The sequence below is a fragment of the Tauraco erythrolophus genome, chromosome 7 (genome assembly GCF_009769465.1).
Source record: "Tauraco erythrolophus isolate bTauEry1 chromosome 7, bTauEry1.pri, whole genome shotgun sequence".
Lineage (NCBI taxonomy): Eukaryota > Metazoa > Chordata > Aves > Musophagiformes > Musophagidae > Tauraco > Tauraco erythrolophus.
Window position 1 is genome coordinate 53,262,329 of NC_141471.1, and position 288,358 is coordinate 53,550,686.

General features: G+C 39.9%; 3 protein-coding genes across 3 annotated transcripts; all 3 read right to left on the minus strand.

The window, feature by feature from the left end:
- Window positions 1-9,062: 9,062 nt before the first annotated feature.
- On the minus strand, window positions 9,063-14,404 carry IGFBP1 (insulin like growth factor binding protein 1). The gene is made up of 4 exons (XM_086614960.1): window positions 14,026-14,404; window positions 12,147-12,325; window positions 10,369-10,497; window positions 9,063-9,194 (listed from the first exon to the last, which is right to left on the minus strand). Exons 1-4 carry the CDS (start codon window positions 14,402-14,404, stop codon window positions 9,063-9,065), a joined length of 819 nt encoding a protein of 272 aa, XP_086471086.1.
- Window positions 14,405-27,346: 12,942 nt separating this feature from the next.
- On the minus strand, window positions 27,347-28,824 carry CCDC201 (coiled-coil domain containing 201). Its single transcript, XM_086614317.1, has 2 exons — window positions 28,276-28,824; window positions 27,347-27,433 (listed from the first exon to the last, which is right to left on the minus strand). The coding sequence occupies exons 1-2, from the start codon at window positions 28,822-28,824 to the stop codon at window positions 27,347-27,349; spliced, it is 636 nt and encodes a 211-aa protein (XP_086470443.1).
- A 20,369-nt stretch (window positions 28,825-49,193) lies between these two features.
- ADCY1 (adenylate cyclase 1) lies at window positions 49,194-202,394 on the minus strand. The gene is made up of 20 exons (XM_086614699.1): window positions 201,726-202,394; window positions 156,657-156,806; window positions 138,681-138,799; window positions 123,724-123,835; window positions 107,001-107,128; window positions 96,504-96,662; window positions 94,929-95,070; window positions 81,948-82,103; window positions 78,010-78,204; window positions 76,486-76,583; window positions 73,643-73,727; window positions 69,678-69,767; window positions 66,460-66,716; window positions 65,697-65,823; window positions 58,040-58,156; window positions 56,757-56,903; window positions 56,286-56,384; window positions 52,125-52,239; window positions 50,403-50,527; window positions 49,194-49,532 (listed from the first exon to the last, which is right to left on the minus strand). The coding sequence occupies exons 1-20, from the start codon at window positions 202,392-202,394 to the stop codon at window positions 49,194-49,196; spliced, it is 3,429 nt and encodes a 1,142-aa protein (XP_086470825.1).
- Window positions 202,395-288,358: the final 85,964 nt, after the last annotated feature.

Genomic DNA, 288,358 nt, shown 5'->3' on the forward strand with positions numbered 1-288,358 from the left:
CCTGTGTGCATTCTGCACACCTTCCTAATTTTTGTCTAATGAAATGAGTTCGCATTGTTGATAAAACTGAAATTTGTGAACCTTAGAGTAAGGAAAAAAAGTACATGCGAAGTGATGCTAACTTCAGGCTAATACAGATTTCCTGACAGATGGTTACAGAAAGCTTTGTGATGTGAAGATTTATTGCAATATTTTACTGCTAATGCAAATGTAATGCCTGCAAAGATTCATTGGCAAAAAAATAAATGCTGGACCTTTTTTTTTTTTTAAGTTATAAACCAGTTCCTGTCAAATAATTTCACAGAGAGAAGGAGGTTATATATACACCAATATTTGGGCATGTAACCATAGATATGAAAATAAGGGTTGGATTCATGAAAGTGAGTATTTCATCTGTTTTTTTCAATTGCTATCTCATGAGCCTTCTGAAAAAGAAAATCAGCTTCTCCCAAAAAAAGGTGGATAGCTGCCTCACAAGCCACATTTTGCCAGTAGGCAAGAAATGTTTTAACAGCCTGTGGCAGTATTTCTGATTGATGGGTGTATTTTGTCAAGTTTTTAAACTTTTTATGTTTTGCCCTACCATTAAAAACAAATAAATATAGAAGGAGCTGGCTAGTGAAGGTCCTTAAGAGAGAGTAAATTCTCTAATCTGTGCAGCACATCAACTTTATTTTTTAAAAAAATACATCTCGAGGAACTCAAACTGATTCAAGCAAGCAAACTGTCACATGAATTATTTAAGAAATTACATTCAGCTCCTTTAGTGGTACTAATGGTCTTTGGTACATAACAGAGAAAACATGCAGCCATAAGGGGAAAAAAAACCCAAACCTGTGAGGTTGTGCAAGTCAGTTTGGTTATTTTGCTTCCAAGAGATGTCTTTACAACAAAAACTCTATCTAAAAATAGCAAAAAAAAAAAAAATCTCACCTGCAATTAAAGCTTTCGCTTTTTCAGAAGTTGCCTTTTAGAGAATTTTTTATGAGCACAGTTGCTTGCACTACTATTGGATGCTTCCTGTTGTCTGATGTTCCTAGCAGCTGGCATTCTTGATATGAAGTGCAAAATAACATTATTTACCCTCCCCCTCCCCCCCAAAAAAAAAAAAAAATCACTCTCTAAAATGGAAAGAATCAGTGTGGCTTTTTCCTTTTTGGTTAGTTGGTTGGTTGGTTTTTTTTAACATTCCTATTTCTATGAAGACAAGGGTTCAATTCAATAGGCAAGTTACTTGTCATTCAAAGATTTTTCTCATGGCTCTGGGAGTCAGGCTGCAATTCAAACAAAAATATTTGTGACTACAACCAAGCAGCAGAATGTGGGCAGCATGAAGCAAACGAACACGTTAGTTCAGGGGAAGGTCTCCCTCCACGCACTGGAGCTGCAATTAGTGTAGGACTTTTGGTTTGGTGGCAGAAATGGAACCAATGCATTGGAAAAATCCCTCCTGTTTTGCTGCCTTCACTGCCTGCAGCTCAGGTGGTTTATTTTTTTTAAGTGAACACTTAGCTTTTTTCTTATTTTTAATGAGCTGTTTCAGGAATCTCAGATGATTTGGGTGGGCATTATGAAGTCTCAGAAAAAAAATCCTCGTGACTGCTAACATTGTTTGCACGTCAAATATTTGCATGGGCAGGCACTACAAAAGCCTAATGCGTGTACCGCAAAAGTTGCTGATTTCTGTTTTGAGCATATTTCATCTCTAGATGCTACATGGGTACCATATGGAGCCCAGATTGATGTGGTAAGTATTTATTTTAACCAGTGTAATAAATAGTTGCATAAATCCCTATAATTGACCAGAATGCAAGTTAAAGCTCCCTGCAGGCAGCTCTATTATCTTTTAAACTATTTGAGAAAGTTCCTTTTTTTAATAGACCTACTGTGCTATAGTCTTCTGAGCTCAGAATATCCTTTTCCACCTTTCTGGCATGCACGCCCTTCGGGGCATAATGTCAGCTATTTGTGCACAGGGGAAAGAGGCTTCAATGAATACCAAAACCACAGAATTAATTAGTTTTTAGTACAGTCTGAACTTCTTATGACTAAATTCCATAGAAACCTTAACACAGCATAATTCTTTATTGAACTGAGCCCTACATTTAAGTAATGCTTTTACAAACCTTTGGGAAATCTCTAAAACTGTGTAAGCAAGGACGGCTCCACAGAGATTTTATGTATTAGCAATAGGAATTATATTTAAAGTACGAAAAGTGCTGAGCAATTTTCCTGGATGCCAAAGCATTCGTATTAAAAATGAAATATTTCTATGGGTAGCTGTTTTGTACGTTGTCCTTCTGTGCCTTTAGGAACTCTTCATATCAATTAATTTCTATCAGAAGAATATGCTTGCTTCCTACATTAGAAAGGACCTCTTTTTCTTTCCCCACTTCGTCTTTTTTTTCTGAGAGATCCAAAAAGGGTATCAGAGTATTCCGAGGGCAGGTTTTTTGTGGTCAGTCAGTAATGCCTTCATCTGCAAGTGTGCAAAACTCACTTTGTTTAAGACCATTAGAAGATGGGTGTTTTGTATGTCCAGTGGACCTGAGTATCTTCTTCCAAATGGAAAGTATTTAACCTTCATTTGATTTTGGAGTCTCCATCCTTGGAGATACTCAAAAGCCCTTTGGACACAGTCCTGGGCAACTGGCTCTAGAGCAATGGGGTTGGACCAGGTGACCTCCAGAGGTCTCTTCCAACCTCAACTATCCTGTGATTCTATGAACCTGTCAGGATGTGGTAGCTTGGTGTCTGGAGTTTCAGCGCATGAGATTGTCTACATTATACAATGCGTTGATTGAGAAGATCTTACATCTTTTTCTGCTAAAAAGGATATTTCTTGGTAAAATGACAAGTAGCGCAAATTTGTTGTTCACCAGAAGTTTTGGGTTTAAAACTCTGCATTTTATGTATTATTTCTTCCAGTTCAGGCTTTGCAGCTGTAGAAGCACATGCACCAGCCATAGAGAATATCCTCGTGTAAAAACCTTTGCTTTTGCTTTTGCCCTGTACATGTATTAAAAAATGCAAATGACTTCAAGGCTGAAAGTTTCAGCTGAAAAAAACTGGAGACCAGGTATTAGCAGAAGCAAATGGTAGTGCTGCAAATCTCAGTTTATCCTTGCAGAATGCGTGTCCTGCTGCAGTATGTACCCTGGCTTTCCACTTCTGCTGACCTATCCAAATTCCTTAAGAGCCTTTCTGTCGTGGCTAATTTCGCCCCACGGCTTCTCCATGAGTGGGGAATGGAAAGAAAGGCAGCAAAGTTATTGCTGCAGAGAGCAGCTGAGGTTTCCTCCAGAAAAATCTCTGAAGCTGAAGAAAACGCCATTGACAAGGTCTGCTTCCCACAGCCACATGTGGTAACACCTTCCAAATGTGGGGTGGTGAAGGGACTTGCTTATGAGAGCCAGGCTGAGCATGCATTTCCCTCGCTCCCTGAACTGGGAAGGAAATAGAGTAGAGGCTATTTTGCCTGCTTATACCCCATGGAGAATATTCAAGGTGAAGACTTGTCTCCTACATCTGCTACGTTATCATGTAACTTGCACCCAGTAAAAAAGACCTAACCAACTGAGCTTGGAAAGTTGATTATTGCTTTGTCACAGGGGTGCCACATGCAACCTTCAGCCCCCAGATCCTGCCATCCATTTCCGCAGCGGCTATTACCTTGCTACCAGCGTCACGTTGCTGCTCATCTTTTTGTTTTTCCTTGCTGGGGCTAAATGGTGAGGGCTCAGCTGCCGAAGCAGCCATAAACAGAAGCCACAGGCAAAGAGAAAATGTGAAAGATTATGATATAGCCAGCATTTTCTCAAGGTCTCCAGAGAGAACCCTCACTATGACGTTTTTCCAAGGAATCTCAGCATCTACACATCAGCCCATTGAACCATCCGAGAGAGATTGAAAAATCACACGTCACTGCTGGCATAGTCATGCAACTGAAAGACCTCAGTGTAGGCACAGAAGGGCTGTTCTTTGTTATCTTAACATGAGTCGGAGGAGACAGGAAGACGGCTGCCCATGCCACGTTCTGTACAGCAGACCTGCGGCAGGGAGGCTCTGCTGGCATAGCCTTGCCCATTGGCCAGGCACAGTCCCCGGTCGGAAATGTGGTCTGTGAGGAAGCAGCAAGGAGCCAAGCAGGGGTGCAGCCCTGCCTTCCCTGGCGTGCCCTGGTCACTACTGGGCTGCCCGTGCTGCCGCTCAGAGGTGACAATCCGAGACGGAGTCCGAAAAGGCGAGCGGAAACTTTTGCGAAATGAAAACAGCCACAATCTGGAACGGGCTGAGTTTGGATTTGTTCGTTTGACCTTACTTTAACATCCACGAGCACCCTTGCTCCCACATATCTCCCACGGGAGGTTGCCCCCCTGCCTCGGCAGTAGCTTACTGGCAGATGAACTTTGCACCCTGGGAGAGGAGGTAGGTCAAGGGAGGAGGAAAGGAGGGAAAATAAAATAAAACCCATGTTTGTTGACAGAGCTATCGTCAGACTTGTTTTCATTACTGGTGTGTCTGGGCTCCTGCTCCACTGCTGTTGGTTTTGGTGCTCTCTGGTCCTACAGAACTAACCGGCCGTGCTCCCCGCAGATCCTCTCCTTTGTTCCCTCCCACCTCTACCTAAATGTGACTATGTAGTATAGGTGACACGTGAGTAAGAGAAGCTCTCCACTTGCCCCAGATCTGCTGCTATTATTCGTTATGTACCATCTACCTGAGCCTTAGTGAAGGCATATGTTGTAAACACAGTTAGGCATTTGTCAAGATGCTCATATCCTGCTTTCCTGTGTGGTCTGAGTCCCCTGATTGATCCTCAATGCAATGTGCAACAAAGGAGTAAAATAATTGGTCCATAAATACGAAACGTGTTTGGAAACAGAAAGCCTGGGACCTGTTGTCAGCACAGGCTGGGGAGGCTGTTTAGGCTGGTGGTTTATCAGTGAAGTGATAGCTGAGGAAAAGTAGACCCGCTTCAAAGGTGGTGTCTAAAGACAGAGACAGGACTTGTCCATTTGACGTGCAGCGTGGGCTGAGAGTCTAGCTTGGAATGAGTCACTTGGATTTATTTTTTTTTACAGATAATTTTTATTTTTATTATTATTATTATCATGGGTTAGGCAGGGATTAGACATTGGTGGTGTTCTGCAATAACAAGGCAGTGATGAGAGTAGAAAAATAACGTTTCTACTTCTGCAAAGGCAGTGCCGCTAGACTGCTGGTAAAGCACAAACACCTTTGGTTCTGACTTTGCAGAAATAACCTGCTCTGTTTCAGTATTTTGTTGGGGCTCCCACGTAGCGTCTGATGCTGTGGGAGCTGAGGGCTTTCCAGGAGCGCAGTAAATCCTGGGACAAGCCTCTGCCATGTGCCATTCTTTTCCATTCCTCTTTTCTTCCCCTAGAGGAAAGCAAGCTATATGTGACGCATTTTCTATTTGCTTTTTTATTTTGTGATGTGTTTAGGACTTTCATTCGCAAGTCCAAGGTCAAAGGAATATATTGTTTTTGGAAAGGAAAAGGCTAAATCTTGACGTGCTTACTATCCGGTCATGTTTTGGGCTGGGTCTGTAGAACGCTGTTCCCTGCCTAAGTTTGGCCTTTGCAGAGTGTGTGTTCTTACGGTAGAGAAGTGCCAGAGATGCCGATGAGCTTTCAGTATTAGTGTTGGCTGCCCTCCACCCCCCTTTTCTTTCTCTCCTCCTTTCTCTCCCCTCACCTCCGGATGGGTCTCTGCTGTACCCCAAAGTGATGAGCAGAACTGACTCAGTACGAGCAGAGTCCAATACCAGGTCACTGTAGGTGGTCTCGGACAGCTTCAGGGGAAAAGGAAGGTAGAAAATAAAGTGCAGAGGGCAGCAACCTCATTCCTGTGCCATGAGCATTTCACAGCTGGCAGCAGGCCAGGGGCAGGAGGAGGCATGGCTGGAGCCAACCCTGCTGCAGCAAACCTGGCAGGGCTTTGGCAGGAAGAAGCACAAACTGGGTTGGGAGGGTTCTCAGGTAACGTGAACAAAACGTTACAGATGCTCACCTAAGACATTCCCACCAATTAATATTTTTTTAGTTGAGGTAGGAGGAGTGGAAGAGGATGTGAAGGGAGGGAGTTGAAATAATGAGGAACCATACATCCCCCTTTCACATCCAGCTGCATGCCAGGTGACCTGAGCTGCTAAGAGCATCCCACGGCACCTTCCCTGTTTCCCCACTCATTCCCACCAGTCTTCGCTTGCTGGTGCAGGTGGGACCACTGCAGGCACACGCTGAAGCCAGGATTGCCAGCTGACACATGCCAAAGAAAAAAAAAAAACCCACCCACAAACAGAAAAAAAAAAAAAACCAACCAAAAATACAAACCTTTGATGTTTTGCCTTATTACTGAGGCTGATCATAAAAATCAGGACAAATGACAACGTGTGGCGTCTGCAGCCTAAATGTAGTCTGAGCTTCTGGCAGCACTGTGATAGGGGAGATAAAATTTGCCTCCTTTGCCTGCTTGCATTAGTCCTAATCCCAGTATACGGAAGAGTCTGGGCCAAGGCAGACAGCCCATCCCAGAGTAGCTCAGCAGAAGTATGTCCTGGTGAGTCCTGGCAAGATGTCACACAAGGCCAGATTGCAGATAAGGCGGCACCCATCCCCTGTTGCTTTCAGTGGGAGGCAAGGAGCTAAACCTCTCTCAGAAATTGGCCTGTCATGCCTGAATGCTGTATGAAGCAACTTCTGCTCCTGGTACTTAACATTTAAAGGAAAGGCTTTCCCTACAGTCCTGTCTCTGTTAAAAACTCTAATAATTTCTTGCAGCTAGAATAGGAACGGGCCACCCTGCAAAGCGTTGGAAGTAACTGTCCACTGGATTGCTATACTGCAAATAGACCGTGCTATTAATAATTATTAACCTGATGAATATTTCCTCTATATATGTAATGATCCCAACAAAAAGAACCAATTTCTGCTCCTTAGAAATTAAACTTTACATGAGGTCAATGGAGTCAGAGCAGTCAGAGTGGTCTTAAGTGTGTGTTGTAGCTGCGAATATATGATTTCCCCTCCTTTCTTTGCTGCTTTCCCTTGGCAATGCCTCGTGACAGCTGTTTAGTGCTGGGGAGACTCCATGAAAGGACTCTAAGGTTCTGCCCAAATTTGCTGCTTCTTCATTATTTTGATAGTGATCGTCCAGTATTTCGACACAGTGAATACGGTGTTGTAGGTTTTAGCCAAGTCTCACTGTAGCTCATTACAGGGAGGTTCGACGTCGATTATTTATAATACCAATGCCATAAGCTGCTTTGGAGTGCTTTCCTTGGGAAGATCTCAAAACACTTTACAAAGAAGCTCAGTAGTATATCCATACTTTTAAATATGGAGAAGTTTATTAGACCCCAATCGGATCAGCTGATGCTGACACGCACCTACAGCCGATGCATTCGGCACGCACGACGCCACGGAACCACGCTGTGGGGAGCAGAGATCTCCCTGCTTTGGCTTTGCCGTTTCCACTAACTGCTTCCAGCTCCCATTTTAAAACCCAAAGCTTGTGCCAACAAACGGCAGGAGGATTTTATGCCACGTTTCCCTCCTGCCAGGCTCTTAGAAAATGTTATTGCTCTCCTCTTGGTCTGTTTTCTCAGGCAGGGTTGGCGCAGCCTCTTTCCACCTCTGGGACTTGCTGGCTCCCGCACCGGTTTCTCCACGGACAAAACCAGCTTGAAGGCGGCAGGACCGGCACTTGTTTTCTCTCTTTTTCTCTGCAGCTACTGAGTCGAAGGAATCCTTAGGGGAGGGAGCGGGGGTGGGGGAGGAGGGGGGCGCATCCCAAGCCAAGGGGACCCTCTTCTCTGTTTTTGGGAAAAAAACATAAGGTTGGGCTTTTTGTCAGCCTCCCTTTTATAACTTCTGACTTTCTGCGCAGGAGAATGGCTCTTCCAGCCTCGACGTTATCTTTTAAACACACTAATACTGCTGCTTTGGGCTTTTGAGTGGAGAAAGGCATCCAGCTTTCCTACCCAGAAAACCTTTTAATAACTTCCCTTGGATGCCGATGCTTTGCCCAAGGCAAAGGCTGGCAGAGCACAGCTGGGATTGGGGAGGATGGGAGAAGGGGAAGGGGGCAAGGAGAGCAAAAGAAGAAAACTCATTGCGGGAAAATGGAGTGAGGAGTTCGGGAGACAGATTTGCAAGAGGCGACTTCTTCTCTACGCTCCCATCCAGTGCGGTGCTCTCCTGCCGAGCAGGAACGGGCAGAAGGCAAGAGGCTGGGACAGTGCAGAAGACCTCGTTTAATAACTCATCTTAAATAACATGACAATGTCAACATGCGAACAACTTACACCTGTCAAAGACGGCACAGAAGATCCCGCTGTCTTTTGCCACTTATCCGGTGGATACTTTTGGAAAATAGAAACAAATACTGTCCCATCAGGAGCTTCAGTATATAATCAAGGTTTAGACTTTCTTTTTTAAGAAACAGCTTGACATTGAAACAGAGGTGCAAAAGCAACATGATACATAAACAAAACAGGTTTTAAATAAGTTTCTAAGCGTGTTCTCTACTGAAAGCTATTTTTTAAATTCACTTTTACGTCTATAAATACATAGTATAAAAATGCAAGTTTACAAGCCTTTTTCCCAACAGAATTATGCCATTTGAAGTTTTAAGTAGCAACATTCCTCCAATGTAAGATGCATACATTTAAGAGCAATAATATTAAGTATTTACATATAAAGTTATGAAGTGTTTGAGGTTATAAATTAGTAACAACACACACAGATAAAAATACACATACTGTGAAATAAATAATTCAACAGCTTTACATATGAGGGTATCTATAATATTATACAAAATATACAAGATTGTAGGACTTGATCTTGCAGTTGCTCATATCTATCACTCCAGCATCTGAGTGATCCCAGTGCAATAAAAAAAGCTACTTCATGGGATTACTCATACGCTGAAAATTGGGTGCACAAAACTACCTTATTGAAACAGCTCCTGACTGAAATGTCTCCTGACTAGACCAGGCCCCACAGAAAACTTGTCATGAATGAATGTGTTCAGTTTTATTCTTGTGAGTTGAGATACTGTTGGCACTCGAAGTCTCCCTTCGTTTCTGGAGACCCAGGAATTCTTCTTCCATTTTTTGGATAGACACACCAGCATTCAGCAGACTCTCCATCCAGTGAAGTTTCACACTGGAATATTATTAGCAAAGCAAAACCCACAGTAAGTAACTGTAAGTGGAAGATTACCTGTGAGATACTGCAAGTAGAGTGTTGGACAGAACTAGGATGGGAAGGTGGGGACCTGCCTGCACAAGCTTGTTTTGAAGGCAGTGGTCCCTGCTCTGGCAGAGCTGCTGACCAACGCACTGGGTCCGGGAGCCATGACCCACGCTCAGGTGCCGCAACAGCAACTCCAGATTTAAAACAGTTTATCCACTCCTTGGTAAACAGCAGCGAAAACCAGCAGTATCTTAAAGTGTGAGAAACCAAAAGCAGGCTGAATATACAAGCTGGGAGGGCGAGGGCAAGGACTGGATGGTCTGGCTCCTCACGCAAGGAGGCAAATAAGGTGTTTTTTTTTCTTGGGAAGGGAGTTAAACTGATTTCTGTTTGCACCTGAGTAGATCCCAGGTCACAATGTTTGTGAGTCACACGGCGGTGCCGTGCCCAAAAACAAGGAGTCTCGGTGACACAGATTTATGCAGACCTACTAAATTTGTGTGCATGACCTGTGGTTACAAGGGTGTGGCTCGAGGTTTGGAGCCTTAGTTAGGTTTGCAGATTACTCTCAGTGTAACTTGCAATGGCTTTTTTTGAGGCTATAATGGAAATGAGCATATAACATAATCCATAGGCAGCACAGATCAATATTTTTGTTCTACTTTCAGAAGGATAATTTTGCTCCAGAAAGTTTTTTGACTGCTTGCGCAAGCTATTCACTGCCTGGGAGCTGAGAGCCTCCTATTTCCATGGTGATTATTATACATTCAATGGGCTTTGCAGGTAGTATAGTGGATATTATGAATTAATGTCAACTGGGAATATGCTAACAAATCAGATCCATGGAGCTTGATTTGGCCTGGGAGCAGACAGGGTTAAAAGATTTTCGAGAAGGCCTTGCATGCACCTGTTCTGTGAATGGAAAAGACTTCTGCCTCCGTTGCTGTCAGCCCACTGCATGCGGCTCACTTCTAAGAGAAGAAGGACAAACCATCTGCTCCCACTACTAAGTATCCCTGTTTTCACAACCTGCTTTTCCAGCAGCTGCAACCTCATGAGTTTGGGAGCAGAGGGCTGTGAAAGGGTTGGCTGTGTCGGGCTGGTGGCAGCGCGGCTGCGAGCGGACAAGGGAAAAGGCATGTACCTGTTTGCTGTGGTAAAATCCATTCTTGTTGCAGTTGGGCAAGTAGAATTTGTAAATCTCCCCTCCGCTTCTCTGCTGCGCCTTCGCTAATTTATACAGGGCTCTGTAGAGCTCCTTCTGACAAGGTCCCTGCAGGAATACCAGGCAAAGGTTGTCGAGACCAAAATCACACAGAAACCAGCTAAACAACAAGTGATCAGAAGAAAGCCAGCAAAAAGCTGAAAATGCTTATGAGTTGTGAAATCTGCACCAGGCTGCTTTGCATGTAGTTTTTATTTGTTTCAGTAGGAGCACAGCCAGAAAACTCTCGTGTTGCATTTAGGCCTTTGTTTTTATTCTTTGAGGTATTTTCTGTCCTCAGAAACAGGAGGATTTAAGTCCTTAAATTGCCACACAAGGAAATTTAACCTGTACTAAGTAAACACATTACTGCTCAGAGGATACAATCTCTCCTATTATGGGGAGGTGCACGTTAGGAGGCTGGTGTACGTGAGACTAGCCACGTTTTCTGGGTTGCCATGGCCCTGTGCTCTGTTGATGTATGGAGAATAGGTGCAAGACATATATAGACGGTGCAAGAGCAAACATCTGAATGTTATCTTTTGTACAGGACAGAGCTGTCGCCAAAGTAGAATAGAGAGCACCCCTGTGGCTCTGAGACCCAAAGTGTCTGGAAGTGGGGATGAAGAACTGTTTGCAATATTCACTATTTTCACAATTTGCTGGCTCCCTTTTTCAAAGTCACAATTGCTGCGTATTAATAGTACCTAACGTTTAAATGAGTGAAAGGGGAGAAGTGACTGAACAAATATTTTTACTTTAAAGTGAAAATAATCATACCCGCTGCTTTAGCAAGACCACCCCATGTCAGCCCCTCACATAAGCAGTCTTATTCAAGTCAACAGGCTTATCTGTGGCTCTGGGTGAGAAAAGCAGAAGCCTAAAAATCAGAGCTGGAGCTAACAGCATTTCTGTCTAATGGTTCAAACTAAATCAGTGATTAAATCCTGTTCTGGATGCAGAATGAGGATTCCTAGGGTGGGATGGTAGTTAGTAGGTTTTCGCTCTTTTTTTTTTTTTTTTTTCCCATTTTGTCTATGACAAAAAAGACAAAACTGGGCTTCTGTGGTGCCCAATTTCAAGCCAGCGGGGTGCGCTGGCTGCCCAGGATCGGCCTGACTGTGGTTCTCTGGTGCCCTCAAGTGGAACACGGAGCTGCTTGCAAAGGCCCCACACCTCCATCACCCACTGCGATTTTGCAGTGTCGAAGGGCAAAGCTTACTTCAGTTGCTGAGCTTTCCTTCTTTTTACATGCATCTACTTAATAGCGTTTCCTGGTGCTCAGAAACGTGTTTTGGTTTGCATTGGTGCTTCATCAATAACTCTATGTAAGGACTCCCTTTTATTTCACTGAGCATCAGACCAGTGACGAATGCCTTTTGTTTTTTAACTAAAACACAAAAGGAGTCCAAGATTTTAATATGAGCTCCTGGAAATTAAGGGCCCATGTCATAATCTGATAGTAAACGCAGAGAAAGATTCAGCCTCTGCATGGAGTCTGCATAGGACATACCTGATGCGCACCTGTTTTTATCACTTCTGCCATTTGCCTGTTCCTCAAGTATCTGAAGAAGGCATTCCAAAAGCCTGTTTGCTAGGTACCCAAAATGCTGACAGCCCAGGGTTGCTGCTAGAATTTCACGCACGTTTTCATTCTGCATTCTGAATCAATAGCATCTACTGAAATGGTCCCCGAAAGGTTTGCAAAGAAAACTCACCTGCTCTTTCCATTTCTTGAGTTCAGATATTCTCTTTGCTTTCATGTTTTCGTATGCGGTGATGGCATTCCAGGGGATAGATTTGTCCTGGCCTATGGGAAACATCAACTGATAGTTCAGCAGCTGATCCTGTGTCATTTCAGTGCTTTCCAAAGGCATATCCTCAGGTTCGAAAGAGTCTGGAAAGGGATGATATCAAGGTGAACATCTTCAGTGAACTTTTGCATTTATTTCTCCAAGTTACAAAGGTAAAGAAAAAGAAGAAGAATCACCAACAACAAAAAGCAGTATCTAAGACAGATCCATTACAGTAGCTCTTGCAGGAGTAATAAATTATATGTGCAGCAAATTAATCTTTTGTCATAAATTCATATGAGGACACATAAGCTATTCTCTAACAAGCTGGTTATTTTACGATCCTTCGAAATCTCTCTAAACTCAAAGATGAAGTTGCAGCCAGTCTATTAGAAATTAAGTACCTTTCTTTACCACAGTGGGTTGTAGAGAATTTGCTAAATGAGGAAAGACAGGAGCCAAATGAATTTAGATTTTTGTCAGCATGATGTGTTTCAGTTTTCATTCAGGAAAGGAACTGGTCCAGACCTGATGCCATGGCATCCTGTACTTGGTTCCACTTGCCTCAAGTATAAGAAGGAATAGCAATTCACAGGAGCCAGCAGTAGCTCATGCTGGCCTGCAGTGGATCAAATAGCCAGGGAATGGCAGAAACTGTTTGGATCTGTTCGATCATGGCCTGCATGCCAGTGCCTAACTCGGCGTGTGTGAACCCTGTCACTGGAAGCAACAGAAGCTCTTTGCAATAGCAGGGACTCATCATGGCATAAAAGTTTGATGTGTCTAAGCAACATGTTGGATCAGGGCTGCAAACAATAATCCAATGGATTAAAAACCACCTGTTTTTCCCTTCGACAATGTTTAAGAAAAAATAGAGGTGGAAAATCAAAGAGGGAAAGAAAGAATGAAAGAACAAAACCAAGGAAAGAATACAATCAAATAAATTCTAGATCTTTTCAACTGCAGGAGGCTTAAACATTCAGTTTAGTCACTGTTCTCTCCCCTCCCTGCCCCCTGAAGCACAAGAGAAGCTCCACTTACTGCCACCAATGTCCATTGCTATTTTGGATCAACAACAATTATTTTTGTAGTGCTACTGAGTTACCTTAATCATCACTGCATGAACGTAGCAATAATGATGGTGGAAATAAGACTACTAGTAATAAACTGTAAAATAATCAAATAACACTGAAGAAGTTCCTGATTGTCATACAGCATAAGATGCTCGATGCGTTGTCTTGCTCAAAGCCAGTTTGGCCAGCACTGCGCTGCTTCGGATACATTGTGCTCCTGCCATGAAGCCAGGCACAAAGCCTGTTTAGGTCTTTTCATTCTCTGCCACATCTTTTGGAGATGGACACGAACAAAGTCTAGAAAACATATGTCCTACTCTAGTCGCAGTTTACCACTAAAGAAAAACTGCCTATAGCTTCCCAGAAACCTTCTTCCGATTAGCCTGCATCGTCCCATCATTAATGCCTCGGGGTTTCCCCCCTGGCGTCGCAGCCCGCTGCGGCCGTCTCGGGGCTCCGCACCGGGACGCGTCCCCTCGCGCGGCTCAGAGCGCGTTTTCCAGGAAAACGCCGCCCGCCTTCCCCGCTTTCCAAACGCCCGCCTAACTTTCCGCTCCTTTGCCCGACCTCCTGACGCCCAGCGCCCGCCGCGCCTCCGCCGGCCCCCGGCGCGTCCCGCCCGCCGAGCCCGCACCCCCTCGGCGCCGGGGGGGCTCAGCCGCGGCGCCCCGGCTCGCAGCTCCGCAGCCCGGCGGGGCGGAGCGGGGCCGCGCTGCCGCCTGGCCGCGTACCTGCCGGCTCCGCCGTCAGCATCCCTCCGGCCTCGCTGGCGGGCAGGCACGTCCCGTGGCCGCGGATGAGCGCGGAGAGGGGCCGGGGCTCGCCGGCGGGGACGTGGCAGCGGAGCCCCTGCCGGCAGCGGGCCGTGTAGACGCCGCAGGGCTGCCCCGGCCCGAGGGCGCAGGTCTGGCAGCAGCCGCAGCCGGGCTGCCGCGCCGTCTCCGGGCAGCCGGGCGCGACGGGCGGGCAGAGGGCGAGCTTCTCCGGGGTGCACGGCGCGCAGTGCACGGGCTGCAGGGCCAGGGCGGCGGCGAGGCGGGGTCCCAGGAGCGCCGGCAGCAGCAGGGAGGGCAGCCAGCAGCGGCGCAGCAGAGGCCGCGGGCCGCTCATGTCGCGGATGAGGAGGGACCGGAGGGAGGGTGGCTCGGCAGGCTGAGGAGCGGCGGGCGGTTTACATACATTCAGCTCGCCCGGGCCATTTATACAGTGCTTTGCCTCGGCTATTAATCTTTAACCCCGAGTTAACTATTATCTGAACAGGAGGGCTGGAGAAGCATCATTTCACTGGCGGTTCAAGTCCCTGACCGCTCTTCCCCTCCCCTTTCACTTTCCCCCTTTATCTTTTTTCTTTCCTCCAGACATGCAGGAATGCTTTTATTCCCTCGCCCCCACCTCTCTGCCCTAGCGCGGTTAACGAGGAAAAATGTGGCGGGCGTGGAGGCGAAAGGGGCAGAGGGGAATGGATGAGTGGGGGGTATCCCCTCCCCTTTCGCCCGTCACAAATGTCAACTGTCTCCTGTTCTTGACGTTTGATAAAAATGTAAATGCTTAAAAAAAAAAAAAGAAGGGGAGGGAAGGGGTGGAGGGAAATCCCGTTGAAACTGAAGCAACTGACTTTGTATTTCCACAGCAACAAATGCAACAAACCCTTGTTTAATTTTCGTCATGTGGCTGCAGGTTAGGAGGACACTGACATACCAAAGAGGAGGCCCCGAGGGTAATAAAGCCATCAGGATCCTGTAAGCACCGCACACATGCACGTAGGAGTCTTTGCATTAACCTCCGGGAGGGGCTGCGCAGCCGGAGCTGGAGCCACCTCCTGCCTCTGGGCTCAGTTTTGCTGCTGCTGTTGGGATGAGAAGAGGATCAGTCCTCAAAACGTGCACTTGCGGGAAACCAGTGTTTGTCAAACAGTCCAGAAATAAATGAGATATCTGCTTTTCTGTCTGTCCTGCTGCCCTCTCCATCTCCTGATGTATCACCTGAGGGGGAAAAAAATAATAAATCTTTCTTTTTCTCCTTTGCATGCAGCAGTTGTCACTACAATAAGAACAAAAGTATTCTAACTTCACTGTGCTGAACAGATTATTTTATCCTGGTATTTGCAGTATGCACTGGGCCTGAAATAGCGAATTCCAGTGTCAAGTCATCTAATGTAGCATGATTTTTGTTTGTTTGTAGTTCTCTTTTGTAAATACATCATTTGTGTGAAAGAAAGGGAAGCAGAACTGCAGAGTATTGTTTAACGTTATATTATTCACTTGTCTTTTTTCTGGTGTTGATGCCAAATGTTTTATTTATAACGTAGTGCATTTTTAACCCCCTTTATTCATAACTCGGTTCATAAAAGTATTCTTATTGGTTACAGACTTTTACAATTTCAGACATTTTCACTCAACTACTTCATCTTTTTTTTAAAAAAAAATTCAGGTTGGTTTAGGGATCTCTATCTGGATACACAAAAAATGGCAGCCCTTAAAACTCATTTGCATTTTTAAACATTTTATACAAAACTAAGTTTACAGATTTTAAAAGAATTCTACGGGCTTCATGTCTGAATAGGAGCAAAAAGCAAAATTTGGCTGAAAACCTAGGGCATGACAATTTTTACATCGCAATTAGACTTTTCAAGCTCTAATGCTCTTTTCCCCCCTCACGTTTCTAATTTTGTCTTGTGAATCTGTCTTAGAAAATCACAATTCTTTTACCATTCGATGTGAAGTGAAACATACACAGAAATATGTCTTCTTTCCTCCCTCAAAGAGAAAAAGAAAACAATGTGAAACAAAGTCCCTTTCCTGAAGAAACATGGAAAAAAAATTACAAATGAAAAGTGGACCTAGTTGTAAAATGACAAAGACTCGAAGAGCTCATATGCATTTGTATATGTGTATGCATGTATTCATTCACTTATCTATGTATGTCTGTCTGCTGCGTTAGATAGCTTTGTATGAACAGAATTGAGGATCACTCTACTACTGACTGCTTAGCATAAGCTACTTGCCCCTGAAATGACTGTACTCCACAGTGACGGCCACCCTCCTACCTGCCGTTTTTCTGCCTTTAAAAAAACAAGGAACGTGAACTGGGAGGAAACAGCTTTTAATGACAGACGCAAAATGTTTTTAAAAAGGAGTTTTTAACTCATCACTGTCATTTTAAAATAACTAGATCAAGACAGGCACTTGATGCAAGAACAGGTTCCTTGCCTGACGTACAGGCCTATGTCACAAAACTTCTATTAGTTTCAGAAGAATCTCATTCTTTCAAAGCACCATCATGTTGTCAGGTCTCCAGTGTGTTTTCCCTTGCTGTGGGGCAGCTGGCAGTATCTGAACTGCCCAGGCAGTTTCTAACAACTGGCAGCCAGTTGAGAAGCCAGATTTTTTCAGTTTACCCAGTAAGATAAACAAAAGATGAACAAAAACCCACCATAGATTATAAAACATTCTGAAGGTGTTTTTGTTTTGTTTCCTTTATGATTGCAGCTCAGCTCTAAAGGAGCTTTCCCTTGCTGTCATTTGTGCAATCAAACTGAGGAAACCTAAAACTCTACTTAAGCAGACTTTGTGAGCAGAGGTACTTCTGCACGAAAGGTAGACCCATAAAAATCAGTCCCTTTGTATTTAATTTATATAAATGCAATGAGCATACATTAAAGCAGGTTTTGATAACTTTGGGCAGTTATCAGTCAACACGGCAATGCTTTTGCATAGGCCATGGGACGTCAATGAAGTGAAAGTAGTCTATATGTTTTAGGTAGGCTCTGTTTGATGTAATACTACAACTCATCTACCAATCTCCATCTGTGACCCTGACATTGCTTTAAAGAACACAAACAGATAAAAGTCAGGAGGTGAAAAACATCCATGATGTAAAGTTGTGTTTACTGAAGACCTTTGACGGTAATTTTTAGGTGTTCCAACAGTTGTCTCCTAATTTGAACCACTTGTCAAAAGACACGACATGAATCCTAGGCAAGGGTTACTTTTCCCATTGGTTTCTCAATAATTCTTAGCCAATGACCTCATTTTGCATGTTAAATAAAGTTTGGAGTTTTTTATTGTTTTCTTTGAAGCCACATGGAGTGACTCATAGAACATAAAGTTTTATATAAGTTTGGGTACAAGTGATCTTTATCCCCTAATCACCAAAAATTCAAGTGGCTTGCCAAGTAATTTCCTACTGGGACTGCTTCTCTGGATATGCTTAAAAAACCCCAAAACAACCAGTGGAATATCCTCATTATTTTTCTTTAGGTAAGAAACTAAGCCTGAACTGTAAGCTTAATATCCAAAACTACTATGTGATACACACATGCACACATATATATATATGGCATCAAGCATATGAAGAGAAACTTAGGATAGAAATACAAAAAACCTAATCCCTTTTCTGTCATTTATCTCCTATAAAAATGCTTTATTTCAGCCCTATGGATTATTAGGAATTTTTTATCCAAGTGATTAACAGTGCTTAAGCTATTGGTGAATAATTCGATTCAAGCATTTATTGATTGTTTGTTGTCACTTTGTGGCAATGACATATATCCCTTTTGGTATTATTTTTCAATTCTGTTTGGATAAGTGTGACTTTTCAAATTAATTTCTGGATGCAGATAATGAGGTGGTCTGAGTTTGTGTTGCACTAATATTCTCCAACTTTTGCAGACTGACTTTTGCTATTCTTTTCCCCCAGCAATTAATTTTACTGGAATGTGGAAAACATTTCAGAAATGCCTAAAACTAAAACTGCAGAAACTCTAGTAAGAGAAGAAAAGTGAGAGGTTGTCCCATGGCAAGTCAAGCTGGGGAAGCCTACGGACTATCTGCATCAAAACATGGGTCATCAGGTTCAAAAAAAGAGAGGAAAAAGTAATTTTTTTTTCATTGATGGCACCCCAAGTATTTGGGCATTGAGTAAATCACCTTGTTCAAAATGTTGTGCATGCATAGATCAGCCAGGTAATTATTTTCTAAGAACTATTGAGCTCTTCTGGCAAGACAGGTTAAAGTCCTGCTTTAGTCATCCTACCATAGGCCAGCTGCTTCATGCAGTGATGGCACAAGTTTTCCTAGCTGGAGAAATAATCCAGAGACACTTTGACAAGAGGTAAAGCTGAAAACACGCTGCAGAGCATGAGTTCCTGTGTGGAGAGTTAATATAAAAAAGCTTCTGCTTCATCCAATTTGCTCTAGTCAGCATTATGAGCCCCAGGTAAGGGTATTCCCTGAGACCAGTCATGGAAATGATGGCTTTTCAGTGCCTACCAGAGTGAGCTATAGCTTAGCAGTGACTTTGAAGAGTGTAAATGAACCCTTTAGCACTGGCTCCAGGCACCTGAACTAGCATGAGCTGTTTAAATCTCTTTGTATTCTTCAGCCACTGTGTCTCTCCTGGCCCAGTAACAAAAAAAAAGAGCACCACCAACCAACTAAGTGCCCTTTACTGCAGTCCCTGAGGGCTGTAGACACTGCTGACAGGAGTCTCCAGCCTTCATCACCATTAGGTTTACTTTCTTAGGTGGTTGCTCTCTTATGCTGATAAAGGAAAAGGTAAATTTCCCAGAGATTTACTCTAAAAGTAGTTTAAATCTAATAGAGCTTTCAAATACATGTGAAGGGATCTCATGTGAAGGACAGTTTGAGACGGTAGCAGTAGTCTACTGCTTACTTTAATGTCTAGGTCTGTTACATGAGTTAAATGAAATTCCCCTTTCCTCCCCAAACTAATACATGACTTTCCAGGAACAAGCCTCTCCACGTGCAATAAGGAGAAAAGGAGACAGTACTGGTGGAGAAAAAGTGAGATCCAGCCACAGAATAGGGGCATCATAGTCACAGCCAGTTACACAACCTAAGGGAAAAGTATCTGTGGGACAGCAACCAACAATAATTCATTTACATTGGTTTAGACCTCATCAAATGCAACAATAGATATTCTCTTTCGCAGTGGAGAGGCTGGAATTTTAAAGGCCTTACTGCTAACCCCAAAATGGAGGAGCCCCTTATGTTTCAAATTCCTGCTCTTTTCTTCTGAGGCTTCATGGATCTTTTCTTCTCCATGAGTATCCTTGGCTGTTAGCACTAAAGTCTAACACGCCATTCTTTCGTCCTTTTATCCTTTTAAAAATGCTAATGAAAATAGCAATGAGTCATAGGACCCAGACCACTGTAAATCAAGAGATCCGTTTTCTCTGGTTATCATCCTGTGAAGTGGGAAGCCAAAACCGGGGGACAAACATGCCTGAACTGTGCCCACTCCAGGAACAGGGCTGGGCTGCAGGCAGAGCAGAAAACAGCAGCCTGAAATTCTCACAGAGAGAGCAAGAGGGCTGTTACTGACAGCCAAATGGTATGCTCTTAAAACAGGAGGGCACATTTCTCTGAATCATTTACAATTGTTTCCCACATTTGAGTTATTCACGTCTGCTCTGGTTCTTACAAAAATAAAACAGTTTGCCCAGCTGCTTTTGACAAAAAACCTGTCCCTGACTTTTGTACTGGGGCTTTTCTGATTTCAGCAATATCATTGCTATTAATTCTTATAATATTGTTGCTAGTAATACCAAGAGTACTTTTTTTCAGGTTTCAGACCTTCTACTGTTTCCCCAGAGGATGAGACACAGGATTCTGGGACTTCAGCCAGTTCCAGAGAGCATGAGGCTTGCGTAGAGAACTGAAACCAGGTAAGCTGCTGCTGGGATTCAGGGTTGTCTGAGCTATTCAAACATCACCACCGTGGAATTAGTGTCTGATAGCGATCAAGTGTGAAAGCTTTTGATGCTCACTGCAGCCTTAATCTATATGTACTTACTGTTTCAAACTCTTTGTGAGGGATCCACGGTGAGGTATTGGCAAGTTCATCACTGTCCAGAGGAACAAAGATGCTCAGAGGTGCTGGCCTCTGCTTGGTGCCCCTGGACATTTTGGTGCGAGAGGGGCAGGGCTCACTTTCTGGGGGAAGAAGTAGGAGAACAGCGTGAAGACAAAGTAACTGAGACACAACACCCTCATTCAGGCCGGTCACCCTGTGTGGCACCTACTCTTGGGCAGATACACCTCAGCAAGCATTTTAGAGAAAGCTGAAGCTGCTAACTGCTTGTCAGCACTTTTAAGACTCCTCGAAAGAGAGCGCATTTTGCAAACAGAGACATGAAGGGGTTAATCCAACCTGTTATTATACCAAAATCACACTGGAGATAAGATTGAATGTCACACGAATATTTGCCTGACCTACTGTATAAATAATGTCTGCCATCAAACACAGAGATCACACAGGGTTACTGGATTAAAAAAAAAATCAATATAATTAATGTATAATGAAACAAAGCAAAAAGCCAAGATTAGATTGTCAAGGCACTTCGTTACAGATGAAAGCAGAGTGCCTCTCTTTACAAATAGGAATCTGACTGCATTCAATAAATCACCAGGTTTTGCCTTCTGTAGCAAAGCCACATGGAAAAGAATAAAACTCTGAGTGACCCACAGTTTGGTGATGATGGGTCAGTTGTGAAAACTAAGATAGACACAGAGAAGAATTATCGGATATCTCAAAAGCTTTTCTCTCTTGAAATCTGATTAATAGAGCTGTTGTATGTGTAACTATAAGAGTAAGCCTTTAATTTTATTTTTGTTGTTGCTCTTGTTATTATGATCAGTGACTGGTTGACCATGACATGGTCAACATGACAAAAATAAACAACCTCCCGCAACACCACTTTCTTTTAATGTGATTTTCTACATTTTCATATATAGTGCTTTTTTCCCCCCTCTGATTTGATAATTTTATTAGTCTCAAAGATATCTACCCAGTGAAAACATGTTCAGTAGACTTATTAAGTATATGCAAAAAAAAATACACCTTTTAAAACAATCGGTTCAAGTCTTATTTTCCTTTAACTCCACTGATACTGCATTCTGAGAAACTGGAATGGCCAATTGACCTGTCAAGTGTCATGAATCTGCTACTGTGTCTTTACTTGCCTTAGTAATATCTGCTCTAAATGTAGTCATCACAGTCTTTTCATTTTGCTGGTCTCATGTAAGGGCTTTGCTCTGTGTTTTGTTTTCTTTAATCAATTTTTATCATCACCCAGTCGTGGCCAAAAAACCCCACCTGCTACTGACCATACTAGTCAAGGTCAGGATACACTATTGATCTGTATGCTTGCATCATAACCTTTGTAGTATAATTTCCAATCCTACTGTCTCAGTGGACTTACTGTCTCAGCTAGTCAGGGGCATTCAGGATGCCAAACAGCACTTCTTTCTCCAACATCCCAGTTCCACCTCTTCTTTCTTCCCTCTAGCACAGTTACAGCTATAACACGGGTCCTCATTAGCATACGTGTTGTAATTAAAATTTTCAGTTGCAATTGTAAGCCTTCAGTCTAGTTGTAATGGCTTCCTTCCCTGGTGGCAAAGCTTTTGCTGTTGCTGAGCTATGGTTTGCGCAGGTTTTTTTGTGTGTGTGTATTGTTTTGTTTTGTTTTGTTTTTCTTAAAGACGAGCAAGAAGTGCTAAAGCACTCATCTCCTTTTTATGAATACTCTCATGCAGCACCGATTTAATTTAATTGCGTGCTATATGATGCAACAAATTGCTTGGTGCTCTCTTGGATGGGAAGTATCCTTTGAAATCCATTTTACCTAGTGCTTTTTTTGCATCCAGTTCCCCTCCTAGTACATTTGTCAGCAATGCTGCCCATACTTTCATTCTTATATCTGAATTCTCATCACGTTTCCATACTAGAAAGTTGGATTATTCCATTTCTAGGAAGAGAACTTTTGCTTTCCTATCCTACAGGTATGAGATATTTATTTTCCACTTCAATGCTGGTGTCTTGTCTTTAGGAGATGATGTAAGATGTAAGCTTTAGGAAACTTACAGCATCTGCCAGTAGAAGAGAATCACTACAGCAGACAAACCTGCAATGACATGAAAAGCTGAAAGCAGAAGCCAGTTAGAAGAGGACATGTAGAGCCAGGAAAGGCCAAAAGGGTGAAATGGAGGACAACAAAAGGGACCAAAATGGCAGCAACAGTAAGAAGCAGAAATTATAAGGTTTCTTTCTTTCTTTTTTCACTCCCTAGGAGTAATGAAGGATGTTTTTCCCCCTTTTTTCTCATTTTTTTCAACACAAATGTATTAAACCAGAAAAAAAACACAACCCCCCAAAGAAATAAGATACCACAGATGCTAAACAGTGAGTCACTGACCTATGATGCCTGTTCAATCTTCTTTTTTAATGCAAACTTAGGCAAAGTAGAAAAACTTTGACAGGTAACACTTAAAAGCCCTAACTCCACAGTAAGTCTAGAGATGATAATTACTGCCTTGTGACCTAGGACACTTGGTTTCAAGGTTCTGTCTCAGATGAGAAGAGGATTTGAGATGCAGTCTCTCGCTCCCTGGAGTTTTATCCTCTGGCCTCCTGAAACTAAAGGCAGATGGATATGCCTCCTGCCTGACTGGTGTCTGCTACACGTCTCCTGCCCACACCTCCCGTTTCTGGGTGGAGGGGTGGCTCTGATGTAAAGTACCATGAGATCATGTGCATGGACAGACCCAGGAGGCTGGCAGCCAGGAGCTGCTGTCAGGCTCTACTGGGTTTTCATGCCCACCGGGACCAACTGCACTAGCAAACAAAATTTCATTGTATAGAGGTGTTAGGTAGCTAGAAAGCAGTACAAGGACTGAGCAGCAGAGCTGAAGTTTTCGGGGTGAGAGGGGGCCCTACATCCTAGGTGGGGTCCCAGGATCCGTGCCTAGGTCTAGTTTTTAGTAACACTTGAAAACATTACCCAATAACTTCAACTGGTCCAACTTTTCTAGGTGCTGCCAGGCTTAGTCAAAACTTCAGTATGTTTGTTCGTTTTTTTCTAACAAGTGAGAAATGTTGAGGAGTGAGCTGTTTTAATAGGCATTGTGGACTGCAACGACAGATGGAGCTAAGGGACACTTCTGTACTTGTATGTCTTGTAGAACAAAACACACCGGAGTACAGGTCAGTGACACTGTTGTGCAGTTTATTACTCAGGGTTTTGTCCGTAGCAGGAATGTAACTATGCTGTGATTTAGAGGGGAAAAAAAAAAATAAAATCTGGTTTTATGTAAGAGTTTTCCACTTTTCCTTGTCATCCTAAAATTGTTAAGCTATGATTGGAGAAGTAACTTAGTTACCGGTTCACTGTTATTTAAATCTGAAATATGTTAAATATGTGTGCTAAACATTTTTCTCTTCAATCTGGCCTCCTGCAGAAGCACTGCAGCTGGGCACAGCACTCCCAGCTCTGTCAACAGCAGCATTACCATTGCTTCAGTGGGAACAAGGCTGAGCTCATAAATCCAGGGTGAGGACATTTCTGTCTCTTCCCTCTGTTCTTGGTAGTGTTTTTGTTCTTCTCCATCCAACATCATGCTTAGTCACCATCAGCAGGTAGATTGTGTAATATCCGTTGGGAGACAAGTGTACTGAAAACAGTTCCCCGGGTCAAGGTCATAGTTTAGCTCCTAAAGAAAAAATACTGCCCTAAAAGAGCACCCTCAGGGGGAAGGCTGTTCTGAACTTGCAAACATGTCCAGTGTTACGTTTGAAAGCCAGGACAGGAGCAAGGCTTAAGAACCTGTTGCAACTCTGATTCACATTCATCCATGCGGAAAAAGGGCTTTTTGTTTTACAAAACGTGATGCCCTGGGGGTTATCTTCTCATAAGAACCTGGTGCCTGTAATCCCTAATCTTTTCCAGCCGCAGCGCCTGCAATCCATACTTAAAGTCACTAACAATTAGAGAGGCCATTTTTTTTGAGGTATTGGGTTCTATGGCTTCCTTTAAGGGTTTTATTTTTTTAGCACTGTGGTGTTAAATAAATATAAACGTGCACAAAAGATCTTTGCACATGAAGAGAGTTGCCAATCAAACAATAATTTGACATTGTTGCCACTAGAGGATGAACATTAAACAGCATTGAAATGCCATAGGATTAGTGCCTCTCTCAAAGCCTATTCTTTTCAAAGTATTAACTTAAACATTAAACTCAAACATTAAACTCCAGTAGACCCAGGAGTCTGCTGGAGAAGCAAATGAAAGTGCAAACCCTCTAAACAAAAGAAACACTAGTTTTTTTTTCATTTTGCCTCAATGGATATACTTTTATGTGAAGAGCAATAATAGCAGTGTAGTTTTTTATGTGTAGCTTCGTATTCCCTAACATCCTGCCTTTTGAAAATTAGAGACAAGCCTTTCTTTAGGAACATCATTTACTAGGGAATAACGTGTAGTTTAGTACTATATAGGTCTCATTGAAGTCCCTTGGTGTTCTAACCTATAATTAAAACTGTTGATGTAGAGTATCAGACACATTTCAGAAAGCCCATGAAGCACCAATTAATTCTACCAATATTTTCTCATGAAAGGCTGTCAGAGTAATATTGTGACTTTTACAAATTCACAAGGATCTAAATTACTGTGAGGTAAATGCTATACAGTCTTTTGTATTTCTTTTTAAACATGCCAAAAAGAAAATAGAAGCAGTTTTCAAAATCCTGAAAGCCCTTAGTTTTGTGCGTCTGTCTGCCTGGTACAGTTTCAGGACTTGCAACGACCCAGTAGAAGTCTGGGCTCTGGGCAATTTGTTTCCCTCCACTGAGGAAAGTCTCTGGGATTTTGTTGGCACCAACTAGTTGCACAAATTTGGCAGGGCGGCATCCTTGTTTTCTGGAAAACTTTCCCAGCATTTACTGTTCTAAATCTTAGAAAGTTTTGTGTTGCAGTTGGCACAAACCCAAAGACTTCTTAGATGTTAAGCAGCCATATTCCCTGGATTCCTCTCACATTTGATGTAGCCCGAAGCAGGGACTGAGAAGGACTTTCCCAGCAACTACACCTCTGGCCTGCTGAGGGCTGGAACTTGGTCCAATTGGCCTTTAACAACCTTTCCACTCAGCCTAGCATCATGGAGGGGGTCAACCTAAGTAGACAAAGGCACTCAGGGGTATGACAGCTGAGTCTGAATTTTGGCAGAAGACTGACATCATGCATCAGAGGGAATCGGATCATGTCTCAGGCGGGCCAGGAATCCAGCAGTGAAGGGCAGACATGGAAGACAGAAGTCTTACAAGGAAGGAAGCCACTAGAGGCCAGATTGGTGAGACATTGAATGGAGACTTTTGAAGATCAAGGAACTGGATGGGTTCAGGCAGAGGCCAAAAGTGACTTTGCAAGGTCATTGGGAGAGAGAAAAGCAGAAGCAGTATCAAGACTTTCTGACCAGGATGAGAAGCCTGAAGAAGGAACAAGTGGAACTGGCTGTCTGGGAAGGTACATGTAAACAAGAGACAGAACTGGGTCATTTGGATTAAGCATTGGGTCATGCGGCCAGATTAATCCGTGCTTGTCCCAGGGGTAGAGGAGGGTTTTACACTAACTTTGCACTTGCCTGATCTTAGTTCAGCCCTGGCCCAATCATAGATGCTGATGAAATGCCTGCAAGCTCAAGGGGAATAGCAGCACATCTGCAACCATGCCTATTTTATCTCAAAAGTAGCTTGGGATCTACATCAGCCAGGAGCTCCCTGGTTGCCAGAGGAACTTGTGGAGGCCAGACAAGCAGCCTGGGTAACACACACAAACAAATACCAGAACATAAACTAAATATCAAGCCAACTGAGCGTGTCTTGGCTCGTGACCTGGGGGGCAACATTGCCCCACTGCCTGGCTATCGCAGAAAGCTAGGTCTGAGGACAAGACTGTTCTCTTGAGAAACTCTGAAGAGTTTCATCTCAGGAATCATTAGCAAAAACATCCCAAATCCTTTTAAATCCTGAGAAAGGTTGTAAAACCACAACTCCACTCTTTCATTTTTGAGCATAACACAGCTGCTATTGGTTAGCCTGTCTCATAATGTTGGCTCAGGCCACACTTTTGCTTCTCTGCCATCTTGGACATGAGATATTATCAGTTTCAGTGTGTGAGAAGGAAATACAAAAGCTTCTCTTGCCTCCATCCTTAATTTACAGCTTCTTTTGAAGAGGATCTCTCCCCTTTGGGGTAATTAAGTAGTGCCTGGAACAGGCTGCAGAACCATTATAGCCAAAAAAGTGCATGTGCTGGAGCCACACAAGTGCAGGGATACATGCGGTAAATCTGTTCTGGGTCCCTGCTGCTGACACCCCATAGTTTAACACTTAAAAGTGTTAAACTCTGCCTAAAGATCAAGTAACAGGCAGCACTATGAACTAACATGACCATTATGCTTTTTGCATCACTTCTTGACCGGTGCTTCAGAAAGAGCTGCTGAGCTAAACTGCCATTGTGCCAATACAGCTGTCAGGGAGACATCCTTCTTCCCCTCCCCTGCAGCAGCTCCAGAGAAAAAACAGAAAACCCATATCCCCTCAAAGCACAGACCTGAGCATTAAGGACCTCCAACGTGAAAGTGAGGTGCCTTTACAATCTGGGGCTGAGGCAAACTCATTTTGAACCAAAACTTCAAAACAAACCGTCATTAATTAGTAATCCCTAGAGGCTGGCCTCCCTCCTTGGTGCCTCTCACTATTTCCTCATCTCCCCAGCTAGCAGCAAAAACATTCCCGATTGCATCAGTTTTGATTACTCTTTAGATGAGGAGATTCTCCTTTGGCTAACCAGGGTTGCACTCTATGTGGCCAGCAGGACTTTGTCACTTAAGGAACATCAGCAACCCTAGAAGATTTGAACACTACACAAGACAGCATGGTCAGAAAGAGCAGTGGCAGGAAAAGGAATGAAGAGTAAGAACTTTCTTACGCAAAGTTCTCCCTGCCTTCTTTGTTCCAGACCTTCACCCATTATAAATTAACATTGGCTCTCACGTAGAGGCACTTCTTAATTTGTACCTGACTCCTCCTAGATTTAAGAGGCAAAAAGAATCACAAGATAAACAATGAAGAAAGAACATTTTGGAAGGAAAGAGGAAGTCTAACAAAGCACTATAGTCAGGTGTGTGATTTATTGCAACCAGCTGTTCCCACAAGAAGGATATGACAGCACAAATTCCATAGGTAGTTCAATCAAGCTTCTTCAATTGTCAGTTCGTGTTCAGTTGCTTCTTCAATGTTTTTCAGTTGACGAAGCAACCATTCTCTTTGTCTCTTTCTCTGTTATAGAAAAGAAAATATTATTCAGTCAACCTAATCCATTCAGATGTTTGGTTTGTTTTTTTAAAGCAGGTGACAACAACAAACAAATGACATACACAAAGTCATCTTGAACCCAACGCAATTTTGGCTGAAGATTTCTTTGTTTTAAGCTAAGAAGCCTTTATTCTCAGAGTGGGCAAGTTTTCCTGAGTTTCCAACACAGTCATGAACAACATGGTACAGATGGAAAAAATACCCAAAACAGAACAGAATTTGATGGCTTCACACTGACATGATAGCCATCAGAGTCTAACTCTGCTGCCTCCCTATTGGCAAGGGTCCTGTGGAAAGCCCATAATCGAAGTTCTAATAAATCAAGTTCTCAGGCTCCACAGAACAGGAAAATAAAGACCTGCACTTTATTTAAACTTTCCCCAAGAAACCCTGCACTAATTGAATGGCTGCACACAAGATCCCATTTACAATGGCCAACATTCTTTTTATAAATCACTATGATTTGGTTTTGGTTAACTTGACAACATTAAGAAAGTCGAAAATTTAAATCAATGATTAAGTTTTTCCTAAAGAAAGATATATTTAAAAAGCATACTTTTGCACTAGCATATACAACTAGTCATGCAAGATCATAAGCTGAAGTAAGTACTGGTTTGGAAGACTGCATCTCATCCAGTCTGTGAGTCTAGCAGGTTATGACCCAATTGCTAAATATATGTCCTCACTGGTAAAGTTGTGGGATGTTCCATAACTAAAGCATTGCCACATTATTAGAAAATAGTATTCAACAGATTGGTAAGAATTTGTACAGCTTAGCTATTTCATAACTAATGGAAAACAATTACCACAAGAGCTTTATCAATTTTTTTCTTTCTGTTTTTTACTATTGGGACATCTTTTATCCCTGGTATTCCAGTAACAAGCCATGAAGTTTGACTCTTGGGAGTTACTGCAGCCTCCTCAGATGCTTCAGTAGGAGCTTGAGTTTCCACATTTGGGACAACCTTGTCAATTGGCTCTTCATTTGATTCTTCAGAAGCCAGCACTGTGGAAAGCCTCCGTCTAGAAAGTACAACATGAGAGCCTTGGCTTGTCTCTTTGTTTAATTCTTGCAAGTCAAACACTCTTGAAAGCCTTTTCGGGGACATATGAGGGAAGTATGCTTCAACACGTACTGATGACACTTGAGCTAATGATCTACTTAGATTTGATTTTGGCACTGGTGATCCATAAACTCTCTTACTGGCATCTTGGTCCTTGATGGACTGATTTGTCAGATCCATAGGAGATGGCATTGTTCTTGAAAGCATCGAGTCCACTGGAGTGCTGTGTTTCACCATTCTCTTATTCAGAGATCTTTTAACATTCAGAAAAGATTCTTCTTCCTCTGACATCTTGAAGTCAGGTTTATTACCTCAAGAAAATAAGAAGGGAAAATTGTGTCATTGCTCACATAGCCAGAGATGCCGTGTAAGGTGTTCAGCTGCTGCAAAAACAAATCCAGGATGTTTTCTTTTCATGTCTGCATTCTACCTTTACATGAAATTTATCCTTTGTATAGATCAGTGTTCTTCAATGGTTTGGGAGAGCCATATTGAAAACAGAAAATTAGAAGACAGCTTGTCACACACAAGATTTACTTCTGTCCCAGCCCTCTGCATGTAGAGCTCCACATGCGTTAGAATTTTTTTAAGATATCTCATTAACTGCAACATCATTAAGACAGTGTTTTCTCCTTCAGAATATACAAATAACATACTTTTGAGATTACAGCTGCTAACACTGGGTAGGTAGATGAAAATTGTTACATGCCAGAGAGATTACCATAGGGTAGCAAAAATTCAAGTGCTCTGGAGAGATGTGCAGAGAAGTTCCAGATTCAAGCAAGCAGCTCTTACCCTCCGCCAATTGCCATTTTGTTTCTCTTATTTTCTTAACATGGGGCTCACAAATGTCTCATTCCCTCCTACTTGACATTTGGCTTACTACTTCTGCTGATTCTAAACTTTCATCCTAAAACAACTATGTTCTGCACAAATCTGTTTTCAACTGAATTCACAGCAATGGCAAAGTTGTTTTCATTAGTAGAGTTTCCTCCACCCGTTTGCAAACCACCAAAAAGAGGAAATTACCTTCTTACACTTGTAGAAGCCCAAGATAAATATATCCAGTTTAAGATATATTTAAAATAAATATCTTAATTACATGAGCAGTTAGTATTTCTAGGAACTGGTGAACTCTTTAGTTTCACAAGGCAGTTCAAATATTTCACACAGGTTGATTGCATGAATCTCATCAAGGGGGTAATATGTTCTAAGTGCTCATATTCTAAGCCCTATAGATCAAAGGCCTTGGCAAGGAAGGGACAGGGCAGACATGATGATGAAGTGGGACACAGAAGGACAGGGAGATATGTTTACTGAAGTAAGAAGCATCGGTTCCCTATTCCTCATCAATGTTTTGCACCTGAATGGAGTCTGAGTTTAGCAGAGTTTCACATCCACTTTGTGTTTCAAAAGAATAGGAGGCAAGAAGAAGAGCACTGACTCTTCAATACAGCAAGTCAGGTGTTTTGTGCTTTTTTTTTTGTTCTTAGAAAGGGGAGATAGGGCGATAAAACCCCATTACGACTTTTATTTTGATACCCATTTCTCCTCACTCTTTAGCAGTGCTAGCTTGTGTAACACATTATAAACAGCACTCAGCCCCTACAGAAACTATCTTTTTCCTTTCCTATTCAACCAGATTGACTTCCCTTAGTCTTTATTATAGAAGCTTACCAGCAGTAAGCTTGCATGATTAAACTCAGAGAGGGAATAAGGAGTCTGCAACTACCCCTCTCCCTCAAGCCCATCCTCAGATGTACATTTTGATCCTTCCCCTTACTCATTAAAGTTTAGATGGTCAATTAAAAGATATTTTTATTTAAAATTAGCTTGTAAATAATGTTTTCAACCAAATCCTCTGAGAAAAACAGCAAGATATTTTTTTCTTTTACACTTTTCTGTGTTTTAGAGATAAATATATACAAGCAACAAGCTTTTTCTATTCAGTTATTTTGACACTACCATTATAAATAAAGGAGGGCAGCAATCTAAAAACAACAGAGAAAGAGAAACCATTTGAGAACTTCAGAGTCTACCATGGAGAACATACCTTGGAACAACTTTGACAAAAGAAAACAGCCTTACCAGACCTATCAGGCTCCCTCTGGTATTTCCCTCTGCAACTCAGGTGATCTGGCTTCAGTTATTACTTCACTTTTTATAGCCCTTCTAGCCTCCCAACATCCTTTGCTGCAGAGACTCCCTAAATCACACATGTGGAAGGTTTTAGGATTTTCAGCAATGCTGCTAACCGAATAAACTACTAAACAGAAATCTAGGATGAATTAATCATAGGAAAATGGGCTAGCCAACTTATCTATGTGCAACGTTTATTGCTATTTAATCTCTGCTGCTTGCTGCCTCCTTCAATCACAAAAATACACCTAGTGCTTAATTGACTTCACATGACTGCTTAAGGCACATTGAGAGTCTGTCACAAGATGGATGTATGTCGATGGACAGATGTATGTTGATGGAATATATCTGTTCCCATACTCGTTTTGTCACTGCTTCTCTTGCCCAAAATATAAATGAGAAAACACATGTTAAATCTGCTATGAAAAAGCTCTTCTTTTAGGAAAACAGGTAGTGAGCATCAACTGAAGATTATTTTACTGCAGTCTGAATTTCACAGTATTTGCAGCTAATGACTGTGGAAATGGTAGTGTTTTATCCTGAAGCAAGTGGTTTCAAAATATCAGCTCCTGGATGAGAATTGCATTGGTCTGAAATGGCGTGGTTCAGGTGGAGGACTGTATTTTTTGTCAAAAGAGAAAAGCAGTTGGCCTGCACCAGCTCCGCTCAACCGCAAGCCGGCTCTGCGGTTGGTGGCGGTAAATGGCTGCTATTGCAATGCTGTAGAGCATACACAGGCATGAGGGAGCATGTGCACAAATGTTGGGGTGGTCCCTTTGGACAGAGCATGACCCATGGGCCTTTAAAATCTGAACTGATCAGTCAGACCTAATTTCAGGGCTTCAAGTGGGTGACCTGAGGTTGCAGAGTGCATCCAGCGCAGACAGAGGGACGAATCTCGCCGGGGTTTGAACTTGCGGTTCCAGGGAGTCTGGGTGTTTCAAACCTAATCATAAACCACCCTCTCTCACTGCATTAATAATTGCACTATGAATAGAGAATTGGAGCTACCAATTCAGTATTTAGGAATAACAGTCTGTCAGTATATGGGGAAAGTTGCTAGGTTTAAATTATGTGCCCCTCAGGAACTGAAATAGAGCTTGAGAAATGGAGGCACTTTACAATCACATGGATTGCACGAGTAAACATCCTGGAAATAAATAGTCTGTCCAGGATAAGCTATTTATTTCCTAAACTCCCAAGGGAGGTTCCTACAGGAATATTTTGAGAACTAAACAAAAATTATTTTGAGATATTTGTGGCTAGGCAAAAAAAAATATAAAATAATAAAAAAATAATCTCAGTCCTTTATAAACATAGAAGAGGCTAGACCAACCTTTACCTCATTTTGAATATTAGTAGTTAGTTTTCAAACCAGTGGCCTTGTGGCTTGGTGAGCAAACCCACCAGGTCAGCCATTCCGTACCTCGCAGAGCTCGGCGAGCCAGATCCTTATATAGCACAGAGCGAAGAGTGATGTCTTGACATAGCGTCACAATGTTTGTGCTGTCCCGCTGTGTCAGTGGGACATGATGTCGCCTCTCCTAGTGAGGCAGTGATGTAAACAACGCTGCGCAGCATGAACCTGTACGAGAAGCTTTTCGGTGAGTCTGAGCAACATTGACATCTTTTCACTGGACCCCCTCAAAAACTCCTGAAGTTGGCTTCCAACTTGAAGTTGCCCTCGTTTCCTACTGTATCCTTTTCATGGCATCTCATAGTCCACCAGTGCTGTCTGTAGCTGCATCATCTTTATGCCTACCTTCCATGGCCTGTTCCTACAAACCTCTTAAAAAATAAAAAACCTCTTTCCTGCAAAGCCGTTACTTGCTGTTTCCACTAGTTCCTTGCCAAATGTTCCCAAGATATAAATTAGGAGATGTGCAAATTGTTCTCACTGTTAGCCACGTCCTACAGGTTCAGTTTTTTATGAAGTGGTGGCAGGATGTTACAGAGAACAGGAAAGACACAACTATGTGGAGATCAAACAGAAAAGAGTCCAAAATTAATGTAAGCATGCAGAGCTCAGGCCAACTGCAGTGATGATATTAACTTGGCCTTGGTGTATCTGTAGCCTGGACATGAAACACCCAAGCTCTGGCATGAGTGACACCTTGAAGGCTTCTTGCATCTTTCAAAGAATGACACATACTGTGTCCTGCACTCACACCTACTCATTATGAACCATTCCTTCACTGAAATTACATTCCTTGGTATGACCTTCTTCCTCCTCAGCATTGTCTACCTGATATTTTGGAGCAATAACTCCAGAGGTCTGGATCCAGCTGTTTGGTCTATGTTTGCACACCTTCCTCTCTTATGCTGTGTAATACAAGATGGCACACAATTCTAGCAATATTATTATGCATATCCATATATATTGTATCAAACCTTCCACTGCTTTATGACTTGAAAGATTATTTTGTTGATCTCATTTTAGAAGGTAACCTCATCTCTCTTTCTAAATTTGTTCAAAAAATACAAAACCCACATAGGAAATTATTTACATGTTTTCACTGCATTCCCTTGTTGGAGACTTTAATCCTTAATATTTTTATTTCCCAAATCAACAAAAGTGGGGAAAACAAAAACAGCACAATGTTTTATTCAAATTTCGACCCTTTCAGCCTTCTCCCTGCTCTTGCAACTAGTCTGATGGTTTTTGGTGCAGAGGCTGATTCCATGAAACAGTACGTAATAGGCAGAAGGAGCTGGTAAGTGAAGCTCAGCACTCTGATGACCTATGGTGGGATGATCCTTGTTTGGAGAATTGGAAGGAAGAAAGAAGAGCCAGAAGAACACAAATGGTGGTTGGGAGTAAAAGGAGGGTAAAAAGAAGAAGAAATAGAGAGGGACACAAAGATGAAAATGCTTTCCTAAATTTAGAGCCATGTGGAAAGAATAAATCAGAAGAAAGATTAAAAGAATAGGCAAGACAAAGGAAAAAATACAGAAGAAAATAAATTAAACTGTATTTCCTAAATGATTTAGAAGACTTAAACCCAGATTATGAGTTGCTTATGGATGAAACCCCGTTAACATGTAAATCTGACTCAAATTCCCATAATCTTACCCTATCTGAGCTTTGCTTATATGTCAAATGGGAGTGCTCTAAGACTGCTGATCAGGCTCCTCAACTCCTCAGTGAAAATAGGAGTGGAACATCTCATTTGTTGACAAGAAGGCTGAAACCAGTAGGGAGCTTTATCATGAACTAACCTCTGCAGGTGTAGTGGCTTCCTTGGTCTTTCCAGCATTATGGTACAGTGGGGTGTGCAAAGGGACCAGAACCTCTGTCCCAGTGAATTGTAAGCTCCTTGGACAGTCACACACATCAAAATGGAAACAGTCTAACACTCACCGTGGACTTAGCCTCTATAAGTACATAAAGCTGCACAGAGGAACCCAGTGGGACCTATCAAAAGCATCTTAGCACTTTTTTTCCACTTATTTTGATAGGAATTACGTGCCTGGGTATTACTTAAAATACTGAGATTCGTGATGGGGTGGACTGTAATTTTATATATGTATTTTGAAGACATTTTAGAACAGAACAGAACAGAACAGAACAGTTTTTTCAGTTGGAAGGGACCTACAATGATCATTGAATCCAACTGCCTAACCATTTCAGGGCTGATCAAAAGTTAAAACATGGCATTAAGGGCATTGTCCAAATGCCTCTTAAATACCGACAGGCATGGGACATCAATTACCTCTCCAGGAAACCTGTTCCAGGGTTGACCACCCTCTTCATAAAGGAACTTCTTCTCATGCCAAGTCCAAACCTCTCCTGATGGACTCAGCTTTGAACTATTCTCATGTGTCATGGCACTGGATCCCAGGGAAAAGAGATCAGCACTTCCCTCTTCACGTCCCCTCCTCTGGAAGCTGGAGAGAGCAGCGAGGTCACCCATCAAGCCTCCTTTTCTCCAAACTAGGCAAACCCAAAGTCATTAGCTGCTCCTCAAAGGACATGCCTTCCAGCTTTTTTACTAGCAAAATCTTTGCTGAAACCTTCGCTGAAACCTTCAGAAACCAACGACTATATGAATCCTTTGAAGTCTGTTAAACAAATTTTTCAGTGCCTGAAAAGAGCTTATGTACATTTATGAACGTGCTCTTCAGCAACTTTAAAGTTTTCACCTTTTGGAAGACTTTCCTCATAATTGACAGAATTCTGCTGAATTATGATGTTATGATCACTGGAGAAAAATACAGCATTATTTATGGCGGCAGTGTGGAAGTGGTACTTTTGCAACTGTTGGAATGCCCCATTTTTCATTGTGGCAAAGACATTTTTTCTGGCCAGAGGCAAGGTCAATGTCTTTGGCTTCAGTGTCCAGGAGCAGATCCAAGTGTGATATAATTCCTACTCCAACTGCTGTCATAGGAACATCTTATAAGGAGCCTGAGAGGAAGGCTTTAGAGAACGCTGGACAGACAGTTTGGAGGTTTCATAAGCTATCAGGGAAAAATGACTCTGTGTTAGCAATATACTGAGTCATGACCTGTGCTTCAGGTTATACATTTTTAAAAATTTTGCATGGTGTACCTCTGCTATGACTGGATCTGTCCAGCTGGACAATAAATCTGATTTTGTGCACTCAAAACCACAGGTCTGATATACTAACTAGGTTTCACAGCTGCTCAGAAAGTCAAACCCTAATTTAAAATTCTAAATTGCCTTCCATATGATTTATTTCAGTGAGATTGAGACTTGGCTCTTTGCCTCTGAACCATTGCAAATATTCTTAAATGCTTTTAATTTAGATGTTGATGTAAAATTTTCACCTAGATCCGTCAATTGCAGGGAATTGAAAGTAGTATTCTAACAGCCAAATTTTTTTCTGCTTGAATGTAACATTAGGACTGAGTAAACAAAAGCCTTAAGCAACACACCTTTATCCCTTACAGACAAGTTCAAAGCCACATCCTCCCTCAGCACGGATCTGTTCCACCATCAAATGCTGTGCTAGGTGTCTATGTGAGAGGAGGATTAGGTTGTACATATTTAAAGATACTCCTATTTTAAGATCAATTATAAAATCTTAAGGTGTTAAAAATTGTTGCCTCTCTCGGTTAAACAAGGTTGTAATATCCAAGTAGCCACTCTAAAACCATTGTGGGGAATGCCAAATTGAGAAAAGTATCTTTTTTATCTAAAGGTCTGGCGGATTAATATTTGACTTCAAAAAGTCTCATTACCTCGGTAGTAAGAAACTAGGTACACTTTAATAGCAGTAGAGGTCATTGACCTTGATAAAATCAATGTGTCACCGCCTGCCTTTGTAGTTACGTCAATGACTCCTCTTCATTATATGCTTATCCACTTCAGTCTTACCAGAGTGCCACAATGTGTTCTACCTGCATGTTGTTTATTCACTAGACAGTGTCCTATACACTTTCTACGTGTTTCTACACCCCAGAAGTCAATCTGAGTTAATATTCAACTGGGACCTTTCCTCAGTAACTTGCTGTGTGTTTTCTGATGTGACTGCTCCTTTCTAATTATGTTGGCAGTGCTGCTGAGGAGCACATAATATCATTGCCAAAGTTCAATAAACATACAGAGTAACTATAGAGTTTTGGGGAAAACAGTCGGTGGTGCTTTCATGACCTTTGGCAACAGTATGAGCACAGTTTGGCCAATGCCAAACAAATGTCTAACTTCAAATCTCTCAGCAACCAGAAAATGATGGATTTGCTTTACTTTATTACATCTAATAATAAACAAAAAATGCTATGTTTGTGCAGTGCAGTAGCATGGCCAGACTGAGTGTAGTCCTGTGAAGGAGGTCAGGCCAGATGAACATCAATGGCTCTTTTTTGTCGTATTAGAATTGCGCAGACAAATCCCCAGGTGGTCTGAGATGAGGGAATGCTAATGAAGTCATCAGATTCCCACTGACTTAGTGAAGCAGAGCATTTGTGATATGGAAGCTCATCTGCTTCGTCTGTGGTGTTGTAGTAATTGATATGTTACACTGTCTCTATGAAAGCCCTCACTGGCGTCTTCAGACTATGCCTAGCAAATGGAAAGGTAAACGTTCACGATAATCATCACTACTTCATCACTAGCTCCTTCTACTTCATTGCTAGCTTGTTATGGCTAAATCTAATAACAGTGGACCAATGTCTGGTTGTAAGTATAGAAACAGCGTTAAGTCTGGGAGGCTCATATTAACTAATATTAAAAGCCAATTTCTATTCTCTGAGCCTTGAGCCTGAAAACCTACACAAACTACTGCTGCAATTGATAGCAGAAATAATCTGCACAGGACTGTATGTTTAGGATCAGATCAGGACTCCTTAAGTGGCCTGGTTACACCTGAAGATCCCTGTCCTCAAATGCTCTTTCCACAGTTTAGTGGGTTTGATGAGAGCCAGAACTGTCACAGACAATTCCCACTGCATGGCTCACTTTTCAGCTATTGGTTTTGTTTGTTTTGTTTTGTTTTTTTTTTTTCCATCAGAACAGCCCAAACGAGAATATGGTCCACGACTGGTACTTGTATAATTGTTTCCTTCCATTGAACGTCGTGTTCCGCCAGCATGAACAGTGCATTAGGTGACCCACTGCCCTTGGGAATGGCTGCAGAACTGGAAGGCTTTGACACAGATACAATGCCAATGCACCATGTACACAATGTGATGTACACAATGTTCTTGTTTTCCGTTCTCCCCTTCCCCCTATTTCAAATTGTCAATATCCTCTGGTAATGTTTTTTGACAAGACCAGTTCCAGTCCTGGGTGGTTTATGCTACAGAAATAGAGCCTCTCTCGAATTTCTCATTCAGAGACTGCATTTCTATAGCATATACTGCCAGCAACTGGAACTGGTGTTCTTCTCCAGAAATGTTGCCAGAGGATATAAGCAACCCACCACTGATACTACCTTATTCTTTAAGCAAAACGAATTCTCACACTGTGTGGTTGTGCCTCTGAAGCGATTCAGCTGTGTAATGGGGCATGGCAGAAAAACGTTTCTATGTACCTGACTTGGGTCATTAATCCAGAATGTACACTATCTCATTAACATACGTGTGTGTATGTACATATTTTATGTACAAGTATATGTAGCTCTATATATATACATAAAATTCCACGAAACAACACAGGGAGGGTTGCAAATTTTAATATTAAGAGAAAGATTTAACATACCAGTGTGGCAGAATAGGTCCAATGAAAGATGAAGGCCAGATTTTCAGTCTATTTATGTCCATTTGACTTTAGTGGAGCTATTCTGATTGACAGGAAGATCTGGCATGCTGTCTTTCAGAGGGAAATGAGAAAACAAAAAAATGGCTACATAAGGTTTCAAACACTTCTCACTGGTGTAAACCAAGAACAGTTCCATCGCATTCACTGTCCTCACAATGATTCTGTACAGTTCACACTGTGCTCTCTAACCCAGAGGAGAAACAGCTGGGGAGCCTTAGTCTAGTGTTTGGAATAAAACCCCTTGCATCTGAGCCCAGGCTGTTTTCCATCACGAGGGACTCTGCATTTCGAAGTTATCTCAGGGCATATCTGCATGGACAGGCGTGACGGACCTGAGCGCCTCTGCTTTTGCTCTGAGCTGGCCAGATGGGAGTCTGCTGTGATTTGGAAACGGTACAATCCAATTACTTTGCTACTGCGCCCAAACTTACAGAGTCTCTTGAGAGACCTGATACAACTTTATCAGTTTTCAAATCAGTTTTAATAAGTAACCTATGCAATTATGCACTAAGGTTGGTTCTGTGTCTTGCACGATATAAACTGCCTACACGATCTACACTTGGCTCAAGTTGGCCAATTATTTCTGGCTTGTGGAAAGCGAGAGATGAGTTTCCCCTCGCCGTCTTCTGGTCTATGTGGCCAGTATTTTGCCAGTATTTGCACATTTTCTCTCCTTTGCTTGCGCAATGGATGGAGCACTTGGCCCAAGCTGGCTTCCACTGTGGTCAATGCAGAAAGTCAACAAGACTCACAAGGGAGCTGAATTGTTCCCATAAGGTTCTTTACTTCAAAGGAACTGTGAAAGTAAAATTGCAGGATTTCTAGATGCATGTTCATTGCCTGAAAACTGAGAAGCTGTTGTTGGACTCTCTGAAAGGCAGCTTGTTACAGAATAATGAATGCAATTTGATTTTAAAAGAAAACAAAAACAAAACAACAATTTCAAACAGCTGTTTATTCAAGCAAATTTTTTTCCTTTATTTTTAATTAGATTCCAGAAATTATAATAGTGCAAACACTCAGTATAAAAGTTGCAATAAGAAATTTACATTCACATTTAACATTTCAATTCATTCACTTTTTAACATAAAAATAGGACAAATATTCAATTGCTCTTCTCAATTTAACAATCCTGAAAAAGACTGGAAGATACTCTACAATATTCTATTTACATAAAAATAGACCCGTATTATTAATGCAAATCTATCATTTGAAGTTACCCAGTGTTAAGTTATTGTATTGTACTATGTATATACATACATATATATATAGTGTATAGCTATATAGATATAAAAATTATTTATAGGTTCAGTGGGCTATAATAGTTGGAAAAATGACATCTTGACTTACTAGTTCCTTTCTTAGAGTTAGGACTATTCCTTTTATTTAATTATGTAAATGTTTCTATTTTGATACAGTAGATATCCTCCTGGTCCCTTTGAAGTCATTGGCAACACCCCATTTGACATCAGTGGGAGAGGAACAGACCTTAGAATAAGGCCTGATCTAAAAAGTCAACAATCATTAAAGTTAATATTTCCATTAACTTTACTGGGCTGTAAATCAGACTAAAACATCTTCTGAAAACTCACATGCCAATTAAATAAAGATGAATAAATTTGGTTTTCCCTTTGAGGAATGGAATATCTCTACCTGATGCAAATATATTTTTTTTTCCCTAACTCTAAGCAGAATATTCAAGTTAGTTTGGATGCAATGCAAAATTTGCTGCAAACATCTGCAGGTTAAGTAGCTGATAAGATTCCTCTTGCACGGTTTTCTTACTGAATACTCCAATTCAACCAGTCTTATAAAAACCCAAGACTGTATCTTTCCTTACTCTTATTTTTCAATAGGGAGTGGCATCCAGACACAGAAGACATGACTGCCCTTGAAATGGGTTTGCACATGCTTAGTAAACTGCTAGGGAACATGAATTAGGCTACCCCACTCTCGCTTATCTGTGTCTCTTCTTTGGGGACACGAGCAGAGACGCTGCTCTGCCTGCAGCTGGCAGAGCCAAGCCTCCCTGTCCAGCTTGCTGCCAGGTCCTGGTGCCTGCACTCCCACCACAGGGCATGTTTATTCACCCTTTCAGGTTTGCTGTCACGTCTACTGCTTCCTAACCAGATTATGTAAAAGCTATTTCTTTTCCCCTAAACATCTGTTATATAAAAAAATCTGCTTTTTGGAAACACATTTTCTTTTTGAAAAAGAATTTTGACAACCATGTGATGGAGGACCTACAGGGGGAGATGGTAAGCAGGCCTAAGCAGATAGTAACCACCTGCAACAAAAATGTGATGGCACTGGACTACTGAAGGTGAGCTAAGGACAGCACGGGCACCAGTTCCTTAAGAAGTAGTGTTTTAAGGAGCTGCAGTTCACATTTTTACGTCTAAAGAAGAACTATGTGGTGTTAAGAGGCAGACAGGCATGCCTAGCTCCTTTTCCTCTTAATACTGTGGCGTTTATTACATGTAAACACTTCTAGGATGCTTAAAATTATATTTAAGTCTACAATAGACACTGTGCCATCAGGTAGAGGGAGACCAATTTTGATTGTAGAACACAGGCTGCATGTGGTTTTTTGGTTCCTACTTTAGGTTGCTGAACATTTCATTATAAAAAGAAGGAATCATACACACTTTTAAATCTTTTCAATTAACAGGTCAGAAAAATCCTTAACATCTAATTTCCAAGCAAAACCTATAGACATATACCAGAAGGGCAAAAGTTAACCTTCTGACAGCAGAATGTACAAGGACTAATCAGCAGGATAAAATCCAGACAGATGTGAGTTTTAGCACAAGTTTTAGTGGCAGAGATTTTAAGATATGGGTCAAATTTGGCTGAATCTGCTTGAAACTGTGAAATGTGTGTGTATTACTACTGTTTTGCACCTTTATCCACATTCTGTGTACAAACCAATGATTTACACGCAGCCCAATCTATGCACAAGTATATTATGGAAAAAGAACCTCCAAGAAGAGGTTTTTAACCTCTGTCAGAATTTTACTAAAAGAAATATCACTCCTCTAGAATTCTCTGTACTAGGTTAAATTATGTTAGAAATGGTAATTGTTCTTGGGCTCTGGTTTTTAGACCAGTAACTCTGAAAGCATTACTTTCATTCTTACTGTATTCCGTAACATTTTCCGAAGCTACTTCTATGTAATAGCCAGCTGCTTGAATGCAGAAAAGAAAGTCATCATTCTCTTTGTCCAAGTCCAAATTTGTGCAGACAATTACACTTGTAAACGGGAGAAAGTTGCACAATCACTTAACTTCTTTTTTCTTAATTGAACCCTAGTAATGCTACTGTAAAAAAAAGGAGGAATCCTAAGTGAAGAAGGATTTCTACTGTAACAAATTAAAAATGTAATTATCATGAAGCAATTTTGTGATGGCACAGGTAACTAATTTTCATGTACATTTCACTGTAAATTCTTGATATATCGCTTGAGTGGCATTTGAAATGTAAGAACAGCCAACCCTTGCACCCGTGCGCACTAAGGAGTGAGAGACACGAGAAATCACCTAAATAAATTCAATGTGCCAGCTCAATCTTCTGATAACTGATGCCACTATTGACAGGTCTGGGATCAAATCAGTAGGTGAGGCACTTGAAAGTAAGACACGATAGTGTGCACAACTGCAGTAATTAAAGCACACCTTAGCTTGCCCACAACAATAACTGTTAGCTGTTTTACCTCTAGCAGTCTAACCTACGTGTAGCAAACAGGGCAGTGCAGTTACAAGCTGTAGGTAAGCCATCTGGATGTTTTTAATCAATGTGTTGTGTAAATCTGTTCTTGAAGAGGTGAGCAGCCAGCTTTTTCAAAGGAGCTCCAAACTATCTGGACAGATTTTCTGCAGAACTCAGCTCACTAGTGTGTGCTGAGCTCTCTAGGAAATCTCTTCTTATTTAGCTTGGACCCACATATAACCTCCCTCCATAAACACTTGGAGCACTCCTTGCACTCACATAGCGGTGCTGGTAGTAAACCGAAGTAGGAAAGGAAGTAGTAAAAAAGCTTCACAGTGATGCAGCACTGTTTGTTCCTTCAGTTTTATGCAGGTGTGACACGTCTGATGCCACAGAAGGCATAAAACAGGGATCTTAATATAAAGAAGCAGATCCTCCGGCATGCAGTAAGGCACAAGCCAAATGAAGTCCGTTCAGCACGTAGGCTGTGTACATTAACCAATACTAACTCAAATTTCAAGGTGCTTCCTCATGGTCGGAAAACAGGTGTTAAAAGTGACAAACCCCAACCTTTTCTCATAACTCCATCTGAAATTCTGAAAGCAGTTCACCAAGAGATCTTGAACACTCTTGCCAATGAACAGACAGGAAAACTCAGAAATGGATTTGGCCACGCAGTTAAATGCAAGTCCTGTTTTTGTTGCATTGGGAATCTGGTTGAGTACTCTGCCAGTTCAGATACTCAAGACCTGTCCCATGTCACTGAGAGCTTTACCACTGGCTTCAGAAGGAGCACTGGCTTTTCACCTTTTCCTTTCAGCAATTGTTATCTCACAGGCTTCTTTCCTTTTTGTTGTTTTGTACTCCTGCTAACTTTGTGCTTTTTTTTTCTTCTCTCACCAGGCCACCCAAGCAGTGTGACATTTTGAAAAGTAAAGTGCAATGGGCAGACCCCGCTTAAGTGTACATTCTTCCATTTATTTACGTTTACATATTTATTAACGATTTAGATTTGGCCTTAAAACTCAGTGAGAGATGTGACTAAAAGGAATGAAAAGCTAAAAGAAATCCTGTACAGAGTTCTGGAAAAAGCCAGTCATAAACGAGGGTAGATAAGTAGAGTCCAGATTGTCATTAGTCACAACAATTATGCCACACTGAGATGTAAAACCCACTGAATTTGAGATGAGCTAATTTATGACTGTTAGAAACCCTTAACTGCTGTACAAAGCAAATCATCAGTACAAGGTAGTGGTTCTTGTATGCAGGCAACTGGGATATGTTGTATGAACCGACATCTTACGATGACAGAAGTACTTGCAGAAGCTGTACTGCTTAGTCAACCCCACAGTCAACTGATTAAGCAAACAAATTAACAGATTTCCAAGTCCTATTATAAAACTAGCTCAAATTTGTAAAATACAAGAAGTCCTTATTAATCCATAGCAGAGAGTATTCACAGTCTAGACCCTTTTTCCTCTGCCACCAACCTCAGTGTTACGCTCCTACAATACTCCTCATTTATCATACAGCAATTATGTAAGTAGTTTGAGAAGTAGTCCCCAGCTGTAGTGACACAGATATGACAACTTTAAAAATGATGCATGCAAAATACCTCCAGAATTTAAAGTTTTTTTTCAGCAGAATAGCGATTTCTTATTCCTACATCACTAACTGACATTGGCCTCAAGCTGTGGGTTAGGCTGTGATGCCTAAGGGAGGCATCCCTGTAAGCATGGCTTTAGTGGGAGGAGGACAAACATCAGCACAGAACCCAGATGACTCAAAGCCAGAGAACCCAGTGAACCTTCTCCTAATAGTTCTGTTAAATACTTTCTGCTTAGCAATAGAAAATTTGGAAAATGAGTTAAAAAAAGGTAACAAAAATAAGGCAACAAAATTAATTTTTATATATATATATACACACATACATATATATACATATGTATGTATCTAGGAAAACAATCTATTTGCATTATGTACTTTTCACATACAATAACTTATTACCATAATAGAAATATACTCTGGGTAACATCAATGGGCCAAATTTAACTCCTTTACCTTCCATAGTGTTGCACCTGCATACAGCAATGATGGATTTGACACTTGGTCCTTCTTGATGACAATACTACATCAAATGCAGTATCAGAGAATACCTATTGAATGTCAGATATTACACCATTATGAACTAGAATATCTGCTTGCTTTTTGTATTACAGTAAGTAGAGTTTATTGCTTCTAATGACCAGAAGGTACTTTATGAAGACAGCATAGATGTTGATAACACTTTTCATATACTGCATTACGGATCTTGGAACACTGAGGTTGGCAGATCACGATCATTAAATTATTTTTCTTATTTGCTGTTTGTATTTTGATTTTGCTTTGCTGAACGCACATGCAACTAGTGGATTTAACTCTGTGCCAGAAGTGATATGTCAAAAACATTTAGGAAAACTTACTGTTTTGTTTTGTTTTACTGAAGTCAGGCATGAGTGGCATGCAATAGATTGCAAGGAAAAGCAAAAGGACATCCATTTCCAAAGGATTTATAATCTCCATGCACATGTAAAATGTCTCTTACAAAAATCGTTAACATTTGTTAAAAGTGTGCCTTTTTGCCTCTTTTTATACAAGTGTACATGCAATTACCTGTTCGAGCTAAAACTATTTACAAAATTTCATAATACAATACATCTTTTAAAGTGAATAATACATGAAAGGCCAATGTTTTCTGTTGTTTTGTAACACTGTACAAGATTAAAAATAAATAAGGCATTATAATACAGGTTTATCACAAATTAAAAAATGTTGGTTTTCACTGTAATACAAAACTCTAACTTGAAAGAACATTATGGCTAAATAGTCTTCCTGCCTGGGCAGAACACACATAGAATCTGGACTTGCTGATGTAAAGAAAATGCTGTTTCTGCTACAAGCAGGGATTCAACACATGAAAATGATTCACGCTACACTAATGTGTTCAGACTCCTCAAAGCACTGAAATGGCACAGGTCATATACTGTTTCCCTTCAAACAGTGACTCCCAAGTGCTTTCTTTTGCCTTACGGATAAATTACAGGCAAAAGTGTGAAAGAGATTTAGGCGCACAACCTACTCTTGGTTACAGCGTTTTAAAATACTCAGTTCAGTACTGATGCGAGACATGGCTATCACCCAAAGCAGAACTTGGCCTGCAGAAGCACAACTCATGACCTTCATGAGCATGCTAAACTCCTGGTGATTTCTGCAGGCCTTGTGGGTACATAGGGGATGCAGATTCAGCCCTAATGAGCCAAAGCTTTTGGCTCTCAGTCTCACCTACAGAAAGCAAGGGAGAATTTGTGTGTGTTTTAGTGAGGACAAGGGAGCGTGACTTGCCACAGTGGGAAGCAGCTACAAAAACCAACGTGTTTTACAGGCTGGATAAAACAGCTTTCTAGTCAATGCAAATGGAAAATGTTTGGAAATACCTAGCCAGTAATTCAACTGAATGCCAGTTTGTAATCTCAGCAGAGAATAATAATTAAAAAACCACTTGAAGTTAGTATAGGAACACTTTGAAATTAGCTCCCAAGACAGCGAAGTCTGAAAATCTCTGATACTTATCTCCTTATATAAAGAACAAAAGACTTCGATTATTACTATTATCTGAAAGAGAAAACGTGCAAACTGATGTGAAATATTGTGCTTGCTATTGACAGACATCGACATGCCAAAATGGCATCACTTTGTTGTAGGGCTCGTATCTGTTAATTGCTTCGAGCGAACAGCTGCACAAAACAGCCAACAGAAGTGCAGGAGGCTGTTCTGCCCACAGTGCAACAAGTTACTATCCTCGTTAAACGTGAGGGACTTTTGGGTACTGTGGGGAGGAGCTGACTCCTTGTTGGGGCTACAGCAAGGTCACCCAGCCAAAAGTTACAGAGCTTGACCAGAAAATTAATAAATGCAAGACAGGAAATACAATTGCATGCATTAAGGTGGACGCAACCCAAATCCCCGAGAAATCCAAGGAAATCCTCCTGATGTTTTTCAGGGATATTGAAGTGGGCCACATATTAGCTTCAGCCAATTGCCAACAAAAATTTGATGACAAGCTTCTCTAATTTGGCAGAAAATGTGCATTTCTGGGGTTATCGGAAACATTGCTACTAACTCTTTCCATGTATAAAACATACCGAACATATCAAAGAACACAGAAGAGCAGAGAGATTAAATCTGTCATTTAAAGCTATCACACGAGAGCTGAAATAAAACAAATGTACACAGAAAAGGAAAATGGGGAAAAATTATATGAATAGGGAGGGAAAACAGAAAGACAAGCGCACGGCTTCATTATATCACGATTTCAATGAGCGTTTAGTTTTCCCTGTTGGAATGGTTGCCAAACACCGTCTATAATTTTCACATAGCTTTTTACTAATTTGTGTCTTGGCTGAACTTTCTTCACGATTCTGTACTACTCAGTCCAGACTACACAGGAAAATATAGTTCTCCCTGTAGTAAAACCAGCGAAAACCACCACAACAAAAATACGAAAAATGTTAACAGCAGGACCCAAACAAAGTCTGAGAAGTGACTCCAAATACACCATTCATTGATGCTGTAAGCTGGCATACGCACACTGGACTGGCTGCAGCTCCAAGAAGCCGTCCTGATCCACTCAACCTGATCCGGAGGCAAAGACCTCCTGCAAAAGGGCCGAATGAGAAGCTGATGATGGACTATGCCTGTCTGGTCTTTTCCATTCAACATGGAAAATATTCTTACAAAAGTCACATGCCTCATTTGACTGTTGGAGAGGAGGATCAGGCTTAGAAAAACTTTGGAGTAATTCTACTAGCACTTGCTAATATTTTAAAAAATTAAAATGAATAATGCAAATTTACCTTGCTACGTGATCTTTCACTGACATTACTCCAGGACTTGGCTGGGAATGAGTCTGGGAATGAGGACAGTCCCGAAAATATTGGCACAGGGGACAATTCATTTCTGCTCACTGTCCATTTAGTGATAACAGAAACAATGCCATTATGCCTATATCTTGGACCTATTAAAAAAGTAACAAAGAAATGATTTAATTGTAAGCTTCTGGGGTGGGTCAATATATTCTCATACTATCTGATCTACTGCTAGGATCTGAAGGTGCTTTTAATAACAGTACATGTAAAAATAATGCTTTATTGTTATAGATAAAATTATACCAAATTCACTGATTCAAAAATTTTATAACTAGGGTTCTTTGTGAGTGAAACTGAGTGATTAATGCTATTGCACGTAATGCCTTCCATTTTGGTTAAATATTTAACTTATCTATGTGATGATTTAGTTCTTACAAACCTATTAAATAAATAGGTTGTATGCACACACATCCATGTGTGCTTTACATGGATACCACTTGCTCAGTTTAATTATGTAAATATTTGTTCTTTTAAATTTGTATTCTCTGTATGTATTTATTTAAATGGCTTTGAATGCATCAAAACTGGAGATAAATTATTCTAGAAAAACACCTGTGAACTGGTTGGCTGTTAGGGAGATCAGCCAGGGTGCATACACCTAGTACAGTTAGAAAGCAATTCTTAGTTTTTTATAGTCACTTTAACCACAACACTGATTTTGTTAGCTTTGTAATGAAGCACCCAGCTGACAGGGTACATAAAAATTAATTAAAAACCCTGCTGAAAACTACTGGAGTCTCACAGAAGCCTGATATGGCTAAATGAAGAATGGAAGCTCCTAAAGTATTTCTTTAACCATTTGCATCTGTTGGCACAGTATTTGTCCATATACTTTTAACATAAACAATGATGGCTCCAAAGCAAATGCTGATTGCAGAATTGCTCAGAATCTTCTTTCCACTGAAAACAGTAACAAAATAGGCCCACCAAAGGGAAATGTGACATCTAGTACATGAAAGTTTTCTATCTGGACAACTTCTGCAGTCTTGGGTGGGTTTTTGAGTTTGTTTTTTTTTGTGTATGTGTGTTTTTTGTTGTGGGTTTGTTTTGGTTTTTTTTTTAGTTAAAAGGAAGTTTTGCATGTTTTTAACCAACGTAAAGTTTTGCTTCTCTTTTAGAAAGCAGTGAGGCTGGTTAGCTTGTGCATACTCATCAGGACAGTATGGCACCTGTCCATGCAGCACGTGCCACTCAGCAGGATGAGCTCCAACTACCCTCACCTCGAGTAGGGAGCTGCGCTCCACATTTCACAGCCAGATCAGCATTTCAAGATGAAACCATGAACAATAGGATGTGGGCTGCATTAAATGAAAAAGCAGTCAAAATACGTTCCCTTTTAAGCAGATTAAGAGCAGGCCTCACTCTCCTGGCACGTTTACCAGTGTGCTCCTCATTTGGGCAAAGTTTGACTGTGCTTGTTTCTCAGAATTATAGCTTTCTATAATTGTACAGCTTTGAAGAGTGAGCCTGGGTAAAATCAAGATCTAATAAAACCGTGGCATAAATTTAAAAATCAATTAAGACATAAGACTACGTTGGCAAGTGTACAAATGTCACAAAGCTAGCAACAGCATGCTTGTCACCAGAAGAGGACTATTCTGTGAGCTGTTTAGAAAGGTAAAACTAAATCCTGGAACTGAGCCACAAGACCTGTGCTGTTTGTAAAAGCCTCAAATACCATCCTTCTGCTCTTCCACAAAAACAACACTGTACATAAAGGAATGTTTCTATATTGCATAAGCATATTGCTGTGCTTGCAGGGTGCTCCTCTGTCTTGCAGAGTCAAACGACCTGTGAAGATGCAGCAGTTTCTAAACTCTACCACCTTTTTTTTTTTTTTTTAATGGAAAGAATATATATTGTTCTTTTCTGCCAAACCTTTAAGCTCTGTGGTTTATCTATTTCATATCCTAGTGTTATGGTTTGAATGGAATTTTTTTAAAGTTTTTGGAGCATGCAAGGAGAATTTTTGAAAATATAGAAGGTGTAGCAATTAGCTGAATCCAGCCTTCATTAATCTGCCATTGACAGCACAATGAACACTGTTCTCATTGCTTTAACTCATGCCCTGGGAGCACAGTTTCTATAACTCTTGCTGTAGCCCTGGAGAGTCTCCAGCTGCCCCACGCTCCACGGTTAAACGCAACTTTGCTAATCCCGGACCCAACAATGCTGACTATAACAGAAAGAGAAATCTCTTTGCTACGTCATTGCAGGTGGATGTGTAAATAAATACATATTTTTATCTTTACCTCTATAAATCTCTACTAAGTCTACGCAGGACTGTTTGTATATGTGCATATATAGATTAAAACATATATATACACACACACACATAAATAATTGCTTGCACGTTTATCTCATTTTTTTTCATTTACCCTTTAAAAACGCCAAGAAAATATTCCTCATTTCCAGAAAATCAGGTTTTGACTTTTTCTAACAGAATTGCTAGCCCTTATATGTTCCATCCCAAGAGTTCATGACACGGTCCCCAAGTTCTCTTTGGTTGGGTTGTAGTGGTCCTTGGTTAATGCCATGGCCTATAACCTCTGATCTCTCGGTAAAAATTCAGGCAACCATTGCTCTCCAGGTTCACTGCAAATGGCACAACCAAATCTCCTTTGCTCTACGCCTCCTTCACAGCTGGCACAGAAGGAAGATAATGCAGTGTTTGATTTGTGTGAGTGGCAGACGCTTGACCTGCTCCAAGCCCAGCTTTTACAGTAAAGCTAGCAACTGAGGACACTGATGGACAGCTGGTGCCCAGTTTTGTTTGAATGTTTGCTCTCCCGTAAGGGTACATTTTCCGCTCTAAGTTTAAAGACCGTGTTTGTGAATTATTTCCATCGGCCTTTCCTTCCAGGAAATAGGTCAACATTTCACCTTTTCCCTTTACACTCACTTTACCCCTGCATACGAATTCATAACTGCACCTTTTTAATATCCGCTGAACTTCTTCTGTCACCTGGAGATAGGAAAAAAAGAACTATCAGTTTTTCCTGTTCATATAAGGTTAATCCTAGAGCTGCCCACCCCTCCCCATTTTACTTCTCTGTCATGAAATATGCATAAGCAGAATGAATTAGCACCTACTAGTGCTCTTGGGCTCACTTAGAATTTTCTGAAGTAATTAAAAATCACTGACCAAACTGGAATCTGAGAAGCAGAACTTCTGGTCTTGAGCTGAATAATTACACAGCCAGATTAAGCTCTGTCCAACAGCAATGTGTAACCAAATTGTCCACTGTTGTAGACTGGATTGGTTCCAGTGACGTTAATTTACTTCAGAAGAACTTTTGATCCCTGGAGACTAGACAGGTATTTTGGATAAAGAACTGCAAGAGTTCATTGATATTTTAGGAGGTTCAGCACAGCTTCTAGTCACGCTCTAGTAGAACAACAACGTTCTCTATGTAGCCTCTCCAATCCAAAGTATCTGAGGAATTGTTAAAGTTACATAAAATGCAGCAGGACGCAGATGGACATAGATCCTTTCCTTGTAGTCCTTATTCAGGCAAAATTCCTACAGCACAAGGGCTGGCCCATGCAGTGTTGGCATTCCCAGGCTTGCCTCCAACTGTGTGCAATGCAGCAGAGAGCTCTTTTCTTCTGATGGAAAATGATTTATTTGAGGATTTCGTTGCCTCTAAGAAGTGAAGTGTATATAATGGAAAACAACTGTACCTCTGATGCTGAATCATCTGAAGAATGTTGCCCTTTTCATAAGAACCGCTGGATCAAGTGAGGCTGCATTTTCTAAGTGGTCTTGAAAACGTAACCACATATAAAACAAGAGGCACGTAAAATTTACAAAATTGTCTCAGAATGCACTCACCTGGATCTTCCCCTGCACTCCAGTACTATCCATCCGGCTGGCAACATTTACAGTGTTTCCCCAGATATCATACTGTGGTCTTCTGGCTCCAATGACTCCAGCCACTACCGGCCCAACATTAATACCTAAAATCGAAACAATGACTTTAGTTTCAAACACCACAGCATATTATCTAAGGGAAACATGAATCCGGTAATACAGATTTAACACGGGTGCCTTAGAATTTTTCTAATCATAGGATGTAACATGTTAAATGAATGCCAATTAGACTTCTGTATTTGTCAAAAGTTTAGAAACAAAATAAAGACATACACAGAGATATCTTACTGGAAATGTAGTATGATAGACAACATAATAGTTTGGCTTATCTGTGAATTTTCTTTTTTTGTTTGTTTTAAGAAAAGAAGAAAAGCAGTGGTGGTGCAGAGTTTAGCTGTAGAACAATTCAGAACAAATTGTTAAAGATCTTTAATTATTTGTTATGACTTCCACTGTGGTTGCTTGCATAAAGCCTTTTAATGAAGCTTTTCCAAGTGGAACAGAAATAGTGGCCTGGAAGACACAAGGAATGGGGTAAGGGTAGTGTGTCACATTGGTTGTCAGTACTAGACAGCTCAGATCAGGGAGACACTGGAAGAAGACAAAAGTGTGTGAAAATGGCTCAAGCATCTCTTTTGGGAAACTACAGGGCTCGATTCTACATTTCTGTTTGATTTTGACACTTTGAACGATAAAAGAGTATATTCCTTCTTCCGAGCACCCTGAAGAGCTGCAGATGCTAAACCCTGGATGAGGTTCTGTGCAAAGGCTTTCCCAGGCAAATTATGCAGAAGAATCAGGGTTAGATATTTGTTTTCCGCACTTTTGGAAATCTGGAAAGACCAGTTACAACAGAGTTCAAAGAGAATTTGGGGTTTATAATTATTGGGATGTACAGGAGGGCAAGGATATGTAACTCCTACTGTTACCCTTGATGTCTTGGTCTTTCTCAATCTTCCACTGCTAGAAACCTCACTTTTTGCCTTGTCCAGCTCATTCTCACAATTTGGTCATGAAAATATATAGAGAAAGAAACTGGAGAAAACTATCCATATTGGAATACACAATGAAATGAGAACCGCAGTGGAAGTACCATTGGAGAAGAGCAGCATGCAGGGAAGGAAGGGAAGAGGGGAGAAGAAGGTTAGGAGAAAGAACTCGGAGAGGTAAGACATACAATAACATGTGAAGGATTGCATGGGAAGGTTTGTGTTGTGAAGACCAGAGGATTTGATTTGTTGGAGAAAACAGGCCTGGTTGAGGTGATTTGGCGTCTGTGGACAAAAAGGTCCCATCACACTTTTAATGACAACAAAGCTTTTGTAGATGCAACTTAACGGTTAAGTACAGTCAGACCCAGATTTCAGCAGTTTAGCAATGAAAAGCAATACAAGCCACGAGACTGGATATACTAACAATATTGCATAAAATTATCGGTGCAGTTTAGTTTTAGTGGTGCGTAGATTAAGTAAACACACTGGAATTGAACACAACTATAATTGCTTAATACTGATGCTCATCATCCAGCCTGCTGACCTTTTACATGGACGTGACTCTTCTGCTAAAGGCGGCTTTTCAGTTTTCATCATGAACACAGGACAGGTAATCCTGTGCAGACAGCACAGGGAAAGCCAATAAACAACAATGTTCTGCTTGTGTGATAACTGTAGAAACGTGACTTACCAACTCGTAGGACAAAGTCGTTGTAAGACTGATAGTTGATTTCATCAAGAACGTCAAACATCTCTATTGCAAAATCTGCCAGGGTACTAAGATGGGAATAAATTGATTTTTTAGCCTAGAAACAAAATAGTATTGCACATTAGATTTGTATGATACTGAGAGGCAGGTGAAACACCAAAGTAAAAACAATGAAAAGCTCAGGCTGGATGGCGTAGGAAAAGAACCTAATCCATTTTGCTGTTTGTGGAAAGAAATTTTTGATGGTGGCTACAGCACATGCCATCTTTTCTCAAGTACTGAATTATTTATTTTTTTCCTCCTTCTCTCTCTCTTTTTGATTTCTGGGAAGAATGGAAAGCAAAGTTCCCGTGGTAAAGTGGTTCTGTTGCTAGAGAGCTGCAGATGTTTGTTGTGAGCATGGCAGGGAATCTAACCTGCTTTCTTACAAAACTGTTTTGCCTGATGATTATTAATAACTATAGTTTCTGCCCTCTTCTCCCTTTGGGGTTTTTGCTAGCTCCCAGCTCCATGGGGTGCATGCTGTTCCCATTGACAAAATTCCTGTTAGGTTTAATCCTGTGAGATGCAGAACACCCCTATTTTCTTTCCTTTCCAGGCAAGCTGAAGTGAGTGGTTATAAAACATATCTAAATGAACCAAAGCAAAAGAACCAGAAGGGATCAAATGAAATGCTCATAAAAAAACCTTAAAACATAAGAAAATATTTTCACAACTTCGGTCTAATTAAACTGTGGAACTAATTTTCAGAGGATTCCAAAAGTTAGCTAGATTCAAACATAATTACTCAAACTTATGGAAGAAATATTTGCTACACAGTAGTAAAAAGATATTATCGGTAGCTCTATAATTTCTTAAGCAGCATATCATTAGAAAGTGGAAAAGAGAGGTTTGCATGTTTGTCCTGTAACTCAGGCCCCTCCCCTAGGATCTACCGCTGGCTGGTTAAAGATAGGTTACTAGAATAGAGCTTTCACCTGACTTGGTGTGGTTGCTCTTATGTTGTGCTTTTATTTGAAGAATATATGTGAATTCTTGAACAGATTTTCAAAATGAAAGTGGGCTAAAGGTAGGATATGGTAAAAGAAATGCAGGGTCAGTGGCAGTCTAGCTTCAGTCAGGTGTTGCACAACAGAACTGTGGCAGCTGGCATGAGATGAGGGTTCGCTGGGTTTTTGTCACGACAGTGAGATTGTATAAATGGAGTACTTGACAGTGGCTGAGAAACCTGAGAAACAGGCTGCTATTTGCTTTATTTGGCTCAGTTTGAAAGGATTCCTTCATGTGGCTGGGAAATTTACAAAAATTAGAGCCAAATGCTAACAAAAAATTATGAAAGTCATCCTTGGGGAAGTCCCAGTTTTTAGGAAAGATATTTTTATTTACCTGCCTGGGTCTCTGGCATTCTGCTTCTTGCAATGTCAACTAGCTCTACTCTTTTCCAGCCTCACCAAGACAAAGGAAGAACAAGAATTAAGTTTAAAGAGCTGATGGCTACATTTCTAACAGAGAAGAAGAAGAATATTGAATGCCTGGAGGAGGGAGGGAGGAGAGTATAGTTTTATTCAAAACTCTAATCTTCTTTACATTCCTTATCCTTCCATTTCTTTGCTGCCCGATGAATGCTTTGATTTCCTGTAATGCCCCTCAGGGTTGTGGGAGAGAGGACTAGTGACAAATACTGAATGTGCTGCAGGTGACAGATGCCTCTCAAAAGGATTAGTGCAAGCTCTTTTGAACCTGCCCTGAAAAACACCACAAAGTTAGGGCCCTGGTGGAGTCAGTACTCTGGTGAAATCACAGACGTAATTTCAAAGGACTCCACACACACAATGAACTTACATTGTGCAAAAGATCTACAAAGAGCTCGGTTTGTGTGCTGCTCTGATGGTGTAACTGGCAAGTAATTATTTATTTAAACATCAGAGGAATAGTTACTGGAAAGACTGCCCAGAGCATCACAGCAAAACCACTCTGACAGAGGCTATGTACATTTACTATAGTCACCTGCTGAAGTCAAGCTGCAGAAACAACAGTCCTGCAAAATATGAGAGTTAAATATTGGACTTCATCAGGGTACTGGGTTCTTATGTGTGTAAATATCATCAGTTAAGAGCACAGTTAACCCTGGCCACTGCTTTCTGCTCATGTCCAAATCCTAGTAAGAAATTGGTGGCTCACAATCAGAGGTTGTGCCAGATTTTCTGTTTAAGCTGGGACACCCCTGGCAGAGGGGAGACCAGAAGCACTTGAGTCTCTTACGGCTCTGCATGGACACATATGACTCCATAGGGCAGCCCAGGGACTGTATGATGGCTGGCAGTGACCATCTGTGCATGATGGGCTACCCAGGATCATCAGACCTCCGATGCATAGCTGCATGCTGAAGACCTAGTGGGAAATTGCCAAGAGGATGTGAATGATTTCTACTTGTTTGCATCACACGAGCAGTGGGAATACATCACAGAAGAGCTGAAACCCCAAGTTAAAGTAAAAAATATTGGCTGTTTCACACAAGATCTTTAGGTTTTCTGGAATGCAGAATGTTAAATAAATTCTACCTGTACAGAAAAGATCAAAATTTGCCCCAAGATTTCAGAGAGAGGCAGAGTCCTGTACAAGACCTTCTGCAATGATTTAAAATGCATTACTAACACAAGCTCAGAGAGGTATCTTCAGTACTGGGCTAACTCAGCTGACCCTTCAGTTAGTAACTATAAAATACAAGAGACAAACATGTTTAGGTTTTGGAACATATGCTGCCAAAGTTACCCAATAACACACTTGTTTTCAGGATTATAGTTCAAAGAGCATTTATAGCAGGCACACAAGTATGCCGTTGCCTGTTTGCCTGGGATCACACTGAACAAAATTCAAAAGATCAATTTTTTGCCCGTCTCGGGACCCAGGAGTCAAATATTTCAGCGTAAACAGAGTTTTTAAAATACCTTTTTGTAATCTGTAGATTTCTAGGAATGATACAAAGGAAAGCATCAGTTGCAAATACCCTGCAGACCAGAAAATTAGTTGCATGTGATATATCCAACACAATTCTAACAGTTGATTTCAGTGTGGTCTTGTTTTTTATTTACTTAAGAAGGATAATTTTTGCTAGAAAGTTCACAGGCCATCTTCTGGTCCTTTTTGCTTTTGCCCTTTAATTTGACGTTATTTTGCAATGCTAAATCATATGCATAGGTGTCAGTGTACCTCTACAGCATACGTATACGTGTATCAGAACAGGAGAGGAGTGTCTGGAAATTCTGAGCAGACAAGCTGTATGGATTGCTTTAATTTTCATTATATTCTTCATGCTAATAATTTTATTATTTTTCATAAATTATTCCCCCATAAATTAGTTTTATTAATATAATTATTAATGTGTATAGTACTCTGCATACAGTATACGCAGTATACTGTCCACAGGGTTCTCTGCTTTTCCAGGTGCTGCATGCAAATCTAGAAAATCTCTGTCCCTAGACACAAACTTAAGGTGAGAAACACACTCAGGAGGAGTAATGAGCATATAAAAGAACTGTGCCCCAGAACCAGACAGTCTAACATGAATTTGACTTTTTTTTGTTGAGTAATTAAAAGGGTAAAAAGAATGTTAGCAGTAGAGACAAAGAAGAGCTGATTTGGAGGGACCAGGGTAAAGTGCAGCAATGTAGCTAGCACTAAGTTCCTGTCCACGACGGGGGTTGGGAGAGGGCATTTGTTTTGATTGTCGGTTGCACCCAGATTTCAATATAAAGAAGAAAAAAATATCACCTTTTAATTTTCTTGTGTTAGTTTTGCAGCAATTCATTATACCTAGAGGCCTCCCTTCCCTGGACCTTACAAGATCATCTTAAGATACCACGTTTAAAACACTACCACTCTCACTTAGGAGCTTTATATGCCAATTTGCAGAGAATCCAGAGTTGCAGAAGATGAAATCCCAAATGAAGCCACATGAGCAACTGCTAGGACAGCAATTTTTCTTTTCAGACTACAGTTGTTTGAATTTCAGATTTAAATTGTTGCAAAGAAGTAATACAAGTTATCTGTAATCACATAGAGTTAGTTGTGTTTCTGATGTTCGTCTGGAAATTAATGGAGAATGGTTCCTTCACAAATGACCATGACGTAAAATCTTCTTACCTTTGTTCCTGAAGTAGGTACGAGTCCCACAGCTGCCATATATGTACTTCCAATTGTCTTGATCTTTTCTATGTCCTTATAACATTCTTTGTCCATAAGCTTTGTTTAAAACATAAAACTGTTAAATATTACATAATATTTTAGACAAGCAACCACAGTTATCAGATAATATGAGCAAATTGATTAAATCATATTATTTTTGGTAAGTTGAGGCTTACCCTCTTTAGGGTCACTGAAAAAACTACTGTTAACTCACTCTTCCTATATTAGAGGAATTTGAGGTCAGACTCATGTACCTAAAAGTACAACCTAGGCACTCTGGAGAAGCCCAGTCGACACCAACTACAATTGAATAGGAAATTTACAGTACTGTTTTATTAGGCAGTTTAAGATACTGTGAGTTGCTACAGATAATCTCTGTTGATTGTTTGGTGGAACTGATACTCAAAAGACAAAACGTTTAGACCTTACCTCATCAAAATCAGCAATAATTTCGTTTAACAGGCGTAAACATTCCACTCCCATATTATTGCCGTCCAATTCGATGTAGAAATCATTGAAATTGGGGATGGAAGCAAACATCACTCCCACTTGCGAATACGACTGGTAATAAAGGTCCTGCAGTTCATGAGCAGATATAATTTTATTTAAAAAGATCAATCTAAACCAGACATCATTATTATGATATCTATTCTACCGCTAAGCAATAGCTAGGACAAAAGCCATGATTTTTGGTACAGAGAAAGCCAGCCTAAATAAAAAGAAGTTGAAAGATCTCTCCACTCAAAAACACAAAAGAAAATTAACATCTGAGCTATTAAACCCGTTTAAAACAACTCAGTCTTTTTCTCTGTTGAGACATGGAAGCAGTGAGTAAAAACTTTGTAGAAAGTCTTAACGCTTGTAGAACATTTATTGTATGAGAAATACAATTGCATTTCCTCATTTTTGTTTTGTAACTAAAATAGGAGTCGGAACAATTTTACCCTGCAGCACAAAACCAGCCTTGCTCCTTCATGTCTTTCTCTGAGTTAGAGAGTCCTATATTCAACATTAACAATACAATGCTGTTCTGTACAGTAAGGTTTCTGCTTAAGAATTCAGAGGGCTCACGGAAAGTAACACCACTCTTCTGTGGTTCAAATACATTGATCCAAACTCTCAGGAGCAGTATCATGGCCATCATGGCTACTCCAGTGCTACAGGTGTTGCAGCTGCACAGGAAGGACTCTGGTAAGGGCTTCCTGAACCACTTTATTTAATCACTGCAGCTTTTGATGTTAAAAGTTACTGTGTCTTCCTTGGGTGTGTACAATTCCCTGTTTTTAACTTTAAATGAATGGGTTTGGTAATGGCAGCGTATTTCTAGAACTAGAGTGGTTCCTATGGAAGTGTCTGGCTCTTCATAAACTTCACCATTCAGCACTAAACTGAGTTCATGAACTAAAATCTCAACATTCTAAATTGATTGAAAAAAAAATAATAGTGATTTGCATGCATTGAAGTTGAATGATACAACATTCCTTTATCCTGCTTTTTATTAAAATTCTTCAGAGAAGGAGGACACTACCACGAAAGAAATAATCCCAATCTAATTCTTGAACACAAGTTTTTACAAAACTATTCCTTTTAACATGAATGAAATTTTATAACTCCAAGCTTTTCTCAAAAACATACAGTGGAAAAGTGACCCAAGCTACACAGAGTCACACCCATACAATGTCACCATTTATTTAAATTTTATCTTGTTTTACCATATTTCTTGGGTTAGACATAAGAAAGTGCTGTGCAACATGTGCTGGCAACAGGTTGAAGAGAATTCTTTTATTATCCAGCTTGACTCTTTCCATATCATCTCTCTCTTCTTCTGCCTGTGGGGATAGAACAAAAGAAAAGCCTTTCCAATACGCAAAAAATTAGCTGAAGCCATCAAGTAGCTTCCATTAATTCATCCTTTGAAATTAAACCAAGCAGAATAATGCCTGCAAAGCAGAATGGGCATAGTTCTCCTATACTGTGCTTTTACACTGGGGGCAAAATCCCTTTAAGTCCTCAGTAATTCAAGCTAAAGTCTCTAGGACGATGACTACTTTCAGGGCTTGATCAGCTATGTGTATTGGTGCCTTCTGTAGTTCTTTCTTCTTTTAAATTTTACAGAGTAAAAAGCTAGAATAATCCCACTCAAATCACATTGGCCTTGGATACTAGTTACTTCCCAGGTAGATGGAGACAGTGACAGCAGTATTTGATCCATCTTTCAAAAAAGACAAGTCTGGAGAATCACCAGTGTTTAAAGTAAATCTGGTAAGACAATAACTTCAGCTGAGAAAAAGGTTTTAAAATTGAACATCTGTAAGAATGATATGCAATTAAAATAAAATATTTTCATATAAAAATAGTTAGCATTTCTAGAGTTGGTTTTAATTACTCTGGTATTTGTCGTGAAAACATATACAGTTCCTGCAAACAGAAATTTCTGTGCACAACAGCAACAGAAATTCTATCATTCATGTGACAGCATCCAGAAAGAGTGCCTAGGAGTTCACATGGCTGAGGTCCTTCACCCATGATACTGGCATCCTATCACAGGGGTCTTGTCTCACAGGAGTTAGTGAGAGTCACGCATTAGGAAACAATTCTAAAAACCAGGCCTCTTATTGGAAAAATACTGAATGTCTAGGGATCTCATTTGGGACTCTTAGGTTTACAAATTCCAGCCTCGTCCTTAGTAGACTCCTCTGAAAAATTACTTCTCTAGAATTTGCTTCTTGTTGTTAGAGTGACTTTTGGCCCCAAATTCTGATTTCAATTAGAAAACATTTGATCAGTATCATACAACTCATGTCAGAAATCACAGCTTATTCTTCGCTGTTCAGCACACTCACAGAACTGTAACACAAATCTTCTGCCGTGATCCAAATATGATTTTGTTTATCTAGTTAGAGTCAGCAGAAGACTAGAAGGCCAAATTCTCAGGCATTGTTGAGAAACTGCAATCACGTAAACCACTGAAGAATCTGCTCTCATCTGTGTTGGTGTCCTTTTTCTATCTAGAATTTGCTATCCTGATCTGTTACAAAGTCTACATGCTTTTCTCACTATTCATTCCCGTCTAAGTTGGAGAAAACCAGTCACCTCTTGCCTTTGTATAGTATTACAATATTCTTTTCCTGTGATTTTTTTTTTTTTCAGGAAGCAAATTTTTGCTTTCCATGACAAAACTTAGGTATTCAAATCAGTCTGCTTTTCTGTGCAGTTTACTTCTGTATTCTTAAATTTCTTCACAAGTAGAAAGAATGCTGAAAGAGAACTGGTTTTATAAATATAACTTCTTCAGGAATCATTCCCTTTTGAAATAGACATTCTGAGTTCCTCCTCTAATTTGTGTAATAAGAATCAGAATTTATTCCAGAGGTGAAATATCAGTAAGCACTAAATAGCAGTTATGTCCTGCAGGAAATACACCTGAAATTTTTATTCCAAACAAGTATCTATTTCCTGTTTGTGAGCTGTTTTCCTGACACATTTTGTTTTGCTGTTTAAATTTCATATGCTGTTTTCTTAAAAGATCTTTCCCCTATTTTGGTGGTATAACTCTGTCTCTGACTTATTGTTGTCTATAAATGTGTGTAATGGCCTCTTGTGTTTAGTCTGATTGTTGGAATTTAAATGTTCTAATAGTAAAACTAAAAAGCTTTTTTCCAGCTGAAAATCCAAACTAAGCTTACAAATTAATTTTTTACATCATACTGAAATATGGGAAATTTTACTCTGATGACAGCAAAGAGATTTGCAAACTGAATTCATATTCTGAATAAAAAATCCATTTTGGGTGTGCTTATCCATTCCTCTACTTTTTGAATAAGAACTTTTTTGTTATTTTCCTCCTAGAAATGTTTAAGCTTCCAGAGTAAGCTCCCAATACAATATGGGGCAGAATAGCAGCCTAAAGAACAATACACATTTGGGCCAGGGTATAGAGATTCCTGGACAAGTCAAAGTAATCAAGCAAGGGCAGGTAAGTGGAGCAATCAGTTGGACACATTGCATAGATAGTGACGTTGCTCAATCACTGGCAGCTGCTGGTTTTGATCTGCTTTTCTGATCTGGAAATGTGTGATCAGATTCCTCTGCCTTGCTCAGTCATGGACCAACGCATTCATTTTGGAAGACATGATTGAAAAGGTTCTTCAGCAATAAGAAGTGTTTCCTACCATTGTGTATGATCCACAACAAAGGTTTCAGAGCAAGCCACAGCACAAGGACAAAGCTGCCAGGACTGAAGGAGACCCTTGTGACTCTGGTCATATACCTGGACTTCTGTCCAGCCTTTGACACACAGAAATAAAAGACAATTCTTATATACCAACATAAAATAAATGAGAAAGGACTCTCTATCCTGTTGGTATTTTGGTTGTTTCCTTCTGATAGAACTTTAAAACATGTGATGGCCCTTCCCTTCCTTTCTGTCTCACTTCAATACAATCATGAAACTACTGGGAGAGAAATGCCAGTGGCACTACTGTGTGTGTGCAGGTACGGGTGTGACAATGTTCACAACGATGGGACTACAGCCATGACTAAGAGGCTGAGAACTGAGCTCTTGAGTGAAGAACTAGTGGCTCAAACCAAACCACCAAAGTCATGACTGAAGGGGTGGCAAAATCCTTAAGAGCAGGGAAAGGTATCAAGCATGTCACCATTGCTAAGAAACACAATAGAATGCTACGTTTCCAACACACATAGCAAGTGTGTCTTCCCCTCTTTGGATACAAAACTGTTAACAACAATTTTGACTCTGAGACGTTTCAGTTGCCAGAAATGAGATGAAAGCCACTAAGGTCATGAAAGGCCCTTGAGTAATACCATGGTGGGTAATGGTAGCAAATCCTAAATAGAGACAAATTATGTAAAGAGCAGAACGAGGGGAATGTAGGCCAAGTGCTTTTAGCTTTTTGTGCCCTGTTTCAGGCCAGGCAGTTCCTAGCCAACTCTCTCCCTGTATGTAGTTCAGGGATACATTTGCACTGGCAATGGCGATATGGGGCAATGCAGTGTCATGACGAATAAGCTGTGTTATCTCTGTCTGACCTAGCTCCAGACCTAGAAGCAGAACATTCATGGAATTAGCATAGTACTCCTTCTGAGCTACTTAGTAGTGTTGAAAAGCAAGGTATATTATTAGCTTAGGCCACACACTGGGTTAATACTGCTATATTGTTGCTGTTACCCTATCTGGAGTCTTGGCGTGGACTGCACTTACACCATCCAGACATACCAAATGTCTAACATCCTGCTTTTATTAAAGTGATCTGCTAGGAATATGAACTGAAGTGTACCTTCTCTGCTAGTACTGCATAGAGTTTGAGTGTCCATCTTCTCACCCTGCACTGCCTCAGGCAGCTCTAATACATGCAACTCCTCAGGAGCTAGCTGGGGAAAAAGGAAAGTTCTCCTTGTGTCTCTTGCAAGGGAAGATAAGGAGTGAAGACGAGTTAAAAAAAGACTTAGTCACATTCAGCAGTGAGGACTCTAAAACTATCCCATCACATGGCTCTATGGGGAGTGAAGTTAAACGATTACTGATATATTCTGGACCTTTTTCCAGCTTCCTGCTTTCTGCCCTTCAGGGGAATGTAATTAAAACTGTCTTTCCTTCTAGTGGCTCGTGAACTCCTAGTGCCTACTCTCTGAGCAGCTGAGATATAAGGATGTGTAGGCATCACCCTTTCCCAGGCAAAACAGAACCTGAGAAGGGAGAAGGAGTACTTGGGGCCAGAGAAAGAAGATTAAAATAGCACAGATTGCAGGTATTTACATTCCTGCTGGAAATATTATCCAGACAGCTAAATAACATCCAAAGCTTCATCTATTTTCCCTTATTCCTATTGGTTAATTAAGGAAAGCTGCCAGCATGATATTTATGCAATAGCTGCTGGCTCAAAAAACAAGGCAGATTATTGTGAAAATAAACAAGAAAGAAAATACGCAGGCATGAGCAACATGATTTTAAAAAATTCTCCTTTTTGCATATACCTGTTCAGTATTCGTGGCAGCTAGGTCATTTTGCAGAACTTAACTGTATTTGCAGAGCTGCAGTATTTAAAAGCAGGCTTTGGTTTTGCTTCGGACCCCGTGACAAAATATAAAACGTTCTTCGGTACTATGGCTTTCAACATCAATGTAATTAAGAGCTATTGCATTTTACAAAATCAGACAGCATCCCACAGTTTTTGCAATGCTGGCAACTGGTTACGCATCCCCCGTTCAGGAAGCGATCTGAGCTGTTGCATCACTCGAGCTATCAGATGGCTCTTTAATAAGCATAAAAATGCTGTAGCGTGTCACCGACTGAAGAGTTACGATATGAAAACCCACTGTTTCAAGATACAGCTAAAAAGAAGCAGAAACATCATCTTTGTACCTGAAGGCGGCACTAAAACCACAGGGAAGGGACCCATCACGCTGCTTCTGCAGGGCCAGATTTTTAAGAGAAAGTGCAAGCCGCCTGACAAACCTTGCCTGCTGACTGTAAAATACATACTTCTTCCAAGAGTCACGGATTAGAAAAGACAGCTGAACGATATTCTAGTATTCCCTAAAGAATGCAGCCGTCAGTCATATTATTGTACTATTCTTATTTTCCTCCCCTGACAAACAGCGGGTGACTGAGTAACTCCATTTTTTTGAGCAGTTTTAGCTTCTTCATAAATTTATTGCTTGTATTTATTTGCCCTTTTTTATTACCCTCCAGTTTTGTTGAATAATTTGCATAAGCAAAAGTGATTATCGGTCACAAATAAGTAAAATGCTCCTATATTTGTGATTCAGTTATTGTCGTATGAGGCACACAGAGTTACTCAACAATATTATGTAGGAAATTAAATTCTCCTCCCACTGCCTGTTAGAAAAAAACACAACACAAAAAGATATTTTCTGGAAATACTGTGATATTCAGAAAGGTTAAATTTGGCACAGAAAAAAACCTAGCAAAATCAACAAGAACTTACAACACTGCTGATGTGTGAACAGTATGTACAAATATAAATCTCTTAACGACTTATCATCAACCAGAAAAAAATATTTTTTCCACATGATGTAGTGGAAACAAGGACAACATTCCTTATAACACATTAGCCATTATTATTTATTGGAGAGAAAACAGATCTTCCATGTGGAATCGAGAAGAACAATAGTATATGCCCAGATATATCATAGAATCATAGAATGGTTAGGGTTGGAAGGGACCTTAAAGATCACCTAGTTCCAACCCCCCTGCCATGGGCAGAGAAATGCTCCACTACACCAGGTTGCCCAAAGCCTCATGTAACCTGGCCTTCATCAAATAGGTACCATCAGATATATCAGCATCAAAGAGGCCAAGCATCAACCCAGCATACTGATTTCAAAGAATGGTAGTGAAATTGATCCCTAATTTCTGGATTTTCTACCTACACTGATTTTTTTTCCTTTCTGATTATTATCATGCAAATCTCACAGACAAGATGGTACCACATAAGTACTTGATTTGCAATTGAAAAGATCTGAAAATGGCATTTGATCTTCTCAGATGAAAAGCACTTTTTGAAATGGTACCTGAAGATGTCACTGGACATTACTGAAATTTGATAGGCATCCCTATGTCTTAACTCCCCTAATCTCCTTTGGAGTAAGGGAACAATGGTTTTAACAACACTGGCAGAAGACTAGGTATTTCTGTGAAACCGGGCGCCAAGAAAAGAGAAAAAGCTTCTTCCTTTACTATTGTCTGGTTCTGTTCTTTCAGCAGGCAAGCATCCCATTAATTTCCTGTACTTGAATTTTTGAAACTAATTGATAGCTAATTAAAAGCCAACTTGAAACTAAGAATCTTTAACAAGTACATTCCTTAGGCATACACAATTCATCATGCAAGTCATAGTAGCTGGAATGATGAAAAGCATTTCAGATGCTGGAACTCACTCTTGACCTGTTGAAAGGCCACAGGATAGCAAAACATTCTCTTCCTGCTTGCTATTTCATGGCTAGGAATAACATACAGAAGGTCTCGTATTCATGGATCATATGGCACACACATACCTCCACAATGTGCCAGTCTATAACAGATAGCTGCTATACAGCCAGTCATGTGCTGCTCTGAGTTTCAAAGTCAGGGGATTTTCTTCCACCTGAAAACTATATTTGGCACTACTGCAAGCAGAAACTGTTATCAGTTTGTCCAAAACAAACTTCTGAGGCTGACAGGCACAGCACCTATCAATACTGCAGGTCATAGGACAAAAATTAAATGAAGTAATCACGTGTTATTGATTATTGACCCAGTTAAACAACACAGAGTCCACAGAAATTATAGAATAAGATAAATTTAAATCATAAAAGAGGTGGACAGGGTCTTGGACATCAAGACAAAGAAAAAATCCCAATAGATCTTAACTGTTAGATTGAAAAAGTTTAAGAGTAGAAGATAAGAGCTAAGTCATTCCCGATTTCTCCATTCTAGGTAACACAGTAGAGTCAGGGATGTGTTTAATCCATGTGTTCATCTTGATCCTAAATGTAAAAGCAAGCACTGTGACGATTTATAGAGTCCTTTTAACAACAGAGTTAATAGGGTGTAGGTGAGAACAGGATGTGACCCCTGTGAACTACAGGAGTGTAAGAGTGTAAGATTTATCATAAAGGCAACTTCCAAATTCCATCAAAACAAAGTCATCTTCCTCAACTTTCTCCTTCCCTCAGGGGCCAGTGTGAAACACTTTGGAGGTGGGAATAGGACTGCTGAGAGGTGTGACAGGAGGCTGACGTTTCCTGATGCCCCTGCTTCTGGCTAATATAATTTCTCTAGGTTTTGCTGTGATTATGATAGTTAGGAAATACATTTTCAAAACAAAAAGTCCATGTATTTGGTATCTAAAAAAACTTTTGATCTTCCTTTGGAAAAGAGTCCCATAGTTTGATTGCATGATATAAGTATTGCCTTTATTAGTTTTATTTGCTTCTTTTCAGTTTACCTGAACATCAACTTATTTTCACTCTTTTTTGTATTATAAGATGAAAAAAACCCCTGGATTTAATTTCTCTATCTCAAGTTTATATTGCTAACAGTCAATTTCCCATGTTTGAAATTCTCCCTATTCATAAGGCACCTTAGATATAAATATATTACTTTATTAATGATGTACTGTTATGGAACAACTACAAACAAAAAAAATCACTTCTCCAGACCAAATGAATTTTATAGGTCTGTGGAAAGAATGCTCTAATAATTGCCCTCTGTAAACCCCAACAGACATGGAAAATTTTGAAAGTGTCTTAGTCCAACTAATTTGTTCTGAAAGTATTTGCAAGTCAATTCAAAAAGTAAATCATTTTGTGTGCATGGATACTAGAAAGAAAAGTCCTGTGACTTACCTGCACAGCCCAGAGGTAGTCCAGACGCAGCTTCAAGTCCACCTGTCTGGAATGCAGTGCCAAAGCACAAGAAAATAGCAAAATGGCTAATATTGGTTCATAGCCACGCATATAAAAGGAGCCACCCCTTAAAAATAAAAAGAAAGTAAATGAGATTTTATTCCAAGTTTTCTAATACCTAACACTGCATGTTTTTAATATCAGATCTTTAGTTTAGAACATGTGGGTATGCCCTAATCACTAGCCTTTTCTGAAGAGGCTCCAGAGGAGATGGGTGACAGTAAATCTGATCACTGCATCAGATCAACATTCAACTTCTTCAGGATTTTATAATGCTATATATTATTGTAATGTGTGTGCATGTTTTTAATTAGGAAATCTAAAAACATGTAAAAGCTCAAAAGCTTAAATGAAACTGGAGTTGGTTGGTTAAGGGCTGCTGAAATATGGAAGTGAAGTTTTTTACAGTATTTTTCTATTTCGTATTATAATTAGACTGTAGTGTGTTCAGCTGAGGCATGTTAGCATAAAACTACGAAATAATGGGGCAATAGTTGCTAGTTCTCAAAGATGATCTCCTGTTGATGTATTTTACTAGATCCTACAATTTCTGGGGAGAGGATGGCTTAAGTATTTCTTTTGCTCTGCTGAGTATATAGCCCCAAGCAGCACTGAATACTAGAGGACAATTCATAGATGAGTAGTCAATGTCGTGAGTATCTATACAGAAATACCCGTTGCTTTCACTTTGCGAGATACTTACCCCACTGCTTTTCTGTAACCACTGAGTTCCAGAATAACTATGTACAAAATCGTAACAAAAAGCAGGAGTATCATTTTTGGCAAGGAAGATACACGTAGAAATATTGCCAAGGTGAGAGTCCCCACTACACAGGAAAGGAAAGCATAGTGGGCTGTGTCACATGGAAGTTCATTCATTGTTTTGTTTGTTCCACCAGGAGAAATGATAACTATTGAACTGCTGGAATTGGTATTCCAAACCCAAGGCATACAGCCAACCTAGAAAAGACAGGAGATGTGAGAAGAGGAGAAGGTTAAATATGAAATAAACAGAAATGCAGCTGCTATGGGGGCTGACTGTAGTTTGTTTATAATTGGGAATATATGGCTCTGAAGTTCCCATCCAGCTCACTGCTCTAATAAAACCTCTCTCCTTTTCCTGTAACACTTTACTCAGATTTAGGTGGGAGACACTCTTTTTGTTCATTAGATGCCAATAAGGTCAACCAAATGAAGTCTGGGCTTAGTTGAATAGTTTCTCTCTCAGTGCTCAAAAGCAAGAGATTCTCAAGCCAACATATTCCTGCAAAATTAAGGAACTTCAGTAAATATCTTATGTGGCCATGCAGGTGAGAAAGGTTCTTGCACAGAGCACAAAAAGAAATGTGTTTGCTTTATTGACTATGTAAATTCTATCAATTTCAATTAATCAAGTATAAAACAAAACATATTTTAGTATGTGATTAAAAAGCTAAACATGAATAATATCCTTTCTCCATTTCAGAGCTACTTCTGCTATCACGTATGATTCAAGTACAAGGTCTCAACTTTAACTACCCCTGTCATTTCAGTTATCCAAGGAGATCCATTTTCTCCCTAGACTGGGAAATAAAAAAATGTTTTAATGCATTTCCTACGGGAAATTTGAGGAAATTTAGCCTGTTTCTTCTAAAGGCTAAATGTACTCAACTCAGAGCTGTTACCCAAGGAAGGGAGGAATTTTCTGGCCAGTTGTGCAAGTCCCTAGAGCTCTAGTTTTAGTTGCACTCCAACCTTCACCACTTAAAAAGGGAGACGATAAGAGCATAAATGGGGAGAGTGGGTTGGTAGTGTGAAATTGATTTTAACAGGCACTGTCACATAAGCCCTGCCCTGTACTTAAGCTTCTCTTTTAAAGTGTGTTATTAGAGCTTTTTATTTCATCCTAACCACTGATAATGAAGTTTTATAGCATGTTGTAAAATAACTGACAGCCTGAATGGTGATTAAGCAATATATTTTACAGGGGCTTGTAGTCATTTAAAAAGATGAGACATAACAGATAGAATGTGAGTTAAACTCATAATGGCTAACATTATGAAATGAGATGAGAAAGAGTGAAGTGAAAAATCCGTTAAACGTGATTTTGTTCCACATCTTTAAAAATGCTATTTATACTAAACTTATCCAAAAACATAGACATGCATGAGGGCTTCTTCAATGGTGTGCAACCCATCCAGGAAAACACCATCTGCTCTACAACTGAGAGTGAAACCTCAACACCTAACTCCTCTGCTAGCTGAGAATTCTAGAGGCATTACTTTGCAGGAACTAATAATTCCTACTGATTAAACGTTTCTCCTAAGCATTTCAATGGTTACAGGCTATTTTTGCTTCAATAAAGGATAAAGTCATATTTATGACTTATTCTAAGTTGTAACTGAATGATCACCAGCTTGTTGGAGGCCAGAACTTCTAAACTCTAATCTACCTTCTTCCACCGATGTTCAACGTTGCCTTAGGCCTTAGGGTGTCCGTTTCTCATTTTCACCATCTTTAAGTGACAGCAATGGTGCTTGTTTTGTTTGGTCAGAGTGTCAGATCTATGGGGAGTGATCCAAAAGGATTCCAGCTGTCGCAATATTCATCTCAATCCCAAAGTCAGATACACAGAAGTTGCTGAGATGCTAGCTAGCCTGGAGGCACTGCACATCTCTATGCATTTTGGGCTTATATGCACATTAAGAATCACATATATGTCTGTGTGCTATTAGGGCTGTGTGTTACTCACACAGCTGATGTTCAGGAATTCCCAGAAATGTCTGAACATCAGTAATTCTTGATACCTCTCAGGACATTGGAATTCACAGACAAGGGATACTTTAGCCATTCAGTTCATGGGGATCAGCATGGTAGATGTTCTCAGGGCAGGTCCAGGGACAAGTGAATAAACAAAATACAAAGTAAAGGGCTTGGCATCTCAGTTAGCACTGTGAATTGCTCATGGAATCACTGTCTTCCTATTGGTCAGAACACATTGCCTAAATCCCACAGAGAGGCATGATTTGAGACATCTGCCTTCTCAGCATTTCCAATTGTGTTTAGCATGCTATTTTTGTGCGGATTCTTTCCTTTGGGTACCCTAACATGTTTAATTCATTAGCATTAGCAGCCAAAATGCTGGAATTGAGTGCTAGGAATCTGACAAGGCAACTAAATGTCAAATACTTAGGTGGAAGTTTAAATCCCATTTGACATTCAAGTTCACCGTGTAGAACTAGCTACTAATCTACAGTAAAAGAAGCTCAATTTTCAGAAATATTGAGCAAGCTCACTTCATACAGGAGAAGCTTTCTAGACGTTAGATATGAATGGATCATGTAAGTAGCACAGTGAAAGTACCTCTTCTCGTTACGGAATACTGTCCATATTTTAAGATCTCGTTATCTTTTCTGATCTGCCTGGAGTAAAAACATCTCCCTGTTATTACACAGAAATATTTCTGTAAGTTGTCACATAGAAATAAGTAATGTTGTTTGATGCCATGCCTTGTCTGTTACAAATATATCAGCCATTGAACTAGTAAGCAAGTTTGATGTTTACAAATAGTTTTCCCATAAAGTACTTGATATCAGCAGACTATGTGATACTGAAGTTGGTGTTCAATAGGGATTATCTGTGTAATTTGCTAATAGCTTTGCTGCCCATAGCAGGGGGGTTGGAACTAGATCATCCTTATGTCCCTTCCAACACAAACCATTCTATGATTCTATGATTCCTAATCCAACACCCTGACTCAGGGCAGTGAAAGTTCAAATTATAGCAAAAGACTTTAATTTTGAAAAACATGCTCTGCAAGTATGAATAATAAAAAGAGTAGGAATTCACCAGATGAGAATATGGTATGTGTTTAACGGATCTGTACCAGGTTGTTCTTTTAATGGAATGCTAAATTAAGCCATACTTGGTTTAAATACTCACCACACATCCTTGAGCCACGGAGTATATTAAGATCACAATAAAAATACACAAAATGGTACGAATTTGTATTGTCAGGCACCCTGGAAAACACTAAGGAAGAAAAAAAAAGATCTACAGGTAAAGATTTAGAAGTATTTTTTAAAGTGCGGTTGTTATTTTTTAGTAGTCTGTAAAAAGAAGTGAATAAGGAATACGGAAATTTTGCCTGCACTGCAAATTATGAAACATGCATGCAGTTATTATTGTGTACATGTGTTTTAACGGTAATCACATTTTGGGGGGTAATAAATGTGGAATTATTATTACTATGCATTATTTCTCACTACAATTACAACTCTTTAAAAGGTTAGTAGGATGTCTGCTTATAATGTTAATAATAAATTAGGATGGCATTTGATTTTGTTCCCATGGGGAAAATACCCAAAGCATCTTTTGCCTTGCGAATTTTCAGCTACAAATAATGATCCAAGAGAACATACTGTGGTAGCATAGAATTTTGGAGTGGTATTTGTCTTCTGCTATAATAGTCACGTTAAATGCCAGAGTAGCTTTAATTATCAGGACTCATTAAAAATATTGAATTCATCAGAGTAGAAAGACTAGTAGAGAACAAAAATATCTGGTGGAACGGAGTCTTTTGAATCTTTTGCTTGTCTCCATTTTTACCCTGATTCCACCAATGTGAAGTGTGATGTGCTTGCTGCTGTGAGCATATATGAAGCCAGTGACAGGTGAGAGAGGAAGGATAAGTGTGTCAGACTCTAGTACTTATGCTTGTTCCAGTCACACTGATCTACTCTGTTTTCAGGGAAAGCTGCTTTCCTGCTTTTCCCTTTGCATTAAGCATGTTTGAGGCATCTGTTATCTACTGGATCCATGATACATCTTTCAGACCACAGGACTTCTTCCAGTGACTTCAAGGGGCAAGAATCAACTCCAGGAGACAATCAGATTTAAAGGGGAAACAAATCTTGTCTTCCTTAAAAGAAGAGGGCTCAGACTTATCTAGGCTAGATTTGACTTAAGATCAAACAGAGTGAGCAAACACCTAATGTTTGGATGAAAGTCACCAGTCCTGAAGAAAAGCTGTTCATTTCATAGGTAACATCAACAGCTTCCAGCAGGCAACAAAGTACACATAGAGAGGGGCTTCTGTGGCCTTGGCACAATAGAAATCATGTGTTGAAACTCCTCCCCTTCCTTTCACATATGCAGAGACATTTCCCCTGTATGTGTGACCATGAATTAAAAGTTTGAGATAATAATAGGTGAATCAACGTCATCTGGGCTGTGAAACATGAGAATACAGCTATTACGGAAAAAATAAAATCCATGTGTGATCCAAAAATATATTCTGTCTTCAGTATGGATTAAGTCCATGTAAATGTAGGTGGGGAACAACCAACGTAAGATCAATAGTAGATTTATATAAGCATATTATGGAGTTGAGTTAACTTGCTACACCAGAAACCAGTTTAGCTACTAGTCAGCATCAGTAAAATATATTGGGATACCCGAGGTATATCACCTTTAATAAAAGACTGAGCATATTGTAGAACAAAAACCTCAAATTCTAAGGACTTCACATTGAAAAGCTGTGTCGCAAGAGAGAGGATATAGCAGCAAAATTACACTATGAATAACAGATAGACTATTTCTGCCCAAAAGTACTGTTTGCCTTGACACTCAGGGCCATTCCCACAGAGCTGGTCAGTCCCCAGCCTGTGTCATTGTAGGGAGCTCTTCCTTCTCAGGGCCTGGACTTTGCATTTATCCATGCAGTATTTTGTAAGATTCCTGTTGGCCCATTGTGCCAGCCTATCTAGGTCCCCCTCAATGACCATCTTGCCAGTGTGTTGGCTGCTACCCCAAAATTAGAGTCACCTGAAAACTTAGCATAGGTATATTCCATGTCCTCCTCCAGGTTGTTGTTAAAAACGTTTAACAGGACAGGTCCCAGGATAAACTCCTGTGGTAACCCACTTATTACTGGCTTCCAGGTAGAGTATGATCATAAACTGCTATGCTCTGAATGTGATCATCCAGATGGTTTTTTACTTATCATATTGTTCACCCAACTAGACCAAAAATCCTATGCACAAGAGGTGGAACATGTGTGGTTTTATCCATATAAATAAAATACAAAATAATAGTTTTGTTTGAAGGAAATATATATATATTCCATTAATTCAGTTTGCAACCTATTTAGTTATCTACTGCTTGTTAAAAGAGAATCCCTATAGTTCAAATACAAGGCTACGTGTTTAATAGTGACAAAGCAAAACGCAGATTCAAAACCAATGTGTCCTGACACACTGTACAGACTGGGTTTTTTTGGTAAGTGGTACATATATGTTCTAAATGTTGACATGCTAGGTTATTGGGTTAAAAAGAAAAACAAACCTTTAAAAAGTAAGGTATGAGACATGTCTCATTAAAACTCTGTCTGACACTTAAAAGATTTATACTTCTGACTTTTGGTCATTCTGAGATTACATCTGCTCTTTTATGATAGCATAGCATTTTGGGCTTCATTTCCTTTGTTTTCTTTTATTTGTGGAAGTTTTTATTAACTAAGTACTGTCAAATCCCCAAAATGCTAGGTAACTGGTACACCACATTATTATGGTGGTTTCATGAGTGAGGCATTTGGTGCTAACGCATGGAGAAGTTGAGCCACTTGTCCAGCGTAAAATAGCAAGTGCCAGAAGTCTGATTAAAATAAGAGAATGACCAGTTTACAATTCTATATTCATTATACATAGTACATTTATTATCTTTTATTTATTATATAAGACAAGTTTTCACCAGAAAATTTCAAAGTGTGATATTCTGAGGTTTTTTATTGCGTTATTTTTCTAATGCTGGATTTGATCTTGTAAGGTAGTAAATCTCTGGAGCAACCTGGAACAAATTCAAATTCTGTTAACTGCCAAAACACTTGGAACAAACCTAAAGTTTGCACTAGCCCCAGGGAAATGGCATAAAGAGGAACAATTTCCTACAAACTTCATCTGTGTTTCTAGTGTCCATAGACAGAACAACAGATGATTAACTACTGTGCCTTTATGAAATGCAAGTGATCACAAAAATTACACCTAAATAATTAGTTAAGTTTATTTATAAAGATCTGCTCTGTATAGGATACTCTGCTAATATACTATTTACGTTTCCATGAAAACAATTACTTTCCTCCTGCCAAAGGGTGTTTTTTCCTAACTAAAAATTAGTGTGTGCTAATCAGCAAAGCTGGTTAACTGCGTAGGTGTTTTCTGCTGATATTTATCTGAAAAGACTAAATTTAGATTAAGCCACTACAGATTTCTTTCATCAGAAAATTAGTCTGTACATGCTTTATTCTGATCTGGCAGACCTAGTCCTCTCCTACAACAACCAAATGTCCTTCTGCATCATTACTGTTGTGAAAACGTAATGCAGGAGAATTAATCATTACTAAAGGTTTTGAAAAGGCCAAGGGTTGCGTGTGCAAAACATTGTGCTTTACCATCAAAACAGCTGCTGCTTTGGCTGGAAAAGTTTTGAAAACAGAGGGGAAGTTAGCAGGACTTTACACCCAGATACCACTCAGAATAGAAGGGAGAACTCATGTGCTTCATGGTCAGAAAGGGAAAAAAAAGTCAAATTAAAGGAGCTGTTTATCTGAACATTGGAATGATTCAGTAGCTAGTGGTAGGTGTTCAGGGAAGACGTAGGAAAAAAGACAAAAAGTGTAGCATTAATGGCACTGAATGCTACACAGCTGTAACGATTACTCATGTAAAAAGTCTACTTCCAGGTGAACCATCTTTGTTTCTGAAGTGCCCAATACGTTACTTAGCAATGAACTTGAAAAGCACGTAGATTTCGAACTCTGTGAAGCATGCACTGATGGCTTTGTATTCCAAAGGACAAAAAAAGCATATCCATCAAAAGGAAGAATAGTCATAAAATCTTAAACCACTTACTTGTACTCGTGTGACATGTAGGTACATAATACAAGCCACTAGGAAGCATATGCAGAACACCAGAAGAACAAGAACTACGGTACTCCTAGAATCAAACCACAATAAAAGTAAAGCAATGCAACTCAGTAGCAGATGAAAACAAACAGCACAGGGGTCCTTCTGAAATGGTATTTTGGATGAACAGTGCAGGATCTCCTTCTCACCCTTGCTGTAATGCTGTCACAGAGGAATTTTGACATTGCAATGCACTACTGTCAAGAATGAGAAATCAATAAATGTCCTTGTCTATGGTGCCCACTCTGCCCTTAGCAAGGAGACCAAAGCACCTCAAAAATTCAATAACAGAGTGTGTCAGGAGAGACACTTTCTAATAGTAGGCTAATGCAGAATATTCAGCATGATGACTCTTATAAGTGGAGTGTGTAAGCCAATTACTTGGCCTTGGCAGCTGTGTAACAGTTACCAGATGCTTTTCTCTTCCAATCACTCCTTCTAGAAGATTCAGAAATCAGAGTCCAGTCAACTCAGTTATTTATCAAGTCAAATAAAATCAGACCAGACTGTGATCCCTTCTTCTAATGGAACAGAGCAACTCCTTCCTTTTGAGTCTTCCTCAAAGGTCAGAAAAATCTTAGGTTTCAAAAAGATGCTGTAATAATTCTTTTAATTCTTAATCTTCCCTCTACTGATCTTTCAAAGTAGGCTTGTTTTTCATGAGAAGAGGGGTGCTGACCAAGCACTTCCCTCCTCCAGAAAACCTGTGTTTCTGGAACAGTACCTTATAGATGCGAGCAAGCTGGCAAAAGTTAGTCCAGCAGTGCTGGTGCTTTGTTTTAAGCTCAGGGACAGCCTGGCCCCACGCCAGCCACGGAGCCAGGGCCTTATGACAGCAGCATAACATGATCTTCACACCACCTTTTATAGTCTTGTGAGATCCACCCAACAAGTCCAGAAGATGCGAGCCATGGCTGCAGGCATAGGCGTTATCTGTGCCCTTGACCATCACTGGGCAAAAATTGCCTATACAGTGTTTCTAACAGTAGAAGAGAAGAGTGCAATCCTTCTGCTGCAGAATTTCTCAGTATTTGGCTTTGATTTCAAATTCACGTAACGATTCTCATCCATACACAACTGGCAAAATTCTGTGGTGCAGCATGTGTATCCAGAACGGGGAGGTGACTCCAGATGCTGTCAGTGTGGATTCTGACTGCAAGTATTAATAGATTGCAGGCTCTCCTATGCTTATAGGGAATTGGCTTGTATTCAGGATGGTAGTATGCTAGAAAAAAATGCAGGGGACATAATTGCAATGGCGTCTTTTAAGGCAGCAACAGCCAACAACTGACACTAGTGATGAGTGGGACCCTGACAGAGATTTGGGTTGGCACCAGTGACAAAGGGCTACATTGTTTTTTAAAAATAAACCCAGCATTAAAACTTCAGAAAGATTCATCATCAGGGTTTTTAGTGGCTACGTTGCATGTGGGCCTCCATAATTGGACAGCTTAGGTTGACAGGAACATAGCCTTACTTTCTCCAGCTCCATCTGGGGATATAAAATATGTCTTTAGCTGGGAAGCTGTTTTGCTCAGATGATCATAGGAATTGTGAGAATGTCAAAGCCATTGCTTTCTGTGTATTTATGCAGCAATTGGCTTTCTTACAACATTTTCTTGTTTCTAGATTCTGAATCTCCACCTTGGAATATTGTGATACATGTCAAACACCTTTATTATCACTTCTCTCATTATTGTAACACATTACACTTCTTGTCTTGGCTTTTGCATTCTCTTGTCACACTTACAACTACTTTGGCAATCAAGTCCTGTGGAGAGGGGAAATTTTCCAGTAATTCCAAAGTTTTAGTCTATCTCATGCGCATCTGTGTCACTGTGAGGGAAGAGCCCAGAAAGACTAGTAATTTGGTTGTATGAAACCACCAGACACTGGAAGAGACAACTTTAGACAGTTCAGTGGGTGGCTTTTCTCACTAACCCAGTAATGAACCAGTCCATCTTCACGGCCTTCAGTGATCATGTTCTGCTGGAGCTTGTGTGTTTGTCAGATCAGAGCTTAAACTGAATCTCTATCTAGCTGGTTTTTAAGTGACCATACTTTAAGTCACTTTAAGTGACAATACAACTACCATATCCTATGATTCTTGGAAATTCATTCTAGTTTCAGCTACACTAATACCCTTTGTCTCTCCTTGTTCTAAATTGCCATGTACTGCAGCTGAGCTTTACTTCAGAAGTAGGTGAAAGAGTTCTTAACTATTCTCCAATTTGTCAGCAGAGGTTGTTAGTCTGGAAATTAGATGTTTTTTCTAAGTGACTTTGAATTCTACAGATGAAAGGTATTATATAACAAATTCACATGATGATGATGATGATGATGATTATTATTATTAAAGTAAAAAAGGTGTTTCCCAAACTTTCAATTAGAAATAATAGAATATAGGAGTAAGTATTATACTGATAGGATTTGTGACTAGAAAAGACCAGAATTTAAAATGGGATTTTCAAAAGTATTATGCTGTGCCCAGTTGTATTCCCATTAAAATCCCAATAATTAGTCTACTTATTAGAACTCCTAGATTTGAAAGTGAAGTCTAAGTTTTTACTTATTTAGTAAGGATTCATACAGTATTGACAAAATCTGCAGTAATCACTAAACTACATCGCTCAATAATGGGCATCAGACACCTCCCAATACATCATGAATATTTGGTTACGTCTGCTTCAGTGCAGCCAAGATATGACTGCAACTTATGTGGGAACAGCCAAACTATGCACTTGAAGATGTTCCACTTTGAATTATAATGGCAAAAGACAGAAACTTACTGTGGTATTATCAGAAGGTAGACAAGGCCAAATAAGGCAGCTAGAATTAGTGAGAGAACTACAGCACTGGTGAAGTACTCATCCTGAAGCTGGTGGTACTGTTAAAGAAAGGAAGAAATTAAGGCAGTGAGCACTTTATACACACCCAGCTACCCACGCTTGTCCATCATCAGTAAGAAAGAACTATAGCCTAAAATAAAACAAGCCTCTACCTATTTTACAATCATACAAATAATCATTGCTTAATTCACACAAAAAACCCCAATGGGACAAGTCTACACAACATTTTCCTTGACAGCCTTCTGTTTCAGCTGTTTAGTTACTGTTTAGTTTTCACCTGGTAACGAGCCGAATCCGGGTTAGGCTCAGACATAAGTTTATCGTTCAGAGCAACCAGAAGGAGGTGGCACTCCCTCCTCTCCACTTACTCATCACAAAAAAAGGCCAAAACTCCATTGGTGCTGCCTTCGAGGAGTTCTGTCACCTCAGCTGCTTAGGACAGGCACTAACAGATGGGCTGGAGGCAGCTGCTAATGAGAGACACAGGCTCAGTTTTGAGCAGGTATTGTCTCTGATTCCACTAAGCCACAGTCCTTACAACAGAACACTTTTCAGGGGTGGAAATGCACAAGTGTTTTCTCAGAAAGATTCAAATTTCAGTCTCTTTTTCACCAAAAGTCTTACTTATTTTGAAAGAAAAAAATTACGATTAAATAGTAAATCACTTTGGAAACTTGAAATCAAAATTAATGCTCAAGACCTTAAAAAAATTGAGTCTAATGTGGCACACAGCCTTCTGACTTGAAACAGTAGTGACATGAAATCTTAAGACTACAAAGTGGCTTGCAGTGGAAAAACAAATGCTACTGCCAAATGAATCCAAAATCATATTACTTTTGCTTTTTCAAACACATAAGCCAAAAGCTGTTATTTTTTTTAAATTCAAACAATTTATATTTATGAACAAAACCTATACAAGGTAGGAACAAACAGCTCTACTTTGTTAGCTTATATGCATGCTTATAAGTCTGGAGTAAGTCTACTGCTTTCAGCACAGTCACACTGGCATAAAAGATTTAAGATTTTTTGATATTTTCTAAGATCGATGGGATCAATACTTCTCAGGCTACATATGCGGAGGGAAGCATACTCCTGTTATTAATGCATCTCCAGAGCAGATGAGTCAGAAGGCAGCCACACTGCCAGGAGACAGCATCAAACAAGTGACACAACTTAGGCAGTATGGAGAAGCAAAAGGAAGGCCAAAACACAGGATGTGTAACTTTTTGGGAGAGAATCCTGATAAGTATGATTCTATGATACTGATCTTTCCTTTTATCCCCTCCAAGTGCTTCCATAGAAGGTGGAGATAATGTCTCCCTCTTAACTGACAGGCAGACAGTCCAGAGGATTACTTAAAGATAATGAGTAGAATTCAAATATTGTCTAAAACCAAACAAGAACCCAGTGCTAGTCGGCTTATGGTCAGTGACATCGGTAAAAATAATTAAAAAACTCCCTTACTTTATTTTCACGCTCAATTTGCTTGTACTTCAGGGTAATGAAGTTCAAGTCAGCCATCTCAGACTCAGTTTGCCGGGCCTCTATCAAACGGCTGATGTATCTGTTTACTCGAGTTCCTGGAGTGTTGTACACAACATTGGTAGAAAAAGAAGAACGATTCCTGAGTTTTTCAGAGGCTGTCCTTAATGCTCTCCTCTGTAGCACAGGTAAAGAAAGAAGCACAGATTTTATGAACATTGACATTTTTCATTGCTGTTCATATTATCTCAAGCTTACAGCCAGGATGAGGAATTCATTAGGTAGAGGAACTACAAAAGACAGAGATTTTATCTCTGTGTGATTGTCATCTTTCAAAAACTCCTTAGCTGAAATCCTGATCTCATTAAAATCAATAAGAAAACCCCACTGCATTCCAGGATTTCAATCCTCATCCACAGATATTCTCTTCACATACTGCCCTGACACTCCTCTGCCACTGAGGAAATCATCAGCTTGATCCCAATCAGTGTGATCTTACCTAGAAAAATAATTAGAATTTTTTTCTTGATGGAAGACACGGAGCTCTGGACATCTTGAAGAGAAGATAACCACGCTCTTCATGATATAAGTCCTACTGTCCAAGACTGTCTAGGTAACAATATATATTTTGAAAAGATAATTTTCTTTAACCTATTGCACAATGACTGCATGTGACCTCAGAGGGTCTGAAATCTCATGTGTTTCTATCTTTAACCCACCCAAGTGGTTCTCTTGTTAAGACTTCTTGGACATGTCTTAAGTGTCCTTGCAAATCCAGACGGAGCAGTCCAATAAATTATCAGAGCTAACTTCAGCCTCACTGGGGTTAATGACTCCATGGCTGAGATAGCACAACTGACAAGATGATCACTCATAGTCCTTTTCAGTGCATAAGATTTATCACACAGTGTATCTGAAAGGGATTTCAGACAACCCATCTCCCTTTTCACAGAGAGCACTCAGAAGACGGCGAGCAGCATCTCAGCCACACTGGTGGCAACCTTCAGTTGAGGGCACTGTAATCTAAACCATCACGGCTAGGTCTGTGCCAGTATGGCTGTCCATGCCCCTGCCCCAGAAAGGATGAGGGCTTTCACAAAATACTCTTGCAGATGGAGCATTTTTTAAACACAGAGTGAGAAAGATATAAGCTAATCTCATAAAAGAAGAAACAGTCACCTAATGGTTAGCACATTGAGCAGGAAGAAAGAGACATCAACGGAATATCCTTTCCACCTCAGAAGGGGTCAAACCTTACTTCCCAAAAGAGTTTTGACAACCAAGCTCAGGCAAGTTGTACTATTTTTATATAGTTAAAGGAATTCTTTTTTATCTAACATCTGCAGAGTTCAGGAAGACAATTTGAAACATTATGAAATTACAAGTCTGCTCAGGAAAAAGGAACAGGTTGGCTTAGGATATAATCAGTAGAGTCTGTCAGCAAGCTGTTACAAAAGCATACAAAATTTCTCTTTTCAGAGCATTCAGCACTTAATAGCCCACTCTTTAAAGGCTATACTACAAACTATCCTTTTAAACCAGATGGTAAAAAGAGGTGGTGATAGGTATTTAATTAATTCTGCAAGAACAGCAGTTTCCTGTCTTATTCCACAAGAAGTAGTTCTCATGATGTCCTCATCAGTGAACAAACAGTAAACTACAGCAGTTCATTAGTTTACATAGCTTATGTTATATGTATATTACACCTAAACACTTATATTTAGTAGGAAGGGTTAACTGCTGACTGATATCTTAGTTTTCTGATTGTAAAGAAGAATGGACTTTAGCAAAGATAAAATAACTTTCCAAGTCCTGTTTTGCTGGCTTCATATGTAGAGAGCAGGTTATACCAGCATTAGACAATTATGAGGCTGTTTGAAACACTTTTCTTCAAACTATCAGATCCCATTGCTTGTTAAGTTGTCCATTGTGTAAGAACTAATTGTTTCAACATGAAAAATGATCTTGTGGACATTCATGGATTAAAGCTTTCAAATCCAATCTTCTGGATTCTGTTAGCCACAATAGAAATCTTAAATTGCCAGCCAAACAACTATTCCAAACATTTCTAAACAGAGACAAAGTGGTTCGCTTGCAGAAGACATTTGTCCCACAAGGTTGTAGGGAAACTGAGTATTTTCAGGAATATTGTCAGGAATATACAATTTTGCTCTTCATAAAGATAAACAACAATTAGTTAGTATAAGTATTGCTTAAGGTGCAGCAGATGGTACATCTTTGGGGATTTTTTATAATTCAAATTTAAGCCTACAACATAATAATAGGGGTGAGTAAAAAAGCATTTAAAAAAAAACAAACAGGAAAATGCTTCTTTGCTTTAAAATCTGGAATGAGGATAGATGATGGGAGTTATTCTGATGTACAGACTAAATTATTTTATCTATTCTGCCATTTTGAAATAGAGTTAAATTTACTGTGTTTAATCAAAATAGCTGTTGCTCACATGTAATTATTTTCACTAGGTCTCTTATTTTTATCTCTGTATTATTTAACGCAGTTGATTTACATTATGTCTTAGATATGACCAAGATTGAGTATTTATATTTCTCGGAAATTAAATAAATAAATACAAGCTACAGTAATGTGCTGGCTTCAAAACCTTTATAGCCATAGCTTTTTTACATGATTTGAAGACTAGTATCTCTGAAGAAATCCTGCATTGCAACACAGTGTATTTATTTTAAAATCATATATCACGCTTCGCGATAAATGTTATGTATTAGGTACAAAAGCTCAGAACAACTGGTTCAGTTAAAGATAGCATTGCAGAACTTTACTGCAAATGTTCAGACGTGAGAAAATTTTCACCAGCAAACCCATATTGGGATTTTCTGCTTATGCTACCATATTTATACATATATACACAGAAGACACATCGTAAAGTATTGCATATGCTTCAAAGAATGTGTGGGTTACTTTTTTTAAATACTCAAAGAAAGCATTAAGGCACAATTGTAAGGCCTTGTACATGGCCAATTTCACAATCAAATTTGGAGTTTCTTAAAGTCTTCACTGAAACTGTGTTTTAAAGGAACTAATGGATTTTTCTCCCCTTTTCCCACAGAAAAAACAGAATCACATGTAAAATCCAAAATATAAAAGTTAGAATGCTTTCTGAAAGTAAGATTTAGACTGAATCTTCAATAAATGTACATTATTTAAAAAAAAAAAAAAAAAGAAAGAAAAGATGAAGCAGTCAGTCAAGATGAACTACTGATTCCAAGGCACACGTGGTGCCTGGCTTTGGAGCACCAGTGGCGTGACCGATGCAATATCGCCACCTGCTGGCAAAGAACATGGAATGAGCAACTCTCTCAAAGTTTTTTCTCCATAAATTTCTGGGTAGATTCACGTTCAGAAAAGGAAGTAAACCAGGCCACTAGTATGCAAAGCAATTTTGAGTTGTGGCATTACAAGCCATTCAAGAAAGCAGTATTTGCATTAGGGACTTTTGTATTTAGGATTTGTATTAAGGACTAAGAAGTTTCTTTGGCTAATAAGTTGCCTTTCATTTCTTAGAGAACCATCTAGAGATACAAAGTTATTCTGTTATTTTGCATTTGCTGCCGTCTGCTTCAGACTGTGATGGACTCATGATGCAAAAGAACAGCTCTTGGTAATTGCAGAAAAAGCCTCAGAAACTCTAATTCCTGTGAAGGAAGCCCTAAATAGAGGCCTCATAGGCCACCTGTGCTGGATTGTTCAAGAGGAGCTCCAAACACAAGGCCTGTTATAATTAAGTTTTGTCTTTGAGGAGTTTGTGTGCATTAAACAGCTCTGGCACCAGCAGCAACACCAGAAACTCCTTTATCATATGGTCAGGTCATCCTATATGTTCTTAGAGCAGGTTTGCTTGATGCAGCCCTGGAACCGATTCCCAAAGAGCCCACATGGATTACCTTATCATCATCCTCACACGTCATGACATTGGAGAAAGGGATCTCTGCTTTGAACATCTTCCGACAGTGCATGAGCTGAACAAGCAGGTAGCAGACTGTCTTGAACTTCATTCTTTTGGCAGGCTTAATGTCTGAGAGAATCAGTCCAGGAAATATCTGTTGGTCAGAAAAATAATATTTATAACTGTGTCATTACATTCTCATGCAGACACACACACCTGCAGACATTCACACCATCTGGTGGTCAGAACAAACCAATACTCTAATCAAGAAGCAATGCATTTTGATAAACATCATATATTTGCAGATGAAGATTACTTACTCTTTTTTGACTTGAGATACAAAGAATCTATTGAAAAGACAGTCTTTAAACACATACATAACATTTTGGGAACTGTTTCCTACATAGATATGTAGACTATAAAAAAGCATATTAATGACAAACTCATAAAAGAGGCAATATTTGTATTTCTTTAACCTTAAATTCTAGAAAAATACAGGAAAATATAAGGAGGTTAGCATTTAATTAATTGATGTTAAAAAAATATTATTTCAGTCTTTTTCTTATTTTCTCATTTTGTTATTTCAGCCGCTGGTAAGCCTATTAAAATCAGAAAAGGGAAGCTTTTGCTTTAAAGATACACTTATATACATCCCTGAAAGGAGTCTATGAGGCACTGGGGTTATATCTTATATCTTATTACTTCAAAGCAAAAGTGTCACACCACAGAGAAATACTCTCTAAGGGTTGGGTATAATCTATTCCTTTTACCACAGAGCTCCCAGTTCATCAAGGACAAATATTTTTTTGGTTAACTCTTAAGCATGTATTTAACTCTTGCTGACTTTAGTAAACCCCTAGCAAATGTTCAGATGCTTTCACAGATCAGAATAAGAGTGATCCTTTATTCTACCCTCAGTATTTGTACCAATCTTGTTCATGCTTCTGGCATGTGGAATGTGTAAAGCAGTGTTCATGGGAAATGTGGAAGGACCCCATGCCACCGCAGTATGGGAATTTAAGCTTGTAAAATTTCTGGAACAGCAGAATACAGAAGCACAGAGGCTTTGGTCCCTGGTGTTCCTAGGTACAAAAGACAGAGCAAATCACACTGAAAAAAACTTTATTCAATTGCTCTAAAACCCACAAATGGCACTGAGGATTTGCTGTCGAGTCTTCATAATACTATGATTTCCTAGAGCAGTTTACATCATTACTTCAGTGATCAAGGAATGAATAAGGAAGTAAACTGGAAGCATTCGTTTAATGTATATTTTCACAGATACCTAAATTTAGAGGGATAGGGCAAATGACACTACTTATATTCTGAATGGCATCTCAGGTATTGGTTTGCTGGGCTATTTAATGCATACTGCTATGCACTTGCATTTTCTGAAGAGCCAAGGGTATATCTTGTTGATCTACCAATACCCTATTTAGTCAGTTACACTGTGGCTATGAAACACAAAAACGACTTGTGCATAAGTAGTTGCACATTTTTTATTAGCAGATGGCTATGTTATAAACATGTGACATGTTTCAAATGTGGAACGGTGCCTACGTATGCACTTGTGCTTTATTGTGCACTGAAAGGCTGACTGAAGCCAGCTAGCATCACCAGAACTGCACTGCACCGTCATCATCTGGAATCTAAACGGATGCTACTGTATCTAGTGTGTAACCACTTATAAAAGTGATGGTTTAACAGAAGTCTCCATGAAGAGATTCCCAATACGAACCCTTTCTTTTGATGGCTTTCTCGCAGAAGACTTACCACTGTATAGCAATAACTATATAGAAGATACTATACAAGGATATTCACATATTAATCATCCTTTAGGTATTCCTAAGGGCATCAAATAGGTAGTTGTTAGCCTTGAGCATGGCAGACATGATCACGTTTTGAGTTACCATTCCCAACAGCTAAAACATACTTTTTGGACAGGTACTTTACTTACAAATTTTCTTAATGCAGCCATAATTCCTCCAGAAGTACTGTATATTTTACTCAGTCTATCAACCTTTTGATACAATAAAAATGAGCAACTTCTTTGAAACTCCCTCAAGTTTTGCATTTTGCTTCATTTTTTTTTAAGACACAGAGATAAAAAGGGAACACATATAAGTTTATAGGTGGATCATATTTCAAGAGATCATTAGCTCTTTCTTTGCTCAAACCTTTCACTGTGGATACTGTATTAAGTACGTCAACAACTTCAGTTTTAGGTCTCCATTAAATTGGCTGGAAAAGACACTTTTAAATAAGTACAGAGAGCTACAGAAGCTGCCTGACAGCCTTCATTATGGAAATGCCACAGTAAAGGTGCAAGAGGGGCAAAGAACAGGTAGAACAGATTCAAGAAGGAATGACTGAGAAAGGTGAGCACATGGGCATAACTATATCCTCCTACAAGGATATGAAGTCCTGAGAAATAGAAGAATTCAGACTTTCCTTGATGCAAACTTCTTATAATAGATGTGCTTCTGAGGACAACCTGCAACTTGAAAACTTGGAATGTATACAGTTTGGCTCAGCCAGTATGGCCTGCCACCAACAGGACTTTTCTTCAAACATGTATTTTCATGCAGTTTCCTGACTATACCTTCAAAGAAACAGGTAGAACGTTTTTAGCTCATACTATTGAGTGCTTTTTTTGTTTATAAATCTTATCTGCAGGTAAGATATCAATAGTATACAGCCTTTGTATGTTGGAAATACAGGGGACTTTTCCACATGTTTTGGAGTCAAATAGAAGTTTTTCAACTCAGATCACTCAAAAAAAATGGAGTAGTGTGTCTATTTTTCTGGGTTCCCTAGTACAAGAAGAACAGTGACAAACTTGACTGAGTTCAGCAAACGTTCATCAAAACAATTAGGGTTCTAAACCATACAACATATGAGAAGAACCTGGGGGAATTCAGTTCAATTAGCTGGAAGAAGAGAAGACTAAGGAGGGATCTAATTGCTGTCTTCAGCCACCTAAGAGGTAGAGAGAAGACAGAGCCAGACTCATCCCCAAAACAAGATGACAGTGAACACAGGCTGGAACAAGGGAAATTCCTATTCGGTACAAAGAACGGAAGTTTTAATCATGAGGATGACCATGCACCAGAGCAGGCTGCCAAATCTCCTGCCAGGGAAACACTCAGCACCCACTCAGACAAGTTTCCCTGAGCAACCTGCAATTTCAAAAGTGGATCTAGCTGCCAAGCTGGGCCTGCTTTGAGGAGGGAGGTTGACCACACAATCTCCAAAGGCCCCTTCCAAATTCAGCTACTGTGTGAAGCTATGAATACGTGTGGAAAATACATAGCTGCTGTTCTTCATGGCTGGCCAAGAACCTAACCACTCAAAGGACATTGCAATACACACACATAGGGCACACTGGTAGTTCTCAGATCATGTATCATTTTATATATAGTTGTTTCTTTTTGTTTGTTTGTTTGTTTTAATCTAGTGGTTGTAGGACATACAGATTCTGCACTGGGACTGAGGATTATCCATTCTGTTATATACACACAGTATCAAAAATACAAACAAAGGAATTCTCTCCCACTTTCATCTCACAAATCATGTCCCTTTTGTATTATTACTCTTACAGCAGAACAACACTTTAGACACAGTGAACTGAGTGGAATATTTAAGTAATCTCCTCTTCTGCTGTAAGCCTCTGACAAAGGCAAGAATCATAGAATGTTTAGGGTTGGAAGGGACCTCAAAGATCATCTAGTTCCAACCCCCCTGCCATGGGCAGGGGAATCCTCCACTACACCAGGTTGCCCAAAGCCTCATCCAGCCTGGCCTTGAACACTTCCAGGGATGGGGCATCTACAACTTCTCTGGGCAACCTGTTCCAGTGCCTCACCACCCTCTGAGTGAAAATGTCTTCCTTTATATCTAATCTAAATCTCCCCTCTTTCAGTTTAAAGCCATTGCCCCTTGTCCTATCACTGCACGCCCTTGTAAAAAGTCCCTCTCCAGCTTTTCTGTAGGCCCCCTTTAGGTACTGGAAGGCTGCTATAAGATCACCCCAGAGCCTTCTCTTCTCCATGCTGAACAGCCCCAACTCTCTCAGCCTGTCATCATAGCAGAGGTGCAGTACAGTCTGCTAAAACAGACTTGGAAAAAAACCAAACCAAACGAAAACAAAAAACCCAACCCCAATGTCTTTCACTCTGCCTTTTCTCTGAACTTGCTCCAGGCCAGCATTACAGGAAAGTTGCACTGCAGCATTCTCATTCCAACTCGTTTTGTCTACGCTTTTTACTCTCACACTTCTTTTGGACCCTCGGGATCATCTCTTACTCTGTTCGCTGTTCATTTGCTTCATAATTTTAGGGAAGGTTGGTTGTTTGCTACAACCCATCTGGCAAATAAGGTTAAGAGCTGGGATTTTCTAACAGCGTACTCTGAAAGCAGCCAGACTATCTACAGCTTTGTGAGCGTCTTTAAGTATGCAGAGCACAAACAAGCACTGATTAAAATTCTGAGAAAACACCCCAGTGTTTGAATCTCATGTAATACTCTGGTAAGGGATTCACTGGTGCTTATCTGGGATTCTCAGAAACAGCAGCAGACTGTTGTTCCCCTGACTATATTCAACTGCAGTGCTTAAAATGGCACGGGAAAGAAGATACTAACGACATTCAAAACACATTTACAGAAATCATAAATGCTGTAGCACTATGTCTGTGCTTTCTATCTTCAGGCAGGCAGGACCATGCCTTTCGGTAGCTATGTTTGTTTCATTACTATCTGCAAGCCATTTTGTCCTGAGATAGGTGAGCAAATCTTATTTGTGTTTGTTTGGGGTTTTTTTTGTGTGTGGTTTTTTTCTTACAATTAAAATCATCAGACATTTGCTTTTCCATCATTTTCTACTGTTCTTATGATATATTTTGCTTATCACACCTCAGCTCTCTGTCAGGAAATTACATTAGTGATTTTTACCAGTTAATAGTACAGCTTGTATAAGATATACTCTTAACATTCAGAACAGTGTGGCTGCTTTCTTGAGACAGATGTAGAAAAAGTTTTTAGCAGCTGTGAAGACTAAAACAATTTCTAGGAGAACAATAACAGAGAAAGTCTTACACCAGTGCCCTACATTTCTTCCTTCTACAGATTCCACATTTCTGGAGGAAGAAAAAGAAAGAAGAACAATGTTAGGGCACATAACTAATTCCACCATCACTGCCAGCCCAAGCTGTGGGCTGTCACGTTGACCATGATGCACTAGCTGCTTCAGAGCAACTGCAGAAACAATCCTGAAGACACAGAGCAACACACTCTGCAATACAAGCATCATTCCTCTGTGTTTGCTGGGTGGTAACACAAGCAGCCTGCTTCCAGTGTCGGGGCACGTATATTCCAACAACTTGTGCAATGCAAAGTTTCAGGCACAGATCGGCCTCTATCCGGATACAAGCCAGAGTGTCCATCAAAAGGTTGTGTGTCTATCTGCTCAATCAGATCTGCTAAGGTATATCTGAGATGTTAAAACCTGAAATGCCCAAATGATGCTTTCAGATCTCTAGTTAAGTTCCTCGGTAGGAGCGGACAGCCATTGATAGAGAAGACCACCCTGGGCTCTCCTAGGCATGGCAGCAGCAGTAGCTGCAGGTAGTCATCCCTTTGAAAGCAGAAATCACCAGTGTATGCCCAGCTATGGACTCAGATGCCTAACTTGGAGAATTTCAAATCAGAACAATTTTGTCAAATATTTTTTTGCTTGCTGTGCAATAGCAAAGGAGAGAGTTTGTCTGAGTAGTTGGAAGTTTTCACATGCCCTACATTAACTGTAAAGCTCTCTTCTCCTGTTGCTAGAGTTTAGGAATCAGAGCTCTACCACTCCATAGTAAGCATATGGTCACTTAAGTGAATATATACTCAGACTGAACTTAGTCCAGAAAGCTGACGACTTACAATGACCATGAAAACTTTCTTGAGACAACTTGGACTGGATCTTTTTAGAAGAGTCAGATGCAAACAAATCCTAAGGAGCTGCTAGTCATATGTATGGATTTATTGGGCCATAAGTGCTCTGTGGAAAACACAAATTTTACACGTTTGGGAAAAAAAAGAGAATCTGACAACAGTGTGGTATGTTCACATAGACCTAACCAGTGATTAAATTCAATTAATTGTGCAGAGAAGGAAATTTCCTATAAATATAAATGGAACTTCAATTTGGATGGAAATAATAAATGCAAAATAATTAACTGCAGTAATTTTAAGCCTATTGTTTCACTTAGATGACTTTTTTCTGTCTGTAGCCTTCATTTTCTTTTATTACTGTTCATATGATGATGCCAAGATAACAACTTTTAACCAGATCAGGCAAAATCCAACAACTTGCTATCAAAAATCCTAGTAATACATGGATTATATACATCAAACTGCTTCACTTTAAAAAGTTAGGTGAAAGTATTATTAACATATGATAGAAAGCATCTCAAGAGTGTATATGAGCTGTTGTACTTGTGAAACATGCTAGTTGCTAACAATGATTCACAGGTAAAAGTGATTCACCAATAAAGTCAAAAGGCAAGCACCTGTAATTACCATGTATTTTGTCTATACAAAGCCAAAAAGTCATCATGAATCCATGTTGTTTTCTCTGTGCTATATTGCATAAAATTCATTCTGTATTGAGGGAAAAAAAAAAAACCACAAACAACAGCCACAGGAAAGACATAAGCAGGCAAAACCTGTTGGTTGTTGGTGGAAATACATGGAGCCTAGTAATTTATTTTAACACAGAAGGCAGATAATCTGCTTCATGCAACATAAATATGCTGATTAACAGCAAAGGAGGGTGTTGCACTACAAGTCAAAAAATACTGTCTTTCCAAGCAGAGGAGTGGCAGAAAATTTGCTTATTTTCCTGTTACTTCTTGGTGACAGGACTGCAATGCAGGAAGTTTAAAATCACATCTGTTTATGCTAGATGAGACAAAAACATATGAAAGTGATGTGACAGCCTCTGACACTTTTCTTGCAGCTATTGTCATGCAAGTTAGAATGAATCTCAGGTTGCTGAATTTCTGCCTATTCGATCACAAGTCAAAGAAATTAACTCATCAACCTTTTCAGCCGTTAAATCCATCTGCAGTTTGCAATAAATAACACCACAGGTGTGTAGTGAAGATAATTGATCTAGATATTTCTGACATTTGCAAGAGTTTTTACATCTTAAATAGTATTTTCCAAAGGATGCTCCTGAGCTGTGTTTGCTTATTGAGAGGATTCTTGAACCTTCAGGCTTTCAACTGACTTTTCCTGAAATCATAAGACTGACAAAATGCTGTCCTCTTCCTTAACTATTGCTGTAACTTCTCTTTTCAAATGAAGCGCTGGTATTTTGGTTTGGCTATAACTATTTTTTTGGACAAAAATAAAATTGAAATTTCAGTTGCCTATGTTGGAATGTTCAGGGCACGATTCAACCCAGCAAACCAGGCAGGAGACAGAGTGCCATACCTCTAACCAGCATCCGCTTCTTTCTGGCTGGATAACTAAACAAGGATTCAGAAAAAAAAAGTTTGGTCCTTTCACCTGGGATTTTCAGGGCACTCATAGCATTACTCAGAGACTTCAGATAATAGAGTTGGGCTGTCCAAGCTACAGAAAGGGTTCTCTGAGACTGCCTGATATGGCTTTGTATGTACATGGTAAGGTAGGAAAGAGAAATGTCAGCCTTTCTGAGAAACAGCTAGTTTCCAAAGGGCAAACGGATGTGATACTTACTTTCATGGACTTTTCATGAATGTTCATCACTGTATGTTATTCAAATAGTAGAAGCAGATACCGTGTGATTTACCTTGTCACAACTAAAAGACAACCAGTGTCTTTGAATACACAGTTATTTGGTGAATAACTCACTAGTACATTAGTGAAAATTTTGCAGATGGTGACTAGCAACCTATTGGAAGCTAATTATTGATTATATTTCAGGTATGCTGTAAAATCTGCAAGACACTTATGAATATATAAGAATAACTTATGAGTTGTATCTATAGTGTTTCGCTATGATTTTTATAATTTTTACGACCTCCTTTTGTGGATACAGCTCTATTGCTTCCTGTTAATGGTCTAAAGCATTATTTGTCTTTGCCTTAGCTCTGGAGCCAGCAAAGCTACCCAGTGAAGCAGGTTCCCTTAAGCCGGCAATGAGTAACAGAGATGGCAGGCCTACTTCTATAAATGCAAAAACTAACACATTCTGAGAAGTCTTTTCCCTCACAAAAACTTGATCACTTCTGTCCACTGCTTGGCTACCTGTAAAAGTACCTTAGGAATTTCACTTAATCATCTGTGCTGGGCTGTTTTCTCAGCTGGTGAAATTAGTGAGTCATTTCAAAACTAGAGAGGTGAACTTCAGGGAGTGAACTTCTGCAACAAATACAAAGAACTAAGCCCAAGTACAAAACTACCCACTTTTCACTGAGGTTGTGGCCAAACCTTAGGAGGTGTTCTACTGCATGAGAATCATACTTTCTAGAGCAACCATAGAAGTGGACAGTTCAGCTAAGCTCACAACCTCTGCTGTGCTTCTGGGAGTCAGCTATACCAGATGTAAAAATGAGGCAAAGATACTTTGACTAATGTCAGTGCTGACAACGAAAGAACAAAGAATTTTGAGGAAAGCCAGATGCACTCTATTCAAAAAATTGAAATTAAATTTTAAGCATACAGTTTGAAAGTTGGAAAAGTATTAGTAAGGTAGATTAGTGAGGAATCATTAATGGAAAAAATTATTTAGCTGGGTCTAAGCAGAGTTATAAAGTTCTTGTAAGGGGCTCTGAGATTAACAGATCTGGGCTAGATTTTTTTTTTTCCTGAAATAACATCTATATACAGTAATATTTACAATACTTCAGAAAGCTACGACATTTTGAAACCAAGAGAATGTCCGTGTATCTAAACTATAGAATGGATCTTGTGAATATTTAATACATTAGAAAGAGACCTGTTTTTGAGACTGGATCAGACCTGTTTTAAAAGTCCAAGACATTCACCTATGTGATTAGACTTGTGGTTAGTGACATTAATCAAACTTTTCAAATCTTGTCTTCGTGCAATATTTTGGTCATATCACTGTAAATTTTAGTGTCAGTGTAAAATATCACGGAGACATAATTAAACTTTATTTAAAAGAAATGTGCTGGCATTTTCAGAACTAGAAACTTTGTCAGGGTATTATAACATTTTATATTATATGTAAAAAGCATATTTGCATAAATTTTTAATTATGATGGCCAGCAAAAAAGTTTAATTTAATGAAAAAAATTTCTGTGTGCCTTTGGAAATCAGACGAATGATTTAAGTCTGTTTAGAAGCTGAATGTTATCCAGTCAAACCTGCATAATTATTGCTTATTAATAATAAACTAATATAATCTCTATCAAAATAAAAACTGTAACAAAATGAAAAGTATTCCCTCAGCAGCCACTTAGAAGTGCTCTCACGTATATTAGCTTATACCCCAAACTAGCAATTAGATCAGATGACAAAATTGTGGTGATTAGCTGATTCAATAAAAGTTTTTAAAAATTTGGATTATAATTTGTTAACATTTAAAATGTAACTGCTACATGAATGAGTCGTCTTCTGCTTTATTCTCACTCTTGGCTTGGGTAATATTTGTGATGAAAGATCTCCCTGTCAGACTAAATATGGAAGAATGCAGGGTATGTCTTCTAAATAAATAAGTAAAAATCTAAAAAAAACTAAGTGGGCCTATTTACCTTTCAAAATCAACAGATTCTTGGCCATCTGTTACTCATAACATTGATTTTCATTCCTTTTGGCATCATACCTGCTGATGTCAGTTCGTGTTAATGCCAAAGATGATGCATAAAGAATAAAAAAAAGTGTCTGCATTTCAACTATTGTTGCTCCGGAGGGAGGAATACAATATTAAACCATCAGACACCTGAATTCATCCAAAGAAACTCCATCTTGTCTGCGTTTCACAGATAGCCTTCTGTTTCTATGTCTCTGAAGAGTTAATGGCTGAACCAGGACAGGAGGGGAGAGCAGGTGTTTATTTTGAAGGTATGTATCTTATCATGCAGCTTGTGGTCCAATGATCAGTATGCAGGTATACGAAGACTGGGGACAGCTGTGATGACAAGCAGCAAAGCGACATGCTGATTGATCTGCAAGCCCAGCAGAGAAGCCAGTCAACACCAGTAAAATCCACAAAGTGTTTCTTTCTACCAGTTTGGCTGGCACGCTGCTGATGCCGTAGAGCTGATGTCGTTGGCCAAGCTGTACCACAGCACCTGTCACTTCCACGAATCTGTCAGTGACACCCATAGGTGAGACGGCGTTTGGTTTGTACAGCTGATGATAAACCCACCACTCGTTTCTCAGCAGTCACCAGTAGTTTCTCAGCAGTCTTGCAAAGACAAAGAAATGTCTGCTCCCACAGCAGCAGGCTCTCATCCTTGCACATTGAACATGCCTTGACCTGGTGTACTTTAATATGTGAATATCAAGCTTCTGTTCCTCAATCACCAGTTTACGCAGCGGAGCTGACAAAACACAGTTTCTACATGTAATAGCTATATTTATGTCCTTTTCTCTCTACCTGTCTCTGTGCACCAATCTATCAACAATTTCCTGAAATTCAGCTATGTCTCTTCTCAGTAGGAGATGAAACCTGATACATGAAATGAAACTATACATAATGCTGTAAGACTGAAAACAGCAGAAAACCAAGACAAACCAATCCAGCAGCAACAAGCAACACACCTTAATTAAACCCTCCTTTAAGTTTTCTTCTTTATTAGGATTGATTAATTTAGGAACTAACTCTGGTTTCAAGAAAGCCACCAGAAAAATCTCTCGCTGACTGCCCAAACAGAGTCTAGTCCACTGTTTTTCCATTTTCTTTCATACTGCCTAAAAATGTGTCTAATCATATATACCAGCAGAAGAACAAAACGTGAGATTGCATGATTTTCATAGTGGATGAGAACACTCTATCTAATAACAAGAGGATTTAGAGGAAGTGCATTAAAAAAAACACCTTTGCAGCAGCCTTTCTGGCATAAAACAACAGGATTTCACGCCCAGAATCAAATTCCCCTGGTGACTGAACTCCCAACCTCTCCATAAAAACTCCCTGAATCATCAAATTCAGACCAAGAAACTGACTGCGGGCATGGAATTCAAGATGACCTGTTTTTCCCTAGTTACATTTTCATCAAACACCCATTGGCTAACACCCTCAAGCATGGAGCTTTGACATCACTTTAAAACCTTGTCTGTATAGTTTTCATACTTACTTTCAGAATTAGATATGGTGATTTTCCCTCTAAAGGTCAAATCCCTGAATGAAATTTGTTTGGGCAGGGTCTCAGAAGATAAGGGTGCAAAAGTCTGTATCCCAAGTTGTCTGACTCAGATAAAGAGCAATAAAGTTCCTCTTGGCCTGTAAACATGTTATGGCAGATAACTTCTAAGAAAAGCCTAATTTGATGTGGAAAAGGTTGGAACAAACTGAATGTGTTTAAACGAAGTTTATGGATTTTCAAGACTCCTACCGAAGTGACAAAATATTTTGTAGTAGAACAAAAGGCTGCCCTGAACTCAAGAACTGATTGAGGAAGAAAGGTTTGACTAGAAATGAACCTGTAGGAAAACCACTGTCACCACTTTCACCTCATGCTGAGATTCAAGATATTACTATCACACTGATGGGCCTTTGTTATCCTCATCCTGAAAATCTGGTTATAACAAGGAGTCACATCTATCTCCATCAAGGGTGGCTAAATCCTGAGCAACAACTAAGAAATGAAGTTCCTGCTTAAATGAGCTAAAATCTTCTCTTACCTTATTCTTTCCACACTTTCCATTTTCTGTTCTCCATCAAAAACAAGAAAAGAACGGAAAACATTATTGTCCCTCAACAGCACTGCTGACCTACTCCTCTTTCCCCAGTACATCTCCAGGGGTCTGACAAAAGGAAGAAGCTGAAGGGAGAGGGGAGTTTAAGAAAATTTGGAGAGAAGGGCATCTAAGATAGGAAAGGGATGACCAAAATAATTGCGGGAGTCTGAGGTGGCAGAGCAAGCAAGGAAAACATTGAATTTGTCAGAGCAGCTCAACATAGCAGGAGAAAAAACCATGCATGTTTTGGACAGAGAATATTATTTGCTGCAATAATCTTAGAAAATTTAGCGAGCTTCAGCATAAATACCTGATCTGTGGTACAGTGGTATATACATTCAAAGCAGGATGGTTGACTGCAGCATCTTCCTCTGACGTGGATAAAAAGGCTTTGTTGTACAGCTTGGCAACATGGCAGCTTTTCTAGACTTCCAGGGGATGTCAGTTCAATCACTGCTGAATTCATTGCACTAACTTTTCTGCTGTGGGCATGACACGTCTGTAAATACTACTTTTTCTGTGTCTATTCATTGGGGAATCCTCCAGGACCAGCAAAGGAGACACCAGTATCACAAGCGGTTGTAGAAAGGGTTAGGAGAGCATGAGTAAAATAGCATGGGAATATGGGAATGAAAGAGTAAAGAAAATGAGAAAAAAAATAGCCAAGCTGTGAGCATTAATACTCTGAAACACACTTTTGAAGGGAGGAGGAAGGCAAGAGTGAATTAAATTTTTGGAGTAACATATCATATAAAATTTCTGATAAAATGATTACAGAATCTGAATAAAACAACAGTTTTCTTTTTAGAGGGGTAAGGGGAAAAATTGTTTTATTTTTAAACTTCAAAAGTAAATTGATCATCTTCTCTATGTAATGATCAAGGTTAGCTTTTTTAGCATTCCTGCCTCAGTCAAAACCAAAAGATCTAATTTCAAGAGTGTTTGAAGAGCTTTTAGAAATAAGAAATACCAGTATTGCCTCTGCTTTAGGAATATCTCAGAACAATTATTATATCACAGAACAATTATTAAATTACGGAAACATATCACAGACTAAGCTAGAATTAGTGCACCTTACCTTCCTACGATGGGATGGCACAATAAAATACGTTTCAATATTATGCTTCTTCAAGAAACTATTCCTTTCATGACCATATCCCGGTTCTACCTCGTAGTCCCCGTTTAGGCACTCTAAGGTGGTCTTTGTAATGTGAACTTTCCTGGAGAGAAAAATTGGACATTGCTGTTTAAAAAGATCAGTTAGTTTCTACTGAAATACACTCCTTTGACCAAGAGGTCAAATTACATGCAAAACCCCATTTTTGATGTTAAAAAAAAATAATGTTTTGTTGTTTTGGCCAAATAGAATATAGAAATATTTCTATAACACGCATTTTCTGAACTTGAGCAGAGTGAACAGAAAGATAACTGTTGACTGTCCAAACACTTGCAGATTTGTTGAGTCATAGAGAGTGAAAGTCTACACATCATCTTCCACATTGTGTGGCTTTCTTAAGTGTTTACCTCACTGCCTGCTTGGAAAAACATCCTGCTGTTTGAAATTTGTGCCTTCACACTCCCAATCTCTTGTGCATAACGCAGAATTTTTTTTTTCTGTTCCCTTCACATCTCTGACATGTTTCATTTACTCACTCTGCTTTGTAGGCAGCTTTCTAATTCACCCTGTTTTGGCAGTACAGCCATCTTTGACACTATCCATGAATTTTCTTATCCTGAAAACTGTCTTCCAATTTTCTCCCGAAAGACTTCTTATATTTGAAATGTCTTCACAGAAGATATCTGAAAAGCTATTACTGCTTTCCTCTATTAAACATGATCAGATTTTTTTTTTCTGGAAAGACTTAAGAAATACACAAAATACACTGCCAAAATTGTCTAAGGCAGACATAGGTAACCTACAGAAATTCACTCATGATAACCATAAAAATTAAGATATTCGATTGTTCCCCTGTTGAGCAAATCTTCATTCTGTAAAAATACCACAGAGGATGTAGATCCCAGTCCAAATGCGAGTTGCACACAGCAGCACACCCACACACCTTTGTGAAAGTGCACTGTGTGCATTTAAATCGGGTCCAAGGCTGTCCAAGGAGTACTTAAAATTCTAGGACATGTCTCATGGGTTGGCTGCCGGTTTATGTGCTACCATATCGTTTGCACACACACCATCAATATTTGAGTGCATAAACAGTTGGGTTTTTTTCTATAGCACACTACTAGTGTTGGAAATCTTACCATGTAAAAGGAGGAAGGCACAACCACTCACCTGGCAGAGCTGTGGGTAAAAATTTCCTGGAATAACTAGAGGGATTTACTATTATAACACGAAATGGTGAAAGCCCAGCATTCCTACATTCCTAGCATTGCCTCATTCCTACTCTTTATATTTGGCAGCTTCTAATAAGAATTTCATTTGGAAATGTTTTGCTTCTAATCTAACCTATTACTAACATAAATACCAGGATCATTTAGAGAATTCCACAGGATAAATCACGTAATACATTGATTGCTCTTACTGAAGACAATCCTTCTTAGTGAAAGCAATTTCATTGCAAATGCGTCAAAGAAGGAAATAAATTCTTCACCCATGCAGGTTTCTGTTTCTTTTTCTATGGTTCTTTCTCAGACTCACCCAGGTAGTCCTCCAGCTTCCATTACATTAGCTAAAGTCACATCGTTTGACCAGACATCATATTGCCATTTTCGGAGACCCAGGACCCCACAAAGGACCCTGCCGGTATGCAATCCAACTCTCATGTTGAGATCAACCTCTGTGGCTTCTGCGACAGATCTGGAAGAGACAGCATCAGAATATTAGTCTTTAGCAATGGCATTGCTCTTGGTTTTCTGTTTCTCTCCTTCTCTCAAAGTTATCCTAGAGTTATATACATATATGACTGAATAGACAAGATCTTTTAAAAATCTCGAAGGATATATTCAGGTACCGTTCTTTTCCTTCACTAGTTTCAAAGTCCCAATTCTAATTAAAAAAGAAATAAATTGTTTGGTCATATTTTAATTACTGTTGAACCAAAATCTCAGTATTTCTAAATGTCTTGACCTATTACATTAAAATTTAATTTTCCAGGTTTCAAGGAAACCCAGAAAAGGTTAAAATTAAAAAAGGGACAATAAAACAAGAGTAGTAAATGGTTTTGCCATGAAACTTCTCTAAGACTACAACTTTTAGGTTCTGTTTGCCACTTTTGCAGTATTTGCTGTCACAGTCCTACAGAAACTTAGATATTTTACTGGGAGATAAACAAAGAAGTTTCTGGCTTTAGCTCAAATAACTCAGAGACAGCCAGCTTAACTCCTGCACTTTCCTGTTTGTCTTGTGTCTCACACATATTTACTTTTTTTGTCATAAATGTTTCTTTTTCCCAATGCATATTTATTTCAGCAGGATGACAAGGGACCACAACGTGATAGTTGGAATCAAAAGAAGATTTTTGAAACTATCTAACTAGGTTTAATTTTAACCTGACATGTAAGTAAGCAAATGTGTTTCAACTCTAACACTACTCCAGACTGCTTTTATCTCAGTATCAAAATGGGCTACCTGGCTGCTTCTTTTTACCAAAAGTCTCTGTTAATATTTCTCCTTATCCTAGCCTTGAGTTTACTGATTGTCAGATCTTCTCTAATTGTCTCCCCCCTCCCCCCCCCCCCGACCCCTTCACTCATATAAAGATTATATTTGATCCTATATGGGTTAACTGAATTTCATCATCAAGGAGTTTAATATTAACATTAAAAAAGATTGATCTTGTGAGTAAAATACAAACTTGAGTCACTCAAGACTTGCATTTAGTTTCTCTCCTCTTTTACCACAGCTCATTGTGCCTCAAACTAATTTTATCCTCTTTAATTCTCCATCTGTAATATCAAAATAATACTTCGTTTTCCTTAATCCTTTTGTTTACAGTGGCTTGATCTCAAGGTAATAGTGTAAAATATTTAATTTGTAATTAAAATACTATAAAATAATCTGGAAAAAAGGGCATGGTATGGATCCCAACACTTCCTCTCTGAGCAGCACAGAAGGTTAAAACAAGTTATTGTCTTGCTTATGTTGTTATGATTTAGATTTGTGATATTCTCTAAGTTTACCATTTAATTAAAATTCCACTTGAATGAAAACTTACTGAGTTAAAAATTAACTTTTTTTTTTTCTGAGTTTCTGACTGTCAGTCTTTTTGGATGATACTTATTAATATTTCATGATATTTTTTCAACTGATATTTTCACCCTATGCTACTGCTAGGAAACTGTTGCAACTACTAGTAATCACACTAGTTGTGCTGCATCTTTACATTTATGGTGTGCTCAGCTAAGAATCATTTCCTATGGTGAGACTGAAAGGGTACAGACTTATATTTAAACACTTTTAATTTTCTGTGAGGAAAGAGGTAGGTATGAAGTGGTACTAGTTGAGAAGGCAAATAGATCAGCAATGACTCCACTCAACTACGTTCCAATCGGTTCGATTACCCAGTTACAGGAGTACAGAACAAAGAAGATTATGAAACCGATAAATCAGTGCAAGAACAGCAGATGAAGATTGTTTATGAACACTAATATCTTTCCAAAGTTCCTGCAAGAGTGGGACAAAAACCACCTGTAAATTAAATCTAACCTTCAGAGATTTTCGTTGTGTAGCTGGAAAATGAGGAATTAATTGGCGAAGTCATTACTAAAAGCATTTTTAATTTCGGTGCCACAGTAAGGAAGGATTCTTCATTTCTGTGAATGCAGGACATGCTGTAACTCACACCCTGCACTGACTTGTGAACACTGAAAAAGAGCCTTGAAGCTAATAGTCTTACACGTTACATGCAGAGATAACACTGTGCATAAATCTTTGCAGCTTCTTCTGTTACAGAGACACCTGGCATTCCACAGTTAAGTGGCAGTCCAAAAAGAGATAATATTGGTGAATAAATGAAGCTGACTAATCAGTGTAAGACTTGATTTTCACTAGTTTTTTAAATTTAAATTTTCCAATGGTTTCACAGGAGATCTTAACTAAGGCTCATGCTATAATTCTCCCTTGATCTTCATTGACCATTACATTTTTTTAAAGTTATCATCCAGCTACACTGGATTTGGCAGAGAGGTCTTTAGGAGGACTTTTCAACTATTTCAGTAGAAGTCACTGTGTTTGTCTCTCGTATAATTGTACTTGTTTAAATACAATAACAGAAGGGCAGTATAGGTCAAGATGTGGGGTGAGCAGCACAAGATATCTGACCTCAGTTTAAGTAAGGAACTCTGTAGCCGTGAAGTGATGAAGTAAATACCGTGTCAGCCATCGCTAATGAGAGTAACATGGAGCTTTCTTTTGTCCCCATGGGGAATGTGGACATAGCACATTTTTCAGTCATATTTTATGCAACAGAACAGAAAGGCTTATGCACAGCTTTCTGAAAGATTAAATATTTCCTTGTTCTATTTCTATTCCCTGCAAGCCAACTTTCCTTCATTCAGTATCTGTTCCCAGTCAAGCCTCAAAAAATGACCCCAGGGAGTCCTGAAAGGATTTGAGTGTCACAGGGCTTGTTGTGTACACTGTCTGTTTGACAAAGCCTTGAGGAAATGAAAGGAGCTAATAATATAAGCCATCTAACGATAACCTTTGTGTCCTCACCTGTGCATGTGAATTGTGCCTTTAACAGACTGACCTTACACCAAGACCATACCCTGCAAGCCAAAGCCCTTCAGAATTACACCTTGCTTGCCTATGTTCTCCTGCGTAACTAATATCTGTGCGATTATTATCATTGGCAAACCTGCAAGGCTGTGAGTTTGTTGGCAAATGAATGTTAACTTTTTTTTCCATTTAAAACAGTATATAAAACCTCAGGTTAAATGTAAGTGGAAAGTCAGTGAAATTCAGACATCAATAAAGATCACTCGAGACCCTGACCTTGTTTTGTCCCAACTGGCTTGAAAGAGAGGAGGAAGTTTCATCTGCTTTTAGAAATTTGAATCAAGTAACAAAAAGTAAATTAACAGAAATGAGCAGAGAAATACAACATGGCTGATCATACTCCTTGTCAAAAAAACTGAACTGTATAATGTACCAATGAACCGTAAAGAAGAATATGAAAACACTTAATGTTTTGAACAAAAGTTTCCAGAAGTATTCACTTAGTAAAAAATCTAAATCAAGAACGCATTACTACATTTTCCCCAGAAACTACAGGGAGTTTCAGGGGTGCTTTCACCATTATTAAATTTGAGTAGGAAAAAAATCTCATGAAGAGTTCATTAAAACCTTTGAACTAACCTTGAAGACCTGTGTGCCCTTTATGCAGTTAATTTCCATGAGTATACTCCACTGAACTACCAAAAATGAGGAATGTTAAGTAATATATAAAGAATAGGCTTCAAATATAAAATCAGAGCAGTATCACAATCATATTCCTAAACAGTATCAACATTTCTGCACCAAAATATCAAAAAAGTGTCCAATGATGTATTTTAAATTATAAGTACATTTCTGAAAAATACCAGGACTTCACAAACAAGCCATCAATCGAAAAAAAAAAGTTTCTCAAATAAATTATTGATTATAATTATTCTCTCCTGGGTTCAGATAGAATGTACTCAAAAGTTTCCAAATGTTAACACAAAAGTAGTCCCAGAAACAAATGGAAATCAAAAAATATTTTCTTTTTAAACTAGAAGCATGCAGAGTCTGTGTAAGTGACTAATAAGAAAATCATCTACCCTGACAGCACAAGTATCTACAAAGCCTTTAAATCTTAGTTCTCTCCTTAGCTACAAATATTTCATGTGCTGCTACAAACCATCAAAGTCAGTTAGATTATCTGCAGAACAGCTCCAGACCTGTGCTGCATTTTAAGGAAAAAAAAAAAAGTTCTGTATCCTATTTCTTATAAGTTATTTAGGCCTTTTCTTTAAGTCCAAAACTATCTGCATAGAAATAGATGTTTCCAGGTTAAAGACATAGACAAGATTTTTGGTTCAGTTACATGTTTTTATACATGCATGGTTCTAAGATAAGGGTGCCCTTTAATTTTGCATTGTCTCCCTAAATATTTCTGTGTCGGTTCTATTTCAACATCATCAGGAATTGGTTAGTTCTTGGATGTTAATGACAAAGATGATCTGTCTGTGAACTGCTCTGCCAGGGAGGAGAGGCTGGAGGCCACGGTAGGTACCAAGGGTACCGAGTAACACCCATACTCGGGGCCTCCTTGCCCTCTCTCTGACTTGTCTTCCCACAAGGTGTGGGCCATGTTAGCTGTCCCAGGCAATTAAGTTTTGTTTTCTGAAAGCCTTTGCTATCCCATTTTGGCAGCTGTTTCTCCAGGTCAGATTCAGGTTTATTTGGCTTGTTGTTTTTTTCTTTTTGTGGTGTTTATCATTTTTTGTGAGGGTTTTTTTTAAAAAATATATTAACCATTACTGCATGGTTTCCCAGGACGTTGCTCACTTGGAGCATGGCAGCAGTGAGCTAGGGCAGTGAGCCTGGGCTGTGAAGGTCTAATGGCTTCAGCAGCCAAAAGGTTCACTTTGACAGAGGTACAAGTTGACTAAGCTTTCACCAATGGCGATGAAATCGGCTCATGGCAGACAGCTTTCTCCACTGCCGAAAATGCAGTTGCTGGTTCTCCCAGAATTCAAGGCCAACTCACTCCTGCCAGTCCAAACTTTTCCAGGCCCTAGACTTCTGGAGGACCAGGGGAAAAGTATCAACAGTGTTGACAGCAGAAGTTAGAGTTGATGTCTTCTTCCTCAGACAAAAGATCACACAGAAAAACTTGAAATTTCAGTAGGGCTTCCTCAAACTGGCTGCTGCAGTTCCTCTCCCTTCCCCAGTGCCTTTGGTCAGCCAGTGACCATACCCGTGGGAAGGAGACAATTCAAGCATCAGCCTCCAGAATGTCCCATGCAACCAAGCAGTAGTAACAACACAAAGTACAGGTAAAAAATAACTTACAACTTCCATCTGTGAGGTGTTACATGGATGACTAGTGGAGTCATCCATATGGGATAAACTCACTTATGTGACACAGAGAAAAGCTGATCTATCTCCTGATAGACCCTACTAGGGTGCCCAGATCTCAAGAAGCAAAGGTTCACAGGCACTTTCCTTCAGACCTCTTCAAACTCCACATGCAGTAAGAACATTCAATGCAGGGGTCAGACAAGATCTATTCTAAAGTATCCCTCCCCCTCCTCCCCTCATAATATGTGTAGGTTAACCTGAAGTAGTCAGACCAGCTGCTGTGATCTACAGATATGCTCCTACTATGCCATGCTAGTGCTAATGCAGACATAGCCAGTGATGCAGCCAGTGGTGCAATTCTCTCCAAGTGAGTACTGAAACAACATCCCAGGAAGACGCTAAAGGAAGTAGTATCGTAAAAATGTACCGTTTATGTGACAGCATGAATGATTACAAGATCCCATTACACTTTTGACAATTTTATTAATGTTAACTTCAGTATTCTGGCTTAGTCCCAAATCTAGTATTTATATCTTGCTCACTCAGATTCCCTCCTCATTTCCAATTGGAAACATTACAGTTTACTTCTTGCTCTGTGGCATTATTGAGTACATTTAAATAACTCCCTCATTTAATCACATTTCAATTCATAAGAGGTTACACTTCTGCAATGAGTCAAAGAATTGTTTAATATAATTCATATCAGTCGATGAAGTGCTCTGTAAGGAAAGACAAACTATTATTAAGGGTATAAATGTCACCTGTAAAGCTAGCTTAAACCAGAACTCTATCCAAGTTCCAGGGGAGAGAGGGAAGAGATTGGGAGGCTGGAAAAACTTTTCTACATAGCGATTAGCCAAAATATATTTATTTAGAAAGTAAAATACTGTAGTAAATAGTGTGGAACCTTTCACAGGCAAGCAATTTAAGTAAGGTGAAGAGTGTACTTGGCCTAACACACTGTCAAAACTGAGGTGAGGATGACATCTGCCATACTAGAGCAACATCGGCACTTAAAGGCACTAATGAACATGACCATTTAAATTATATTACCAACAAAAGTCTGACAGTTAAAACTCACCTGATGAGAGCAACATCGGTGGTATCAAACACTGAACTCCCACTTAAACACTGCCATGATGATTTACGTGACTGAAGAAGAATAAACACCTGGCCTATACTGAGGCACGGTCACAGAATTCATTGGCAACAGACATTCTTTTGGAATAGAAACAGATCATAACACTATCTGTTCTGTTGGGTTTTTTAAGGAAAAAAAAGGTCTTCCCATATTGATTCTGTTCTGACTGTAACTGTGCCCTTGAAAAAAATACTGTTTAGAAGGAAGATGAAATTGTGAAAATTTTAAGTGTTTTATAATGTCTTTGAAAATTACCCTGAAAATCTCCATCTAAATGTAAAGAGGCAACATTCTCAGAGGATACCCGCATGCAGCACCATATTCTAGGATACTTAAATAACAGTTACGCAGGAACTGTAGAGAATAGAAAGCATCAATTTATATTAAGTCATTACAACATTCAACTCAGTCAAATCACAGATTCATCACTAGCCACTAGAAGCTTCTATTCCTTGATTTCCTGGAAAAAGGACATCTTGGTGCTACATATCTCTGGAATAGGCACTTTTCACAGATCCATCAGCTGAATCCCAATTCAAGTGATTTTATTTATTTATTTATCCCAAGTAACGTGACAAACCTGTCACTAGAGGTGATGACTTCCAAGCACAAATTTACAGCGCCAAGACCTGATTTCTACAGTAAAGTGAATAGACTTTTAGAAGGACTAATGGCTGGCATCCAACTCTGGATGAAAGGGGGAGGTTTAAAACCCAAAGTGAATCCACATCTCATTGAACTGACAAACACCACTACCTAGTGATCATATCAACAGAAAATAAAATGTTGTATTCCAACTTTACCATCATAAGCCCTTCACTTCTTTTCATTTGCTCAACGCATTTTTCAAATAAACTAATCTGGGGATCCATCTTCTAACTTAGTCTCTGTGAAAGAGTGAAGAGTTTTTTCCTAATCTTCAGCAGAATCTATTTTTCTGTTTTGGAGCAATTCGTGCAGTTGCCTTAGCCACATATTTCTGTCACCAAAGAACCTTACCCAGAATCCAAGAATATCTGAACAGATGATGCTCCACTTGCAGTAAAAGAAAAAAATAGCACTGCTATCAAAGGCAATGGTACTTGGAATGCACCATCTTCCTGTTTCCTAACATAAGCAGAACAGGCACATTCATTTAACTAGGAGAAGAAATATGTGTTGAGCCTGGATCTTATAGTCCTTGCTCACATTACTAATTCCTCACTGAAAAAAAGAATTGAATTAACTACTTGTGCTTATGTACAAAGAGTGCAGAATAGGCCTCTAGCCATTCGACAACCCTAAATAAATCTAGCACTCTCTTGTAACCTTGCCTCTTCTCCATTTTGCCCTCTCATCATGCTCTGACCACTGACTACAAACTCTAAAGAATTCAAATTTATGAATACTTTAAAAAATAAAATGCTGAAATTGTCAGCTAGTTGTCTTCTACCACAGCATCTGACTAAACATGTCTAGATAACACATAACAGCCCATTCACTTAGAATCAAGGAGTTGCTGATGCTGGAAGGGGCCTCTGGAAATCATCTAGACCAACATCCCTGCTCAGAGCAGGGTCAGCTACAGAAGGTTGCCCAGGACTGTGTCCAGATGGGCTTTAAATCTCTCCAAGGACGCAAACTCCACAACCTTCTCGTGCAACCTCTCCGGTGTCTGACCACCTCCACAGTAAAAAACTTTTTTCTTATATTTACATGGAATTTCTTGTATTTCAGTTTGTGCCCGTTTCCTCTTGCTCTGACACTGGATACCACTGAGAAAAGTTTGGCTTTCTCCTCTTTACACTCTGCTATCAGGTGTTTCTATGCATTGATAAGATTCCCCCTGAGCTTTCTGTTCTCCAGGCTGAACAGTCCCAGTTCATTCCTCCCTTTTAATTCTACTCCTTTTTCAGGTTCACATTACTATGATAGCAGCCAAAAAATGACAACACAAAAAGGGAACATCTTTCATTTCTAATATTAGTAAAACTGAAACATTCAAAAAAGGAAAGTTCAGACAGTTATATCACTGCCTTATTTGTATACACAAAACACAGAACAACTAATGAATTAAAGATTAATGCTAGGTTTGAAAGAGGATGAGAGCATCAACTACTGCTTTTCAGGGATTAAAAAAAAAAAATACTTTGGAAAACGTGTACAAGGCCTGTATATCTAACCATGCTTCTGAAGGTCAAGGCACCCTTATAAATGGAGTATCCAAATACTACTAGAAGAATGCACACATACACAATTTGCAGACTTAGGATACTATTTTAGGATTTTATAGTATCATATACTATCATAGATTACAAAGTCTTTTATAAATCTTTACAATTTTTGCAAAGATTACAAACTTGCACTGAATGAGAGGGACAATATGGATTCATTTACCCAACCCTTCACATTCTGAGAGGTTTTATAAACAAACGTTATAATAAAAACACATGGATTGAGCTAGAAATGAGAATCAGCCTTCAATTGCTTTAAGTACTTCTCTCCTTTATTCTATGCTTTCAAGTCCTCTGGAAAGAAAGCTCAGTGAATCCAGCTTCAGAGAAAAGTTTAAGGTTGATATGAAACAACAAAAATGTGTGATAATGTCCTTGTTCCTCTAAGGCATTAGCAGGATTTGAACAACTAGGCATTACTTCCATAGAGATAAACCCAACTTTCTCGAGCAAAACTTACAGTGAACTGTGTCAGAGGATCACAATACATTCTTCTACAACACCGAGACTCTCTACAAATGAGCACAATTTGGTTTTTTGTAAAACAACTTTGTTGTGTGCATATATGTGCATAAACATCCTCACATACAAACAGAAGATATGAAATCGATGATGTGGCAAAAGCTTTATTAGAAACCAGAAAGGTGAGATGTTCCAAATAGAAATGCATAATTTGAATGCATAAGCCTTATGTTTGCTTATTCAATATTTTTTTAAATTTATTTAATAGTTTACTATTAATTTTGAAATTAAGATTACAACTGTAGCCTATTCATCTTCACAGAGAAGGCAGGTCTTCTCTGTGTACAATGCAAAGACTCAGAGATTAAGAGAAGAGAGTGAGAACCTTGAGTCAGCTCCATATTCCCAACATCCCGGCTGACAACAGAGAGGAAGAATAACTGGCTACTGGGAACAGTGGCTAAACGCTTTTCAATAGAGAACAGGCTAAGACTCCTGATTGTGACACACTTGTGCAAGCTCATTCCAAATGTAATAGCACTGTGCTGACCAGTATTTATTTATACACAGAATTAATATAAGTGTGCACTATCTCCTACAGTCTCCCTATAAAACACGCATGCACGCACACACACACACACACACAGATACAGTAGTGGAGAAATTTCCCATCTTTCTCCCTTCTGTCCTGTGTAATGAAATAGATCTTCAGCTCTTGCTAAAAGCTTATTCACGGTTCTCTCACATTCACATTTTTTGCCTTGGTAAAATAATGATCAATGCAGAGCTCTCAAGCATAAAAAAATTCTTCAGATCAGCAAAGTGAATTTCACATCATATTTCTGAAAAGCAGAATAAATTAAAGGTTTAAACATGACATACAGAAAGGGGAAATCAGCAAGCTATCATTTTGAGAACAAAAACACGTATACAACATGCATACATCAGGACTGGCTTTGAGTTTACATACTGGTGTGCAAAACGAGCATGTTTATCTCTGTAAAACAAGAAATCGAACTCCTTTCTTTGTGGCAAATGGCCATAGGAATATTTTGTTATTTCCCAGTATCTTCCTGTCCCCTAATCAGTACGAGTACGTGCCTCTACATGCTCATACTTGTCCACTTTTTCCTCACACCGATAAAGAGTGGAAAATCGATGTCCAGAATGACCCTTCCAAAAATCAGTATCCTGTGACCTGAACGCAACAGTGTGAATTGCTAGGTGGGCCCTGCTAGCAGACATTGCTGTTTTTCTGAGAACACACTCCCTGAATGTTGCACAGAAGTTGTTGTAGCATTCCTGTCCAGGTTTACCATGCACAGTACTTACGTGATGGTGTCAATCATATCCAGTCCCATTTCAACACAGCAATGGGCATGATCTGTTTTGGGCTGGGTCAATCCTGATACACAGTAGTAACAGTCCCCTAGGATTTTTATTCTTCTGCAGTGGTTTTCCTTTAATAAGAACAGAATGGGAAAAGTTTTACTATTCATATAAATAGTCCAATATTAACAGAAAAAAATTCTCTAATACTATGCAATCGTTCAGGGAACCCTTTTGTGGTCAAATGTAGTAATTCACAGTTCATGAAATCTGGATTCCCTGTACAGAACAGCTGACATACACATATTTGTTTATTTAATTTATTTATAAATACACACATACATACTGGAGATCAGCCCTGCGTTGTTCAACACACATAGGGTAACAATGCTTAAAACTATAGTTCTGAACAACTGTTATTCCCTTGCCCTCACATTAGGTCAGTACGAAATCAACATTTGCAATGAGACTTTATCTCTATGTGAATCCAAACCAAAGGACTGAAGCCAAACTATTGAATATCAGGAAATGTTTATATTCTGAGAAGCTTTTACTTCAAATCCAGTTCCAACTCACCAGGAAAAATGATGTATTTGTCTGTAAATGTACACACACTTGCGCATTGACAGTTCATAAATCACAATTTGTGATACAGCATGATCAGAAGATACAGGCAGTTTGCATTACCATAGAATTTATCTCCTGTTTGAATACAGTTTAATTTCTACAGCCAAAGAGACCTGGCTAAATTGCTCCCGTTCTGAAAAACCAATGATGGCACATGATGATTGTTACATTGTTCTGAGCAGAAAGTTTATTTCTAAACAGAGAGCACATAATAAAATGCCTTTAACAAAGCAGTGCCTTTAATTAATAAACTATGAGGAAATATGAAGAGATGATGGTATCCCTTGCAGCTAGACTGTGGCAACTCCTACCCATTTAGAGTATGGCACAGAAAAGTAAATAACTGATTAAATGAATCCAACTTACACAGCTGGGACTATGCCAGTAAGTGCCAGGCAAAATTAGCTCTTGTGAATACGATGAGAGAGGATTAACAAAGTGATTCCTCCCCCAGCAGTGTGCTATATAGACTCAATTTCAGTGGCATGGAAAGGGAAAGAAAAAAAAAAAAAGGAGTGGGGAGGCATTTAAAATTTATGAAAAAAAATAACTAATCATACTGATTCGGCTTCTCATATAGGCACATATTCTCACCCAGTCTCCTACCTACAAGAATCAAAGCCTTCCTGAGTTGACCACACTCTCCACATCATGACCCATATTCCAGCTCAGGAGCAATGGTTATGTCCACAGAGATCCCTTTGTCTCGGACATGTCATACACCAGCATTCAGGGCTTGTTATTACACACTCTTCCAGCTGCAGGCATTCCCACGCCTGTCTCCTTTATAAATGTTTCCGAGTATTGAATAAATATTATAAAATGAAAATTGCCTCCGCTCAGGCATGGAAGAAGGCATGCTAACACTGTTTGGGAAAATTGGTTTGTCTACCTCTTATTATAAATTAAGCAATAAATTCAGATCTTGACTCAAAGAAGGGAATTAGCTTTTTGCGTATGCTTAGCTAGTAGAAAAGGCTTTGCTAAGAGTGACTGCCTAACATTTCTTCAGCTGTACAGCAGGATTTTAAATAAAACACTATTTATCACTGCTATTATATATTTTAATACATATGAGCATAATTATTCTAGAAGCATTATCACCGAGCTCTTAAGAGTATTCCTGCAACCTATAGCCACAAAATGCCTCACCAATTTTACTTAGAGTTTTAATTGGATATTTTGAGATCCTTGGCTAGATGGTATTATACAAGTAAAATAATTATTGATGCACACAAAGTAATATGCAGACCTCAAAAATCTACCCTGACACAACACAGGCCTTCCAATTCAAGGTTTTTTGGACAGAAACTGCTATGTTTTTTTAATAGAAACCACTAATTTTTTAGTAGAAACCACTAAATTATACTGCCAAAATAAGCTATTTTTTTTAATTGTGGGCAAATCTTGAAGCACTAGAGGGTACTCAGTAGTTAAAGCTGGAACCTGCTTTCCAAAATAAATCCAGTTTTGGCTCACACCTTACAATTCTCTATAAAGCCCTTTTCATCTTCAAACTTGGTATGCACGATTTGTGGCCAAGCAATGACTGTTTGATACAGTTGAAAGTTATTCAGAAAAGCCATTTCAGTAATATGGAGTGGACAATATGTACGTGTCATCAATGGCGTTCCCTTCTCTTCAGTGTCTACCTCCAAAGGGCTTCATTTCTAATGACTTCATTTTCTTAGAGATCTTACCATGCTACAGAGCAGTACTGCACATTTTTTAACGGGATTACACAAAATTACTGTCAGAGGGGCAGAGCACGGACTCGCAGCCTGGTAGATAGTTTAAGAAAGAAAAAAAAAAACCACAAACAGAACAGAGCTTGATCCATTACCACTTTTTCAAGTCAGCTTATTACTTGTGCAGTAGAAAAATGCTCTACAGCATTCTCTGGAGAGACATTAATTTTGGTGGGAGACGTATTGCTAAATCACTTGCTGTTTTGAAACCCACCACTCTATTCCTTATCAGATGTTATCCCTCACTGGTCCTTGCTTATAATAATCAATAATATACAGTAATCTCTAGCAGAATCATTGGCTTTCTTTTCTCAACATGTGAGGCAGACTTCCAGGAAGAAGGAGAGGCAGTACAGCTTTGTCAGCGCAATCTTTTCAAGGATTGATATGCAAATGAACGAAACAAACCCTTTCCCTCTTTTCGTTTTGTTTCCTCAGCAACTTTCAAAGAAGCCCTTGACTCGGCAATATTTTTCCCGTTTGTGACAGTGATGAATCCAAGTGTGTTACAAATTCTAGTCACAGTTGATCCGAGCAATGTCTGTTTAGAAACAGCTGATAATTTGCTTTTATGCCCGTGATGAAAAGCCCCAGAGATTGCTAGCGCTGCATTCGCCAGGCAGCTTGCCCACCTGCGGTGCCTCGCGGAGAGCTTCCAAGCGGATCTGCAGAATTCCCTCTGGCACAACTGTCAGTCACTGGGTTTGTCAGCGGGAAGTGGAAGCCCAGCTCGGAAAGCAGAGGACACTTCAATGTTGCTGAGAGCTTTCTTTACGCTTTCAGAAAAGCACTTTATGAAGCAGCTCACGCTACCTATCTGTTAGGTAGAACGCGGGGGGAGGCCTCTGTTTCAAGATCCTTGCATTTTTGTTGTTGCTGTAGTACTTTATTAACTGTATGTTGCAGAAAGAGTGAAGCCTGCCAACCCAGGCTGCAAAACTGGAAATTTGGACCATTAACTCCATATTATTGTACAATACAAGTCAAATATTGTTTTTTTTTTTCTACTCAGAATAAGGGTTTTTTTTTTACAAAAAGGGAAAAGAGTTTACAGTTTGTAAAAAAAATACACATATTCCAAGAAAAAAGGTTGTCTCAAATAACAAAGTTTTAAGGTGCTTTCAGATCTCTCCCAGCAGAATACATAAGCAAACAGCCAGGTGGTCTCTTGAAACAGAGAGATCGTACTGGATAAATGCAAAGTCTTTTAGAGGAGGATCTTTCTCACATGTCAGATTAGAATAATTCTTATTGTCACTGCAAAGTGTTTTGGGATTTTTGGTTTGGTTTTGGTTTGGGGTTTTTTTTGGTAGTCTATACAAGTAAGTAATTGTTTGTTACCTTAATAGATCCAAAAGCCAGGGATGCCTCAGTATGTTACGTTTGTTTCTTGTAACACAGTCTGGTAGGAGAAGAGCCTCTTTAAAGCTTTTAATAATTTTAGAGGTGACAGATGTTAATGCAGGAATGAGTCTCTGCTCTGCACTTCTGTCACTGCAACAGTTCATATATTTCTACATACTCAACGTGTCATCATGGTATGTGAGCACCTACTAAAGTGAGCCAAAAAGGAAGGTCAGATAGGCTACAATTTTAAAAAGCAAGATTTTAAAAGCTAAACATTGAACTTCTCTCATAACTCCACTAACTGCAGTGGGATTACACCAAGGATGAGTCTGATGCTGTGTGACTAAATTACAATATATTTTATGCTTATATACATCCATTTCTTCTCTGCAAGTCTGCTAAAAACCTGATTTGCAGGTGTGCTCTTCAGACTTTTACTGTCCTACCCTCCTGGAATCACAACCTTTGAGTAGGATGGATTTTATTAATCCATAAATTAGAAAGACACTTTTTTACTGTTCCTACCAATAAAAACTGCATCAGCTAAGGTACATAAAAAGATTCTTTAACATATTCAGCCAATTTGGATTTAGTTATGCTGTGCAGAGTAAGAGAAAATATTAATAAGGCCTACAAAAAGATGCATAATCAGTGATTCCTGTTTCCCCTAACTCAGACCCTGCCAGACTTAGACTCTCCTAGAATGCTCATGGACATGAGCAGTAATAACATTTAGTTTTATTTAGACTAGAAAAAAGTGATCAAGAGTTCGGTCACTACCTACAAAGCTTAGTGATCGCAACACTAGAGTCTTTAAAAAAAAAAAAAAAGAGGAAAAGAGGAAAACCAAAACAACACATGGCCAGATTCAGATATTTAAGTGTTGGGGTAAAACTGGAGGAGAACTACTGAAGTACTGCATTCAGCTCTGGGGCCCCAACACAAGGACATGCCTGAAGGGGCCTACAGGAAAGCTGGAGAGGGGACTGTTTGCAAGGGCGTGTAGCGATAGGACAAGGGACAATGGATCTTAAACTGAAAGAGGTTAGATTTAGATCAGATCTAAGGTAGAAATTCTTCACCCTGAGGGTGATGAAACACTGGAACAGGTTGCCCAGAGAAGTTGTGGATCCCCCATCCCTGGAAGTGTTCAAGTTCAGGTTGGATGAGGCTTTGAGTAACCTGGTCTAGTGGAAGGTGTCCCTGCCCATGGCAGGGGGGTTGGAACTAGATGGTCTTTTAAGGTCCCTTCCAACCCTAACCATTCTATGATTCTGTGATTCTATTAGGCCTGGGCTTACACTGAGGGCTTTACTCTCTCAGAGGAAGGCTTTAGCATCCTCACAAAATCTCAGACTTCAGTATTTGTGACACCACCTGGTATTCCCCTGCACAGCTGCGAATTAGTACAAGAGCAGCACTGCGTGCAGTAGAGGAGTGGAAGGAGATGCGCTGGCAGCACAGGGAACAACTCTTGAGCTCAAAAACCCTTTATGCCTCCCCAATCCATTCACTACCTGAAACCGTTTGAATTTGTGTAGGAAAAAACCCATTGTTGTAATCCCTGAGAAAAACAGTTAGCTAAATGTTTTCTTCACATATTGAAGAGAAGTCTTCACCATCAAAGAAGCTTCACCAAAAAGAAACCATCAAAATGCAAATCTCTGATGGCTCAGTTTTCACTGAAAGTCACATTAATTCTGAGGGTATAGTGGTGAACAATGAGGGCTGAAGAAGGAATATACACTACTCTCCTGGCCCTGCCACTGCTGGCAAGAGTTTCGTCACTGGGGCCAGGCAGTGCCACAGAGGGACATGGGGACCCAACCCTACTGACATTCAATGAGTCAAAAGAAAGATCAGTGACTCTGAGTAAAGGACCCATCACAGAAGTAATTTTGTGTTTTACTTCCCTTCATACTTTTCCTCTTGTTTTCCTTCCATCTTGGTTTATCAGACATTTTCTTTTGGAAAGACCTACTCCAACAGCTTCTTCTGACCAGTGTGCTGTGCTCAGAGCTACGCTGTTTGTATCAGGTAGGCAAAGGGGATCAAATTTTCACTTCATATTAATCAGCACGGCATCATGGGTTTCAGGGGAACTACACTAATTTATACCAGCTGCCCCTCTAATCCTCAGAGACCCAAGCCATAATTCAATAATCCAGGCTAACCACATCACAGTAACAGTCTTTTCTTAGTTATTGCAGTATAAAATGACTATTGGGGAAAAAAAATGCAAAGTACCTCTAAAGCTCCCTAAAGACACAAAACAGCAATGAAATGCATTCCCTATTTATCTCTCTTCACAAACCTATAACTTCATTCTGCTTCCAAAGAGATCTTGAAAGAAGAGAAGATAGGGTTCACCATTATTACCATTGTTACCCGTTAATTTTCAATGTATTTAGCATGTGCAGCATATCTGTATGTGCATCTATAGCACTTTAACATGCTATTAATCTAAATAGAAAATTGCATTAGAAAGCTTTGAATCGCTCTCGCAGTTAACATATTTTTATATATTTTATAGGTCTGTATAGAGACACAAAAGAGACTTGCAGAAAGAATAGTGTTTTCTACTCTATCCTCTAAAGCTGGAATGACTTCTCTATTCAGTTTCATTAAATTTGTTCATTAGATTGGAACAGAAGTGGAAAAAAACTATATTTTGGCCATCATGTTGTATAAATATATGCATCCATACATAAATATGTCCACGTACAACATGCGCAGACACATAGTTCTGCGAATTTATCTATACCCTCTTGCATATATACACAACATACATGATAAACGCAAAATTTAATATTCATCCTCTGGACTACTGATATACTAACCAAAGTGGCTCAGCCTGAGAGTTATGGGCCAGACATCAGTTTCGATTCCCCTCTTTCAACAGATCTGGGTGTTGATACCTGTTCCCAGCATTTCTAGTCCACTCCTTCCTTTACACAGAGGTATAGTGAACACCTTACTGCTCCAAGTGCCTTTGGAAGGGCAGAGAACAGTATTCTGCTGTTAAGGAAATAGTGAAGGACAAGTCGCCCTCCTTCAGGATCGTAGAATAAAAGGCAGTGAATTGTATAGAGTCAGCTGGAAGGCTGTACATTGCAACTAAGCAATACCATATCAAGTTATTAATTTCAGTGCATGATGAGAGGGAGAGATCCTTTGTAAAAGATTAGTTTACATTTTTTATATTTACAGTTTCCTACTATGATTTTCCTTTATTTGATTTTCTTATAAAATTAAACAAAACATCAAAGATCTTTCTATTTTTTTCCCTCAGCTCTGTAACTGCATTTTGTGCATCAAAGAACTTTGGAGAAAAACAAAATCAAAAGCATTCCACGGGAAGGACAAGCCGGTGAAAGTCAGACTGCAGCAGCATTCACAAAAGATGCAGCTAGGCACAGAAAAAGATGAAGAAGTGGGTTTAGATTCACATGCAAAACACTTGTTAAAACCCTACTTCGAATCCCTCTTGAAAGGGCCTTCTTTTTGTACCCATGAAAAGTGAGCCTACTTAGGCTAACTTCTAACAGCTAAATCTGTGAAAATCACAGAATCATAGAATGATGTGGGTTGGAAGAGATCTTTAAAGATCATCTAGTTCCCACCCTCATGAGCAGAACCATCTTCCACTAGATCAGGTTGCTCAAAGTTCCATCCAATCTGAACTTGAACACTTTCAGGGATGGGTCACCCACAACTTCTCTGGGCAACCTGTTCCAGTGTCTCACCACTCTAATCATGAAGAATTTCTTCCTTATATCTCATCTATATCTACTCTCTTTCAGTTTAAAACCTTGCCCCTTGTCCTATCACTATAGACCCTGGTAAAAAGTCTCTTGATGACTTTCTTATAAGCCCCCTCTATATACTGAAAGGCCACAACAAGGTCTCTCTGAAGCCTTCTCTTCTCCAGGCTGAACAACCCCAACTCTCTCAGCCTGTCTTCATAGGAGAGGTGCTCCAGCCCTCTGATAATTTTTGCTACTCTCTTCTGGACCTACTTTAACAGTTCCATGTCCTTTTGGGCTGGGGGCACCTTAGCTGGATGCAGAGTTTACTCTTGCCATCTGCAAATTTCATTAATGACAAACACTAATTTCACTTATCATTTTGCTTTTTTTTTTTTTTCAGTAAAACAAAAAGATTTACCAATACAGTTTCTCTGTGTCGTATTCAGATCTATTTTACTAACTATGCTGAATGTGGGCCACAACATGTGAGACGTTATTAAAGCCAGCTTATCAGCTAAACTTCATAGTCAAATCCTGAGAGTAATGAAGTGACACGGAAATTACAACCAGCTCCATTACATTGCAGTGTGCCAATAGTGATAATGCACTTTTGAAAAAACTGTCCAGACCATTAGAAAATTTCATTGAATCCTGTCAGTTATTGCATGCACATTTTAACATTTCTTTTCACCCAGGTTTTGAACTGTGAGTTTAAAAATTGAAACAACTATTTTGATAACCTTTTAATGGAATAATGCCTGCAAATAGTAACTTTACCAATTTACACTAGTTCTCGCACATCTGCTAGTCTCAGCATAAAAAACCTAGACAATGAGGTAACTCAATACTCCACAGAGTTCAATTTAGCAGAGTAATGGAGACATACTCATAGTAATAACAGTCAGAATAGACTTAACAAGAACAGCTCTTACAGAGTGGCAGAAATAATGAAAAGGAAAACAAATGTGGTTACAGTACAGGAAAGACCACACAAGATGGCTTGATGAGGTATGATCGAGGAAAGCTGGCCACGTCCAGATAAGCGTATGTAAGCCTGGAATTTAGTAATGTATATGTGAAGCCATGACAAACTATCTACTATCATGAGAGCCATACCATGCCTGAAAAAATGTAGAATTATTCAGGATACTACAAAAGGAAGACATTTTGCTTCAAACGCTTTCCTTCAATTTTATTGGCAATTATATTGCTGAGCTGCAATAACCTACTTGTTCTTGGCCTACCTTTTCTGTGCATTCCCATTCTCACAATGAATTCCTTCTCTACTCGACATGGAGAGCAATTTACAAAACTAGAATGTTAAATTTTTACTCCTAGAGAGTGAGAATCTATTTAACAGTCATATACATTAATTTAATTGGAATGATAAAGGATTTTAGCAACAATATTTTACACAATCATCATGACTGATATGCATGCTTGTCTCCTTCCCAGCTTTCATTAAGTATCCTTTAAGATGCTGCCTTTTTATGAAGAGGAACATCCCAGGAGAAAGAGGCCTAAGACAAATACTATGAAATGTTGAAAAACTAAGCTGTAAATTTCAGGAAATGGGTATTTTCCCAGATTCTTCTGGGAACAATACAATAGAGAGGATTTAAAAAAACTGTCACGTTTGTGCACCAACAGAAGTATGATAATCAGTGATGCTCCAAACTAAAACGCACAGGAAATTTTCAAGACCCAATCAGTGGAAACAGCCATTCCCCTCCACTTCGCAGAATTGCTGAAAAATGACGGCATGAGAAGAACGAGTAAGAGCAAGACATTGTACACAACTAGCTATAAAGAAAACGATTTCCAGAAAAATTTCCATAGACTTCAAGGAGATAAAAAGGCTGGCATGAGAAGAGCAAAGCTGAGGACAGTGCCTCTGGACTCCAGCGCAGGAGGCATGGTCCCCTCGAGGCTGAGCAGAGGTCTTGAGGGCTGCTCCCCTGGTGCACTGCCACATCCCACATAATGATCTGCGCATGGGCAGAGGACTCCTGGTAGGATTGTGTATGCAGAGCACATCAGGCAGCTAAAATGCACACCTGGGTTATCAGTCAAACTGCCTCTACAACAACGAAGTGAAACAGGCACTTCTGGAGCACGAGACATCCCTCTTGGATGACACACACTGAACTCCAGAAATAGCTTTCTCTGTGCAAACTGCAGAAGGAGTCAAAACAATTAGTTGCAGTACAAACGCCCACACCTCAAGCATCCAAAGCTGATCAGAATAATCCAACACAGTTCTATACAAAGACACAAATCTCAGATCTGCAGAGTACAAACCAAGGAAGAATTTGATAATTTACCACAAGCATGCAAATCATGACAAGAGTTATGACAGAGAATTGGCATACCGAGCACAGTATCCTCTTACCTAAAAAGTACCGTAAGGAGGTTAGGCAAGATGTAACCCCTGTGGAACCTGCCTACTACCTACCTACACTACTTAAAGTGCGTGACATTGTGTTCATCCCTGGAAAACTGTTCCACAGACGCTTACTTTAGCTTCACACTATACACACATCATTAGTCTCTGCTCCTACAGAGTCGCAGGCATATTCATTAAGACCACTTTAAGAAAGCTTACTTCCTTAGGTCTCTCTAGAAGACTTCTCCAGATGGCTGCTCAGAACTAGACTCAAGCTTATGTGCATGATCTGCCTCAGTGAGATCCTGTGTCTGCACTGAATATCAAGGGAACTTGGGGAGACAAGTCTCCTTAAAATGAGCCTCTGTAAATCCCCCCTAGTGCACACTTATCAATTTCCACAAAGAGGGGTTACGTGCTGTAAGTTTGTATCTATGTTTTCCAGCACTAACTTTCCCATCTTAACCAGTCCACAAAACTTTGTTCATTTTATATGTTAAAAAGACATCATAATTATCTTCATATAAACTAAAAGCATTCTATAGATTCAATAGATTCAATTTCTTGAAGTGATTGCTTCTAGGAATAGCTAGTTCAAAGCACAGTAAGGGACTGACTGTTCTTGACACAGTTGAAGAAAAAAAACAACACAGAAGCTGATTAAAAACATTATTTACTGACCCTTTGCCTAAGGCTCAGCAGGAACATTATTAAGTACAATATCTTTGATGCTGAACATGTAAAAAAAGCAACTTCAGTAGCATTGAAATTTGGAAATTAAAAATTGTTAAAAGCTAAGAAAGCAATCAGGAAAGGATACTAAATTAAAATGGAAAGAAATAAGAATAGACTCAGCCTACTGACAAATGCTGACAAAGCCTGGAGGTATACATAACTGCAAATGGAAAGAACAGGAAGTGGTGTGTGTCAGTCTGGCTAAGAGATGAGATGCCAAAAGTGGTACGAACATGTAAGATCTTTCATTCAGAATATCAAAATAATCTTCTAGTGGTGTCCTTTGAAAAGTGCCTAAACTTCATTTATCCTTATCCACTTGTAAATGGAAAGTCTTAGAAGTCTAAGATGCAGTAACATGGAAGTTGAAAGGGAAATAATTGAACCTGTAAACACAAATAATTAATTCACCAGATTAGATGCAGTAAGTATGTGGGGAAAATCTATCAAAGAAAAGAACAATTAAAAAAGATTAAAACTTTTCTAAAAAGCAAACCTGTTTCATTATGATGCAAGATGCTGTCATGGTTTGATGTGGAGGGGGGGGTGGTTCTGGTGGCAGGAGAGGGGTTTTGTTCCCTGCGACCTCCCCGGTTTTGGAACCGGGTTAGGCTTAGTTCTGGCCACCAGATCAGACTGCCATCCCCCTCGGGGTTGAGCCAATAGGGCGCCTCTGCGAATTGCCCTATTTAAGTCAGGACAAAGGAACCGGAAAAGGTGCTTCGCCCAGGATTGAGCAGAGAAGGGAGGAGGGCACTGCCCCCGCTCCCTGGCTCCCGGCCGGGCAGCTGCCTGCGTCGGGCCGGCGCCGCCCACGGAGGATGGCGGCGGCGGAGCCAGCTGGGGAACTCGGGGGCACCCCACTCCCGGGGTGCCCACTGGGCTGAGTTCACCTGGAGAGGACTGAGATCTGAGAGAAACAGCCGCATCAACAGTAGGTCAGTGAGGATGGAGCGGGAGGAGGTGTGCCGGAGCCGAGTTTCCCCTGTGGCTGATGGTGAGATAGCAGGCGGACCCCCGGAAACCAGGACGGCCTTGGTGGAGCAGAGACCCACTTGCAGCCTGTGGCGAGAAGATGCCTGAGCCTGAGGATGGTCGTGTTGGGACACATGACAAGGCAGAGAGGCATCTGGAGTCTGCGTGACGACCCACGCCGGAGCGAGTGGCTACAGCTCCCTAAGTACCCGAGACTGTGGTAAAGCCCACACCGGAGCAATCTGTGGGGAAGGATTGTTTCCAGTGGGCTGGACTCACGCTGGAGAAGTTTGTGGATTTTAACTCGTGGGTAGGGGATCCATTGGAGCAGGGGAAAAGGGTGTAAGGACTCCTTCTCCTTTAAGAAAGAAGCAGCAGTAACAGCACGGAATGAACTGACCTGCACTCCCCCAGTCCCTGCCCCCTGTGCTGCTGGGGGGAGGAGGTAGAGCCGGGAGGAAAAGGAAAAGGGAAGGGGAAGGTGTTGGTTTTAAGATCTGGTTTTGTTTCTTTCTGTCCTCTCAAGTAATCGGTTTTTGTTTCCCTTTGTCCTTCTAAGTAATCATTAATAAACTGTTTTGCTTTGAGAAAAGCTCTGCCTGTTTTGCCCAGGACCGTGGTTGGTGGGTGCTCCCTCTGTTCTTGTCTCAACCCTCAGTCCCTTTGGTTTTTTTCTCTCCTCTCTACTTTACTGGAGAAGGAGAGACTGTGTGAGTTTTAGTTGCTGGATCAGCCTAAACCCACGACAGATGCTGGAGAAATGCCTCCTCTTTTCTATTAAGATAACTTATTATGGGTAAAATATTTTGGGTAGAGCTGAACTGTATCACAAGATAGTGGAGCTGTGACCATGACAGTATCCGAGCAGGGTCGGGTACAACTCCGTGTGACACTATTTGGGTAACTGCAGCCTTGAAAAACTCTTTTATTTATGGTAAATACATGCCACAGCTATAAGCATGAAGAGAAAAATGCATTGAAATATACAGTGTATTAAAGCAATAAGGCACTTGGCCTAAGTGTCATGTGTCCAAGAATTCCTTGGGAACATAAAACCAAGAAGATGCAAATAATTATATCTCGTTAAAATTTGTCACTCTTACAAGTAAGCTGAAGAATGACAAACTGAAAGCTAGCTATAGTGTTGAAGGCTAACTGCAAGGCATCTGAAGACCTCATGCAAAGATCAGTTGTTTAAAGCATTCATTGATAATATGTAATGCAGAATGACTGTCATTAGGGCAAAATCTGAGATTGCACAAAGCTACTCTGCTTAACCAAAACTGAAAGAAACTGAGAAACTTCAGAAGTAACAGCCTGAACTAAGTCAACTAAGCCTGAACAGCAGATAAAATCCAACAGAAATTAACACAAAATCATCTTTCTGTTTGAACTATTCGTAAGCCTTATGAGAAACTTAACTAACTGTGGACATTCAGGACGGTGGCTTGCTGTTGTTGTGTACAGTCCCAAGGGAACCTCCGCAGAACGGGCAAACTTATCCAAAATGCTTGTAGAAAATCAGGATGCCTAAAGACTGTGACAAGTACTTTAGTAACCAGACATACAAACGAACCCTGAGGCACTCATAACAGCACCTCTCCATGTGGATTCTCTCATGTCTGCCTAGGATGAAGTTACATTCCCGCAAGGATACTAATATTGTCACTCATTTTTGTTTAGCTTTATATTTTTGAGACTCACTTTCCTTTCTTCAAAGTGACTGAAGTCAGCCCATAGACTCAAAAGTTATTGAGGGGACCACAAAGTCCTATTGCTTCTTTAAGAACAAACAGTGCTATTGTGAAAACAGAAAACATGGCATCATTTTGAGTACTGTATTCTGATCATCTCTTCTCCTAACAGAGTTCAAAGACTCAGTGATTTATAAGGTAAAAATAACCTGTACAAGATAAGCGTTTGAAAAACATCTTTTCTTTAGAAGTGAATAAAAAAGAAAGGACATGATAAAAGTACAAATCATTTCTAGTAGGGAGTAAGATTAGGAATTTTCTTCCCTCTCTATTAACAGAATGCACAAGCATAGTTTCAAAGGAGTTGAATGACAATAAATTGAAACCTAAGATTTGTCTTCAGAACTCCCTGTCATGAGCTTTAACTATATTTGAAGCTATTGTGATTTAAAAATGGCATAGCATTTCAAAAAGAACAAAACTCTTCGCCTTACCAAAAAAAAAAAAAAAATCAAATAAACAGCATATGGAAAGAGGAAAATCTCATGCTAAAAAGCATAAACCAGCTTCTAAATGTCAGAAGAACAAACTTTAGGATTAAATTGTCGCACATCTCTCGATAATACGTTATGTTCGTCAGAATTACCTGGTCAGCTTCAGAACTATGCTGTCAAAAAGCAAAGACTCACTATTCCTACAATGTGTCAATATGCCAAAATGCCAAGACTCTTTACGAGACTCCCAACAAATATATGCTGCCTTAGACTTACTACACTTCCCATAGTCATGTCAGGGATTTTTTTTAAGCATTACAGTTTTAAGACAGGACAATTGTTTTAACAAGGGTTGTCATAAACTGCCCCTTCCAGTTGACATTGCTTCCCAAGCAGCTGCAGCACACAGCATGCACACTCACAGATCACACTCGAGTAGTCCCAGGGAACATACACATCACCATCACATTTTTCTTTAAAGTCCCTGCAGTTTCCTCCTTCGTCATGCTAAATACTAAAGCACAGCACTGTTTTAAAATCATGAGTATCTAGAAGTTGTTTTAACCAAAAGATCAGAATCCTTCTGAAAAATTACACTTCTCAGCACATTTCTTCTGACTGCAGGAGACACAATAACAAGTCTCCCTTTACCACATCAGAAGGCATCAAGGAAAGCGTATACATTCTGTCCTTAATAGCACAGTCTGAACTAGAAGGACACGCAAATAACACATCTTCCTCACATAGCTGAAAGAAACCATGAGATTGATTTTCAAATTTGGAAAAAGAAAACATGCAAGCTGAATGGAACAGCTAAGGCTTTGCAGCTCTTCTGCCATCTCCGATCCGCTGCTTCCCTGACAAACAACTGACCTCGCACCAAAAGCTGGAAACTGCCTGGTACCCTGGCTTCAGCTGTCACTGACACCTCTGAGGGAGCACGCGTGGTGCAGTAGCCAACTCTCTGCCTTCAATGCCATGTCACATGTCATAGCCATGTGCATTTCTGTATGCACATGTGGAATCTTGTGTTATGTCACAGTACTCCCACGTTATTACATTGCCTTGTGTTTCATGGCTATGATGACTCCACAAATTATAGAATCATAGAATGGTTTGGGTTGGAAGCGATCTTCAAGACCATCTAGTTCTAACCCCCGGCATGGGCAGGGACACCTGCCACTACACCAGGTTGCTCAAAGCCTCATCCAACTTGAACTTGAACACTTCCAGGGATGGGGCAGCCACAAGTTCTCTAGACAACCTGTTCCAGTGTTTCACCACTCTCAGAGTGAAGAATCTTTTCCTTAGATCCAATCTAAATCTCCCCTCTTTCAGTTTAAAGCCTTTAGCCCTCGTCCTATCACTACATGTTCTTGCAAAAAGTCTCTCTCCAGCTTTACTGTCTGTAGGCCCCCTTTAAGTACCGGAAAGCTGCTATAAAGTCTCCCGGGATTAGCATTATAAATTTTGTTCCCCTATAGCATTATAAATTTTAAAAGAGCTTATTAGATAGCTGGTTGACATTTGGAGAATGAAATTCAGTAATGAAATAAAAGTAAGGAGACTATTTGAACTTTTAAAGCCATTTAAACTCTTGTAAGTGATCATCTACATGGCAGTCTCTTTTATTTCTAAGGTATACATCTCTGAAGTACTCTGGGCTGGGCACCTGTGCTCTCTGCGAGCCACTGCCAGTAGATGTGGTATTCCAGTGATGAATTGGTTACCCAAAGGCTTATGAGTGTGTTACAAATTCATACCAAAACCTGCACCTCCGTTGCATCTCTATTCACCATCTAAGTTCATCGCTGTTTTTCTGGGGAAAAAAAGAACTCACAATAGTTCCTCTCTGTTCTGACTCGAAGAGAAGATGTAGTGCAAATCAGGACATAGCACTTGATCAAATGATAACCCATTTAATTAAGAACAGGTCTTCCTCAACCCTGGCATCTTGCGGAGGAGGAGATGTCTTTACCCTTGGGGTCCTTGACAGCTATTTATCAAGAAAGATCCATAGATGCAAAGTGTCCAAAGGCTTCAGATTGCTCATGTGGAAGACTACATCAAGGAGAAGAGAGTTTGGACTGAAAAAATGTGGATGCTGTTTAAGTTGGGGACCTGAAGAAATATGTTCTCTAGGCTGCTGCATAGAGTCTGAAGACAAGATAGCTAGATAGTGGAGGAGCATAATTTATGTGGAGGTGATACTTCTCAGCAGCAAAGGCTCTGAGAACATGGCTGGCAAGTGAGATAGATTTCATGAAGTTGTGCTTTGTTCAAGGGGAAAACATTTTCAGTATACTGTTAACTGCAATTTGAAACAAGATGTATGGCTTTTTCAGCCACATCCATTCCTCTCATTTCTTGTCAAATGCTAGTGGTACCATTAGATTACTAGGAGTTATAGGCAAGGAACATTTCTCTCATTTTCTTTTTCCTTGGGGAATCTGACACAATGTAAGTGCAATGACCAAAACAAAAGCCTCAGTTATGATATGGATTCCATTTTGCCTACAACAGCCTCTCCAAAAAGCTGCCATCATTTCTGTGACGGGGAGTGCTCTCTGTGAAGAACTAATTTTACTCTCTAGCTTCTTATTATTACAGAAAGTAGTTTTATGCCATACTGCCAATATTCATATTTTCCATTATCCTGTTTTTTTCCATGCAGGAGAGAAATGTAAATATTGAAATATTTTCTCTATTTTGTGCAAACAAAACCAGTGTATAACACTGACAGCCTCCAAGGAGGGGGAAGAAAAGTATATTTAAAAATAGTAACTTAAGCTTCTTTCCTAAACAAAATAGACTGTTTTCTCTCCAGAAAATTAATAAAAAAATGGAAGCTTTAGAAATTCATGACATACGGGGCTAAATCAGTCTATTACAGATTTCTAATATGTGCAACTCATGCATCATTTTTCAGAAGAGAATTTAAATTAAATTGAAATAAGAACGTTGTACTTACTGTAGCTAATTCATCAAATTTGCCAAAGAGCTCATTCAGCAGCTTCACCAGCTCTTGGGCAGTACACTGCGATGCCAAACTAGTGAACCCCACAATGTCTGCAAACAAAATGCTGTAAAGAAGAAAAAAGACACAGAGATATCAGTACAGACAGTATCTTCAAATTCTCATTATCCTCTTTCATAGCACAAATGTGATGCAAAGCACAAACTCAAACAAGCCCTGAAATGCTACCAATAAAGTGCTAGTTGGAACAAAAATGCCAAAGATTCAGATAAATAGTCATCAGTCTGGTGCTGTCAACTGTTGTAGAGAACCCTGGGACACTCTCAATGCCTATGTACAGATACTACTGTGATAGAGAGAAAAAAAATTCTTGTGCAGATCCTGAAACTTAAGAGAGCAGGGAGCTGTGATCCTTTTAATTATTTAGATTCCTTCATCTGTTGGCAGAGGTGCAGAGCCCGCTGCAGAAACTAACGCTTTTATCTCCAACACCCCAACTATAAAAGTCAAACAAGTCTTTATTTATGCGAATGCTAACAAACAGTCCCATATTACATGTCCTAGGTATCCTTGACATAGTGTAAAACTTAGCTTGCAAACTGTTAAGTTAATTAAGCATTATGTACTACTCTTCCCCTCAACAAGCTTTCACTCTATAGATAAAATAGCCGATGCTAGAAAAGTAGGACTAACAAGTCTACTGTTTCCCACTCACCATAAACAACTCTGAACTCTTCCCATGAAGCTACAAAAAGGAACAAATACAACTCCTAACTCAGCCCTTGTTTCTCTAATTTCACTTAACCCAGTTGCTAAAATCTCTTGTTCACGAGAGCAGGTCAGATAATATAACCCAGCACAAAACTGACTCATCCGAAGTGCAACGGCTCTTAACCTACAAACAAAGCCTCTATGTTGTCATTTTAGTCCTTGAGGCAGTCTCTTCTCCATGCATTATGAGAACATTGCTGAAGATGGCCTGGGTTCAGCGAAACAATAGCTATTCCATTCCTATACTGTTTAAAAACAACAAAAAGGCTTCTTAAAATAAAATACTCAGCATTTAGCCAATTTTACTCATTTGTTACTCTGCTATCACCAATGTGAACCAATCAAGTGATGGGTAACGTAAAAGGCATTAACTGAGTGACATAATGCCAGTAAAGTGCTCTGTGTATTTGCCCATTAAGATCTACTTATTCTCTTAGTTCTGGACTGACATCCTTGTTATTTGATGGCCCTAGGATGGTCTTTCTGGAAATTCATCAGTTAATAGCAAACCATCCTCCTAAATTCCTTGAAGATTTTCAAATGTACTACTTAAATGTGCATCAGGGTCTTTCATACAGTTTCCTTTATGACCCATTTGCTTTATGACCTAAATTCACATCAGAATTCATATAGTTGAAAAAGACATAGAGGAAAAAACAACAATTGTTGCAACCTGAAATTTCACGTAGTTTCCAGGTTTTAAGCAGTACAAGGGGGAAATGTAGATGTTATTTAATAACAACAGCTTCTGCTAGCTTTGATATTTTGCATCTCATTCTTTGCACATTCTACATTTTGACTGTTTTGATTTTTCTATTTCTATTTTAAATATGGCAGACAACATTTTTTTCATGTCTAACCACGTTTACAGTAACAGTAATATCTCCTGCAGCACCAACAACACCCATTTGAAAAAAATCAGCATTTGGGGGGAGGCTTAGGCCTTTAAGGTAATAACAATGTTATCTGTTTACCAAGGTCTTTAACAATAAAGAACATACACATATACACAAACCAGAAGTGTCCAGTGTTTGTGGAGACTATATAACAATGTCTTAACAACTTACAGAGCAACTATTACACTGCTGGCATGTACATTTACATCAAAACCTCTCAATTAGTTAAGCACAGAACACAGGAAATACATTAATGTGCAATTATTCAGTTAAAGGAAAGTTATTTTACATACAACTACCTTATCAAATCAGTATGGGATCCCTGCTAATTCTTTAAAAAAAGAGAATATATTAATGCTTAGCCCTCAGCATTTGACTCAAAACACTGATAATTATAGAAAAAAGTGAAGTCCATAAAAGTACCCACGATACATAAATGAACATGTCATGGCAAATTTAGGTAAAATATGTAATTACTGTGTGCTTAGACTCAGTTGTAGTTCAGTTATGCTTGTGAATTATTTCATACTGCAGTTAACTGCATCTATATATTTTAATGCTAATGGAATATGTTAGGTAATATGATTACCAATACACTTTTTAGGCATAAAGCTTTTTTAAAAAATTGTAACTGCTTTTTTACAAAATTTGTAACTGCTTTAATACAATATTCTTAAAATGTGCAAAGTATAATTCCCGTGTCTGGACGTGACACAGCAGATGGAGGCAATGCTGTGAGTACAAGCCCTGACTTTTTCTTAGAGAAATTCCACCATGAAACGTTACAACCATAGCAGCCGCTGCATTTCTGCTAGGCTGAAATACAAATGACCAAACCTGATTTTCCAGCAGGGATGGTAGAAAACAGCCAGTGGATGAGCAGGGGCTCCGCAGACGCAAAGCGCAACTGAGACTGGGAGCCTGCTGCTTCCATGGTCTGTTGCCACTCAGGGGTGACGGTCCTCAGGAGGGTGGTTCATTTTACTTCAGCTAGTGCACTGACCGATATTATCTCTTGCACTTCTTCACCTGTCTGTGTCCATCTGTTGCCTCTTCCCTTACTACTTGGACACTAGTGTTGTGGTGGGCAGTGCCACCACTTACTCTTTATTGTATGGTGTCTAAAACAGACTAGGGCAGCACCTTGGTCTGTGACATGCGGTTTTGACTATGGAGTCAAATCACCCATTTGATGCAATAATTTTTTTTCCCCTGCTATGTCCTGCTCAGGTTTTTGGAACATGAAGGACACAGAAAGTCTTTATCAGGAAGTGGCAAAACCTGCCACAGGGAGCAAGAAGAGAAAAGAGATTATAATTCTTGCTATGGCTGTGAAAATCATACGGATAGTAAAGAAAGAAATGATAAGGTATACAGTGCCAGAATTCCAGTGATGTGCCTGAAGTGTTTCCATGGCCAAATCATATTTTCAAATGTACTCATATATTTTCAAAGTCCAAGTCTCCACCTGTTTCTCAGCAGAACACAAATTAATGCTGAAATTCACTTTCCTTTAAGATAGATTATTCACACAAAAATTATGAGAATCTTAAATATAGGCCATGTCTAACATCGATATACTTAGAAAAGTTAAGACAAAGCAACTACAGGAGTGATCTCAGTTTTGAAGCACATTAATCGTTCCTGTAGATGCACTCATTCAAAAGCAGAGTAGCCTGGATTCACTGTAACTTAATCACTGATTGTCATGGAGGTTCACATCCTCAGAGAGGATTAAACTAGAGTAAACTAGAGCTACCTTATTTACGCATCAAAGAGTCTCCATAATGGTATGGTATAGAGGGACACTTCACAGTGATTGCCAAGTAATTTTATTTAAAAAAAAACTATATTAGCATATACAGAAACAAGAAGTGAGAAGCTACCCATTAACAATTATTTCTCTTAACGACCATTCAGGGATATGACTCTCCCTGCTTTAATTCCACAGAAATCTTAACAATGCCGTTGGGGCACTCTGGTGAGAAATGAAAAAAAACGAACTTCAATTAAACTGCAACTATTAAAGAAAGAAGAGAAAAGAAAGTGGAAAGAAAGTGAAAACAAAGGACAAAGGTTGCTCCTGTTTCTTCAAAAGCCTATCTTCCACATGATACCCGGTGTAAATGCGAGGGATAACGAGGATAAGTAGTTATTACAGTGCTGAGTCTGGCGTTGCCTCATTGCCCAGGGGCTCAGCAACGCTCTTAATCCTCCGCCCCACAACTGAGCAAAGGGACCCCAAGCAGCTATCCTTCTCTTTGCTTGTGGGCTATATCAAAAACTGCAATCTTATATGCTCTTTGAGATAGTCAGCATTTGTCTTGTAGTTTTCAGTCATATCAAGATTTTACCAGTAAGTTCACAGGATCAGGAATTTTGGCTAATCTGGTAAAAACTTTAATCACTTCAGCTTTTAGACAGACAAATTACTAGCGTCATAAGTTACAACACCATGTCAATATTCTAATTAAACCCTAGGGGAAAAATAATCAATTATTGAGCAGAGCTTTGTCAAAACTTCTGCTCTGCTCTTGATTTTAAAGTCTGTGTGACACCATTATGCTGCAGGAGCAGTGCTGTCCTGGGTTAGAGGTTTGCTTGCTCCTAACGGTGCCTGCTTGCTTACAAAAGATGAGAGGAACATATACTGAGTATTACTAAAGCAAGACAGCAGCAGCAGACTAGTTTGAAATCTTTCCTTCTGATGGCTTTATTTGAGATGCAAGACACACTTTTGTTACGGGTTTTCTCTCTCAAGGTAACAGCTATGGCTACTCTTTCCATCACTTAAAATCCCTGTAATACCTTGCTCCTGTAATACCTTCTGCTTGTAGCTAATAACCCCTTGTTGGTGCAGCTGCACCTGGGTTAGTGTTGCCTTTCTTCTTGCAGCACTCCCAGAGCAAGGCTAAAACCCAGTTTTGACTCTAGCTTTTCTGTGGCTATTTTCTGAAACTTTTGACTGGTCTTACTCTCATCTAGTAAAATCAACTTAAAACTACTTGGATTTTTTGTATAGTAATATTTTAGTTTTAACATTATAAAAAAATGTATTAATTGCTATAGTGTAGCTTAAATACTCCTCACTGAAAAAACGTCCTGTCTTTCTAACATTTACATAATGACCTTTCTGCACTCCATAGGAAAATTGGTTTATTTCTAACAGAAGCTACCCAATTTTTTCATTAATAATATCTTATATGAGTGGCTTGTTTTAGTTACCAGTAATACTAAACGACCTCACAATAATTATATCCAAAATATTTTGAAATACACATAATTTCAAGAAGTTATTTGTAAATGCAAAAATCACCAATTTTTAAAATAAATTTCTTCAAAGAAGTTTCATTTGCTACATTTCCTGTTACAGACACTATGCACTGCATCTTCCCCTCTGATCTTAGAACTCTCTCCTTTCTTAATGAAACACAGCTAGCTTCCTGAAAAAGTAGCATTTTCAAGAAAGCATGAAAAAACAGTTCCTCCAATTGCAATGTACAGCAATTGCACCTACAATTACTGAGGAGCAGTTCCTGCTTGTCACTCTACACACAAACAACACGCCTAAACTCTAATATTCACCGAAACTTGGTACTACACCCCACAGACTACTGCAACAAAGCCTATGTGATAGATACCTTTATCTTAATGTGTAAATACAGATTTGTAGGCACTGAAGAACAGTGTTTTTCTTTTGACTATTTGTTTCCCTCCTGATTTATTAATGACATAGACAGAAGGAGCGCAGCCTCAGCAAGCTTGCGGATGACATCAAGCTGAGCAGTACAGGTGAAAAGCTACAGGTAAGGGATGCCATTCAGAGAGACCTTGACATGCTTGAGGAGTGGGCCCACGTGAACATCATTAAGTTCAATACGCCCAAGTGCAAGGTCCTGCCTCTGGGTTGAGGCAATCCCAAGCATGGATACAGATTGAGGGATGAATGAATTGAGAGCAGCCCTGAGGAGGAGGACTTGGTGATACTGGTGGACAACACACTGGATATGAGTTGGCACTGTGAGCTTCCAGCCCAGAAAGCCAATTATATCCCAGGATATATAAAGGGAAGCAGGGCCAGTGGGTTGAGGGAGGTGATTCTCCCCTTTCACTTTCATGAGACCCACCTGGAGAGCTGCATCCAGCTCTGGGGCCCCCAGCACAAGACACACATGGACCTGATAAAATCGGCCCAGAGGAGGGTCATGGAAATGATGAGAGGGCTGGAGCACCTCTCCTCTGAAGACAGGCTGAGTTGGGGTTGTTCAGCCTGAAGAAGGAAAGACTCCAGAGAGACCTTATTCTGGCCTTTCGATATATAAAGGAGGCTTATAAGAAAGAGATTTTTCACAAGGGCATGTAGTGACAGGACAAGGAGTAACAGTTGTAAATTAAAAGAGGGTAGGTTTAGATTAGGTACAAGGAAGAAATTCTTTACTATGAGGATGGAACAATTTTCCCAGAGAAGCTGTGGATATCCCATTCCTAGAAGTAATCAAGGTCAGGCTGGTCAGGGTTTTGAACAATCTTTTCTAGAGGAAGATGTCCCTGACCATGACCGGAGGATTGGACTAGACGATCTTTAAAGGTTCCTTCCAACCCACATCATTGTGATTCCATGATTCTAATTTTTAACAGAGCTTTCCTAAGGACTTTTTCTAAAGTTACCTGGATTATTTGATTCGATACGCAAACAGCTATTTAACAGCCTGTGGTATAAAAATTCCGAATAAAAAGCAAAGCAACACTGCAGCGAGCATCTTCAGGGAAGAAACCGTTATCAACAGCCATTTCTGTCACTTCTGTCACAAAGACGGAGCCGAGCCGGTTCAGCCCAGGCACGCAAGTGACACGCATCATTGTCTCACCCTCCCTGATTATCCGGAGCATTTCTGATAATCAAGCCCTGAGCCATCCCTCCCCCCAGGACCTCCCGTACCCCTCCGCGGTCCCCGCAGCCGGCGCCCTCCCGGAGGCTTCGCAGCGTCCCCGCAGTGACACCTGCGAGAGCCACGGACGGGGCAGCCCGGGGCTGGGTTTAAGGGATTTAAGCCGCTTCCCGACTGCGAGTGCCGACGGAGCGATCCTTTCCGTGTCACTCGGTGGGGCGTTCAGGAGGAGAAACTCCTGCCAAGTTCCACAAGACATTTAAGAGCTCGTAGGTGGTAAATGTTCCCTTTTAGCGGCGCTCCTTCACGTGCTTTGTGCACTGGAATGGTCCTGCTGGTTTCAATGGAGCCACTTGTATAAACAAATACTCAGCCAAGTAAGGAGGGGTTTGTACGCCCTGTTTTTCCTTCCCACTTGGGTCATCTTTTTAATTAGAGTACAACTTACAACAAGAATGATATTTTAATGGCACGTGTTGCCTCAGAAAGGAACTTGTAGGGTGTTTTCTTTTTTCCCTTAAAAATCACCCCTAAGGGAAAATTATTAATAATTTTATCTATAACTCACTGCAATGATGAAGAAACAAGTGCTCTCAAAAAATTAAAGAGAGTGGTTAAAAGTGAAAACAAAGAGAGGAGTTTTTTAACAAAATAATCATTCGTAAAAACTAGTTCACTGTGAAGTCTTACAAGGTCAGAAAGCCTACATACAAAAGCCTGTTTATAGGCGTCATGATTACGGCTTTTTAAAAGGTCAGAACGAGTAAGTTAAGTTTAAAATGGTTTTGAGTTTTGATGCTTTCTAGAAGACAGGAGAGATCAGAAATATTTGCATATAAATAGCTACAGACTGTGCTCTGGCCTCTGACTGGGTCAAAACAACCTCTGAAGGGCCACAAAGAATCTTTTCACTGGTACCTTTAAATCAGGCAAAGCCTTGCCTGAAATTAATATCTCTTCTAATAAAGCAGGTAGTTTTATTTCACGTTTGTAAAAATTAGGCTAAATGAATTCGCTGCAACAGAGGCTCAAGAAATAGGTGGAAGTTTAATGTACACTTTCTTTTTCTCTCTTGAATGTTTCTTGAGTTATGGAGCAGAGCAAGAAGTTACAGAATCACAGAATGTTAGGGATTGGAAGGGACCTCAAAGGATCATCTAGTCCTGCCGGAGCAGGACCACCTAGATCAGATCACACAAGAACGCGTCTGGCTGGGTTTTCAACATCTCCAGAGGAGGAGACTCCACAACCTCTCTGGGCAGCCTGTGCCAGTGTTCTGTTACCCTTACTGTGAAGAAGTTCTTCCTCATGTTTAAGCAGAACCTCCTATGTTCCAGCTTATATCCATTTCCCCTTGTCCTATCATTGGATGCCAGTGAGAAGAGCCTGGCTCCATCCTCATGACAGTCACCCTTTACATATTTATAAACATTAATGAGGTCCCCCCTCAGTCTCCTATTCTCCAAGCTAAAGAGACCCAGCTCCCTCAGCCTTTCCTCATAAGGGAGATTCTCCACGCCCTTAATCATCTTTGTGGCCCTGTGCTGGGCTTTCTCAAGCAGTTCCTTGCCCTTCTTGAACTGAGGGGCCCAGAACTGGACACACTATTCCAGATGTGGCCTCACCAGGGCAGAGCAGAGGGGGAGGAGAACCTTCCTCAATCTACTAACTACACCCCTTCTAATACACCCCAGGATGCCATTGGCCTTCTTGGCCACAAGGGCACATTGCTGGCTCATGGTCATCCTGCTGTCCACCAGGACCCCCAGGTCCCTTTCCCCTGTGCTGTTCCCCAACAGTTCAGTCCCCAACTTGTACTGGTACATGGGGTTGTTCTTACCCAGATGCAAGACTCTACACTTGCCCTTGTTGTATTTCATTAAATTTCTCCCTGCCCAACTCTCCAGCCTGTCCAGGTCTCTCTGAATGGCAGCACAGCCTTCAGGTGTGTCAGCCACTCCTCCCAGTTTAGTGTCATCAGCAAACTTGCTGACCATGCACTCTATTCCCTCATCCAAGTCATTGATGAATATGTTGAACAATACTGGTCCCAGTAGCGACCCTTGAGGGACTCCACTGGATACAGACCTCCAACTGGACTCTGTCCCATTGACCACTACTCTCTGGCTTCTATCCTTCAGCCAGTTCACAATCCACCTCACTACTGGATCATCCAGACCACACTTCCTCAGTTTAGCTGTGAGGATGCCGTGGGAGACTGTGTCAAATGCTCTACTGAAGTCAAGATAGACCACATCCACTGCTCTACCGTCATCCACGCACTGGGTGATGTCCTCATAAAAGGCTATCAGGTTTGTCAAGCACGACTTCCCCTTAGTGAAGCCATGTTGACTGCCCCTAATGACCCTCTTATCCTTGATATGCCTAGAGACAGCACCAAGGATAAGTTGTTCCATTATCTTTCCAGGGATAGAGCTGAGGCTGACTGGTCTATAGTTACCTGGGTCTTCCTTCTTGCCCTTTTTGAAGACCGGAGTGACATTTGCTTTCCTCCAGTCCTTAGGCACCTCTCCTGTTCCCCACAATTTAGCAAAGATGATGGCGAGTGGTCTGGCAATGACATCCGCCAGCTCCCTCAGCACCCGTGGGTGCATCCCATCAGGACCCATGGATTTATGGATGGCCAGGTTGCTTAACTGGTCCCTAACCAAGTCCTCATCAACCAGGGTAGACTCCTCCTCTATCCTGACTTCCTCAGGAGCCTCAGGGTTCCGGGGCTCCTCAGGATAGCCTCCAGCAGTATAGACTGAGGCAAAGAAGGCATTCAGTAACTCTGCCTTCTTATTATCCTCTGTCACCAGGACACCGTCCTCATTCACCAGTGGGCCTACATTGCCTCTAGTGTTAGTTTTATCTGCAATGTATTTGAAGAAGCCCTTTCTGTTGTTCTTGACCTTTCTTGCAAGGTTTAATTCCAAGGAGGTCTTAGCTTTCCTAGTGGCCTCCCTACATCCTCTGACAGCAGACCTATATTCCTCCGAAGTGGCCTGCCCCTCCTTCCATGATCTGTACACAATCAGTTGCCTGTTAATACTCCAAGTCGGCCATATCCTCATTCATATGTGTGTTGAAATAGTTTCATATATACCTAAGGCACTGGGAAAAGTCAATTTCAAAAGAGTCAAACAACAAAATGTATTGAAGGCTCCATACAGCACACATACTTGAGCTGAAACACAACTTGAAATTACTTAATTGAATTATAGCTGCACGGAGAAATTCAGTTAGGAGTAGTGTGTTTTTACAGTAGCCACTTTACATATATATGCAATCTGTAAATTTCTCAATTCCACAGGGCTAGACAAGGGATAAGAAAAGGAAATATTAATCCTACACTATTTAACCTAATCTTAGGAAAGAGCTGTCTCTTGTATGTTATGAACCATACTCCTGAGCACCACAGAAGAGCTGCTCTGTTGGGGAGTCTTCACATGTAAGCTCACATCTGGTCCTCTCATCCTTCACTATGACTTTGTCTGGGATCACTCCAGTAAGATAACACCTACACTGTGTTGAAATGGCTCCTGAACTGCATATGGATTATGCCCTTCTCATGAGGCACAAATATTACACTGGTTATGATTATTTTACCTTCCTGATGCTTAAACTTGGTGTCCTCGCTGGGTTCACACTATAATAATTTTGGATGTGTATCTGCATGTCTTGTTCTGCAAGAAGTTGTTTCCTTCCATCTAAAACACATGCACTCATTTCCTACCATACAGCAACTCTGTTCAAAAACTTTACAAGGCAGGAGATAAACAAAAAGCCTCATTTCTTCCTCTTCAACAAAACAAGTCATATGTTCTTCAAGATCGTTGGGTAATATTCAAGTATTCCACACAAAACAAGAAAAGAAGGAACATACAGCAACCTGATCTAGTGAAAGGTGTCCCTGCCCATGGCAGGAGGGTTGGAACTAGATGATGTTTAAGGTTCCTTTCAACTCAGACCATTCCATGATTCTATATCTGTAGAGTCAAGACTCTGTTGGCAAAGGACAGATTTTCATCAACTTGTGACAATTCCCTTTTGACTTATCTATGGAACCTTCCCAAAGAAGAAATATATTCTGTTTTAATGACTACCTTTTACACAGTGTACACAGGAGATAATAAAACTTACCTGGGAAAGATTTCTTGTTCTTTTTTTTTGCACAGGCACAAATACATACAGAGGGTAATGGTTTTAAAATAGAGGGAGGTAGGTTCAGGTTGGATATTAGGAAAAAATTTTTTACCATGAGAGTGGTAGAACACTGGAACAGGTTACCCAGAGAGGTGGTGGATGCTCCATCCCTGGAGACGTTCAAGGCCAGGGTTGGAATGGATAACAATCTTTTCTTGTACCATTATCCCACTTCCAAAAGGAAAGTGAATTTGGGCATAGTGAGTTTTCTCTTTTGATATGAAACTGCTGCTGAACAGAGCATTGATGCTTTTCAAAAGTTAACGGTTAATGGATTGTAAGAGAGGAGAAAAATGCAGTTCTTTCCATATGTTTCACTTAATCTCCAAATAGCGAAAAAAAAAAATTAAAAATAAATGACAGAACCATCACAAAACTGCATTAAGAGAAACCAAATAAAAGGAAGGGAAAAAATGAAAATAAAGGTGATAAAAAGTTGACATAAAACATTCAGATCAATTAATTTAAAAATATAAAAGCTAAATGAAAAATAAAAGAGTTACAGAACAAGAAAAGAAGTATCTCAAGTGGCCAAACAACATTTCATACTGCGGGCTGTCAGTATTTGTTTCTGCCAAGCTCAAGCAGTAAGCATGAGCATTGTGCAAAGGATCTGCTTCTATTGGAACTAAACTATAAAAGTTCAAGCTCTGGAATCGGAGGAACGTGGAGGGTTCAAGCGTTTGGCCTTCCTCTGCACTTCTGGCCCTTTCAGTAAAGTTATATAACAGACCGTCCCCAGGTTATGAGCTCATACACGTCTGTCTGAGCACGAATTCTTGATTTGCTAAATATGAGCGTTTTGGAGAAAAGGGTTTTTTTCCCACAAAGCACTGCAGTTCCCAGGGCCCTTGCAAGGTCCTTTGATGGCACTGTCGTTCTGCATAGGAAGCCACCTATTCAGTGCTCTTCTCTGCACCCTGTGCACTGATGCTTTTCCAACAGTCTCAAATGGAAACACAAAGTAACTTTTAAACCTGTCCCCCTCTCCACACAGAAATCTTCAACTGATGTTGAAAGAGTTTAATGCTTTGTACTGCAGAAATAAAACTCATCGAAGCGTGACACAACACTGAGGGCTCTGCCCTCAACAAGGAGAGGCGTGTTCCCATTCCCTTCTGGAGGCACAGTCAGTTGCAGGCAGTCGTTCAACAACTGTTTGATAGTTGGTAAAATATTTACCAATTAATTGATAAAGCAGGGCTGTTGCCGTGGTGTATCTGAAACATGCCAGTATCATTTCCCAGTCCCTCATTCACTTCTTACAGGGGTATATACATATGCACTGGGATGCATCCCCCCATGTTTTTCTGGGAGAAGATAAGGTAGCTGTATGAAGCTCTTATTTTTCAAATGCAAAATCTAGTGCTTAAAGACTCTTTTTTTTTTTTTTCCAGACAGCTGTTTAGAAGACTGAAACAGATGGGTTTTGCTGCTGGTGAGATTTTTTTGTTGTTGTTGAGATGGTTTTTTTTTTGTGTGGTTTTTTTTTTTTTTTTTAATAGATGAGGAGTGGAAAAATCATGCCATTTACTAATTGCATGCCTATCTCCTCCAGCCTATCCTTTCTGGATGATAATGCTCTGATACTTCCAGATATTTGCTGGGAGAAAAAGAAAACATTGCAATAGGAAAGGTAAAAGTGCAGCTCATTTTCTATTTTCCACTGCGTAGCTTTGGGGTGAAAAACTACAAGAATTTAGAATGCAATAGAGGAGCTTTTTGTTTGCTTGTTTTAATAGTGGTTTTTTAAAGAACACTTGACGTGAAGAGGGCAAGTCGTAAGAATTTGGGAATGGTCTCTTAGGTCTTCCCAGTATAGCACTGAACTGTCACTACTCAAAAGAAAAAAAGCTAATTTCATCTCCTTAAGAAGGTCAAGCACACATCTCATTATGGGCACTGACCACCAGCAGCACTTCCCGGAGGGATGCTGTAGTGCTGTCCTCCACACTGGTGTCGGGGTGGCACCTGCAGGGAGTCCTCCTTGGACCATTCAAATCTGCAGGGTCACACAGTTCCTGAGGTGAAAATCTAGTCTACCAGGACCTGCTAGCAGCAGCTTTCTGAGTATTTACTGGGACACTGGGCCCCACCCTTATCTTTTTATTCTTAATACAGCAGTTGCATTACTGAAATAAAAGGTAATGCAGTTTCTCATAGTACAGATGGCGAAGGGAGGTCTTCTGTTTTCATTTCTCTTCCCTAAGGATCTTTCCTTTGACATTAAAATGAGATCATCTTACTTTGCCACTATTTGTCCCAAAAGTACCCTCTTAATGTCAGAGAATTAATTCACCTCTCCAGACAGGGTATTCAGATCTGTTTTGAACTCCACATCGAAGCAGTGAGTAAGCCACAGCAGCCTGAGTGGTTATGTGAAACATCATTCATGTACGGAAAAAAAAAAAATAAAAATTACTCCTGAGGTTACATTTCAAAAAGATCTCAGTGCAAGAGAGGACACAGAAGCAATCAGTCCATTTGCAAAGCAATGCCATTTAAGAAGACTACCCACACTGTAACCAGTGCAGAGACCTGTGACACATACAAGGTATAAATGTACTTATCAGGATATAATTATTGTTGGCTTGCCTTGAACCTGAATATAAGTGCAACCAACAGCAGTACACATGTATTTTACAGTACTGTGACAGCATAAGTAGACACAATTTTTGTAAGAATGTAAGCACCATGATTGCCAAAGGGACAAAGATAGTAGAAGCAGCAAAACCAGCAAAAATCTGGCAGGCAGACAGCAGAAAAGATAAGCATAGTGAAAATAGACAAGACATCATCCAAAGATGGAAGATTGGCAAGAAAAATAAAAAAAGACAAATGGTGTTGGTGGTAGGGCAACAGCAAAAAAGTATGAGGCATAAACAAGGAAAATTGGAGAACGAAGGCAGCCCGCTTTGATCTTGAATTCTCTCCTTCAGGAGCTCTCAAGCCTGACTTTGGCAAATGAGAACCATCAAAGACTGTAACCAAAAATGCTAACTTTACAGCATCAGCTTTAGGGTACTGTACACTTAGAGCTAATTTAAATTGATTTTTAAGGACTAAGTGTTTTGTATTCATAGTGATTGTGATCAACATTATGTGAGATTTAACCATTAGCAAGAAGTGAGCTGCTCATTAATAGATTCAGTAATGTTTAATTTTACAATGTAAAACTGACTTAATTTGTCAGTCTTCGAAACATTCCCATCACAGCCATCTCTGATTCCGGCACTGACATAAATTCTTTCAGTTGCAACAGCTTAGTCACTAGGAAGTGGTCCTTGCAAATATTAGAGTCAGCTCCATGGGAGATAGACTGGACCCCAAGAGAAGGAACTTACCAGTGGGTGAGGGAGAGGATGAGGTGCTAAGGGAGTTTTACTCCTTTGCCACATGAGTACAGGGTGCCAATCAAGTCAACTCTGCGGCATCACTTATTAAGTCTGCACCTTGCTTAGTGCAAGAGTGGCACCAAGTAAATCTCTTTGACACAGTTTTTGGTGTGGAGGCGAGGCACTTGGAGAAAAAATAGCCAGAGGCAGTATGATAAAACAACACCATTCAGACAATGCTTTCAAGGAATTTGTTTGGGGAGGCAGAGAAGAATAGCAAATGAGAACGCACTTTAATGGCAACCAGTAAAAATGAGGGCACTTGTGTAAGAGTCTGTTACCAAACAAGAGCAAGAAGTGGAATTGAGTCTCAGTCAATAACCGCTGAGGAGGAATGCTCATGTAATGGGGACAGATAACAAGTTTTTTTTTTTAGTTTACATGACACTGTCTTTTTGTATTTCCATGCTATTATACAGAAAATCTATTGCATTAAAAGTAATCCATCTTACGATCAGGAAAATATAAACATGTAAAAGTTACCATGCAAAATAAATACTCCTATTCACCCAAAACATAGTACAGGACAGAAAGAATGACTATTCACTTGGAAAAGTCTGCCTCCCAGCACTACTATTCTAAACCATTTATCGATTCACCATTATCTTGAGAAGACTATTAAGTCTTCCTAGTGGGCCCATTCTCCCCCTCTGCATAAATGACAAATCTTCACTGTACTGCTTCTTTGGTTTTTTTTCTTTTTCTCTAAGACCTGACTGCGATTGCGTGTCACTGTATTTGTACTAAATATTCTCTGCTTTAAATTATTTCATGGGCTACATCAATCTTACCTAACGTTGTCATGCCTTTGAATGTAAATCTTGTGGAAAATCCTTTCAGGAGGCTTCAGGAAATCTTCCTTCATTTCCATTGCAACATTCCTGGGCAAAAGACTCATCAAGAGACGTTCCTAAAAGAAAACGTAAACAACATCAGTTTTGTGGTATAGTATGTAACCATTATTCAAAAGTTTTGAACTAGTAAATTAGACAATCTTTCCCTAATCTAGTCTGTTTCCTGAGAATTTCCGCTGCACAAATAGTATGAACCATTTCTCTCAAACTTCTTCAGCCTGTGTGGGTGTCTTGTTTAAGTCTTCTGCAGTACAAAAAAAACCCCAAACCCCAAAACTATACAGAAAGGGAAGAGCTAGCTTCAAGAGCAGATAATTGTCCATAATTTTCATTAACATCACAATGCCAATAATAACAACTTACTTTATTGTTAGTAGCATTTATCTGTCTGGGGAAGACTTCCCAGGATCATTTGCTATCCTTTTGTGTGTCTTATTTCTGAATCTAGTAAAAGTGTTAAATTACAAGGACTATGACAGCTGGTTATTAAGCAGCAAGAGTGGATGATAGATTTATCCAGTTTGAATCAGCAGAACAGTAATAAAGGTACAGTTTTAATGGCATCTTATTCTGTGTGAGAATGTCTGTTCCAGCCAGCTCAGTAATGGAATGCATCAGTAGAAACCCCTAGTTAAACACATCTCTTCTTGCTATATCCACAGAGAGATTTTTAGCATGGGTCATTGGCCTGCATAAAAAGGACCTCTTACATTTTGAATCTTATCAGTATTGACTGTAAAAGCCTATGTAGTTTTTTCACATATCCTGGCCTATTCACAGATACCATCTGGAAAACTTGCAGCAGGTGTTCTTAAGTGTTGTAAGGTGTCCCTAGATACTTAGATTTTGTTTTCACACAGAAAACACTTTCCATTTAAAATGCAGTTCCAAGCTTATCCATCAGAACTGCTAGCTTCAGTCATGGCAACAGTCTGAATGGCTTCACACTCACATATGGTTACATCCGATCTGATCCAAGAATCCCAAGTTCCAGAGAACACAGGGAAAGGCTGGAGCAAGGATGTACCCTTGGTGGAAGAGGATCAGGTCAGGGAATACTTAAGCAAACTGGACATACATAAGTCCGTGCACCCTAATGGTTCGTACCCACAAGCACTAAGGGAGCTGCTGGATGTCATTACAAGGCCACTCTCAATATTCTTTGATTAGACACAGTGACTGAGAGAAGTGCTCGAGGACTGGAGCAAAGAAAATGTCACTCATGTCAAGAAGGGCAAGAAGGAGAACCCTGAGAACTACAGGCCAGTCAGTTTCGCCTTGAGACTTGGAAAAGTGATGAAGTAGCTCATCCTGGAAACCAGGGTGGCTGAACCAGATGATCTCCAGAGTTCTCTTCCTACCTCAACTATTCTGTAATTCTGTTATCTGATGATCGAAGGTCACCATCATAGCAGGTGCAAGATATCAGAAGTGCACATCTTGGCCAAAACACATCCTCCTTTTATTTAAATGACATTAAATAAATAAGGAACAACTAATACTAAGAAGAGGGTGTCTGCATAGACAAGTGCTCTGTGCTGCTCACATGCACACATTCACCAGCCAAAAACTCCAAATAATACTCAAAGGGTTTCTAATTTTACAATTTCTTCTGGAAGAAGACACATCGAATGTTTGTGTCACCAAGGAATAAGTTAAACTTTGCAGAACTGCCCTGGTGCTTACTTTAGACTAAAGTTCCTTCATATGTTTGTGGCAGTTCATGTGGACTTGAGGCTAAGGATCATTAATTTAGTCTATCTCCTATTGTTCTCATATGTATACTAAGAATATTGCAAATAATACGATAGAATTAAATATTTGTTAACAGTTTATGCATGTATCAATTCCAAATTAACCAAACAGTCTCATATCTTGGTAGAAAATGTCGAATTACTATAATTTTTATGTTAATTTAATTAAGTATGCTTATATCTCTGCAGCAGAATTATATTTGGGTAATATAAAATTTGGGATAAAATCCAAACCAAATAGTTTTGTCAACAGTGGATCTTACGAAGCTCTGTTGCCCACTACTTGTGTCTTGCAGTTAATTTACTGTTTTAACTGAAACATACTAAGGCTGTAAAATGAGCTGACCACCTATCACACACTAGAGAATCCACACAAGACAAAAGTTTGAACTGATGGTTAAATTCTCTGGTGCTTAAGATGTTATAAACTCCAAAAGATGCTGGAATTTCATAAGTATTATCCTGGATGCCAATTTTATGATGTCTGATAAGGACTAAATGTTCACTTTAGCTTCTCTTTAGTGAGCATATTAAACAAAAACTTTGCCATTTTGCTGAAACGGATAAGTAAATTCCAAAGCGGTTGTGGAGAAAGAGTGGAGTTTCAGCTTCTGTTTCCTAGAAAGTCAGACTAAAAGAAACAGAAAAACAACCAAACAAAAATTATACCGACAGGCTCTTACGGAGACCAATGTTGACTGCATAGTTCTTCTATGTCTTGTAAACACAATTACAGTACAAGATGTGAATAAAAAACTCACAGATAACTTCTGCACTGCATGGCAAATAGCACAGAAGCCAGGGAAGAAATAACAATCATTACTGTGAGGGTAGCATTGGAGAGCTGCAGGGTGCAGCACTTGATAGTGTTGCAACTTGGAGATATCGGATGTATTAAGGGAGGCTACAGAACTGGTGATTCCTATACACATTAGCTTGACTATTACAAGACCTGAAGGGAGCTTATGAAAATCCTATATCAAATTGTGGTGGCTTGCTTTTTTTCATTAGAGAAAAAAAAAAAAAAAACACAAAAAGATGGATGACTGAGGAAGAATTGTAGAGTCTTTACAAAGAGGGTTAGCAGCCTCAGATTTACCGAGCCAGGGAAGACTCAATTATGGCTTTTTCAAAGGGCAGCCACTGCTGACCTTCCTGGCCAAGAAGGGAACCTGCATCATGGCTGTAAAGAATTGTCACTCGAAGAGAGACTAGAAAATGAAGAAATAACCCCTCAATGGAAAGTATCGAAGCACTGAAAATAAATGAAAGACAGCATCTAGCTCTATAGAAAAAAATATAAGAAAAATCTCTTTTATTTTGGGCAAAATCTCATCTGTCAAGCAAAGCAGTATTGCCCTTCAGGCCAGCCTAAGGAATCATGGAATCATAGAACGGTTTGGGTTAGAAGGGACCTAATTAAAGACCATCTAGTTCCAATCCCCCTGCCATGGGCAGGGACACCCTCCACTACACCAGGTTGCTCAAAGCCTCATCCAGTCTGGCCTTGAACACTTCCAGGGATGAGGCATCTACAACTTCTCTGGGCAACCTGTTCCAGTGCCTCACCACCCTCAGAGGGAAGAATTTCCACCTTAGATCTAATTGAAATCTCCCCCCTTATGTTGGGGACCCCAGAGCTGGACACAGTACTTCAGGTGGGGTCTCACAAGAGCTGAGTAGAGGGGCAGAATCACCTCTCTCAACCTGCTGGCCACCCTTCTTTTGATGCAGCCCAGGAATGACCAAGGATTCAAAGTTTTGGAGTTGCAAGAATGAATTCATATACACCAAATATAGCCATTGGAAGGTTTGGGAAAGGGTTCAGTCTGGATGTCTATTCAGCAAGTCCGACGATTGTTGTCTGATTTTTTCATTTGCTCCTGTACTGTTGATCTGATTATAAAAATTATAAAAAAAAACCAACAGACTAAAAGGAAAACTAGATGTGTATGGCTGCATAGAGCATTGAATGGAACAAGTGACAGCACTGAAGCAAGGCCGGTCACATTTCTGGTGACATTCATGCTTGAGTGGTTATTGACTCTGACGAGGATGGGTGGTGACAGAAAAAAAATTGAAAGAGTGAGACAAGGGAGCACTAATCAATTAGCAACAACTTTGACTAGAATAAAACAACACTCATGTTGCAGACCTTCTTATTGGTGACAAATGATGTTGTATTGAGGTAGCCTCAACATGTGGCATATTCCAAAACATAGGGCCTAGTAGAGAGAAAAATGTTTCCACGTTTTCATCTTTCTCACTGATCTACAATGTTCTTTAGGCTTATTACAGCTGGTTTCTACCCAGAAAATTAAATCTTGGCCCTGTGACCAACTTACGCTATTTTAGGAATTTGTACTCTCTTCTTCTCCTGCTGTAAATCTTCACTCAGCATTAACATGGTCTAAAGTGAAATCACATGCTGAATGAAAAGGCTCTTTCCAGAGACTGTAATTGTCAATGATTTTGTATTCCCTGCACAAATCTTACTAAGAAAAGAAAACTACAGATGAGGACCTGTATCTCCATTCACAGAATTTTTCATTAAATTTGTTTCTGAAATTGCCAGTTCCAGCTTGGGATTTGGAATGCCAAGCTGGGCTGCCTATGCCAACTGTCTTATCTTCATTAATGAGGATTTCTGCACCATTAATGAAGACTTAGTTAATTTTGAAAAGGACACTCTATTTAGAAAAACATTCAAATTTCTTTCTCCCATAGCAATGAAGCATTGCTAGAAATAAGAGAAGGAACAAACATTAATTTGACTCCAAGGCAAGTCAAAATGTGCATACCAAGCCAATTAGGAATTGCTTGGTGTTACCTTAGCAGTATTCAACAACCTGCACAATTATGCACAGGATAAAGAAGGAAAATATGCGAAGGCAGAGAAATGCAAAAAAAAATATAAAAAATATTTCCCATTGTTAATGTCCAAAAAGACCCTACATTACAACTTGTTGTTTGGAACGCCCTCATCCCTAATTGCAAGTATGATCTCCTGTAATGCAATTCTCACTCTGGGTTGGACCTAGTGAAAAAATTTAATAGTCTTGCAGTCATTCAAGAATTGGCTAGATAGAGCCACAGTTCACCAGACCTGGTGTTGCTGGCAGCCCTGCTTTGAGGGAGTGGTTGGACTAGATGATCTCCAGAGGTCCCTTTAGATCGTTGTGTACTAACGTGGACAACAGCACAAGGACCAGGAGTGGAGGTGCCTGTGGTTTCCTGGGGAGGCATAAAGCCATCCTGCCACCTTAACACACAGAAGTGTGGCTTCTAAAATAGCAGGGGAACTCAAAGCTCAGCACCTTCTAGCAGTACTGTGATCTCTCTTTCCTGAGAGAGGAAGCAGAAAGAAGCAAGAGGACAGAGACTGTTGAAGCAACAATTTCCATTATCTGCATGCTCTATCCTGCCCCAACGCTGTCTTCAGCTTTCTCCAATTTGGAGGCTTTTCAGCACAACTCCCTCTTCCATCCTCATCTCTGGCCTGGACAGCTTCTCCCTCCTGCACCCTGGCTCTGCTTTTATGGGAGCTCCCAGTGCATGTTCCTAATAAATTTCTTGTGCCTGTCTCCAAATGAAGATGCCCTTTCCCTCTCATTTTAAAAATAATCATCTGCCTTATTTTACTGCTTTTTCCAAACACTTATGGCTTTCTCAAAGCCCCTTTGAAATTTTCACCTCAACTTACAATCATTTCATCCAGCTCCCCAAACAGTACTACCCAGTTCAATACTACATTCTATTCCTATTGTACAAAATGATTTATTTTGACATCTGTATGGGAAATGACTGTGATACATTTTCAAATTCCTTCAGCAAGCTGTAAATCATTTATGAACCCACTCTCCCTTCATCAGAAGACTGAAATGCAGAAAAATGTCTCAATCTTCTCAGCCAGCATCCTCTCCTTTCTCTCCTGTTGCCTGCTGTGCAGTTGGATGACCCCTCACAACTCTCTTCCCATAAACTGGATGCACTTGCTGTGCTTCTCCATGCTAAATTGTATTCCCATAGATTATCATACGAGATAAATAGAACACAAAATGGAAATCTTATGTATAGTCAGTGCAGACTATTTTATCAAAGGAAACAGTTGTTGCCACTTTTTCTGAGATACAGAAGAGAAGCAATCAGAGGAACTGTAGCATTGCCTCAAAGCTGTGGGCTCTCATGTTTTTCTGGTTCTTTGAATCTCATTGCTCCTTCTCCTCTCATGCTGCTCTATATGCACATCTAGTGGAATTCACTTTGAGGATGAAGTTAGAGTCTAGACCTGCTGAAGGGCTGTGCAGAAAAATTTCCTCTTTTGCATGTCTTTCAACCCCATGAGAACAGGACTGCAATGGATGCAACTCGGCCTCTCCTAGTCACCTTCGTTGGGTTCTTCCTGAACTGCCGCTCGCAGCTGGCCCTTACTGCTGGCACTGCTGCCCTCGCTCACTGGCCAGCCCGGGCCCGGAGCCCGCCTTGGCACAGAGCTCTGTCTTGCAGAGCTTGCTCAAAATGGGACTCAGAGGTTCCTAAGCTCATGCTGGGGAAAGCAGTAAATCTGGATGGCACTCCAGACCCTGGTCCTTTTTCACACTCCCTGGCACTGAATCGCATTATTCAGGATAGGCTGCATGCCCATGGTCCACTGCTTTTTGCATTTTCATAAGAAAGAAAGAAAGACAGACAGAAAGACAGAAAAAAGCAGCATGTAACAAACACAGGTTTGGCACTTTTGTTTCCTGGCTGATAAAATACGAATTTTTTTTGTTTCTTACAGTAAAAGTCCAGCAAAGATGACAAGTAAGAAAAGAAGCTCACAAAAGAAAGGCGTATTTTAATAATCTACTCTAAAAAGTTTTTTTACAACACAAAACATGAACTCTAACCCACCAATTTTTGCAGACTACCGCAGATCTTTTGTTATATTTAAATGGAAAGTGCCACCATATTTAAAAAGCATTTTTTTTCCTAGAGAAGACAAGCATCAGACACGCATATAAAATATTAATAAGACTGTTTCAAAGTAAACTCACCTATATAATTTTGAGATTCAGCTTCTACTTAGTCAATTGGGACTTCAAAGTACATCCTAAATATTACCACCTGCTACCTAATTATGCCTTGATAAGTTCACTCTTGCATAATTTCAAAAGCTACTCCTTAGTGGGTTTATGGTCTCTGCCATCCCTATATTACGCTACACAGCCATTTTAATTCTCTGTAAGGCAAACAAAAAAAAGAGACAGGAAAGAAGCCTAGTGCAATGCATGGAAGAACAACTTTGTGTAAAACTACTAGGACTCATTTGGACTTCCTGTAAGCTGGAAAACAAAGACGGCAGATTTCATTAGTGGATCATTTTAAATTAAACTATGCTATGCCCTTTCTTCCAACTGAGTACAAGAAAATCACTGTTAAAGATGGTGATTTTTTAAAAGCCACAAGGTGGCGATGTTTCAGAACGTTCCTGAGATTTCTTGAAAAACTATATTTATCAGTAAGTCATTATTACAATCATAATCATAAAAGACCATCCACAAAGCTGTCAACTAATGCACAGATTTTGAGTAGTAAGAGGATGGCTAACAACATACAGTTATAGTATATGATCAATGTACTACGTGTGAACTGCAAGATGGATTCAGGATGAGTAGACCTGTACCGGACCAATTTGACATCTTTCTACAGTTAACTTATTATTTTTGCTTAAATAAAGGAAAGGCAGGATATATCATCAGCATAGTGTTTAATGAGGCACTGATAGGTCCCACAGGGAAGATCATAAGTTACAAGGGAGAAGGTAAGACTTTGTGAAAGAGTTAGGGTAGGGTGAAGTCGTGGCTAAAACAGAGAGCAATAGGCGGAACTGAGTGCAGAAGCATTGGGCTGGAGAGCGGGCATAAAGAGACCACAAAACTGCTCAAAAGTACAAAGTTCACAGGGTAGCTTCCAAGTGGAATGATAAGATTGAGAAAAACTCAGCAGTACATTGTGCCTTTTAGGTACCATCCACAAAAACACATGAGATAAAATGATTTGGAAACCTCTGCATGTCAAAAAGCCCCAGATACCCACTGGCAACTGGATGACTATGGATTATTTCTGTGACACTACCCTAAAAAGGCAAGTGTGATTCCAGAATGGACTGAAAGATTGCTAGTAGAATAACCTGAGATCAGCTCCACGAATCTGGTTCAAACGGGAACAAGAGCAGAGAAAGGCTATGAGGATAAACAGGGAAACTAGAAGTATAAAAAGTATAGCCTGTTTTCCTGGTTGCCATCACATCTATTAAATCAGAATGCTCTAAAAATTTATCAGTAAGGATTAATCTTCAGAAAGGCAAGCTAACAGCCTTGACACCAGATATAAACTGGCAATGAATAAATGACTGCAGCATCAGCCTATCATTCATCTTTTTACTTTTGTTCCATATCCTTCGTATTCACTCTCTCTGAAATCTTAACTGGTGTCCACAAAACCCTCATGGACAACAGAACAGCAAAATGATGATACTGATTTCAGTTAATGGAAATATTCCCACGGGAAGCGAACTTGAGTGAGAAGCAGCTAAATTTACACAACCAAACGGTGCCTTTATACTTAAGGCATCTTTATTTGCCTCACTATAGTGCAGGCAAGTAGCCATACAGATATAATCAGACCATTCTCTAGAGCAGATAACTTGAAATCCTCCTCATGCTTGGCTGGGAAGAAAGAATAGCATTTCTGCAGTACATTGCTAGGGACAGGTATTTCTCCACTGCAGCAGTGATTATCTCTTCAAAGTGACCCCTTCAAACTACGCACAGAACACTGCATCATTTGTCGCTGCTGCTTGGTGAAGTCAGAAACAGATGGAGAAGAACAAGACAAGGCAGGGAAAAAAAACAAAGTGGTGGCAAAACTCTTTGCCTTTCTGCAATGAACACAAGGAAGGAAAAGAGGTGTCTGGAAACTTCCCTGGTGCAACCACCAGAAACAGAACGATCAGCCATTATGGAATCGTATCCTTAAAACACACATTTCAAATATACTCCAACTCAGTGCTCTTCTTTTGAAGAACTGGAGTTAGGAGGTAAAGCATATAGTCTTAACAGAAACTGATCATTTCAGTCTTAGTCACTGTTCTGTTCAAAAGATGTATAGATCAGCAAAGACGTGCTACCAACCATGAAAACATTTAGAGAAGGTTAGTGGGTACGGGAAGATAATAATTCGGTGTACTCCAAAATATCTGCTAGAAAACCGAAACAAAGTCAAATGGGAGTTTTCGAAGCTTTTCTTATTTATTAAATGTTTGTTTAATTAATGTCCTTGTTTCTATCAATCGAGCTCCACTGGGATTTTAATAAGCAGGTTCTTGAGGGGATATCAATGAAGATTAAACTTTTTTTGGCACATGAAAGCCACTGAACATACTGTTCTGAATCTTCCTATGTGGAAAGAAAATATTTTGCCCGTTCTCTTGCAGAGTGAGGAAGGCTACAGATTTAATCTTTAAGTGAAATGACGTTCTCATAGTAGCAATGACAGCATGCATATGTGTTGAGTATATATATCAAAAACAAAAAGACATACTTAAAGCACAAGTTCCAAAAATTTTATTTCTTTATAAAAAGATTTTTCTGATTCAAATAAAGAGAGGCCTTAAAAAAAAAAGATCAGCAAGAGTATCAATCATCTGTCAATGTCCTGATCAGAGGGAACACAGAAGTGCTAATGCAATTCTTAGGCAGGCCTGCAACTGGAACAAACATGAACTCAGGTTTGCTGGAGGCTGAAGTGCTGCACAGAGCGGCACCATGAAGAGGAATGGGACAACAACCCTGCCATTCTCTCTCTCTCTTCTTTTCTTCTGAAGATGTTAGAAAGATGGCATCCCAAGCAGCATCAGTTTCACTGATGCTACCCCCTTCCAGGGTAAATGGAAGAGCAGACAGAGCTCCACTGGCTTACACCTCCTGTATTAAATTTCCTCTACAGTTACAGGTTCGCCTCTTTCCTGTCCACAGCCATGTCTGGTTTCTTTCACCAATGTAACACTGAATACTTGGGCTGGACATGTATATATTCCTCAGGAAGTGAAAGTCACAGAGTTCAACCTTCAGCAAGGCAGATGCATCTCCCTCTTCTGCCCTCACTAATCCTCCTTTTGCCAGCTAGTGGGATTTTTCTTGAAGAAGACGCTACCTGTTACAGCTTGAGATGGTACTGGGACTGAAGCACTGCCTGCCTTTCCTCTGCCTCCCTCACCATGCCCTGTCTCCAAAACCCAGATATCTCCACGACCTCCACGTAGATGTGTGGCAAACTTGCTGTGGTCTGCTCTGGCCCTTTGCTGAGATACATGACCAGCATAGGAGAGCCGGGGGAGAAAGTCCATGGACATCTCCAGTCCTCCTTCCTCGCTGCTGGGGCAGACACACTCTGCAGCTGGAGGTCCACAAGTGGGGAAGAGTCAGAGGAAGACGAAGGACACACTGCTGCACTAGTTGCATTCACTCACTCAAAATAACAAGCGTGTCTCAGTTAGTTCAGTATTACCTTGTCAAACTGGGAAATTCCTAGTCAAATGTGCCTGAAGAGAAGCTGAACTCCAAATGAAATCAATTTATATTGAAGAGGTATTGGGGAACAGAAACCTTGGAAAGAATTTAAATTAGGTGACAGTCGAAAGTTGACTCGAGTGCCAAATTTGAAAAAAAAAAGACTTTAGAACATGTTGGGTTTTTTTTGCCAGTTAATGGGATGTGGTCTAGCTCTTTTCCTTCACAGAAGGTTGACCAAAAGGAACAGGCAAAACACCTATGAGAGTTTGTGTGTGCAAACAGTGTATACTGTTGCACACTGAATGAAAGCAAAGTGCCCAGTTCAGTATCATGTTCCTGGAGATAATCTGTGCTTAAGCGGTAACATAGCAACTCAGGAACTATTTGGCAAACTGCACCTGTGGCTAGGCCAGCTGCTCTCAGGTGAAGAACCTACATGGCAGAGCTGCTGGTCTATGGTGGAACCACCTTGCGTTAGAAGATTGGTACAGGAACAGTTGTGTCAAGCTTGTGTCAAAGCATTAGGTAGCTTTTTGTTACAGTTAAGATACTTCTAGAAGTGAAAACAATGCCGTGGACAACAATTAGAATACATATAAGAGAACTTTTCTAATCACATGTTAAAGCTCTCTGTGAATTTCTGCTGCTGAGGGAAGAACATACGGAATAATCCCTGAGGTTGCATTACTTTATCCTCTAGGATCCTACTAATTTACATAAAAAACATTGCATGAGTGTCCACACAGCACTGCTGTCATGGATGTTGCTCTAAATTTAGAAATCAGCCATAAGAAAGTACTGTTGAAGTATGTGTCTTACTATTTAACTCAAGGATCTGAAGCGCTATAGCCAACGTTCTCACCTATGATAATTTGCCTTAGCAACTGTTATCCGTGATGTTATCTATGGAAAACTGTACGGTAGTGTATTTTTAATCATCTTATGACAGTTTTGTGTGCTCTTGTTTGTCCCACCTCCTCCATTCTCGCGAATGGAAAATACACAGAGCAAGTAGGAAAAATAAACGGAACAATTCACAAAGAGTCAAACACCACCAGCATATCTAATTGACAGTTGTTTAAAGCAGAACATTTCCCAATATTTATTTTGAAACTCCTAACACGCAAAGTATCAACAGGTTTTAGAATGACACAAGTACTTTTTTTTAACGTCTCTCTCTATTCTACAATGTAAGCCATCATCCATTACAACATATAAGAGCCGAATAGGTGGCATGATTATGTCATACATACATCTATGAGAAAAACCAAACTGCAACGAATAGCGGTCCAAGATATCCCCGTTAGCTTGAGTATGAGTGACTACAAAGACTTGTACTAAAAACCAAAGTTCATATGCCCTATTTTCACCTTTAGAAATCAGTTGCCATAGTTCACACCTCGTGTCAAAAAATGAAATGGCTGATAACAGATATAACTGACGCACTTACTAACATCAGGAAGCTTTCAGGGGGTGAAATAAAGTTAAACCAGATTGCTATAGTACTGATCTGGCCTGCTGTTATAAGTGTGGCTTTTTAAAGACGCTTAGAGATTTTTCTATAATACCATATGTTACATTTTGCAAATTAAAGGCATGCGGGAAGAGGAAGACAATCACAATGTAATTAAAATATATGTACTTTGTATGATTTACAACTGTATGCTTTTTCTTGTGTGTTACTGAGCTTCTACACTTTGACATTGCAAATCCAGTTGCTAGGCACCTCTTTCTCTTATCATACAGCTGTGTAGCTCTAAGCTTAGGTGTCTCCCTGTAATCGCTCCCAGGAAAAAAATCCTCATCCTATCCTTCAGCAAGGTGTTCAGGATAGAGGGATGGACTACCCTTGTAGTTACTGCCTATGGGTTAAAAGGGTAGATTACAAGCATCGCTTTTACTTGGCCAAAGTTAAGTAAGAAGAATCCCAATGGTATGCTACTCAAAGCCGCTTCTGGCACTAACCACGTTACGATGAGATGTTTATTCTGCATAAAAAGAGGTGCAACAGAGCTGTAAAATTAGAACACATTTATTTGTTGGCTATACCCTGCCTTGCAATGGCTAACAAGCAGTTCCTAATGGCTTCAAGTGGGAGCTGAAGCCTTCCACCTGAAAGTTTTCATTTAACCTGAGAAGCCTTCAGATTTATTATTTGCTGTATTTAGGATAGACATGTGCATGACTACTGCAGGACTGGAGACTGACAGATGCTAGTCAGTGGAAAGCTTCTGGGCAATTATTGCTATGTGGGAGAGAGAAACGTGCCTCTTCACAATTCCTTTTACCCGAGAAAGGTGGAAGACAGAGCAGGGGTGCCATGTACCAGGATAAAGGCAGAGAACAATTCATCTCAGCTCTGTGTAAGGGTCTAAGCAGCCAAAGAGCGCACGACAAGTTCCCATCTCTGTTGCTGCTGCTGCTATTTGGCTGAGAGGCACTGCTGGCCAGCCTGCACGAGTGGGAGGGAAGCCCAGCAGTTCAAACCGAGAGCCTCAAATTGTGACAGTCTTTATTTTCTCTTTTCCCTGATCATAGAAAAGAACAAATAGATTTTTTTGAAGGTGAACTTTCCTACGTAAGGTTGTGGTTTGGCGACACAATAAATTCAATTTTAAGCCTTCTTGTAACATAGAGCACAGTGCTAATGTGGTACAGGCTCACCCTCTCAGCTAAAATTAGTTAGTCCACCTACGTTTTTCAAAGATCGCACTGGCTAGCTTTTGCAGAGGATCGGGTATCATCTCTCGCTCTGTAATTTGTGTAAGATCAGGATCACCTCCCTGTTACACACTAAATAATTTGACAAGAGCATGTTTTTGTGCCCACACATGATCCAGATGAGATTTTTGCTGCAGGGTGATTTGCTGATGCATAGAGCCAGTATGAATGATCATGGAAACAGGGCCTGTGTTTTAATGATAAATTTCATATTTTCTTCTTCACTACAATGAAAAAAGATGCAAGATTCTGAGAACAAAAAGTATGAGAAACATGAGGAGAACCTTGTTATGCATTAATAAGCATACTGTCAGGCACCCTAGAAATTACTTCTGCCTAAGGCTGTGCAAATAACTAATTCTTCAGTTTGGTTGCTGAATTGGAGGGAAAAAAAAATCCAATAATCTGTTATCCATTACCAAAATGAAAATCCAACATGGTTTGCTTTACTCAAACATAATGTTGTATTTTTTTTTCCTTTTTTCATAAGTGCTTGAAATTAAATATAACGGACAAAACCACTAGAGGGTTGCTACAGGTGTCATCCTTTTACCCAAAGGTACAGGAGGTAGTGCACATATCCACAATATGCAATATCTAGATTAAATTGTTTTGAAGGGGAATATAAACTCAGCAGGGAATTTGAACCCAAAACGCTGTAAGCAGCAGTTCAAAGTATTCTGCACTGAGACTCGTGGTATCTTCTGCTGACACCGTTTCATTTTCCGTGAATAGTTATTAATCAAATCTATCACTCAGTGATGTCCCAGTTACTATACACAACATTAAGGATATTGCCCTAAAATGCAGCAGACACTTGGAACGCATAAATGTATACACAGACATTTGTATGCAGAATTCAGCATTGCATAAAGAGAATTTAGCTAGCTTCAAATGATCCTGTGAACATGCACGGAAGCACTGCAGAGCAACAATGAGGTGCTAGTGTGTTTCCCAGACCAGTATTACTGCGGTAGCATGGTGTTGTACTAGCAAAGGGAAAAATCCTACCTCTCAGCAGAAGTAATTAGACTAGCTGGAGTGCCATGCGTCTGGCCCTGGAGCCAGCCATAGAGCTGGATACCTCAGCAGTTTTTAGTGCTTCCTTCAGCTTATTATGTTAAAGCCTGTAATATATTTAAATTTCATGCATTGTAGTGGAGTACAAAACAATTTCATGAAAGATAGATGCTGCCATTACATACATTTTTCCAGTCCCAATGGTTTGACACACTAGATGTGAATTCACAAGTAGTTTTTAAGATAGCTGGTCCCCCATTCTGGAGGCTTTGTTGTTCTCCAATTGTTTTCCCACCATCATGTTCTAATTGTGAGCAAGTACAAAAGCAACATTTAGGAGGGAAGAAAAGATCTAAATAAGTTGCTTGAAAGATGGTCTTCATTGTGCGAACATATTTGTATGTACTTATGCAATTAAAAACCACTGAAGACATCTAAGCTGGTTTTGTTGGCTTTGGAGGCTTGCAGGAAGGCAAAACATTTTTCCAGCCTTCCTCATAGGAAAACCACAGGCACTTTTCACATTGAGCCTATACTGCATCAAGTGCGTTTCACTGATGGAAATTATACGCTTTACCTCCAAATCTAATGCATGAATATGCATAAAAGTATTCTTATTGTCAAAGGGGGAAGAGAACCTTGAGTAAGATTTGTTATAAATTTGGCAAGATTGGGGTAGGAAATAGCTTCCACACATCAGGAGGCTGAACAGGCTACAATTCTTCAGCTTGGAAAGAGAGATGAGCAGACTTAGGAGAGAAGCCTACAGTGTTGTGAGTGGCATGGAAAAGGTTGCTGTAGAATGATTACTCGTAATTTAAGACAACAAGTCTATGACAAGTAAAAGGAAGTTCTGTTTCATAGAGAGAATAATTGAAGTGAAATTCACCATCACAAAACCACGGGGAGGGCGAAACTATACACATGCTGAAAGAGAGGCTAGAAAAACGGAAAACGGCAGCCTACAGCCCTTTAACACGGTGGTGCAGTTGCACTTCAAATTAAGATGGCCTCAGAATAACAATGCTACTGCTCCCTTGGAGCACGGCACGGCTTCAGGAGCTGCCACGCTGGGAGTTAATACATAGTGAGCCACAACTTCCTTACTGGTTTTCCCCTCTGAATCAGACAGCGAGCAGCCTCAATCAGCAGCAGATCACTTCTTTGTCTATGCTGAATGCATCCCCCATTCTCCATCCCTGCTTGCTCCTTTCTTGCTCACTTGGGAAGGGGTGAAGCATGGCCTGGGGGCTGCTCTCAGGGGCAGTCGGGACATCTAACGCGGGGAGTCCTTCATGGAGTGGGGTGACCATGCCTTGCTTGCTGTACGGGGGAAGGACGATGTGAAATTAACCAACTGGACACTGAGAGATGGCACGGTGGGAACAAAGCGGAAGTTCTCAGATGCTCTGATTGAGCAGGAACAGAACAAGTGCAGTTCCACTTGCTCAAGTCCACTTGAGGACCCAACTCACAGTACTTAACCACTTGCTCTGCAGAGGATGGTCTTGCTGCTGAGATTTATGGACAACAAGAGAAGTAGCTCATCTCAAGTGAATGATGATAATTATTTGCTCATAGTCTAAAACTTATTTGGTTCTTGGCCTTCACTGCTGGTGTTACTCCGGAATTGTAGTTTAACATTCGGCAATGTAAAAAATGGATGATGCCACCTTCAAGGCCAGTTATTTGTTGTGACCACAGAGAACAGATAACAAGGTGAATATTGAATTTTAAAATAAACAGAGTCCATCTGCTCCCTTTCTCCCCAGCAACACTTTCAAACCCCTACTTGCAAACCCCTGCATGATGACTCTGAAAATGCTACAAGATCAGATATTTGCTCTTGCTCAAAAATAGATTTATCAAAATTATCACGAGACTATTACTACAAATATATCCCATATGAGGAGAATCACTATAAGTAGGACACAGAGGAAAAAATCTCACTTACAGTTTCAGCTGTGGTATGTCTCACACAGTCAACACTAACTCCAGAAGGCTGTGTATGTTCAAAAGCCAAGAGAATGTTCTTTCCTTTCCCATTAGAGACTTGCACAGAAATACCAGGGAAAGGTTTTAGCATTCTGGATTACAATTCTCAATGTAAAAGGGCTACAGTATTTAGGTCAGAGCATTTGAATGAGACAGAAAGTCTGATAAAAAAATTCGGTCCTTTTTAACATGTAATGTTGGTACTCTGGAGAGCAAAAATACAGGAACGATCACAAAAATTGAACTAGGTCAGCAATGTCTCTTTTTCTCTCAAACACTCTTGAGTGTTGCCAGCTGGAAACTTGGGCTACGTTATACCACAGCAACTGCAGAATAATTTTGTAGCCTGTAATCATGTCTGAATTCTCACCCTGGTTTTAGAGGTATTCTAACAGAGTGTGAAAGCAGCCACAGAAAGTACTTTGGTGGTACTTTTGACTGTTAATTAGCATATTTCACCACTGTATTGAGTTTCACACTATGTTGCATAAAGTTAATTTCACAAGCATAGCAGAAAAGTGTATTCTCTTCACTGACCTGTATACTGCATTGGGAAAACATTTGCAGAATTCTCTAGGTATACTATCAACAATAATGATACTTCCGTGCAATGTTTTTGCTTTCTTGTATTTCTATATGCATGGATAAAATATAAAATAAGACAGATTGCTAATATGCTGACTAGAGAAACAAAAAAATCAGTGTTATTTTCACGTTGGATCCCAGAAGTGGGTTTTCAAAGGCACAAATGGCAGGGTTGCCTAAATCCCATTGAAATTCACTTATGGCACATTTATACCTTTGAAAATCTGCAGCTTTGGATTACAAAAGAGCAGAATCAAACCTAAAGGCTTTGATCCTAACACCATTTCTACACAGAGAGAAAAAATACGCAGCTGTTCAAAGAAGACATCTACTTATTGACGAGTATGTTCAGGTCATAAAAATGCATTCACTCAATTTATAGAGTGAACAGAAAGTACTTAAGGACCTGTCTTATTTCACACATAGGAATAGACTTTCTAGAGACATTGCAAGTGAAGGGAAGAAAAAGTGTGCAAGGTACATAAGCTTGGAGGACCCTGACATCTTGTATAGTAAGGTTTGAATACCACTGAAGTCCTTCATTGGCATAAGTTACCGTCATACCACAGAGGTCAATGGAGTTATATCTATGTATTCCACTGTGGTCCTCTACCTAGGGCCAGACAGAAAGAAAAATCTAGTCCAAACCTTACAGATGAGCAGATTTTAGTACACTTACGATTCAGACCTGTGAGCAACAACAGTAAGCTCCACAGTATAGCAGTTTTTCTAATTGTTTCCAAATCTGTTTGGAAGATTGATTGATAAAATTGTGTGAAATAAACCATCAAACTACTAAGGTGCCTTTTGAGGATAGGAATAGATTGTTATCATGGTTAATCATGTATAACAGTGCAGCCCCTTCTCCCCAAAATGTAAACTTTTGTTTATAGGTGTCATGAATGCAAAGGGTTATAGCACACGTAGTCAGAAGAGAAGTATTTACAGCATATCTAACACCCACACAGAAAAAATACCCAGGATCTTAGATTACAATAGTATGTTAGCTTTGCCTCAGCCCTAAAGTACATCCCCTCTGGTGCTGGAGCTGACGGTAGGCGTGGGGTCAGCCTGCACCTTGTGAAGATGAAGAATGAAGAGAATGCCTGTACTGGGGAGGAAGAGCTGAAGCAGGTGGGGGGAGGCAGCATACTTCCTTCCCAGTGGAACTACACACACGCCCTACCACTCACTCCGCAGCAATGTCCTGACCTGCAGTTAACATAACTGCAGTCATTTCAGAAGAAACAGAGAAAAAGAAATAAGGCTTAGGAACTGACCTGTTTTTCATTTTCGTCCTCCAGCCTCAGCCTGTCCTCAATGCAGTTCCTGGCCTGAAGGAACGCCTTCCTCTGAGCCCTTTCTGTCAAAATCCTCACAAAGACTCCGTACAAATTCACGCTGACAAAAAGGATTGCATTGGCCACAAGCTGTAAGAAAGAAAGAAAAATAAATGAATATTTTAAAATACAGATTTTTGTTTTACATTTCTACTCAGCAAAATTTTTTAAAAAAGGCACAAAAAAAAAAGCACTGTCTTTAAAAATTCTGCCTCATTAGCCATGTCACAGATACCCCTTTCCCACAACTCAACTACAGTGAAACAATTGTAGCAGCTACCGCAAACCCAGGCAAGCAATACTGCACAATACAGAACTTCACTTCTGCTGAAGTTAATTTCTCTCACAATGATCTGTAGCTTATCAATTTCATTCAAACATCAGTTCTTTCATCAGCCCATTGGCAGATCTGTCCATCTAGTAAGGAGAGCATTATCTTCAACATTTGTTCAGTTGTGAGATACCTAGAAGACCAAAATTATTTCCCTATGCCTTCGTAAAGTAGGGATCTTATTGTCCCTTTTTTTTTTTATAGTTGAGAAGCAAGGCACTGCCAAAATCTGTGACTAGATCAAACTGTGCGCCCAGGTACCCCAAGCTTTCATATTGTGCGGTTTGCACTTGGAAAATCTGCTTCTCTTCCCATAGCTATACTATTAGAGACCACACTGCATTTTTTTTTTTGAAAAATCATCCAAAATATTGTTGATGTTTTGCTGCAGCAGACCTCTCGGAAGGTGCTGAGTGCTTTCAAATGGTGGCCTTTGGCACAAACCGAGCCCTGCTGCAATGCCATAAGCAGGGACAAATAATTGATGAAGGACATGTAAAAGACTCAACTGCCCCGAGTTTTTTTGTAATGTTTTCACTATATGTGATAAAGTTAGTTAGCTAACCTAAATAACTCAACAGTGGCTTGCACACAACCTCCCTATCCAAGACAATCCTGTCCAAGTTTCTTGCTGCATCTCTGATGTCTGAAACGTATCTTCAGATGGTAAATTCTGCAATGCAATGCAGTGTTTGTTTAGAAAGGAGGCAATAAGGACTGTTTACCCAATATTTTTTCAGTCTCATTCTCCATATATACTCTAGTTACTACCATAGCATCATAATAAAGATTCACGGGACTCAAATTCCAAAATTTCAAAAGTCAGCTGGCACATAAATTGGCCAAGATTGGGTATAATAAGAGCAAACAAAGACATTACAGCAAGTAATACGATTCATGTTAAATTCCTATGCACTTAAAATAGTTAATAAAGACCATATAACTGACATGAATTTCTTTATTCAAAGTATACATTTAGAGCTAACACATCTCTACCGTTTCACAATCCATTAGTGCAAACTGAAGAGGAGACCACTACCCTTGTTTCAACTGCATAGTCAGACCAGCTGTGCCAACAACACAATCAAATTTAAATTAAAAAAAAAAACAAACCACTGATGTTGTTGTAGAGAATGCTTACTGACTAATGGGGCTAAAGGCTTGAATTCTGCTAATATGGTAAGCAAAGATCCAAAATGACATCCAGAAACTCCCTGCTGATTTTGGAGAGCCTTTGGGAAATGTTTCACCCTACAAAAATAAGAAGGAAGTTTCTGATGTGTGCAACTAATGGTGGTATATATCTCCATCTCCTGCGATTTCAGTGTAGTGAGGAGAACTGAGAGGTTCATTCTGGGTGTGTTCTCCAGATCTTCACAGATTCACAAGTCCTCCAACTTTTACCTTCATTACCTATTTGTTATTAGTTAATGGGACATCAGCAACAACTTCCCTGCAAACATTCTCATCAGCGCAAAAATCAAAGGATGCCCTGTGACAATAAAGGGGGCTGTGCCTAGTGTGTGGTTTTTTTTTTCTCCTCAGATACCCAGAAGGAAACAGTTATCTCACAGGAGCTAGCACCACTGAGGAACAGTGTCACAGCTTCCTCCTGAGAACTGCAAAATGCGGGTTCAGGTGTCATCAGTCAGAAGAATTTCAACCTCAGAATCTCGTATACCAGTTACACGTCACTTCTCAGAAATAGTAACACAGGTAGTAAAAGTTTGAGGATGACAAGCAGTACACGAGCACATAATCTCATGCTACAGGCTGAGCATAAACAGTCTGCAATTGCTATCCTGCTGCTTTATTTTGCTTTATCACAGAGAACTGTTTGAGGTATATCAATTTTCAGCACAAGGTAAAGCCTACTAAAATGAAATTACTGTAGAAATTCCAGCAGTATCTGACTTTTAGGGACATGAATGCGGCAGCGCTCACCTTATCCCTGCATTTTATCATGCTGAAGTGTAGTGACAACAGTGTATTTTAAAGCTAATTCTTAGAAGTGCAACGGAGTAAAAATAGAAAGGATTTGTAAAGGCTGTATTCAAAGGCAGTAGAGAGAGTCCACAGAATAAACAGTTGAGACAGTTACAGACACTGCAACTGCAAAACCCTGTCCATATACAAAATAGCTGTTAACAACACAGGGCAAAAAATTAATACTGTCTTTATGTGCTGATATCAGAGTGGCCCAAGACAAAAACAATTACACCTAGAGAAAATAAAATTTAAAAAAAGAGTCAACTCAGTTCCTGGTCTTCAACTGGAAGCAGTAAAAGACCGTGTACTGTAACAATCTGCCAGCTGTTCTGGGGCTATCATTACGACTTCACTTGGGCAACGGTGATCACCTGGACTGGAGGTAACCAGTAGGTGGGTTCCTGCAATCATACAGCCACTTTCAGACTCAGCGGGGTAAGTCATTTTCCGACACACTTTGAACAGTTTAAGATAAAACAGAGGCTTAGCTGTCAGCTCTGGCCTGCAGGGAATCTGGAAAAGTGATAAAGCAAGTAAAAGATTCATAGATTTCAAAATGTGAGAAAAGAAAGTAGGGCAGATTGTCTCCCGAGGTAACAGTTCCTTCGCTCCACAGCCCGTTTTCTGCTTAATTACTGTTTTCCCCCCAATTGCAAACTACATATATCTCTCTCTCTAGGTTTCTCAAATACATGCTGTTTCCTGGTCCCTTTAATTTTCATATGTAAATATATACCTCTACATATACACACATATCTACATATATAACTTATACACATTATGTGCTGTAACTCCAGGAAAGATTGAGAGACTTGCTGTTAAAACTAAGCATCTCCGAAAAAGGACTGAGGCATCCAGAACTGCTGAAATGTCAAGGAATTTAATTTTAAATCATTTCTACATTATTCACTATACTACTGCTTAGTAGCAAAAGGAGTGCTTTTCAGGTTTCACCATCACCTTCTATTTACAGAACTACCAAAGAAACAGTTTACTTAATGCAAAACAAAGTGACTCAGACATTTTTGTGCTGCAGCTTCTTTCAAACAATGTTATTCTCTCCTTCCGTAATGAGATTACAGGTCAGCCAGAATAAAAAAAGGGCATCAGGGTCATGAAAGCCTTTTTTAAACTTTTAAAAATTTATTTATTGTCACTGAATCCTGTATTGTGCATTCTGCATATCTGCAGCACTTCAGTACGAACATCCTGAGCTTTACGTTTGTCTAGTCCTTAATAGGGTACGTTTTCCATCACTGGGTGTCAATTCTGGTATGGTTCATTGTGCTGGCTCTAGACAGGGTTAACCAAAGACAGACTTCCAAAACAGAGAGCTAGTTCTTGTGGGCTGCCTGGTCAGTGAAGGAGGAGTGGCAGCTCCAGCAGGTATTACTACAAAATTTCTGTCTCTCCTGTTTTTTTTCCTCCATTGACTTTCTTGGTTCTCAAGTTACTTTTGGTACGGAACTCAAATTGTGCAATATAGCAATGCCCATCAAGGTGTGAGCAAATAATTCTGGAGGTAAGAAGCAACTAACCTGCACATGCATACATATGGCTTGAAGAGCTCAATTGAAGACCTCTCTTTTTTTCAACCCAGAATGATCTCTCACTTCTTGAGTGTCCTTGGGATTAGTTGAGAGACTTCGAAGAGTCTCTTGAAACTTTTCTTTCTATTCCAGAGAAATTTTATTCTCCTCTTTTTCATTTGAAGTAAGAATCCTCATGAGTGCATACATGCATGCACTTGCTCTCTCTCAAACAAATGGTGAAAACTTCTTCTACATGTTATTATTTGCCTTTAGAGAGGATTCTGCTTACTCAGCAGACTAATTCTGCTATCAGCAAACAGTTGTATAGCAGATGGTTCAAACCTGAGGCTGGTTTTCATTGTGGAGTAGCTTTCTGTTTGTCTCACAAAATTGCCTCATAGAAAAATGTGCCTATTTCACAAAGGTGTAAATGACTTCCGGATCATTCGAAGACTTTTTTTTCATGTGGATGGATACTGAACTACTTAACTGAAGTAGACTAAATCAGAAATATAAAATTACCAGAGAAGGAAAATTCAGGAGACTCCCTCAGAACTTCACTGTGCTCTCTAAAAGCTGGGCTTGCAGTGTGAATGAGACTGAGAAGGGATTTCAAAAGTTACCACTCCCAGGATTATAATTCAGTGGCTAATAATTGATATTCGATTTATTCTCAGCAGCATGAGCTCTCACGATATCCCATGAAGCAGAGAAGAGAGGAACATGTAGGGAATGCAACTTCACCTTTCAGGTGAAGGTTGAAATTTGCAGAAAAGACAAGACCAATGCTGTTCGCATATGTCTTAATCCTCAGATACCTGATAAAACAAAAGGTATGGAGGGCTTGAATTTTACCTCCAGTTTTCTCTGTCAATTGAATTTTACTGCAAGTAATTTCTGTGCCACTATTGTTGTTCCTGTTATGCAGACAATGTAACATTTACTCATTCTGTCAAAATACTTTGAGATATGGCAATGAAATGCATTACTGTAAAATATGAATATCTATTGTGAGGTATGCCTCTAAGGAAAGAGTCATGAACAGCTTACCAAAATGAGTCAGTACTTCCAATATTAAAAATCTTGAAGAGCAAGGCAAGACTGTGTTGTTTATGAAAATTGTTGATATCATGAACGAGACCTTTTACAAGTCTTTTACCTTAAACAAAAATTGTTTCTCTTTTTCCTGTTCTGGAAATTGTTACTATTAGAGCAGCACTTTATTTACAGCACAAGACTGCATAAAAAAAAATGCACAATTGCCTCTGGATCCTGACATGGTTTTAAGTTTAGTAATTCACTTAACCCACTTTGCAACCTTTTGAGAACACTTAATTACTATGCCTACTCCCTCCTTTTGCTGAAGTGCTGTAACACAGGAGCAGAGAACATCTCCTTAGTTCCTGACTGCATCCCAAAAAGCACACCCTCCTATCAGAGAAGGCAGCTGAACAAATTTTCTCCAGATTAAACAAACATATTTCCATTTCGAATAAATGTCCGTCTCTTATTTCTGTTAGTTTTTATCCTAACCAGTTTATGCCACGAACTAAGAAAATATTGTTCCGCTGTGCTGTTCTCTATGGATTCTGTCTTCATTCACACCCCTCCTGAATCTACAGCATGCTCTAAGAGGGGATTAATGCCTAGTTATTTCAGTGATAACGTTGAATGAGAACAGATGTCACTATTGAGGAAAAGACAGTAGTACTGAGGTGTCTATAGCCATACAAGTGAAAAGAGACTTTTAGGATATCTAAGATGCTATTTCCGTTAACCACAGGCAGTTTTTTTGAAGTGTACATACACAATGTGAAATTACAGAAATCCACTGCGTCTCTCCGTCTGTTTGCACATCTGTTTGACCAAAGTACAAGACGCAATCTATAAGCAGTTTAAAATATATGCCATAAACCTTTCTAAAAGATGGTCACTACAAAAGTAGAGTCAGTGAGAGCCCTAAAGATCCCCAGTGTTAAAAAATTCATTTGTTGCGTCTTTCTCAGAAGGACACGTCCTTTTAACTTGGTAACATGCACCTCCTTCCCACGTTATACACCGTTGGCTGTTTATCTGGTGCCAGAAGCACTTACGTCTGAGATTAAGTAGCAGAGAATTATGATGGAATATCAGAACCAGGGCTGACTGAATCATAAATTTTGCATCCTAAGCCTTACGTAGTACTGCAGCTTAAAAACATTCTGATAAAGATATCTGTGATTACATAAGACACCAAATATTTGTTTTGTTGAAGCCCAAACTGTCAACTGCCTACTCATCAACACTCTCTCTCAGGTGTGTGACATGAATCTACGACATTAATTTCAGGGTCCTGGTTTTGAGATTCTGAGCTGTTGTGCCTTTCTTAGTGCATTTCTGAAAGGTACTCATAATTCCATCATTTTTACCTTTCACATTAGCAACAAATTAAATCTTTATTTCGGTGTACCAAGACTTATGATTTTTTTTAATTTTATTTTTTATTTGTTATAAAGACAGAAAGAAGCACTTATGTGCAAGAATTTTGTTCTTATCTGCATCTTTTAGTCAAAAAAAAGGCAGCTGATTTTTAGGGAATAGGAAAAAGATAGAGGACTTACAGGTAATATATAACAGAGCACCGATATATGAAATTTTAGAAATAAGAAATAAAAAGACTGAATGGAAAACACTGTAAGCAGTACACAGGCTGAAATACCTTCAAGCATAACTTCTTAATCACTTCAGACCATTCCAAATAATGAATAACTTCGTAAAAGCTGTATTTTTGGAAAAAATAAAAGACCTAAACACATAGCAGTATTCTATTGGAAATGATTGGATCAACTGCAACAGTAACATCTGAAACTTGCCAAGTATAGTACTAGGCTGTTGCACTTCAGAAATTCAAAAAAGCAATAAGAAAACACTCTGATTTGTCTCTGTCCAAAACCTGATTTTATACATAATGTGTGCATACTGATACACACTTGTGAGTTCGTTCCTGACAGCGTATGAACAGTATTATTTCTCTTGGTTTCATATTTGTATCCATTAAGCCCAGTTGAGGTTAATATCAGGTATCTTTCCATATATCAAACCAGAACTTTAGAAATATAAATTACGAAAAACCAGATAGATAACTGGAGGTTACTTTTACACAAGGCAACAAACTCTCCAGAGCCCGCAGAAGTGCTGAGGCTATTGAAGACAGAAGAGAATATCTGAAGAATATTACATGTGAAGCAACAATAATTTCCCATTCAACCATACCAATCAGTCAAGTCTAGGTACACAACAGAACTGGCGGATCTCCGCAGTTTTTCACTATATGAGAGGCTATGAATGCCCCTCAGATAAGATGAGAGATATGATATCTCAGATGTAGCTTTCTTTTGCTGTTATATCATGGTACTGCACTCCAGAGTGTTCACAGCAGAACATGTATCTTAAACATAACAATATGATATCAGTCGCTTCCATCTGTGGAAAGCTGACACAATGAGCCACTCAGAAAAAAGTCAAAATATTCTTGCTAACTGGCTTACATGTTACATCCTACAAATTTCTTTGTGCTGAGAAGAGAGAGGCAAACGTTAACTTATATTTCTTTCCTGATTTAGCTGTTGCATTCTTTTATGGCATATTGTAAGTCATCTTAGAACAAATAAGCCCTCGGTTCTTCTGTTCTTTTGGGGTGGGTTGTTATGATTTGGGGTTTTTTTTGGACACTGTCATTGTTCTCAAGCATTAGGAACAGCTGAACAGCTGCTGTACAAAAGGCCTGGAATGTGTTGTCAAAGTCACTTGAAATAATTTCTATAGAAAATATGGCAAATATTTTTACCTATTTGCACGTTATTTGCTTGTTTAACAGAGTCCAGGCGATCAGCCCCTGAAGCTGATCTACATCAACCAAAAACCTGCAGCTTTCTCCCCTGTTCCTATTAGTTAGTATAATGCCATGTTGTGCAATTAGATCACAGTACAGTAATCTGTTGTCTAAAATCTGTTTGCATTTGCTGTATGCAATGCATGGTTCATTTCCAGTACTTGTTCTCCCACAAGAATCCATCTGAACATCTTAACACTATTTTGTTTTTTTTTTTTTTTTTAAAAGATGCAGTAATTAAATGCATAAAAATAAAGACTTGTGGGGATACACAGTCCAAACTAGTTTGAAACCTTTGGCGGTACTACAGTTGCTAGGTAACTGGACCTTCAGATCTCAAATGCAATTTTTCTTCATTTGAGTCTTGTGTGTGGCTGAGAAACAGCATGTAGCAGCACCAGTCTGGCACCTGGCTGCTTGTCGTGGCTTAACCTGGCTGGCAACTAAACACCACCCAGCCACTCGCTCACCCTGCCCCACCCCTGGGAAATGGGGAAGAGAATTAAATGGGAAAAGGGAAGGAGACTCTTTGGTTGAGATAAGAACAATTTATTAATAATTTAAATAAAAAATGATAGTGATATAATTATACTAATGATACTGCTAATAAACAATGACTATCTGTATAACATGATAATAATATACACAAAAAAGTGAGGCACAGTGTAACTGCTCACCACCCAGTGACCAACGCCTGTCCCATCCAGGCAAGCGGTCCTGAAACAGGTAAGTCCTGACACTGCAATCCTAGACAAGTCAGAGACTTGAAAAGAGAACAAGAGAAAGAGCACTCTGAGAGACTGAGAGAGTCCTACACAAGAGAAAGCGAGTCCTCAGAAGAGAGAGTAAACTTCTTACCAGTCAACCCTTACCTATACACTGGGCATGACGTTGCATGATATGGAATACTCCATTGGACAATTTAGCCCTCAATCCTAAGTGTAAATTCAAATCATAAGGGGAGTTGTGGATCCTTTGTCCTGGCCATGCTCCCCCCAGCCTGTTGTGTACCTGCACACTGGCAAAACATGGGAAGCTGAAAGGTCCTTGAGATCTCAGTGCCAACTGTAAATATCAGTGTGCTATCAACGTTTTCCTCATTAAAAAATCCCAGACTAAAAACAAACCACAGAGCTCTTCTAGCTGCTAAAAAGAAAAACTAACTGTCCCAGTTGAAACCAGGACAGTGCTGTAGACAGGAATCGTTTCTTATCTAGTGTACAGCTTTTAGAGTACAGAGACACAAAATGAGGCCACGGCTTCAGTCAACAAGGGGTGCCACGTTTTCACATTGCTCCTGTAACAACCCAGGAGGAAGACTGCCCAGCCGGAGAGGGACAGCCTCCTTCCCAGGCTCACATCCACGCTCCCTTTGCAACCCACTGTGTGCCACCGGCCAAGCGATCTCGCTATTGTCTCACGCTCCTGTGGCATGGTTTGGTTATATATTCATAAAACATACTCTGTGGTGTACCTCTCATGGGACCTGGCTTTCTGAAGACTGATAGCTATACACTGAGCTCCAGCACATCCTGGCAGCTGGAATGCACTTTCAGCTTTTCACTCAGGACCTCTCACTTGTCAGCTTTAGTTTAGTTGACGAAGTGTTTTCTGTAAAAACTCAAAAGTGCTCTAGAACACTTTACCGACAAACAGTGCTGGGGTGGAGCGCTTATTCTGCCGGCCTGTGACAGAGCTGGTGCCAAAACACGGGGCTTCCAAGTCCCTACTTGTTTTCTCCAATGGTTCAGGCTCAGTCTTGTCAAGCCTAGGAACGGTGCTGCTGGGGATGAAGTATTATCCCCAGGGCTTGCTATACATGCTGCACAGACACTGCACCATCTATTTCATTCTGAAATGGTGCTCTCCTGTGCTGTACCTCCACAAAGGGCTCCTGGAAGGTTGGGTGCATAAAAGCTAGGATATGCCACACCTGATGCTTAAAGCCTCTAAGTGCATTTTTTGAATTTAACTTCAGGGGACTTTGTCAAGATCTAGGAGACAGCCATGGATAAAACAAGGTTCCCAAGTCAGTGTACGTCAGTTGGGTACGATCACAGACATATCGCAGATGAGAAAATAGACACAGGCTAAATTCAAGCAGCTGTCCAAATATTACACTGTAATGAACTCATCGTTAGGAAATCATGCTGAAATGCATTATTTAAGGTCCTATATAGCAAATTCAAGTCACTTTTGGTAACCCAAGCAACGTCAGGCACACATTTTTCATATCAAGCACGGGACCTCATTTATTTCATGCCACTAAAAAAAGTTTGCCTCAAAAATGTCAAGAAGTATACAGAAGTCTTCCAACAAGTCACCTGCAAATTAAATTGAACTGAACTGCAAGGCCTTGGTTCTCACTCACTTCCGAAACACCTGGTCCTTTTCCAGATGAATGAAGGCAGCTGGAGATAAAGAGAGGAAAAAGTGCATACGCTGTTGCTCTGGCTGCCTGTGTACGTACTGCTAAGTGAAAACATGACTGCGTTAGGACTAAACTGATCTCAGTTGATTTCCCTTTCCACCAGAAGGATTGCCCGCTAGACCTGACAAATGTCCTCTTGCATCTCTTTTCTCTTTTTCTTCCTCTCCATGCAGATATTTGAAGCAGTTGGTGAATGATGTCACTTCTGGTCAAATATCCTGAAAAGATGAAAGTGTTTGCCTTGAGGAAACTATTTTCTATTACATGGAGCCCGTTCACTTTTCTCCTGTTGTGCTTTACAACTTGCAAGAGCTGCCTCTGCAGATAATAAGATTTTCGGTCTGCAGGGTCATTTAAGCCATGGTATCTTCTGTCAGCATTGGCACTTGAGAGCTTTAATACTGTCAAAATTGCAAAGGAGCAATTTAAGCAGAAGAGAGTGAGAATGCTAGCCATTTCCTTGTTGAACTTTGAAAATTATTTTTGCAAAGAAAAACCAGCTCTAGAGCATGTCACTAAGCAACTGATCAAACAAGAAATTGATGGAAGATTTAAAAAATATATTTCCGGTCACATTTGCACTCAAGAGACTTATTGGGAAAACAAGAGGATATACCTCTGTTTAATGATTCTATTTGACAATTGAATTCATCAGTCAATGATTTCAAAAGAAGCCAAAGAAATTCTAACCAAAGGACCAAACTCTATCCATTTTCAGTTAGTGATCCTAAAAATCAAGTTTGTTGTAAGAACCTCTACGCTGTACGATTAAAAGTAGTCTGAGTGTGCTAAAAAATGGAGGCGTGATTCCGTGGTTGGAAATTTGGGTAGTGTTCCAAACTGATTCATACAAACCTCATTGTTGGATCAGAACCTTAGAAAGAAAAATATGCCAATTTTGTGAGCAACAGGATGCTTTTAAAGACATATCATGAGAACACATGACTAACAACTTCCTGGGTTATATGATGATCTTGTCATGTGTAGGTTTTCTGGTTCTGTTTTAAGGTAATATCAGTTGAAAGCACAAAAACAATTTTAGAAAAAAGTCACAATATTGTGAGCGCCAAGCATTTAAAAACACTGAGCTGAACCATAGAAATAAATCAAAATGTTAAATCACAAACCTGGAGGAGGGTAAAAGATAACAGGACATAAATCAAGTAAGTTTCTGGAAGAGAATAAATAAATGGGGTAAAGGGAAGATAAAAAAAGAAAGAAGGAAAATCATGAAAAAAAATGAAACTGAAACATGCCTACTGTGAGCCGAAGAGCAAAAAATAAGCGGGCTAGAATTACAGATATGATGCAACTTTTTTTTTTTTCCTTTTGCCAATATCATATTTTGTCCTGCCTCATTAGAGAGGGATTTGAGGGGTTTTTTTTTTTTTAGTTGAATGAAAGACTATAGATAAAGATCATGGGCTGCTATTTTTGGAATTGTGAATGAAGTGCCTTCCTGGGATTCTTTTTGCTCCTATAGCTACCAAAATACTCAGAAACTAATCCCAACTTTCTTTTAAACAATGAAAGTCCTCCTTTCCACAAACTGGTAGGGTCTGTTTTCTGCTTTGAATGTCTTGTCAGTTCTGGTTAGCTTAAGGCTGTCCATCAAATTAAGAATGTGCAATCTTAAGAGAAATGGTGCTATTTCCATGTACATATTATAAGAGATTGCAAACCGCAGAATTTAATGCCCCGAAAGAGACAAAATTGGGATTTAACTGAGCTATTAAGAATTCTGAAAATTATAAAGGGGGAAAAAAAAAAATACATCAGTAGGTTCTTATTCTGCTTCAAAACAAACGAGACAGGGGAGACAATATGTTAAGCCCCAAAGCAAGATGTTCACTGGTAAAAAAATAATAAGAGTCAATTGCAACTACTCTAATATGCCGTATTATGTCATATTACATCTTTCGTAACTGTACACAAATCCTCTCTTAAGGGTTTGCTGACTGCACTATTTTTTGCACAAAGAAATTAAAAAATAATAAGTATGGAATACAAGACGGACTCTTTGGTGCAGCTGTACTTTTGCTTTCCTCTGGTGTGGGCTCTGCATGTTCTTTGTCTGACCCCAAAGATGCAAGATAAACCAAGGACTGTGACTACATTTACAACAGCAAGAAAAAGGTTGAACAAGTGTAGACCTACAGCTGGAAAGAGGTGGTGCTCAGGATGCCCAGACTATGTGCATTTTGGGAGAGGTTACTTTAGATCAGCTCTAGCTTAGTCCTGTGGACTGAACACCAGTCAGCCCACCTTCCACTGAAGTCTCTGGTCTTAAAGGCAAAAGATGCATTACCAGAATACAGACAAGAGTCAGGGTTTTTTCCTCCCCCCAATACAGCAAAATATAGAGATTACTTCTTTGAAATGACCTCCTACCCTGTAAGTCTTAAAGGGCTTGTATCATAAAGACTACACAGGTACAAGAAAAGATGGCACTTACACCACAGAGATATGTGCTGAATCATGCTAAGTGTAAATGTGTATGAAGTGGCTCATAATAAAAGTAAATATAGCACTGTTGCTTATACTGTATGTATATGAGTAAGCTACAATATACACAAGTCTGGTGGATGCTTATTACCCTATAGCAAAGCTTTGCCACCTACAGAAAGATTAAAATATTAATCAACTATTCATTCAATAACTTGTCAACCATTTTAACATTTTCTAATGTCTCCCGATAATAGTAGTCTCCTGAAATAAGCAGTTCCTAAATCATTATAGGATGATGTCAAAAACAATCCTGGAAATTACAAGTCTGTGAGAAGGGATTTAAAAATGAGATATGTGGTATTGAATTAAAGCTTCATAATAACTGTGTGGATATTTAGAATTTTTTTAGACCAGAAATGTAAGTAAGGAAATATAATTTCCCAGTATGCTACTTCTCCCTTTTTCTTTTATTCCCCTCTTTCCGTACTTAAGAATAAAAATGGATGCGAAACATACATTCTTGCAACAACAGCATAATATTAGTTATATTCATTTTTATGACTCTAAAGAATTATAAATATTAGATTATGCTAATGAAAGTTTGATTTACTGTTATCATTATTGCACTCTTAATGGAGGTTTCTGATGTGAAGATAACGATAATAAAATTTAAAAAAAAAATAAATCTGTTATGTCAAATCCTTCAAAAATTTTCTTGGCCAGGTTCTGATGCACTGAGTATCTCTTGGCTGACTGCCCCAAATGTCTGACACTGTATCCACACTAGCTGTTCACAAACCCTTTCGTAAGAAATCCTAACTTACAGAAACAGATTCATTAGGGATAGTTCTCCTGCCTTCAGAACTAAATACGGGTAATCTGATCCTAATTCCCTCAATGAAGTAATGTGAAATATTTCTTAAAAGAACATGGCATCAAACACCGTGCCATGGGGTACTTGAGCTGATAGCAGAAGTTCATTGAAGACCCTTCAAAAGTTGGAGGTGTTGAATTAGTAATTTTGGAAGAGGATGAAAAATGGGTCAAAACAAAACTAAGAACTGAGGAATTTTGACCAGGTGGAAGATCGCACAGTTCAAGAGTACACATCCTTTGCAGGTAAAGTAACAAAAGATTACTTAGACTAAGGACAGCTGCAAGGATAAATATGAAGAACAGCTTGAACCAGTCAAGACCCAGCTAAACAGAGCGTAGAAAGTAGGTAGTCAGATCAAATGGGTATGTGCTTCTACATCAATACAGAACGGGGAACTGGGATGAATTAAAACTGAATACTGAATGAGAAATATCATATTAGAAGGATACCAGAAAGAAAATAATCAGTGGGATACTGTGTTTCCAAGGTGCAAAATACCTGGGGAAAAAACAAGAGGCAAAGTCACTGAAGTGGTCCTATGCATTAAGGAAGCATGCAGCCCAACGAGGTAATTACAGTTGATACTCAACTGTATTGAGATGTAACAGAATGGATTGAGATTTGATACTTATGTACAAAAAGCATATTAATAAAGGCAATACTATCACAGCCTGAGGAAGATGGAAAGTGGGAGTAGTATGGCTCACCTAGGAGGTCTCAGAGAGGCTGTCACTGCAGAGTAAAAGTAGGCTCTCATTCTCATGCAGACTCTGTATCTATTAAACTGGACCACGAAATTAAGGCAAACTTTTTGATCCCATAAAGAACTGCTCCCTGAAGCAACTAAATGTGGAACCAACAAGAGGAGAAGCACTCCTGAACGTTATTCTGACCTCCTCCCTAACACCTGGTTCAAAACGCAACAAAGTATAAGTAAGCACAAAGTTCTTAGAAAGATCCTTGCAGGGGAAAAAGAAAAAAAAAAACAAACAACAAACAAACACACAACACAAAACAAAACAAACCCACAAACCAAAACAAATTAAAAATCTACAATAGTGTTTGATTTCAGAAGGAGGAACTATTGCTGTTTATAAGGAATGCATCAGGGAATCTCTCTTAGATTGGACTATCTGTAAAAAAAGTTCTAAAACAGATCCCCAGATGAGAGGGATCAGATTGCCAGGATCAGGCTGTATTCTGCTGGCCATTCCTGCTGTATGACATTACTAAACTATTGCTTTTATATTGTGCAAGGTGGTAAAAACTATGAAAAACAACAGAATGTGTAGAAAAAGCATAGTCAGGGAAAAGTGAATTCAATGCTTTTAGGGGAAAGGTACGTCTGTTCACACGAAGTCTGTCTCAGTAGGCATTTTTATTTAAAAATTAATCTGAACTAACACAAGCATCAATCACAGGAATGCTGCTTCTGTTCTCTTTTAGGGTTTCCAGCAACTTCTAGCACTACTTCTCAGTAAGTCCAAATGACAGCTAAAACACCAGTAAGAGACAAAATCCATGATGTTCCTTCAAAATTATGGCAACTTTAGAGATATAACCTTACTCTTTACCTTGAGCACCAGTGCAATTATTTTGATTACCTCTAAAACCTCAAACGCATAGTCTGTATCAGTGGACTAAATTCTGCCAGTACTCACCTCAATCTGGTTCACTTGCGTATCTACATCAAAGTCAGAATGATAGTGTGCGTTCCACCTTAACAGCTTAAGCTTCCACAGTGTAATCTTAAGACTTAGTTATTGCAGCTGTGTCAGTATTGCCAGCCTATCTACACATCTCAAATATTTGGAAATTTGTTTTAAATTCTGTGTGGTGTACTGTTGCATTTGCTATATTTGCCTTGCTTTGGCACATTGAAAAAAAAATTTCTTTAAAATAGGCATATTATCATACTGAGTAACTAAGGGGTCTATTTTATAGTCAGAATTAACTAAGCACAAGAACTGAGGCAAGGACTGATGTTAAAGTTTGAGGAAAGAACTCTAAATAACTTTATACATGTTAATATGTGTTCATAACTGTATTCAGATTATATAAATTATTTACAATTCTACGCTTAGACACTTGTGCTGATAGGGACGTTGAGTGAGTCATTTTTCCAGTGTAAGGCACTGCGTAATTAGTTCGGTGTAGGAAATACACTAAGTAATTACATTTTTGCCTGCCTAAATTACCCCTGTAGGTTCAGTTGATTGTAGGAATCTGCCAGCTGTTAAGCAGCTACTGCATTTCGCCTTGAGTAGTGGCTTTTCAGCAATGCAGGAGGCAAAACGATTCCTCTAAGTCTGTAAAGTCTCACCACATCTTCAAACGGACCCATATATGTAAAAAACTAACTTATCTGTACAATCACACAATTAATGAAACCTATCTGTTGTTGTCTCCAGTAACACAACATTATGCAGCAACACTCAGTGTGTTAGAGCTCACTGCTGCAGACCTTTGAGTTACTGGTAGGGAACACCATCGGTTCCCTGGGTTTTTTTTAGTAAGTAGTGCATGCACAATATGGCATAGCATTTTGATTAATTGAGACAAGAGTACTGATAGGAGTAGGATACAAGTATACGTGAATCAATAATTTGATCTAACAGTGCAACTTTTTGGCAAAAGACATTGCATCATTTAATGAGTTGGTTTATTCAGGGAGCTGAACTTCTTTGCACAGTCCAAATAGAAAGCCAGCCACCTAACACCCTTCAGAGGCACATGTCCTAAGGGTGACCAGTACTTGTACATCTCTTGAGCACAGCACAGTGCTGCAAAGACATGTCACACCAGTTGAGCTCTGAAAACTGTCATACATAATAGTGCAGTCTCTCTGCCTGAGAGACTTGAAACTCTCTCTTAGGAGAGGTTATTGTTCCAGATGCAATTGTGTGCTATTGTGGCCGTATTGCCTCTGGTTTCAGTGCTTGGATGGATTCTGCAGGCTCTGCACTATGTCCTCATTAGTGCTGCTACATACGCTTTAAATGGGGAGTGGGAGGCAGGGGGCACCAAGGCAGCTTGAGCCAGCTGGAGCAGAGACAGCTTTGATACTACTTTCCCTTCCGCTGACTCTTGTTCCTACCCTGTGCCAGCAGTCACATGTTTAACTGCCTTTGGGAACTCACCTGGCCAAAAATAACCCACTCTTTACAAACAATCTTATTTTTCAAAATCGTGCCCCTTGAGAGATTGCGTGTTTTTCAACAGTAAGCAACATGAGATGTACCACTGCATGGAAACTTGTTCCAACTAAACAAAACCAATAAAGCAAGATGCCACAGATATTTGTATTAAGTCATAAAATGTTGGCCCTGGTTATTTCCACAGGGAGGCTGGTGACAATTATGAAGGTGCTGACTTTGAAGATGCATAGTGCATTTAAGTTAGTTACAGTGGCAAAAGAACCTAGAAAAGGACTTCAAACATCAAGATTATTTAACAGTACAGGTACAAAACAGTAAGATGAAACCCATATTTTTTGCTAAGCTTCAGGTCTATCAAGAACATCCACTTTAGGAGAATAGTCCAGGCTGCCTTAGACATTGAATCTGACAGTGGTTTCTTAGACATCTGGTCCCCCAACCTCACAGCTCTCATCCATGCTTCCCAGGTAGAAAGAGGCATGGTGGGTCAATACCTCCATCCTCCAAACGGAGACCAACTATGGACTAAGTACAGTAATTGCCTACTGCCACTATGTTGTCTATGGACTGGGAAAGTTTGGGATTTGTTGCACTGGAACTATGCTCTGAAAGGTGCTAAAGGCTCTCCTGAAAGGTCCTAAATATGCAGCAAAATAGTTCACTAAAAGGAGGATGAACAGTTTGTATCAGGGGTGTAGATTGAAGGTGCCAAGGGCTACAGCAGGAAGCTTTAAGAAATTGCACAGAATTAGAGTATAAGGGAGAAAAACTGAGTAGTATTTCCTTTAAAAAAAAAAGGTAGATGCTTCAGGGAAGAAAGGTCAGAGAAAAGATGTTAAGTTTTCAATCTGTTGGGGTTTTTTTTAATTTTTTTTTTTTTATCCCCAGCTGAAAGCAGAAGAAATTTCATTACTGGATTACAAGGTAGAATATAGTTGGGCCTAAAGTAAAAATAAAGCTGTCAAGTAATACTTTATTTTTTCATAAAGACTCTAAATATTTCATAACATTATTGTAAAATGTATACACACAAAGTGCCATTCTAATAAAGGTGGGCCATACTATACTATTCATGATGAGTCACCATCCCTGGAGGTATTTAAAAGGTGTGTAGATGCGGTGCTTAGGGACATGGTTTAGTGGTGGACTTGGCAGTGTTAGGTTTTAGCTGGACTTGATGATCTTCAAGGTCTCTTCTAACCTAAATGATTCTATGATTCTATGTTTACAGGTTCAGTGAAATAATATTAGAAGTGCACGAATTACAGACACAAGTATTGGAAAGCTACAAAACTATAATTAAGTCTGCAGTCAGGAAGCTGCAGGTAAAGAAGTAAAAGAGACAGCTGCAAACAAAGAAATGTTTATCTCTATGCTCTGAGCATGGACAGGCAGACAAGCAGTAGACAATCTGCCTACTTTTAAGGCCTAAAGACAGACGGACAAGAGCAATACTGCCAGTTAGCTAGTGGTCATTTGAAAAACCCAGTCAGGTAACCAAAATCCAAGAACCACAAATCAACCACCCAATACAGATGGTGGAAATGGTACCAATAGCAGCCGGCTAGGAAACAAGGCAGGTCAGTCATCACTTTCTAGGGCTATCAGAACCCAAAGAAGACCAAGGGATGAACCACCTAACTGCAGCACCTAGTGAACAGATGCCCACCCACCACAGAGATCACGTGAAGAGTTAAAAAGTGAAACAGTCCAAACCCACAATTCCCAGATGGAATAATTCTTCACAAAAGATCAAAGCTCAAAATCAATGTTTTCAGCAGTTACTGAAGGTTATGAGTATCGTGCAGTATTTTGATAACATTTTTTAATTTAAATCAGCACTCTAGGAGAGGAGTACAAATATCAAATGTCTCTTGCAAAGATATGTCATGCAGTTCCTATTCAGCAATATTTAATTCAACTGCTACACAACTCCTTTTATTGAAAAACCCCACACCTTTTTTCACACCTCTGATTTTCTTTGTCAAAGAGCAGTTTGCTCTGGAAATTTTTACCTGCACAATGGCACTCTGGCAAACCTGGCAAGGAATTCAGATGTGCTGGGAAACAGAGCTTGGCTTGGAACCATTAAAGAAAGCTCATGTCGAGCCCACCAGCTGTGGCATTAAAACTACTGCACAAGATATCATTTTGTCGTGTGCAGTTAAAAGTAGTTGAGGGGGCCTATGATGAAATAGAAATGATCAGGAATACATGCAAGAACTTTGTGTTTTTACCGTTATCGAAAACATGACCATACATCTGACTGCTGAAGTGGGATGAGGCAATTTCTGCACCCTGGCCTCCGAGAAGGACGCAGGCATCACAGCACTGATGACAAAACTGACCGAATGGATCGCGCAGCTCAAGCAATAGGTGGTCCCTTTTGTTTTTTGTCTGTTGCACAGCCTCTGCTCAGCAGAGAGAAAAACTGAACCAAACCAAAGCACTGGTGGGACAGACTGAACCCAACAGAGGCAGGCAGAGCACTCTCCAAGCTCTCACAAGCAATCGCTGGGAACAGCGGCATGCTACGCTCTGCACGATGATTAAGTCGGAAGGATAATCCGCGGAAAAATACAAGATCTCTTCTGTTCTCATCACCTAAAAGAGAAACCATTCACCGAGCAACGGGATATGGGAAAGGGGCCTTGGCTTATCTGGGGATGCAAAAACCAGCTGACGCACACCAGGCAGCTACGCACATCCCTGCCTGGGGGTCACTGCACAAAGCCCTGCAACGAAGAGCTGTGAGACCCTAACTCTAGAAAAAAAAAAAACAAACAGGTTTGGTTTCACACAGTTTTATATAGTCAGCATGATGTTTTCACCGTGGAGATATTTTATGTATATATACAAATATATGAAAGAATCCTGAAACTCCACTCTGGGATGCTATGTGGTAAAGGACCAAGACCAAAACCAAAAATAGATCAGGGAGAAAGAAATGAGGCTAGCCCTGTAACCCTGTCAAGAGATTCGAAATAGCACAGTAGGAAATCCATTGGAGAGCAAATCCCTTTCATCCTGTACAGTTATCCCTTGTTACACTGTTGGTTTTGACTATCTCCTTTCAAGCTCTAAAGGCCTAGATATTTCGCTGCAGAAATTAGAAGTTTGCCTGGGTATAACATGATAATTAATAATTCTGAGTTATCTAAAATGTAAATTAGGCTGCCAGATATGTTGCATTAATGATCCTTTTAAAGTTAGAACAGCATTTTCAGAAAAGTTATTTCCTCGCAAATGTAGGTCAGTGACTGTATTCCACTGATCAGATAAATGGAATGTCTTAACCTACTTAAAGGAATTTAAATTTAAACTTATTTCCAAAATCATCCATTGCAAAATGATATGTGTATATATATATATGCCTCTGCGTGACATCTGTGTATGTTTTTTTTATATATATGCTTTTACGCATGTATAATATCTACACATTTACATTCCTAATTCCAATTCAGAATGACTGAAAAAGTCATCCAAATATAATCATAAAATCAAAACATATAAAAATATAAACCATAAATGCAAGAGCATTTGATTACTCCTAATTACAATTCAACTCAAAATTTGCATGCTGCCCTGCCATATTGCCCACTCTCACTTCATGTAGCCAATGTTTAACAGCTCTGCAAGCCAGCAAAAGACGCTAATACTCTGATGTAATTCCATACAAAATACCTCCTGACATGCTTTATTTGTTTTTCTAATTAAGTGCTTAGCCAACCCACACAGCAATATGGACACATGTAACTGAGTGTACATCATGCTTCTCAACTTCTGCAAGTGACTCCCACCTTCCTGGAAACACACATGCAAGCCTCCTACCTCCCAAATGCAGACGGTGTTAATTATCAAGAAGGACCTAAATGTTTACAACAGGGATTTAACATTTTCATCAACATGCTTCTTTACTAAGTATTAATGACAAACAGGTGGAATAAGGGCAGTGTTTGTCAAACTAGAACCAGAAGTGAAATGAGTTTACAATTTTAATGGCCAGCAAGTGGTAAGTGTGATGATTAAGGGCAAGATTATCACTAAATCAGTCATTTCTTACTATTAGATATGAAGAACTACAACTGCATCTAATTTTTGTTACCCTTGTAGATCACGGTGCATGGTTTCCCACAGTCTGACATAATTCTAGGGCCTGAATTAACCTTATTGAGAGATCATCCCACCCTGATGTAGAGAAACAGGGAGCAGGGGGGAAAAAAAAAAAAAAAAAGGCAGTGGGAAGCAATTTCCAAAACTTGCTGCCAACAGTAAAATCTCTGGGAAAAAGCTCTACTGAGAACATCACTGAATGCGTCCCAGGTACTAGCCACAGTGAAGGAAGCATGAAATTGTAAGTGGGTAACAGGCCATAAAATAAAATTTTCTTTGATAATTAAATGTACCATATTCTTGACCATCACCTCCATGAAGGTAACTGTGATATGAAAGTATCTTGGATGCTTCCTTTACACCGCTCTTACTTTGAGCTCATCTTTCCCTCTCTCTGCTACAATCCTTTTGCACTCTATTTGGCCTCACTTTCTGCTGTATAAACCTCTGTATTTATGACAGACAGCTGTGGCCATTCCTCGATCCATGCAGATAAACTCTTTTCCTGGAACAGATCAGTGCCAGAGACATACACACGCAGCAAACCTTTCAAGGGGACTAGAAGTGCTCTGCTCACTACCAAAAGCATTCCTTCAGAGGAAGGTAAGGGACACAGTGTCACAGTGACTGGCTATAAAGGTAGAAAGAATTATGTCCAGAAGACTCAGGAAGCTTTTGAACAAATGGGACAGTTCCTTACCTTCCCTGAAATCAGCTTCTTACATGTACCTTAAGGCAATACAGATGCATTAATGATACGATTACTATGATGATGTTATCCTGCTTCAGTGCTGTAATATTTACTGTTTACTATCGAGCACAATAATAATACATTTATTTGGGAGGAGGCAGGGACTATCTCTCTGTTTTGCATTAACATATCACCCAGTTCAACAAAATCCTGATGCATGTCTGTCCTGGGAGAATTTTTTAAATTTATTTTACTAAATTTTGTTTTCTGGGCAAAAGCACTGAAGAGGTATTGGAGAGTGGAAGGTTTTGGGGAGTTGATTTGCCTGTCTGATAAAGCTCTGCCTGGCCCTCCCTTCCCCTTTTATTTCTCTGCATGGCATTCATTTTCATAGGGGTTACTAATATGAGGACTGGGGCTATATACTCTGACAGTTAAGTGGCTGGTGACTAAGAAACAGTCTCTATTTTAAGATAACCTACGTGCCATGTTGTCTTTCGTGTATCAGCTTAAGAAACCTTCCTCTTTCAGGAATATACAGGCCATAATGCTGCTTTTAAGCAGAGCTAAAGAAAACTATAAGAATATTTTTTATTCTTTTTCTAAAGGGAAAACATCTTCATATCAACTTAACTCATCCAGACCTTCAGTTCCCACAGATTTGTCAGACTTTTTAGCATGAAAACTTAGCATGTGCTTCTCATATGCTCTGTCTTCAGTGATTGCTAATGCTCTGGAAATCCCTGGCCCTGATGCTATATTGCTTGTGCTCATCAGTGTGATTAAGAACAAAAACCTAAGCTGTGCAGTTACAACCACATGATAGCCCAGCCACAATCCCTCCTGGTAACACAGATAACACTTATCTGTGTGATTCTGTCTGATCACATCTTTCTTTCTCCTGTCTGTATGACCTCATCATAGCAAATTATATTATTCCTGTTACTGAGCATACGGCCACAAGATGCCTCTTTTAAAATATTTTCAGAGTACTAATTCAATGATAGTAAACATATTCTGGGGTTATTTAATAAATAGTTATAATCAAACACAGAATTAACAAAGCAAAAAACATGGGGGGATAGATTTTCAGTTTATATAAGCTAAAGTCACTAGAGCTATGGTGGTAAGTATACTCTGGATCAGGGAATAAAGTTCAATTCTTATTTGTGGAATGTATAAATAAACCTCTATCTCCTGTTTGGACAGGCTCTCATAATTAATGAAGCACCTATCACTACATTTTTACTGCCAGTACTTGAGCAAACAGTTGCACAATTACACTGGTACCATTTTAGTACGCACTTCTGATTGTCGGTTTGGTACCAATGGTTCCCATCTTGACCTTTGAAACATGACGTCCTACTACAGTCTAATAATTAACAAAGGCCAATCACAAACTCACTAGTTGTGCGGTGCACAGCCAGTGTTCACGTGCACATTTAGGGAACCAGCAGCCTGCGGTGCTCATGGAGATGCCTGCGGGGACCACAGTGTGACTCAAATGGCCGTACAGTGGAAATTCAGTTCCATGAGGTTGCTATAACCTTCCAACACAAAGCAAGAGCTCAGGCTTATAAAGTTCTTCCTGCACCACTCTATCCAGTTGCAAGAACTAATGCCCAGACTTAGAGGCTTAATTCTGCCATGATCATGGGGAGTTGCATGACTAGGTACCTTTTGGATGTTTCAGCCCAAATTGAATTCAACAGCTAAGACATGTTCAGTACGCAATGCTGAAAGGTGTTCAGGCAAATAGTCCTGACACAGCTGAAGCATTATGGTAACACAGCACAAGTCATCCAGGGGTATCCATCTCAGGCCCAAGCTGGAAGCTCAAGGTCTTCTGTCATGCAACAGAGAGAATCAGACCTCCTTCTGCAGAAAAAGGCATTTAAAACCATTTCTGAGAGTTTAACCACCTTTGCTTTGCTGTGCTCAGTAAATGTCCAGGGTAATAGGGACACACTGAAACATTTCTCTCTGCATTCATCTGTACTTCACAGCTTGTGTATGTCCCTCCTGATATGGAGCCTGACAAATGGCAAGTGATTCCTGAGTTGGTATTCATCAAACTAAGCCCTACTGGTAAAAAAAAAAGTGATTTCCTGCCTATTCTTAGCACTTGCTTCCATATAAACCAGAGCTTCCATCAGCATCCAAGGCTTTCAAGGTGTCTGCAAGTAAAGGCCTGTTTGTGGAGAAATTACTATGAAAGCAGTCAACTATGGGTTGACTTATGTGCAAACCCACACATGTATTTAGGTGTCTAATTGTCTCTAAAATCAACCTAGGGACTCTGAGACATAAATACTTGTGAGGACCTGTGCCTCACAGTTCAAGTCTCGTTGAATATAGGGGTACCGTAGTATTCAATATATAATGTAGTCACCACCATGTCTTAATTTATTTCTAAAGGGATATTTAGCCTTCATAACAGTGAGTAGAGGATACCTTTACACAGTTATACTTTACATTTTACTGACCAGTTTGGTGATGAGACCTGAGTAGGTCACTGCTGCTCTGTGCAAAAATCTGTAAGAATTTGTTTCAAGCCTCAGAAGTTAAAATGCTTTAATCCATGAAAGACTACAAGCAGCCAGAAGAGCAAATCTTGAAATATGTACTTTACTTTTCCGTAGGCTTTTCTAGTCAAAATCCTCAGTGCAGTCAGACACAGAACATATTCCTACAGAAGGTCACAGGCTCTAGCCCTGTACAGTTCTCTACAGATTTTTCCAGTGTGCTACTCTTTGTGTCAGTCATCATCTGAGCACTGCATGAAGAGAGCAAAGTCAACACTTGTACCTGAGAGAAGAAAATAAATGAAGAAAACAGTGTTTCTTTTCCTTCCCCTATCACTTGAGAAAGACAGAAAAAGAAAGAGAGCACGAAAAAGATAAATATGCAAAGAAAGAAAGAGGGTAGGAGAGAGAGAGCGCGCACGAGAAATATCATGTGCGCCAAAGACAGCGCGCACACCAAAGCACAAAAAAGCATGAAGGAAAAAAGAAAGTGAAAAAAATTGAAAAAGAAAGAAAGAAATGGATGGCGAGACAGTAAAAAATAGGAAATAACAGAGTCTCTAAACCCATGTGAACTAACTTCACTGAAGACAAGTCTCAAAAAATAACGGCAAGTTCTCATCTCAATTAAAATTGGTAAAAAAATTAAGTAACTCTTTAAAATGTACTAAATTGAGCATGCATAATTAAACCAAGCTCCTAATCTAGGTCATTGTTTTGTATAGTACTCAGATATGCATGAAAGCATTTGGTGCAGAAATTAGGAAGAGTTATGCAAACACAACTGAGGACAAGATCGGCTTCGTTTTCCAAAATTACTGTGCCTAAACCACTTCTTTAGTTGCACAACAAAACTAAATAAACCACAGTGTTTACCATGCTCTCTAAATCTCAGCAAGACTAATCACACTGCAAATACTGAAAATCATGGAATCATAGAATGGTTTGGGTTGGAAAGGACCTTAAAGACCATCTAGTTCCAATCCCCTTGCCATGGCCAGGGACACCTGCCACTAGATCAGGTTGCTCAAAGCCTCATCCAACCTGGCCTTGAACAATTCCAGGGATGGGGCATCCAAAACTTCTCTGGGCAACCTGTTCCAGTGCCTCACCACTCTAATCATAAAGAATTTCTTCCTTAGATCTAATCTAAATCTACCCTCTTTCAGTTTAAAGCCATTGCAGTCCTATTATTACACACCTCTGCAAAAAGTCCCTCTCCAGCTTTCTTGTAGATCCCCTTGAGGTACTGAAAGACTGCTAGAAAGTCTCCCTGGAGCCTTCTCTTCTCCAGGCTGAACAACCCCAACTCCCTCAGCCTATCTTTAGAGGAGAGGTGCTCCAGCACTCGGATCATCTTTCTGGCCCTCCTCTGGATCTGCTCCATGTCATTCTTATGTTTGAGACCCCAGAGCTGAACACAGTACTCCAGATGAGGTCTCACAAGAGCAGAGTAGAGGGGCAGAATCACTTCCCTTGACCTGCTGGCCACCCTTCATTTGGATGCATCCCAGCACACGGTTGGCCTTCTGGGCTGCAAGCGCACATTGCCATCTCATGTTAAGCTTCTCATCAACCAACACCTTCAAGTCATTCTCCTCAGGGCTGCTCTCAATTTATTCTCCGCTCTGCCTGTATTTGTGCTTGGGATTGCCCCCACCCACGGGCAGGACCTTGCACTTGTCCTTCTTGAACTGGATGAGGTTCGCACAGGCCTGCGTCTCCAGCCTGTCAAGGTTCCTCTGCATGACATCCCTTCCCTCCACCATGTTGACCACACCACACATCTTGGTGTTGTCAGCAAACTTGCTGAGAGTGAACTCTATCCCACCGTCCATGTTGCCAACAAAGACGTTAAACAGTGCCGTCCCCAATACCTGCCCCTGAGGAACGCCACTCGTCTCTGGTCTCCACCTGGACATTGAGCCGTTACGCAAAGCACAATTAGAAAGGCATTCAAATAATTTTTCAGATCTTTGTTTTGGACTTGTTAATCTGTCAACAAGTCATTTAAGTCCAGCCAAGTCAAGTAGTTAGCTGTTCATATACAACATTGATTGCACCATATGAGAAGAGTAGGGTTTACATACCGTCTGTTGGTTCTGCATTAATACCTAAATAGGAAATGCAAAAGCCAAGCTTGTAACATCGTGATCATGTGGTGTAGCGTATCACAAAAAAAACCCAGAACAACAAGAATTTGATTCAGAGCCTAAAGGCTGAAAATGGTGCTGGTCATTGCAAATGATCAAATTGTTCAAGGAGGATGTTAGTCAAGCAATATATAATTTCATACGGAGTTTCTGAAACAAGCCCATTAACACAATCACTTTTTTCACATGGAAAGTAAACTTGTTGAAGTCAATAGCAAAGTATGCATTTTTTTTCATATCTACAACTCAAACATAGTCTGTCAACAAAAAAAAAATAATCACCTTTTCCACGCCTGAACAGCAATAAAAGCCTCACCTGGGATTTAACTGTGATCTTTCAACAGACAAGAGCGGCAAAACACACCACACAGAGAGGGATGCATGTCAGTCTCTCGCTGGGTGGTAGAGGAAGGATATTGCTGCAGCACACGAGGAAATCTACCAGCTTTCTTATATCACACTAGTCATACTTACAGCCCAAATCTCACTTACAAGTGCAGTTGTACGTTATATTTCCATCCCTTACTTTCAAATAGTCCAGAACTGAATAAGGACGATAGAGGTATTTCTTTCACAGGAGGAATATGATCTTAGACGTAAAATAATCTTCCAGTAGACAGATAAATGTTTCTGCTTCAGAGCACAGTGTTTATGAAACAGCAGGCCCTTTAGCTGTCCCGGAAACTATATTTGTAAAGGGCCACAATTTATATTGTCCTGAAGGCTTTTAAGATTTGCATCAAAGCTTCAGATGAGAACTGTCAGTGAGTATTTATTTACAGTAAAAAGCAAACTTAACTTTAAGAAGGTTGAGTGGTGTATTTTTTTTTTTTTCCTCTGGCTGATGATAAATGATTTTTCAGGAAGCAAACCAAAAAAACCCATGAAGTTGTACTTTTGTGATGTGTTTACAGAAAGTCAAGAGCAACACATTCAGGATGTTACACTTACTGGTCAGGGTTGCGCAGAGAACTTCTAAACAAACAGAAGGCAAAACAAAATAAAAGGAACACCAACAGCTTAAGTACTGTGAGCATTTTTTGTCTACTGCTGTTCAGTAATGACCCTGAGGTTGCATTCAGAAACATCCGTCAGATTAGGATCTACTCTGTAATCATAAAGATGATCTTAGAAAAAGAATAAAATACAGAAAGTTAAAATTAAGCAAGCAAGAAAACTCGAGTTTAGTTCAAATACTTAACTGACAAAATACTCTTAATTTTAGGAGCAGGGAGAGCTTTATTTTTCCCAAGAACTCTGAAAAAAAAACAACCAACCCTTCAGCTACTATCAGAGGTTCATAAATTTACGTAGTACAAAACACCACACAGAAAGAGCCAATACACTTCCTACTGTTTTCTGAACTTAGATACTGAAAAACAGTCTACAGAGGTGTCTTCATGTTCATACTTAAGCAAACCCACCATTAAAATCACTGGGTGAATTGCTTGTTCCAGGATGAAACACAACAGTCAAAGAGATACCCTTCGATTTTTCTCATTTCTGCATCAATCTCTACTCTTGAAAAGTGTAAAGAGTGGAAGCGGCACCAAGATGAGTTTCTCTTTTGAGGGTCTTGCACAAGAAGGACTTGAGAACAAGACGTAGAAATTTATATTTACGGCCTATGTAATAAAAGAATTCAGAAAAGATATTAAAAAAGGGAGACCTTCCCCTAGTCATAGAGATGCTTAGAAATGAGTTGAGGGAAAATCTTTGAGAGGTCTGTGCAAGAACACTAACAAAGAAAAGAGACAGACAGAATGAGAAATTAAGAGTCCTCTGACTCATTTCCTTTGGGAGGGAAAAACTGAATGAGGAAAGAGAAAAAATAGAAAACAGGCAGGATACTTCTTTCAATAACTTTCAGAATAAATCTGCTCTATCTTTGTGTAGGCGACTGCATACTTGTATACTTTAGACTAGCATTTGCAATATTCAAATGAACTATTCAAATAGCAAAAAGCAACCACAGTGAAAGTTTCACAAATCAAAGCAGAAAAGAGGAGGGAAATGTATTTTTTCACAGTATTTTATAGAACAAAGCTACTTTTACACCTCACATCACAAATGTTTTATCTATTCTTTGATCATTTTCATTTCTTCTGCTAAAGTATGCTTCAACCATGTACTGTCAAACATATAGCTACAGGTAAACGCCCATAATGTGCACTGCAGGATTTTCCTAACTCACAATGTTTGTGAAGCCACTCCTGGGAATTATCATCAGTTGGCAACACATTACAGGACAGCTTCCCTCTTCTTTGTGGTTTGACTAACCACTGACTCCCTCAAGATTCCTCTCAACCTGGCCAGGTACACACATCTTACATCTCTCTCTTTTATGTCATGGAGCAAAAAGAAGCCAAAATCCTCTGCAGGTAAACCAGTGTGCTGCCTTCAGAAAGCTTGTTAATATTGGTTTAGAAATCCCAAACAGAAATGAAAATAATCTTTGTAGAAAACAGCATTTAAGCACCATGTTCGTTTTTCAGATTCCAAATTACTTAGTGTTAGTTTCCTACCATTATCAGAACTAAAATACAATATGCTCTGGCATAACTCCATTCGTCTTTATCTCAACATTATATCCGAGATACAGAATTATAATGAATAGCCATGAAAATGTGCAAATTATGGCTGGTTTCTTCTAAAACGTGACGAAAATTTATTCAAAAACATATTTGTAGCTTCACTTTGCCCCAGAGAGAAAAAACATAGCAAAACAATTCAGACTATTATTGGAAAATATATAGATGAATGGCTATTCTTGGTTGTAAACATTCATGTCATTGCTTTGGGTAAACAAAATCAACCTTTCATCTACATCTTATGCAGTTAATAACAAAGTTACTGAGGCAAATACATTGAAAAAAGGTTTAAGTGGCTCATAAACATGTTCCATTTAACTGTAACATGAAACTCCTTGTTCTTTTATGAACATCTTGCCCCAAGTCATGCAGACCAGAGGAAAAGGTTCACCTCAAAGTAACTGAAAAGAAGAAAACACGACAGTATGGCTTAGCCCAGAGTAAATGGAAATATTTTAAACTGTTCCTTGGGGCTTTATGATGCCTAAGATGAAGTCTTTACTTTATGAAATTCTTGTCCCAGACAACTACAGTTAGAGTCAGGAGACTCACAATCTATTTTGATGGACCTCTGAGTTTTGGAAAATCATCTTGCTTCTCTACCTTTAGTCTTTTTTCTATCCACTGCCACGTCTAGCAGAGGGCAATGGATTGTTTGTTATTTGTGCACTTGTACAGCAAGCAGTGAGTTGAGAAGCTAATCGAAGTTGGCACCTGTAGGCATTATCATAACATCAATGGTAAATAATAATAAGACAAGCTGAATTTCAGCCTAGAATTTGATATATAAAGTTCACGAGCAATCCCTTGTTTGCTTTGTGTTACTGTTCTCAGCTGCAACGAGGAAGCAGTCATTGAAAAAAGCAGCATTTTAGGCAAGCAGTGCTTCCCTGAGACACTACTGCAAAGCAAGACAGGTTGCAGGATATACAACTAGTGCATTTTATAGCACTGCATCGTTAATTTTCAGCAAGTGCTCTTTTGTGTTTTCCATAAATTTGTTGCAAGATCTCTTTATTTGAATACATGCAACTACAGCACTATGCAAGGCCTCTTCCTGAAAGAAACTGCAAGACAAATTTAAATATATTGTGAATCTCCTTCTGCTCTTGACTGTGACTGGATGCAGCAGTGCTGAAAAGCACAGATTATTACAGGGTATCATCTTTACCATCAAAATTAAGGAGTTTTTTCAGTGTCTGCTTTGTAAGTCAGGTATTCAGAACCAAATACAGCCAAAGTAACACTATAAGATGGAAACTGCTTATTTTGTATGCAGAGAAGATAATTTCTGCCCATTCTGAAAGAAATAACATATTCACATAACATTTCCATGCTAACATGCGAAGCCTATTGATTTCCTATACTAAAATCTCATATAGTATCTTCTGTACTTGGCACCAGACACATCACTACCTGCTCCAGAGGTAATGAGTTCCGTGATTCACTCATTGAGTCCACCACACTGGTTATAAATATAAAACTTTTTTTATGGACACTGAGGCAATTTTTAAAGTTTTGGGAAATTTAAAGATGTCTAAAATGGCACCTTGTAGGAATCCAACATCTTTAAACAAATTTTATTTGCTTCTAGTCATTTTTAAAAGTCACTTCCTTCTTTGGTTAACATTTAACAAACTAGTCCCTCTATATAAATAGCTTATGTGAGGATCCTTTAATTACTTTTAAAGGGTTTTGGAAACATAAGAAAATATGATTGTTGTCTTTAACAGTAGTTTATGTTTCCAAATTGCTTATAAATGTTTGGCACCTATGCCGAAAGCTGTGCCAGTATCCATTAATGAAAAACATTGTTTAAGCAGCTATACTAAAATCAACCCAACCTTTAGTTATATCACCCGATTTATCTATTTTCCAAACATCCATATCTAAATTAATGCACACATGATTAGCTATAAAGTTAAAAGTTAGGCTGCATTTACAAAAGATGTCATTGGGCTAATGTTATTCCCACTGATGTTCATGTGGCAGTGAAGACAACACGGCTGCTGTTACAACATGAGGACATAAACTGACAGAACAGTAAAAAAGAAAGGCATTTCTGCCCTCATTTTTACACTGGTTTCTCATTCCTGTTCCCAGCTTCTTTATGCCAGCATGGAAGTCCATGCAGGTATAAACAGGACTAGCAATCTCATCCATCCAAGAGCCCGTTCTACCAGGATGGTTCTAACTCACATTAGCAACCTGGTCCATTCAGTGCAGGGCTTCAACTGTATTTGGGTAGTGAAAATGAGTGAATAGAGATGTGTATTCACATCCATGAGGCTACTTTTTTCAGTGGTAACGATGACTTAAAATATGTCCTGAGAGTAAAACTAGGCCATTAGTAGCTGCTTTAGGAAACACAGAAATACCTGGCCTTTTAATTATTTGTCTAACCCTAACCACTCACCTATGAAATTTCCTTCCTACTAGACTCTGGACATCTGATGTTCACAGAGTCTGAACAAAGTCTAGGCACTGCCTTTCAACACTAGAAATTTCTGATTCCTGTTCAGAGTGCATTACTTGAGCATCATATGTCATTACACCTGCTAAAAGTTTCCAGGTTCACCATTCAGGACATAAACAGCAGATGTGACGATATCACCAGTTATCTCCAGGCTTTGTTACCTCTCCTGTTATCTGACCTGTGTGCTAGCACTTTCATGCCACTTTATGATCCACATAGAGATAAGATTACAGCTGTATTGCCAAAATGAATCTGGCTATGCGACAGAGTTTGTCAGCTCACGCATCTAAGCTTGACTGACAGATTCCCAAAAGCCTGCCTCAGGTGGGACAGTATGGAGTGCTACCCACCCTTACCAAAGGCACACGCACAACTGATCTAGAATGGAAGGAATGACTCCATAGTGCAGAAAGTGAATGCACCAGAACATGGTGCACCAAGGTGTGTCACCGAGGCTCTCCTCTTCTGAATACAAAGACTTGTGTTCCAGTTTCCTTGAGTCAGAGAAGAAAATATATTTGCTGGAGTTCCTGTTCTGTTTGCACATATTATACAGCTGGCACAAACACAAGTTAGGGTTTGTACATGGAGCTCCCCATGCTTCAACAGTGTGCTTCAGACGACAAGGGCATCATCAACAGGCTGATGCAAAGAGCTTTTTGCTTCTTGTCTTTGGCGTTATGTTTGACTGACACTGACAGTCTTTTGTTCCCATCAGTTTAACAAGAACTAAATTAATCCATAAAATGGAAGGTGGAACCACACCTCTGGTGTTTATTAATTGTCAAGGCGAAGTCGAGTATCTGTTTACATCTCAGTACTTTTATCTTGAAAAAAAAAAAACTTCCTCCATTCTTTACAACATTAGGAATCGTATGCCAGAATAGAAATTCACTCCTGAAGAGAGGCCAGGAGAGGTGTAAGATGAAGCATTGTACCTACTGAATAAAGACTGAGAAAGCTATCTAGGTCTTATTTTTCCTATAGTACTTCTTTGTCTCATGAAACTCCCCAAAATAACTTAACCCAGAAACTGCTCAGTCTACAAAGTGATAATACCAATCAACATCTACAGTTGTTGATTATACTACATCTAAGTATATAACGTGTGGGCCACCAGTAGACCTTTGACATCTACACTGATCCCAAGAAGCTTTCCAACAGGAGGTAGTCTATCCAACTCTGAAAACAACTGTGAGATTTCCAGATGCTAGAGAGAGAAATATTTCTCCTGAGAATGAGTAATCTGACCCCTAATGGTTTTCCCTTCTTCAGCTACTCCAAGACTGATGCGTGCCAGCTTTTCAACTACTATACCTGGTAATTTCCAGAAGACTTCAGGGTTCCCTAAAGGAAAAAACCCACACCCTCAAAATACTTTGCATTCATTGCAGTATGCCACAGAATGAGCTCATGCTGTTGCCAATGTCTACTTACATGTTGCACTGCTCTCATCTGCTGAAAAGTCAAAGCCCATGGTTCGCCCGGGACTGATTTAGGGACAATGACAGTAAGAATCATGGTATTTACCTAACATGTTAAAAGTCAAACACAGCAGCAGATTCTGTAATACCCTGGAAGGATGTTTGCCTCACATTCTGTTGTTATACATGTTAATACTACCTATGCAGAAAGAATTTTCATTACAATTCCCTGTAAGACATACATATTACCTTATAAGTCATCCTAGCAAAACAACACTCATGTTTGCCCACAGACTAAGAAAAGTTTGCTGGGCTTGCTGAGTTGCCAGCAGTGATGCTATATAGAAACCTAACATTTGCATCTCAGACACTGGACTATTGGCATCAAGTCTTTCTTACGTATTTTGGTAAGTCATCAAAATATCACAGAATCACAGAATTGTTTGGGTTGGAAGGGACCTTAAAGATCATCTAGTTCCAATCCCCTTGCCATGGCCAGGGACACCTGCCACTAGATCAAGTTGCTAAAACCCCATTCAAACTGGTCTTGAACATTTCCAAGGGTGAGGCATTCATAATTTCTCAGGGGAACCTGTTCCACTGCCTCATCATCCAAATCATAAAGAATTTCTTCCTTAGATCTAATCTAAATCTACCCTTTTTCAGTTTAAAGCCATTGCCCCTTATCCTATCACTACATGCTTTTGGAAAAAGTCTCTCTCCAGCTTTCTTGCAGCCCGTTTAGGTACTGGAAGGCTGCAAGAAGGTCTCCCTCTAGCCTTCTCTTCTCCAAGCTGAATAACCCCAACTCTCTCAGCCTGTCTTTAGAGGAGAGGTGCTCCAACACTCGGATCATCTTTCTGGCCCTCCTCTGGATCTGCTCCAACAGCTCCATGTCATTCTTATATTGGAGGTACCACAGCTGAACACAGTATTCCAGGTGGGATCTCACAAGAGCAGAGTAGAGGGGCAGAATCACTTCCCTTGACCTGCTGGCCACTGTTCTTTTGGATGCATCCCAGGATACGGTTGGCCTTCTGGGCTGCAAGCGCACATTGCCGTCTTATGTTAAGCTTCTCATCAACCAACGCCTTCAAGTCATTCTCCTCAGGGCTGCTCTCGATTTATTCTCTACTCTGTCTGTATTTGTGCTTGGGATTGCCCCCACCCATGGGCAGGACCTTGCACTTGTCCTTCTTGAACTGGATGAGGTTTGCACAGGCCTGCCTCTCCAGCCTGTCAAGGTTCCTCTGCATGACATCTCTTCCCTCCATCACGTTGACCACACCACACATCTTGGTGTCATCAGCAAACTTGCTGAGGGTGCACTCTATGCCACTGTCCATGTTGCCAACAAAGATGTTAAAGTCCCCAATACCTGCCCCTGAGGAACACCACTTGTCACTAGTCTCCACCTGGACATTGAGCCGTTGACCACAACTCTTGGAGTATGATCTATCTTTAGATAGTAAAGGAACTTGAACTTTGAGAATCTAAATTAGAACAATGACTAAAGAATAAAAGACCTTTTCCTCATACAACTCCACTCTTGAACACTTTAGTTGCAACAATGAAAAAAAATTGTACCATTGAATAAAACATTTAAGACCACACACAGTAAGATTACTGTGACTCAGCAGTGCATTATATATCAGCTTTGGATATACTTTTTTTTTTTAAATTACAACTTCAGGAAAAGGTTTTCAACTGTCTTGTACAAAGGACTAAGGTTTGTGAGTGTAGACTCACTAACTGACAAGATAGATGAAGTCCTGGGACTGCATGTTGTGCATCCTTAGGGAAATTAGGAAAGATCAACCTCCTTTCTGCAGTCATATCCACCCCAGGAGAATGTTCCCTCTTTTGTGTCTGGTTGATGTTATCTTTTAGGGAAGATCAGTAGAGGTTCCTGCATCAAGAATCACAGTAGTCAGCATGAAACTGACAGCGATTGGTTCCACAAAATCAGCAGCAGAAAAAGAAAAAAAAAGCAAGACAAACATTTTTGTGAATTATTAGGTCCTCTGATGATAAACGAGCAACACTACAAAAAGATCAGTTAAGAATACAGAATAATTCATAGCTTTGCAAGTGGTCATTGCCCATTTCAGTGCTACTGTTCATCCAAACTGTAAATACCAACTGTAAAATTTTTTGGCATATATTCTCCTAAGACCCAAGAGTAAAAACTGTGCATTTTTCATGTCCCTTGCCCATAGGCAAGGTAAGAAAATCCTATAGCATACCCTATGCATTGCCCACCAAATAAATATATTAACTACACATAAGATTTGCACTAAACAGTCAGTGAGTATTCCGGAACTCATTCACAATTCCCTTGGTGTCTCTATCAAACATCAAATAAGGCTTAGAAATTATGCTGTCGAGATAAAAAAGCCATGCCAAACAATTTTACCAATCACCCTCTTCTGGGTTTTGAATTTAGCAGTAGCAAAGGAATTGATTAACAGCCCAACAAACAAAGCTCGCTCTCTCCTCTTATACATCATCATCCTTTTCAGTGAAGGATATTCCAGAAGCTGTTAGAAGAGCATGTGCTCTCACTTAGAAAAGCACATTACTCTCCTACCAAAGCCGTTTCGGCCATTGTGCTAATATTAACTGATACTGTGAAGTGCAGTTTAGAATAGGAATCCCCTCTTCAGGCTGTGGTCTCTTCAAAGGGAAAAATCAGACTAATCTTTTCAACAGTGTAAGCAAGAAGAAATGGACTATTGATAAAGCAGTTTAGATGAGGCAAATTAACTCAGCCGCAACCTCCTCAATCTACTGCTGCCTAAAATAGAGACCGGGCTGCATGGAGAAGGCCAAATAAGCTAATGTAAGCTTTCCATCTGGGGGAACTCAAGCAGCTATTGTTCACCACTGTGGTTTACATAACTGGGGGTGGGAAGAGGAAACTCACACACTGAACACAGAGATAACGCTCTGTTTCTCTGTTCTGAAAAGCATCGTTATTCCTTATATTTCAAAGCGCAGATGAACGACAGATAGAGCACTCATCACAACTAATCCAACAATGGACTTAAACAGGCTTCCTCAACTCCCACAGCCCTGCTACAGCTGGTTTGCATTACACCAGCATGGATCACCAGAGACATCAACACAACGGTTGCAGAGTCCAGTACCAGGAATCACACAAGACATCCATGAAGGCTCATCCTCAATTTCCAGAGCACAGCATCAAAGTTCTGTGATCCATAATCCAAAGTGAGGAGTCACGTCCATGACAGCAGTGACCAGGAGTCTGCAGAGCATGCTCCAGAGACAACCTGCAACAGCAGGAATCTGATCCTGATACAGCTTCATAGATTCATAGATTTCTAGGTTGGAAAAGACCTTAGAGATCATCGAGTCCAACCATCCCTAATCCCCATTAAACCATATCCTCAAGTAGATCATCCACCCTATTCTTAAACACATCCAGGGATGGGGACTCAACCACCTCCCTGGGCAGCCTATTCCAGTGGCTGACAACCCTTTCAGAGAAGAAATACTTCCTAACATCCAACCTGAATCTCCCCTGACTAAGCTTATACCCATTTCCTCTTGTTCTATCACCCATCACTAATGTAAAGAGCCCTTCCCCCACCTCCCCACCATCTTTTCTCAAGTATTTGTAGGCTGTAATCAGGTCTCCCCTCAGCCTCCTCTTCTCCAGGCTAAACAGCCCCAACTCCCTCAGCCGCTCCTCGTAAGTTTTATTTTCCAGCCCCTTGACCAGTTTAGTCGCCCTTCTTTGGACTCGCTCCAGGAGCTCAATATCCCTCTTAAAGCAAGGGGCCCAAAACTGGACACAATATTCCAGGTGCGGCCTCACCAGTTTCTCTCTTCTCTCTGTTTGCCTTTTTGCCCTTAAGGAGAGGTTCCTTTCCACTACCATTGCTACCTTCATGTCATGAGGTAAATAAACAGATTTTGACTTCCTACATAGTTCACATTAAATGATGTGTGGTTTTAGTTAAATCATTCTGGGAGGAAATTATCACAAGCAAGAAGAAATTTTGGCACATCGCATAAATCTCCCTAAAGCCCCATGAGATGGCTCCTGGTGTTTAAAGGGAAATGAAGCTTAGGCCTATATCCTTCACCTTTGGATGCCCATTGATCAATTTACCTCAAAGCTTCATTTTGCCGCATTGTATTTTACACAGATTAACTCAAACTCTGTACAGAAACAAAGACATTCTTTACTCAGAAGGCACAGGCCTATTCTCAACTTCATATGAACAAATTTCACAAGTTCTGCTCAAGCCCAATATTCTTTTCCAGGCTGTTGATACTTCAAATTAAGGTTGTATTTTATGTAAATCCCTTTTACAACTGTGTTTATTAGTGTTATTTCATTTCCTAATTTTGTGTGGGTGGATAATTACTTTGATCTTCTGAGAGAGAATCATAAGCAGATTTATGGAAATGGAAAAATATTTCTCTGCTATTGTAGTGTATAAATGAGCAACCTATGCAAAAAAAGAAAAACTGTCAGGTTGGCTATAAGCACCCCTGAATTTTATGTGCTAACCACTATAAAAAACAGTTAATTACATTTACTTCTATAAAGTTGTATAGCAGGATGTACAACCACTTGTTCTGGATCCAATAATGAACATCTTGCTCCAGAGCAAATATCTGAAAGGTGGTGTCATAGTGGAGTATTATTCTATAACATTTTTCATATTAGCCACACTGAGATGATTTCTTGCGACATGCATCTCTGGATGACAAAGGACTTTATTATTCCTGAACCACTACCTAAGAAATAACTATATTTCTTACAGTTTTGTCACACTCTCTTGCCTGCCTTAAGAGTCACACTAGATCCACATTTCTAGGATTTTCCACTATTTCAAATTCTGCTGAAGAAAACAGCATTTCTGTATATATATATAATGGTTTTGGTGAATTTATTTACCACACTCATGAAAGACTTTCTAACAATTTTTCCATATTGGCACAACCAAGACCTTACAAGCAACGAGGAATGATGCTGTTCTGGCTCATATCCCTCTTTCCATACGTGCCATTTGCATTTAGTTTTATTTTGTACTACTTTATTCCTGCATGGAAGACAGGAAAATATGGCCTTTTGAATCTAAGAAAGTACAAGACAATAACTAACCGTGATAGACAGAAAATATTATTTTATGCTAGCTGATGTTTTCTGAAATGGCAACAGCAGAATTTAGCATGTAAGAACGCAATGCATCTAAACTGACAGCATGAGATATGAACAAGCTGGAAAGAAAACTTTGCTCTAGTTAGTGAAGGCCATATAATATAGACATGCAGACATTCAGGATTGTGTTTAAAGCAGATGAAAAACAACTGAAACCTGCACTAGCTAGATATTGTATTATACTGGTTCTGTCCAGCAAGGCACTGCACTATAATAGTAACTGGGGAAAACAAGATGGGGGAAAAAAACCAGAAGTTTGAATCCAGAAAAAGAAAGGGTAGATCACATCAAGGACAACTATTCCCTGTTCTCAAAACTTTCTCTTGAGTTTAGCACTGAATATATCCAAAATCATATGCTCAGAAGGGAGAGAAATCCTCAATAACTTATCCCACACAAACCTCAAAGATCTTGAAACACAAATTGAGAGCCCCTGAGCTTGGAGCTGCACAAACACATATGAAAACTACTTTTTCCCACAGTAAGTACGTAAATTAAATACAGTCCCTAATTACTAACATTACATACAATATTTTGCTATTAACCAGGGTCTAGACAATAAAATTCTACTGTTGGAAATGAAGCCAACATTTAGCCCCCTTTGTTAGCATTAAAATGAAAGCAACAGTAAAACACATGAAGACAGTCTAAACCACATACATATTACAAGGACTGCATCCATATAGCCCTGTAATACTATATTGCCATCGCTATTACTGTACTGCCATTGCTATACAGAAAGCCATAAGCTTTTTATTGATTTTGAAAGACCTCTGGACTGAGGCATGTCAGGCTTGCTCTGGGCTAAAAGCTTAGATCCTCAGGCTACACTTTTCTTGACCTCCCTGCACTTTGCTTTACCTGGTTTAGGATAATAGCAATTTTTTCTAATTGACCAGGTGTCTGTAGCTAGCTTGTGTTAGTTTTGCTTATCTTTGTAAGTTATCACAACAGTTTTACGACTATAACATAGTAGGCAGAAATACAGGCCTATGGAAACATAGCAGAAGTCATGTGAAGTAGAGACACAGGAGATGACATAGAGGAGTACAGGCATGGGATTACAAAAGATGAGGCATAGGTTTGGTACTGAAGACAACACCCATAGCTATAAAAAAGACTCATCAATGGTCAGTTAAAGAAATACAGACCTGAAGATGGGCAAAACTGGGTTTAAGTATAACAAAGAGAACAAAGAAAAAGTATCTAACATACATAAAAAGAACCATATACAGTAAATTCAGATGCAACACAGAGCTGTAGGCCAGTAGAGAAATGCATGTTAGCAAACGTATTAAAAAATGTCCCCAAGTGGACCTCAGGGCAAAGAAGAAGAAACCATTAACATGAACATCCCTTTCCTTCCAGTGAAGGACTCCAGATGCTGCCAACACAGGTAACACCAGCAGCAGGATGAAGCCACCAACCTTAAGACTTGGAAAAGCAGGGGAAGGGTGAGCTGAACATCCAGGACAGAGAGTAGAGACTAAGTAAGTGTATAACAGTGTTAGCTGCTTTACTATTATTAAAACATTTTCTGCATAATAACCCTCTTTTTCTTCAGTAATAATGAGATCTAGCCTAGTAACGATCCTTTGATTAGCCAGTTAAGATTTCACTTACACTAAAAAACCTAAATTCCTAGCTTTACATAAGATGCATTTCCTCTTAGTCCATAAACAAGATTCTGAGCATAACAAGACTAAGACATGTTAAGAGATGATTAACAAGTCAGCCAGAGCTTACCATTAGCAAATTCCACGTACGTTTCCCATGGGAAGCTTTTCCAAACAAAAGGTACAGAATGGGAGAGGAAGAGGTGGAGCCAAGGGGAAGGTCTGCCCTTTCAGCACATATTTCTTCACTGAACTAGTTAACAAGCACCTGGTCTACCATGACGACTTACAGGTGTTATTGCAATCCAAACAGTAACACACTAGCCACAGGTGTCCATACAAAGGTCATATGACACATCATTGCCAAGAGCTGCTATCAAAAAAATCAAATTCATATAAAGTTGTGAATATGGTGACCATCGTTGGAGGGAAGCTGCATTCTCCCTAGTTGTTAAGTAGGAGCAAAACGATGAAACTTGAAGGATAAATTATTTATTATTTACTATTTCTCCAAGTCTGTGTGATTCTTGCCAATTTCCCAAAGGCTTCTCGTTTCTCAAGCGTGCAGAAACATCAGCATGCTGTTATTGTTTGCAAACCCATGAAGAGTAGCAGCGTCAGCAGTTTGCAGACTCAGGAAGCCCAGAACATATTAATCTCTATGTGTAAAAAGACACTGAGCTGTACATTCCATAGAAAATCCTACACTTCAGCCCCTAGGTAAAAGGACTGTGGTCAATACTTGGCAATCCCCATGCCACAAATGAAGATTAAAATCCCACTTTAACTAGGGGCGGAGGAAGTTTTACCAATCTTTTAGTATAGACTAAATGTCAACTTAAAGTTAGGAGTTACACACACATTGAGAATCTCTAAGAACAGTGGTCACAGTCTTTGGAAAGAGAGAAAAACAGTGAATTCAAACAGATAGTTAGTGTGTAAATACTTTTGCAATACTAAAAATATTCTTGATACCACTATTGGAAAAGCATCACAGAGGATGAACTAGCACAGTCCCTCAGCAGTACTGCATATGCATGAAGGGGAAAACCTGAGCTTCTCACAGAGTAATAAGGACAACGGAGCTGTGCTGTCTTTGATGTGCAACCCTTTTTATCAGGCTGACGGACTCTACCTTCCGTGTGAAAGACAAAGGTGTGGAGATTAACAGTTCTGTCAGTGATGTGTTCATTAATTGCATTTTAAACACTACTAGAAATAAGATCAACTTTGGCATGATAATGAAAATTCCTGTGATATTCCAGACTACTATCACACTAACCTGCAATGAGTTAAGATAAAATAAAATTGTAAGTATTACATAAATTATTTTAAATAACTGCTACCAGTTTCTCCACATTATCCTTTTCATTATCTACCCATTCCCCACTATGATTTTGGTACTTGCTGAATCAATAAAAGTGCTAATCATAAAAATGAATAAATGCATACATAAAACTAGTTTTATATATAGCCTATAGCCAGAAAAATACTACAGCATTTATTTCAGCACATTGCTGAAAAAAAAAATATTTTTTTTCACTAATTTATGATAGCACCTTTCTTTCTTCTGCTTTTTGTAATTGGTGTTGGAACTTTGGTTTTCACAAAAGATTTGCTCTTTCACAAAGGTTTGTGTGTTGTGTAAGGGCACTTTGTCAGTGTACGATTTGCTTTTCAATTTTCTGGAAATAAGCACACATTTTTTAAAATACAAGGGGACAAACATATTTAGAGGGACAAAAAAAGTCAGCAGTAAGTCATGAAACTGTGCCCATGTCACCACTGAGTAATTTCTGTGAACAGCCTTTGCCTTCCTCACCCCATCTGGCCTTAATGTCTCTAACACCCACTCACAGCATCACAACAAAAATTAGACTAAGCTTCTCCGGGCGGGGTTCTGTGTTTCTGTAACTGCTCGGAAGCACCTAACATACATCTGGAAGCTGTAGGGGAAGAAATAGAAAAAAAAAAAAAAGACTAGAGTCCAAGCTGTTAAAACTTAATTTGTAGGTTTAGCTGCATGTGGATACCTTGCCACATTATATGGCATGAGCATTTTGTTCCATGACTCCAAAGGAAGTGAAAGAGCCCGACTAACGTGACCAATACGCAACTGGTTGTATACACTATTTACATCCTTATCACAGTGTCAAATAAGACAGGGAAAACCAGCTGTGAAGACACCATACCTTTTGCCATGAACTTATTTCAAATGGGGTCAAGGTTGCCCACAAGTACTTTGCATATTTTTAATATTCCACTTATTTGTATATATTTTTTATCTATTACTACATTTCTCTTCAGAAACCAGCAGGACAGATTAGCAGATTAGAAGGTTTCATTTTATGAAAAAACAGCTACTGAGTGGAAAGATGAAGCTGAAGTTCTGCCACGTTACACCCCCAGCTCTCTTTGGTTCCCTGCACTTGCATTCCTACTCTCCTTTTGCCTTTACACATACCTGTGTCTCAACTCCGACAGGACATGACATCTAATACTGGAGAGAGCTAGAAGAAATGAGCCTGTGATCTCCAGACCACCTGCACACAGCACTCACTGTGCTTTCAAAAATCTATCACTTGCAAACTAAATGTGCTTTACTGTGTAGACTTCGTAACAAACTTCTCCCACAATGAGCTGATGTATTGATTTTAATATGCTGAAGTGTTTTTACATTTATATGAATGCAAATTTTAAGCACGCCATGAGACCCACTCAGGGTCTGATTCAGCACCACTTGCATACAGAGATTTCTCAGATAGCACAGAATAGAAGATATACATCCAAAAGCCAACTTCAGAACAAACACCTTAACTTGGCTATGCCTGTTTTTTAATGGAGTGAACTTGAAACAACATGAAGTGCTTGGTCTTGCTGACAATTCACCAGTGTAACTTCGTTACTAGATCTGCGCTCTTTTAAAGCTCAGGCTAAACAGAAATAAAATTGGTTCCCTGCCTCAATCACCCAAGAGTCAAAAGCTTCCTTAACAGAACACTGGCCTCAGTGGTTGGTGCAGATCCTTCTGCATTTCTGGATACCGCAGATTTCTATTTAAAGATGTAAATGCACCCGTTTGCTTGGGGCTAGGGGACAAGGAATTGTGAGACAGAACAGAGCCATGCACACACTACTGCAGCTCTGCGTAGAGCAGTCCAGCCTCCCTGACTGCATGCTGTGTCTACCAAGCACTGGGATGGTCATGATAAAATTCAGTGGCAGGGAAGATCTGGACTGCAAGTCAGCATCTATTCTAGCCTTTAAAAAAAAAATGCCGGGCTACTCTCAGGCCAGGCAGATAAAATTCAGATGATGCGGCCTTTAAATGGCTTTAAATTTCCAACTGCTGTGAAATTGTTCTTTGGAAAAGAAAAAAGCACTTCTCTGTAAGGGAAGAGTCCCTTCCATATACAGAGATAGTCTTCAAATCAGAAGACTTTTTGCTTGCAAATATGTGACAACTCAATGTGCATTTCTGTGCAACACAAGTTCACAGACCGGTTATTTTGCTTGACTCAGAGCTGGTTTCTGCCTCCTGTTATCAGCAAAGCATACTGCTCTGGAGACTGCATATGAATTACTGAAATTACTTTGGTGGGGGGAGAGGGTGATGAAGAAGAAACATACGTGTGTCACATTGGCCGCTATTCAACTATTTCTCTGTATTTTTAAGCCAACTTCTCGCTTGTTGAGTAACTGAGTAAAAAAAAAAAACTAGCGTGAAGAAAGTAAGTTAGCAGATTTCCTCTCTACAAAATGTTTCACATTCAAGCCCTTGGTTAGACAATCTAGTGAACAGACGTTATTGTCAGCTTCTTTATGTTGTTTGTCTAGAACAGCAGGTGCCACACTGAGCTGCAACTTGGCATCAAGGAAAATCTGCCTCTGTGTCAGGGCAGCCAGGATAGCCTGGACTCCCGTCAGGACTAATTGGTACTCCAGTAAAAATAGCTGTCTTCAGCCCTACTCAAAGAGAAATATTCTAGTGGTTTTAGTATCTTTGTGGATGCTTTTAAGGAAGGCTCCTCTCAGTGCTCCTGCATTTCATCATCTCTCTCTCTCATGGAAACTCTAAATCACGCATTTAAAAATAGACCATCAGATTATCTGGGTAAATCATAAAGCTCAGCTTATCTCTCGCTTCCCCTTCAAAATATACAATTTATTTTGTCCACGAGCTCAGCAGCGCGAAGCCACGAATAATGCCGTTTGTCTCAGTAACCCCACTCTTTTGATCGTCCCTGTGTATCTCCATTATGAGCACGTATGTCAAGCTGAGGTGTGTGTGTCTGTGCGAGCACGTAAGGAGGAAGGAGGAATTCATAGTTCTGGGCACAAAGGTGTACGATTCTGCTTATGGCAGTGTTCATGCCCATGCCAACTGTGTGCGACCTAGCATCACAACACAGCCTTACACAGCCATGGAGAACAATACCAGGATTCAGCAGATGTACTAAGTACTTCAATTACGCACTAAATTGTTGTTTAACACCAATCTAGACCCTAGAAGCCGTGTGCTTCCCCTGAGGGCTGACATAATCAATGCAACACGAGGGAGGACACAAAAATTTTTCAATTTCTCTTTGCCAGTGGCTCGGAAGCACCACATAACTGAGCCTGAAGCAGCAAACCCCGACTCCCAGCCCCAGCGGTTCTCATACGCGCATCTCCTCATCCTCCTCCCCCTGCCAGTGCGGCCCGTCAGGCCACGGGAGCCGGAGAAAGCCCTGCAGGGCTATAAATAGCTGCTCGGGGGAGGGGGGAGAGTGCAGCAGCACGTTTCCAAAGATGCTTGCTGCAGAGGGAGGTTTTGCTGGATTAATTCAGAGGGGAAAAGGAACAGCTCGGAAGTCCCCTGACATAGTAGGTAAAGTCTGCGGAGACGGGGCAGCAGCTAGCTGCCCTGGGGAAACTGAAGGGGGAACACCTCGCTTGCTGCGAGCACAGCGAGGTGGGTTCCCCCCTCCTCTCAGCGTCCCACCTATTTCTGATTCTGCAGAGCCCCCCGCACATGGGCTGCGGGCACAAAGGGTCCACAGCCGAGAGAGACAGCGAGGACACGAGTCAACTCGATCGAAGCGTTATTAGCACACGCAGCTTATTGTCTATGCCAAGTTTGTAGAGAGTCAAGCGGTGTTATTTATACGCACTGGATTTGCACTCGCTGTGCGTGCGGTACCCCTGAACCTGCCCCAGTGTGGAAACGGTACTGCGGGCTCCCCTGCCCTCTCCCCGGTTTTCCTTCGAGAGACAAAGCCGAGAGGTCCCGTTTGCCCGGAGCGGCCCTATCCCCTCCCAGGCCTCCCGGAAACTTTCGGCAACTACAGACACCGCCCGAAGCACAGGTGTGTGCTCGCCCCTTTCCCGCCGGGGACACACCGGGCATTCCCCAGTCACCGCCGGGCGCCGCCGCCGCCGCCACCCCGGCCGGCTGCGCGGGGGGCGGCACGCAGCCTCCGCCGCTCCCCGGGGCGCGCTCCGCGCTCCCCCGCTCGCTCGCCCGCCCGCTCGCCCGCCGGGCACGCACCCCGCGGCCGTGCAGTGCTGCAGTGCCCGGCCCGGCCCGGCCCGCTCCTCTCTCACCGTCCTCCAGAGCCGCTGCCGCTTGGCACTGACGGAGGTGGCGGTGACGATGAGGTGGGAGACGGACACCACCAGCCCGAAGACGATGGCCAGCAGGGTCCGGACGGGCAGCAGCGAGTAGGAGACGAAGGTGACCAGCATGAGCTGCCACATGCCCTGCTCGGGGGCGCTGGGGGGGTCCATGCCGTAGGCGCCGAGCGAGAAGGGGCAACAGAGGAAAGAGAAGGTGAAGCTGAAGAGCAAGGTGAGCTTGACGATCTGCTGCAGCTGGGTGACCTGCAGGTACTTGACATTGGTGACGATGAAGAGGGAGAGGAAGATGATGCAGTGCACCGGGTGCGAGCCTTTGGAGATGGTCAGGCTGGGGCCGGAGAGCAGCTCCACCAGGGCCAGGCTGGCGGTGAGCACGATGAGGACGGCCAGCGCCTTGAGGGTGGACGTCTGCTCCAGCTTCAGGTTGTAGCTCTGGAAGAGAGCCTCCAGCTCCTTGCAGTCAAACTCGTCCTCGCAGGCGATGGCATCCAGCAGCAGCAAGGGAGGGGGGTCCCCCAGCCCGGCTCCCGCTCCCGCCGCCGCGGCAGCCGGCGGAGAGCAGCAGCAGTGGCAGCACTTCTTCCTCTTGGTCTTGACTTTCTGAAACGGTATTTCCTCCATGTCAGTGCCATTCATAAACCCCGGGGAAGAAATGCTCCTCCTGGTGTCCCCCGCTGCCGCTCCTCCGCCTCGCTGCTCATAAAAGAGAGGGGGGCTGCGAGCAGGAGCCGCGGCCGCACGCCCGCCGGCAGCCCCCGCCGCCGCAGCTCCACGCACGCGGGCACCGGGCGCAGCCCGCCAGCCGCCGGCCGCAACCCGCGGCGCCGGCAAACGCCCCCCCCCCCGCTGCCACCAAGGAGCCGGAGATGGCTGGGACGGCGGGAGGAGAGCCTCACTCGTGTTAATATGCCAACCTTCCTGCCTGCTGTCTCTCTCTCCCCTCCACCCTCCTCCTCCTTTTCCTCCTCCTCCCCTGGTGCTCCAGGGATGTTAATCTCCTAATGACACCAAAACACCATCCGAAGGTTTGAAGTCAAGCGGAGGGGAGGGGAGGGGTGGGCGCAGAGGGTGGGTGGGAGCGGAGAGGAGGGGAGTGGGGGATAATCAACAGGCGGGTCTCCCTTCAGGTACCGCTATTCGGAGGAGCGGCAGCTACGGAGAGCGGGTGGCAAACGGGCTCCTGGGGAGCGGGCAATGTAAAAAAAACCCCAAACCCACAAAACACCAAACAATAAACAACGACAAGGTAAAAAAAAAAAAAAAAAAATGGAACCCAGCCAGAGGACTGGGCTAAGAGGAGGAAAAGTGGGGCGGAGGGGCCGGAGAGACAGCAGGAGACAGGGAAAGGCAGGGCGATCCCCTTCCCACGTCCGAGAGCATCTCACCGGGGCTGGGGAGTGAGAGGCGCCTGCGCGCCGCCCGCTTGGGAAGCCGGGCACGTCCCCCGCCGGGGCACGGCGGCTCCGGAGGTGCGCGGGGACCGCCCGCGCCCTGCGCAGCCCCCGGGGCCCTCCGGCTCCCCAGCCGGCTACACGCACCTCCGGGCTGCGGCTGCTGCCTGGCAGCCTTGTCTTGCCCGCCCGCCTTTACTTGGATTTAAATAAACGTAGAAAACCTCTATGTAAAGACACAGAAATACATGTAAATGTACATACATGTGTAACTGTATAAAAATACATATAAATTTATACATATAGGTGAACCCTGCTTCCTTGGAGAAGTAGAGTCTTATCTGCCTGAGTAAACACGCTGATTTTACTCGTTTTGCCTCCTAGACTCTGAAGCAGTTGGGAAAAGTGCAGCGCATGAGAAAATTCTGAAGAAAACACGTTTCTCTGCTCACTTCTGCCCGTCTGGGAGAACAAATCAGTCAGTGGCTGTGGAGGGCTACTCTCGTGACAGGAGTTAATTATCATCCCACACAACATTGCACTCGGTGCCTCATCAAAAACTTGAGTTGGGAGTCTGTGTGTTGTTTTTGAAAAAAGCTTTCCAATTCTGCCTATAATGCAGTTACCACGTACCATTGTTACTAGTTTGCCACCAAAGAATACAATACAATATTATTTTCTGTAACCATTTCATGTAATTTTGGGATTATGAGGCTGATTCCAAACTCACCAAAGACTAGAGAAAGAACTCCAATGTCTCTTTTGTCTTCGAATCAAGCATTTGTAAGAATCAGGACTAGGAAAATGTCAAAATAGAAGACTTAAATAGATTACGAATGTTGGGCTTTTCAAAGGTAATGCAGGAACACTTTCCAGAATCAAAGCAGAATCCTATTATCGTGGATATATTGAAGATCTAATTGCTGATTTTTGTGTCAGTGATGTCAGATCTTGGTTCTGGATTTGGCCTGAAGAGCCTTAAGATCAACAGCAGACAGGGATTCTTTAAGATTTTCCACAGCTATGAATGATGCTGGTACTTCACTGGTAGTAAAGTAGCTTTTAAAAAAATCTCTGATCTATGATCTAAAGCAGCATCATTTTTTACATTAATATTTTAGTATTTTACGTTAGTCTTAGCCCTCCAGACTCAGTATGCAGTCCTTCTTTTGAACCTGTACAGACCTCATTAGGAAAAGGGAATGAATCAACATTGCTGGAGTTTGTGTGTTACAGAGTCAAAATATTTCACACTTGAGAGAAGGACTGTTACTTACTCTGTGTTCACCTGATGCCACTCTAGGTGGTTTTCTAGACTGTGACTTAGACCCTCAAAGTCTGCAGAACTGTAAAAATAGCTGGCATTTAGATTTTTGTAACTTCCTTCAGGAAAAAAGTAAAAGGGTTGGATTTGCCGGCCTGAGCGCTGAAAACAGGACGAGATGTTTAGCTGAAATTAAATTAAATCTAACAAAAAAAAGACTTCCTTTGTTTTGCAGTATCTCTAGTGTGTTCAGAAAGCTAATAAAATTCATCTCGCTGTTCACTTTGGTGCATAAATTCGCTTCAGTCACACATCTATTAGACAAATACACACTGTTATATTTTCACCTGTCCTCAGCTTTCTTCTGAGCTCGTATACCCTGAGGGATAAATTAATATTTCACATCTCACACTGCATAAGAGGTGGCACCTAGCTGCCCAGCCCTAGGAACAATCTGTGGAAAGAGTTGTCATGCTAGCAGTTATCATTTCTTTCTTCTGACTCTCAGCTTGCTGCTGGGAAAACGGAAGGTGAGTGCCACAAGGCACCCTGTGGTTTACATTAGTTTCATGCTTTGTACAACCTCAAGTTGGGTTAGTTAGTACATACACACAGCAGAGGAGGCTCATATGTATGAGATGTATGCATCTCCATTCTTATTAGGTCAAGGGGAAGCAGTGAACTATTGAAGCCTCATCTTCCTTAGACACTGTAGGAATACAGAAATGCCACACGGTGATTAATGAAACTGTTCCATCTTTCATACACTGTTTCACATCACTGGGCAAATACGACACCTTACCCAATTTTCACCACCTGATGTCACAAATATAGAGAAGGAACCTCAGAACCTTTGTCTGAAACAGGCATCTTATCAAAGCAAACAACCAGCTATAAAACTACTTGAATGCACTTGACACAGTGCTGTATTTTCTGACCAAACTTATCTGCTGTGGATGACAGCAGCCTGCTTGGGGTTTTGTGAACTATGAACAACACTTTGTGGTCTGTAGCGCATGCTTCTGGCTCGTCTAAGGAAGTATCTTCTAAGGAAGATACGTGGTTGGTTTTGATATATAATGCCCTCAAGGTTCTGAATGTTGGCCAGATCCAAGCCAGCTCTTCCTGTTGAATGCCCTTGCATTTGTAACCAGAGACTGGTCTGGGAATAAATGTAGTATTGATGGGAAAGGGCAAATAGAACCTAGCTTTATCACTTTTTGCATTGCAAAACATAGCTGTTTTTTCAGCCTTTTCCTAAGAGGCAAGCTGGCTTGGTTGTTTGAGTCGCTGGAAGTGGAAAACAGTTCTTCATGGAGAGTTGGGCAGTATATGGATCTAGGTTACACTAAGCAGAAGTCTCTCTACTTTTTACTGGACCTTAGGAGTAGTCTCGAATTAAAGGGCTACTCAGAGTTTCAGAACGTCTATTTTTACTTACTTTGTGCATATAGATTATCTATTTAATAATGATTCATTTTTTACTGACCATCTTGTTTTACTTTACTTAAATTGGGTTTTTTTGTATCACCTCACCTCCAACAGTTTCAAGCACTCACTGCCTGATGCAGTGGCTGGAGATCATCTTTGGAAGCAATACTTTTCATAGAACTAGAGCTATCCAGATTCATGACAATTTTAGAATTAAGCATAATCAGAGTTTGACATCAATAGAATGTATGTCTTGGGTTAATTTTTATCTGAATAAGGATTGCAAAGATCTTAATCTTTTATCCATATTTAGTATTGCCTACTTGTAACAGAATGCCATGCTCGATTATCTGAGACAGGGATAGAAATCTTTTTTCTTCTCACTCCCTCTGACAGTAAGAGTAAGGACTCTGCATATAAAGCTATTGAGAAATTTCTGCAGACTCATGCTAGCAGGCACAGCTTGTTAATGCCACCACAGAAAATTGTCTAGTGAGAGAAAAGCAGTGATGTGGACAAAACAGAAGAGGTCCTGCAGAAAATGGTAGGAATGACCAGTCTTAAACATAAAAATTCAACAGAGTATTTTTCTCCTCTCATGGATCTCTGAAATACATTCATAGTTTTTTTCTAGATTTTGAAGAAAGCCAAGGTTTGAAAAAAGTGAAAGTATGTTTTTCCAAATCATGCACAGATTTCATTTACAATCAGTAGGGGGATTCCATTCACATTCCTATTTCAAGAAATACAGCCTAAATTTCTGTAAGGCTACTGAAATACTGTTTGAATGGATCTCATGGGCATCGTAATAACTGTTCCTTAAATTAATTGTGACTTTAAAGTTTGATTTGCATTCTGATGGAGAACAAATGAAACAAATAGTTCCTGATAAACATCACTCCCACAGTTAACTTCAGCTGCAAGTTTGAATTCACCTAACTAGAAAGTTCCTACTGCAAAGCTGAAATAAATTTTGCGCAGTGACAGTAAGTAAAGCTTTACAACACCTACGAGTTCAGTTGTTAGGAAACATTAACGTTTAAACTCAACACTGACAACTTGTTCGTTTAAACTTTTCCTTTGTGCTTCTTCATACAAGAAACAGTTTGAACAGACAAGCAACTAGCTAAGGCACTCGGAACAGGTTTGAGTCCATCAGGGATGTTTACTTTGTCACACTAATCCCTCAATGACAAACTTGTGCCTTAGCTTCTGCTCAGGTCTAACAGCAGCACTTTTTGCTCACTGTTTCCTTTGGACCGCATAGTGTTTTTGCACTCAGACTATTTTAATCACAATTCTGTCTGTATAGAAATCTATTTGATTGTGTCATCTACTGGAGAAAAAAAAAAAAATCAGGTGAGAAGAAAATTACATTAAGGCCTTGACCTCAAGTCACTTGTCACACAAGACTGCTGCTGAAGCTATTAGGAGATTTGACCGAAAAATAATATGGTTAAAGTGGCTAATCTGCCAGCAGACAATGAGGATGGGTTTTCTCCAGTCCTCTGCTGAGCAGAGAGTACAAACATTAAGAGCATTTGAATCCTTTACCTCTCTCTTCTAATCTAAGCCTTCCAGGAGAGCATGAGACTTCTGTGACCTACTGAACTTCTATATTAATACTAATGAATCTCTCCAGTGAGCAAGAAACGTGCTTTGCAGCCAGCATGGATTTATAGCAGGTCAGCTGGATCCTTCCAGCTTTTGACAAGTCATTCATTTCCTCCATTGGTACTGCATCAACTCTGATTTATCTATTCTTCATCTAAAATTAGAGCCATCTACAGACTATTATATAGGCTATAGACTATATAATATATAGACTATATTTCAGGAAAGGGGGTTGGTGCATTTTTATTGACTGTTTCTTTTATGATCTCTAGAAAGCCACAGTTCTCAGGAGCTTCTCCAAATACCATACCTCGTCTGGCCATGCTTCTGTCTCACCACTCCCCAATGCATCTTCCCTGCTACCTCGGGGAAATGTCAGGATTTTTCCTTCATGAGCCTGTGAAAGATAACAGCGTGGAAACGACACAGGAATGGTTTCAAAGCCTCTTCAAAACAGTTTGCTGCATACTTGGCCAAGGGGTATACAACGGCAATATATAGATTAAAAAACCCAACAGCAAAACAAGAAATCACAAACCACCTGAAAAACCTACATAGCACTTGTGTCATCTAGCTTCGTTATTTCATTTTAGATGTGTAGGTTAGAGCCTACTCTTTTCCAGTGGAGAATAGTGCACCAGAAGTTATGATGCTGCTACTCTCAGTTGGCTAGGAGTGTTCTGGTACACCCTCCTGGTGCAATGCAACTCCGTGCAGAGGCACCGGGTCAGTTACTGAAACCCATGTAGCTGCATGTTACACTTGCATCAGAGCTTACCAGCTTGAGCTTTGTACTGTGTTTACATGGTTGTGCAGTAACCAGGTCTGGAGATGGCTTGTTCAGGGCTGCCTTGGGATCTTTGCACCGCAGTCTGGAGACTAGAAATACCACGTTAGCCTGCAGCAGCTGACAATCTTTTCCCTTCTTTCCTTTCAGTAAGGCAGATCTTTCAATGCATTGGTTTCTTCAGAATCACATTTCCATCCAAGGCCAGGCTATAGCCCGAGCAGTTGTGTTTGATTGTTTGCTTCAATAAAGCTATTATTTTATCTTTCCTGGTCAGCTTGGTTAACAGACTTTTTCTGAGCCAACTCCACAGTTGATATCTCACAAAAAACACAATTATATAAAGCTGGATCAGTTCTCAGGCAAAACACAAACATGTTTGAGTTCCTGCAAGTTTCCTTTTGCAAATCCTTTCAGAAAAACAAAGAAAAGAAAACAAACCCAACCCTTCTCCCCCAACATCTCAGTACTTGTCCATGCAACAGATCAATGAAGATTTCCCAAACTAGTTATCAGATTTGGTAGCAATTTCTGTTACGCAGGTGATCTGATTGACCAAGACGTTCTTAAAAATCCCTTAGCTGTAGAAATGTATTCAGTAAAATTGAGACCACTTGGAAGAGAATATTTTTCATTTTCCTTGCTCCCATGTCAAGCATTCGATTCTCATTTAGGAGTTCTGCAAATGCCTAGCATCAGGGCACTGGCAGTGTTTGACAACATTAGACGGCTCTGATCCTGTTCCATGAAATCAAGGGAAGTTTTGACATTCACTGCAGCTATATTAGCCCTGATATTATAAACATCCTTATTTCCCAAGGCAGGTTTCTGTTCCTTTTTATATTTGTAGTGCCATTTTCTAAGGTAAGAGTATGGCTCTCTTCAGACCCTATAGAGTTCTTGTTTGCCTGCTGAAATGTAGTTTAGATGTATTTCAGAGTGTGTGTCAGGACAAGCGTTTTGCTTAGTGTAATCCCTTGAATCCCTTGAAAAGGAAAAGTGGAGATTGAAGCAAAAATAAAGACAGAAATTATAGCTGAATTCCACAGTTCTCTCCTAGCCATATTTCTGATACATCCATTTATCAAAAATATACATTAAACAGTAACATATTCACCAGATCGGTCTCCTCCTGTTTTTCTAATCTCTAAGTTATACTGCACGCATATTCTTGGATCAGTTATGCTAAAGCATGGTATTATTATTTATGAAGTGAAAGTTTAGTAAACAGTTTTTTTCTCTCTTTTTTTTTTTTGTTCTAAACAAAGGTTATCAGTTGCTTACGTTTTTTTTCTATCTCATACATGTTTTCTTTATGTCAAGTTTTCACTCCTGGTAATATTCAGGACATGCTCTGCTATGACTTTCCATCATGGTGCACTCATTAGCAGTTCTGTAAATAGCATCTTCAAGTGCCAGACCTGAGGCTCCCTTCTGGACTTCTGATTTGGGCAGAACTCCACAGTGATTTCATTTGGGAGTTTTTCTGAGTAAATGTTCTAAAAGCCTGCATATTTTCAGTTGCAGAGCCTCCTGTCAAAAAGTGAAAAGTATACTGACAGTATGAATTTAACAACAACAAGAAGAAGTAATATATTTGTAGTCAGCTCCCACTGGAGGTAAAATATTGCTCTTTTATACTAATTATAGTGTTTTCTGATGATAACTATGAAGTGAACAGTAGTTTCAAGACATAGCATGCTACAGACAACCAGTGTGTTCCCTACCAATTAGTACGTGCACTTCATCACTGAAGTGAATACAGATAACAGTCCTTTGAATTTTTTATAAATCCAAGTAAACATTCCCAGAGGAACTTTAAACAAAAATCTTAATGATGCTTTTGAAATAGAAATTTAAGCTTGTTACAGAAGGCTAAGTTGCAGAAGACACTAGAGATTCACCTCTAGCACCTCCTTGCAAAGACCAGAGTACCCAGAAACAGTATGTATCAGATATTAAACTGCAGTTCCACTTGATCTCCACCAAGGGCCAAGGTTCCCTCTATTTTATATCTAATCTATGTAATGAGATTCTTCACATAAGTCCTGCAACTAGCAACAACTAATTAGGTCAAATTAACAGCACATATGTTACCGGATCTATTTTGAGTTTAAACCCTCAAGATGGAGCTACCCTCCTCTTTAAAGGTAACAACTGCTGGGTGTTTAAAGTAAATACACAACTTTATGTACTGCTGTGTTTACTATTCCTTCAGTTGGACCATTGCTCAACATTAAGACAGATTTCTGGTGGCCTTCAATGCTATATTTGTTTTCTTGTCACCTGTGCTCCTCTTCCATCCTAAACAATTTGCATAAACCTGCATAATGCTATTTAGCTTATGCCCCACTGTTGCTATAAATAGATGAACTGGAAATTCAGCTTAGTAAAGCAACTTAGTTCTTCTCTTGTCTCGTTCTTTCTTCCTGCTTACACACTGTGTGTTTGTTTGTGTCCATGAAGTTGTGAAAGAGAGGCTGTGTACTCAAAAGGAATTTTAAGAGAGAAGTATCATCATTCTTATTAATGATTAGAGAAAACACAAAAATTTCTGAGCTGACACAAAAATAGGAGCGTTGAGAACAACCCCAAATATTACTGGGGTTCTTGTATGTGTGTGTGTACATGTGTGTGTGCATGTGAGTGTGTCTGTAAATGTAGAGAAGCAGGATTTTTTTCTTTTTTATTTTAAAGACAAAAAGGGAAACATTTTACTATGAGACGAGTTGAGAGTTATGTAGTCAGTTAGTGATGTTACTAACACTACATCTCATAGCTTTCACACACAGTCTTCCTTTGTTTTTTTTGTGTTTTCATTTACTTGCTCAACAACCTGTTTGCTCATCAGTCAAGATTACAGTTGAAAATTAGGTTGTTTCTTTAAAAACCTACAGGAGAAATAAAAAATCTCATCAAATATAGAATATCTCTAGTTGTAAGTGATTCATAAAGATCATCTTTTTTTTTTTTTTTGGAAACGAAATAGAACAATGCTTAGGTTTTATTTAAAAGTAGGTATTTTTTTCTCACAAGTTGTTTTTTTTTTCAAAAATCATGAAAAATCCAGTAGTTCAAATATAGATCTGCATGCCTAAAAATTAATTGTGTATTTAGTGCAGCTATTTTTGTAGCACCTTAGCAGCTAATCCCTGAGAATGCTTCCCCTCCTCAGTGCCGATAGCGCTTTAAAGCACATAGACATATTACTCTAAGGAGAGCTTAATGTTGTTTTTAACTCTAGACTGAGTACGTACAAGCCTGGCTACATCTATTATAGATTGGGTCTTATCCTCTAGTCTGAAATATCTCTCACTTCTCTAAACATGGTTAAGCGGTATTTTTCTTCCCTTAATCCTGTTTAGCAAGACGATGTGGTAGCTGGGGCAGTTTAAATATTCCAGTTAAGTGGGAGAAAGGTCACTGCAAGATTACTGCAAAGGTATCAGGTGATGCTGAAGGAAGGCTGCATTTTCCTAAAGGATTTCCTAAAGGATTTTAGGAAAGGCAAGGCAATACTAACATTAAAATAAAAACTGCGTAGGATTATTCAACTACCATTGCAGTGATGAAACCTGTGTTTATTTTTATGAGTAGGTTTTAGTTTTGTCCAGCACCAGTGTACTCTTTTGGCCCCCCACCAAACTCACCAAAAGCTGGTGGGGACCTTCTACTCCCTTTAGCCCCAAGTGTCGCTCTGTGGTGCCCAGTGATGAGTTCTGCTTCATGGTGGCCAGCTCTGCTCATCACACTGCCTAAGAAAAGTTCCCCTGATTTCAGTGGAAGCATGTCCTACAGGGCTAAGGTAGGTTAGGGAGGTTAAGGAAGTTGACTGCATATTTTCCGTCAGCTTTCCATGGTTTTATGCCTGGCTTATAACATTTGGCCCTTTACACTCAGGATATACGCGTGACTGATGGACCTCTTCAGTGAGATTTGCAACAACCTCTGCAGTCAGCAAGGTGCTTCCAGAAGCCAGTGTGTCCACAGGACAGACTTACCCACCAAGCAAATACTGAAGAGAAATGCCCTATTGACTAAGCATTCAAAATTCTCACCTGTAGGTATATTTTTTTTTCCCCAGGGGACTTTCTTCAAGAACCTGGTGGGAAGAGGCAGCAGAGATAATCCAAAAAGTGATAGGAGCACTTTCTGAGGATGTAGGAAACTCAAGTACCATCCCTAACAGTGCAGGGATTGCATGCACCATCTCATGCGCCACTATACGCTGGAGGCCATCCAGCTGGAAAGCAGCTTGGCAGAAATGGACCTGGGGTCCTGGTGGACACCAAATTGGACATGAGCCAGTGATGTGGCCTTGTGGCAAAGGAGGCTGGTGGTATCCTGGGATGCACTGGGATGAGTTCTGCCAGCAGGTCAAGGAGGGTGATCCTTTCCATCTACTCAGCACTGACGAGGCCACACCTGCAGTGCTATGTCCAGTTCGGGGCTCCACAGTACAAGAGAGACATGGATGTTTGGAAGAGAGTCCAGCAAAGGGACACAAAGATAATTAAGGGACTGGAGCATCTGTCCATTAAGGAAAGCCTGAGAGAGCTGGGACTGTTCAGCCTGAAGAAGAGAGGCTCAGGGGGATCTCATCAATGTCTATAATTACCTGAAGGGAGGGTGCAAAGAAGAGGGACCCAGGCTTTCTTCAGTGATGCCCAGTGACAGGACCAGAGGCAATGGGCACAAACTGGAACACAGGAGGTTTCCTCCGAACATCAGGAAACACTTTTTTACTGAGAGAGTGACTGAGCACTGGCACAGGTTGCCCAGAGAGGATGTGAAGTTGCCATCCTTAGAGATATTCAAAAGCCATGAGGACATGGTTCTGGGTAACTAGCTTTAGGTGGCCCTGCCTGAGCAGGGGGATTGGACTAGATGACTTCCAGAGTTCCTTTCCAGTCTCAACTCTTCTGTGATGCTGCAATTCTGTGATATATGTGAGGAGAGGGCTGCAAACTGCTCTGATGCAACCCCCCTCCAAGTGGCAGGCTATTTTATATGCAGGAACTGTCTCTTCCATTTTCTATATGATGTTAAAAAAAAAAAGAAAAATAAAAATCATTCAGTCTAGTCTGTCAAAGAAAAAAACAGATTGGACAATGCAAGATCTGCCCTAAAAAACATATCTAATGATTGCAAAATACAAAAGTATAACTACATTTTCTAATACACCTGATCCTGCAGGGGTTAGATGTATTACAAACTTCTCATGGGATTACAGAACAATTGAAGGAACAGTTACTTTAGAGGTGTTAGCTGGGCCTGCCCATGACTTTAGTGACAGAGAAAAACCATGAACTGTCAAAACTGGGGTAGTTCTGAGGAAACAGGTGAAAACCCCAGGTACCTAGAAAATATGCCAAAAGAAAAGAGGTATGGAAACATTATTTTAGCGCTTCAGCTTTCAAAAGTTATCTTGGGTAATGATCTGATTTTGTAGCCTTTGCATTTTGCACAGAAGTGAGTATTATTTCCTCTTTTAAATGTATTGTGATTTATGGAACTTGCAGATTCAGAATATTATTCCCCCCCCCCCCCCCCCCTTTAATCATTCACATGATTAAACTAGTAAAACAATTAAAAGAAAGGAAATGTGAACAGCATGAGATACTATCCACCCGCCATATCTGAACAGCACTTGTTTTGGTTCAGCAGCATCCTTGTGAGTGCCTCATGTCATCGTGTCCTTATGAGTTCATTGAAACTCTTTACAGACCCCTTTACATTTAATATTTCTCTTCACCTTATAGATTATTTCAATTACATGCAGTAGATTAAATGCCTTTCTAAAATTTCAGTATTCAAAATGGATCAACCTGGCTTTTGAATAGATTTTCAAAACCTATTTATCATCAAGGGGAACTTTTTTTAACCTAAGGAGTTTTATGCATACATTTATGGTAATGAGTACAAGCTATTATGCCTGTCATAATACAAAGCAATTCAGCTGGTATTATTTTCATAAATATTTAAAAGCTGGCACACCTACAGTGTAGGCTAGGGGTATTCTAGTAGAGTCATTAAAGAAAAGAGAAAAGCTATGTGATCTTCATCTAGATAAACTTGGTTAAAATAGCAGTGAAGATGAGACACTTGGGCTTTATTTTGAGTTAGCAGGTTAAACTCAGGTTTAGAGATAATTAGAATAACAACCTAAGACTTCTTTTCTTCAATGCATTTTTAACATAATTTGACTAGATGAGCTTAGTCACTTCTAGTGTGGAACAGTTTTTCTCCTATGGTGTAAACACAGTTTATGTGAGAATACACAGATTCTACATCTCCCAGGAGATTGCAACCAAGATGCAGTCTTGGACATGGCTTTGATCAACCTGATCTTGTGAGAGATGTTCCTGCCTATGGCAGGGAGGCAGATGACCTTTGAACGCCCTTTCCAACCCAAATTTTTCTATGATTTTGTGATTCTATGTTCCAGCTGATGATTCTAATCAGCAAAGACAATATACAATTCAGTCCCCTGAATCCAAGGGTGAGAACAACATGCATACCTGAGATACTGAACCATAGCAGAATAGTGTGGAGGGAAATGTAAAGTACACATAGAAAAACTGAGTCAAGTAGATTGCTCCAAAAGGACTTCCTTTTCTATTTGCCCAAAAGTAGTCTTCAGTATTAGACCTTGCTCTTCCTTTTCTCTTGTATTTGTAAGCTTCATCTGGCTAGATTCATTGTAAGTATAGTTTTTCCTGAGACAAGAATAGAGAACGTGAATGGAGGAACATTTCAGTTACCTTTTTAAGTGTCTCCATTTATTGGACACCCAACTCCATATAGCCTCAAACAGGAAACAAAAAACTCTTTTTAATCACAAAGATATAATATGTCAATAAATGGAGCAAAGCCTTTTCCTATCCTTCCAATTGCTTTGGTGTCATTGCTGTCTCCTGTAGGGAACTAGAATAGTGTGTTGGGAGCTTTTGCCAGAGGAACAACCTTATGTATATTTGATGTGGTTGCTAAATGGTATTGTGCTTATCATTTGTGAATCACTGAAGCTTGCATCTGTTTCTTGTAGCTGGGTTTTGGGCCTAAAGGTTTATTTTAATGGCCCATTAAACTCCCACCTGGCTATTTTGTTGCTTACACTAACCCATTTGTGAGTTCGTTTGTAGATTTTTCTAAGGCAGGTTAAAGCATATAGTCCTTTTCATGAGCCACTCTAAGACACTGTGACTGTTACCCATTTAAAATATACAAAGGACTCATGGTGATAAGCAACTAATTCAAGGTAGTGAAAGGGTGGAATTCCTCGACCTCCTTTGCTTCTACATCTAGAACTATTGAAATACAAGGTTAACAAAAAGTCGCAGCTTCTTAGGAATGATGAGAAGTATTAAATGCAGAAATAGTGAACTTCATTTTTTCAGTCTTGGAAAAAAAGGACTTAGAAGGTTGTTTACTCATACAAAAATGTTACCATTGAACTATGGCATCATTACAGGTATTATTCTTCAAGATTAATTACTTGTACTTTGATAATACTGAAAATAATACAATAGAATCATAGAATGGTTTGGGTTGGAAGACACCTTTAAAGGTCATCTAGTCCAAGTCCCCTGCAGTGAGCAGGGACATCTTCAAGTAGATCAGGTTGCTCAGAGCCCCGTCCAATCTGACCTTGAATGTTTCCAGGGATGAGGCATCTACCATCTCTCTGGGCAACCTGTTCCAGTGTTTCATCAACCTCATCGTAAAAAAATTTACGCTAAGAAAGTTTAAAATTTAGTTGTGCAAAATTCTGTAAAAGCATATTGCAAAATAATTCCATTCCTGAAGAGTTTATAGCCTAAATAAACAAGATCGAGGGAGACTATGGAACGTAAAGGGGATACTAAATGCAAAAAAAAAAAGTTTAAGGAAAAATAATCAACTGCAAGGAAATTTTTAGAATATGTTTCATCTGCAAGCAAAGTCAGTTTTCTGATACTTTTTCTGACAAAAAAAAATTAATTTCTTCAGCTCAGAGCAATTGCTTACAGGGTACTTACCAAGTGAATTGAAGATGATTTTTGTCTGTGGCTTTACATGGACTTTCCTTCACGTACAAGTTCTCATTCTGTTGTATTTCTTGCTAGAAAAATACTTACCCTGTCTCAGTGAGCATGATGTGCGAACTACCCATCACATGTCAAACTGGTCACGTATATAATTTTTTTAAACACTAAATTTAATCTTATTTCAAATCTATTTAATCACATACCTTCACCTTTTGTACTTCTACTTGGTCATATGAGTAGTGTCCTGGGAGACTGCACAGATGACTGCTCAGCTTTCATTGGTGAGCCATCCAGTCTTTACTTATCAGAAGTTTAAATTGGTAAAACAATCACATCACAGTGTGAAAAATAATGGCTGAGTTTGGAGTTACATCTAGCTTTCCTGCTCATTGCACTGGATTAGGTTACGTCTTATCTAAAAATACTAGTTTTCAACTAACTGTGAATGGCCAGTAAACATAAAGGAAGTCTAGTAATGTACGTAGAACCAGCAGTGCACTTGGTGCTTAAGCAATATGATGGATCTTCAAAGTGAAGATTTTAAAGTCTACATAAGCAAAATTCAAGCACAGGATTTTCAAAAGTGGTCTAATTTAACCTCTGTTCCTGCTAGGAGCTCACAAAGACTAAACTTTCCAATCAGTAAAACAATTATTTGAAATATATAAGAAGATTGCTTATCCCCTCCACCTTTAACCCTAATCCATTTACCTTTTTCTATGTCCAGTTAATGAGTACTATTTTCCAAAAGAAAGATCCTTCATTGCTGAAATACTGATATGCAGATAAAAGCCTTATATTATCTTAGATATTGGCTGTTCCACTTGAGATCAACATTTGAACTGAGAGACTATCAGTACCAGTTTGATAACCACATGGACAGCAATAGTTGTGCTGACACTCTTGTCAGAAAAGAATGCACTAAATTTGTCATTTTCCACTGCACATAAATCCCCACTTCCGAGGTTTGTATCTGTTGGTCTGCCATTTTAGTACAGAAGAATATATCCGCAAAAAATCCAGTTATCTTTAGAGAGAAGAGCAAGGTCCACATCCATTGAACAAAAAACAACTTGCTCAAGAAACTATGAAAAAACTTCTCAATGTCAAATTCCCTAACACTAACCAAACCAGAAACCAACACGGCCTGAAATACAGGTGAGCAACATTCATGAACATTCAGGCATAAGACATGCAGAATTCCTGCAAGATTGGAATTTTCATGAAGCTTTAAAGATGTCAAGAACACAATCTTTAGAAATCTTTTCAGTGGTTTAGAAAGGTTTTGGATGAGATCTGAGGAAGCTGTCAGGTGGATGCCTTCTCAAGTGCATCTGGAATATCAGAAAGCAGCTTGTTAGGAAGTTAACAAAAAAGTTTCAGAATAAAGGGAGAATATATATTCAGTCTGGGAAGTTTTGAAAGATATGAAAAGTATAGTTAACAACTGGAAATCATTGGAAAAAGTACCTCTCAGCTGGGAGAACAATTTTTTTGAAAGTGAAAAAAGTACTGCTGAAAACAAAGAGATTTTCTAGGAAAAAAAATGTGTTGACTTTGTAAAAAAATGCATGAAACCGTTGAACAAGAATCAAAGCGCATTGGTGACTTTCAGACTATAAATTTAATTAACTGGGTCTCTCAGCAAATTTTAATTTGGAAACAGAAAGATTTCACTCCTACCTACTCATAGAAGCTGCTTAGCATGCATCAAAATACTTACCCACAATACACAAACTCATGGGATATAATTGTGAAAGAAGTGATTCTGGAGACGAAGAACGAACCCTATATTATAGTCTAAAAATATTATATACATTGACTGGAGGACACTATTTGTGCAGTGTGCTAATGCTCTGTAGATAGCAGAGTGGTTGAACTTCTTTATCACAGGCACAACAATTCATTATGCTCTTTTTTTCCCACGCTGGTAGATGAAATTCCAAGGGCAAATACTCTGGCTTTTGGAAGCATTTGTATACATTTTTGGAACCAAACTTGTTCTAACAGCCTCATCACTGGAAGTATTTTAATTACATCTTTTGTTTTTAACAAAAATAGACTTCAGCTAGATGAAGAGTAGCATTCAGGAGTGACTGTTGGATCCTAGATGGTGGAATTTGAAGAAACAGGGTCTATTTTGTCCAAATTCCCAAACATGTTGTTTGCATTTCGTACAAGGATGTAAGTAACGATTTCATTAGAAAAGAAACACAAATCTTCACACAATCATCACTCATCAGGAAAAAAAATCTGTTTGTTGTCACAGCAGACGTATCTTCAGCTTTCTTTTCACAACTCCGGGAAAACAAACCTAGCTTTTGGTTGCTCTATGAACTTCACATTCAGAATTGACTTCATTTTGACACAGAGGGGTAACTTGGCCAAAGACAAAGAGCTGTTATCTCCACTGACTGAATTACTCTTTCTGTTGATACAGCAATTGTCCCTCATAACAGTTTTCTTGTGTAACTTTTAAACAGCTTGAATCTTCCACCACACCTTCCTGCTGACTCAAGAAAAAGACAGGCAGTGTGCTCAAAGGGGTTCCAAGCTCACTGCTTTTTGAAGCAGTCACTTTCACTTTCAAAATCTCCTTGATATGCCCAATCATCATTTGGTAACAGTGGCTAAATAGCTGATGCAACTGTTGCTTTTTCTTCCTTCCCCTTCCTATGATAGCAGCACAGAAACTCATGCAAACAGATATTATCAATTGATGTTTCACAGGTGTGAATGTGTGTGCTATTCCTTTAAAAATTACTAGGTTTGGACTTTGAAGGGGTAGGAAACACTGTGACTGCAAAGCAAGTACAGAAAACAACCAGGAAAGGTGTTTTGAATATCCAAAAAGGTTTGGCCATATTTGATAAAAGAAGTAAACAAGCTAAACATGATACAGCAATTTAAGTCTTCCAATTAGTACCACAAAACCAACTACTTTATTTCATATTATTTAAGGTAACTGTGTTTTAAAAAGGCGTTTCTGTTCAGGAAAACATATAATAGATGGAAGTTGGCAGATATAAATCATAATTAAGTGAATGGAGTTTTCACTGAATTTGAGGTGGTGGAGGCTGGGTGGGGCTCCAGTGATAACAGTTTACTTTTCTTTGCAGAATGTTGTTCTACAAGATAATAGACTGTAAAGGAAAAAAAGAAGAGATAAAAATCAGCAACATGTTGTTTGTGTTATATCTGGTAAAACAATGCTCCAGAGCCTAATGGCAGCAGACAGGTCTATAAATCTTGTCACATATAACGAAAAGAAAGAATAAAAAGAGAGATGTGAGCAATTGGTTAGAGCAGGCTTAGGTCATACATACTTTAATGTACTTTAAATAATGCTGTTTGAATGTTCCAACAATATTTCCAGCTTAAGTGGCCTGTTATCAGTTTGCAACAGCTTATACGTATCTAAAGGGATATTCAGTTAAAACATCAGTTTTGTTAAAAAAAAAAAAAAGAAGGAAAAAGGATTCGAGATACTCTACTTTCCTTTTTTCTGTGTCTGTGCTGTTTAGAGTCAAGTACTGATGGTAAAATGGATGAAAAACATGGGCTAGAATGACTGAATAAGCAAGAGTGAGATTTGCCGTACAAACTCACACTGAGTAATGTCTTCAGGAAAGTCTAGTGTCATTGCAGTCAATTGCTATGTGACTGTGGAAAGAAAGATTTGGAGAATATGGTCTTTTTCATGCACTGAAGAAACAGAACTACAGGAAACTAAAAAAAGCACAACCGTTTTTTAGAAACACTGTCAAAACTACTGCTTTGCTTTCTGTACTTATAATTGAAGAATTTCTTATAGTATATTCTTATAATTGCCATGATTTTGCACCTGGACTTTCCTCCTCAGAAACTTCCCTAAAGAAGACAGGAACAGGCTGGAAAATATCTTATAATTCTTAGAAGAATACAGTGTTTTGAAAAGTAAACCAATCTCCTCTTAACATGGATAAACTAAGACACTGTCTTTCTCAGTAGCACCTGTTAAATGCTGGAAAATCTGTGAATTAAAGAAATCTTGCAATCCTGTCACCCAAGTCACCTAACACAGGGAAAGCCTTAATTTAATTTATACTGAGGAAGTAATCTACTTCAATTTAAGTTTTGAGAGTTTTTTTTAAGGATTTTTTAAATTAATCTGTGATTTCACAGGTAGTGGTGGCTGGCCACTGCCTGATCTTTCTTTCGTAATCTGGCAATATAAAAACCTTACAGCTTCAGACTGCTGCAACAGCCCCTCACCTTGCATATCTAGTTCAATGTCACTTTCCTGATTTCCAAAAATGCTTCCTATTTCTCTTAATTCGTATTCACCCATACCTTTGCCAGAAGCAGTGATCTAGAAACTATGTTTACAGGTAGGGCAACAGAGGGAAAGAGGTGTAGATCCATACTGGGATGTATCGTAGACAAGCAGAATAATGTGCAACATGATTTATGCTACTTTTACTGTGTGCTTTCATAAATGTACTGTGAGCTATTCAGTGAAAGGCAGGAAAAATTAGAGTGCATTAGTCTTTGGACACTTGTTTGACTCTGATATAATGACAATTCTTAAAATGTACTCATTGATATTTATTACCAGCAATAAAGAGGTAATTTAGCTTCCCTTTTTGTATGTACATACAATTACATGAAAACTATCACAAGGATGTGTCCATGCCTACTTCTCTAGTTCATCTCCAAAACTTCAGACAACTAAGCAGCCTCTCTTCAAAACAGCAGCTTTTTTTCTTTTCGCGCAAATCTCATTATACTATTATTTTATCTATAATTGAATGTATCATATAATTAAAAGCTGGATTATTCTTTATGTACTTCTCGGAATATAAAAGACTGACAGCTTTCATATTCACGTCTGCTGGCAAAGACAACAAAGAGATCTGCATATATTCCCCTCTAAAACCTTTTTCCTCCTCTATATATGACGCTTTTTAAGACCAACATTGTTCAACAATCCTCAAACAATTTTTCCTTCTGTTTTCCTTTCCTTCACCCTCCTACACACATTGATTGGTGAACTGGAGAATGAAGTATTCTTTCCTCTGCTCACAATTATTTACCTTTGGTGATGCTTTGAAGGTTCATCTGCTCAGGTTACAACAGCTGAAGTGTTGTGCTGGTCTTGCTGAAGATCAGGAGGGTTCTGCCTCTTGCCAAGATGCCACGATTTTGCACCCAGACTCTCTTCCTTAGAAACTTCCCTTAAGATGTTAAGGCCAAACCAGAAAAAATGATTTAATTGGCTGATATGTTAACACGTAGTAAAGTAGCCTAATGAGACTTCATTAAACCTGAATCTCAAATGTATTAAACCTGAGTGTGTTTGACAAAGAAGTAACATTACAATCAGAAGCAAACTTTGCTGTTAGAAAAAAAATCAATAGGCTAACTTGCCCACATTACTGAAAGTGACTTGCCAAGCTAAAGCTCCTGAGGTTACGGCATAGACAGCAAAAATTATATGGCAACGGCTGTTTTGACTCACTAACATGACTACATTTTTCATGCATTTGCACTGGCTGGCACATATCTATGTTAAAAATCTGGCACAGCCTCTCCTTTATAGTTTCTAAAGTGAGTCAATAAAAGTGAAATACGTTCAGAATGTTATAATCTCTATAATTTTAATAGTTTATCTTGTAGGAAAGCAAGTAAATGGACCTTTAAAATGAGTCAATGACATCATGGAAGAACTGAATTATTGCAGTCCATATTTGGATGTCAAAATATCTGTCCTTGTTTCTCCCTTTGTTTTCATTAATAAAAACTGCAACTTCTGAATCTTAAAAGGGTTACCATTTTGCCCATCTGATCTCATCAGAGCGGACATACACATGTTGTCCCACATCTGGGATATTTAAACACAGTCTGAAGCAACAACTGAAGACTCTGCACAAAATTTCAATTAACTACCTACTGACATAGCTACAGGTGTTGATGGTGTCCCCAATGAGATGGAGCTATACCACTTCTCTGACGATGCAGAGTTGACTACTAGGTTGAAGGAGACCAATAAAATATCCTGCAACTCATCTCTAAAAAGGATGATCAGAAAATCACAAGGCAACAAAGTCAAAAGATTATGAATTCTTTTCTGATAGCAACTGATGGCCTCCTTCCACAGCAGATTCAATGTAGCTTCCTTTTCTTTCAGCCTCTCATGAGCTGTAGAGCATTTAATTTCCTATTCCTCAATGTGGTGAGACGTATGAAAATCCTTTGGGAAATTCCATGACTTTGGGAGACAGTGCAGCTGACATTAAAAAAAAAAAAAAGAAAAGAATAAAAATGGGAGTCGTAGTTGCACCACTGCTTTTCTTTGTACCTTTGTGGGTTTTTTTTAGTTAAAATCCTTTCTATGTTCAGAGTATGGATAATATCTCAGGTGGGCTGTATCTATAGTGTTACATATGTAGGTCGGGCTTCTGCTGTTCTCTTCTTGTGCGCTGTACACACAGCTGTGAAAACAGGAAGTCTGTGGACAGGCTACCTGGGAGTGCCTGCAGACATCTGAGGATGAAGTTTGCTCAGGCTGTAGATCTTGGAAAAGAACTACTGCAAAGTTGTTTGAGCTCAGGCATCCACAATTCCATCACAAGTGGAAGCAGGCTGAGTAACTAAAGGTGGGTAACTTCTTTGGTCATGGAGGTGAAAGCTTCTAATCAGTCTACTACTTATCTTATTAACTTACCTCTAGCTTTCCAGAGCTTTCCTGCTTGCTCCGTTATCCTGTCTTAAAGTGTTTCTTTATTTTTTGTCAATCAGCAACTTCAATTACTATTTTTTTCCCTTAATACCTCCAGCTGTATTGCTGTTTGTTCTCCATTATGATCCTGGGACAGAATTTTATCATCATTATTATTAGTGGGTATTTTGTAAATGTGTCCATTTGTTTGAAGTTTTATTTTGTCCTGGACATAAGGCTACATGCCTGCTTTATTTCTAAGGACATAAACAACTTGCCTCTTGTTGGCTAATAGAACAGATGTCATTTGCCCACACACTGATTAGCAGCAGTCATCACATTGTGCAGAATCAAAGGCACTGTCAGATCTCTTTGCCTTTGGGCTTTGCTCTTCACAGCACAGGTACAGGTTAGGGGGTTGAGGGTTGTTTCCTTGGGGTGGGAGACGGGGCATATGTATGTGTTTGATTTGGTTTGTCCTGGAGCATTACAACTTTGCTCTTCTTGCTGAGTACCACATGATGACTTGCAGCATCAAGGCTACTGAGCTTGTCTTCGCTGGCATAGTGGAGAGATTAATTTAGACTAAAATGGTATCTGTAACAATCGGTATGCTGCTATCAGCAGTGTAGTTTCCACCTTGAATACAGACAACAGAAGTCAACGTGGCTGCAGAGGGAGAAGTTTGGTCCAGTGGCTACTATGATCAGAGGTACCAGAGTGGAAGCTACACCAACTCAATTTAACTCAAACAAAAACACAGTCAAAAGGAGTCAAGAGTATGCATTTGAGCAAATCGGAAGCAGCAAGGAACCAGATTTGTCAGCAGTCAGAGATTTTTTTTCTCAAGCGCTCAGCTTAGTCAGACTCTGTTTAAGCTTCAGAAACACTCTGTTCACAGTCGACATGCTTTGATTGAGTTTAGTGGGCTGATCCTCATGGCAAGGGTGGCATTTTTCACTTGAAAAAATAAAAAAAAAAAGGAAAATATTGGCTTTGCTAATATAGAAAAGTACTAGGAAAGGTTTTAATCTAATTTCCTAGTCAAGGTACCGTATCATCCTTATTTCTTCAGGTACATGCTACTTAAGGTAATATGATATGTCTATCATATAGAAAATGTGGAGCAGTACGCCTGAACAGTAAGTCTCACAGTATGAAGAAAGTTTTGTCTTCTGACAAGAGCCAGGGAGACAACAATATTCCTAGATTAAACCAAGTAAAAAGTGATATATGAGACAGGATAGGGAATCCCAATCTTTCTCATATTATCGTCGGAGAGTTAGGAAAAAAAAAAAGAAAAAGGGGAACATTTCACTTACAGATTAACAATGATGGAAGAAATAGTTACCCAAAACCAACAGAATAAAACTCAAGGATGAGGATGATTAAAAATTAAAGCGTGGTTAGGACAGAGCACCAAAACACTGAGAGAAAGCCTCGGTCCCAGCCTGGGAAAGGGAGGAAAAGATGTTGAAGGGAAAGTCTGAGGATGTTTAGCCCTGAGGTGTCCTTTTAGGTATAGGCTGTCAAAAAATGTGAGATGTTTTGCTAGGAAACACACAATGTCATACATAAACTGAACAGAAGTTGTAAACCTTGGCCAGAACAGAAACTGTGCTTTCGTTTGCAGAAAACTTCTTTCTTTTGAAAGCATGTTTGCAGACAACTTCTGCATTGCTGAAAATTTCCCCACAAGTGTCACCTACTGGCAAAGTTTCCCCCTGCTCTTGAAAGCAGATTCTCCAGTGCACCTCAGCTAACTCCCCACTATTTAGATTACTTCTCTAATGCTCAAAATTAGGAGAAACTTCATGGCATTTTTCTCTCAGTTTGGAGTTACACCTGGTGCAGGCCAAGACACAGAATCCTCAAGCAAAATTCAGTTCCTCCATGTTCCGCCCGTTCCCCTGGGATACAGATGTTGCATCCTTGTATTCAGCATATGCTTCAGTAGAAAGAAAAAAACAACCTGTCTAGTTCATTGACGTTACTAATCTACTGTGACAGCACAAGCCAAGCAGACATTGACAATACCTATTCATTCAGAAAACACTCAGAAAAGAGGTTATGGAAAGGAGAGAGAAAGAGAATCTGAGAAGGGAAATTCTGTATAACATAGCATTAAGTACTTCTCTTCCTTTTTGCACATCATAGTCAATAGCCTTGACATATCACTAAAATCTGTTTTGTTTTGAATACTAAAAACCTTTCTCTCAACTTCTGGCCTGGAAAACAGCGTTCATTATATGCAGAGCATCTTTCCAGTGACTGGCACCTGCATAATGCTTTCCAGCATGTCTGTTTGGTGCAGGGAAGACTGTCATTAGTGACTCACATGAAGGAATCCACTGGGACCCTGCCAGCACTACTACATTAACCCCTGGTTAGCAACTGCATTTTGCAGGCTGGCTACACTTGAGTTCTACAGAGAATACTGTCTGCTAATGAAATATATCTTGGAGACACCTGCTTAAAAAACACAGATTATGGAAAGTTCCAGGAAGGAGTGGACCAAATGCTGTCTGCTTCTCCCTCATTCATCTACTTTAAAGCTGAAATAACAAAAAATAGCCAAAAAGTTAATTTTGCTGACTCCATTGGATTAACAGAAGTTGCCTAAGCAACAAGAGCAAACCCTGTTCTGAGCTGTACTCTGTGCCACGCACCACGGACAGTTTTGCAGGGGAAAAGAGCACAGCCTTTGAATCCCATCTATTTCTGGTTGCCAGAATAAGTTTGAACTGATAATCCTATTTAAATTAGAGCCTTATATTTCTTTCAGTTTATAGAAAAGACTAAAATATTTCAAACCAGAAAACAAAAGCCTCCAGAGAGTCAGAGATGTGATCCTCGCTTTACTGTACATACAAACCTACACTGAGTTTTTGCCACGTGCACAAAGCATGCCACATATGTTCTTGTTTGAGAGTGTGATGTGGAATGATGGCAAAGATCTGAACAAAAGATTCATAAATGATAAAGAGAAGCACATATTGTATATGTATCAAAACTTTTGTTTGTTTCACAGGGCTTGAAGAACAGTTTCATTGACATGACTATTTTTTAAAAGCTTTCTTTTTGCATTATCTTTTTCAGTACCAGACTATGTTAATAGGCCAACTCTTTTTTCTAGGCAAATCTGACGGTGCAAACCTCTGGAAGAGCTATAATGGTGTAAAGGTGAAGATTATAGAAACATAGAATAGAAGATCCCAGGACCCTCTGTGATACAGTAATAAATAAAATAGACTTAAGCCAAAGATGAAAGAACCCAAAATCCCTCCTCTTCTTGAAGTCAACGTGCATGTGAAATCATGTCATCAACACTTTCGCATATCAAACTATGATAAACCTCAGGTGAATTTGTTACCTTCACCTTGTTCCGTAACTAAAGCCTCATCAATCAAGTATTTACCCAGGTCACAACTTTAATGGCAGTATTATATGCATGAATGCTTGCATGTGTGTGTAATATCAGCATGTTGGGTCTTCAGTAGCACCTAATTATTCCTACTAGTAATACCAGAGGTAGCCCACCATGTAAGGCATAGAAATAGATATGAAAATGCTAGCTGAAGAGCTGTAAGGGGACAAAAATTATCAATAGTTTATAAAGATTACAGTTGGCTATCACTATAACTATTCCATTTGCCATCCTGCATCCCAGTCAGGTATGGGTAACCATCTGGCTCATACATTTGGCCTGTTTTTAAATTAATTAAAATGTGCTAACTGAATATTAATTTTATCTTTTTTTATCACGATTTTGGAAACAAGGCTTCTGTTTTCACTGTGTTGTTCATCTGCCTGTGTGCCCACGACCTGCAGCAATTTTGGATCTTTTAACCCTTTTCAACTTTGTCTAGGTTAAAAGGCTCAAAGATTATTAACTTTCTATAACTTTTTGGAAATATGTTTTAGTAGACACCAAAGAGAGAAAAAAGTCAGGTAAGATGCATACCTGCTTAGGTACACAAGCTTTGTTAATGCTTACAGAAGTCCTCCAAGTCAGAACTTTGTTCAGAATTTACCTTTTAAAGGTTTTATTAAAGTCTGCCTGTAGGTACCTTTTTAACCAAACAGTTGTAAGAATGAAGTCAGGTTTCTTTGAGGAGATCTGTTTTCCATAAAATTATGTTGCTGGTTGCAGCTACAGTCTGATCCCTTAATTCTTTATCAAATAACTCCCATAGCTGCTTTTCTACCCCTTTGCCTGAACTGGTGACAAGCTTTAATTCATTGTATTGTTTGCCTGCCCTTTTTTAGCATAATCACAGCAGTAGCTCTTTTCCAGTCTTTCAGACTTTACCAATTATTTTAAGATTTATGAAAGTATTAAAGTATTTCCTCAAGAGGCCACAAAACTGCTCAGCCAACTTGCATGAAAGTCTGAGACACAAACTACCCATCATTCCCAAATGCCCATGGTGGACAGGCGTTTTGTCTCTTCTTGGAATAGGCATTTTGTCTCTTCTTGAATTGCAGAACAATGTATGTCATCCTTCCAGGACAGAAATACATCATCCTACTAAAAAAAAATTCCATTGTTGATAATACATCAAACATTCCCCCAAATAATTATGAGCTGTTTATAGTAGTACAATCACTGCTGCCAATCATTAACTTTTCCCCTCTGCCTCCAGTCTTCACACTCCCTTATCAAATCTTCTTCCAGGACACTCCCGTTCCCAGAAAAGGCTCCTACCTGATCCTTTCATGATACTTTGGATGCTGCTCCCCACTTGCTTTATATTCTTGGCAGGTTATTCATAGTCTGCCTCTGATCCAAACGAAAATGCTGCATTTCCTGGCAGGATATTCCGAAAGGGTCTGGTGTTTCAAGCAAGCACTGCCAAACTCCCCAGCCTTCTCAATCAACCTTTCACAGGAGGGGGCTGAGCTCAAGAAAAACACATTGTTAACACTGACTAAAGTGCAATGGGTTGCAGCTCAGCGTGAAACTTTTACATAGTGCTAACTTGACTGTACCAATCTGAAAACATGCTCCTTGTGTTTTCTTGCACTTTAAGAGCATGCTGCTACCATATGTGTAAGAGCACACTCTGTTCCTGAAGGCAGCTGTTCATTATTTTTAAATTTTTGTCCAAATTTACTCAACTACTGCTAGTACAGAATTAAAAGGAAATATCCATACATAGAAAAGTGCACAGTAACTGTTTTCTGTTTGCCTTCTCCAAAGCCCAGCTCTTGCCTTTTTAGTACAGAAAGAGAAGTCTGTGATATTTTCTGTAGCAGAGTAGAAAACATCAGGAGCTTGATCACAACTATCTGTTGCTTGCAGAAACCTTTCTCTTATAATGTAAGTTTCTGTGACGCTAGTTACCTACTGGAGTAGAACAAAAGAATAAAATATGGAGATCAGCTATTTTGTTGCATAACCCAGCACCCTTGCTGTATAGTCTTGAATAAGACCTCAAAGAAAAGCAACAAGAATATTTTTTTTTCCTGTAGGTTCTTCCTTTAGTTCCTAGGTGTCGTAAAACTGAGATCTGGAACAAACTAACACTGCAAATTCAACTCTGATTTTGTTTATAACATAGGAAATACAGTAATCTTCTTATTTTCTATCTCAATCCACAATCAGTCACAGAAATTAAAGACGGAAGAAAAAGGTTTTCTTAAAAAGCATATCATTGTTATGACATTGCTTACACTATGCTATGTAGGTGTTGAATAGCAAATTATGAAAGGAAAAGTTCCCCTTCTTATTCCTCTGCATCACTTTCTGTTTTCCAGCTGACAGTAAAAGACGTGGAGAAATTTGAAACAGTAGTTGCCGGCTGATCCAGGAAGTTGAGCAAAAGATGAAACTGTTGTCAGAAGCATAGTGTTACCTGTGTATTATTAATTTCAGAGCTATGAGGATTTGTCTTTTGGTTTAGGCTACCTACCATGAAAAGAGAGAAAACACAAAGGCAAAAATTTGTTTATTTCCCCTTTCGAGATTTTATAGCCATTGTGCATTAATTAACATTTTTCTTAAAGCTACAGTTCCTGGAGTCCAGTGACTGCATAAACGTCTTAGATGTTATTCAGAGCAAAAACCATCTAGCCTTTGTAGTGTCAAAGGAAGTTTGCAAAACTGCCCTAAAAGCTCTGCAAATGAAGGTGAGGGAAATGGCAAGCAAATAAAGATAAAAAAAAATTAATCACCGATTTGAGGTGCAATTTATATTATTTAAATTCTCCAGGTTGGCAATATTTGTAGACATCCCATACAGCTTTCTTTTATGCAAACACATGACAAGTGGTCTTCTGCTTTCCCTCAGTCCTACAACTGTGCAAGCCACAGTCCAATTCTTGCGCTGATGGTGAGATGCAGTGTGGGCTGTGCAGCTCCTCATCCATCTCACCTAGCATGGAATGGATGCCGAGATGGCTGGTGCTAGCGAGAGGCTGTGATGTGCCGGCTGACCTGCTACCCCAGGTATCCCAGCATATCCTTCCACTTTGGTTTTCTTCCTCTTATCCAGCATTGGGATCAACTACTGCATTTTTCATACACACAGGCATACATACATTGGGTGTACCGAATTCGACACTCATGCAGCTCCCAGGGTTATTAGGCAATCAGGCATCAGCAACACCAGCTGATCTGCTGCTGCCTGAAAGCCTGCAGAACAACTAGTTCAAACCAAATGACGCAAGGCAGTCAATGAATTTAGTGCTGGCAGAGCCCACAACATTCTAAGAAAAAGCAGGGAAAAATACCCGTTTCTGAAAGATCTCTAACACAAAGGGAAAAAAGGAGTTAGCAAGCTCTCTTTGGATGACAATAGACTCTTCTTGAAAGTACATTTATATGCTGTCATGACAGAAGCGTAGTTTAGGTGTCTTGTTCTTTCCTGTGGGCATCCAACAGTCATCGCTGGTTGGCATATAATGAAGCAGTGTTTTACTAACCATTCTATACTGGGTTTTATCCTTTCCTGGGGTAGGAAGGGGAGAACCTAAAGAGATGACAGAAGCCAGGAAAGGAATGGAAAAGAAATGTCCAGATTCTGATTCTTAAGTTTATATGTCTTTGAATAATTATATATTGTGTATTAATATAATTACATGTATGAATATAATTAGGCAATTATATTCATAGGAAAAACGTCATTTATTGCATTCACAGTAAGTATCATAAACTTACATTTTAAGTAAGTATTATAAATTTACATTTTCAGTTAGCATTACAGTTTGGAGATTGGTCTTCTGAGTCATTGGTCTTACTAAAAACAAATAATAGTAAGGTTGTCGGGGGACAGGACTTTGTTAAGAATTAGCTTATATCAGTCTGTGTCTGCCGCATAGAACCATAGAATCACAGAATGGTTTGGGTTGGAAGGGACCTTAAAGATCATTTAGCTCCAACCCCCCTGCCATGGGCAGGACCACCTGCCTCTAGATCAGCCTGCTCAAAGCCTCATCCAGCCTGGCCTTGAACACTTCCAGGGATGTGGCATCCACAACTTCTCTGGGCAACCAGTTCCAGTGCTTCACCACCCTCATAGTGAAGAAATATATTCATTCCTTACTGTCTAAATAAGTTTAGTGGAATAGAAAGATTTTGATATTGGTGGCGTAATATTAAAACAAAGAAAAATGAAAATGTTCCCAAAGAGTAACTTGATTTAAAATAAAAAATTCTTGTGTCTGTTGCAAATATCTTTCTTCTTATCATTCTGAATTGGATTCCTAATTCTTTCGAGTATTCTTAACCTTTTCTTATTCTCATTTGGGCCTCAGAATCTGCATGCATGATTTTTATCAAAAAAGCATATTATGTTTTTGAGCAGTCTCACAAGCCATTTCTGAAATATGGGCACTAGAAATATCATTGTAAAGACCTGATCTGAACATTTTTATGCCCTCACTCACGAACAGCTGCAATGGGAAACTTTCAGGTTTAGGCAATAATCTGGGGCTGCTCTGTTTTTCGTGCACTTTCTTTCCTTGTGGCTGCTTGGTGAGCTGGAGGATTCAGTAGCAATTTACAAGACTAGATGGGTTTTGCAAGGTTTCTGAAGAGGGGCATTAGGCCTGACAAATGGCCAACCCTCTCATCACTGTCACCAAGGGTCAAAGCAATCCATCTGCAGGACAAGTTTGCTGCTCTGTCTGCCTCTCTTCTGTGGAAACCTTTTAGCAGCTTAGGTCCCAGAGACAATCTACCAGCAAAGCACACAAATATACAAGCAGGCTGCAGTTGACATCTTGAAGGAAAAATCTCCCCAGGTTTCGTACAGCAGAACTAGCTCCATTATACCATAATAAGACATCAGTAACCACCTCAGAAAATAACAGTTATATCCCAACTGGCTCTTTCACTAGAATAGGAGAAATAAAGAGAGAAAGAAAAATAATCAAAACAAGCAGAAAATATGAACTGGATGAGCTACACCATAATGGATCTTAACATTGAGAGGAAGTATGTCTCCTTATTTCCTCTTCATTCCAGTAGATCACACTTACTGCTGAAATGCTACAGAACTGACAAATTCAACCTCAAAACACCCCTTGGGTTTTTCTTTTCCCTACAAATGCAGCATATTGCAGACCACAAAAGTAGAAAGGTCATACTGAGGTTCCCTCTCTTAACTCTCTTGGTAACGCTGTTTAGGGAAGGAGATTTTGTTTGGTTTTTATTTTGCACTAAGTCTGTGCCTTTGTTTCAGCAGCTGCCATACACACAGAGCCATTACAGCACCAGTCCTGCGTGTTTCCAGAACCGCACATCATCTTTCTCTCCTCTACAGATGCTGCCAAAGAGCAAACACTATATCATGTAGGCACAGAGCAGAAGATCCAAGTTCAACATTATTATACTGGGCACACTTTTTCAACGTTGGCAGAAAAACCGTGACATTTGGTAGCCCAGCAGTAAGAACTGTTTTGTCTTGAGTGTGCAGTCCAAGACCCTTTCCGGAGGTATTCAACCTTTCTATTTCTTTTGTGCCAGATGCCTTCATATCTATTACTTAGATAATGGATGAGCTTCAGTTTCTGGGTCCTATTAACCAATATTGACTTACATGCTGCTAGTTACATGCAGCTAGGCAGGGTTCTTTCCCTCTGCATTTATCAGTACACCAGGATGTTTGCTCAGCACAGCCAGTGTGCCATTTTCTGTTTTCTCTTGTTGCGCATGACCTCATAACAACCAGAAAACTTTCTGGTTAAAAAAAAAAAAAAAGGCTACACATGGCTTAAGAGCACAATAGGTATCTAGATCTTCCCTCTTCCGCTTTTCTTCCTGATCAGTATAATTTAAAAAAAAATTTTCCTTTTTTATCTATTTTTATAAAAACATTGAACCATACAACAGCCCACATTGGAAAAGCCCAGACTGGTTTTGAGCCCAAGACCTTGAAAGATCATCTGGTCCAACCTTTAATTTTAATTTGAAGTATCTAACCAGCATTATAGTTTAATCATTACTTAGCCCATCAGAATGGGGATATCAATTTTAGGTCACACTGGAAGCTTAGCAAAAGACACCTTAAATTTTGATTATAATGAACTGAAAGAGAGTATGCTGAAATATGTACTGAACCTGCTTCCTTCCCCGCTCACCCTGCATGTACACTGTACTGTTTGCTGCTCACAGAGGATTTCTGTTTGTTTTTTTTTTTTCCTACTAAACTCCTCTCAGCCATGGAAAGATTATATATTTACAATGCAAGATAGATCTACACAGTAGATATCTTGTTTAGATCCAAGTGTGTAACAATTCACTCTTCTGTTTAATTGAAATTATGTAAGGTTTGAGCTCTTAATTCTCTCTGTATTATTGTAAATTGTGGTTACTGTGAATCCTTAGCTATATAAATACAAGATTAGCCTACGGAGTAGTTCTGCAAAAAAGCAGCCAGAGTTTACAGTGGAATGGATGCTCAACATGAATTAACACTATTATATCTTCACCAAGTTTTCTTCCAGAGACTGGGATTATAAACAAAAGTTTTAATGGGCCATTTCAGCTAGAATAGTATTTACTTTGGGAAAATGCATATTTAAGAAAGATGTGGAAGAAGTGAAGAAATCCAGAGGAGGAGACTCAAAGGCCTAAGGACGTGACAGAAAACAAAGACCCAAAAAAAAGTCTGAAAATGAATGGAGAAGAATCACAGTCTCTCTACGGGTGCTTCAGAGGGGAAAGGGAATAAGGGTCACTCCAAATCCATTGCAATGGGCCAAGAAATAACAGACTTAAATCAATTTTTAAAATAGTACTCGGGGACTAGTATTATTAAAACAAGAACAGACATCTAACCATAGTTAGGAGCTATACAAAATGACAATCCTTCTTCTAAATAGTTTACTTCTATTTAAAACCCAACAAGAGAGGTACAGGTTAGGAGAGAAAATTATGCATATGTACAGTAATTAAAAGCTCAGTCTCTTTTCAGCAAACCTATTCAATATATTTTCACTCTGCAAAATATACATAACACCAACTCTGCCACTAAAGAGACAACACCTAAAGTGTTTTCCTTGTCTTCAGAGTGCCCTGTGAGAGATCCAGATTCCCTAATTGCAAAAGGCTTATGATGGTGGAGAAAGTGAAATGCCAAAGTTGAACATGATCTTTCAGTCAGAAGGACAAAAAAAGGGAGTGGGAAATCAATAAATTATTTTTGGTTTAGAAATCTGAAAGTCTAATTTCAGGCTTATGGTAAAATATGTATCTTATACACAGGCTCTGGGGAGGCTGAAATTAGAAGCCTGCAGGCAGCAAGTCGTCCAGACAGAAGACTATTTTGCCTCAGTGATACTACAGTCTGCATTTGTCCCACCTCTAACACATTGCACTGCTAAGAAAGTATAATCTGCAATACAGTTTCTCCCTTCCTTATTTTATATCTTTTTCTCTTGAACAACCGGTGAATGACACTAGAAAACTCTGTCCCCTCCTTTGCTTTTCCACAGACCCAGTAACCCAAAATACCTTCTGTGTAGAAGGTTCAGACCTTGTGCTTGAAGGCTCTCCATGGATATTCAGGCATTTCAGCAGAATGTTGCTTTCAAATTTGAGCTGGCAAAAATGGTGGTCACAATGCAGAGATATTCTGCCACCGAAATATGGATAGTAGTAGTTGAGGTTTACTTACAAGGTAGCAGACAAATGAAAAAAGGGTCCTTCTTCAGTAGCGCTAATGAGACGGCTTTTTCCAGGGTGTTTTTCCTAGCAAGATATATGCACATGCATCAACTTCACATGCAAGTTTTTAAAGAGGCAATGAAAAATGGTAGATTTGTTAACATGTGACGATGTTTTCTGTTTGATAGCTAGATTGGGAATTTCTGTTTTATCAGTATTTGTGCCTAGATTTGAGGAGTGGAAGGCCAAAAATCTTCTGTGAAAGGGGAGTCAACTCCCACAGATTTCTAAAGGAAGCACAGCTTTCAGAAGAAGATTAACTCTTGGAATTAGCCCAGTTTGCCCATCTGAGCCTTAACAAAATCTTTCCGGTGTTTCACCAGCCTCTTGTGAAGGACAAAATCAACCTCAAACCTGGGAAGTTGCAGTGAGGTGAGCAGATTCCTATCTGCCCCTGTGCCAAAGTGTATCATGTGATCAAGTTCAGGAAGCATGCCTGGTTTGTTTCTAGTACCACTCTGTACTTTTCAGCCTGAACAAATTGGACAGAATTAGATTACATCTTTGTATTCTGCATTCATCCTCTAGCAGGTACTTACTATTCACCTGAAAAGCTCACCAACTTAAGTGAAAATCTAACCAATAAAAGCAAAGCAAGATATTCAAGAGATATGACTGGATTTTAATTATTTTCAAGTGTATTTTACCCATAAAGCACCTTTAAGCAAGTAAAAAAAAAAAAAAATTTGTTAGTACTAAACTGTCCTTTACAGCTTAGAGGAAAGAACACTGAGCAAGATGGACTAACCTGGAACAAGGCCCCAGAAATACTGATCCAGAGAAACTTCCCTCTGAAGTTGCTGTTTCCGGAAGGGAAATTTAATCCATCTCCATCTTTTACAGTCATGCATGCTGATTAAAATGGAAGCGATTCAGACCTGTGGATGTCACCTAATGCACATCTCTCTGACCACAGTATCAAAGTCTTTGCTTTTCTGCATCTCACTGGAAATAGGATTGTAACTTCCAGCACAATAGCCAAGATCGTCACACTCAACAAGAAAACTATCATCAGGCCTCTGCAAGGTGCTTGCTTTTTTTTTTATGCTTATCAGTCTGTAGCACTATTCACGGCAAGGTTTTGCTAGATTTACATCTGCTACCAGTGCCTCAGTGCCTTGCTTTAAGAGTTTTCAAGTATACATATCTTACTGAATGTAAGCAAGGTCCCTCCTCACTTATATCAGTGTTAAGTGGAAACATAGTGCAAGACAGATGGGGTGATCATGAAATCGGATTGAGAGATGCTTGCAGATCATCAGGTGTTTGAAGAAAATAAATGTGGCGTTCTGAAAGTGCATTAATACAAAATGAATGTGAACACGGTGACAACACTACGGAAATAAGATCCTAAGAATTTTTAGCTATCAGATGCAATATTTACTGTGATGACTCAAGACTAAAAATTAATTCAAGTTTGCCATGATAAAAAGTCACTAACATCATTGTAAGCTGGTGACAATGCCCTTTTCTTCCATCCTCCTCCGTATCATTTGCTATAAAATACCAGCGAGTGTCTGGAAGCCTTCCCCTGGATATCATACAAGCCTTGTTGACAGAAATCTTTGGCAGATGGTACACAAGTGGAATTGAAGATGTTATAAAGTTTTCTGGGATAACACTAGTTATAAGCAAACATATAACATGGGACTATTCAAGTGGCCATCCCCTTTCTCCTGCTCTACAACATTGCTTAATGTTTGGAGGAGCATGAGGAAAGGAGGGCAATGAAACAGCCTTGTTTAACGAAAAGGATGGAGAGTAGGAAGCATGGTGAGAGGCACAGAGGCAGAAGGCATCTGCCAACGAGAAGAAAAATGCTAATGAATGCTTTCATGCTTTATGTATTAGTCAAGCAGACTCAACCTGTCAGGCATCACTGCCCATAACCTACTTGATAAAAGTGATGTGAAATAAAACAATTTATTTGACTTTTTATCTCCTTCTTGCATCCTCAAAGACAACTTCTTATGCTCTTTAAAAATGTCTTTGGTTCACTATTAGTTCAAGAGAGACCAAAGTGCTGCCCTGATTTCTCCCAGGCATTCACATAGGGGAGGAATGTCAAACTCCCAGTCTGCAAGCTACTTGCAGCTGTAGTATGGCATTGTTTAGCTCCCAGACTTCTTGCCACATCTTCGTTGCATCTTTGCCATACGAGGCAATGTCATGCTAAGACTCCAGTAAGCAAAAACACAATGCACCGTGTTTATGTAGTGATAAACTACACAGATATATCCAGAAATAGGACTGACAGACTGACGTGTTTCTCTGCTAGAGATTTCTCCGTTAGAAAACTCTTAGCCAGGCAGAGGAAAAGCAAACAGGGGGATAAAAACCATGAAAGCAAAGGAGTATTTAGAACAAATTGTTTAAAACTGTTTGTGAAAGAGAGCATTTCATCATCTGCAAAGATCACAGATTGCCCTACTGGGGGGGTCAGGTTGTGAGGAGCATATCAAGACATCAAGGCAAGAGCAAAGTTTCTTGTTCAAATGTGCAGTCTGTGTTTCTCTCATCAGCCTCTGGGGAGCCCAGCAATTGTACTTGCAGCTCAAATTCATTCTGAGAGCAGGACATGTACTACAGAACCTCATCAGCTCTTCCACAGCAAAAGTTCAACAAAAAGGAAATCCTGGATTTAGCTATCAAAGCATCTTCAACTCACGTTAAAAATATGCCTGTGTCATGGCTCAGTACTCTCTTCAGAGCAAAAAAGTGTGGAGTTACATTCTCATCAGGCTGTGGATCACATATTTGCTTCTGTGCTAACTGATCATGATTCTTATTTCCTTCAATTAAGTGCCCATAATCAGCTGCTTTAATATTGTGCCAACAAGACAGCTGCATTAGAACTGTTTCATTTCTTTCATATCCTTACTTCCACTAATCACAAACTATTGCACGAATGTCATTGAATTAAGCTTCAAAAAATCCCCAGCGTTATGATTAATCATCTTCCCTAGGAGGGGAAATTGGGTCACAGAAAGGCCCTTTGCTTTGTCCAAGGTAATCCATTTGATCTCTGGCAGAAGACAGAAAAAGACCTCCACACTGCAAGCACATCAGGCAACATCCCCTTCACGTAGGATCATGCTCTTCTACATCTGATACGTGCAGGGACAGTTTGTACAGGTGTTTCACTTCTTCCAGCATCTAGGAGAGAAGATGAGTTGAGGGAAAGAAGGGAAGGGAGAGGAGAAGAGAGGGAGGGAGGGCAGTGGGGTGAGAGGCTTCCAGAAGAAATTTTTGTGGGTAGCAGACATGGGATATGAGTAAGGAGGCTTGGAATCTATTCATAGCTTCTGCCTTGTCTCTCTCTGCACTGCTTTGAACAAACAAGCTTAGCTTTCTGTTTCTTTCAAGTCTTTACCTGGGTTATCCGTGGATGACTTAACCTGGGGACTGAAAATCAGGAGAGCATGCTTTGAGCAGAGAGGGAACTCAGCTGCTGCTGTTTGGCATCAGGCATGGACAGGCAGGGCACCTCTGCCTGGGGCGCTGCTGCTGGCAGAAGGTGAAAGGGTCTCCCCTCACCCACTCGCAGGACGCTGGGAGGCCGCGGGTAAAGGTTGTTTGATGAAGTGGCAGTCGGAAAGCACATTTCAGGTGGCTTCCTCCCTGTATTAAAGCCCTATTTCTATCCAGCCGTTTAAGTTCAAGGACATTCCTCCTGCAGTTTTGGAGCTCTCTGTTAGCTCTTTGCCCCAAATTATTAAAAGAGAAGACTGAGCCTCCTTCTTACAGGCAAGTGCAGCTGAGAAGAACAGAAAGTGGAGCTGGTATGAGTGGCGTATGTTTTTCAAGGATGGATGCCTAGGAGAATGGTCCCTTGTATTCAAACACCCCCCCAAAAAGGCCATACCAAGGTGGCCATTGGCAACACAATGAAAGGCTGCTTCTCAGCTGCCTCTTCTGTAATCCATGCTGCTGGTGCCTCGGTGGTTGCATGCAGAGAACTAGAGACGAGTGTAAAATACAGGACAGGCAGCAAGCAATCTTGTATCCCTGCCAAAGGAGCTCTGACGAGTACCCTGCTTTAGAAGACTAATTCCTCCCCCTACACCCAAGGCTGCTGCAGGCTGGATGGAGAGGCCTGAGTTTTCAGATAAAGCATTATAGAGACTGAGACCTACACACAAACTGTCTTCCTGGACTCATACATTATCTCCATCCTAGTGGTTGGCTGGATGAGCTGTTTCAAGCATTTTTAAATGCTCCTAAAGTAATCCGAGGCAGAATCTACTTGCTTTGATGTCTACAATGCGCAACTCCCTCACTCAACTTCTGCTTTCCCCACAGTTTTGGTGTCTGCACTAATGCTGCAACGTGTGTCACTGTTTTGCTTTTGAAAGGGATCTAATGCAGAGGTAGGCTGTGCTAATGCCAGATAACTTTTACTTTTTTTTTCCTTAGCTCCCACACTCTTCTTGCACTCAGATTTCTGTCTTGGAGCATCCAGAAGAGAGTATTCATTAAAATTAATATCTCCTTTTTTGGCTTTGTAATTTATAGACCCCCAAAGAACAGAAGTTACCATGAACAGGAAGGCAATGGCCTTACCTCATGCTGTGAGATATTAGTAATAGTCATGCCTCTAATATATTTTCTAGAAGGAATCTTTAAAAGTGCTCAGCAAAAGCCTTGATAAAAATTAACTTTTTCTTCCAAGTATGTGCCAGACCATCTCAAGCTACATCCAGCAAGGGTAACTTTATAACACATATGAAAAGAGACATTTATAACATTTTACTTAATCGAATATTGAGAAATTAGTTTGCTGTGGAGCTTACACATTAAAAGGGCAAAAGGACACAGAACATATCCTTTCCTTTCCCTTTTTTTTTTGAAGGTGGTGGCTGTGAAAGGCCACTGTCTGAGTTTTGGAGCAGAAAGAAGTTTTTTTGTTACTGAAATAACATCAACGCCAACTTATGTCATTGTAGACACACACGAGCACCACAAATGCGGCCTGAACAATTTATCACTAAGCGACATGTGGAAAGGAAGGAACAGAATAAAAAAAGACCGATGACTGAATGTGGATGGAAACTAATGTGTGCATGTATTTCTTTCTTCTTGGTCAGACGGCAAGTGTATCTCCAGACTTTCACATCATCAAGTAATCTACTTTCCTGTATGCTAATAGGTGTGAGCATAGGGACAGATGTCCCCAAAGAAACTAGGGACAAAAGGCAGGATGATCTCAAGTCAGAAGGTCATACATTGCTGTGGTTAGTGATGACTTGAGAAGGTAAATATTCTGCACTAAAAGAGAGAAAGACAGTAATCCTATCTGAAAGCCAAAACGTCCTTCATAATTCTACACAAAATATTCTTTGCAAATCATCCAATCCATGATTTATTTTCTCTAAGCAGACTATAGAGGGAACAAATGCACAGATGATGCCACAATAGGTGCTGTATCACTCACATTTTTTTGTTAAATGCCTCCTTCCCCTCGCATAAATATAACAATTGGTTGAAAAGGTGAAATGAAAGTCGCTGAGCAGCTTCTAATCTCCATAAAGATCTGTGCCTTGTCGAAGACATGAGCAAGAATTCTTCCGTATGACTTGCTCATCATTCAAACTATGCTTATGCAGCATTTTCCTTATGAGGAAACACCGAGAGAGAGACGGGTTCCTGAGCACATGACTAGTGCAATCATCTGCTGCTAATTATGTCTGCTGTTTCTGGGGTAGTTTCCACAGGAAAGAGTCCATGTATCTTGCAGATATAATTGAATTAAACTTCACAATACTTTTATTATATGATGAAGCACTAGCTCTTCCAGCTGAAAGAGCTGGTACTGAAAGCTTGAGTTAGTTTTCCACAGCTGATACATTTTTACATAGTCCACCCTGTCTGGTGAATTTATCTCAGGCCATTTTCATCCTGTTGCCACTACACCAAGACCAGAATCTTTGTTCTAATAAAGCATATCTTTCAGAAAGGTAGCGAGTCTCCATCTGAATATATGAAATGATAGAGAATCCATCACTTCTCTCAACATTTCTTCCTGTGGCTAATGACCACCACCATCACTAAAAAAATAGGATATCTTTCCTTTTGAATTTGTAAGACAGGTTCCATTTCCTGACAGATCCAAAAGGTCTTTGGTAATGACATCTCCCTGTGGAAACAGCACTGGGATGGAGACAAGCTGACCTAGCTCACGCAGTGGTCTGCTTAAAAAGCTTTCTCCAAAAAACTCATGTCCCAGCATTCCTGCTTCTTTTCCAGGGAGCATCACTTTACAATAGGCACTCTGCCTTCTTCTTCCTTCCACTCTCTCAAACTTGATCTGGAAGTGTCCAGGAATGATCCCTCATTTTAAATTCATGCTCCAGTTACTGTTAGCTTGACAGTACCCTTGAATGCAGCAATCTAGCCTTGTCACTTTATTTTCTGCATATGATACTCTAGCCTTTCTTCTTAAGCTAGTATTTTCTTCAAACCTCATATCATATGAGCATCTCTTTTCTTCACCTCCTACAACTTTTCAATATATTTTTCTCAAATGCTGACATAGGGATTTTATAGGTTACTCCAGCATTACTCCAACCAATGCATCTCCAATTCTGTATACAGCAATAAAAAGCACCTCTTTACTTTTCTGTTTATTCGCTGAAGAATCTCAGCCACAGCATTGCAATGAAAGTTAAGGCTACACAGAAAAATCTGTTATCTTTAGCTGTTTAATCATGCTATGTCAAATTCTTTGAAATTTACTTACTCCAAATACCACTCATGTTAAGTGTCTTATTTAAAGTACTAGAACTACTCACTGAAGAAAACAACACCTATTGGACTAAGCACTACAGAGACAACCCTGGTCTAAACAATATGCTCACAAACATCTTCCTTTTTTTCACATAACTTACAAATCATAGAAAGGCATAGGCTGGAAGGGACCTTAGAGATCATCTAATCCAACCTACCTGTCATGGGCAGGGACACCTCTCAACTAGATCAGGCTACTCAAGGCTCCGTCCAACCTGGCCTTGAACGCCTCCAGGGAGGGGGCATCCACAACCTCTCTGGGCAATCTATTCCAAAGTTTCACCACCCTCATACTGAAGAGTTTCTTCCTAAGATCTAATCTAAACCTGTTCTCCTTCAACTTAAACCCATTTCTCCTTGTCCTATCAGTGGACACTCTTGTAAAAAGTCCCTCCCCAGCCTTCCTGTAGGTTCCTGTCAGGTATTGGAAGGCAGCTATTAGGTTCCCCTGAAGTCTTCTCTTTTCAAGGCTGAACAAGCCCAGCTCTCACAACCTGTCCTCGTAGCAGAGGTGCAAAATGATGTTTATTTCAACAGTAGCTTCCTGGCTACAAATATAATGCTCTATTGATTTCACATCTACTTGTATTCTGTCCTGCAAGTTTATACTGTCTGTATCATCTTGCACTAGAAATCAGCTCTGATTCCCAGTAACAGTCCTCTTATATTGGTTTATATAAATGTATTTCACCCAGCTTCCTGAGTACAGAAAAGATTACAGAGGATGCAAGCTAGAAAAATGTAGGTGATAATTTAATACCTAAAACGCTTAGATACCCAAAATTCTACTTTTGAATAGGAAGGAAGTCTACTTTAAAAAATTTTCTTTTTGTGTCTACTACAAACATAGAAGACTCAACATTTTTTTTCAATCTTAAGAGAAGTTTTTCATGAGCACTTCCAACTACTAAAAGTTAGAACAAGTTGTAACAGAAAACATAAACCCTGAAATTTCAAAGAAAACAGGCATCCAAATGAAAAGTCAAACTCTTTGCACCATCTTTTACTACAAACTACATGAGCATTATTTAATTGAGATATGTAAAAGTAAATGCATTTCTCCTCTTACCTTTATTGGAGCTGCAAAGCCAATGAACTGTTGAGAGAATACAACAGTTCAGGTAAGAGTTTTATTACTGTTGGCCAGAACTGTAAAGTTCAAATTCTAGATCAGATAATTCTCTGATGTTAAGTTCAATTAGTGGAATAAAGCACTTTCTCCAACTGCAGGAATCCTATGACTTCACTGCACCACATCTGATAACAGAAGGAAGACATGGCCCCAGTGAAATATTCACTTTTTGCCCTTGCAGAAACAGCATGTCATCTTTTTCATTTGCTATTTTTGTACTTATTTACCAAATTAATTGAATTTATTGTTAAAAGGTCAGTGAAAAGGAAGGGTGAGGAAGTGCTCCAGGCTCTGGAGCAGAGATTCCCCTGCAGTCACCATGGTAAAGACCATGGTGAGGCAGGCTGTGCCCCTGCAGCCCATGGAGGTTAATGGCAGAGCAGAGATCCACGTGCAGCGCATGGAGGACCCCACACAGGAGCAGGTGGATGCCTGAAAGAGGCTGTGGCCCTGTGGGAAACCTCTTGCTCACCAACATAGGCTGCAGCTCCACACCAGGTTGTTGCATCTCCCACAGCCAGGAGGAAATGGCCCACCTTTTGTAGAAAGGACCTAAACCTTAATTTATTACATAATTACAAATTCATACCAGCTAGATGTATATCCATAATTTCCCCTTTTTGTTTAGCAGGTGTTTTTTTTTAAGGCTTTAAGATGAGCAGAAACCCAGTTAAATAGCTTCAAAGATTTTATTCATTCTGAACATTCTGACTCCATAAATTCACACTTTCCTCTTTCTGTCAGGGTAGCAGCTTTACCTTCTTTGACAAAGGAATTCTCACTCTGGCTCCAGCTCTTGCTCTGGCAAGGGAGTCGAGGTCTCTTTATTCTACAATCTCATCGGGGTCTCTTTATCCTTCAGTTACGTCAGAGTCACCAGATGTTGCTCACCAACATAGGCTGCAGCTTCACAGCAGGTTGTTGCATCTCCCACAGCCAGGAGGAAATGGCCCACCTTTTGTAGGAAGGGCCTAAACCTTAATTAATTACATAATTACAAATTTGTACCAGCTGGATGCATATCCATAGAAGCCCATGCCAGAGCAGGCTTCTGTCAGGATCTGTGGCCCCATAGAGAGAGGATCCTATGCTGGAGCAGGTTTGCTGGCAGGATTTGTGACCCTGCGGGTAACCTGCACTGGAGCAGTCTGTTCCTGAAGGACTGCACCCCGTGGAAGGGATCCAAGCTGGAGCAATTCACGAAGAACTGCAGCCTGTGGGAAGGACTCATGTTGGAGAAGTTAGTGGAGGACTGTCTCCATGGGAAGAGTGTGAGGAGTCCTCCCCCTAAGGAGGAAGGAGCAGCAGAAACAACTGACCTGCAAGCCCCCTTCCCTGTCCCCCTGTGCTGCTGGGGGCAGGATGCAGAGAAAATCAGGAGTGAAATGAAGCCTAGGAAGAAGGGAGAGGTGGGGGGAAGGTGTTTTAAGATTTAGCTTTTATTTCTTATTAATCTACTATGACTTGATTCATAATAAATTAAATTAATTCTCCTGAGTCGAGTCTGTTTTGCCTGTGACGGTAAATAGTGAGTGATCTCTCCCTGTCCTTATCTGGACCTATGAGCCTTTCATTATGTTTTCTCTCCCTGGTCTAGCCAAGGAAGGGAATGATAGAATTGCTCAGTGGGCATCTGGTGTCCAGCCAGTGACAACCCATCACGCTAGCCTACTGAAATGAACACTTTCTGTAAGTGGTTACTGGGTGAATCAAAGGGAAGCAAATAAACTTTTTTAAATAACATGTGATGCCAACCTGAATACAGTTGAAATATACAAATGACAATGAACTACTTTAGTTGGGAAATGAGAGAAAAGTGTTTTTTTCCTTAGGAGAGGTGATGTTCTCAACCAACCTCAAACCAACCAACCTCTCAAGCATACATGTATATGCATAGTAGAAAGAGGCAGAAACGGTTAATGAAAACAAATTGTTCCTATTCATGTATTAGCAGGAAACTGGACTCAGTGACCAAGAATATCTGTTTTAATACTGTTTGTTTTTTTTTTTTTAAGGGACAATGTGAAGAGTGAAAAAAGAAGGGACAGTAGAAAGAAGAGGGGGGAAAAAAAAAAAGCAAATCTCTGTTAAGGCTTAACACTCAAGCCAATGGTCACTTATCTCTAAGAACACTGCATATTTGGCAAATCTCTATCCTCTCCATTTTTTGTCTTAAATGATTTTATGGAGGTGACAACATATAAAGCAAAGATCTGAGAACTTATATTGAGTGTTGTAATTCAGAATTCAATTGAAAACTAAAGGTTGAAGGGTTATTGAAAACATCCTACTTGTATCATACCATCTGAGATTTTTAACCTGTGTTAGATTGTCTCAGTGTTCCTTTATCATCCTTAAGTCTCACAAAACACACTTTTCTGTTGGAACAATTCCCTGAAGAAAACATGGATTCTCAAAATAAAAAAATGTTACACATATATTTTTCCCTGGAAGAGTGAAGCTTCTGCATCGTTATAGTTCTGATCTTTAGGACAAACAAAAATCCTACTACAAGAATAGCAAAAGGGAGATGCTTAAGTCAAGAGGAGAATTTGTCTAGATCTCTAGCCTGCCCAGACTTCTCACCATTCCTGGCACAGGATAATCAGTCTCATCCAAGTTTTATATCATCCAAACCTCACAGCATAGACACGAGGAAAGTTGGTATGCCTTTCCTTTGACCTCCTGATGTTCTACAGCACAGCGAAATTGACAGTTCTAACATTAAAATATCCAGGTTAAGAGTACTCATTCCGCAGTGCAATGAAGTTGACAGATAACTGTGGCAAAATTCCTTCTAAGTCAGTAGAGCTCCGCTGAGATCTGTCTTCAGAAATTAAAATGTTGCAGTTGGACAACAGCTGTCAGATATGTGCACATATAAGACATTATTAGGTTGTTAGCTTTTGTTTCCTGAACATATCTGACTTGCAAGGGAAAATTCATGTTTCTTGCTGTTACCAAGTCTTCTCTAAATTCTCTCAACATTTTTTAAAAAACAGAAATAAAATATTTGTCATGGACTGGTTCAATCCATCACACTCCTGACATGAGATGGGGTAGTAACAGAAAATATTGAAATATAAAATGTACACTGATGCTTTTCTACCTTAGAAAAAGGGCTCTTTTGAAATGCTGTTGCTGCACCAAAATTTAAATGTTATCCTTAACATAGTTTAATGATATTTATTCTGGAGCATTGTTGAACTTATAAGGCTGCCTCTTCATACATTTGAAGATGTTTTTTATCTTCTCATCTTAAATTTATGTTTCTCTCATCATGAGAAAGTATGAAGGATGAACTCAAGCAACTCTGAGTGCTTTCAAGCACTCTTACACATAGAAATCTACTCTGAAAATAAAACTCTGAAAAAAATAAAGCATCATTTGAACACAAAACTTTTGTGGCTAGGTATTTCCTTTTGAAATAAGAGCAATTAAATGTTTTCATCTCACAAAATTATCAGTCTGTTTCTCATGAATAAAAACAATCGAGGGCCTCTGGTTCTTGAGCTTGCTCTTGGGAATCTGTGTGGTAGAAAAAACTGTGATTTCAGTGACACAGGGCAGGAACAAAATGGCACCTTGGAACATTTTTTTTCATGATTGCAGAGCTCTGCTTTGCAATAGCAACAGCTGAAGACACTTTTACTTTAAAAGTTAATTGCTGAGTACCTTCAAATATTGCTGTGTTTGGTCCGTGGTGATATTTAGCATATCTTGGGAAGGTTTAGAGGGGCCCAAATGCTGTGTCAGTTGAGCAATATGTTTCTGAAATATAGTTAAAATGAAATATTTTTTAAAAAACGTATCTCTTTTCCTTATTTTTTTATTCCCCCTTATGTCTTAGGAAGTCATTGCGTCTCTCAGTGCGGCCAAATCGGTCACAGTTGCTCAAGCATTTACTTGCAATAGATTTAGTAGGGCAGGGAGCTGAAGGAATGTCTCAGTGTGCAGGATTTGTGCTACAGATGTGGCTATATATATTTTTTTTTTTAAGAGAATTTAAACTTTTCAGGGACTAGCTGAATGGTCTAAAAAGATTTCACTGAGCACACCTGAGTTGAATATTCTGGAAACACACATGGCTACCACTCAGCCCAGACCATCCATCACCCACCGAACCTAGGTACTGTCATCTGGAAACTGACTTTGGAACAGAGTTTAACAATATCTGTGGTTTCCTGTTGAGTTTTCCTGTTTAGCTTTTGTTGGTTCTGGCTTCATTTTGTGTATTGTTTTTCTCCTGCTAGAGCACCTTCAGAAGGCCTTTAGTCTATTTTCAAACAGAGGAAAACTGCATAGGTAGATCATCACCAGAAAAAATAAAAAAGGTGAGCATGATGTTCTAGGAGGTAAAAATTACAGAGGGATCCTAAGTAGTGTGAGAAAGGGAGAAGCACAATCTTGGACTCTGAGTTTTCAGTATGAAAAAAGGAAGGTAAGAGCAGGGTGAGGCACCGGAAAGGGTGAGAGTGTGTGAACATCAGTCAGAGACATGACGAAATGACACAGTGACACCTAATAACCACACGCTGCTTTCTATCTATGCTGGAATATGAAGATTTTGCCTTTCCATGGGAAATTCTGATCCACCTGAGCTTCCTACTCTTATGCTGGTGCATGTGCAAGGATTTTGTGATAGCTTGAGAACAGGAAAAGGAGAGACAGAAAGACAGACACTTTCCTTTCTGTTCATCTGCTTAAAATTACTGTAAACACCTGCTAAAAAGCTACCGTTGTTTGGAAACACACAAGCTCTTGGTTGGTTTCTTTGCTGGACCTGTGAACTATTACACAGTTTAAATATTTTAAAGTATGTCAGTCATCCTCAGTAAAATATATATATGAGATGAATTAATTTCATTATCTTCTAAATTTTGGATATGGGAAAAGAGGTACATGTGAGAAAAACTATTGAGTCCCATAGTACCCTTTATCTTGGTCATATTAGTGACACAGCTGCACATGTACACAATTACTGCAAGTACAAGCACCTTTATCTAGAAAACAATCGTCATTTTTTGAAAAAAAGCCCTACAAAAGTCAAAGAAATGGCCTTATTGACTACTTAATAAGTTTGTTCTGTTCATGTCTAGTGGGAGAAAGAAGGAGACCAAAATCACCAGGATTTTAAGTACAAAGAATCCACTCAGAAGCAATTATAGGTATTGTGTTTATCTGTAAGATGTTCTCAAGGCAATATTTTTTTGTAAATAATCTTCAAGGATCTTTTATCAATCCTCCTCCAAACTAAAAAAAGAGACAAATCCTAAATCAAGTATTTGTCCAATTAAATCAGTTCTGAAGTTTGACAAATTAAGCAATACATATTAGCACCTTTCTCTCTCTCTTGTTATTTCTCACCATTTCAACTATTGAGACTCAGCTTACTCAGATAGGCAGATGGCTCACGTTATGAGAAGCAGAGCACATACAGCATGTTCTAGAAAGACCATACACTGTGCTCAGATTTCTATTTTGTTATCTTTGGGGTAGCAAGGTTACGCTGATCCTGCATAATAGGCTGTCTTTACCTCTTGCCTAGCTTTTTCCCTGAACTTTGCTAAGACATCCTGAAAAGTTTGTTCTAGTTTCATTAAGAACTTTCTAAGTGAGCTGTCAGGCGTTAGCTGCTTCTTTCCACTCTTTCTCTAATCATTAGTGAGACTTTCCTTTGTATGGGGATACTTTATATCCACACTTTAATAAATGAATGAATAAATAAATAGATAAATAAATGTACATGATAAGGTCAGAAACATGACCTGAATAAAAATGAAACATGGCTTCAATATTTGTATTCCTCAAATTATCACACAATTTGTCAGTCAATTTATCATTTTGTAGTTGTTGCTGGATTTACTTTAGCATTTGACTTCTCCACACTACAGAATAATAGCAGTTAAAAATAGAAAAGAATTGTTATAACATCCAGGTTAGGCTTGCACCAGAACAAACAGCATGTCGCACAGGCTTATTTCACCCAAGATTCCATTACAGCATTACAATCCTTACATCCTCTGAAGCCTTTCAACTAAATTTTATAAAGCAGAGTTATCAAACATCCGTTGTATGGAAATGAGGAGCAAAAAGAAAAGTTTGTACTTGTATAAGACAGTGAGATAGTATGATACCTATTTCTCCATTTCTACTGTTGTAGAGAATTAAATACTGCTTACTGTGTACCAGCTCTGGTATTCCTTGGATCTGCCCATGAACCAAAATAACTCACTAACTAAAAGCTAATTATATGAAAACTAATACAGGAAAAAAGGCTCCAAATCCTACAGATAATTTTCTGCTTGGTCAATGAGTTGAACTGGTTCACCATGAGAGCTAGACTTACTCTACATCCAGTTGTAGATCAAATAAGTTTAAACAACAAAAGTTCTGAGATAACTTGCCTGTTTAAAAAAGATGAGTTTTGATTTCCGAGTAGACCTGAAGAACAAAGAAGTACTACTCTTGTGCAGGGATTGAATTAGACAAACATTTATCTCTTCCCTAGTCCTCTTTCATTCCAGCCCCTCTGTCTTGGTTGCATGGTCCCATCCTAGCAAATATTTTAGTTCTCATACTGTTCAATTCAATAAACAACAACAATGAAATCTTATTTTCTTGCTCTCTTTTATTTTATTTATTTATTTTAGTTCCAACTTAGCTGTCTATTGGGATAGTCAGTTGAATTGTCTGTTGAAGAGGAATTGGCACCAGCTGATTCAAGGCAAGTGAAGCTCTGTTAGCTAGGGCCAAGGATTCCTTTATCCCCAACTCTGTACATAAGATCTTACAGCTCTTACAGATATACAGGAAGACAAAAAAAATCCTCCCAAAATGTTTATGCTAAGCTCATCTCATTATGCTTCAAGCCCAATAATATTCCAAGACCGCAAGCACGAGTCACAAATTGTTGGCTCTAAGGAGAATCATCACCTTGGCAACAATAATATTTCCCTTTTTTTGTTTTATCTACTCTCCTGTTTTCTCACTCATATCTAGAAACATTATTTGATTTTCAATCCAGACTGTCTTTGCTAGCTAGTTGCATTTCAACCTACTCCAAAAAAACATTTTTTAATTCTTTATGCTCAGCAATCTTTTACTCCACAGGGACTTGAAAGACTACTTTGACATGCAATAAGTACTCTCAACATTTTGGCTTACAATGAACAGTGAAAACACACAGAATGGCTATTCTGCTTCTGTCTCAAGTTTGTACTTTGTTCACAAGTAGAAATAGCTCATGTATTTGTTCCAAAAGCACTAAAACAAACAGAAACATTGTTTGATGTGCTACAAAAATTTTACACCATGTCAGACTTGCTGTCTAGGTGTAATATCAACACTTCTCAGGGGAACTGAGAGTTTAACAGCTCAGATGTCTACCTGTGCTACAGTGAGAGGTGGGTGGAGGAGTAAAGTTACTTTCTGCAGACAAACAAGTGCACAGATCTGCCTAAACACAGATCAGAGATCAAAGCCCTTTGGCAAACAAGTGACTTACTCATGAAGGAGATAATTTGGTCTTCACCACTAGCATGTGTCTATTAGAGAGTCACTGTTGCAGCTCGCAGCAAGAATATTGATTTAGGGTAACTTTCCAAGTGTTTTATTATCAAGTAGTCGCTCCCAAGGCAATTGGAGACAAAGAGTGATATAATTAAACTCTGAAGTTGTGACACTACATCTCCAAGCAAAAAGCCTCTCAATGAGAACTTCTACTCAAGTACAAAGGAAATACCACTTAATGAACTTTGTCAGAGAACCACTATGGTCATAAACCACAGAGGAGCAGATTACAGGTAAGGGATTGTGAAGAAAGGCACGTAAGGAAATGCTGCTTTAAGCATACAGACACAAATCTGTCAAGATAAATGCAGAGGGAGGAGGAAAATATCTGTGTAAGGAGATGAGGAAGATACATGACCATATCTCTGTAAATCAGTGTAGTTCTATTGATTTAAAAGGAGCTTCACAGATCAATCAACTAGCTGAAAAGTTTTGCAGTTAAGAGCTGTCATTCCACTAAAAAAGCTAGCTGTTGTCTGTAAATGTGTGATTTTTGTTTCTCCTTCAACTCCTAACACTGTATCAAAACTAGCTTAAATAATTACGTTTGTTTTAAAATAATTGCAAACAAGCCACTACACACTTCACCATTACAGTCTTAAAAGGCTTGACTCTAATGTGACATAAACTATCAGCTTTGATAACAGAATATATATAAGCTGATATATACCCAGCATGACTATTCCTCTCCCTTGTTCCTGTAAATTAACTGTTAAAGAGCTAGTAGATTTTGCTTTAAAGGATAGCCACACTGAGTTACCTACAGCAGCTTGGGAAATTCTATTTTCTCATGTTTCAAGATTAGTATTATGTCTTGAGAGCCAAGTAAGTATCATTATGTATTTCTTCTATCAGTAAGTCATAACAGAGGGAAGGCATACAACTTCTGCATCTGGGCTTCTAGAATTTCATAGTTATTTTAAGAGATTGAGCTAATATCTGCCGCTTACAGGTTCTCCTCTGATCTCTGTTCAGGTTTCACTGCAATAGAAGAAAGTTTGGTGGAATCTGGAAGAAGGAAACTCTTTTCCAGCAGAATACACCTGCAGAGGCAGGGAGCACTTTTGTGAAGGTCAAACAAAACCTGGCAAGAACTTTTCTTAAAATCCCAAATGTCAAACTGTCTGTTTTAATAAAATACTTCTTGTTGGGTTCGCTCGAAACTTTTTGCTATAACTTACCAAATTCCAGCAAGAGAGTCTCACACTGAATCCCTTGCAGTTCTAGACTGAACTCTTCTCTGTGACTCCTTTCATCATCTGAAAATTCTAGGGTTTTGGTGTTTAAACAAGGCACAGGAAGATGACAATTCAGTCACCCGGTGCTCAGATACAAGGTAATGAAAATCGTAGGAAAAGAACACAGACACTTGAATATGTGGGATTCTGTGAGGGAGAAGAGACCAGTTTTTGTCTTCCTGCATGCACTGCAGAAGACAAAAAAAATTTGCAACTATTATGCATTGGGAAAAATAAGATAAGTGCAAAGCGTTTCCCCAATGTGACTGAGGAATTATTGTAATAATAACTATTAAATGATTATATCATTATAAAGTTACAATTATATTATTCAATGAGCCAGTGCAACAGGTAATAGGCAGCCCTGGATCTTTCTCCAGGTCAAACCACCCTTCTCAGTGCAAGACCAATACAGACACACTTTTGGATGTGGAGAGGGAAGGATTATTTAGGACTTATGTATTGTGGTCTCATTCACTCAACACACGTTGGTGTTTGGAGGGCGTTAGGTTTCACGCCAAAGAAAGACAGTGCATGTGCCCTGAGACTGCTCTGCCATGTGGAAGAAAGCACGGTGGGTGAGGATGATCAGGAGGTTTGTTTCAAAAGCAAACATGCAAGCAAAGACAAAACACTAATGTAGAGATACCTTGGATACCCTTGGCATTACTGGTTTTGGATTTTGTAACTAAAGCAACAAGAGGCTTTTTCTATATTAACTATAGCACTGAGAGCATTTTAACATTGCACATCTTTGGCAACAATAATGCCCATGGAGGAAAAAATTGCCTTGATTTACACCATCAAACATGTTTTGATTTGGGTGCTATGCAGCTCCATATCATAAATGTTACAATATTGCCACCTATTAGAGATGCCTGATGAGATACTTCTCCAACATCTAGCTTAATTATAATAAAGAGAATTCATAGTTTCCTAAATAGGAGAAATAATTATGTATAATGGGGGGGATTAACAAAAGACTATCATGGCTTCCTAGTCCAGTTCATCTTATGATAGCAGAGACACTCTCAGTTTACTCCCTTGCCTTCCTTTTGTGCTTGTGGTTATCTTTGACTATTAGTGATTCTCAAAAGATGATTTTTTTTTTTTTATAACTGACAGATAAGCCCTTTTGACATTCTTCATATTCAAAGATAAATAGGAAAATGTTATGAGGTAAAATGGAGTTTAAAATTCAAAGTAGACAACAATTTATTCATTTTTTTAAAACTGTATTACCTGGCAATCTGAGATTATACATCCCAAGCAATGGTTCATTTCACATTACTTCCAACATGTGAAGTGGCTACCACTTAATTGCTAAGAATTTACCAGAAAATTTGCTGATGTTTATCAGCTACCAATATTTGAGTTCATGGGCCAGATTCTGCATATGCATTTCATGGCATCATGTATTCTTAAACTCAAGGGTGAGGGCTACAACATCATTTTCGTATTGTTACGCCAGCTGTTACCCGGCTGTCAAATAACCCCACAGAACTGAAGCTGACTAGACTAGGGTTAAGAAGGTCTAAGAGCAGACGAGAATGAGATGACTTATTATTGTGGAGAGTGTGCAACTAAATGGAATTTGTGGGACGTTAGCCAGACAGAGTGAAAATCTGGGCTATTTCTAACATCCTTTCTTAGCAGTGAAGTCTAATTTCATATTTATGGAAGGAGCAAAAGTGCTAGTTAAGTATGTTCTGCAACATTATTAGTGTTTGCTTTGCATTGTCCTAAGAGAAAATGAGACCTGCTCTGCATAGTTAAACATACTATTCCTTTCAATTGTGATCTGACACAATCTGTGATAAAAATGTGAAAGCAAGTAAGAGTTGTGTATCAAAGGCCCTGCAAGTTTGCAGAGAAAGTAACACAGCTTTGATGCTGAATGTGGTCACTTGAAATGCATATGCTTGAAAAATTAGCTTCTTGTCCAACAGCTGATTGTTCATTTTAATACAACCAATAATGGGAAAAAAAAAACTACCTCTGCTACAATTTAGAAGAGTAGCAAGATTCCAAATAAAAAAAGCAAAAGACATCTCTAAAACAGCATTTAAAATCTGAAACTCATCAAACTGATAAAAAAAGAAAAAGTCAATGTCTCTCTGGATCATCAAGGGGGGCAAACTGCATCTGTGATCAACACAGAATAACACTGAGGAGTCCCTCACTGGGACACAACTGAGCTGAGCCTTTTATATGAACGTTGCAATTCCAAATACATTTGGCAGTCTGATTTCATTCCATTTCTTCCAGCATATGAGGTCAGTCATGCAAGGTATACTGAAGGCTGACAGGCAGAAAGATAGCGTTATCTCTCTCTGTCTTCCCCCAAACCATTTTAATTTACTGGAGAGTCTCTTATAACCTTTTCTGCACAGCTACACACAGTAGTATGACTATATACACTCAGAATTGCATGACAGGTGGCTAAATATAGTCTCTTTAGCTTTCCATTGTTTCTTTGGTCTTGACTGGCTGCTATATCTGTCCACTGCCCTCTAAGGGCCTTTCTTCTCAAAAAAAAAAAAAAAGAGTTAGATCTAAGACTTTAGCTGGAAACTGTATTGTGTTTCTTTCCCCCAAACTTGACACAGATGAACCGATCTTCCCAGTTCAGATCATATTTGTAGACTGGAACTTTTTCTCCTGCACAGACACCAGGCATGTTGGCAGCAGACATCATAACAGTCCTCTTACCTTGCCCAGAAGTCTTCTTGTACTTCTACTGTATATTTTATACTTAGAACACAAATCATGATTTTTGTGAGACTCCAGCCACAGCAGCAACAGTGACTTGGCACTGCAGTCCTCATCGTGGTGAAGACAGTGGAGAGAGTACTTTAGGGCAATTTAAAAGTTGCTTAAAATGGCTGGTAACTGAAAAGATACACTTTTTGAGTGCCATCGATGTGCAGAATAAGGAAGAAAGGAAAAAAAAAAGCATTCTTAGAAACGCCCAACAGCTTTAAACTGGCTAAGGCCCAAGTTTGCCAAAAAGATTTACACTTCATTCAGAATATGTGTGATCTTAACCATATATAGTACAGTCCATAACACATTTTATGTTCATTCCACTGCCACAAAATGTTAACTAGTATTTCTGTACAACCACATGGACAAATCTGAAGTTTCCTGTATTTGAACCTGCCAGTCTGATTTCTGAATGTTAAGTGTCCGCTTGCGGGATGTACAAGAGCTGGCCTGAAATGGCTGTGCATGAATACCCAGCATCTGTTCTTTTTAAAGTCTTGGCCTCATAAATAAATTAGAACTGACAGCAGAAGGTTCGTATACAAATATACTTCAGTAAGAGTTCCTGAGAATAGAAAAAAAAAGCAACTTATTTTTACTTTATTAAAATTCCCCAAGTTCTGAGCTTCAGGATGTGTATTCAGACCTTACCAAAACACTGTTTTTCAAAGATTAGCAACTACAAATAGATGGGAGGAATAAGATACAGAATGTCACTGGGGTACATATTTCCTATGAATCTCTTTGAAAGGCTTTGGGATTTTTAGAAGATTAATCAGGCTAAAATTTTCTTTTAATAACAGACAGTTCCTTCAGGTGTCCTTTGCAGAAAGCTATTTAGAGCCTTCTGATGTACTGAGGGTTTTATAGCTATAGATAATCATTACCTGTGGTGAGCAACATAATCCACAGCCAACTAACTGTAAGGATGCTTAGCACACAGTATCAGAACAAGCAGCAAGACCCTTAAAACTGCTGGGGCTCATTTGCCACAACAACAGTTTGTACTGTGTGATTGCCAACCAACAAATATCCCCTTCCGCCATATAACCTCCATGCAAGGTGTAATTCATCTGTTTTCTGATAGATCTCATTTTATACTTCAAGGTGATAATTTTAAATCCAATGCCATATATACGAGGTATCATTCCACATTCTGCAAATATAAATCAAGAACAATTCTCATCCTGCTCTAATATTAATGTATTACTTCCCACTTTTGCTGTACACAACACTCCATGTGTGTTCATATATGCAATTCATTCATTAGCTCATCTTCATTTACTAGAGGCTGGAATGTTTGCTGATAGGAAATACATTCAAGCACACATCAGTTGACTCAATTAATATTTAACAGGCAGTTTACAGAATTGCAGATTAACTCATCTGTAGCTAAAATCCTGGGTTTCTATGTTGCGTTCAGATCCACATGCTTTGCAGTGGACTTTATGGGAAAAACAACACACAAAAATAACTACGAACAAAACTAAAATTTAATACCCTAAAAAATAAGTTCTAGATCCTGATATTTCCATACACCATTTTGCTTCCTCTCTGGATATGATTTGTAACCGAACTTAAACAGCAGTGAATACATTAAAAGTCATGTAACCTTGAGATTTCAATATTACTGTCTCATTTTGTGTTGATGACTGTATTATAAAAATGACTACAAGATATCTCATTTGCTCATGTGGACACATGTGAGTAAAGCTAGAGAAGGATTTGATCTAACAAGTAGAGTATATTAAACAATTCTCATTATGAAAATTGTTTTCAATACTTACCATGGTTCTACATGTTCTAAGAATTTGCAGGGGAATATATTTCTGAAATAGAAAAAAAAAAATAAAAAATCAGCAGAGTACAGGGGATTCCTGCACATGGAATCTCAACCGCCTGCACTCTGTGCTATGACCTCCTCAAGAAGGACAAGGCATGGGAGAGAACAAGCTTACCATTCCACCATCTACAGTTCTTTAAGACGTAAAAACATGTCAACTTATCCCCATAGTGACCTCCAAAGAAAAAAAGTCAGCTAAGGAGAGGCTGTCAGCACAAAACTGAGAAAGAGAGTCAGTTATTTTTCAAGATTTTTGAATATAACTCCTTTAACATCTGAGAGACTTTTGGGTCAATGACAGTAAAGCACTAGCAATATTTTATGTGGGTCTTCAACTTACAGGGACCTGTAAGGAAACATAAATATTATTTTATTTTAATGAATGTATGAGATCAGCTGATAACAAATGTAACGTTGATTTGGCATAGTTGAATTCCTGTTCCCAGATGGAAGAAAACCAGAGTTGGTAAGTTCTCATTAGTGTTCATGAAGCTATACAGGGGTGCTAAACTGGGAATACTGGAAAGCTGAGCTATTCTGCTGGTATTCTGAAATGGAAGGCAGTACTCAGTGAAACTCAGGAGACTAGTCTTACTTTCGTACCTCAAGTTCTTACTTTATCAAAGGGGCAAAATATTTCTCTGTCTCAAAGAGACATTCTCTTGATAATGACTTGAAAGTGTCTCCATGCATTGCTGAAAAGCCCCACAGCCTGCACAACTGCCTGCCCCATCTCCTTCCTCATCAGTTCCCCCAGGATACTTCTGCCCTAACACCAGCTCTGCTGTTTGCCTGACCATCTCTCTGCCAGGTAAGGTGGTCCTCCTGGCAGAGAGATACTTGTCTGGCCCAGCAGCAAAGTACAGCTGAGTCACAACTGAGGAGGGGACAAGTATCAGCAGAGAATACAGAGGTCACACCTGTTAACACATCATTATTAAGAAAGTTCTAGATATAAAGAAAAAAAAACTTAACAAAGGCAGAAATACTTCATTTTTTTTTTAGCTTCCTTTCTTTCTAAATAAAAAAGTTGCTTAGATAGTACTAGGAGGAGCAAACAACCCAAAAGTTGAGAAGGTGAAAATGGGATGTTCCTTAGATAAGGGGCAAATTGATTTTGGAAGAAATGCTTTGAGCTGTACCTCCTGCCAGACAAAGGTCATGAAACAGGGGTCTGAAAGCATCAATATCTGTTATACAGTGCCACTCACCAGAAGAAGGCTTCAGACTGCAGCTCCAAAGCAGGTTGTTACATCTCTCACAAGCAGGAGAAAATGACCCACCTTTTGTAGGAAGGGCCTTCACCTTAATCAATAATTAACTTCATTGATAGCAGCTGGATCCACAATTCCCCCTTTTTGTTTCCCTTTACTAGTTTTTAGAACTTCATGGTGAATAGAGACCAAATTAAATAGAATTCTCACTTCTCTCTTTCAGGGTTAACTAGAATTCTTACTTCCCTCTTTCAGGGTAGCTTTACCTTCTTTGACAAAGGAATTCTTGCTCTGGCTCCAGCTCTGGATCTTCTGGCACTGGCAGGGTCTCCTTCGGGGTCTCTTAATTATCACATCAGGGTCACCAGATGTCACTCACCAAAAGAGGGCTTCAAGCTGCAGCTCTGCAGCAGATTGTCACATCTCCCACAGCCAGGAGGAAATGACCCGCCTTTTGTAGGTAGGGCCTTCACCTTAATCGATAATTAGCTTCATTGATAGCAGCTGGATCCACAGTACAGGAATAGCGTCCCACGTCTCTTGTTGTAGTTAAAATACCACTGGGCAATTAATGTTTCAATACCATCAGGCTACCATACAGAGTATGTCACGCTTACAGTGCAGACCACAGGGGGCTGGGGAACAGTTCTGCCAGTTAGATTAAAATAGTTGGAGTAGATTTGAGACCTTTGAGGACAGTATTGTCCTGAGTGTGGTGCACGACTATGCTTTTCTATGACTATGAGCAGAATGTCTGAATATTTTTGTCTTGGCTCTTCTTGTCCTTAGCTCGTATTTGTCCAGGGCCAGGGAGCAGAGTCAGATCAAGGGTTTGGGATAAAGCCAGACAGAACTTGTTTAACTCACTTGCCTTTAACTATAGTAATTATCATAATAAAAACTAATAGATTAATTACTGTTCGAGAAGATAAAAAGAGAAGTTCTTCTGTTCATCCTACAAAAACAAATGCATGCTCAGCTTTAGTCTTCATCAGCTTGTGTATTAGCCTATGCTTTAGCCAATTACTTTTGGTTTTAACAAATGCAACAGTACTGACACGATGCTTTCTGGACATACATTTTTGTGTCAGTGACTTAACAGCGTGACAATGCAAGGTCAGGATTTCGTCTTTATGTAAGAAACTTCCAAGAGTCATTGCGGAGACCCCACTACCCTATTTCATTTAGGAAGGGAAAAAGGTCAATTCTGACCATCTACTTTGTTTTTAAACAAATTTAATTTCATCCATAAAATAAAATATCAAAAGATTGCAGCAGTTCAAATATTTTCCCTAAGTTTCTCCCTAACACCTTGCCTTGTTAAAGTAGAGCTGACAGTTAAATACTCCTGGTCAAGAGAGGCAGAGAGGACTTGTTGGACTTCATCCGAATCCCACCAGGAAAATGGAAATAGTCCTCTAGGACATGGAAATTAAAGTTTGTGAATGATGCAGGTATAGACAGACTGATTTGAAGTAAGAATCTCAAATTGTCCTTTTATTAAAACAAAACAATAATCTTACAGGGAAGAGTAACATCAGACCCCATAGTATGTGTTAATTCAAGATCTCTGTTAGGTTCTTTCTCATTAAAGTTCCCTCAATGTACTCTCTTACCCCATTGCAGTGCCGCCAAGCGCCATGGGCCAGGGTGGCCTTTTGTGACGTCCCTCAGCAATGCATTGTGACATCACCTAGCAACAGATCGTTACCACGCATCCCTCGCTGCTTATATTTGGGCACCGAGTCTCACCCAGCCACTTTGCGCCCACACTCCAGCTGAGCAAGGTCGCGAGGTTTGGAGTGGGGAGTGAGGCCTTTGGTGCTGGTGTTGTGCTCGGGAAGTTGTTTGCTGCAACTCTCAGTGCCCAACCCCAGAGCCATTTCCCAAGGATTTTCCCTGGACCTGCCACGTTCAGGCAGCCAGGACAGGCAGGCGGCACACTTGCAGTAACAGAGGTGAGCTGTGTGGGGCAACCTCACGCCGGGGAGCTGGGAGGGTGTCCTTCTTGAGGGATCTGGGTATTTCTTCCACCTCTGTCCAGATTGTGGCCTCTCTTCCCATTCTTGTGCAACATCCGTTGCTGCAGTGCCAGTGAAAGGGAGCAGCTTGACATCCCCAGCTCCCTCCAGCCCACTGCAGCACGTGGAGAGCCTGGCCACAGAGCTGGAGAAGTGCCATCCCATGTCCCTGAACAGCTGGGAGGAGGCCAGCTCTGCGATGCCGTGCCTTCACCAGTTCTGCTACCCATGCATCCTGCAGTGGGCTGAGAGCAAATTCCCTGTCAGACGTGCTCCATCACTCTGCACTTCTCTCTTGGCAGGACACGATGTCGGGCAATGAGGAAGCCATGGGGGAAAGCAGCTCTGCTGCGAGGGACGGCAGCAGCAGCCAGCGGCCCCAGGCAGAGGGAGCAGCAGGCTCCTGGTGCCCCATCTGCCTGGGAAGCATTCAAAATGCGGCTTATGTGGTGTACTGCATGCACGTCTTTTGCTTTGTCTGCATCCGGGAGTGGACCAAGAGTTTCCAGCACTGCCCACTCTGCCAGCAGCCTTGCGAGATGCTGCTGCACTCTGTGCGATGGGACACCACGCATGAGGAGCCCCTTCTCGGCTCGCCCGCCCGCCTGCGCAGGGGAACGGCCACAGAGAGGGCCCGCAGCCGGTCCCCACACCGACGCTATGACCTGCGCAGTCGGCCCATGGACAGACACTCCTTAGCCAGCAGAAGTGGGACTGAGCAGCACGACTGTGAAGCGAGGCTGGGCACAGCTGCGGAGCACGACCATGCGCAGAGGCAGGGAGCAGCTCCCAGAATCGACCGTGGAGAGAGGCAGGGAGCAGCTCCCGGAACCGACCGTGGAGAGAGGCAGGGAGCAGCTCCGGGGCCTGGCTGTAGGCAGAGGCGGAGAGCTGCTCCAAGCCCCTGCCTGGCCACGGAGAGGGCCCGCAGCCGGTCCCTGCACCGACACTATGATCTGCGCAGTCGGCCCATGGACAGACACTACTTGGCCGGCAGAAGTGGGACTGAGCAGAACGACCGTGAAGCGAGGCTGGGCACAGCTGCGGAGCACGACCGTGTGCAGAGGCAGGGAGCAGCTCCAGGGCCTGATCGCAGGCAGAGGCGGAGAGCTGCTCCAGGCCCCTACCTGGCCATGGAGAGGACCCGCAGCCAGTCCCCACAGCCACGCTACAGCCTGCGCAGTCGGCTCATGGACAAACACTCCTTGGCTGGCAGGAGTGGGCTTCAGCAGCCCGATCGTGAAAACAGGCCAGGCGCAGCTCCGGGTTCTGCCCGCAGGCAGAGGCAGGGAGCATCTCCAGGATCTGCCCACAGACAGAGGCAGGGAGCATCTCCGGGATCTGCCCACAGACAAAGGCAGGGAGCATCTCCGGGATCTGCCCGCAGACCGAGGCAGGGAGCATCTCCGGGATCTGCCCACAGACAAAGGCAGGGAGCATCTCCGGGATCTGCCCGCAGACCGAGGCAGGGAGCATCTCCGGGATCTGCCCGCAGACCGAGGCAGGGAGCATCTCCAGGATCTGCCCGCAGACCGAGGCAGGGAGCATCTCCGGGATCTGCCCGCAGATGGAGGCAGGGAGCATCTCCGGGATCTGCCCGCAGATGGAGGCAGGGAGCATCTCCGGGATCTGCCCGCAGATGGAGGCAGGGAGCATCTCTGGGATCTGTCCGCAGACGGAGGCAGGGAGCATCTCCGGGATCTGCCCACAGACAAAGGTGGGGAGCAGCTCCAGGTTCCACCTGCAGGCAGAGGCAGGGAGCAGCTCTGGGGTCTGCCCGCAGGCAGAGGTGGGGAGCAGCTCCAGGACCCCGTCGCCAATAAAGGCAGGGAGAGGCTCCGGGGCCCGACCAACTGTGGACTGAGGCCGGGCACTGCTCCGGGGCCCTCCAACACCACCTCCCAGCAGGCTCCTGCACCCACCACTTCTTGAGAGCCAACACCGTCAGGTGCAGGAGAGCGCACAGCTGGCCCTGCTGCTGCTCCGGAACCACACAATTAGCACGGTGCAGCTGCGTCCCCTCGGCATCTGCCTTTTCTGCACCCAATAAACGTTGTTGTGCTTGCCAGGATGTGTGTATTTCATGACCAAAGAGCAACCGACTGCGGGGTATGCTTTCCATCACTGTCTTGGCAGTGTGGGAAAGCCAAAGGGGAGAATTTCTCGGAGAGCACCATGATTTCCCTTTAGCTAAGTGCTGCAAGAGGCAATGTGTCCCTCGTGCTCTCCCAGCCTCCCACTCCCGAGCACCAGGGCAGGGCTGCCCAAGAAGTTCCCTGCCCATGGCAGGGGGGTTGGAACTAGATGATCTTTGAGGTCCCTTCCAACCCTAACCATTCTATGATTTGATGATTCTATTACAACCTTCTTTGATTTAGATTAAAAATGCACAACTCTCTCAAGGCCTAGAAAATTTGCAGGCAGTGTTCTCTGACTTTGAGGCATTACTTGCACGATGTTTACTTCAATAGCTAGTGTTCAAAGGATTCTGCATGGTCATACTCATCATTCATAACGTAAATCACGTAAGCCTGTGACAATATGATGTACTCTACTTAAAAAGGTTTCGACTCCTTACCAGTTACAGACTGTGTAGTTACCTGTATAATCTGCATGGGTTTGATAAAGCAAAACAGATATACACAAAAAACAGTGATAAAAGGCTTCATGGCACTTTCCCCTTTACATATCGCAGAAGTGTTGATGAAAATAATGGCAGTACTCAAAGAAGACCTGCTTAAAGCCCAGGCAAGGAAATTCAGTGCTTACTTAAAGCTTGAAAGACCTTAGTCTCATCTCTTCTCACATACATTCAACATGTCAGCAGTCTCAAAACTTAGGCCTTTTGTCTCTGCACTTTGGCTCCTCCAATTATAAAGAGGTATAAAAGTTTTTCTTGCCCATGGATATCACAACTGTGATAAAACTATTCAAAGATTTGAGTAGTTAGATATCTTAACTGAATCTTAGATACCTCAGCTGCTGGGGTAATAGGATTGTGGTAGATAAGCAGGTATTTTGGTTGACTTAAAATTTTCAAGAAACTTTCTAGAGTCCTACATTAAAAAAAAAAATCTAAAGATTCCCACAATATCTAAGTATTTAGGGTATTGCTTAGCTTCATTGAGCACCTGCAACAAACATCCTTCCAAACAGACACTAAGCAGGCATAACGAGCATAAAAATACAGGCTTCAGACCATTTGTCCTTCAGCTCCACATTTTGCAAAATGTTAGCAGATCTTTAATTGTACACACTTTGGTAGCCCAATGGAATTTGTGCTTAAGTTTCTGTGGTTAATGCACTTGATTATACCACCTTTCTAGAAATAGTTATAAAAGTACCTAGAAGATATGCTTACTCACTTTAAATGATCCTTTTTAGGTCATTTAAAATACATGTTTACCTCCTAACTAAGTTTAAATGTTCCGCAGTGTGTTGTGATACTGTTCTTAACACAGGGCACATATTGAACATGTATATCTACATTTGTGAGTAAAATCGAAAAAGAAACAAAACAATCAAGAGATGTTTTGCCAAAGTGTAAGTGAAAGAAGTATTTAGTTCAATAGCATGTCAGACTGGTACAGAGTGAGATCATCATAAGGGCAGAGATAAAGATACCTGATACCCCCCGTATAAGGTGATTTACTGTGGAATTAGGCAGACTCTTCTGGTACATTCCTAGAAACGCTAAACCCTTAAGCTGTCACACCCCACAGTAAAGCAACAAAATGCTGAGGACACAATCCTCTTTTCAATACTGCTTCTTTAATATTTTTCAAAACCCTGCAGCTAGTGCAAGGTGCAATCATCCTTAGCAAAGGTATTTCTAAGATATCCTGGTGACTGTAAATATTAGAAAGATGGTCATCCAATTGTGCGTCTCTTACAAGCTGATTTCATTCAGAAAATCTCAAATACCAGTATAAATAAATACTCACAAGATTAAAGCAGGCATTCTTACATTTTCTACAATTTATAATGTACCATACGCATAGAGTTTTTCAGAAGTCAAACTTCTTAATAACTAATAGCAATACTTAGTAGTAAAGGTTGATGCTTTCTCTTTTTTTCTTAAAGGCGTCTATTTTTTTTTAAGATAAAAGTAGCACTTTTCTCCGCTTTAGAGATAGGAAAACTGAAGGCAAGTGCAGCAAAATGTGCTGTGAAACAAGTCACAAGTGGTGTGTGGCTGCCCTTGGTATACAACTTTGCTCAGGTTTCCTCATTCCTAACCCCATCCATCCCATGCTGAGGACATCTCATGCTACTGAGGAGCATAGAGGTGGACGTGGCTCCCGAAGGATGCTGAGATCCTAGGGCCGACTAACAACCACTGCACCTTGGCCTTACCACAAGGCTGTCTCATATGCTTCCTCCCCTGCACACTCATTTCACCTGGTGCTGTGAAGCTTTCATTTCCCTTGTGTAGATATTTCTGGTCTAGAAGAAAGTAGTTAATAACTGAACATCTCTGTGTGCTTTTTAATTATGAAGTTGTATACTATAAACAAGAGGAAATTATTCTTGGCAATAACTCCACAAATATGTGCTATATGCTATTGTGGTGGGACTCCTAATTGACTAATTGCCAGAAACGAACTATTTGACTTCTGGAGCCCATATTAATTTTGTGTTAGCTGGAGATAGATGCCAGCTTTGTCAATACTAATTATAAGATGTAGACAATTAGAAACTGAGAATATTTGATTATTTATCGCTACTGATTGCCATTGATGACTCTGATTATTTATCACTAAAATGTCGGAGGGTAATTGTTCCACTTTCCACGAAAAAGCCATTTTCACTGACTTGATATGATTGCTCACTCATGTTTGATAAGGAAACAGAAAATGAGTACAAAGACCATGAATATCTATATCCAGCAAAATTGGAATGTTAATCTAATAATTTTTTCTGTGTGATGTGCCTTTAGAGAGTCAGCTCTTCCAGAGAACTCTAGCTGAGCAGAAAGGCACCTTACTGACTAGCAGAAAAAAAAAAAAAAAAAGAGTTGGACAGTGAGGTTTGTTTTGTGGCAGATTTCACCTACGCTGCAGAAATTGCAGAATATCAGCACTTCAAAATTATGAACACGTGCCGCACCTGGTTCCTGAACAAACAATGTACGACATGGGACTCTCCCTTAATGACTTACTCTCGATGAAATCATTGAGCCAAGGCAGAAAGCTTGAGTTACAAAAGCAGCAGCCTGAATAGGCCTGCTTATTCCTGCTTCAGTTACCTTTTCTCAGTGAAGGCTGCCTCTTTTATCAATAGCTCTGTCAACACTTTAAAACCCCCTCAGAGTAATTGAGATTGTTGAACGTAAATAAGCCACCTGCTTTCAAAGATCAAAACAGGATTGACTGACTGATTGATTGATTTAAACAGATAAAGATGGGGCCTTGCATGCAAAAAACCAAAACACTCCCCATCTCCTTCTTTAAACTCTGTTGTTGTGATATGCAGATAATGTTCTGACTGAAAACTTCCACTGGACAAACATGTGACAGTAAAGGAACTTCAAGATGCACAGGCTTGCCTACGTAACAACAGACGGATAGTGATGCAACCCAGAATTCGGCGTTTTGTGACTGTATGGCCCAAACAGTTCACTGCAGTACAAGAGATCTCTAGGAAGGACATGGCAGGATCTCATCACAGAAGATGGCGAAATCAAAGACCCCCTTCTTCAGGCAATGCTGTCAGTATCACAAGGAAAGTATTGTGACTCGTAATACCCCACGGAGGACAGATCCACCTTTGTTGTTGGTGGTGTGCACTGAGTATCTACCTCCATGCGCAGAGCCGGTTGAATGTTGGGAAACACGAAATCCAGCATGGCAAACGTAGCAACCTCTTCTAGAGTGTAAAGCTATTTGGATGACAGAAATGTTCATGTATGGTTTTGGTTTGCGGAAATGATACCAAGCTTCTCTTTCCTTCCCTCTCAACATTTTATGCTGCCATAAGAGTAAATACAGACTCTAACAGAAGGCAGAAGGGGAGTATGTGTCGTATGACAGACTTATTAGCATAAATCTCGTTGTCATTTTAACCTTATGCTGTCAGAGCCTGTCAAGCCTTATTTTCCTTCTGCCTCCTTTTTATTCTTTTTCCCATCTACCCTCAGCTCTAGCTTTCCTGAGCAGGCAACAGGGGTAAATTTTAGTGCGTGTTTCATAAGCTAAAACTGACTTCTGAATTATCTGGAACTCTGCCACGTTATCTAGATTCATGCTTGACTGTCATTTATCTGCAGAAGAACTAAACCTTGATTTTCACTTTTCATTATCTGAAGATGAACAACATAAAGCAAATTTACATATTTTTTAATGCTGGGACAATTTCTATCTGACTTACTATATCAGCAGTACATTTTGCAGTGTGCAGTAGCATCTGTTGGCCTACTCAGCCATGAGGGTGTATCACTGGCTCTAGAACCAAGAAGTGATCTAGAACCTGCTCTAGAACCAAGAAGTGATCCAGAACTTGCTCTAGAACCAGGAACCTTCTCACTACCCAACCACCAACTCCACAATTCATCCCTTATCTTGGGAACAACTGCGCCAACACCACTCTAGATGAAAAACAGACTCCAACACATCTGGACCCAGACTCTAAGGCCCCAGGTCAACAGCAAGCATGTTTCTTTCTCCTTTGCAAGCAAAGGGATTGGGAAATAGGCAGATCATTGCTGATATTGTCTGCCACAAAAGTAAGCAGCGCCACCCCATCATTCATGGGAACTCTTTCAACAGGAAGTATGTACAGGCTATAGAAAAAACTGAGAAAGGTAAAAGCTTCTATATTCCTCAGGTCAACAACTCCACCACCTATTTAGCTACATTTACAATGAATTACAACCAACGGGACTTGGACTCACAATTTTAAGTCACTTTGGCGGTTTTTGCACATTTTACAGCAACTTTTTCAGTTTAGCCTCAAGATGACCACTGGCAATGAGTCTCTACTTTCCCACAGTACTTAGGAAAACATTGCTTTCATTAGGCATTCTGCAATATTGTCAGACAGATCACCAGCCCCATTTACAAGATTAGTCTTCATTGTCCTTTGGAAGTTCAATGTTTCTAGAAAACTTTCATTTAGTCGTAACATAATGTTTACCCACTTGCACTCTTCCCACATTTTGTAAGCGTTACAAATTCCACACTATACTAAGAAAAAAGGAACAGTAACAAAAACTCTGACAGCATTAACAACCTATTCTTGATGTTCAAGCATCAGGAGACGATTTCACATCATTAATTACAGGACATTGCCAGGAAATGTCAAAAACCTCTTTTGAAACCAAATCGATATTTTTACCAAATGTTTTGTTAAATAGAAACGTGCTGATGTCTCATACAGCTAAACACATCCAGAATTTTTCACTTTCTACAAAAGATGAAGGTACAGTCATGAAATAACATCCTTAACAATGCGCTCAGTTTCAAGGCTCAGTTTCAAATACATTACAGAGCACAAATTTGTGACAACAAAGCTTCTGTTTTGACATTAATTCATATTTTTACTAAAGTTAAGCTTTTCAACCAAATTAAGGAAATGGAATATTGTCTGTTAGCTCTCCAAACATTTTTGTAAGGTTTCTTTCTCTCTTCTCAATCACTTAATCCCATGCTTACATGGGGTTGGATAACTTTCCTCATGGTACATACTGCAGAATGTCCAAATTCACAGCGTGCGCCACAGAGTAATCAACACAGCAGCATCTACGAGAACATAAAAATGAGAGGTACGTTCCATAGAATCTCTGCTTCCACTGAATAATAGTGCATGCCAGGGTGCATGCCAATAACTAGAAAGACTCAACTTCTACAAAATATTAATGCTGCATTGCTAACAAAATGCAACAAACTAAAGAAGCTTCTAGAACAGAAATCAAATCTTAGTGGCATTAAATCACAGTTGTTGTCTTGAAAAAAAAAAAAGAAAACCACCTCATGGGCCATATATACACAAAATCAATATACAAATCCAGCTCCTTTTTTCTTTTATAAGAGAATCAATAGGCACAAAATGGCCTTTCCAGCTAGGACGGAGTGCCGAATCCTTGAGGATTGCCTTCTGAATATTACTTTGTAAGCCTCAACATGAGACAAGTGGTGCTGCTAAAGGCAAATCAGGAGCTACACTGAGAGCTTAACAGAAGGTGCTAAAAGTTAGAGACCACAAAAACCTTTCCTAATCTGTTTGCAGTTCAAAACTGAAAGGATGAAAAAAGTGAGTTTAAGCACATTATGGTCTCTTCCATTCATCTTAATTCTTTCTCTGGGACTTTGCCTCTTTACATTTTGGAGCCTGTGAATATTTGCAAAGAATGATTTTGGTGAGGCAATTAAAGTTTTTCAGATTAAAAAGTAAAAATGTATCAGCCATTTCAAGTACTCAGTTTGCCAGACTTTAGACTAGAGCATTCATTTCTTTCAAACAAAATTAAGCTCTGGAGTCCCCAATACAAGAAGGACATGGAGCTGCTGGAGCGAGTCCAGAAGAGGGGTGCGAAGATGATCCGAGGGCTGGAGCACCTCTGCTATGAAGACAGGCTGAGAGAGTTGGGGCTGTTCAAACTGGAGAAGAGAAGGCTCCGGGGTGATCTTATAGCAGTCTTCCAGTACCTGAAGGGGGCCTACAGGAAAGCTGGAGAGGGACATTTTACAAGAGTATATAGTGATAAGACAAGGGACAATGGCTTTAAACTGAAATAGGGAAGATTTGGATTAGATATAAGGAAGAAATTTTTTACAATGAGGGTGGTGAGGCACTGGAACAGGTTGCCCAGAGAAGTTGTGGCTGCCCCATCCCTGGAAGTGGTCAAGGCTGGGTTGGATGAGGCTTTGAGAAACCTGGTGTAATGGAGGGTGTCCCTGGCCATGGCAAGGGGGTTGGAACTAGATGATCTTTGAGGTCCCTTACAATCCAAACCATTCTATGATATAAGGAATTCCACACAGTTGTAACAGCTCGCATTCTCAAAGCTGCACTCACAGCTGCCAGTGGGAGCTTTGCCATTGGCTTTAACAGGGACAAGTTCAGGTTTCATATTTTGTGATGCAGCCATCCATAAGAAATAATTTACTATCTTTTTAAAAGCTCTCCTCTTACCTTTAGTACAAATGAAATTACTTATATTGACTATATGCCAGTATAGACTTTTAATTATCTCCCAGCTGCCAACATTTTCTCACTGTATTTGTTTTAAGATTTTCCTAAGAACACAATTCTCAGAGCATTCCTTTCAAAAATATTCTTCTTGAGTAGCAAGCTTTTGGTTTCCAGCCAAATATTGTTATTTATTCAGTTTTTCCACTAACATTGTTCAAAATAAAATTTGAGATTTCATGGCAACACATATTCCTATGTACCTGTGTCAAACATATTACTTTCTCATACGCAGCACAGTCAAAATTATACAGAACGACAGGAACACACGGCTTACAGGTTTCTCACAAGTGTTGGAAACACAGAGACAACAATCCTACCACACTTATATCTATGAGCATGATTGAAAATGGAGATTTTGGTATTTCTAGCACCCCACATGCTTTCGGCCATGTTCAAGCAATGTAGAAGCATCTTTGATAAGTTAAGCAGAAGTGCTGTGAAAGATGACTATAGTGTAATACAAACCACATTTCATTATAGAAAACAGTTTCAGGTGAGCTACTCTATGTAAAGTTTATGGATCAATTTAGGTCAACAGACCAGTCAGTGCAGAAGAGGCTCTTGAAAGAAAAATGGGCAGATGGTTTACTGGCACATAATATATCTCCATCTTCCCATACCATGCTGGTGGGAGATAGGGAGAGGGAGATTTAGAAAAGAAAAAGTATTTTGAAGGAAACGAAGGGCACAGATGGATATTTCAGTTGAAAACTGCATACAATCAGGTTCAGAGTTTCCACTTGACTCCAACCTTTCTCAATGGAGATACCTACCCCTAATATTAACTAACTCATGACCAGCAACATATCAAGAGTAAAAGAGAATAAGACTGCGAATTAATCTCTTTTTCTGAGATTACTTTCTATCTTTTGAAGTGTTGTTTTGAAGATAATAGCAAAGGCATGGTGTGTCCAAGTACCAGAAAACAGTGACTAAGGTCAAAATTATGCCCTCTGCACTGCTCATACAGTACCTATTTACATGCATATTACTTTCAGAGGCATAATAATAGGTTGACTTTTGGTGTTATGAAGATGAAGAGAGCAAGGGAAGAAGAGCAGCATGTGTAACATAAATATACAATCTAGCCAAGTTGAAAGCTGAAGATTTTAAAGACTGCATTGACGTGCCTCAATAAACTATTTGGCTGATGACCACAGCCTCTCTTTGTCATGGTTTCCTTGAAGCATTACTGGTATCTTTCCACCTCCCCGCCCCTCCCCCACAACAGATACAGTGAACTAGGAGAAAGAGTTTAAAAATTCTAACATTCTCTCATTAATGTAAAATGTTGCTAGGCATGAGCAACAATTTCCAACTCTCAGTTTTAATTGGAAACTATTTTAGTAGATGTTGTTAACTATTTTTGGAAGTAGTGACACAGAAAGAGACGCTTTGGATCCAAACCTGTTCTAGCAGGGCAAGTCCAAATATTTGGTGACATTCAAATATTTTTTTAGAAACCAGTGGAATCATGCTTAACATTTTTTTATCCATTTCCAAATTCTAAAGTATTTCTTTCCATAGGGAGATGGTATTCCCAAGAGGACTTAAAGTAGTGGAGGTTTGGGACATGTATTAAAAATTATTTAAAGGCTCACTTGAAGCAAATCAAAACAGCAGCAGCCTGAGTCTTTAAATCAGGCCTCCAGCCTCATATACAGAATGTCTGTGAAATGGATGAACAAAAATATAATAACTAACTTTCCCTTTAAATACCAGTATTCAAAATTTAAACCTCAACACTCCAATCCAGGTAATACCTCGGAAGCATTTAGATATATTTCCTGAGGCACAAATTTCGTAATGTCTCAAGGCAGACACATTGCTCTCAAGGTGAAAGAATGTCATCCTCCAAATGCATTAAGCTGCCCTGCTCTTAAAGTTCAGGCAGAATTCACCAACAAAGTGAGAAAGATCAATGGACATCTTCGAGGCATGAGCTGGTGTGCACGCTCTGAGAGAGTAACCAGCTTTCCTGATCTGCCTACCTGCAGGCTAATATTTTTGCATAGCCAAGAACCGCAACATGCCCCACTGCAGGCCCCAGGGAATGGGAGCTCTGGGATGATTGCACTAGAGGAATCAGTACTCCATTGCTGATGGAAACGGGAAGGGTAATTTGGGCTTCACAGCCTTATCAGCCTGTTGGGGCTGGGATTTCAGATTTCCTCTATCCTGAAATCTGTGACCTAAGTCTGTTATGGCAGCTGATTTTTGCCTGTGAATATACAAGCTTAGCTGTCCTTTGAGTAGTTATTGTTCCTGGGTGAAGAATTATAAAAGCTAGCCCTGCTTCCCCACTCTCAATGCTCCATTGCCCTCAGTGTCTCCCACACTCGCACAGAGCTAGAAAAAGCTGCTCATGTCATCACTTATAGCTCAGGCATTACAGCACTTGCTGAAAACATACCTCTCAAGATATGGTTCAAAATTCCTTTTGGGCCAGGGGTGTCAACCCAGAGAGAGTGCCAGAAATCATCAGATGGTTTAATATATAGCTCAAAACCAATGAAACCATTCTTATTTTTAGAAACAGCTGAAAATTCATCAAAACAGAAATTTGATTCATCTACATCTGCCTTAGCCACCGAGTAAGTTACTTTCTCTCTTCCTCTTTCTGGTCTGCTGGATTCTTAACTGTCTACACAGAATCAAAGGGCTTGAGCAGGAGAGCCTTGTGCACACTGGTCTATCAGCAGGTGATGATAGCACTGTTACTAGAAAGGCAAATTGAAATTCTTTCTATGGACACAGATGGTGTCTCTAACTACAGGGTTAATGGGTGCCAGCTTGACATCATGTTTTGAGTAAGAAAGACTTAAATCTGTAACTCAAGGAGAAACATCCTGACTGTCAATGCTGAGGGAAAGGAGGCATCCCACTCCAGGTCCCACTTCTACCTTATCATCTTTTACTGGTTACTTCAGGCAAGTCCCTCATAGAAAGTGTACAGATACACAGCTTGGAGTTGGGGTTTACATGAAGTATTGAAGTTGGTATAGTTTTGGTATATATCCAAAGGTTTCAGCTGCTGAAGGAAACTGGAACTATGAATAGCTTGTTCAGGGAGAATGTAGTGCAATCATCAGAGTGCCAGTTCTAGGAAATTCCCTCTATGTAACAATGAAACTCAAGGACTGTGACTCCTCACTGCAGAAGGGAAGAGACAGTTTCTACCATGATAAGAAAGCACTGAGTTTCACGTCATTATCTACACGAGCATTAGGTGATATCAACTGAGAATGTGGAGGATGCAGAACAGTAACTAAAACAAGATAAAAAAACTCCTGTTTGACCTAATGAGTGGCTAAGACAGCAGATATTTTTGAAGAAAATATGTTTGGCCTGAGTATGCACATAGAAACAGCTTTTTAATTTATCGCAACAAGTGGAGATACAGTAAGTCTTGCTGAAGGGCCAGATGGCTTGGGTTCTTAATTGGTGTATGCAGTTTGTTATTCTTGCAGATTGGATCGCTCTCATCTTCAGATAATGAATTGCTTTTCCACAGGTTTCACATTAAGTTACTAGGAACAGATAATTCTTCACTGGGTATTGAAAGCACAGTTGCTGTAGCTGCAATGGGTTTCTCATTTTATTTATCACTACCTTAATTCCAAAAATTCTGCAACAAACAGTTTTTTTGGCCTAGAAAAAACAGGTATCCAGAGGCATTTTCCTGACTCTGGGTATGCCAGAAGCAATCTCTCAGGATGCAGGACAGAAAACATATTGTGTCCTTAGCTTACTCTACCTTCACCTCTGGGTAGACTGAAAGACATGTCTGGCAGAAGGTCTATAACGAATCAGAACAAAGAGCTTAATCTAAACATCCACTGAAACACCAGCCTGGTTCTGAAGCTGGTAACCTGAGAATGCTGCAATTTCTGGATCACCTTACACTTAAGAATAGTAAACCTTTCAAATGTTTTCTAGTTTAATGTTGTTACTTTTTTATTTGGTACTTTGGGATTAGAATTTGTGTATAAGGTAGGAAACAGTAAGAACAATTCTACAGTCAGACTGTATCAGAACCGATAATTAGGATCACCCTTAAACCCACGAGAAAACCTGTATCTGCCGACCACCCGTATTATAAACCTCTCACTGGTGGCAATTCCTTGCATACAGCTCCCAGCCTATCAATCAGATCTGTCAGAGTGTTTAGAACTTGACTATAGCACTGGTGCAAAAAAACCCAACTTGCCTGCCAGTAGAAATCCTACCATTGCTTGCTTCTTTCTTCCCTTACTTTCCTGTTATTTCAAGCAAGACTTTAGAAGAGACTATACCAAGTACTAGAAGATAACTAGTTCTCATGGAAGAAGGGAACTTGGAATACCATTTAGCCCAATAAATAATAGACCCAGGTAGAGTGCCTCCAATGCCAACTGCAAATGCAGAGTAGTAAAACCTATTTTGCAGTTAATGGACAATACTAATATAGGCACACAGAATCAGACATGTAAGAAAAACTGACGACACAAGCTCAATGCCCATGAAAATCAGCAGAAGTATCCCATCAAATTCAGTATATATTAAATAGAGGGATATTTTGTTCTTGTTGTGCAAGTAGCTTGTGCTTTTGCTCTTCTGGTGCACCAATGGGATTCACTTTTTGGCCCCTCTCTGACGAAAATCATCTGGATGAAATATCTGCTTTCACATCTCATTTCTTCCCATTCCAGAAGCCATCTCCTGTTGCTAAAGGTAGCTCTGCAGGTATTAATAATCCTTAGATGCACTCAGAAGTATTATAAATAAACAGTATAATGAGGACATAATTAATACATAATAGTAGTGGTACCTTAGGACAGGTCATCATATTAATTTCTAAAACCAGCACACAAAAGGGATCTCCCTATGCTGAGAGTCTTTTACTAGGATCTTACCAGACTTCCCCTGTAGAGGAAAGCAGCAGGTTTCCACAGGTTTCTTGTTTGATTTCAATAACGACAGCAATTTTATTCTGATTGGAGTAATGGAATACAAAGAAATGAGAGCAAAAGTGCAGGAAGTTGTAGGTTAAGCAGAAGAAAATAATTCTGTTTTGCTTCAATATGTGCTACTTCTTCCATCATAATAGTCTAAATAAAAAAGATATAGTAAGAAAACGAATATCGAAATAAGCACATACACTGATAAACAAAATGTGTATTCATTGTTGCTGCTTTGATCTTAAGGCTCTCATTGTTCCACAGGAAGAGAGTTTTTAGTTTAAGCCATTCTCATATATGCTTCAAATACTTCAAAAAAACACTCATTATTTGAGCTTGGATGTCCTTTTCAAATAGCTGAATAGCATGACGCTTTTGGTTATCTTTACAGTCTTCTTCCATGGGAAGCTGTTTTGTTCTATTCAGTTTAGCTAGACAGTATGTATGCAACTCTCTGGTAATTTCTTTAACAGCGAGCGATCCAATTCCCAAATCACTTCTTCCTCTTTACTCACAAGGCTGCAGCATTGCGTATGCAGATGGTGGCAGAGTATGGATGAGCCAAGACACAGTAGCACTCCAGATTTTCTGCAACCCACATTTTCCTTATCATGCAACAACAATGGCAGTCTTTGCAGTATGTTCTCTATTGCAATAAAAAGAAAAATCTTCTTATCCAATATTAGAAACTTTCTTTTGCATACAGGTGCACAGAACCTAGCAGATAGACTAACTGTTCCTGAACCTTGGAATAGATGCTCTGCTGTCATCTGAAAAGGAAACGCTGGCACAGAAGGTGAGACCTGTATTGATGAAGTTTCATTGAGATCTGAAATTTGATAGGGATCTTAATACAGATTGATGGTTCCTGGGGGTACAGTTCAGCTCCTGACATACCTTGAAGCTTGAGTTTAAGCTACCAAACCAATTTAATCTCAACATTTATCCTGGTCATGCCCTACACATATCATCATCTTATCTTTTGCATAGACACTTTCTCAATGTATTAATTTGTTGTCAAACCTCTCACGCAGGGGCAGTATACCTGAAACAACGGTCCTTTTTTTGCAACTATGTCAGATTTTCATCACAAAACCATTATAATATTTTGCAGACTCACTAATATAAGAGATTGCGTAATTCAGCTAGTCCATATTTTTCAAACCATCTTTTTCAGATGTAACTGAAAAAGGAGAAAATATTCCTCATAAAAAGCTTTTGAAATGTTTCACAGAAGTTTCATTAAGACACCCTAGAGACCTAGAAAAAAGGGCCAGCAAATAAAGGTGAATAAATGAATAGTCACCTGAGAAAGAATTTCCAATATCTTAAATTTCCCTCTCCCCCACATATAGCAGAAGCATTTTGTGGACATTGACTTGGCTGGAATATTTTGTTTCCTCTGTATTACCCCTTTGTTCTACTTTTTTTTAGACCCTCAAAATAAAAAGAACATAGATCTTTGGCTATATTTACATTGCAGGGCTAATGGGTGGTCTTAAGAGAATATTTAAGTATGCTAAGCCCCACAACCAGTGCCTATCTGTCATTATTACGCTTACTAGATTAACTTGGATTGAGTTTCATGAATCCGTGTTGTATGACAGAGATACAAGCTCAGAATACTCATCGACAGATTAAGTTGTAACATGAAAAGCCTTAATTGTGCCATGCTCAACCACTCCAAGACTCATTCTTGACTCAAAGCATGCTCAAACCTTACCTCCCTTGTGCTTCTGAGCATGTATTAAAGACCCATCTTTATATACGAGTATATAGATATTTGCATGTGCATATACATGCGTGTAAGTGTGCACGTTTATATATGTAAACGTGCATAGATGTGGATAAATAATGCAGATAATAGGTCAGATAGATATGTGAGGACAACATACTCCGTAACATGTTCTGTCTTTGACTGAACTCTACACATATTGAGAACGTCCTCTTTGGGAAAGGCTGGCTTGGAAACTTCACACCAAGAGGATCTTTCAACCCTTTGAAAAAAAGTTGGACAGAAAAATCCTACTTTTGACTTGCAAAATTTAAGCTTTGAAAACATTACCCACTTTAGTTCCTTATTTCCAGAAACACGGAAGCTTTAGACAGCATAGTTATTCTCTTGTAAAATGGATGCATTTTACCATAGGGACTTTAGAGTCAGACTTTTAGAACAGTTTTACCCTTTATTCTTGGTTTTTGCAATATTTATTTGTATAACGAATAACACAGTTAAAGCTGAGGTACTCAATGCCTTCTTTGTCTCAGTCTTCACCAACAAAGTCTACCAGGCCTTTCTGCCTATAGATAAGGTTCATGGAAGAGACAATCTACCAGGAGGGGAAAAGGATCAAGTCAGTGATTGCTTGTGAATTCTCAACCTGCGCAAGTCCATGGCACCTGATGAGATGTGTCCGGGGATGCTAAGAAAGCCGATCAATGGCACTGTGACACTCTCTATCATCTTTGAAATGTAATTTAATCCGTGTACAGTGGCTGAAGAAAAACAAATGCAGCACTCATGCTCAAAAAAGGCAAGAAGTATGAACCAGGGCCCTACAGGCTGCTTTACCTCCTTAACTTTGGTGCCTAGAACATCACAGAGTGAGTCCTCTTGACACGTATTTCTGAGCAAGTGAAGAAAAGAAAAGGTAACTGGAAATACCAGCATGCATTTATGAAGGATGAATGAGGCAAAAGCAACTGACTGCCTTCTACAATGAAATGACTAGATTTGTGCATGAGGAGTGAGCAGTGGATGTTGATTATCTCAACATTAGCAAGGCATTCCACAGCATCCTTAAGATAAAGTTAGAACTCTATGATCAAGATGGATGAACTACTAGAGAGGTAAAAAATGGTTCAAAATGGTATTGGGAAACAGTTTATACTCCACTTCGACAGCAGTTGAAAGCAGAGTACCACAGGGGCCTATAGTAATTTAATATCTTTATCAATTACCTGGAGGACATAGACTGCCCTCTCATCAAGTTTGTAGAGTATTCCAAACTGAAGAGAACTGCCAGCATGTTCAGAGGCAAGGTAGAAATTGAGAGGGCAAGACAGACTGGAGAAATGGACCAACAGGAATGGCAGGAAAGTCAACAAGGACAAATTTAGATTAGATTTAGGTTAGACATAAGAAAAATTCTTTACATTGAGGATGGTGAGGTACTGGAACAGGTTGCCCAGAGAAGTTGTGGATACCCCATCCCTGGAGGTGTTCAAGGCCAGGTTGGATGAGGCTTTGGGCAACCTGGTGTAGTGAAGGGTTTCCCTGCCCATGGCAGGGGGGTTGGAACTAGATGATCTTTGAGGTCCCTTCCAACCCAAACCATTCTATGATTCTATGAAATGACATTTCTGGCAATTTTGAGTGGACTAAACATGCAGCAGTACAGGCTGAGGACTGGATGGCTGTGGAGCAACTCTGCTGCTGGTAGGAGATGAGAGACAACAGATATAAATTGAAATAAAAGAAGTTGAGCTTGGTTCAACTTTTTCCTTGTGAGGATAGTCAAGCAGTGGAACAGGCTACCTGGAGATGTTATACAATCTCCAACCTTAGAAGTTTCCAAGACTCGAGTGGATAAAGCCCTGAGCAACCTGGTCTCAGGTCAGTGCTGGCCCTGCTTTGAGATGGAAGTTGGATTAGAGGCTTCCTGGGGTGCCTTTCAACCTAATGGACACTGATTCTGTGTTTATTGCACACACATGGCTGTGTAACCACCTCCACCCTTACACACATACACGTTTAGTCTTTCTGCTTAAAAACACAGAAACACTGAGAGATTGTACACTCCCTACAGGCATCTATTGTCAGATATAATCCACTGACCCATATAGTGCCAGAATAAAGGCTGTCACTACTGAGCTGCTATCTCTCTTTTTTAAAATTCCCTCTGTGCAATAAGAGGGTTATGAATTTTACACCTAAATTCAGTTGTCATTTTCCCAAGGAAACAAAGAACACTAAAGACTTTAGAAATGACAAAGAATTCATGTTCAAACCAAAACAAGTTTAATGGAATTTTCTATTCTTAACAGCAAGGGAGGAAGCAGTTTTTACTGAATGCTCTGTTTTGCTCCACACAGATTGTGTCAGTCATCTGCTTCATAAATAAAGTGAGTAGGAAAAAGGGAGGCATTTTGCCAGCCAAAGATGACCCACGAATACAGAACTATGATTAGCTTCATTTTAAGAAATTAACTGTAATGAGGTGGGTAAGATACATTTATTAAACATTAATGACACATTTACTTGGCTGTAACCTCTTCCTACAGACATACACAGCTCAAGAAGCCTACTTACTTGCTTCCCCATCCACTTTACTTTTATGTGGCATCACCACTAATCTTGATGGTATTTAAAGAGAATGTCTCCTGTCAGTGTTATATCGTATTTCAGTTACTAATTTTTAAGTATGTGAGTGTAGGAGGCTTGGCTTCAGAAATTCACATGTTTATCTGAGCCATCCAAATCTCTTAAGTGTGGGAGACTGGGCCGAAAAAATCCCAAAAGACTGCTGTTCTCATGAAATTGCTGCAGTGAGCTGCAAAACAAACAAAAAAAAGGACACAAGAAAAACCAAAGGGCTTTTACAAACTGCAGGTCAGGAACAGTATGGTTTCATGCTCCATTTTTCTCAGTTGCCCTCTTGGAAAGAGTGGGAAGGTAATTGACTTCTAGTCCATCTCTCACTGATAGCTAAAGTCACTGAGAAAGTAATGCCAGGAAAGCTACAGCAAAACAGCATGCTTGCCAAAATCCTGAAGCCTTTGCAATCAGGCTTTGAGCCAGGTCATAGCATTTAGAAAGCGACAGTAGCACTAAAAGATTGTCTCCCTGTGGCAACGGATTGGCTATTTCTCAACGCTGAAATTACTCACTCACATAGTCTCCAGCAGCCAGTCCCTCAGGGTTGCTGTCCCACTTAAGTGACATTTATAAAGGCAACTTTTACAGTTGTACAATGAAACACTGTTATGAGGATCCAAAGAGTAGTAATGGTAAATTGTTTCTCTGCTAAGGACTAGTGGAAAAAAACTAAACAGGGTTACAGCCACAATCCTTTTAAGAGATGTATGGGTTTATTTTGGATTATGAGAAATCCTGTTCTACACTGGTTTAGGCCACAAGTGAAAATGAGTGACCTGCAAACGTGCAAGGACACTATCCATATCAGATCAATTATGAAACCACCTGGCTGTCCTGGAAGTGCAGCAGGAGAAGAGCCCTGCCAACAGGCTCCAGGGGCACATGTGAACAGCCCCATCCTCCTGGGGCCCAGGACACCATATGCAGTACCTGACTTCAGCAGTTAACAGCTGAAACTGAGACAAGACCTAGCATTAGCGTTTCCCACCACAGGTTACTTAAATGCCAATTAATGCATTTATAAAGGGTATTCTGGAAATTCTTTAAAAGTCCGTTCCGTGATACAAATTTTTGAGTTTTATTTGTATCCTGATTCTATCGTTACTTGGGGATGTCCTGGCATTTCCAGCCACAGTTTTTACTGTGCCTCACCTGTTAGTCAAGTAACTCAAGGCAAAATTTCAGTTAGATAAGTCCCTAGGAGAAATGCCGCTTTAAATGTCGTGCTAAGTTGTAACCAGGACTTGAGTTTTTTGAAGGAAAATGAAGTTCCTTTGTTGTTTTTTTTTTTTTGAGTTGAAAAGAGGAAATAATGCTATGGTCATATAACAAGATGTCTGTACATAATGTTAGGCCTTACGTGTGTTAGAAAATGAAGAATAGAACAACAACAAAAAATCCAAATAAAGTTAACCTAATTCAGACATAAACACCACACACAGAATAATCTAGATTAATGCAATTCAGGCTTGGTTTTGAAAAATATTTCACTTTCAAAATTTTTTTTTTTTAAATAAAGTCTACTTTCCAAATCAAAAAGTGTTTTCCATAAGACAATGTCAGCTTGAGAGTCCTATAAATATTTGCTCCCTTTAATTTTGAGAACATGAGAATTCCAGAGATTTTATTCTCTGCATATTGTCGTATTTTGACGAGAAAACCAGATTTAAAAATAGTTATAATTTTTCAACATCTCTGCTTTCCATAAATAAATAAAAATTGTGGAAGTTTAGGATGCTCCGTATTTTAAATACACTGTGACATATCAGTGAAAAACCTGTTCTTACCTTTAACCTTCTTGCATCATCACATGGAACTGTGATGTTTAACAGCTTAGATTAGCAAGTGGTAGTTTTACTACTTTAACAGAATTACCTAGACTGATGTGGTTTCAGTTCTAAGACAGGAAAAATAGAATTTATAATTGAAATGGGGAGGACAGACAGTGAAATATTGTTTGGATCTCTGCTCTGATCCATATCTGCTAGGCAGTTAAGAGCATATTCCTTAATATATTTGTAGTGTGGTTCTACAGTTCTTTACCATGGAAAGTGGTGGGTTTTTTTCCTCTTCTCTTTTTTTTTTTTTATGTCTCATTTCTCCATTTTCTGCCAACCTGAGAGAATATTCCATACTGAATCCTCTTGAAACCAGTACAAGTATTTAGGGTGCACCAAAGTAGATGACTGAGTAAGGGCAGGTCTGTATTAACATCATTTTCTTGTTACAAATTTGCCAGTGCAAAAGCTAGAAAAAAAATGGTTCCTGATGTCCTGAGTTTGGGTCTAATCTTGGAAACCTCTAGATATATCTAGTGCTCTCCTGTACTCGACATACTCTGCTGGTGCAAGTACAGTGTAAACTTCATTTAATATTAGTTGGAAATGAAATACTTTATTGTAAACTAAGGAAAAAATGATTTATTATTCCATATATGAAAGACATCTAGCATAATAAAAGCCCTGTAATAGTCCATGCTTTTGGATACTTCCTCAATAAACAGTATTTCTAGTATAAGACATAAGCTATAACAGGGTAAAATGATAGAACAGGAAAAGTAACAGCAGAATTTTAAGACTCTAACAGAAGGGCCAGGTTTAGTTTGAATACATCTCTGCATTCACAACCTGACTCTAAGGCCACAGAATTTGATACAAATACTCTTTATTTGCTTCAAGGATCTATGCTGTAGATCCTAATAAGCTTCTAACTTTTCAGTTGGCTGTGGGATCTGGTTAATTCTAGATTTAATATCACCATGAAATTGTGGAGTATATGACAGGTTATTGTCAAGTACAAACATGAAATTTAGCAGCACAAATTTGACCCATGCAGTAAGCAAAACAGTTGTTCTTCCTACATATGTCGCTACCTTTATTTCTATTAACGTTTTCATATTAGTAAATGAAGACAATTACTGGGATTAGATGGCTCATGTTCTCTCAACCCTGATCCCACTGTCCAAAATCTTTGTTTTATTAAAGGGATAGTGCTCTCTCTGTGTTACTACTCTGTACTGGTACTGCAATAACAGCTATAAAGTATTAGTCTACTACTGATGAGTGTTTCCGTTTGGTAGTATGCCAAAGGTTCATATAGAAACGGAAGTCACCAGATGATGCTAAATAGCATTCCTAATTTTTTTGTAGGGATGGTGCAGTAATGCAACATTAAAGACTTAGTAATAGACGTTAAGGTCCATAATGAATTGTTGGACATTTTTCTAAGCCAGGGGTTCTCAACAGAGAAAGTTGTGATTTTACTGATTGTTTTACTCATTGCATTGGACCAAGGCAACCACAAATATGGAGCTCTAAATAACGTTAGTGGATTGCCACTAGCATATTGCTCATTTGGTGGATCTGTATTACTGTAGTCACATTTAATATTCTCCAGGAAAATCAGCTGTTGATAGAAGCATTGAGTGTAACGCACCACAGTGAGGATGCCCTTGTTTGATTACTGTTATTAATAAAGCCTCAGAAACAGTATGTGTCTCTAAAAGCCAAAGTATAAATTACTGAAAAATGTGTTGTCCAATGATCAGGGACCAGGACTAGAAGGTCAAGACTGCGGAGTTTCCTTCTATGCTTTATAACTTATTTGCAGTTTGACTCTGTGACAATTCATTCCATTCCCTGTGGATCAGTCCATGGAGGATAAAGGAGATAAAGAGTGCTGGGAGTTTTTCAAGAACACTCTCTTGGAAGCACAAAAACAGTTCATACCCTTTAAAAGCAAGGGAAGTAGGTGAAGCAAGAGACTCCCTTGGCTTAACTGTGAGCTTCTGAGCCTGCACAAAACCAAAAGAGAAGCGTACCAGAGATGGAAAAGTGGATGAATACCCATTGAGAACTGCAAGGGCATTGCCAGGGTGTGCAGAGATGCAGTTAGAAAAACAAAAACTGGGCTTAAATTGAAATTGGGCAGAGATGTGGAAAAACCACAAGAAAGGCTTCTTCAAGTGTGTAAACAGCAACCAGAAACTGAAGGAAAATATTGGCCTGCTGTTAAACAGGAGAGGTGAATCAGTCACCACCAACTCTGAAATGGCAGCAGTTCTCAACACTTCCTTCACCTCTGGCTTTACCAGCACTGTTGGGCCCCAGACCTTGGGAACAAAACCCCCAGGTGATGCAAACATAGACCCACTGCCAGTGAATGAAAAATTGGTGTGTGAACTGTTATAGGAGCTTGACCCCTACAAATCGATGGGCCCCGACAATATCTACCCAAGAGGGTTAAGAGAGCTGGCTGACTCTCTGTAATCTTTGAGAAGTCATGGAGATTGGGGAACAGAAGACTGGAAGAAGGATAATCTCACCCCTGTCTACAAGAAGGGCTTAAAGGTGAATATCCAGGAAATTATAGGCTCATCAGTCTTACTTCAGTCCCTGGGAAAGTTATGAAATGAATCCTCCTGGGGGCTATCACAAGTCCAATGAAGCACATGATTGGGAAAAGCCAGCATGGATTCACCAAGGGCAAATCGTGCTTGACAAACCTGATTGCCTTCTATAACAAAGTAATCTGCTCAGCTGATGTGGGCGAGTAGTAAGCATTCTCTACCTGGATTTCTTCAAGGCTTTTGATACACTTTTCCACAACCTCCTCCTAGAGAAACAGATGTGTTACAGTTCGGGCAAGTGGTCTGTGTGGTGGGCAGGGGAGTGGCTGACAAGCTACACCCAGAAGATGGTGGTAAATAGCTTCTTTTCCAACTGGTAACCAGTCACAAGAGGCATCCCCCAGAGATGGATATTGGGCCCAGTGCTATTTAATATCTTCATAGGTGATCTGGATGATGGGATCAAGTGTACCCTGATGAATTTTGCTGATGACAGCAAACTGGGTGGAGAAGTGAACACTGCAGAAGGGAGAACCACCCTGCAGGAAGACCTGGATAGGCTGGAAGAGTAGGCTAACAAGAACCTTATGAATTTCAACGAGGACAAGTGTAACGTCTTGCACCTGGGGAAAGATAACTCAGGATTGCAGCACAGGCTGGGATCTACCTGGCTGGGAAGCAGCTCTGTGGAAAGGGACCTGGGGGTCCTGGTGGACAACAAGCTCAATATGAGTGAGCAGTGTGCTGCTGCGGCAAAGAAAGCCAAGAGGGTGCTGGGTTGCATCAACAAGGACATCACCAGGAGAGACATAGAAGTCACTGTCTCACTCTACTCAGCGCTTGTCAGGCCACACCTGGAATACCATGTTCAATTTTGGTCCCTGCTGTATTAAAAAAACATGGGCAGGCTGGAGAGGGTCCAGAGAAGGGTCACAAAGATGATGAAAGAATTGGGAAACCTGTCATATGAAGAAAGGCTGAGAGAAGTGGGTTTGTTCAGCCTTGAGAAAAGAAGGCTTAGGGGAGACCTAAGCCTTCTTACCATCATGTTCCAGTATTTAAAGAGTGGCTACAAAGAAGATGGAGACTCCCTTTTTACAATGAGTCACATGGAAAAGACGAGGAGTTATGGGCACAAATTACTGCTGGAGGTATTCTAATTGGACACAAGAGGAAAAGTTTTCACAATGAGAACAATCAGCCATTGGAATAATCTCTCCAGGGAAGTGGTGGATTTGTCAACACTGGATACTTTTAAGATTCATCTGGACAGGGTGCTGGGCTATCTTGTGTAGACCGTGCTTTTGCCAAGAAAGGTTGGACCAGATGATCTTTGAGGTCCCTTCCCACTTGTTATTCTATGATTTTATGATGATTCAGTCTTATCCATTAAAATGTAAATGTCTTGGGCTAAAATCTAGCAAGATGACACCAAGTAAATTAAGTGTCCTTGCAAACAACAGTTGAGCAACCCAAATCTCACTTTAACGTTCTCACAAGTTCACATTGAAGTCTATCTGCCTCCCCAGAAGGCTGGAAAGACATATGCAAGAACCTCAAAAAAAATCCAAATTACTCTCTAAGGCAGATTCTTTGTATTGTCTTAAATTTATTTTCATCCTAGCTACTTTCATTACTTTTCCAGGAGATGGATGCTCCAAACTGTCCTTGCTACTAGCTTGGTTGCTCTGTATGCGTCCTCTACATTTATAAGTTAGTTCCTAATAGCAAGCATTTAACAGGAACAGCTAAGAAGATTAGTGGGTTTTGGTTCTTTTGTTCCCATCTTCACATTAAACACACCGCAGAAAGTAAAGTAAGGTTTAGTTTACGCAGGTAGAATGCTATTTTGCAGTCAGAAGCGAGTAGCACTTTCTCCTCCATTGTAAGTTAAACACACACATGCACTTTTCATGGAATAAAAGTAGCTCAAGAAACAACACTGAGGTTTTGAATATGAATAGAATCACCTATTCATGACAGCAACCACAATGTTTTCTAGTTTAAGGTGACAGAATGAATAAGGCTGTAGTGTATTTGAGTAATACAACTTACCAACATTAGAACTGTTCTACACATGTGGGATTTTGTAGTAGCACTTATCTGGCTTATATTAAAAAAAGTCTAGACTAAAATACCTGAATGAGTAGATCTGATTTTACATTCTGATATTACTTTGTTAAAATCCCTCTTGCCTTCTGGGAGGTACCACTAAAATTAGTAAAATGTCAAGAAGTGAAATAAAATGGCTTAAAGAGAGCATGCTAGTCATAAGGTACATAATCCTTCATCATCACAAGCATCAATCTCACTTTAAACAGATACATTCTATCCTGGACAAAAAATGTTAGCCAATGACAGAGATTGTTCTTCAGAAAAATAGGAATACATTTTTGGAGATGTGAGGATTGTTCTCTGCCTACATGAGCTCTAGGGATTAACTAAAAGAGAAAAGATTAGTTGCCTTGGGAACTACACTGCCTCCTCTGCTCCTCACAGTACTTGCTTTTTTCTTGTTTGTTTTTTTTTTTTCTTTTTAATAACTTGTTACATCTTCTATATATACTTACAGGAACACAGGCACACATAACTAGAAAACTACTGTTTTCAAACATTTTGCATTCATATCTCAATCATTTGCAGTGTGAAAAAGTTGATGCCTGCCACTCACCAGAAGAAGGCTTCAGGCTGCAGCTCCAAAGCAGGTTGTCACTTCTCCCACAGTCAGGAGGAAACAGCCCACCTTTTGTTAAGAAGGGCCTTAACTTCAAGGTAATTGATTACAAATTCCACAAGTCCTAGCAGCCACAATTCCTAGTAGCTGGATCAGCTGGATCCACAATTCCCCCTTTTTTGTTTACTAGTCTTTAGAACTTCATGGTGAGCAGAGACCCAGTTAAAGAGAATTCTCTTCCCTCTTTTGAGTTAAGTAGAATTCTCACTTCCCTCTTTCAGGGTAGCTTTACCTTCTTTGTTGAAGGAATTCTCACTCTGGCTTTTCAGTCTCCTTCAGGGTCTCTTTATTATCACATCAGGGTCACCAGATATCACCAACCAGAAGAAGGTTTCAAGCTACAGCTCCAAAGCAAGTTGTCACTTCTTCCACAACCAGGAGGAAATGGCCCACCTTTTGTAGGAAAGGCCTTAACCTCAAGGTAATTGATTAATTGATTACAAATTCCACAATTCCTAGCAGCTGGATCAGCTGGATCCACAGATGCCTGACAAGGAGAAAATAGCACAGTGGAGAGGGTAGAGACACCCCTGTATAACTAAGCATGCAGTCTTACATCTTGTAGATACAGAGGACTGGCAAACCTTTTAATGATCTGGTTTTACTTGGAAGCTGGAAACAGCACTTATGGTAAGTTTTCTACACCACTGTAGTTGATTCTACTGCTAAGTTTGTGCAAAATATGCCAAATCAGATTTAAATATCATTGGTTTAAAACATAAAGGTTTAGCATTAACATGTTCTACTTTGCTCTGAAATTGCCTAGGGAATACTCACTCAGATACATAAATAGAGAGGCTTAAGGTACTGGTATCTTCCTGTTTTCACTTACCTTCTCCCATCCGAGGTGCTGGACAAGACTGCAACATTGTGAATGGGCTTAGTATGCTCCAGCATATCTAGCATGGCCACAGATTCTGAGCATGAGATAGAATGAAAAAAATAAACTTGAGAGGGAATCCAAAATTTGGTTTTATGATCATAATTCCAGTTTAAAAAAAAGTTGTAAACATTAAAAAAATTCCTACAAACTAAGATCCTAATAGTCCCTCTTCTCCTCCACTCCAACTCTTGTCTGCTTGTTAAAAAACCAAACCAACATCAGAGTCATAAAAATCAGACATTACAAACTTCAGAAATGCCAATATTAAAGGCCTTTGTGGACTTCTGTGTTCACTCATCCCTTTCACATTTGTGCATCAGTGCTAGGAAATCATTCTTTAATCCTGTGCGATTTTCCTCACAGGGTCTCTGCTCCTCCTCACAGTACCTGAAACGACATTCAGTCTGATTGACTTCTTCCCAATGATAAATGAGGGCTCCAAGTTTCTACTTAGCATACTTTCAAAGTATGCTTTCAAAGCCGAAGTCTAAAGGTAAGGTAAGAATACTAGAATTTACAGCAAGATATACTTCCATAAATTCTAAATCTACAGATGAAGAAATGGTTTGATCTTGACAGTTTGGCCCCTTACCCTCTTCTGTTCAGTTGGGTCCAAAACCAGAGTCCTTTCTTTCTTGACAGAATCAAGTTTTACACTTAGGGTAGATGATTACCTCTCAGGCATAGGTGTTTTACAAGAGGATGTAATCTTTATGCAATTAGAACACTCATGCAGGTTCAAGAAAGCACAGATCCCATGTGCTGCAGGTGCAGCTTTGAGTATATCTCCCATATTTAGCAAGAAGAGCCTTCAGGGCCTCCATTAGAGCATCACCGTCTTCTGCGTGGGCTACAGAGAGAAGAAAACTTCTCCAGGGTGCAATCCAGTGCAGACATCTTATCAAAGGGATTCCAATCTGGACAAGTTAGGAAGAACAAATGAAAACTGGGTAGCTAAATTAGTTACCCAAAAGTGAGTGCTCTGGATATATCCCCTCACAGTGCAATTACTTGTCTGGACTAATTTTGAATGTTGTTCTTAAAATGTCTCTATGACGCCTAATCCAAAGAACAATATTAAAATTCAAGAGCTATTACTACCAACTCAGTCTGCACCACCTCAGAGTACTCACAGGAGGAAGCAGAACTGTTTACTCTCTGTCTCCTCCCTGTTTCTTCCAGGCCTTTTTCCATCTACCACTTTTGGCATCACAAGCTTTTGTGTGACCATACGGTAGAAGGTAAAAAAAAAAATAATTAAAAAAAAAAAATAAAGAAGTAGTGGTGAGGTTTAGCTCTTCTTGTTTCCCTGTGTTTGTTTATGTTGTCGGACTATCACAGAAAAGATTCTGTTGCCACAAGGAAGAGAGACAGCACTAGGGCTGGAGTGAGGAAAGATGAAATGGCAGAGCCAGTGTAAATTATTTATGAAGTTATGATTGACATTTTCACATAAACAATTCTCTGTAAATAACAAGAAAATCACCTTTCAAAAGCATCATCTGAGAAATAAGTTATAAAAAGTCTCAGCAAATGTGAAGAATACTGAAAGGCCAGTACCTCATGCTTACTGGCTGAAAGCATACTTCAACTCGTAACACTTCATAGTAATAAGGACATCCGTTTAGTTTAGTACCATCTCACGACCCATCATGTTCATGAGGCAGAAAATGCAAGATAGATTACTGTTTATAATCACCGTACAGCACAGTTCAAATGAAACTTGGCACTGTATTGAATAAATATATACAAAAATTGTACATATACATGGTCTGTTAGCCAGTAATTAAAATTGAGGTGCTTTAAAAAGTAAAAGAAAAAATTATATAAGGCAACAACTCACTCAGTGACATAGTCTCCTGCTCTTCCCTCCTTCAGATTCATGCTTAGGAAGCAGGGAAGAGTGGAGAAAGGAAAAAAAATGCTTTTGACAGATAGGCAATACAAGTAGTAAAGGTTCAAGTCACTGTATCTTCCTGGCCTCACCAGAGGTCGCTTAGGTCTTACACATTAGTACCCACTAACACAATCCAGAACTCTGGGACAGCTCTGGGCATGGCTCCGGGCAGCGTGCTCTAGATAGCCCTGCTTGAGCAGGTGGGTTGGACCAGATGACCTCCAGAGGTCCCTTCCAACCTCAACCATTCCGTGATTTGATCATATGTGACTTTTTAACACAGTGCTTAATCTTGTATCGTGCTCTTACATGAAAGGCAAAGTACCTTGACTAAAACATCTGAGGTCACAGTCCTTCCCACTGAGCTCAACCATAGCACTGTCATTGGCTCAATAAAGCTAAAACTTAATCCAGAAATTTGTGTTTTTTTTTTTTTTTATTGCAGAATTTTAGTGATTTCCTTAAAACTGTAAAAAAGAATTCTAGTATTTCCCAGAGTATAAGAGGAACAGATTCTCTTTGGATAAGACTAGCCACGGTAGCAGTGAGACACCATCAAGATTCCATGGTATTTTTAACATTTTCATCTACCAATTCCATTGACCAGAAATGCTAACAAAGTCCCACTAGAGGCTGATCTTGTAGCATCTCAGTTAAGCAGCATTAGAATAAGATTTTCAGTCTACTATTGCTAAACCAGAAAATGCAGACAGTTCATACAGACATAATCGATAAGGTAAGAAAAACATCAAGCCCCATTAGTAAACATGTATTAAAGAAACACATGTACATACATTTTGTAACAGATATTGATGAAACTTTTGGTCTAACACCAACAGGATATGATGTAGTCTGTAATGGAGGAAGATAAAACATAATGTTTAAGTGTTCTGTGAGGAACACATTTAATTTCTGAATTTCTGGTAGTACCTATTGATGAATCATAACATCTTTCAAAATCTTTTTCATGAATGCAGCTTTTTAGAGTGTATAAAAGTAACATTTTTAATTGACTTAAACATATTCCTATCTGTTTTTTTTATAGACAAGGTAGAAAGGATTTTGTTATTTACATCATGGAAACACACATATACATCTTTCTCACCCATAAGACAATGGCACTGTCAAAATGATATTTAACTTTTGTTATAGAACATAAAAAGAAAAAAGGAACAAAAATTTTAGTAAGCCAGAAAATCAGCACATCAAATTATTTCATAGTTAAGCCAGTGTTGAGTTTAAAACTGTAATCATTTTTCACTAATC

Excerpts from the sequence above, each read along its gene's own strand:
- IGFBP1 (XM_086614960.1), bottom strand. The coding sequence starts at position 14,404 with ATGAGCGGCCCGCGGCCTCTGCTGCGCCGCTGCTGGCTGCCCTCCCTG. Across the intron at positions 12,326-14,025 it reads GCTGACGGCGGAGCCGGCAG|ACTCTTTCGAACCTGAGGAT; the intron begins GTACGCGGCCAG and ends ATCCCTTTCCAG. Across the intron at positions 10,498-12,146 it reads TCAAGAAATGGAAAGAGCAG|GGACCTTGTCAGAAGGAGCT; the intron begins GTGAGTTTTCTT and ends GTATTCCTGCAG.
- CCDC201 (XM_086614317.1), bottom strand. The coding sequence starts at position 28,824 with ATGTCAGAGGAAGAAGAATCTTTTCTGAATGTTAAAAGATCTCTGAAT. Across the intron at positions 27,434-28,275 it reads AAATTGATAAAGCTCTTGTG|AGAAAGAGACAAAGAGAATG; the intron begins GTAATTGTTTTC and ends TTTCTATAACAG.
- ADCY1 (XM_086614699.1), bottom strand. The coding sequence starts at position 202,394 with ATGAATGGCACTGACATGGAGGAAATACCGTTTCAGAAAGTCAAGACC. Across the intron at positions 66,717-69,677 it reads CCGTGGCTCAAGGATGTGTG|GTTGGCTGTATGCCTTGGGT; the intron begins GTGAGTATTTAA and ends TGTCTTTTCTAG. Across the intron at positions 65,824-66,459 it reads GGTTACAGAAAAGCAGTGGG|GGGTGGCTCCTTTTATATGC; the intron begins GTAAGTATCTCG and ends TTTATTTTTAAG.